Genomic DNA, 288,358 nt, shown 5'->3' with positions numbered 1-288,358 from the left:
GTGAGTTTGTGCGTGGGCCCTTTAAGAGCCAGTTTTAGTTTCTTTGTGAACCAGGTTTTCTGGGGGTGCTCCCCAATGCTTTAGTAGCAGGCAAAGTCAGATATTATGCCCCTGGTGTCGATTGTGCTGGGTCCACAAAATGCCCACAGCGGGGGCGCTCCCCGGCTCAGGGCCCCGTGCCTCCAGGGAGGCTGCGTACCTGTGAGCTGCTCCCGGCGGCCGTGAAGCTGGCGGCTTGTGAAGGCGGCGTTTTTCCTCTCCGGAAGGGAGTCTCTGCCTCTTCTACCCCAGTTAGGATTGTCCGTTGTTGCAGGAGTTCCTCTTACCCAGTTTTCAGTTCTGTCTCAGGGGTAATTTTTCCACGAGTAGTTGTAAATTGGCTGTGTCCATGGGAGGAGGTGAGTTCAGAGTCTGCCTACGCCGCCATCTTGACTCCGCCCCCTATATTTTCTTAATTGTTAGTCAGGAGTGAAACATTATCTCCACAATAGATGCCTCCACAATAGATGAGGAATTTAGCATATACATTCCTCCTTCTCTTTTACTTCGTTGCTTTGCTGATATGATTTGCGATTTTAAATCAGGATTACTGCTCTCAATTTATTATTTTAAATAGCCAGCTTCCCTTTTAATTTTTTTAAAAAATAATTTTATTTATTTATTTTTTTCCCCCAAAGCCCCAGTAGACAATTGTATGTCATAGCTGCACATCCTTCCAGTTGCTGTATGTGGGACGCGGCCTCAGCATGGCCGGAGAAGCAGGGTATCGGTGCCCGCCCGGGATTCGAACCCAGGGCGCCAGCAGCGGAGCGCGCACACTTAACCGCTAAGCCACGGGGCCGGCCCCAGCTTCCCTTTTAAACTGGAATTGCTCCAATGTAATAGAATAGGAACATCCATGGTTTTCTAGATGTCCATAAATGGAGCACTAGTGATTGTGAAGAAGATGAAGTTATTTTTGGGGACTGCCAATTTTCTTCTACCCAGGTAACAATTGGAAAAAAGTGAAAAATAAAAGTAGCATAACTAAAATAGGTGCCCTTTGCAGATCTTTCCAATAGTTATCTCTTTCTGAGCAGCTTTTAGCTTACATCCTCGTTATAAATAGCTTACCCAATAAGATTGGAAACACTCATGAGGATGTGGAGGTAATTAAATGTAAAGTACTTGCAGGTACTGGAAATACAGCAAAACTGAAACCTAGATGGTCTATGCTATCATGGTATTTATGGTCTAGTTAAACACACTATGAATCAACTGTATTTTCTCTTCAAGATTGCCTTCAACACCTTTCATCCTGTCTTGCATCTCCATAGCTCTTGTCGAGGACACTCATGGCCTCTATGTTGCCAAATCTAATAGAGTTTTCACTGTATTTGAATTCTTGGCAACATTGAAGAGAGTTGACTACCTATCTTTCTTTTTTTTTTTTTGAGGTAACATTGGTTTATAACATTATATAAATTTCAGGTGTACATCATTATATTTCAGTTTTTTTGTAGATAACATCATGTTCACCACCCAAAGACTGATTACCATCCATCATAATACACATGTGCCCAGTCACCCCTTTCACCCTCCTTCCTCCTCCTTCCCATCTGGTAACCACCAATCTAATCTCTGTATCTATATGTTTGTTTGTTGTTGTTGTTTTTATCTTCTATTTATGAGTGAGATCATACAGTATTTGACTTTCTCCCTCTAATTTAATTCACTTAACATAATACCCTCAAGGTTCATCCATGTTGTTGCAAATGGTAGGATTTCATCTTTTATTATGGCTGAGTAGTATTCCATTGTGTATATATACATATCTTCTTTATCCGTTCACCCCTTGATGGGCACTTAGGTTGTTTCCAAGTCTTGGCTATTGTGAATAATGCTGCAGTGAACATATGGGTGCATATATCTTTACACATCATGTTCTTTGGATAAATACCCAGCAGTGGAATAGCTGGCTTGTATGGTAATTCTATTCATAGCTTTTTGAGGACTCTTCATACTGTTTTCCATAGTGGCTGCACCGGTTTTCATTCCTGTCAACAGTGTATGAGAGGTTCCTTTTCTCCACATCCTCTCCAACATTTGTTATTTCCTGTCTTGTTAGTTATAGCCATTCTGATGGGCATGAGGTGATATCTCATTGTAGTTTTGATTTGTATTTCCCTAATAATTAGTGATGTTGAACATCTTTTCATGTGCCTGTTGGCCATCTGTATATCTTCTTTGGAAAAATGTCTGTTCAGATCTTTTGCCCATTTTTTTTTTTTTTTGTAAGGAAGATCAGCCCTGAGCTAACATCCATGGCAATCCTCCTCTTTTTGCTGGGGAAGATCGGCCCTAGGCTAACATCCGTGCCCATCTTCCTCTATTTTGTATGGGACGCCACCACAGCATGGCTTGACAAGCGGTGCGTCCGTGTGTGCCCGGGATCCGAACCTGTGAACCCTCGGGCTGCCAAAGCAGAGCGTGTGCATTTAACCGCTGTGCCACCAGGCCGGCCCCTCTTTTGCCCATTTTTTAATTGGGTTTTTAGTTTTTTTGTTGTTGCGATGTATGAGTTCTTTATATATTTTGGATATTAACCCCTTATCAGATATATGGTTTGCAAATATCTTTTCCCAATTGTTAGGTTTTCTTTTCGTTTTGTTGGTGGTTTCCTTTGCTGTGTAGAAGCTTTCTAGTTTGATGTAGTCCCATTTGTTTATTTTTTCTATTGTTTCCCTTGCCCAGCCAGACACGGTATTTGAAAATATGCTTCTAAGACTGATGTCAAGAGCATACCGCCTATGTTTTTCATCTAGAAGTTTTATGGTTTCAGGTCTACAGTCAAGTCTTCAATCCACTTTGAGTTAATTTTTGGGTGTGGTGTAATATAATGGCCTACTTTCATTCTTTTGCACATGGCTGTCCAGTTTTCCCAACACCATTTGTTGAAGAGACTTTCCTTTCTCCATTATATGTTCTTGGCTCCTTTGTTGAAGATTAACTGTCCATAGATGTGTGGGTTTATTTCTGGGCTTTCGATTCTGTTCCATTGATCCTTGTGTCTGTTTTTGTTCCAGTACCATGCTGTTTTGATTACTATAGCGTTGTGGTATATTTTGAAATCAGGGAGTGTGATACCTCTAGCTTTTTTCTTTTTTCTGAGGATTCCTTTGGCTATTAGTAGTCTTTTGTTGTTCCATATAAATATTAGGATTCTTTTTTCTATTTCTCTGAAAAATGTTGTTGGAACTTTGATAGGGATTGCATTGAATCTGTAGATTGCTCTAGGAAGTATGGACATCTTAACTATGTTAATTCTTCCAATCCAAGAGCACAGAATATCTTTCCATTTATTTGTGTCTTCTTCACTTTCTTTCAACAATATTTCATAGTTTTCAGTATATGGGTCTTTCACCTCTTTGGTTAAATTTATTTCTAGGTATTTTATTCTTTTCGTTACAATTGTAAATGGGATTGTATTCTTAATTTCTCTTTCTGCTACATTGTTGTTAGTGTATAGAAGTGCAATTGATTTTTCTATGTTGATTTTGTATCCTACAACTTTACTGTATTCATTTATTATTTCTCAAAGGTTTTTGTGGGTTCTTTAGGGTTTTCTATATATAAAATCATGTCATCTGCAAATAGTGACAATTTCACTTTTTCCTTTCCAATTTGGATCCCTTTTATTTCTTTTTCTTGCCTTATTGCTCTGGACAGGGCTTCCAATACTATGATAAATAAGAGTGGTGAAAGAGGGCATCCTTGTTTAGTTCCTGTTCTTAGGGGGATAGCTTTCAATTTTTCTCCATTGAGTATGATACTAGCTGTGGGTTTGTCATGTATGGCCTTTATTATGTTAAGGTACTTTCCTTCTATACCCACTTTATTGAGAGTTTTTTTTTTTTATTATCATAAATGGATGCTGTATCTTGTTGAATACTTTCTCTGCATCTATTGAGATGATCATGTGATTTTTATTCTTCATTTTGTTAATGTGATGTATCACGTTGATTGATTTGCAAATGTTGAACCATCCCTGCATCCCTGAAATAAATCTCGCTTGATCATGGTGAATGATCTTATTAATGTATTGTTGTATTCAACTTGCTAGTATTTTGTTGAGGATTTTTGCATTGATGCTCATCAGTGATATTGGCCTGTAATTTTCTTTTTTTTGTATTGTCCTTGTCTGGTTTTGGTATTAGGGTGATGTTGGCTTCGTAGAATGAGTTAGGAAGCTTCCCTTCCTCTTCAATTTTTGAAAGAGTTTGAGAAGGATAGATATTAAGTCTTCTTTGAATGTTTGGTAGAATTCACCAGGGAAGCCATCTGGTCCTGGACTTTCATTTTTTGGGAGGTTTTTGATTACTGTTTCAATCTCCTTATTGGTGATTAGTCTATTCAAATTCTCTATTTCTTTTTGATTCAGTTTTGGAAAGTTGTATGATTCTAAGAATTTATCCATTTCTTCTAGATTATCCAGTTTGTTGGCATATAGCTTTTCATAGTATTCTCTTATAATCTTTTGTATTTCTAAGTTGTCTGTTGTAATTTCTCCCCTTTAATTTCTGATTTTATTTATTTGAGCCTTCTCCCTTTTTTTCTTGGTCAGTCTGTCTAAGGGTTTGTCAGTTTTCTTTATCTTTTCAAAGAACCAGCTCTTCACTTCATTTTTTTTTTTTTTATTCTTTTAGTCTCTATGTCACTTATTTCTGCTCTGATTTTTATTATTTCCTTCCTTCTGCTGATGTTGGGCTTTGTTTGTTCTTCTTTTTCCAGTTCCTTTAGGTGTACTGAGATTTTTCTTGTTGGTTGAGGTAGGCCTGTATCGCTATAAACTTCCCTCTTAGAACCACTTTTGCTGTATCCCATTAGTTTTGGCATGTTGCATTTTCATTTTCATTTGTCTCCCATTATTTTTTTATTTCTCCTTTTATTTCTTCATTGATCCAATAGTTGTTCAGTATCATTTTATTTAATCTCCACATATTTTTTGCTTTTCCAATTTTCTTCCTGTATTTGATTTATAGTTTCATACAATTGTGGTCAGAAAAGATGCTTGGTTTCATTTCAATCTTCTTAAATTTATTGACACTTATTTTATGTCCTAATATGTGATCTATCCTGGAGAATGTTCCATGTGCATTTGAAAATAATGTGTATTCTGTGGTTTTTGGATGGAATGTTCTCTATATATCTACTAAGTCCGTCTGGTCTATGTGTCATTTAAGGCCAATGTTTCCTTATTGATCTTCTGTTTGGATGATCTATCTATTGGTGTAAGTGGAGTGTTAAAGCCCCCTACTATTATTGTGTTACTGTCTATTTCTCCTTTTATGTCTGTTAATAATTGCTTTATATATTTAGGTGCTCCTATGTTGGGTGTATAGACATTTACAGGTTATATATCCTCTTCTTGGAATAGTCCCTTTATCATTATGAAATGTCCTTTTTTGTCTCTTGTTACAGTTTTTGTTTTAAAGTCTATTTTGTTTGATATGAGTATTACTGCTCCAGCTTTCTTTTCATTGCTGCTTGCATGGAGTATCTTTCCCATCCCTTCACTTTCAGTTTGTGAGTGTCTTTAGGTCTGAAGTGTGTCTCTGTCTCTTGTTTGCAGCATATATACGGGTCTTGATTTTTTTTATCCAATCAGCCACCCTATGTCTTTTGATTGTAGCATTTAGTCCATCAACATTTAAAGTAGCTATTGATAAGTATGTACTTATTGCCATTTTGTTACTGTTTTTCTGGGTGTTTTAGTAGTTCTTCTCTATTCCTTTATTCTTCTCTTGCTCTCTTCCCTTGTGGTTTGATAGGTTTCTTTAGTATTATGTTTGGGTTCTTGTCTCTTAATTTTTTTATGTATTTATTATGGGTTTCTGGTTGTGATTACCATGAGATTCACATATAATAACCTACATATATACCAATCTATATTAAGTTGATGATCTCTTAAATTTGACCTTTTGCTAAAAGCTCTACTCTTTTACTTCCCTCCTCTCGCATTTTATGTTTTTGATATCATATTTAACCTCTTTTTTGTGCATATGTATCCATTACCCTCTTATCATGGAAAGAGTTTGTTTTAGTACTCTTATCTTTTGACCTTCATATTAGCTTCATGGGTGGTCGATCTGCTACCTTTACTATATATTTGCCTTTACCAGTGATTTTATTTTTATTTTTTGATAATTTTCTTATTCCTCTTTGTAGTCTTTTCTTTTCCACTTAAATTAGTCCCTTTAGCATTTCTTGTAAGGCTGGTTATTTATGATAAACTCCTTTAGTTTGGCTTATCTGGAAAACTCTTTATCTCTCCTTCCATTCTGAATGATAAACTTGATGGGTAGAGTATTTTTGCCTGTAGGTTTTTTCCTTTCAGCACTTTAAATATATTATGGCACTCCCTTCTAGCCTGGAAAGTTTCTGCTGAGAAGTCAGCTGATAGCCTATTAGGTTTCCTTTCTATGTAACTTGTTGCCTTTCTCTTGCAGCTTTTAGGATTCTCTCTTTATCTTTAATTCTTGACATTTTATTTATAATGTTTCTTAGTGTGGGCCTCTTCGGGTTTATCTTGTTTGGTGCTCTCTGTGATTCTTGTACCTGGATGTCTGTTTCCTTCCTTAGGTTAGGAAAGTTTTCAGCTATTATCTCTTTGAATAGATTCTCTGTCCCTTAGTTTCTCTCTTCTCCTTCTGGGACACCTATAATACTGATGTTAGTGCACTTGATATTGTCCCAGAGGTCCCTTAGACTGTCCTCATCCTTTTTAATTCTTTTGTCTTTTTTCTGCTCAGCTTGGGTGATTCCCTGTAGTCCTTCATCCAGCTCCCTGATCCATTCTTCTGTATCATCTACTCTGCTATTGAGCCCCTCTAGTGAATTTTTCATTTCCATTGTTGTATTCTTCATTTCTCATGGTTGCTTTTTTATATTTTCCAATTCTTTGTTGAAATTGTCACTATATTCATCCATTCTTATCCCAAGATCAGTGAGCATCCTTATGACTATTAGTTTGTACTCTTTATCAAGTAGATATCTCTGTTTCATTTAGTTCTTTTTCTGAGGATTTATCCTGTTTCCTTATTTGGAACACATTCCTTTGTCTCCTCATTTTGCCTCTTTCTCTGTGCTTATATCTATGTATTAGATAGATCAGCTACATCTCCCAATCTTGGAGAATTTGCCTTATGTAAGAGATGCCTTATGAGGCCCAGGAGTGTGCTTCCCTCTTGTCACCAGTTCCAAATGTTCCAGGAGTGACCCCTGTGTGGGCTACATGTATCCTTCTGTTGTGGCGGGGTTGCTTTCGCTACAGCTGCATGTGGAGGCTAGATTGTCCCCCTGGCCAGCTGGTTGTAATGCTCTGCTGTGTGCAGCTGCTATGGTTCCTTCAGTCACTTTATTGGGCATGGGGAGCCCCAGCATAGTTGGCTGCAATACCACATTCCTGCTGTAGTTTTTCTGTTAAGTGAGTAGGCTGCCAACATGGCTGGTTGCTAGGCTCAGGGGCTTACAATTGCGGTAGGCCTCCAGCCTGCAAGGCTGTTGTCAGCTCTCTCAGTAGTACAGCTGGGTGGGGTTGGCCCCAGGCATGGCAGCACACAATTGTTTCAGGCGTTAGAAGGTGGTGCCAATCCTCTGTGTGGCTGTTTGAGAAGCACAAATCTTCTGCAGCTGACCAGCCCCCTGCCTGCAGGCCCATACACCCCTTCAATACATTCCTGCCCTGTGCAGACCCTCAACCCACTGAAGCGGACCCACTCGCCTTGCTGCAGAGGCCCCACATACTCTGCCAATGCAGGCCTGCTCCTCACACATGCTCTGTGCCTCACACGTGCTCTGCCCTGCAGAGGCAGACCCACTCACCACCCCACTGCAGAGGTCCCACACATCCCACCTATGCAGGCCCACAAGTTGCCTGAGGGCTTGCTGTTGGGTGGGGCCAGTCCATAGAGCAGGCTTCCTGCCTTGGCTGAGATGGATTAAGCTGGTGCTCTAGTGGGTGGGGTAGACGCTGGGCTAACAGGCCAGGGGAAGAACTCCAATGCTGTCTCCCAGCATCTGTGTCAGCATGCCTGTACTGGATCACAGTAATGGGTGCCACCAACGTCTCAGTCTCTGGGGAAGTCTCACCTCCTGCTGAGATGCACCCAGAGCCTATCAAGTGAGTCTTTTTTCACCAAAGGACTGTGTACCTTTTTTTCTGGTGATTTTAGGTTGCTTTCTAAAATAGGTGAATTTGTGCATGGGCCCTTTAAGAGCAGGCTTTTTTTTCCTCTTATGTTCAATAACTTTTCTAGGGGTATTCCCTGTTGTTGTTAATAGTCATCAAAGCCAGACATTATGACACTCATCTCAGTTGTGCTGAGTTCAAAAGCTGCTTATTGTGGCAAAGCTCTCCTGCTCAGATCCCCCACTCCTCCAGGGAAAGCTTCATACTTTAAGACTTCCAGCCATGAAGCACCATGGCTAGAATGTGGCTTTTTCCTCTCCAGAAAGGAATTTCTGTCTCTTCCACCTCGGTCAGCACTGTCCCTTGTTGTGAGGGTTCTTTTTATCCAGTTTCTGGTTCCCTCTTAGGGGTAGTTGTTCCAAGGTGGTAAATTTGTTGTGTCCATGGGAGGAGATGAGTTCAGACTCCTCCTACACTGCCATCTTCCCAGCAATCTACCTATTTTCCTTAAATTGCTTTTCTCTTTTCACTTGGATGAGATCAAACTCCTGGTTTTCCTTCTATTTTTCTGGCTGCTCTTCTATAATCTGACTGACAAATATTAGAGCTCCCAGGGCTTATTCTTGAAACTCCATTTCTATTAATACTCTCTCCTTATGAAATTTTATCCAGTTCCATAGCTTTAAATAATGTATAATGAGGATTCTCAAAGTTAATCATCAGCTCTAAATCCTCTTCTAAATTCCAAACTCATAGATCTAATAGCTTACTTGATATCAGTACATGGATGTATAATAGACAACTCAAACAAACCATGGATTGTCACCCACTAAACTAGTCCTTCTCAATTATTCCCTTATCTCAGTAAATGATTCTACCAGCTAGTTGCTAAGCTAAAAGTCTAGGAATCTTTTATCACTTTTCCTTAGCCCCAATATCCAATCCATCACAGTCCCTACAAAATATATCTTGAATCTATCCACTTTTCTCCATTCCCATTACCACTACTGAAGTCTAAGTTACTTCATCTAAGCTACTATCTAAGCTACTATCATCTCCTGTTTAGACCACAGCAATAGATTCTCGCTGGTCTATATGCTTTCATGCCTGCCTCACTCCAGTCTCTTTTTCACATGGCAGACAAAGTGATCTTTTGAGAATATGAATCATAACATGTTATTCCTCAGCTCAAGACTCCTTATGACTTCCCAGTGTCTTTAGAAAAAGTCCAAATCCTCTTAATATGGTTTATTTCACCAACCTCATCTTATTCCATTTTCCTCCAGTTCCTTTCAATTCCTCAAACATGGCAGATTTTTTTTGGTCTTAGATCATTTGTATTTGCTATTCTTTCTGCCTGGAAAGTTCTTTCCTTGGCTTGTTGCAAGGTGTTGACTCAACTATACTATTGTCAAAGATGTTTTCTCTGACCATACTATTTAAAGTATCCCCCAGATTCAGTTAATACTTTCTTTTTTCTCTTCATAATATTATAGGAAATTATTATTATTATTATTTTATTTTGTTTTTTTGTGAGGAAGATCAGCCTTGAGCTAACATCTGCCAATCCTCCTCTTTTTGCTGAGGAAGATTGGCCCTGGGCTTACATCCATGCCCATCTTCTTCCACTTTATATGGGACGCCGCCACAGCATGGCTTGACAAGCGGTGTGTCGGTGCACGCCCAGGATCCGAACCCTGGGCTGCTGCAGTGGAGCGTGCGCACTTAACCTCTACGCCACCAGGGCGGCCCCAAGGAAATTATTTTATTTGTTTGTTTTTTTATTTACTATCTATCTCTACCCATTATAATGTAAGTTCCATAAGGCAGAGATTTTGTCTTGTTCATTGACATATTCTCATAACCTAGAACTAGTACAATTTATTGTTCAAACAGGGACACTTGTGTTCGCACTAAAATACTAAGATGGATGAGATGCAAAGATAGCAGGTGTAAACAGGGACTACCCCAGGCAAACTGTGATGTATGGTCAATCTGCTGAGAGCATTAGCTGACCTCGTTGGCCCTCGATAATGAACTAAAAAAAATAATTATAGAATCACATACTGCTAAGTGAAATAAGCTTGTAAGAAAAGGCTAAATACTGTATTATTCCACTTATATGAGATTCTAGAAAAGACAAAACTATAGAGACGGTAAACACGTCAGTGGTTGGCAGGGACTTGGGGGAGGTGGAGGGTTGAATGGGTGAAGCACGGGGGATTCTTTAGGACAGTGAAACTATTCTATGTGATAGTGTAATGGTAAATACATGACACTCTGCATTTGTTAAAACCCATAGAACTTTATAGTACAAACAATGAACCTTAATGTAGGCAAATTAAAAAAAATTCCCTCCTCCCCTGAGGAGGTCAGGGGATTCCCAGGATAATATACTTGCTATGACAAAAGAGTCTAACTGTACTATAAATGTATAAAATAACCTCACTGAAGGAAATGGGGTGAGGGAAGTTGCTGACCTAAGTGATTACGGAAGTGAGTGGAGACTGTTAAGACTAAAGCCGTAAGGAACTGCACATAAGCTCTGCACTCTGTTTGGTAAAGTTGTTTCCCACAGGAGTATGGGTTAGCAACTCTGAAACCACTGTACTTGTATACTGAAATTGAACAATTAAGCAAATAGATGGAAGATGGTATGAACCAGGTTCTCACTGTTGAAGTAGAAGGGTACAGGTAAGCAAGGAAGGAGAGGAGACTAGAATGATCCATGTGGTACTGCATTAGAGTTGGAGACATCGGTACACACTTATGTTTACTTTAATATAGATACGGATGAATACGTACAGAAATATTTATAGATCTATGTATGTACATGGGTTGGTATATTACACACATATATTTCCTTACTCTGTCATCAGTGAGCACATTCAGCACACGGACTGTGGTTTCTAATATCTTCTCCAAAAAGAAGAATCAGAGCTCTTTGGAGAAATGGCTGATTCTAGGACTAGGAATATAGACAGGGAATATACAAGGTGAGCCTCTGGTAGTGCCAGAAAATAATGAAATGCACACACACACACACACACACACACACGCGCACTCAAGGATGGGGGCATGTCAAAGGAACACAGCCGTTGACCTGAAAGAGTTCTCTTGGGCCAAAACTGGAACAGTTTAAGCAACAAAATAAATAACGTAGTATTAGATTTTAACCTAAGGTATAAGATAAGTATTCATGAGTCTATACTGTTATAAATAAATGATTCAATAAATTAATAATGGGGGGAGAAGAGACAATTCTCCTGTGCCAAAGATTTCCAAATAATTTATGTAGAAAGTCACCTCTCAAGGAGGTGGAGCATAACTCTCCGTTCCTTAAGTGTGGGCTTCACGTGATGAATTCCTTCCAAAGAGTACAGTATGGAAAGGGGGACAAATAACTTTACAATGGAGAATCTGACAAAGACTGCTGCAGCTGGCTGATCAGGGTCGATATCAATAGTGATAAGTCATGTTGATAGCATCAACCATTGAGAAGATGTGATGAGAATTCCTCCCCCAAACCTATAACCTCAGTCTAGCCATAATTAAAATATCAGGCACACCCAAATTGAAGAACAGTTTATAACATACCTGACCAGTACTCCTCAAAACTTTCAAGGTCATGAACAAGGGAAGTCTGAGAAATTGTCACAGTCCAGAGGAGCCTAAGGAAACCTGACCACCAAATGTAATATGGTATCCTAGACGGGATCCTGAGACAGAAACAGGACATTAAGTAAAAAATACGGGAAATCTGAATAAAATATGGAAATACGCAGAATACTCTAGGAATACAAAAAGGGATATTTGACTTAGTCTGGTGATGGGAGGAGGAGAAGACTTCTTTGGCAAAGCAATATATAAACTAAAGGCTGAAAGGTGAGTAAAAGCCAGCACAAGGGAGGGTTCTGAGTTGGGAGCAAGCTGAAGAATGTTCTAGGCAAAAGGGTAGCCTGTGGGATGATCCACAGGCAGAAAAAAGCATGTTACATTGGAGAAAAGTAAACAAGTCCAATATCTTATGTTCATCATCCCACTCTTTCTCCAGAACAGCTCTTAAAGAGGCTATGACCAATGCCACTTTATATATGAGGAAATGGAGACCACGTTCCCAGGCACACAACCAACTGGTGGTTAAAACGGAATTGGCAGCCTAGCCATCAGACTCTAAAACCTATATCCTTTCCTCTTGTGCTACTTTCCTAAGAAGCCTATAAAAGTAGGCTGTGGTCAGGCAGTTTCTCACTTCTGAAAATGAGCAAAAGTGATGCTGCGAGGAGTTAACATGCAGATCGGCAGGGAATCTGAGAATGGTTGGCCACAGCACCATCAGTTCTCACTAAGTTTCTCTCACAAGAAGTGTTCTCTTACTTGCCAGGAGCCAGAGCCCTCTGAAACCAGAGGTCAAATTCCAACCTATGAACCCAAGGGGAATTATGTATCATGGAAATATGGCCTGAGAGCTGGAATAGAAAAAAAAAAAAAGCCTGTTATGGAAATGAGAATTACAGTAGTGGAAGGAAGGATGGGGTTGGAGACAGGCTGTACTGGGGTAGGGGAGAAGTGCACAAGGCGAAGTCTCAGCTTGGAAGATACCACCAGGAAGAGTCAAGAGTCAGCCCAACATTGTTAATTCAGAGGACTCTGCCCCCACTTCCATCCCCGCCCGGTTCTTCCTCCTCTATCACTACCAATTTAACAAGCTGTTAAAAGACCAGGAGGAACTGTCTGAACCTAGCACCCACCTGAAAAGTCTCACGGCTGTCCTTACCAGCTGAGCCTGGGAACAGAGCAACATTTGCTGGAGCAGGGTGGGAAGAGGGATGCCTGAGACAGAAAACAGACTCAAGTGCCGGACTGGTAACAGTGGGAGTGATATAAAAGTCCTTAAAATGCCAAAAAGATGGCTAAAAAAATTTTAGAACACCCACAGCAATAGAAAAAAGCACTCAGAGGGGGTTGAGTATTAGGAAAACTGGTTATAATGGATCATTAGATCAACTGCTTTTAACCTCAAGGTCTGGGGATGAGTTTACTAATGAAAAGGGATGGCAAATACAGCACTGTCCAAGGTTATTTGCTGCGGGGAAGGTGAGGCTGGGAAGGGGAGCAGGGAAAAGCTGGTACTCTTGTTTGTCCCTCTGTCACAGTGCCAGGGGAAGACCTATGTGAATAACCCCTGGGTGCAGCAGTGTGGCATCTTTTGTGCACCTTGGAGGTTTCCTAGTCAGGCCCTGGGACTAGGTCTATCTGTCCTGGGTCCCGCCCACCTAGAGGATGGCCTTGTCAGAGGCTGGCCTGTTATCTGTGTGGGCTTTTGAGAGATGGCCAGAATTCTCTCTAGGGTATGTTATATTGTAGGGATCCAGGTTTGAGGCACGCCTAGTATCTCCTAATTATTTAGCTAGAGAGCCTCAGTTTTGCCACACAGATGGAGTCAAGCATGCTGTTTTCTTTCCAAGCAAGCTTGAATCAAAAGGAGGTGTGGTAGAGATTCAGAACTTTGAAGCTGGAAGCAATTGACTTTTGGATCCTGGCGAGGAAGGGGAAGTATTTGTAGTTTGGTGTTTACATTGGCTCAGATAACAGGGCTTCAACAGTTGTGGTCTTACTTTCTCATCATCACGCCCTTCTGCATCAACCTCACTGAGCTGGCTAAGTGGGGTCCTGGGGACATTCTTCACCAGTTGACCTTCGTCCTGGCTGTTTCTAACACAAGCACCGTTAGCTGTCCTGTAGCTCGGGATATTAAATGTCGCAGAGTGGAGGTGGGGTGGGAGTTCACCAGGTCAGCCTACTGTTCTGACCCTGAGTATAGCATACTGTTGATCATTTGCCAAGAAGTTCTGTACAAGAAGGTGGCATGACTCTGAATTATTAACACAGATGGGGCTACTTGGGGACAAATATACACAGTATGTATGTTAAGTACTATGAATTCTTTTATACAAAAACATACCAGAAGATAACACTTTTGGATGAATACTGCCAACTTCAATGTACTTACTCACTGAGGCCAGCTGTATGGTGACACCATCTTGATCCTAACACTGAATACACTTACCGTTGGAACTCATCTTTGGAAATGGCCTTGGAGGACTTGTAACATTCCTTTGCATACCGTCAATGGTGAGTCTTCATTCTCAGAAGATGTACTTGATTTGAGGAAAGAGCCAAAAGTCATAATGACTTCAATCTAGAATGGTAGGTGATTTGGCAGAGAATTATTGTTTTTGGTGAAAATAATTATAAAACCTTTTTTTTCCCTCTAACGTCATCTCCCTGACTAACATCATGGAATCTAAGAATTTTAGTTTTGGAAGGGTTAGGAGAAATAATGCAAGACATTCCAAAAGAATTTCATGCTGAATAATATTTGGATAATCTAAACTCAGTTGTGAATTTGAAGTATTGATATCATCTATTCAGGGACTATTAAAAAATAATGGTGTTTCAAGCCAATAAAATTAGTAGTACTAACATTTGTGCAATGCTTTTAACTTTTCAGAGGGCCTTTGGAACCCGTATTTAGTGGTTACCAAGTTCTAATGACGCAATATGTGATCACGGTGATTTTTAACCCCTTCAGGTATGGCTAAAGAGAGAGGTCTAAACTCATATTTGAAATATTTCCTTGCCACCCTGATTGGGTGAGAACTTGCCAAGAAACTCCTGATGTTTTCTAAATATGCTATCATATTTTATGGTGAAGTAGTTAAGAACCAGGGCTTGGGAGCCAGACTGCCTGCATTCAAATCTTGTTTCCATTGCCTACTTAGCTCATCAGCCTCTTGGAACCTCAGTTTTCTTATTTGTAAAGTGGGAATAATAATAGTACTACCTTATGGGGATTTCTGAGTATCAGATGAATTTAAGGTATATACATTGCACGTAGTAAGCAGCAGTGAATGGCTGTTGTAACTATTATCACTATCATTATTTCCCAAGCCACACTATAAAATAGGTAGAACAGGTATTCTGAATTTCAATTTTTCTTAATTGGCACAATAATCTTGATTGTGAGATATGAAAATGTCCAAGGAATAAAGTGTAAGAGTGTAAAACTTTCTAAAAGTCCCTGTACACAGCTAGATTATAAAAATAATATCTGTTTTTCTTTTCAGTTATTCTAGTAAAACAATATACTCTTATTTTGGAACACCTCGATTAAATTGGAATTTGTAAACCCCATTTCTATGTTACTTTTTTCCTAATTAGAGCATTTCTGAAAAAGTAAAAAGTTTAATACTTATAAATGATTTAAAAATTATCATAAAAGTAATGCAGAAGATAAATATTACATGTACTTTCTCCTATATTCAAAACTGAAGCAAATGGTTGCAAATTCCTTTCTCAGAGAACATTCTAGAAAACTTTGTAGAATTTTTGGTTATGCAGATAAGTGAAAATGTCTTCCTGAGCTACTGCTGTTGATTTTGGGTTTACATGGTAGAATTTAAGTATTTGGTTATAAATGACTTCCTCCTTTCAGCCAAAAGACTATGATACGTTAATGCCTTGCAATCAAGGACAAGTCATAATTTATCTGGATTATCTTTGGTCAAGTTATTCAATCACTCTAAATTTAAATTTCCTCATCAATAAAAAGAGTTAATAAAATACTCAACATTACACTGGGAAAGAGGATATGTGAGTGTTATGTATAATAATCTGCAGTCATTTGCATAGGGGTCTCTGTTAGGGAGCTAATTGTTCTGAGAAATAAGAGATGATACATTGAAAATACTTAACACCATGTCTGGCACATATAAGCTCTCAATAAAGATGAGCTACTAACATTAATAATATTATTATTACTACTACTGTGACGATGACCACTACTATCATTGCAATCTCATCCAAATATGACCTCACTTTCCCTCCCCAGCCCCAACAACTGATTTATTCACTTATCACAGGATGCTATATTTTATTATATGTGTGCATAACCCAAGAGCTTAAAAGGGTGCACACGCACTTTAAGAGGTCCCTTCTACTGCTCCCAGTGTTAGGAGTTGTGCATACTAATGAACATAACTAAGAAAGGTTGCTTGAGCTGGAAATGGGTGTAGAGGTTTTATGTTTAGGTCTTTAATCCATTTTGAGTTAATTTTGGTATATGGTGTATGATAAGGGTCTACTTCATTCTTTTGCATGTGGATATCCTGTTTTTCCAACATCATTTGTTGAAGAGACTGGCCTTTCCCCAGTGAATAGTCTTGGCATCCATAAGATCATTTGATCATGTATGCAAGGGTTTATTTCTGGACTCTTCATTCTATTCCATTGGTCTCATATGTCTGTCTTTATGCCAGCACCACACTGTTTTGATTACTGTAGCCTTGCAATAAGTTTGAAATCAGGAAGTGTGAGACTTCCAACTTTGTTCTTCCTTTTTCAAAATTGTTTTCTATTCAGGGTTCCTTGAGACTCCATGTGAATTTTAGGATGAATTTTTCTATTTCTTCAAAAAATGTCCCTGGGATTTTGATAGGGATTGTGTTAAACCTATAGATCACTTTGGATAGTACTGACATCTTAACAATATTAAGTTTTCTAATTCATGAACATGTGATGTCTTTCCATTTAGTTTGTGTCGTCTTTAATTTTAATTTTTAAGCAATGTTTTGTAGTTTTCAGTATATGTCTTTCACCTCCTTGGTTAAGTTTATTCCTAAGTATTTTATTCTTTTTGATGTTATTAGAAATGGAATTGTTTCCATAATTTCCTTTTAGGATTGTTCATTGTGAGTGTATAGAAACATAATGATTTTTTATGTGTTGATTTTGTATCCTGCAACTTTGTTAGATTTGTTTATTAGTTCTAACAGTTTGTGTGTGTGTGTGTGTGTGTAATCTTTAGAGTTTTATACATATAAGATCATGTCATTTGAAAACAGAGATAATTTTTCTTCTTCCTTTCCAATTTGGATGCTTTTTATTTCTTTTTCTTGCCTAATTGCTCTGGCGAGGACTTCTAGTACTGTCTGAATAAAACTGGCAAAAGTGGGCATCCTTGCCTTGTTCTTTATCTTAAAGGAAAAGCTTTCAGACTTTTACCATTGAGTATGACATTAGCTGTGGGCTTCTCATATATGATCTTTATTATGTTGCCTAGTTTCCTTCTGTTCCCAGTTTGTTGAGTGTTTTTGTCATGAAAGATGTTGAATTTTGTCAAATGCTTTTTCCACATTAATTGAGATGATTGTGTCATTTTTTCCTTCATTCTATTAATTTGGTTGGTATATTACATTGATTGATTTTTGTAGGTTGAACCATCCTTGCATTCCAGTTATAAATCTCACTCAGTCATGGTTATGATCCTTTTAATGTTCTGTTGAATTCTCTTTTCTAGCATTTTGTTGAAGATTTTTGTATCAATATTCATCAGGGATATTGGTCTATAGTTTTCTCGTAGTATCTTTGTCTGGCTTTGGTATCAGGGTAATGCTGGCCTCATGGAATGAATCTGGATGTTGTTCCTTCCTCTTCAATTTTTTAGAAGAGTTTGAGGAGGATTGGTGTTAATTCTTTCACTGGTTAGTAGTATTCACCAATGGAGCCACCTGGTCCTGGGTTTTTCTTTATTAGAAGGTTTTTGGTTATTGATTCAATCTTCTTACTGGTTGTTGGTTTGTTTAGATTTTCTGTATCTTCTTGATTCTGTCTTGCTAAGTTGTATGTTTCTGGGAATTTGTCTATTTCATCTAGGTGATCCAACTTGTTGGCATGCAATTTTTTTATAGTACTCTCTGATAACCCTTTTTATTTCTGTAAAATTGGTTGTAATGTCCTTTACTCATCATATTTTTATATTCAGCCTATTAAGTGCTTACCCATGTTGAGATACTCAAAAACCATTTATTGAACGGAATGTAAAAGAGAAAGGCACTGGACCCTTCCAACCATGTAGACAACCCATCATACATAAGTTCACTGAGAAGGGATGGACCTGAAAAAGAAGGCAGCCATAGCAAAGCATTCAGGTCAGAACTTGGGTCACCAGGGAGGGCTCCCAGGGCTGGCCCTTGAAGCTAGGTGGTGACACTCTGTGAGATGTGGTGGGATCTTCAGGCATGGTATGGGTCAGAGAGACAGATTGGTCTGGCCCATTATGTAGCCCAGAACCTGCAGAGCGAGCTTAACCTGGCCCGGGGAACCAGCATGCTTTCAGAACCCACCTTGGGCAGCTCTTTCCACATTGTTGTTGAGATCAGTGAAGGTGGGGTGGATTAATCCATGTGGAAAGTTGTCTGGAAGAGATAAAGCCTGTCTATCACTGTGCTCTTGGAGAAGCAGAGTCCAGGCTAGGAGATACTCAGTGAGCTCCTTCAGGACAGAGTGGAGCACTCTCATTTCTTGCACTTTACTGGTCATGACCAGAAAGAGGCTATAGAGAAGCACAGGTAGTCCATATATGTGGGGAGGGCGATGGCCAGCTTTTGTCTCACAGTGGCCTCCTTCCACCAGCTTTGACCCTGCTCTCGCAGAAGCAACTTCATGATTTGAAGAGGCATGCTTTATCCCCCACTGTGAACAGCCAAATTAAGCAGACTGTTGTTGTCACATAAAGAGCTGTCCTTCCTCTTGCCCAGCATGATTTCAGACGCCTATTTTCAGCTCTTCCATTCCTACCTACCCCTGACCCCACCAAGAATCTCTTAACCATCTGCATTAGCCGACTTTTGCACAGTCCCCACAATTAATGCCATGCTTGCACTCAGCAGGTGTTTGATAGATAGCTACAGGATTCTTTCTATCACTGTAGCCTGTCCAGAGTTTCCTAGTTGAGAGAAGATGGAGGAGAGATGTGTTCTCTGCTGTGATTGTAGAGACCAAAGGGAAATACATGTGTCAATAAGTCTTTCCTCTATTTCATTCTTCTCATTTTTGTTCAGCTACCCAGAGACCAGCATTCTCATTTGAGGCCTTTCGAGAAAGAAGCAAACACAGCAGATGACAGGCGATGCTAGCTAGCATTTTTTTTTCCTTCAAAGCAGGTTAGCAGGTTCAAATAAAACACATTGAAGAGGAATTACACAAAACCCAAACAGAAACTGTGAAGTGCAAGCTGATATTTTTAGAAGTTTGTATAATGACAGGTCAGATTCCTGAGGATTAACCAAAGTGGCAAATCTAACACCACTTATTCAAAAAGGGGGCAGAAGATACAGCAGGCAATTATAGTTTAGCAGCAGTTGTGGGGGGAAGTCAACTCTTCTTGAAGTTACTGAGGGGACAGCTTGAAAAGTGTAATTTGAATATAGATAGCCAACCAGAAGGGTTTCTACAAGGAGGGAATGGGAAGCTGGTGAAAGGGAAGAGGAAGCGGGCGGAGGGAGAGGGGTTTGCCACGGGTTCATTATTTTCATATTTTAAAGCCCTGAATAGTTTGAAAGGATGATTGCCAGAGGGGACCAGGAAAATTAGTGGTTGTTTGATTCAGGATCAATTTTCAAATCTGCCCAGTTTATAATTGTGCGTCTCTCGCTGTCATCACTCATGTGATTCAGGCTCCAGATGTTCAGGGTTGAAATGTCCCCAGGGCTCGCTACCTCCCTGGTATGCCTCCCAGCTTCTCTTTCTTCCCCCACCAAACAATTTTCCCCTGCACTTATTTATCGGTATCCAAAATGCCTGCAAAGTGGCTTAAAATAAAAGAGGTGTAAAAGAAACACTTAAAACACAGAGCTCAGGCTTAACGTGCATCCCCTTTGAAAGAAGCAGTTTGGATTAAATCTGCACTCAGTCCTGAAGGGCCAAGATCCTGCTCTCTTCCAAGAGCAGGTTTTTGTGAGGACAGAGTTTTGAGATTCCTGGCAATGAGGAAGATATGGGCGTGAAGGAGAGGAGTGGGGCACAGAAGACAAATCTGGATAATCTGACGCTTTGGGTAAGGGCTCATCCTAGTTGTCTGTGTTTGGTGTTTATCATTCCTGGCTTTTAGAATAATGGGTGAACCTCAGAGTTGGAAGGATCTTCAAGATCATCTTGTTCAGCTTCACTCAAACTGGGTTCAGCAGAATCCTGGGGTCCACAAACATACTCTTAGTCTACCAGTTCTTTACGAGATCTTTAATTTTTTCTTCTTATTTTGATGATGATAAAAATATATTATCAGAATATTCAGGGCATCTGAATGCAGACCTGGAGCTGTGGGATCCTAGGACTGTGTTTATGTCTGGGGACAATGACAGCTACCAACCCAGGTCCTGTCTGTACTCACACTAAATCCTTTACCAGTAATAAACAGAGACTTATTTTCCAATGATGATTTACAATCAAAAGACACTTTCATAGACTATAATTTTTGTTGCTAAAGTTTCTTAATAAATTAAGACTTTGATGTGACATCATGGAAATGACATACTATAACAGATGGCTAATGAGAAAGAACTGAGTCAGGTTTAATAGATGAATTATGCATTTCATAAAGTTAAGATGAAATACTATCATGGCACACTGTATGAATGAAAGTTTCCGTAATTTAAAAGGGAAATGTGATATGAGAATTTCATCATCACATAACACACAGAAGTATAGACATATCGAACCCCAGAATAGCTAGGTGGTAGACTTCAGCACTCTATTTGTGTTGGAGATAGCAATTTAGTTTCTGCCAAACAACATTACTTATTATTTTAAATTAATGAATTTTATTGTCTTCTGAGTTTTGTTTCTATTCACTTTGTGAATATGATTTATAGTTGTTTAATACTTATAAGAAGTTATACCTAATTTTATACTTGTACAAGACATAATAAAAATATGTTAACACTGGAGATCTGCAAAAAAATTTTCCCATTACAAGGAGTTTGTATATAACTTGTCTTTGAGTAATACTAATCTAGTCCATCACTCTCATTTAAAGAAATGATTCTTCAGTGTTTATGGGTATGTCTCAGTGTTGGAACCTCCATAGTCTTTCCAAAGAAAACTCAACCATCTTGTCCACCTAAATATAGGTTATTCTAGATTCTGCTTAGTGTAATTACACTTTTTCTATTCCTACATTTGCTTCTTTCACTCCCCAGCGTCTACCATAGCAAATTTCTGCTCATGTTTCGGTACCAGCTCGTTGAAGGCTGCCTCTTCTGTGAAGCTCCGATATTTTTTTTCCCACACTATCAAGCTATTCTCCAATTCTCAGTGGACACTGACTGGTTGTCCCACAATTAGCTCAACTCGACACTATCTACCTGAAGATAATACCAGATCCCACAGGGTAAGTGTTCAGTCCCACAAGACTGGCCCAACTTCAGATGCCAATCACAAGTCCACGTGTTGTCACCTGTGCTTCTGACCAATTGGCTATAAATTTGAGGTTCCCATGACCCCCTCCTCAGGTTCCATTAATTTGCTACAGTGGCTCACAGAATTCAGGGAACTAGTTTACTTACTAGATTACTGGTTTATTCCAAAGGATATGAATGAACAGCCAGATGAAGAGATACATAGAGTGAGATTGGAAAGGGTCCCCAACACAAGAGTTTCTGTCCCTGTGGAGTTTGGAGTGCATCACCCTCCGGCACATGGATGCATTCTGGTTCACCAACCTGGAAGCTCTCTGAACCTGTTCTTTTGGGTTTTTATGGAGACTTCATTACATAGGCATGACTGATTAAACCTTTGGCCATTGGTGATTGATCTCAATCTCCTGGCCGTCTCCCCTGCCTGGAGGTCGGGGGTGGAGCTGAAAGTTCCAACTCTTTAATTATGGTTGGTTCCCCTGGCAACCAGTTCCCATCCTTAGTGGCTTTCCAAAAGTTATCTCATTAATAAACTCAGGTGTGGTTGAAAAGGATTTGTTACGAATAACAACACACTCCTTTCGCCTTTATGGCTCTGGAGCTATTTCAAGAACCAAGGACAAAAGACCAAATGCTACAATAAAAGGTGCTCCATTGCTCTTATTGAGTAGGAAATTCGAAGGGTTTTAGAAGCTCTAAGCCAGAAATGGGACAAAAACCAAATATATATATTTCTTATTACAAATCACAGTATCGCAGAAGCCTTCTTTTCCTGGTGCAGCACTCTCCGTGGGACATTGAACGTATCTACTTACTCCCCAAACTTCTGATTTGAGCTTCTCACTGGCATGGACCTAGCCTTACTCATCCTCTATTGTAGTCTGTGGTTCATTGTCGATTCTCAATAAAAGTCTACTAAGTAAGTTAGATCTCTCTATATCAAAAAAATACATCCTAATAAAACCAGTCACCATATCATGCTTTCTCAGGCACAGCCTCTAATGTTATCCTTGCAAGATTTTCAAGAGACATTCGTTAAGCTGCTAGAATTATTTTTACCAAATTAGAGCATGAGAGGAATAATACAGAAACAGGAAAAACTTGCCAGCAAGACATAAAAATCCCTGGAATTTATATGCAGAAGTGGGCAGGAGGCTGTCTCTAGGGTCAGGTCAGCTTTTGACCTTCCCATTTATGTTTGAAGAAAAAGGGTTGGAAGCGAATTCTTGTTTGAATCTGGCCATGTGATTGGTTGCAAATAGAAAGACTTCTCCTCTTTGCAGGAAATGATGCCATCATATTGAGAAGTCGTTTTTTGGACTGGCAAATGGAAAATGTCCTTCATGAAAACACAAAATAGTCAGTCTGAGTGTGGGGGAGAAGCACTGGGAGGAAAAAGAAGAAAGAATACATATTAGATAGATGTGCCTATCAGCATACTGATGAGGAGAGGGATTTAGAGGTTATTGTAAGAAAAGAAAAAAAATCTTCAAGTTATCATCCTAATGCTTTTCTGTAGCTTAAAAAGTACATATTTGGAATGTGTCATAAGTAGAAGGAAAATGCCAGTCAATGGTCTCTAAAATGGAGGTATGGTAGTCACTTTCTGGAGCCATGATAGAGCCCAATATTCTGGCCTATCACCCAGTCCAACCCCTCAATTCACTTTTACTTGTCAGACTATTTGCCCAAAGCTTTGTTCCGAAAATATGGTCACCAAGTTATCAGACATATGTCATGATAACCATAGTGGATCCCATTTACTAAGCCCTCACAGGGTGTTCTAAGTGCCCTGTATGTATTAACTCATTTAATCATCCCTATAATGCTTTGAGGTAAGGACTAATATTTCCCCCATTTCACTCAGGAAATGGAGTCGCCAAGCAGGTGAGAAGGATGGTCAAGGTCACACAGCTAGTGGGTCACGCAGTTAACTCCAGAGCTCCAGCTGCCCAGCACTACGCTATGCTGCCTCCACAGTGGAAGAACGCGGGCCCTGGAGTCAGACCAGTCTCCATTCAAATCCTGGCCATCCTCCATGCAAATCCACCAAATCCTGACCGATCCTGGGAAGCGAAGAGGAAGGACATGAGAATGAAATATGAGAGAAGAAAAGGCTGAATCATGAAGGGCCTCAAATGTCACAATAACACAGAACACAGAACAAGTTATTTAATGTTTTTGAGCCTCCATTTTATCATCTGCAAAATGGGAATAATAATATTGAACTCACAGGCTTTTGTGTGGATGAAGTGAGCTGATGGACATAAAGCTCTTGGTACAGCACACAAATTAGGTAGATAATTTCCCCACACCTTCACCATCCTTGCTTTAGGAATCTTTAGAAGCCAGAGCCTTAAGGTTTTTGGAATGAGACATGATGCATGAAGCTGGCTTCATGGACTAGTGTCACCGAGAATGTGTATCCCACTGGGTTGAGATCTCAGTGAGACCACGGAAAGGAGTGTGGGGATGAATCAGGGACTGATGAGGTTGTTCCTCTGTCCTTGTATGTTCTCTTCAAGAGGGATATGGCCTAGGAAAATGAGACTTAAAATTAAATTGCTTCCACTAATCCTATATGATTTCTATAAACAGTAAAATACCTTCATAACATGCACAAATTTAGCTCTCATGGGAATGGTATTTAGCTCATGTCCTCTGCCCAGCTCATAGTCTCAAAAGGAGCTGAAGTTCCCATCTTCTTGGGAGAGGGCATAGATGGATGATATAGAAGGGGCCATGAGGCAGCACTAGAAATGACAAATAACTACACATTGGGGGTGGGGGGTGGCTGCTGACATCCTCAGTGTTCTCCCAGCCCAAACTACCCATATTGGACAATGAAACAGAGTCTAACTAATTGGGCAGTTCTTGGAATCCTTTCCGCTGTCCTCAGAATTCCAGTCTGCAGACCCGGAATCATCTCCGTCAATATTTAAGCCAAAGTGAAGCACTGCCATCAGGTGGCACCAAACCACAGCCCACACAGAAAGGATTTGGATTGCAGGGCCAGAACCCTGGAATGCCTCCAGAGTTTCAAGCTGGTCACGTGTGCAAAGTCCACCTGGTCATTTCATTACCTTTGGACTATTGAGGGACTACACTTTACACAGCTGAGTTTTTTGGACATCACTTACCATGTTACTGTGGGTGCTATCGTAGATGCTGAATATCTACTATTTGGGAACATAAGTTAAGTGCTTGGGATTCAGAAACGAACAATGCAGTCCTCACCTTCTAGGAGCTCATGGTTCCATGGGGAAACAGTCAAATAAACAAGCAATTACAACACAGTGTGACAAGTGCTGCCACGGTAGGAAGCAAGAAATGCTTTGGGACTGCAGGGGAGACACAGGAGGGACATCTGAACCATTTCCTTGAGGAGTAACAGGAGGAAGGGAAAGGCATTCCAGGCAAAGGGCGCAGCTTGTACATCTGCCTGGAGGATGCATGGTTTGTTCTGGGAAGTGAAGAGGAAGAACATGAGAATGAGATATGAGACAAGACAAGGAAAGGCTGAGTCATGAAGGGCCCCAAATGTCACGAGAAAGAGTTCAAATTTTGTGCTGTATATGAATAATTCTTAACCTTTTCTGGCACGCAGACTATAGTGGAATTTACGGTCCCTTTCTCTGGAAAAGAATGTAGAGTGACACACTTTTACATCCAATTTCAGGGACAGTTGTGGGCTGTTGGCACCCAATATTTATGGAATCTGAGTTAAAACTCCCTACCTGGAGGTAGTAGAGATCAGTGAAAGAGTCTAGGTTGAGCAGGGATGTGTTCATCAAATGACTGGCCACATAACCACTGAAACGGGAACATGGACGATGCATTGGAAGAAGTACAGCCTGAAGATGAGGAAGACAGGACCATAGTTAGGAGCCTGTCATAAAGGCTTAGACAAAACAATGGTTTCATTCAAACTCCTCCATCTCCAAAACCTTTGTTGGGTGATGGACAAGATGTAAAACCCACTCATTGGACTCAGAGCACTTTCTGCCCCACCCCATCCTTTCTGAGGAAAGTGCCAATGACCTTATACTCAGCTGTAAGGGAAGGCAGGGGGAGGGTAAGAAGAGAAGCTGTGATCTACAAATAATATCACCAGCTCCTAGGGTACAGATCATATAGGATCTCACTCCAGAAATTCATCTCTCAGACCGTGTTCTTGGAACACATTGTCTATTTCTAACAACCACAGTGGTATCTCACTAGGGGAAGAGGAAGTCTGTAGGTAGAGGACCATCCTGGTTCTTCTGTGTATTGGGGAGGGGGCAGGGTTGTGGAGAGGGAAGAGTGCATTTGTTTAGCAGGGATTTAGGGATCCGAACTTAATCCTGACGCTTCCTGTAAGAGCCTGAGAAAGTGTCTCTGTACTCCTCTTCCTTCATCTATTAAATGGGAATAACAATAAAAATGCTAACATGCTCTGGGAGGAGTAACAAGGAGGAGATTATAAAGCACTTTGTAAATACCGTATGAAAGTGATGTAGCAATGATGGATGGCTGCGATCACTGAAAGAAACAGAATTACATCCATCTTTGACTTTCTGGCAGACTTTTGATTTCTCCCATCAGAAAAGGCCCTCCCAGAAGCTCTGAGAAGCGAGGGAGCTCTGTGTCCCTTTCTTGTTCTGCAACTGTGTTGCCATGTGTCAGCCATAGTGTGGAAATTAGAGAAGGGAAAGAGCCTGAAGCAGCGGGAAGGGTTGGAGGGTGGAGCCAGCCTCACCACCTCTCTGCAATAGCTGCCTGGAGAAGCCAGGGCTGGCTACAGTATAGATGTTTTTTAAAAAAGTTTGGGTTTAATTGAATTTCATGGAAGCCAAGAGGGCCTATAGCACTTGTCTCCCATAAAGTGGGCACGAGCTGCTCAAAATGGCTTAGGTTCCCCAAAGTCTCGTTGTGGCAGGCTGATACGCCCTCCAACCAATTCCACGCCTGCTGCTTTTTCCTTAGGACCATCCTTACACCTGAAGAATGTGGGAACGACGATGAGCCCTGTCGGCATCTAAACCAATCCAACATTCCCTTCAGACTCCCAAGCGCCTGCTCCGCAGGGTGATGCCTGGCTGGGTTGGGTGTTTTTTGGGGTTTTGGCACCGTCTCCGTTGGTTGCACTGGACTATCAGAGGAGGGTAGCTAAGGGTAACAGATTATTTTTAATTCTGTCTTGTTATTTGGAACTGATTTCCCATATGTTGTTGTTGTTCAATTCCTTGCATGAATTTTCTCAAATATTTGTAACATATGTCATATCTATATGCAGATTTTAAATTATGGATGCCTTCATCCAATCATTTTCGAAGGGGGAAAAAATCCAAGTCTATTACTCTCAAGCAGGACCGCAGTCTCCTGGGCATCAGATATCGTTCAGGTAGACGCATCTGGTGAAATGCATCACATCAAATTAGCATCAAGGGTATTGAGACTCTGAGACTACAGGCAGACAACCCCCTTCTAATGTACTGCTTTTCAGATTGTTGGGGAAACTTGAATCCCAATTCTCTTGTGAAATGAGTGATACTAACATGCCTGTTCAAATGCTCAAAGTGAAGATCAAAGCGGCAGTGTCCAAATTGCCTTTGCAAACAAAGCAGCCCCTTGCATCTCCCCGGGGGATAGCGTGCTAATTTTATCAACTCTCCCTGGCTCTTCTGCTATTAAATAGCAATAAATAAATGTTTTTTTCTGGGTTTGCCAGTGGCTTATTTGTCTGACAAACAAGCTCATTTCCTTTTAAGTGTGAAGTTTTAGTCCAACTAATAGAATTAATCTATTTTTAATGAAAATGCGAATGGCTTTTACTTAGAAATCTACCTACCCGTCTCCCTCCCTCTGCACAGGCCCTTCCCCCAGCGCCTTCTCTGAACACATACATCCAGCCATGAATATTTCAATACATCTCAGGCTTTCAGATCAATATAGGCAACTCTCAAGCCCTATTGATTTTCAGAGGTTTGACTCACGAGGGTGATAAAATATTTCTCAACTTATGAGACCTGAGTTAAAGAGGCTTTGCTGGCCCTTCAACTTTCACCAGACATCTTTGTCTCCCTTTCTTTCCTCCTCCCGTATTCCTTCTGCCCCTGCTCTCTTTCTCCCTCTGCCTGCGCCCTCTTCCTTTCAGCACCCTCCCTCCTCCCCCCACAGCCCTAAGATGGAGATTGATGACTAAGCAGTAAGTCCTGGAGAAGCAGGCACTATTTCCCCACAGGGTCCACTTCAGGTCAGAGGGAGAACAGGCCGAAGGGAGGAGAGCAGCCATGAGCACGATTGGGCCCCCATCCATCTCCCCTGCAGGGACTCTGCCAGCTTTCCTCCTGTCTCTCTGACTCATTTATCAGCACAGCCCACTCTCCCTCCTGCACACCTCTGAAGATGTAATCCCAGAAGGCGACCCTGGCAACATACGAGGAATTCCCCACTGAGGCACAGGAGCTGAGCTGCTCCATATGGGTAGGAAATAAGCTAATTATACAGTCAGCCATGTCCAATGCCAGGATGTGTGTTGTTATAAGTTTATCCAGCCTAGTTATGAAGCAGTGAGCCTGAGATTCTTGGGAAATTTTATGGGACCTTTGGTAGCTGACCCACTGTGATGTACATTGCATTAGCAGTTCGGAGACCTGGGTATGGATTTCCCCAGCTAGCCCTGGGGTGTTGGTCAAATCAAATCAGTTCCCTTCTTGGGCCTCTGTTTTCTCATTCGTAAAATCTATTCATTCATTCATTTATTTATTTAACAAATCTTTTTTTGTGTGTGAGGAAGATCAGCCCTGAGCTAACATCCGTGCCAAGCCTCCTGTTTTTTTTTGGCTGAGGAAGACCGGCCCTGAGCAAACATCTATTGCCAATCCTCCTCCTTTTTTTCTCCTTTTTCTCCCCAAGGCCCCAGTAGATAGTTGTATGTCATAGTTGCACATCCTTTCTAGTTGCTGTATGTGGGACGCCGCCTCAGCATGGCCAGACAAGCAGTGCGTTGGTGAGTGCCTGGGATCTGAACCCGGGCCAGCAGCAGAGCGCGCGCACTTAACCGCTAAGCCATGGGGCCGGTCCCCTATTTAACAAGTCTTTATTGAGTTCCTCCTATTCCCGGGACAGAAGATAGAATGGCAACAAGATAGATACACGTTCAAGCTCTCCTGAAGCTTGTCATCTAGCTGAGAGGAGCCAGGACCATATTAATGTTTCTTCCTCCTCTGATCTCCCATACTGCCTGTCTCTAGGTATTGCAATGCACATTGTATGTAAATATGTTTTTTATCATGTTTGTAATCTGATCCCTTGCTAAACTGTGTGCTGCTTGTTGGTGTAAGTTGTGTCCAGAACTTTGGAGATGCTGTTCACTGGATGTTAGCTGAATAAATTGGATCTTTATACTTCAGGTCCTGCCCAACATCAAACAGAATTGAGGTAGCAATCCCGTGTGTAGAGCCTCAGGGGAAACACACCGAGTAGTTGTGGATCCCGAATGGTTTTTCATCCCAAATTTTTGGTAAGGAAAAGCATGTAAAAGGACTTACAGAAAGCAAGTTATAAAATGCCAGTAAATTGTAGCTGCCCTTGTAATACAAAGTTAGAGATGACCAAAATGATCCCAAGACAGACAGACAAAAGTCTCTCTCTCAAAGCGCAATCATGTTTTGAGTAAAAGTATGGTAGGATATGTGGGTGAGGAGATAACTCATTTCTTATGGCAGTGTGATATATTTTTACATTAAAAAATTTTTTAAATTTATTTTTATTTTTAAATTTTAAAATGTTCCAGCTTTTTAAAGATATAATTGACACTTAACATTGTGTAAGTTTAAGGTGTACAATGTGATGATTTGATATACATATATAGTGAAATGATTATCATAATAAGTGTCGACTGATGAATAGATAAAGAAAATGTGGCATATATACAATGGAATATTATTCAGCCATAAAAAAAAAGGAAATCCTGCCATTTGTGACAACACGGATGAACCTTGAGGGCGTTATGCTAAGTGAAATAAGTCAGACAGAGAAACACAAACACGGTACAATCTTACTTATATTGGAATCTAAAAAAGTAGAACTCATAGAAATAGTGAGTAGATTGGTGGTTACAAGGTGCGAGGGTAGGAGGAGGGAGGGAAGGAGTGAGGGAAATGGGTAAAGTTGGTCAAAGGATACAAACTCCCATTTGAACCTTTTAATTGAAGTCAAGTTCGCTGCTGTGTGACCTTGAGTAACACGTGCGCAGACTCAGTGGCTTGAGTTGGAAAAGATGCACAAGGCTCCTTCCAGCATTGACATTGCTTGATTCCTCATGGCATTGTTTATAATTTATGTGAGCTCAGAAATAAGTCCTCTTCTTTTTCTCTCCTACTCCTCCATAAGTCACACACTGTGAGCATCTCTTTCTCCAGGAAGCCCTCTCTGGGAGCTTCCTTCTCCCAAGGCCGAGTGAAGTGCCTCTCCCATGCTTACTTCTGTGGCAATGATAACTTTTCTTAATTGTCTCTTCCTCTAAACTTGGAGCTCTCTGAAGGCAGAAATTACGTTTTATTCTTTGTTGCATTCCTAGCACCTTCCTAGCACACTGCTGGCACAAAATAGATACTAATAAATGTTTACTTTGAATAAAATTGAGACTCCTAGAAAAAGTACTCTGTGTAACATGTTGAATAAATGAATATTAACCTCAGGTCTGGAAATGTAAAGGGGTGGGGTATGCTGATGTCATTCCTCCTTGCTCTTGAACCCTCAACAAGCATGTAGAAAAGGAATCAGGAGTCATTTCCCTTCTGTTTCCATTTCACTGGAAGCGGATGATGACTACTGTAGTATCATAGAAAGACACTTGGTCTTTGTCCCCTGACACAGACCTCCTAAAATCCTTAGAATTTCCTGAGTAATAGGGGTGATAGGAGCCTCTTTTGTTCTAATGAAGCAACTCTTGGCAGGCCCCTTGATAGCTTCAGGATGGGGGCTGGTCATAGCTTCAGGATGGGGGCTGGATGCCAGAAAGACCAAGCCTTGATTAGAAGCTTGAATCTTTCAGCCCCACGGCCAACCTCCAAGGAGGGGAGAAGGGCTAGAGATTGAGTTAACCGATGGCCAGTGATTTCGTTAATCACGCCTACATAACGAGACATTCATAAGACCCCCTAAACTACGGGATTCAGAGAGCTTCCGGGTTGGTGAACACATTGAGATGCTTCGAGGGCGGCACACCTAGAGCGGGCACAGAAGCTCCACGCATCTTGCCCCAAATACCTTTCTCTGGTCAATTCTTCCATTTGACTGTTCCTGAGTTATATCCTTTATAATAAACTGGCAGTAGTAAGTGAAGTGTCTTCCTGAGTTCTGTGAGTTGTTCTAGCAAGTTATCAAACCTGAGGTGGGTCATGGGAACCCAAAATTTGTTTCTAAATCAGACAGAACTGTGGATGATCTGGGCACCCCATTTGAGACTGGTGTCTCAATTGAGGGCAGTCTTGTGTGACTGAGCCCTTAAACCTGTGGAGTCTGGGGCTAACTCCAAGTAGTTAGTGTGAGAATTGAATTGAATTATAGGATCCCCAACTGGTGTCAGAATTGGTTGATGTCAGGAGGGAAAAAAAAAGCTATACATTTGGTGTCAGAGATGCCAGTAAAGGGGCCGGCCCCATGGCCTAGTGGTTAAGTTCAGAGTGCTCTGCTTGGGTGGCCTGGGTTCAGTTCGCAGGCACGGACCTCCAACGCTCATTGGCGGCCATGCTGAAGCGGCGACCCACATACAAAATAGAGGAACATTGGCACAGATGTTAGCTCAGGGCAAATCTTCCTCAGCAAAAAAGAAAAAAAAAAGTGAATAAAAACAGCTCAACCATGAAGAAGAACTTTACTGTTTGCTTTGGAGATGAGGCTGCCTCCTTCTATGAGAGAAGGCCCACTTTCCCACCATGTAGACATAAGCTTGCAACTGGGTGGGTATTTCCTAAGTGGGATTTGCAGGGAGTGGTGTACAGAGGAGGAGATATGGTAAAGAGTTCTTAGAGGCAGGAGCTGGTTTTGGGAGAAAACGGACTTCTAGAGCCTGTCATTTGCTCTGGAAGTTCTGAAAGATCTCAAAGACCTTCCTGGGGAACAATCCAGTTACCCTCTGCTAGAGAGAGAAAGGCTAACCACATTGCAGAGCACAAAGCTGCTCTCCAGCTTTGAAAACCTGCACGCTGACGGCAGCAGGGCCAGCACTGGACGTGGCGGTGGGAGAGTGGAACGGTGTGGAGGACAGCGGCTTTGCCCTCAGTGCGCCAGGTGCTTTGCTGGTTGCTTCCACCAGGTGTCTCATTTTGTACCTCACAAAACCTTTTATAGATAAAGCACCAAAATCCTCAGTATGCAGATCAAGAAGTTAATTCTGAAATGCTGAAAAAAATCTGATTTGTCAAATTAGGAGTCACAAATGTCGATGTTCCAAATTGTGTGTGTGGCTAGGAGATATGACAAGGACATGATGAGCAGAGCACTTACGTTGCCTCAATTTTATTCAAAGTGTTTTTTTGGGAGAGAGGGTATTTTAATATTAAAAAAAGAATGCAAATTTTGCTTAAATGTGTAAAGATTAAAAGCACATCTGCAAAGAAAGAGTGCGTGGTGCCAGATTTTCAAATCATGCTCCCAGAACCCCCAGTGATGTTGGAGTTCTTTGACAGAAAAGTTTGAAACACGAGGACGCATGATCCCCGAGGCTCACAGCCTCCTGTAATGGAGCTACAGCTATCTAAAGAAGTTGCAAAGAATGTCAAAGTATTTTCAGGCATTAACCCTGGACTGTAATTTCTTTCTCTATTTCTGAGAAGGAAAGAGGGGGCAAATCATTTTATTAATTAGATTTGCAAGCAATGTTTGCTCTCCAGCTAACAGTTCGCTGCTTCCCATCCGGTGGCACGCCCTCCATTGCCCCCACCTCCCCTTTATTCCAGACAAGACATGCTCTGGAAGTACAGTCAACTGAAATAAAGGTCAAGTTGCTGTCTGTTAGTGTCTAAATACATCACATGTAAACATTTGGGTGAATTTTTCACTGAATTTTGAGGGTGGTCTGGTTTAAAATCTAGCTCATGTCAAGTTTGTGAAATTTACTTTGGGGGGCTTCAGGAGGGTCCTCAAAGGGAGGGACAGCTGTCCCCCAGAGATCTGAAACTGAGTTCACTTGAGACGTCCTTGTGACTTCCGATCTACGTGTTATGACATCCATGGGAAGAGAAAAGAAAGCTTTAAAGACGAGTCTCAATTCGAAGTCTCAGAGGCAGATGCTCTGAATTGATTTGCTGTGCAGCTACTTCTCATATGGGCAACTCTATCTTGTGGGGCTCGGGCTCTGTCTATGTGATAGTTAACGAGACTCTATGATTCTTGCAATGGAGGCCGGGGCCGGGGGGGTGGGGATAGCTAGTGACATGCAGGTTTCTCCAGCAGAGCGGGCTCCCTTTTGCGGTGAGCTCTTCTCTGATAAACAAGTCTTAGTTGACTCTCTCTCCATACCCCAAATAGTGCTAAACGTCTACCCTAAAGGTAAGCCACCACAGGTTAGAATTTTAGGGCTAATAGGCACTTTGAACATCACCTTCTTGAAAACTTCAATAGTGAAGAAACTGAGGCCCAGAGTTGTGAAGTGACTTGCCTAATGTCCTTATAATTAGCTGATAGTAAAACTCAAATAGGACAGAGGTGTCCTGACTCCCAGCTTAGTGCTCTGTCTGTTGTTTCAAACAGCACACCATCTTTTCCAGGCAACCATGGTGGAATTTTTAAAAACGTTTTTAAAAACGATTCTGGCCCATTTGGTCACTTTTCCCTGAAAACAGGGAGCTTGTAAGATGATGCAAATCGAGAAGTTGAAAATAATTTCTCAGTGGGGTATTATTGTTGAGCAAATATTCCCTCTCCTCTTCCCTCTCCCATGAAAGGAGGAGACTTCCCCACACCATTGGCGGGCTTAGCCATGTGACCTGTTTGGCCAGTGAAATGTGAGCAAATTTGAAAATACCACATCTGAGCAGAGTGTGCTATCGTGGGGTGGGTTCTTTCTCCTTTACCATGAGAAGAACACGCTCTAGCTTCCTACTGCTCCTTCATCCTGGGTCCTAAAATAGAAAGACATGAGACAGCCCTGAACCCAGCCTGGAGCAATGACGATGAAGTGCTGATCTACAAACCTGTGGGCAAGGATACGGGTTTGCTGTTGGAAACCATGGAGATTTGGGGTATTGTTTATTATACAGCATATCGCAGCACAAGCGAATACACTCAAGCATACCTTTCCTTGGATATTCATATCTTGCCCTCACTTTCCACACTGCATAAGTGCAGATTGTTGCTCCATTTTTCAGATGAGAAAATTGCATCCCAGTCAGATTAAATGCTTTTTATAAGGGCACACTGGATAAACATAGGGACATAGCCTAAGTTAAAATCCTGATATCCTTCCTGACTTTCAGAATTCAGTTTCCTGTGGTATTTAAGCATGAGACTCTTATTACCCTTAAGGCTGAAAAAAAATGAGGCAATTTAGTTTTGTGTACCTATTATCTATCATCTATCTATCTAATCTTTGATCCATCTATCACCTATGTATCTATATCTCTCTCCATCCAACCATCTATCCATCCAACTGTGTATTTCTTTGAATTAGAAAAAGATAGTCTGCAAGTTCCATTGTGTTTACTGTTGTGGAGTTGACATTTTAGTGACTAGAAAAATCAGCTGAGTTGATAATGTTGAGGTTGATCTGTCTGCATCTGATTATGCTTGTTTCCAGATCCAAGCAGTTGTTAATGAAGCAGTTGCTGTTTTGTTGACAGAACATTAATTACTTGATCTTAGGACTCAGTAATTGCACAGCCCCCTCTGTATACATTACTAATTACATTAGCAATTATATGGCATTTTAAAGACAAAGAAATGACTGAAGCAATTGCAGTGTCACAGGTAACCTGCTGTTAGATTTCAATCACATTACTAATGTGCCCATGATGTGCGGAAACAAGTTCTAGTGCATTGTGTGACACTAACTTGAAGAAATACCCTAAGACTTCTTACCCCTGAACCCACTGCCCAGGGGGAAGCCCATCATGTAGGCAGAGATGATGTGGCTCAAGTCTCTACCTCTCTAATCCTCATTTCCTTTCTCTATTAAAAAAAAAAATCGGAGAAAGAAAGGTTGGATATGAAAAATTAATTCACTTATTCAACAAATATTTATTGAATTTCACTATGTTACGTGCTAAGTTACAGATCTAGTCCATGACTTCCTGAAGTTTATAATCTGTGGAGGAGACAGAGGGTAAGCAATAAACACTAAAATGAATCTGTAGTAGTCAAGGTCATGCTTGTTAGCTGCTGTAACAAACAACCCCCAAATTCTCACAGACTTACTACAATAAAATAGTATTTCTTGCTCATCTCCTGGTCAGCTTTTTCCAAGTGGGGACTCAAGGGCCCAGGCTCTTGCATGGTGTGGCCCCATCGTTCTGGACTTCTTAGTTCCCAGCTGTGTGTGTGGACAGAAGACAGAGTAGAGGATCTTAGAGATTAGATTTAGAAATTTTAGAGAACAGGGCCAGCAGGCATATGTATTATTTTTCCTACATTCCACTGGCCAAAACTTTTCACAGGGCTCCTTCCTCACTGCAAAAAAGGCTAGAAAGTATTAAGGAAAAGGAAGAGATGAGCACTTACCCAGTGTCTGCTGCACTGCGTAATTCCAATGGTGACTGGTCTCATAAAGGAGAAGTACGTGGTGCAATGAGAGCGTGCAGTGGGAACGTTCACTGACTGCTTCCAATGTCCCTTCCTCCTCCTTCTGGTAAGAACGTCCTGATTGCCCAATCAGGGAGTGCGTCTCCTTCATTGTGTGTAGTTTTTGTGGAGCTACAGTCAGTTTCCCTGCTGCTGCACTGCATCCCTCTCAGGCCTGTGTACAAGGTAGGAGCTAAGCCAATCAGATTCCCTCCCTGGACCGGAACCTCAACCAGAGGGACACAAAGACAAGGAAAGGTAGGACCTGATTCCCTGCCGTGAAAGCGCCATAAATAGACTGCCTATCAGTTCTTGTCACTTGGATCCTTCGATCCCTGGCCCCTGTCCTTCCTGAGCCTATTTTTCAGTTTTCTCGTTGAATCTCTGCATGACTTCATATTGTTCCAATTAGTTCTCTTTCTTCCTAGATGAAATAGTTGGTTTCTGTGCTTGCACCAAAGAACCTTAATTGATACAGGGGTGTGATTTAGATTGTGAGGTTTAGTCAAGGCCTTTCCAAAGAAGCAGCATTTTTGCTGATAAATGAAGCATAAGTTGGAGTTAACCAGGTGAAGAGTGGGGAAAATTGTTTTTAAGACAGAGGAAATCATGTATGCAAAGGCCCTGAGGTAGAAAAAGCTTACAGTGTTTGAGAATCATGAAAGAAGCCTGTCTAGTTGGAGGCTGTGGAGTGAAGGAGAAAATGACATAAGATGAAGCTGGAGAGGTGGGAAAGCAACAGATTTCCAATGCTTTGTAGGCAGCGTTAAGGATTTTGGATTTTATCCCAAGTGCGATAGGAAGCCACTGAATGTTTTAAGAGGGAGAGAGATAGGATCCAATTTACACTTAAAAAAAAACACTCAAGCTAATCTGTGGCAGATAGATAGGATGGAGTCAGAGTAGAAGCAGGAAGATGACTTGGGACTTCATATGAGCAGACAGATGGGAGGATGACAGTGGTTCGTCTTGGTGACCGGCAGAGGAAATGGAGAGAGGAAGACAGACTCGGATATGTATTGGGATAAAATTGACATGGCTTGGTGGTGAGTAATTTTCTGGAGGCAGGGAAAAGGAGGCATCAAGGATGACTTCCAGTTTCTGGAGGTTATAGTTACAGAAATAAAAAAAAAAAAAATTAGAGAAGGAATAGATGAGAGTGGAGAAACTAAGAATTCCTTTTTGGCATCTTAAATTGGAATCATCTTGGAGACTTCAAGAGGTCATGTCAATTGTCAATATATATAGGTCTGGCATTCAGAAATGAAGTCTTGGTTAGAGATATAAATTTAGACAGTGTGAACAAAGACACGGCATTTGAAGCCGTGGAGAGGTGGAGACAAGGTGTCTCTAAGGTCTTTTCAGCTCTCATGACTCCTAAATCTGTTGGCCTGGGGAACTGCACCATCTACCCACATGCCTAACTAGGTTTGGACTGTGTGGTGGCCCTCCAGGCCCTGTGTTTTAAGCATGCCAGCCCGTCCTGCCCCACTCTGCTAGGACACTGTTAGAACGGCTCCCTCAGTTCCCTAAACTTGGTCAAACCATTTCCCCTCCTCCTTCAAATCCTTTGCCTATTTTTTCTGTAAAGCAGCCCTGCTCCCACCCCCAAAACCTGAAGCCAATTGTGTTCCTCCAGTGCAGCCCCTGGCTCCCTCCATCGATGGCTCACCCTGGTTTCAGTCTGTGGGTTGTTTCTGCTTCCCTATCTGATCCAGCCTGGCCTCTGAGATGCTCCCCTGATTTAGTTCCAACCTTCAAAAAATAGCACCAGGCCCCTATATAACTTCCTGGCGTCCTGGCCATTGGCCTGACTACAGCTTTCTAGAGTTGAGGGCATGGGTAAAGCAAGGAGAGAGCAGCAGATGTTGGCTCCTGGGAACCAGCCTGGTGACCTGAAACTGGAGAAGTTCCCCAGATGATGGGAGGGGGATTGTCCTCCTGACCTCTCACCTCCCCGTAGCCCTGGGTCATCTTCCTCTGTTTACTGAGAACACGTATGTGAGGAAAACAGGGCCTTGCTGGGCCAGCGCGCTGTGTATGAGAGAATTTGAACTTTATTGGTCGTGACATTTCTGCCTTGGTATGTGCGACTGTTCTCGCACATATGGATTGGATCAAATGAGATAATTTATGCGAAAGCACTTTGAAATGTTTAGAGGGCTATCCAAGGTATTGCTTGTTGTTATTATTACCATTACTCAGGAAAGGCTTTCCTCTTTAACATCACCCAAGTATTTGACTAAAATTAGGTGGCAAATTTGCAAACCTATAAAGTGCTTTCTTGTGTAGCCTGTCACCTATACCTCTGGTGACCATATGGTCTGCATTTTCCAAGATGGCCCAGATTTCATGCAATTTTATTCTTTACAACAAAAGTGATTTGGTAAATTCTTAACTAAGTGTCATTTAATTATTAAGCCTCCATAAGACTTTTCTCAAAAATAAATTCCTAAGTGGGAATAAAAACTTCTGTCAGACCATGCATTTCAGCCTTGGGAGAGATATACACCTCATACTTAGTATTGTCATCCATGTAGAATGGGAAGTCGTCTGAGAACTCAGCGCACCCCTGTCCCCTGGGTCTTCCACCTGGCAGGAGAGGGAAATGAGAGGATAATCACTTCTCCCCTTTTACAAACGAGTAGACTCATTGTCAGCTGGAGAGGTCTGTGTAGGACTCAGCCTCAGGAGGACAGCCATCTGGCATTTAGTTGGATTTCAGCGGAAGGTGAAGAGAAGAATGGGGACTGGCCACAGTGCCTTTGCCCGTTGGTAGTTCCCCCTCCTTTGTTCGCTCTCTTTGGTCATTCGATGATTTCCAGTAGGGTTCTGCAGCAACAGCAGCTCTTTGGGTTCTCCTTGTCCACACAGTCTCCACTTCCATGATTTTAGGAATAAGTCAAGAACTGAAACTAAGAGATTAGAAGGGACAGTAGGCATCCTGCTTGTTGCCTATAGGTCTCTTCTGTAGGAGGAGAAGGAGGTTTGTGGGTTCCTTCCCTGAGACATCACTGTTGGTCTGTTCTGAAGTCACTGGCCTGCCAGGCACTGAGAGATGTTTCACAAATGGCAGCACCCTCTTCACTATTTCCTCTTCTTGCACTTTCAGAACACATTCCTTTTTGGACAACCATCTCCTAAATCCTAGCATGAAGGCTTGGTTGGTTTTGCCCCACAAGAGATTTGGTGGAAAGTTCGCTTTTGTTCTTTGAGTCAAGAGAATTTCCATGAGTAAGAGGCCTATTTCTAGAAGATTGTATGACAGGATTTGCATTTGAGCTTCAATGAAATCCAGTCCTGACTCCACTACCAATAAGCCCTGTGAGGCAGGGCAGGCCAATGAACTCGTTAGGGCTTACTTTTCTTAACTCTACTGTGAAGGCATGGTCCTTCCAGTTCCGTGGAACAGTTCAAAGAACAGATAGCCTTTGGTCCCAGATAGTCTTCCCCGAGTTTCTTCTGTACTCAGCTCTTCCATCAGGGCTCACAGCCACAATATTGCTGCTTGTATGAATCAGGTTTGATGAATGTTAGAACGAATACCAGTTAGGTGCTTGGCACTGTCACACACATTTTTCTCATGGAAACTCATCTTCCAAACAATAGTATAGGGATGAGACGAGATAATGTGTACAAAAGCATCTAAGAGAGAGTGAGCGCTCTTAGTCTCATTGAGCTCACCTTCCTTGCTTAAGGTCACCCAGATGAGAAGTGGGGCCAAGCCAGGATTTCAGCGATGGTGTTACAGCTCCAAGACCAGTACTCTTCCCAATACATCACAGCAATTGCATTCAAAAGCTGATGTTCCTTAAAAGAACCAAAAAACAAAAATTCTATAATCCAGGAAATCACAAGTCTCCTAAAATTATAGAAGGTTAGCAAAGAGTGTAAGTCATTTTGAAAAGTGATTCAACACAGCATTGCCTGGCCAGGAAAATGTTTGAAAGGAAACAAGTAACCAAGATATAAATGTTGCAATTCTGACTTTTGATAGTATTATAGATTATTTCACTTCAACAAGTGTGCAGTTTATTCTTCAATATTCAGGCTGGCTTTGGAGACTCTTCTGGTATAGACCTACAGAAATAAACTCTGGTTTCTGTAAAGGGCTTCAAGAAAGACAGTTAGAACAACTTATTCTGGGCTAAAAGTCACATTAATACTACTTGGATCAGAGTACGAGAAGGGCCATGGGGGTACATGAGGCAGTATTTTGAAGGGTGGAAGGAGAGGGAACTACTGTTTTTGATCTCCTAATATATGTTAGAAAATGAACATATGTTACCTCATATTTTCACATATGTTACCTCATTTCATCACCATAGCACCACCATGAGGCAGGTAATGTGATCCTAGTTTTGCTGGTGAGGAAACTGAGGAAGGATAGCAGCTTGCTTGTGGTGAATCAGCTAGCAAGAATGGAAAAATCAAGCACGGATCCCAGCTTTCTGGCTTGAACAAATGAGTGCATGTTATTGCCATTTGCTGACGTGAAAAACCTGGATTGGAAGATAGGTTTTGGGGGGATTTATTTTATTTAAAGTTTGTTTTGGACATGTTGAGTTGAGCTTTCTGTGAGATATCCAAGTAGGCGGCTATCTGAACCTCACAAGAGGAAATATAAATTTGAGAGATGTCAGCATGTAAATGGGTACTAAAAGCCAGGCTCCGGGTGAGAGTATAAATTGGAGCAACCTCTACAGATAGGGGCAACCATGTAATTTATCATCCAAACCAGACACTTAAGAACAAGCAGTATTATTATTAATAACTACATTGAGACAATGTCCTTGGCAAACTAGAGCAATTGGGAATTCTCTCTATAGAAGGTAATCTGCCAATATCAGAAAATTACAAATGCACATGTTCGTTCACCCACTTCTGAGAATTTATCCTGCAAATATACTACAAATATTCTCACATGTGACAAAGTTCTTAAATATTAATTATATTATTAATAATAGTATACAATATATTATTAATATATTTATATAATAATATTAATTATATTATTATTAATAATAGCAAAAAATAGAAATAATTAAATGTCAATATATAGAGAAATGGTCAAATAAAATATTTACATTAAAAAATTGAAATCAATGTAGCCATTAAAAACCTGGCTTCTCTTTATGTACTAAGGAAATCTTCAAGATGTACAGTTATATTAAAAAAATAAAAACATCAAGGTACAAAACAGTGTGTAGTATGTGTTACTGTTTGTAGAAAACAGAGATGGAGAATAATATGTATACGTATATATATACAGACTACATCTGGGAAAATACACAAGAAATTGGTAATATTGATTGCCTCCAAAGAAGGAAATTGGGTGGCTATGGGACAGTCGCCAGAAGGAAGTTTTTTATTATACCTCTTGACTATCTTGAATTTTGAACCATGTTAAGATATTACGTCTTCAAGAGAAAAAAATAGAAATAATGGGATTAGCAGAAAAGGACTTTCAAGCAGCTATTATAAATATGTTCAAGGATTTAGGGGAAATTGTGAACATAATAGGGAGAGAAACAGAAGATATAAAAAAAGAATCAATTGGAAATTTTAGAACGTAAAAATGCATTATTTGAAATTTAAATATTAACTGAATGTGCTCAGTAGCATATTATATACAGAGCAAGAAGAGTCAGTAGATTTGAAGACATAACAATAGAAATGATTGAAACTGAGACATAGAGAGAAAAAGGTTGAAAAGAAGTGAACAGAGTTATGTGACTTGTGGGACAATGTCAAATGAGCATAAAATGGGAGTCTCTGAAAACTGCAAAACATTGCTCAGAAAGTTTTTTAAATACCTAAATCAATTGAGGCTACAGCATGTTTATTTATCAGAAGACGATATTGTTAAGATGTTCATTCTCCCCAAATTAATCTATAGATTCAGCACAATCAAAATCTCAGAAGGCTTTTTGGTAGAAATTGACAAGCTGATTCTAAAATTTATGTGGAAATGCAAAGATCTAAAATAGTCAAAACAATTTTGAAAAAGAATAAAGTTGGAAGACTGATTTCAAGACTTAATATAAAGCTCAATAATTAAGACCAGTGTGATTTTGGCATAAGCATACATATATAGATCAATGAAACAGAATAAAAGAAATAGACCCACACCAAATATATGCTTAATTGATTATGACGAACATGCCATGGTAACTCAATGGAGAAAGAATAATCTTTTCAATAAATGGTGCCGGAACAATGGATATCTTTATAACATTAGAAAAAAAAGAAAAAAAAAAAGAACTTCCACTCTTATTTCAGACCAAATACAAAAATAACTTGAAATAGATCATAACTCAAACATAAAATCTAAAACCACAAAGTTCTAGAAGAAAACAAAAATAAATCTTTGCAGCATTCAACCATTCAACATTGGGGTAGGCAAAGATTTCTTAAGATGCATAAAACTGCATAAATTTGAAAGAGATTAATAAATTGGACTTGACCAAAGTTAAAAACTTCACCTCTTCAAAAGACATTTCAATTGGATACCCATATACCAAAAATAAAGAAATAAATAAAAGAACCTAGATCTAAACCTCATATGTTTTACAAAAATTAACTCCAAATGGATCATGTATAATGTATAATAGAACTCTCAGGAGAAAACTTAGCAGAAAATCTTCAGGATCTAGAGTTAGGTGAAGAGTTCTTAAACTTAATATCAAAAGCACAAGTCATATAAGGGAAAATTGGATCTCATTAAAATAAAAAGTTTTGCTCTGCAAAAGACCCTACTAAAAGGATGAAAAGACAAGCTACATACTGGTAGAAAACGTTTGCAAACCACATATCCAACCAAGAACTATTATTTAGACTATATAAAGAACTCTCAAAACTCAAAAGTAAAATAACCCGGGGCCGGCCCGGTGGCGCAAGCGGTTAAGTGCGCGCGCTCCGCTGCGGTGGCCCGGGGTTCGCTGGTTCCGATCCCGGGCGCGCACCGACGCACTGCTTGGTAAGCCATGCTGTGGCGGCGTCCCATATAAAGTGGAGGAAGATGGGCACCGATGTTAGCCCACGGCCGTCTTCCTCAGCGAAAAAAGTGGAGGATTGGCGGATGTTAGCTCAGGGCTGATCTCCTCACAAAAAAAAAAAAAAAAGTAAAAAAACCCAAAAAATTCAATTAGAAAATGAGCAAATCAGGGCCGCCCGGTGGCGCTGCGGTTAAGTGCTTGTGCTCCGCTGCCGCGGCCTGGGGTTCTCAGGGTCGGGTCCCGGCATGCACTAACGCACTGCTTGTTAAGCCATGCTGTGGTGGCGTCCCATATAAAGTAGAGGAAGATGGGCACGGTTGTTGGCCCAGGGCCAGTCTTTCTCAAGAAAAAAGGGGAGGATTGGCATTGGATATTAGCTCAGGGCTAGTCCTCCTCACAAAAAAAAAAAAAAAAAAGAGCAAATCATGAAGAAACATTTCACTGAAGATGGTGTTTAGATGGCAAAAAAGCACATGACAAGATATTCAACCTAATTAGCAATTAGGGAAATGCATATTAGAACTATAATGAAAATCACCGCACACCTATCAGAATAGCTAAAATAAAAAATAGAGATAAGACCAAATGCTGGCAAGGATGCAGAGAAACTGGATCACTCATACATTGCTAATGAGATTGTAAAATGGTACAGCCACTTTGGAAAATGGTTTAGCAGTTTCTTATGATACTAAACATGCCATTACCATATGACCCAGCAGTTGCACTGCTGGGTATTTATCCCAGAGAAATGAAAACTTATGTTCACACAAAAACTTGTGCATGAATGTACATAGCATCTTTATTCATAACAGCCGAAAGCTGGAAACAACCCAGATGTCTTTTAATGAGTGAATGGTTAAACAAACTGGTACGTGGAATACTACTCAGAATTAACAAGTAACAAACTACTGATAGATGCAACAACTTGAATAAATCTCAAGGGAATTACACTGAGTAGGAAAAAAAATTCCCAAAAGATTCCATACTATGTGATTCCATTTATATAATGTTCTTGAAATGACAAACTTATAGAGATGGGGAACAGATTAGTTGTTGCCAGGATGTGGGAACAGGGCATGGGGGAAGGGAGGAAGATCTGTGGGTGTCGTTATAAAAGGGCAACACAAGGGAGCCTTGTGTTCTGCATCTTGACTATGGTGCATCTCGACAATGGACCCATGAACCTACACCTGTGATAAAATTGCATAAAACTAAATATACACACACACGAAGGAGTATTTATAAAACTAGGGAAAGCTGAGTAAGCTTGGTGGATTGTATCTATGTCAATTTCCTGGCTGTGATATTGTCCTAGAGTTTTGCAAGGTGTTACCGCCGGGGGAAACTGGGTAATGGGTACATGGGATCTCTCTATATTATTTCTTACAACTGCATGTGAATCTATAATTATCTCAAAATAAAAGTTTAATTTAAAATAAAAGTTATTTCATTAAGAAAATGAAAGGCAATCCATGGACTGGGAGAAAATATTTCTAATGGCTATATCTGACAATGGATTTGTATGTGGAGTATATAAAAAGTTTGAAAACTCCATAATAAAAAGACAAACCATCCAATAAAACAATGGACAAATGACTTGGGGACACACTTTGCAAAAGGTGATAAATAAATGACTGATAAATGCATTTTGAAAAAATGCTCAACATGATTGGTCATTAGGAAAAAGCAAATCAAAACCACAATGAGATAGATTATACACCCATTACAAAGGCTAAAAGCAGAAAATCTGACAATACCCACTGTTGATGAGAATGTGGAACAACTGGGAATCACATACATTGCTGGTGTGAGTGAAAATGGTACAACTTTAGAAAACAATTTAATAGTTGTTTATAAAATTAACTATATGCTTACTATATGATCCAGCAGTTCTATTCCTAGACGTTTACTCAAGAAAAATGAAAATATGAGTCCACAAAAGACATTTATGTGAATGTTCATAGCAGTTTTATTCATAATAGCTAAAAATTTGAAAAAAATCCTAATGTTCATAACAGGTGAATGGGCAAATAAATTGTATATTCGTACTATGGAATACTACTCCTCAATAAAATAGAATGAACTACTGACACATGCAACAACGTGGATGACTCTCAAAAGCATTATGCTTAATGTAAAAAAGACAGACACAAAAGATTACATGCTATATAATTCCATTTATATGAAATTCTAGAAGAGACAAACTAATTTATAGAGGCAGAACACAGAGCAGTAGTTGCTGGCAGTCAGGAGTGGGGGCGTTGACTGCTAGGGGCCTGAGGATGTGTTCAGGAATGATGGAAACATTCTGCATCTCAGTTGGGGTGGTGCTGATTGATCAAGACTCATTACACTGTATACTTTAAATGGATGTCTTTTTTGTATGTCATAGTTATTCACATTTGGTTTTAAAAGTGAAAAAAAATATTTTAAAGAGCACATAGATTCTGTAAAATATAAAGTCTCTAGAGAACAACTTGAGATGCTCTCACAGACTGAAAAGTGAAAGGACAAAGAAAGGAGATGAGAGAAAAGTATAGATATGCAGGTCAGATTACAGAAACTCAATGTATGATCATTACTGTCCTGAAGAAGACAAAGAATAGAAATGAAGCCACAGTTTAAAACACAGTAGTAGAAGAGGTAGATAGATAGATAGATAAACCTACACATTATATAATTAATAAGGATACGAGTAACTTCACAATCTGGGAGGAAAAAAAAGCATAGTGCAGAAGGTTAAATATAGAAAACAAAGAAAACAGCAAAAAGGCACAAAATGTAAAAAATGGTATATCAGACATGAGACTAAGCATATCATTTATAATATTAAACAAAAATGGATTAGTCTTCCTTATATGAGAAGAATATTTTGAACTTCTAAAATAATGACAACTTAAGCACAGATGTTTGATCTTTCTTCTTTTTTTTTAACCAAAATGACCAAAAGAATATAGACCTAAGGAAAGCAGAAGAAAACCTGCAGAATTCCTAAATGTTAGGGAAGAAACAATTCAACTTCCTTAAGCTTTGAAGAATTTGTGCCAGATGTATACAGAATGGGACCAAAGTGAAGAGAGATAACATGAGCATCCTTGCAATTTACTGTCCAAACAGTAGGCAGAGGAGATTTTGGATGAATGTTCCTTAATTCTTAGGAGTAATGACTGGATGTAAGGGCAGACTATAGGACAGGTGGATAATACTCCCATTAGAGTCTCTTTAGTCACTGCATCTCAGTGATATTCAGTGGCAATTTTCCCAGGAAATCCAGAAATAGCCAGGCCCATCCAGTCCAAAGCCAGGACTGCTGGTAAGTTGGGCATATTCTAATAAAACAATGGGGCTCTTCTCTGTTGTGGAAAATGACAGCGCCAGAAAGGAAGCTGAGTACAGTTTGGGGGCACAGCTATCTCAGTCCTTGACATAATTGGTTAGCAAAAAACACGTGAGGCTGGAAAGTCTCAATAATGTAATAATATTGAATTAATAGATATCTTTCTACTCTAAAACTTCACCTTCTTTTCCAATATTCTGAACTATTTTAAAAAAATAATCGTATGTTAGGCCACAAAGAAAATATCAAAAAGTACTCCAAACCAGAAATTGTATAGTCCACATTCTAAAATAATACTAGAAAAATAGAATTAATGACCAAGTTATGAAGTAAAAGTCCCCATTGCTTAAAAATTAGAATTAGAACTGGAAAGCACACTAAAAATACTTGGATCAAAAATGCAAACCCAAAATTCAGAATATTGTGTGATTTCATGGCTAAGCAACAAAGACTGATCACATTAAACAAAATAGAAAGATGTGTTGAAAGGATCCTGATGAAACACAAAGAATTGAAAGGCGAGATGAACCAAGAAATCTCAGGAAAGCTGAACCAGGTGGTCCGAGTACTGTCACATGGGAGCTCATGGCGCCTCACTAAGGGGGCTGCTAAAATGGGGAGAAGCAGGTTCAGTAGACAAAAGCAAGAGTTATAATGATTCTATAGATGAGAAAACTAACACTTTAAAACCAGGAGGTTGAGGCGCCGGCCTGGTGGTGCAGCGGTTAAGTTCGCGTGCTCTGCTTCTGCAGCCCAGGGTTCACAGGTTCAGATCCCGGGACGCGCACCCATGCATCACTCGTCAGGCCATGCTGTGGCGGCGTCCCAAATAAAGTAGAGGAAGATGGGCATTGATGTTAGCCCAGGGCCAATCTTCCTCAGCAAAAAAGAGGAGGATTGGCATCGGGTGTTAGCTCAGGGTTGATCTTCCTCACCCAAAAAAGAAAAAAAACCCAGGGGGTTGGAGTCAAATCTGTATTCAGAGAGAAATTAAATAACATTAAATCATTTCATTTCTAATAAGTTAAAAGGTAAATAAACTTCACTTAAGTTAAGGAAACATCACCACCACACTACCCCCCTAAAAGGATAGAAATAAGAAAATAAAATGGTAAAAGAAAACTTTGAAATTTTAATAGAGAATTAATAATAAATCCAAGAATTGGTTCTTTGAAAAAATAATCAAGTACCAAATTACTGAAAGTCCAACAACAACCATAAACTAAATTGGACCACAGGAAAAAAAAGTAGAAATTGTGTGTGATTCTACACTCATCAATTTGAAATTCTCAATGCAATGGTCATTTATGTAGAAAAGTTTCAAGTAATAAAATTGACACAAGATGAAATAAAAATCCTTAATTAATCAATAATTATGGGTAAAACAGAAAAAGCTGTCAGAGAATTATCTCCAACAAAATTCCAAGCCCTTTTTTATGAGCAAGTTTTTATGAGCAAGTTTTAAATTTTTTTCAAGAAAAATAATTCTCTCCTGTCATGTAAGCTAGAAAAATAATGGAAATATTTCAATTTATTTTATGATTCTACATATCCCTCAAGAGCACAAGCTTGGTACTTCTAAAAATGAAAAATATAAACCAAACTTACTTTTGACTTGACTACAAATCAAACCCAGCAGCTTATCTAAATGAACACAGCAGAATCAGGAATGCAAAAACGGCTTGATGATAGACGATCTATTGATATAATTCATCATCTTTATAAATCAAAGAATGAGTCACATGATTATCTTACTAGATGCCAAAATACATTCGATAATTTCCAATACCATTCTTGATTTTTAATAAAAATTTTTAAAGAGAAATTTCTTAGCAACAAAGAATAGAAGACTTCCTTTATCAGATAAAGAATATTTATGTCAAATTGGCCAATATCACATTTAATGGGGAAACCTGGATATTAAAGTCAGACCTAGACATGTGAGCTTGCTATCATCACGACTTTTTAATATTTTCCTGGAACTCTTAGTCAACAGTACGTCAACAAAAAGAAATATGAAGTATAAGTATTGGAAAGGAGAGAAAAATTGTTATTTGCCTCAGATGTGACTAGAATAATATCCTTGATGGGCCTGGGCTTTTGGAAACCAGATTCTCCTTATTTGCTGCTTTTTGCCCTGTCTCATTTCTCCTCTGAGGCAATGAGCACACTGCCTTCTATCTACTTAAAGCAGGGAGAGAAGGAAAAGGGAGATATAGTGGGAAGAAAGAAAAGAAAAACTGAGAATAGCTAAAAAATATTACTGCACATTCACACACATAATATGCGCGCACATGCACACACAGAGAAAACAAATTTGGAGAAAATGATAACAGGGCTTATTTATCAATGGCAAAATAACAATTGATTTTATTTTTATGCTTTTCAACAATTTCCAAATTGTCTACAGTGAACATTTATTACTCATGTAGTAGAAAAAACATTATTTTTTTCAAAGCAAAAGGCAAATAAGGGGAGGAATTGTAACAGAGATGAGGCTGGTGGGGAGCTGGGGAGCAGAATCACAGGGGGTGGTCACCGGGATGTACTGAAAGGAAGACCTGGGTTCGTTTCTGGTTGCATCCCGTATAAGCGTGTTAACGCCAGGCAAGTCACTCAACTCTCGGAGCCTTGATTTCCTTTGGGAGAAACTCCTATACCCCATTCCTCATGTTCCCAGGTGAGGGGCTTCCCTGGAGAAATAGGGCTTTCACCTGGCACGGCAATGGAGCTTCTGGCTCACGTAACCATGCAGAACGATTTGCCCGGGACAGTTAACGTTTTTGTCTCATAGTATTTATTCATCTCTTTTGCCTTTTCACTCTCAAAAGTGTCCTAGTTTAAACAATAAATGAACGCAGTCACCCCACTCCTGGTGGCTTTGTCTGTGGGAAAATGGCTATTTTGATACAGTTTTAAATAAACGTGGACTTCAGCAAACTCTGGCTGCCAGACTGGAGCAAGCAGGCTGCTGGGGTCTGAGTGAAGCCCACCTTCATGTGCGGCTGCTGCAGCTTCAGGCACAGCGTGGCGTTGTCATGTTTTAGGCACTGGTGGGCAAAACTGTGCTTGCAGCCTTGACTGTGGATCTTAGCCAAGTCTGCAGGCCAGGAGTTTAAATCACATAGTCAGCACATGATCTGCCGAGCACCAAGGTGTCTTGAGCCCGGCATAGGTAGAGCAGGGCTATATCAGATGTCCCAGGTGTCCTCTCTCTTCATGTTGCTTTGAATCTCATTTGGCGCTGAGAAAGAGAACCATGGAGGGATTAAAAATCTAGATGGATTCATGTGGCTTGTTCACACATTCCAGAATTCACCCCAATTTGGCTCTGAATTTTTTAAATACTTAAACACTGACCAAGATTTCAGATTTCAGGACCCAAATTGTGGCTTAACCTGTAGATTCTCTCCTTCCCCCAAATATTGCTGGACTTCTGGCAACACTAAATACTGGGTTCTGAAGTGTGCTCAGATAATGTCTCTGGTGACTGGAGATTTCTTGTAGTTCTAAATTTTGTGGAGGACGGGGCTGGTACGATAACAATCTTATGTGTTCTGTTAACACTTTGAACTCTTTACAAAATGGGGCTCCTGAGAGCCGTGAGGGAGCCACACCCATGCCCATGGAAGACAGCCCAGTCTGCAGCTGCTAAAGGCCTAGACCTTCTGGCTGAGGCTGAGCACGACTGGAATTGGGAAATGAAATTTTGGACGTGAATTTCTTTGCATATCAAGTGACAGAAAAAACTAAATGTTTGAATTCGGCTTTAATTTCATGGACTTTTAACTCCACAAGTTACGGAAATTTAACTTTGGACTTTAATTCATTTGGACTGAAACTTCTTTGGACTCTCCTTAGAAGAGGATTATTTAATTTTTGGACTTCAGTATCTCCCTTGGAATTTCTTAACGGGAGGCGGTTTAAATTTGGCCTCCTCTATGTTGCTGGCATTTTGTGATTGAGTATCTTTATACTGTCATCTACCACATTGCAGAACCTCTGAAAAGAATTATATTAGAGAACACGTCTGAACAGTTTTTGGGGGAGGAAACCAGAATACGGAGTGAATTTGCACTTCGTTAAATTAGTGTACTCTTTGGACCCATTCAGAGTCTTCTGAGGGCAAATTCTAAGCTGTCCACCTGCGATCCCAGAAGGATTCTCCAAAGGAGTTGTGGCTGGTATTGGGGGGCTGGCATCATCAAGTGGGGGCAGCAGTGCTGGAGAAAAAGCTCCCTTAGGAAAAATAGCCACACGTGGGATGACTGTAAGCGTGATGGTTAAACCCAATGCGTTAGGAGAACAAAAGAGCTGGGCTGTATTAGGAGACATCACTTTCCCTCCTCTCCTTATGTTTCCATGAGTGACATTACTGGCTCTTCTGCCCCCCTTACCCACTCACGCTCACAGAGGAGGCCGTTACCCCATCATGAAATGGCAGCCTTCCGCAGATGCTTCTCAGTTGGGTGGAGCTCATCCATCAAAAGCCTGTGAGCAACGGGCATGTGCTCTCTTCCCTCTCGACCTGGATTCTTGGTAAGTAAATCTGCTGTGAAGATTCAAACGTGCATGTGGATGGGCTGCCTCAGAGTCTGCACTGGTGTGTGTTGTGTGTGCCTTTGGGGGGTGGGGCAGAAATGTTGACAGGCTCATAGCCACGCTCCCCAATAACTTTTATCAGTAATAAAGCCAATCTTTTCCTCTTCAATTGCATGGCTCCTTGGCACTTGGGCAAGAACAGGGGTATTATATTTTTACTCTATCACCCCCAAGAAACTTCATCTTTAAAGGGTGAATAATAAGCATCCCTACCATACAAAGTTGTATGGAAAGGTTAAGTAGATAATAGATGTGAAAATATTTTGTCAATTCCTAATCATTATGTAGTTTGGCCAATGATCATTGTTACTTTTATTAGTTCTAAGGTAATCATCAGCTACTTTGAAATCAGAGTTGAAAAGGGCCCTGCTCCCTGTAGTGTATTAGTGAATGAGTAGCCACCGCTGACTGACTCCCTCTTCTGTGCTGGGCACTCCAGACAGTTTCCAACTCTGAGCATTTCTTGCTTTATTGATGTTACACCTTTCCTCAGAATGTTGGGAAGAATAGGAAGTTCCTGGTAGAACTTCCCAGGAGTTCTGTAATGTATGCCAATAAGAATCCCTGGATGTCATTTCTCATAAATACAGAAAAGGAGTCACATTTGTTGTTACTGCCTATGCAAGAGGAGTCGTGAAGTGGCTGCCCCCACTCTGTGTTCTTCCTCAAGGTTGGAAGGGGGCAGAGGTTACCCACTTCCTCTCTTCTAAGTTGATATCTTTGTGTGTCAACTTCCCATTAGCTGTTCTGTTGACAGCCCGTACAGCCCCAGCTGCCCGGTGAACCCTATCCCCTAAGCAGAGATAATGAGACAGTGCTACTTATATAACCTGGTCTGATTAGAGTCTCAGATCTTTGCACCTCAACAGCTGTGTGTTGTCACCAATGGAAATTTTTAACTCGTCTGCCAATTCCCTGGTCGCCCAAATAAGTGGCTGAAAGAGAGGCTGCTGTTTCATCGTTTATTAGAACGGAATTTAGGTTCTGATAAACCCTAATGCTGAAAATTAGCTCCGAGGAAACTGCTGCTGCAGTTCTTGGTCTCTGGCTGATGGGAACAAGTAGAATTTATTCAGGTGGGTTTTTTTATCCTGTAGCCGGTTCAGCACACAAATTACTTCAGAGCTATTTTTAAAAACGTAATAGGACCAAGACTTAGGAGAGCCAGAGGCAGTGTGCGGAGGATCAGAAAGCATCTATTATGGCCTCAACATTCGCTCTCCCACAAAGCCTCGAATGATATAGAAAACTCTCTTCCTGGTCTTCCTGGCGGCTTAGCCGGAATCAGCTCAGCACCCGGAATCCTCTGGGTGCTGGCAAGACTTGCCACGGGTGGAGAAGTCGTTTTAGCTATGAAGTCATGTTGGAATTAGCCTTTTGATATGGGCAGTGAGGGGCATCATTGGCTTTTCAGATTGTGAGTTCTATTGAGAAGTCACCCCCGGGACTGCAGATCTGCAATCTACTCATTCAAAATTTGGGCACCTGAACATTCTTTTCAAGGTCTGCAAAGAAAGAATCTTTGCATCCTTGGTGGTGTGTTCAAGAGTCTCACGCCCATTTCAGACAGAAAAAGACAGAAAATTGTTTTACAAAATTGTTCTGGAACTTTCCTTCTTGTTCTGACATCATGGAGCATAAACCCTCTTTTCATCACCACTCCCCCTCTTCATCACCACTCCATTACACACCATTCTTGGAGGTTGTAATGAATTCCATCCTCTTAACCTTTCCTTTTTCAGACTGAAATGATCAATAGATCAACCAGAATACACTCTGTTCCCAGCTGGGAACCTCAGAGGGAGAGGAGGAGGCCACTGAGCGAAGTTATGAGATACAGTTCCTGGCCTCCTTGGAACTTACCATCTAGTGAACAAATTCTTTAATTTTTCCCCCATCAGGAAAAGTTTTCTTGTTTCTCTCCCAAGCTTTTGTTTCTTTTGGCCATGTCCTTCCCAAACCTTTCCAAGTTCTCCCAATTCTTTCTTCGTTTCCAAGGCCCAGCTTGAATCGCGTACAGGAAAACAATAATCTTATTTTAAAAGATTTTTAAATTCAAAAAAATATAACATCTTGCTTATATTATTTTAAAATTCGAATGGGAAATCAGGGGAATTAGAGGCAGGGTTGGATTCTGGCTCTGCCACTGCCTGGCTTTAGACTTCTGGTGAGGTCCCAAGGTTTTCTCAGCCTCAGTGAAGTCACTTCTAAAATGTGGACAGCAAGAGTCGATTACAGGCTTGGTAGGAGTATTAGAGACTAGGTATAGAAAGCTCCTCTCCTTGTACAGATTTCTTTTCTTAAAGTGAAAATTTAAAAATATCTGAAACCTATTGCCATTTCATCCCATGGTTCTCAAAAACAGTAGCAGTGCTCACAGCATCTCCCCGGTGACACCTTTCCCCAGACAGAGCTGGACCCACCCTCCTGGCTCCCAGGCCGGCGGTGCACACCTTTCCTACCTCACAGGTCATCTTGGAGCTGTGTGTATAAACCTGCCTCTTGGGTGGGTAATGAGGCCCTCAGGGCGATGGGGAGCATCTCTTCACCCGTGTGTCCCCAGCACATTTGTACTTGCCTCCCAGCTTAGAAAGCACTTTCACATGTACTATCAGATCTCATTTAATCCTTTCAACAATCCCATGAGCTAGTTACTTGGGCCCATTTTGCAGATAAATATATGCTCAGAAAAACCAAGTAATTTTTCCAGGGTCAAAATGCTCGTAAACAAAGTAAGTTGAATGTGAATCTCGGCCTTTTGAGGGTAAATTTCATGTTTCTGAGGCCTGTCGGTCCTCCTGCCTGGGCGTTCTCTGTTTCCCGCCTTCAGCACTGTCCCTTTTACACACACACACTCAACACGCTCCTCTGTAGCCTGGAACTTAAATCACCTCCAGGTAGACTGAAGGCTCAAGTAATCTCGGGTTTGTGAATTCCAGTAGCGCTGCACAAGTCGCCAGCCCTCTCCCATGGAGGAGTTTGCGCGTGACCGTGACCTGCCCAGAGAGTGCCAGGCGCTCCCCAGGAGCTTGTCCTCCCGTGTTGGCTTGCTGTGAGCACAGAATCTTGCCTGAAATAGTTCTGTAGTTCTACAAAAACATCGTGAGTGGTTTTAAACTCCACACATCATGTGGACAAGAAGGGTGTGGCTGAGCATGGCTATAGAGTCAGTGGATATAAATATCTTGCGGTAGCTTCTGATATTAAGTCTATTAAGTCCTGCTTCCTCTCACCAAAGTTTTAGTGCAGAGAATGGGGGTCTCTGTGCTGATCCTGACCAGATTTCTTGTCCTTGGTCAGTATGTTCCTCTGTTCTGTCCCTTTGTCTATTCTGCGATACCCACTGCTCTTCCTCAGCCTCCATCAGGTACTTGCTCAAGGCTCTGTCCGAGTGGAAGCTTCTTCCTCCCATATGCTTGTCACAATGCTTGTTGCTTCCTCCTCTTGTGAGAGAGAAACAGCTCTTTCTGTTTCCTGACCCTGTAGTTTACATCTCAGTTGATTCTGGAAGCTCTGTGTTCCCTGACCAGCTGTGCTTATGCTGTGGTGAGGGGACGGACACTCTGTATTTGACTCCTTGTGGACAAAACATGGGTTCCACGATAAAACTAGATTCCCTAGTGGACAAAGCAAAGGCACCAGGACACTTTATCAACAGTCTTTCTGATTACGGCAGATTGGACTTTTATGGTTTTTCTATTTGATCTCCAATCATGGATGGGCTCCCTGTGTGTCCAGGGAGCAGATCTTTTCTGGCATCTTCTCCTGAATTAGAAGAGGAATGGGATGCCTCCAGAGTCCTCGCGAGTGGTGCAGGGGGTTCCTTTTCATCCTCTTTGTTCTTTGTACAGCTGAGGACACCCAGGTGGGGAGCAGGATAAGGGGGGAAAGAAATAGGCAACATGGCCCGTGTGCTCTAAGCCTTAGATGTTTTTCCTTTTGGATTTATTTTTCTGTGTCTCTTTTTAAAGAAAAAATGCTTTAGGAAGGTATAATTGACATACAGTAAAATGCACGTATTTAAAGTGTGCTCTTTGATAAGTTTTGACATACGTAACCACCCATGAAACCACCACCACAATCCAGCTGGTGAACAGCCCCCACCCTCAGGTTACCCCACACGGAGGGTGGGGGAGGGGAGGGGCGAGGGGGGGGGAGACTTCCCTGACCCCGGCAACCACTGATCTGCTTTCTGTCACTATAGGTTACTTTGTAGTTTCTAGAATTTTATAAAAATGGAATCATACAGTATGTAATTAAAAAAACAATTTATTGAGATATAATTTACATACAATAAAATTTACTTCTTTTAAGGTTCTCTGGAGAAACAGAACTAATGTATATATATATATAACATGTTATATCTATACAACTATAGATGTTAACGACATCTACAAAATACCTTCACAGCAACACCTAGATCAGTGTTTGATTTAATAAATGGGTACTATAACCCAGCCAAGTTGACACATAAAACTAACCATCACAGTGTACAACTCACTAGTTTTAGTCTATTTATTTACTAAAGTTGTGCTACCGTTACCACAACCTGATGCTGGAACAGTCCCATCATCACAAGGCCTTAAACACTTTTCCCTTGGATTTATCTTTCTATATCTCTTTTTTACCATCAAGGTCATCAGAGGAAAAACGACCAAAGCTACCTGCACCACTCGCGAGGACTCTGGAGGCATCCCATTCCTCTTCTAATTCAGGAGAAGATGCCAGAAAAGATCTGCTCCCTGGACACACAGGGAGCCCATCCATGATTGGAGATCAAATAGAAAAACCATAAAAGTCCAATTTATCAGATCTTCTAATCTAACAAACTCTAGCAAGGCTTTTTCATAATTGCCTACTGATTATTAGAATTGAAAAACGATCACTCTCTAACATGGGCCGATTCCTTGATGCATGTTCAAGAGCACTGAATTCTACTGATAGGTACTGAGTTCTGCTCTGTGCTGGGGACATCCACAGGAGTCATCTTATTTGAGTCTTACCACAACTCCACAAGGTAAGTGGGATTCGGCCCATTTTGCAGAACAGAGGATGGAGTCGCAGAGAGGCCAAGAGCTGACACAATCAATCAATAGAAACTGAGATTTGAAAAGAGTCCTTCGGATTCCAAGTCCTTCCACTGCAGCCCAGGTGTCCGCTTTAAACATCCCCTGCCTTGTGTTCTTTGAAGAGCCTGACACAGCATCATATGCACAGGACTAAACCTTGCCAGGGTGAGGAAATACCTTGTGAAGGTCCTGAGTGCAGGAAGCTTGGCTGGGACGTGAGAATCAAGAGGCAGCTTCACCTGGCATTTCCACCCACACTTGAGAAAGGACACCACAAAAAGGCACTAGCGTATTTATGTAGCTTTCTTTGTTACAATTGTTGAAGTCCTTGGTTTTCAGAAAACTAAGTTAGAGCATGTTGGGGAAAGCATCCTTCCCAGATTTATTCCCTCTTGGCTTTCCATTGCCAACATAGTCCTCTATTAGGTAGAAAGAACCCAGTGCCTATATGAGGGACCTGGAGCATTTTGCCTAAGGCTTTGCGCCTCCTTTGCTCCTTCCCCGCCTTCCCAGCTGCTGCCTCTGCCACGGGCTCCTTCTTCTCTGCCACTCAATTCATCAGAGTGAGGCTCCATGTTCTGCTGTCATTTCCCAGGAATGGATGCCATCAATCATATCTCCTGTGCTCTCACAAAGGAACAGCCCACTCTTCACTCCCCACATCAAAATATGTCCTACAGGACAGAATCTTGGTGTTACTTCCTGTTTCTCTTTGACTTCTCCTACTTGTGCCCAAGGCCTCTGAGAATTTACTTAACTGAACTTTTCTTCAGCATGGTATTCAGTTCCATGCCAGTATACACTGCTATGCTAGAAAATTCTTCTGTTCTTCGTTTTAAGATCAAATAAATACTGTATTGCGTATTTGAAACTTGCTAAGAGAGTAGATCTTAAAAGTCCTCATCATAAGAAAAGAAAATTTTTCTAACTATGTATAGTGATGGATGTTAACTAGACTCATTGTGGTGATCATTTCACAATATATACAAATATCAAATCATTGCATTGTACACCTAAAACTAATATGTCAATTATACTTCAATTTAAAAAAAAAGATCAAATACATACCATGTTCCTTCTTCATTTTATCTCTTCTTCCACTTTCTGACATTCCTACTTAACAGCAACAACAACAAAATAGTCTAACAAGAAGGAAAGAGAGTGGTGATTAGAATGGAAACTATGTGCTATGCAAATTAGCACAGGCTCGCAAACTTGGGGCCTTTGGCCCATACGATATGATTCAACATAGAAGAAAAATCTAGCCTGACCCATGAGCATTTCCCCAGGCTTCTGGGCACACCGTCTTCTCTACCATCAATATGCCAACCCTGCTAAACCCGAAGAAAGGGCCAATTTTTAGAAGGCTTATTATACAGGAAGAGATTTCTTTTTGGTTTTCCTGCAAAGTCAGGGTAAGTTTCCCAGAAGAGCTGGTTTGATTTCTGTTCTCACCTCTTGCACACTCAGTGAACTCAGGGAAGCAATAGATTCTTGGGCCTCAGCCCATTCTCACATAAGGACGGTGGAGACACAAACCAATTGCTTTAAGTTCTCACAAACAAGAAAGTGAAGGCACCACAGCATCACTTAGTAGGTGATTTTTGTGACTTATGCCACAGAGGTCTGTTTGTCTCAGATTTTCCAAGATAACCCCAGTTTCAGATATATTTACACTTGTCAAGTCATGAGTTCTGATTTTTGGCTTACAAAATATGATCACCTTGGTTATAGGCGAGCCTTTGCTATGTGAGGTTATTTTGGTAACTAATTTTTCTTGGATGGCATCAAAGATGACTCTGAGTTCTACCAAACTGTATACTAAATGAGTCATATTATTGAGACGATACAGTGCAGTTACCAGGTGGTTCTGCTAATAATTAGAAACACATTTCTATATTTCATAGAACCATGGAAAGGAAAACATCACCAGGAAAATGTTACATGTGGGGACAATTATTCAATAGGTCCTTGGCTGGGGTTTGTGGCTATGAACATAATTCAGAGGCAAAAATGAAATACTGGAATAATACTTGGAGATTTCTTTTATTGATGCTGAATTACAGAGCACAGGAATTAACATTCAGCCAAGTCTTGATTATTCAAGGAATCATGACCCGTTTGTAGATTACCAAGCCTGTTCCTCCCCTTTCTAATTGCTGTAGTCCAGTGCTTCTCAAATTTGACTAGTGAATTTAGAAAAAAAATCCTTAAAAGGCCACAGTGTTTCTTAAATTATTTATACTATAATTGTATTAAAATTTGCACAGAACTAACATTTAAGATTAAATTCTTATGCTTTCATATAAGCTTGCTTTAAATGAAAATAATTCATAACATAAAAACTTTCAAAATGGCAAAATCAATAAATTGAATATTAACAACACTAATTTGCAGTGATCTGTGATGTTTTTCTGAAACAACATGGGACAGTGAGATCTTTCGTGTGACCAGAAGCAGACGAGAACCAATTAGAGATCAGTGGTAGAGATGGCAACCCCCAACTCCTCCCGCGGGACATCACATACCTACCCCCCAGGGTTTATGAACCCTAGATTGAGGAATACTGCTTTTATCCATGTAGAATTGCCTTTCTTTTTCCGTTCCTGTATTCCAAGATCTGCAAGGTCAAGGAGACAATGTGAAACCAAAGTGGGTCAGATATCCTTCTTGTTGGTAAAAGTTGTTGCTAAAGGGAACTTAGGGTGATTTGTAGAGTTCAACTAAAGAAACTTTTGCCCTCCTTTCATTGGTTTCTCATTGCCCTGGCTATTAGACAATTATCTATAATCTTGCATCTCCAGAAATGCCTGCTACTGCACAGAACTGGCTGGAGCATGACAGGCAGACACATGCCTTTTCCAGAGACTCCCACATTGATTTTCAAATGACTGGAACACATCTATTAAGACTCCCTCACATTGTAAGTAGATCCACTTGAAGGAGCAGCCAACTCCCATATTGTGATGTAAATGGTGCTGTTCCACACCCAGCACTTTCATCTTCTAAGTGTTTCATAAACACTGGCTAATTAATATAATCCTCTTTTCAGTGCCGCCAGGGAGGAGTTGTAAGGAGAGAGTGATGGGTGGTTTTCCAGATAAACCCGTGTTAACTTTTATCCAAGGCTAAGGAGGAAGAAGCAGAAATGTACACAACTGGACACTTAGTGTATCTGCCGCTTTCACATTTATTATTTTATTTAAACCTCACAACAATCTTGGCAGGATAAGAATCTGGACATAAAGGTCTTCCTATCACCATTTTTACAGAGGGGGAAGTTGTAGCTCCTAAGGATGATTTTCTGAGAGTTACACATTTACAGTAAGGAATGGAGGTGGGATTTGAAATCAGGTCTGCTAATTTCCAGTGCTCACACTCTTTCTGCTCCTCCACAGCGCATAGAATGGAAGTTTAGCATTTTCACTGTGTTCGTCACTGTCATTGTTATTGTTAACAACAAGTGTTACTAATATTTAGTGAGTATAATATTTCAAATTTATGTAGTCACAATCTCTGTGGCACTTAGAGTTCTATGCAACTATTCTGCTCTTGCTCAGTTCAGAAATCATAAATATTTGGATTTGATATTAGAAGTCATTTCTGCAATTTTTCATGGGTTCAAACTCTTGGACTTGCAAAAATCTGGAATTGAAAACAATGCTTGCTTTGTCCTCAGAAGTCATGTTCATGACACACCAGATGTTCTGGTCAATGCTAAAAAATTCTTCTTAACTTTTATTGGAAGAAAACATAGACTGGTGATTGGGACACATCCTTTACTTTTTTATTATCACTTACAAAGAACTGGGACTGTGGCTTCTCTTGGGTGTACCACTCCCAAGTACGCAGAGTGCTAGAGAACTATTTCCTGGGCATGGGGCCTATTGTTCTACCCTAATTTCTACTTTTGGTTCAAAGGATATCCATGGCCAAATAATGTTCCCATTACAGTTCACTCTTTTAACCACAAAACAGGATGGAGGGAGCCTTGTGCTCTGACTGCTTGCCTTCTTAGCACCTGTCTGAGAAGCAGCTAGGACTGTGGGAGAGGAAGATGTTAAGTGACCCCACGGCAGGACCAGGCACTATAGTTCTGCTCTTTCAAAGATGATGAACCAGACAATGCTGAGGTGCAGTGCTCATTCCATCCTTGTACTGGCAAGTGGGAGAGCTGGGATGCAAACCAGAGTCTGTGGGACTCGAAAGTCCATGCTGAAGCTGTTGTTGAATTTACTGAGCCTCTATCACATGTAGGCATTTTACATATTCGTTCCAGCTGGACAATCACTTTTAGTAGTAGTTTTGGGAAGCGTTTGTATCTTATTATTTGTATTTGGCAAAATCCAATGGAGAAAGTGAAGAATGTAGCCATTGAGCTGGCCCATAAGAGCTGGTTGTCAAGGGTAATCTACAAGGTCAAAGGTAGAATGGTGGCAGAATGAAGGAGTTCATGGCACCATGCAGCAATCCCTTTTTCTTGAATTACCGTGGTGCAGTGCAGAGAATATGAAGACATCAGATTAAAATGCTATCATAAGACGTTTTCCATCAATTCCCACTCAGAATCACTCAAAAGAAAATAAGGAAATGAGAAAGAGAGGCATGAATTGTGCCCCCTTTCACTCTCAAGTGTCATTACTTAACAAATTATAGGATTTCCTTGCTAATATAAGAGGAATAAAAGAGGGGAATGAGAAAGAGAGCCATGACTTCAGACATCGCCACAGCAACATTCATTACTAGAAACTAACAACAACAACAACAAAACAAACAAAGACCTCCTATGAAGTCCTCAAAGAAAGAAAGTGTAACCCCAGTAATTTTATACCGAACCAAACAGCCATTCAAATAGAAATAGAGCAATCATTTTTTTAAATATGCATGAACCAAAGAGTATAATTCTCCTGAGTTTCTTGAATAAACTTCTGGAAAACAATCTTCAGCTGACCAAGAAAGAAAAGGAGGAACTGTAGCAGTTGTGCCCCAATTTAAAATCATTGTATCTTCCCATTCCCCACAATATGTTCCTCTCTTTATTCCCTACTTCAGTTAATGTTATCACAAGATCCAATCATCTAACCAGCAAACTGGAAGTTATCCTAGTCATCTCATCTCCCTTATTCCTACATCTGATCAGTCAATAAGTCCTGTCAAACTGCAAAGCTTTCTCTTAAATCTTTCCTCTACTTTCCATCTCCATTACCAATCCTTAGTTTAGGTCTGCATCTCTCTTGTCTGGATTATTGTGATAGTCTCCTAATTGCAGGAATACTTTAAAAACATTTATCCACTGGATGGCACAGGCACTAACCAATCAGAATGGATACCAGTCACAGACACTGTACCCCACACTGGTCTTATCAGCTGTCTTTGATCTCTTGCCTAATTGGTCTTCTTGCCTCAAATATCCACTTGCTCCAATCCATAATCCACACTGTAGTTATTGTGATTTTTCTACAGCATGAAGTTGATTGTGTCACTCCTTGACTTAAGTTCCTTTAATGGTTTTCCATCACCTACAGTGTAGTCCTATGGATGAAGTCTAAACTCTCTGGGAGAGCAGTCAAGATGGCGGCGTAGGCAGACTCTGAACTCACCTCCTCCCGCGGACACAGCCAATTTACAACTACTCGTGGAAAAATTACCCCTGAGACAGAACTGAAAACTGGATAAGAGGAACTCCTGCAACAAAGCACAATCCTAATTGAGGTGGAAGAGGCAGAAACTCCCTTCTGGAGAGAAAAAACGCCACCTTCACAAGCCGCAGCTCCTCACAGCCGCCCGGGAGCAGCCCACAGGTACGAGCCTCCCTGGAGGAGTGGGGCCCTGAGCCGGGAGCGCCCCCGCTGTAGGCATTTTGTGGACCCAGCACAATCGAGATGAGTGGCATAATATCTGACTTTGCCTGCTACTAAAACATTGGGGAGTACCCCCAGAAAAGCTGGTTCACAAAGAAATTAAAACCAGCTCTTAAAGGGCCCACACACAAACTCACCCGTTTCAGAAAGCAACCTAAAATCACCAGAAAGAAAGGTGCACAGTGCTTTGGTGAAAAGAGGCTCACCTAATAGGCCCTGTGTGCATCTCGGTGAGAGGTGAGACCTCTCCAGGGACTGGGACATTGGCGGCGGCCATTGTTGTGGCCTGGTGTGGGCGTGCTGACACAGACGCCATTGGAGTTCTCCCTGGGGCCTGCTAGCCCAGGTCTGCCCCACCTGCTAGAGCACCGATTTAATCCAGCTCAGCCAGGGCAGGCAGCCCACCCTAGAGACTGGCCCCACCCAACAACAAGCCCTCAGGCAACTTGCGGGCCTTCATAGATTGGTGACTGGATTCTCTGCAGCCTGGCAACTGAGCCAATGTCAGTGGGGCAGGGCATGCACAAGGAGCGGGTGGAGAGCGTGGGGCAGTGGTGGAGTGTGTGGGGCTCCCGCCGTGGAGAGACTAGGTCTGCTTCCGGAGGTCGGCGCCCACACACGGGGCAGGACTGTGTTGACTGTGTGTGTGGACCTGTGGGCAGCAGGGCTTGTCAGCTGCAGAAGACTTGTGCTTCTCAAAGACCCACATAGGGGGTTTGCCCCACCTTCCAAAGCCTGAAACAATTGGGTGCTCCTGTGTCTGAGGCCAGCCCAACCCAGCTGCAATCCTCAGAGAGCTGACAAGAGACCTAGAGGCTGGAGGCTTATAGCAATTGTAAGCCCCTGAGCCTAACAACCTGCCACGGTGGGGGCCTACTCACTTAAAAGAAATACTGCAACACAAATGTGGTATTAGAACTTGCAGCCAACTGTGCTGGGGCTCCCCACACCTGATAAAGAGACTGAAGGGCCCACAACAACTACAAGCAGCTGAGCATTACAACAGCTGGCCAGGAGCATAACTCGGCCTCCCTGGGCACCTACAGGGAGAGCAAACAGGCCACAACAGAAGGACACACGTAGCCCAGATAGGGGTCACCCCTGGAACATTGAGAACTGAGGGAAGCACACCGCAGGCCTCCTAAGCCATCACTTACATTAGGTCACCTATCCAAGAGCAGGAGACGTAGCTGACCTACCTAATACGTAGACATAAGCACAGGGAAAGAGGCAAAATGAGGAGGCAAAGGAATACATTCCAAGTAAGGGAACAGGACAAAACTCCAGAAAAGGAACTAAGTGAAACAGAAATGAGCAACCTACCTGACAGAGAGTTCAAACAAAGGGTGTTAAGGATGCTCACCGATCTGGGGAGAAGAACAGATGAACTCAGTGTGAATGTCAACAAAGAAATGGAAGATATAAAAAAGAACCAATTGGAAATGAAGAATACAATACTGGAAATGAAAAATTCACTAGAGGGACTCAAAAGCAGAGTAGAGGATACAGAAGAATGGATCTGTGAGGTGGACGAAAGACTAGAAGAAATTACCCAAGCTGAACATGTAAAAGAGAAAAGAATTAAAAAGAGTGAGAACAGTCTAAGGGACCTCTGGGACAACATCAAGTGCACTAACATCCGTGTTATAGGTGTCCCGGAAGGAGAAGAGCGAGACAAGGAGGCAGAGAATCTATTTCAAGAAATAATAGATGAAAACTTCCCTAACCTAAGGAAGGAAACAGACATCCAGGTACAGGAAGCACAGAGAGCCCCAAACAAGATAAACCCAAAGAGGCCCACACCAGGACACATCATAATCAAAACGTCCAGAATTAAAGATAAAGAGAGAATCCTAAAAGCTGCAAGAGAAAGTCAAGTTACATACAAAGGAAACCCCATGAGGCTATCAGCTGACTTCTCAGCAGAAACCTTACAGGCTATAGGAGAATGGCATGATATATTTAAAGTGCTAAAAGGAAAAAACTTATAGCCAAGAATACTCTACCCAGCAAGGTTATCATTCAAAATGGAAGGAGAGATCAAAAATTTCCCAGACAAGCAAAAATTAAAGGAGTTTGTCACCAAGAAACCAGTGCTACAAGAAATGTTAAAGGGACTGATTTAAGGGGAAAGGAGAAGACCACAAATAAGAAAAATTATCTATTTCCATGATAAGAGAGTAATGGATACAAATGCACAAAAAAGAGGTTAGATATGATATCAAAAACATAAAATGAGGGAGGAGGGGAGTTAAAGAGTAGAGCTTTCAGACAGAGGTCAAACTAAAGAGACCATCAATTCTGTATAGAAGAAGGAAGGAACAGAGAAGGACTACTAAAACACTGAGAAAAAAAAAGTTAAAAAATGGCAGTAAGTACATACTTATCAATAGCTACTTTAAATGTCAATGGACTAAATGCTCCAATTAAAAGGCATAGGGTGGCTGACTGGATAAAAAAACAAGACCCATATATATGCTGCATACAAGAGACACACTTCAGACCTAAAGACACTCACAAACTGAAAGTGAAGGGATGGAGAAAGATACTCCATGCAAATGGCAATGAAAAGAAAACTGGGGTAGCAATACTCATATCAGAGAAAATAGACTTTAAAACAAAAACTGTAAAAAAGAGACAAAGAAGGGCATTACATAATGATCAAGGGAACAATCCAACAAAAGGATATAACACTTGTAAATATCTACGCACCCAATGTAGGTGCACCTAAATATATAAAGCAATTATTAACAGACATAAAAACAGAAATAGACAGTAACACAATAATAGTAGGGGACTTTAACACTCCACTTACACCAACGGATAGATCATCCAAACAGAAGATCAATAAGGAAACATTGGCCTTAAATGATACACTAGAACAGATGGACCTAGTAGATAGATACAGAGCATTCCATCCAAAAACCGAAGAATACACGTTCTTTTCAAATGCACATGGAACATTCTCCAGGATTGATCACATATTAGGCCACAAAACAAGTCTTCATAAATTTAAGAAGACTGAAATAATACCAAGCGTCTTTTCTGACCACAACAGTATGTAACTAGAAATCAACTATAGGAAGAAAATCAGAAAAGCCACAAATACGTGGAGATTAAACAAAATGCTACTGAACAATGACTGGGTCAACGAAGAAATCAAAGAAGAAATCAAAAAATACCTGGAGACAAATGAAAATGAAAATACGACATGCCAGAATTTATGGGATACAGCAAAAGCGGTTCTAAGAGGCAAGTTTATAGCAATACAGGCCTATCTCAACGAACAAGAAAAATCTCAAATAAACAATCTAACAATGCACCTAAAGGAACTGGAAAAAGAAGAACAAACCAAGCCCAAAATCAGTAGAAGAAGGGAAATAATAAGAATCAGAGCAGAAATAAATGAAATAGAGACCAAAAAAAAAAAAAAGAAAAAATTAATAAAACCAAGAGGTGGTTCTTTGAAAAGATAAACAAAATTGACAAACCTTTAGCTAGACTCACCAAGAAAAAAAGAGAGAAGGCACAAATAAGTAAAATCAGAAATGAAAGAGGAGAAATTACAACAGACACCTCAGAAATACAAAAGATTATAAGAGAATACTATGAAAAGCTATATGCCAACCAATTTGACAATCTGGAAGAAATGGATACATTCTTAGAATCATACAACCTTCCAAAACTGGATCAAGAAGAAGTAGAGAATTTGAATAGACAAATCACCAGTAAGGAGATTGAAACAGTAATCAAAAACCTCCCCAAACCCAAAAATAAAAGTCCAGGACCAGACGGCTTCCCTGGTGAATTCTACCAAACATTCAAAGAAGACTTAATACCTATCCTTCTCAAACTCTTCCAAAAAATTGAGGAGGGGGGGAAGCTCCCTAACTCATTCTATGAAGCTGACATTACCCTTATACCAAAACCAGACAAGGACAACACAAAAAAAAGAAAACTACAGGCCAATATCACTGATGAACCTCGATGCAAAAATCCTCAACAAAATACTAGTAAATCGCATACAACAATACGTTAAAAAGATTATACACCATGATCAAGTGGGATTTATTCCAGGTATGCAGGGATGGATTAACATTCGCTAATCAATCAACGTGATACACCACATTAATAAAATGAAGGATAAAAATCACATGATCATCTCAATAGATGCAGAGAAAGCATTTGACAAGATACAGCATCCATTTATGATAAAAACTCTGAATAAAATGGGTATAGAAGGAAAGTACCTCAACATAGTAAAGACCATATATGAGAAACCCACAGCTAATATCATCCTCAATGGTGAAAAACTGAAAGCTATCCCTCTAAGAACAGGAACCAGACAGGGATGCCCACTGTCACCACTCCTATTTAACATAGTACTGGAAGTCCTAGCCAGAGCAATCAGGCAAGAGAAAGAAATAAAAAGGATCCAAATTGGAAAGGAAGAAGTGAAACTGTCACTATTTGCAGATGACATGATTTTATATATAGAAAACCCTAAAGAATCCACCAGAAAACTTTTAGAAGTAATAAACGAATATGGTAAAGTTGCAGGATACAAAATCAACATACAAAAATCAGTTGCATTTCTATACACTAACAACGAAGTAGCAGAAAGAGAAATTAAGAATACCATCCCATTTACAATTGCAACAAAAAGAATAAAATACCTAGGAATCAACTTAACCAAAGAGGTGAAAGAGCTGTACACGGAAAACTATAAAACATTGCTGAAAGAAATTGAAGAAGACACAAAGAAATGGAAAGATATTCCGTGCTCTTGGATTGGAAGAATTAACATAGTTAAGATGTCCATACTTCCTAAAGCCATCTATAGAGTCAATGCAATCCCTATCAAAGTTCCAACAACATTTTTCACAGAAATAGAACAAAGAATCCTAAAATTTATTTGGAACAACAAAAGACCCCGAATAACTAAAGGAATCCTGAGAAGAAAGAACAAAGCTGGAGGTATCACACTCCCTGATTTCAAAATATACTACAAAGCTATAGTAACCAAAACAGCATGGTACTGGCACAAAAACAGACACACAGATCAATGGAATAGAATCAAAAGCCCAGAAATAAACCCACACATTTATGGACAGCTAATCTTTGACAAAGGAGCCAAGAACATCCAATGGAGAAAAGAAAGTCTCTTCAACAAATGGTATTGGGAAAACTGGACCGCCACATGCAAAAGAATGAAAGTAGACCCTTACCTTACACCATACACAAAAATTAACTCAAAATGGATTAAAGACTTGAATGTAAGACCTGAAACTATGAAACATCTAGAAGAAACCATAGGCAGTACGCTCTTCGACATGGGTCTTAGCAACATATTTTCAAGCACCATGTCTGACCGGGCAAGAGAAACAATAGAAAAAATAAACAAATGGGACTACATCAAACTAAAAAACTTCTGCACAGCAAAGGAAACCATCAACAAAACGAAAAGAGAACCTAACAATTGGGAGAAGATATTTGCAAACCATACTTCTGATAAGGGCTTAATCTCCAAAGTATACAAAGAACTGATGCTTCTCAACAACAAAAAAACTAACAACCCAATTAAAAAATGGGCAAAAGACCTGAACAGACATTTCTCCAAAGAAGATATACAGATGGCCAACAGGCACATGAGAAGATGTTCAAAATCATTAACTATCAGGGAAATGCAAATCAAACTACAATGAGATATCACCTCACGCCCGTCAGAATAGCTATAATTAACAAGACAGGAAACAACATGTGTTGGAGAGGATGTGGAGAGAAGGGAACTCTCATACACTGCTGGTGGGAGTGCAAACTGGTGCAGCCCCTATGGAAAACGGTATGGAGATTCCTTGAAAAATTGATAGAACTACCATATCATCCAGCTATTCCACTGCTGGGTATTTATCCAAAGAACTTGAAAACACCCATGCGTAAAGATACATGCACTCCTGTGTTCATTGCAGCATTATTCACAATAGCCAAGACTTGGAAGCAACCTAAGTGCCCATCAAGGGACAAATGGATAAAGAAGATGTGGTATATATACACAATGGAATACTACTCAGCCATAAGAAACGATGAAATCCAGCCATTTGTGACAACATGGATGGACATTGAGGGTATTATGCAAAGTGAAATAAGTCAGAGGGAGACGGTCAAATACCGTATGATTTCCTTCATTAATTAGTAGATAATAACAACAATAAACAAACACATAGAGACAGAGATTGGATTGATGGTTACCAGAGGGGAAGGGGGGAGGGAGGAGGGTGAAAGGGATAATTCGGCACATGTGTGTGGTGATGGGTTGTAATTAGTATTTGGGTGGTGAACATGATGTAATCTATGCAGAAATAGAAGTATAATGATGTACACCTGAAATTTATACAATGTTATAAACCAATGTTACTGCAAAAAACAAAAAATTAAAAAATATAAAAATAAAAATAAACTCTCTGGCAGGGTGAAAAAGTCAAGATATAGCCCCTGCCTAATTCTCAAAGTTTCAAATCTCATCACTCTTTCACATTCAGTGCCCCACAGCCACTCTTAACTTCTTGCAGTTTGGCGAATGCACCTTATTGTGCTCTTTGAGATTCAAGTGTGAGGTCAACAAGTCAAGTGTCATATCTGGAAAAGGAATGGAATGTACATTACCCTAAAAGGCCCTGATTCTGGCTCTGGAATTACATCTGATCATCATGAAAATCCAAATGGGATAAGTTCCCGGGCCAAGGGGCAAAGCAACCTACCCAACAGGCTACCAGCCAGAGGTCTCTTCTGGCTCACTTCCCTCCCCTTTTGAGTTTCCTATGTTTATTAGACAACCAGCCACTTTACATTACAGACACACTTTATCATTTGTTTGATTATTTGACTGACAAGATAATCCCTAAGGAGTGGATTCTTCAAGTGATGCCATTTCCTATCATTTGTGACAGATCAGCTACCTCTCCCACATGACAAGGCAGAGCTGCCTCTAGGGATCAGAATTCAGTCTGCTCACTCACTCTTTTAATAAGTATTTGTGGGGCCCCTCAGGCACTGAGCTCTGTGCTCCACGTACAGTATCGAGACAGACATGGTCCCCGTCCTTGTGAGCCTTCAGTCTAAAGTGGACCACAAAGGAATACAAATCATGACAAGGCCACAAACAGAGTTCAGCTAAAGAGAATGAGTGGGAAACCTGCCTGGTGAGAGGTCAGCAAAGGCCTCTCTGAGTAGATGATACTTAAACTGGGGCCTGAAGAAGGAGAAGACACCAGGCATGCAAAGATCACGGTGAAGTGCAGTCTAGGCAGAGGGCTAGTCTTCACAGAGAAAAGCAAAACTACAGTGGCTTTCTCAGATTAGTGCTTAGAAAGAGCATCTCATCCACTTATGCAAGGAACAGAGTTTATGTGGTTTGAAGACATCTATACCCTTGTAGAGAGAAATGAGATAATCCAGTTATGAGTATGCTTGTGAATAGACTGGTTGAAAGTCATGTTTAGGGTCACATTCTCCTAAATGTACTTTGTGAATTTCCCTTTACCATCTTTGTTCCTGATGGCCGTCCCATCTGCAGTGCTTACTACCAACCTCTACTGCGAAATTCCTACCATTCTTTGAAGGCCCTGTCCAGCCATGCCTCCCTCATGGAACCTTCTCTGACCACTCCAACCCTCTCTGATGGCCATCATCTCTGAGCTCCACAGCCCTTCTCTCTTCCTGTACGAGCCATTTTCTATGGATTATTTCCTTGCAGGGGCATATGTCTTGCTCTTTTCCTGTGATTTAAGAATAGGAATAGGATTTAAGAATAGGCTGTGTCCAGCCTCCAATTCTTTACCCAGTGTCTGATGGGTCAGTTATAACGTTTATTCAACACAGTTTTAAATCTAAGTAGACTACCCACTGACCTCAAGAATTCCATATAGCCAAAGTCCAGCCTAGGAAGTAGGATCCTTTGAGTTTTTATGAAGAAATTTGACCAGATGGATATATAAATACATACTGAAAAGTGACCTAAATTCATACGTTTTCGCTCCTTGAAGTGAGCACCTCAGCACACTTTCTATGTAAGCAAAAGCTGTAGTAAGATTTCCTCAACCAGAGCTCAGGGACTAGCACTTATGAAAAAAATCCCCAAACTTAAGAACAAATCCCTAACCAAATTTTTTCCACTAAAAAAAAAAAAAAAAAAAAAAAAGGCAAAGTTCCAATCATTTTTACAGTACAAAAATTTTATTTTTTTGTTAGGATAATTTAAAGTTTAAAACTGAAGTAGACATATTCATTTTACAAACAAGATATTCTTTCATAAGACCATTAAAAACAGTAAACAAAAAGCTGTCTTTACAAAAAGCTCTGTGCATAGCAACTTTATACTGTATATAACTGACAATGCAAAACAATAAAATGAAACTATACAGTTTGAAAATGAGACCTTACTGTACAAAAGGTAGAGAAGATAATGGTTTTTAAACCATGCATATTGAAATGTGCAAAGAAAAATTGGGAAAAAAATACAATGCTATAATAAAAAATGAGATAAATAATGAAGTAAATTGTCCCTTTAAATGAAAAATCTTACACAGCTCCTCTTACAAAGATAGGATAGAATTTGTAATTACCTATAGAAATACTCATCTTCCAAGTGGCACAAAAATAACCTGGGACTGAAATGATTCAACAGCAATGACCAAAGAGGACAGAGTAGCTTTGTTTTTAATTTATTGGTACACTAAAAATAATCCTTACACACATTTGTACAATCAAATAGATCTGTTGCTGCCAAGGTTCTAGCTGAATGGTCAAGGATGTCTGGTATTTAGTTACACACATTTTTCGGTGTAAAGCTACCAACAAATTCTACAATCGTTTTGAAGACAGTACTGCACTCATCTTCATGCAAGAGCAAAATTCACAGATTCTAAAAGCAACGCTACTTAAAAAAAACATTTCCTTATGTTGGATTGGCTCAAACCCAGGTCTAAACATGCTTAATTTTGTTCTGCCTTCACTTTTGGGTGGTAATGTTTGTATTCCACACACTCTTCCTCTCCCATCTGATTTTTCACCAGGGAACTTTCTCTTGTGTGTTTCCCTGTGTTTTGATGCTTTAAGCCCTGACTATGAGGACTGTCAGCAATAATTATAAGCATGCCAGGTTTCCAAAACCTTGGATTCTCATGTGCATAGAAATAACATTTGGGTCATATTGGGTAATTCCAGAATAGATTAAAGGCAAATAAGACTGTTGTGGGTTGAATAGGTGTGGGCATATATCAACAGGCAAACGGAAGGGAGGCAGAATTTATGACGTCATCTAAAATTGGCTCAGATGCACTAAAGATCTTTTCCCATGAGAGCTGCATCAATTTCTAATGTTAGAACCCCAACCAGAAACCCCAAACCAAAGTCTGTGTATAGACTATACTGTGGTGCCAATGAGTGAACAAGGAGAACCCTGACCTGAAAAAAAAATGACATCCTTATTGGCAATCCAAATAAGTCTGGATACATCTCCAGGATCACACAGGCTTTCAAGACCCAGCCACTGTTAGCAGCTCCTGTGAGGTTTCTCCCCATAAGAGCTAGTTCCAGAACTGCGGAGAGGCCCCCTGCAGGCCTGGGTAACTGTGCTGCTTGGAACACAGATGCCCCTAATCTCTGATGCTGCTAAGAATCTGGGTTTCCATTTCTTTGAACATCAGGAGAGGGATTTAGGGCTTTTAATATTCCTCTTCCACACCCCATCCCATTCTTGCCTGGAAACTGTCAAGTTGGATACATATTTTTTTCAAGAGTTTAATGCCATGAAAGGGGAAATCTGCAGAGAGAAGAAAGGACATGGACATTCTATGAGTGACACTTAAGAGTTCAAGGAACAGAGTCTTCTTCTTCAAAGCCTGTTTCTGAAGTTCTGTGGGGCTTAGACCTCTGTGCTGGACCAGGTAACCACAGAGCGGGGAGCGTGTGCCTCTGTCAAGGAAGAATTCCAAAGGGGCCACTTGGTTGGGAAAGTCACATGGCTTTGGCTCTTCTTTAAGCTGAGACATGTCTTTCCCTGGGATACAAAGCTGGGGATGCACTATAACATAGGGATTCTCTGCACTGCTCAGGGGAGAATTGAAAGCTAATATAAATTAAAAATACAGACGGAGCTGGGAATGAATTGATGGGCTTGAGCATTTGTGTACGTGCATGGACTTGAATCTTGGTTTTTGTATGGGGGTGTTCTCTAGGAATCTACATAAGGTACATGTTCTTGCGTGTGGGTCAGTAAAATGACGGAAAAAGAGGGGGATGCAGGATGGGGGATAAGAGTCTAGTAAGTAACTGCAGTAATAATCACACACCTTTTAAACTTGTTACTACATGTTTGCATCATTTTCATTTTACATCAGGAAGAGAAATTCCTCTCTTCCAAAAAGGTCTTAATTTCTACCTCTACTTACAATAAGTTACACGTTTATTTATTTAAATAATTGTAAAACATTTTAAAATTTTTCCCTTTTTTTTTGTTTTGTTTTGTTTTGTTTTTTAAAGAGGTTATACTATAAGCAAACACACATACAACAACATTTCATCATTCAATTCAGGTTTCGTTTTAAGAAAGTCTTCCATGCTGGTACCCTGTTTTGTTCAATTTTTTTTCTGCATAAACTAAATTGGTATCTGAAAGGCTTCATAGAAAATAGAAACTTTCAACTTTTTTTTCCTACAAAGAAAAACAAATAGTATCCAAAATATTAAGCATGAATTGTTTGCCAATTTTTTTTCTTAAATATTTTACAAACATAGGAAGGTGGTTCTCATAATGTTCATAACAAAGAATTGCATTTCTGCTCTTTGCACTGACTATGTCAATGACATCTTTTGTCCTTGTCCCCAAGAGGGTCAGTTTGTGTAGCCCCATCAGAGCTACACGAGAAACATGAGAGCAGGTAAGCTCCTTGCATACCCAAATCTGTCCATCATGTTCATTTTGGGGTACAAGTCTCCCCAAAGAGCTTATAGTGCTTTCTTCATTATTGGTCCATCAGAGTAAGTAGTTTTGTGCTATAAGAAAGCAGTTCTTCCTCTTCTTTACATCGGGGGCACGACAAGTCCGGTCATGGCTGCAAGGAAGGAGTGACACAGGAATGAGACTCAGAGACTTTTTACATTAAAGTCTATAACCCAGAGAGAGGGGCAGGGGATACGACTGACAGAGTCTGGTACAATCCAGGGAGATGGTACCCTCAGCTGATATGGGAACCCATTTCTCTAGGTTGGGTCTGGTCTAGCGGACAGCCTATCAGAGGAACCGAAGCCTTACTGAATCACTGAAATATAAACAAAGCTTGTTGAAGTTTTGCTTGGGAGGCCAACAGTTCTGTTTTGTTTTGTTTTGTTTGATATTAATGGATTGTATTCATGACATAATAGACATAAATGTGTAAACTAAATTGTAATATACTTGATATATTTTTCATTATCAGACTAAAATAATTTCTAGATTATGTAGTTCCATATCACTTAGTTGGAACAGGAAAGAGAATTCCAGGTGCTGAGACTACTGAGTTATTTACTATAACTCAGTTATAGTCCATTTATAACATTTATAACAAATGGGACTATCTGTCCATCCTAGGTTTCCATCCATTCTAGCTGAAATTTGATAAGCTTGTTTTTTTTCCTGACTAGCTCATTTTCTTTTGGTGCTCACTGCTGATATGTGATGCTCATTCACTAACGGATGCTGATCCACTGGAACAGAAGACTTAATTCAGTTCCTAATTTGGGAGTCACTCCAATCTCCACTCCTCATCCCCTATCCAAGGGCAGTGTTCAGCGTCTCCTTCATCTAGTCAAAAGGATACGGACAATGCCTGTCTCGGGGGCATCAGATCCAAGGCTTCCCCTTGATATGGGAAATAAAGCAGGGATCAGCATACTGTGGAAAAATCACACAGCAGAATGCACGCCTCTGGAATTGGCCTTCAGGTGATGAACCTAGAGAATTTTCATATTCTTAAAAACTGGCAGAATAGTTTCCTCGCATCAAAACTTCAAGCCATATCTAGAATTTGAGCCTTTGAGTTTTATTGTCTGTATCTCATCTAGGGCTTATCAAATATCATAGAAGCATTTTGCTGAGTGGGACTTACTAAGCTTATAAGCAAATGGCCAAAATTCCTCCTGCTGCCCCAACACATCTTTCTCTCTCTCCATCTCTCTCTCTCTCCCCCTCCCTCCTCCCCTTCCCCTCTGTGACAGCTAGTCTTCTTGGGCAAAATTGACAGCAGTCTCTTTCCCAGCCCACACAGCCTTTATTGAATGTTTGTGAGATCTGGATTGAGGTCTTACACAGCTAGCAAAGCCTTAATTATTTTTGCCTGTATTCCTATATATTGAATCGATGTAACTTTTCAATAAAGGCAGTTCAATTCTGGACACTCCCTGATGATTTGGAGATCTAGCAACCCTGGTAATTATTCCAGAGTGTAGGAGGTTTTTTATTTTATTTTTTTTCCTAGAGGGAGCTGGAAAATGAATCAGGCACATAGTGCATAATATGATCTTGACAATCTATACTCATCAAGTGTAAATGCCTGATAAATGAGGTAGGAGGTGGGACAATGAACACTGCCCACGAGCTCTCTGGCAGTAAGAGTCTGGCTCACATCTTCAACTTTCACTTGTCTATTACACTTGAAACTCCTCAGCCTCTTCCTTTTTCTGGGTCCTCAGAGAGTTACTCAAGGGGCTTCCTAAAATGGCAGAGCCACTCAAAGAACAAGATCCACCGCATGCTGGAAGAACGACAGACCGCACACGTTCTCCTTCTTCCTAGTCTCACATCGGCACTGGGTGGCTGGATCTCTGCTACGTGGTGACCCTGACTTTTTGCTTGTAGAAACCATAGGCAACAGACAGAAAGCAGAAGTTTACTGGAGAAAAAGTAAGCATTTTCACTGGAGGGAGGGGAGAATGCCTACGTGCACTTTGTCCAATTTCTTTTTACCGTGGGCATTTCATGGGAAAGCAACCATCCCCCTTTGGTCCTGGTGGAAAGTATGTATGGGTGAAGGGGGAGGAGAGGAATTATACTATTCTTGTCCCTGGAGAGACAGCAGGCTGTCAGAGTATATGCTCTGGAGTCAAAATGTCTGAGTTCAAGTCATCAGTCACTTGCTGTGTGGCTTTGGGCAAGCTACATAACTTAAAATGGTGATAACGTATGACCTTCCCCTTTGGGTCACATATGAGGCTTAAACAAGATAATTCATGTAAAGTGCTTGGTTCAGCATCTTGCATGTGGTGCTCAATAACGGTTAGCAAGTCTAGAGAGTGTTGGTTGCACATGCCCTCTGCACATGATCAAGAGCATCTCACCTTACAATGAGTTGAGAGAAAAACCTCTCCATCGGCCTCTGATCACCCAAGCACCTCAGACCACATTTTCACTCTCTCACTCTTTGTCTCTAAAGAGATGGAGCTTCCTGCTTATCAGCCCCTACAATCCCAGGATTCCTTCATTCAGTGACTGTGGGTAGTGCGTTCAGTGTCAGCTTGGTTTATTCCCTCTCTGCATCAATGGGACACCTTGTCAGGTTGGGCCTTGAGCTTCTACTCACCTGGTACAAAATGGGGAAGAGCGGAAGTCAAGGCCTCAGAAGGTATCCTATGTCAACCCCAGCCTTCTTTTTGCCAGCTGTATGAAATAACCTTTACCTTCCCTAGTTCTTCATACAAATTACCTCACAACAACCTTTAGAGATAGCCATCGCTTTTCCTGTTGAAACTCAGGCTCTCAGATGGTACTGACTTGAACAGATTCACACAGCCTGGAAGGAGCTGAGCTAGGACTCTAGCATACGTCTGGGGAAGTCAAGTCTAGTGTTCTTCCAATGGTAGATACTCTTTGAGGTTCTCCTCAGAATTCTTTTATTTCTCCACTCATTACCTTACATTTTCATAGTTCTTTGTAATATTTTTAAATCTACAATCCTAATTTAAGTGCTTCTCTTCTCCTTTTCCTCCTCCTCCTTTTTTTCTTGGTGAGGAAGATTGGCCCTGAGCTAACATCCATTGCCATCTTTCTCTTTTTGCTTGAGGAATATTGTTCCTGAGCTAACACCTGTGCCAATCTTACTTTATTTTGTATGTAGGATGTCACCACAGCATGGCTTGATGAGCAGTGCATAGGTCTGCACCTGGGATCCGGGCCTATGCACCCCGGGCCGCTGAAGCAGAGCATTCGAACTTAACCACTATGCCACCAGGCCGGCCCCCTCCCCCCCGCCTTCTTAAGGTTCAAATCGCCAGGGAAATTCGGAGGGAACTGTAGGATCCAAAGGAGGCTCGGGACTTTGCAGTGATTCTATAGAAATGAAACTAGAGTCCAGAGCTTGTGCCTTCATGTAACTGACAGACACATCAAGAATGTGCAGCTCAGCCACTCTCTCAGCCTCAGTCGTGGGGAAAGGGAGGCTACAGTAAATATTCAGCAATTGTTTTCATTTCCCAGTCTGGAGATGAAGCCATCATGGAAAAAGTTCTGAGCATATCCCCTAACGATGGGATGGAAACCACTGGTCTTTGATGAGAGACAGGGCAGGTGGAGACACTTAGCTTCGGGCTGAGCCTGTTTTTCTACAGATCAGGCATCTGGATGAAAACCAAGAAACAAAACTTCCCTCAAACATACAGATGTTTCCAACTACTCACATGTTGGGTGGCATGTAGACCCAGCTGCTTTATCTAGTTAGAAGTAAAAGAATTTTCAGGGACCCTTCTGAGAGCTGGGTTTTCAGTTCTTATTTCACAGTTTCTCTGCCAAGACGCTTGACTTCAAGGAGTCACCATCATCTCTAATGATAGGATGGGACAGGAACCTAATGTATCTCCCAGAGCTCTGCTCAGCCACAACTGGTGAATGAACCCTCACAGGTGTCCCCAGAGGATAGGAACACATGCACAATCATAAAGCCACTTGGCAGATGCCATCCCAGAGACAGCCAGCTCATCCACGGCTCTGCTGACCTCAGGGCTTTGGATCCACAAGGGGTTAACTGAACCTCTGCCCTTTGTGGTTTCATCCAACACTGCTTGTCGTGAATGTTTTTATGTCAAGACACCACGAGCAGCCTAAAAATAATGTGGGGCGTCAAGATCTACGGCGTTCAGCAGTTTCCAATCTGCTCTTTTGCCATCAGCTGCCTCCCATGCACATGAGATGATTAGATTCTCATGTACTCATCACGTTTGTGTTACATCATGTCATATTATATTTTAGGACATTGGTCAAAAATGGGTTTGACAGGTGATATTAATTTTTGTTCTTAGACACAGTATGTCTTTTTAAATTTCTTCCCGACCCCACCCCTGATCAGGCACCTGCTATCAATTTGACTAGCATGTAACCAGAATTCTTAGAATTTGCTGGTTGCTCCTGATGGATCCTATCCATATGTGCCATGGGAATGTGTGTGCACTGCAGATGGCAGGCCAATTAAGTAAGCATTAATTACCATGTGGCATCCGATGTGGCCGGGCACTGGGAAATAGTGACATGGTCTTGTGGAAAGCCATGGTCTGGAGAGTCCAGACACTCCTGGGGGGTATGTATGGCTCTACCATAGTTAATTCTGTGACCTTGCAGACTTCTCTGTTTTCCCCCATCTTGCTCTTGGATAGAGTACTATCCCAGTTGTACAAGCCATTCATCCCCCATGATAAAAACACCAAAGCATGTACACAAAGATGTAGGTAAATGGCTAGAGATACAGAATGATGCTGTGCAGTTGGCTCTTACTTTGCTGGCCCTGTGGCATATGTATCATGCTTACTCCCAAAGTGGTACCTTCACTTACCTCTGAATCCATTTCCATTGCCACTGGAGCAGGCGGGCGAAGGGGAGCCTTGGGGCCTGATGACAGGGGCAAAGGCACTCTTCTGTTTGACAGCAGGAAAAACTGAAGAGGAAAATGGGAGGATGGAGGATGTGCTGGAAGATCCAACAGTGGGACTTGATGACATGACTGGAAAGCAAATGTACAATCCTTTTTTAGAAAGGGACATATGTGAGAGTTGTTATTTCTTCAGTACATACTACCTGACTCATTTATTTAAAAATTACTGGACCGGCCCCATGGCTTAGCGGTTAAGTGCGCGCACTCCACTACTGGCGGCCCAGGGTAGGATCCCGGGCGCGCACCGACGCACCGCTTCTCCGGCCAGGCTGAGGCCACGTGCCACATACAGCAACTAGAAGGATGTGCAATTGTGCATACAACTACCTACTGGGGTTTTGGGGGAAAAAAAGGAGGAGGATTGGCAATAGATGTTAGCTCAGAGCCGGTCTTCCTCAGCAAAAAAAGATGAGGATTAGCATGAATGTTAGCTCAGGGCTGATCTTCCTCACAAAAAAAAATAAAAATAAAAATAAAAATTACTAATTTGTTCCAGGCCTTGTTCCAGATTCCAGGTATTAAAAAAGTTAATGTGACTGCCCTGTCCAGTGGGAGGAACTGACAAAACAACCAACAGGGTGATAATCCTGTTGGAGAACGTTCACAATGCTAAGGAGACACAGCAGGCATCCGGCTTTTCTGCCTGGGACATCAGGATGGCATCAGCAGGAGGTGAGATTGTCACAGGTCTCAATTCTTAAGTAGAAGCTTGACAAGAGAAGACTGAGACCAACGTCTGAAAAATCATCAAATCCATTCAAGAAGGGAAACCTCTTTTTCACCCTAAAAAGGAGGCCTGTTTGGGAGCTATGTGCTTCCCTGGCAAGTCCTAGGGCTCCAGAGGTTTGATCTATAGGGTTGACATCCTCCCTGAGAATGCCATCTCTACGGTCCACTTCCTCATTATACGTAAAAGTTTATTAACATTTAGGAGATTACCTCCCTCTCCCTCTATTTTCAGAGCTCCTGGGAAATAAAGTGGCAAGTCAGCCTCCTCTGATGTAATGTGTAGAAAAAACACCAATATTAACAATATTAACATTAAAATTACTTAAAAGGAAGCCAAAAGCTAAGTGCTGTAATTTCCAAGAAAAATAAAGGCAATTTACACAATGAAGTGCCTCACCTCTTAACGTCAGATACTCCACCAAGTGACATCATACAAGAAGATAATTTTATCTTCTATGTTCAACTTGCTCAAGAAAAGGGTAAACTAGAGTCCCCAAGGGTAAAATTGTTAGATATAGCATCTTATAGTAAATGGTCAAGTTTCAGGGACTCATTTTAGCATATTCTCCAGAAATGTGAACTGTCCAAGTCACATGATTTGGTAAAAGAATTCTTGGACAGATTCATACAATCCCAATCAGAATCCCAATGACATTCTTCATGGAACTAGAACAAGGAATGGTAAAATTTATATGGAACAACAAAAGACTCCGAAAAGCCAAAGCAATCCTGAGAAAAAAGAACAAAGCTGGAAGTATCACAATCCCTGACTTCAAAATATACTGCAAAGCTATAGTAATCAAAACAACATGGTACTGGAACAAAAACAGACACACAGATCAATGGAACAGAATTGAAAGCCCAGAAATAAAACCACACATCTTTGATCAGCTAGTCTTCGACAAAGGAGCCAAGAACGTACAATGGAGTAAGGAAAGTCTCTTAAATAAATAGTGTTTGGAAAACTGGACAGCCACATGCAAAAGAATGAAAGAAGACCATTATCTGACATCATACACAAAAATTAACTCAAAATAGATTAAAGGCTTGAATGTAAGACGTGAAAACATAAAACTCCTAGAAGAAAATATAGGCAGTACACTCTTTGACATCGGTCTCAGCAGTATCTTTTCGAATATCATGTCTACTCAGGCGAGGGAAACAAAAGAAAAAATAAACAAATGAACATGAAAAGATGTTTAATATCACTAATTATTAGGGAAATGCAAATCAAAACTACAATGAGATATCACCTTACACCTGTCAGAATGGCTGTAATTAACAAGACAAGAAATAACTGTTGGAGAGGATGTGGAGAAAAGGGAAACCTCATACATTGCTGGTGGGAATGCAAACTGGTGCAGCCACTATGAAAACAGTATGGAGATTTCTTAAAAAATTAAAATTAGAAATACCACATGATCCAGCTATCCCATTACTGGGTATTCATCCAAAGAACATGAAATCATACAACTCAAAGAGATTTATGCAGGGCCGGCCCCATGGCTTAGCGGTTAAGTGCGCGCACTCCACTACTGGCAGCCCGGGTTCGGATCCCAAGCGCGCACTGACGCACCGCTTCTCCGGCCATGCTGAGGCCACATCGCACATACAGCAACTAGAAAGATGTGCAACTATGACATACAACTATCTACTGGGGCTTTGGGGGAAAAAAAGGAGGAGGATTGGTAATAGATGTTAGCTCAGAGCTGGTCTTCCTCAGCAAAAAGAGGAGGATTAGCATGGATGTTAGCTCAGGGCTGATCTTCCTCACAAAAAGAAAAAACAAAAAACAAAAACAAAGAGATTTATGCATCCTTATGTTCATCACAGCATTATTCACAAAAGCCAAGACGTGGAAGCAACCCAAGTGCCCATCAACAGATGAATGGATAAATGAATATGTGGTGTATATATACAATAGAATACTACTTGGCTACAAAAAAAAGACAAAATCGTGCCATTTGTAACAACATGGATAGACCTGGAGGGAATAATGTTAAGAGAAATAAGCCAGACAGAGAAAGACACTCATATGTGGAAGATTTCACTCATATGTGGAAGAAAAACAAATACATGGATAAAGAGAATACATTAGTGGTTACCAGAGGGGAAAGGGGTGGGGGGAGGGCAAAAGGGGTAAAGGGGCACATACATATGGTCATGGATAAAAACTAGACTATTGCTGGTGAACACGATGCCATCTATACAGAAACTGATATATAATAATGTACACCTGAAATTTATACAATGTTATCAGCCAATGTGACCACAATAAAATAATTAAAAAAAAAAAAAGTAAGAATTGCAACCTAATGGCAAAGCACAGGATAGAGCCCAGGAGTGCTAACTCCTGTTTTGTACCTTCAGTGGCCCAGCTACTCCACAAAGTAGATTTGAAAGTAAGGACACAAGTGGGACTTATGGTTCAAAGACCAAGTACATGGCAAATTGAAGGTCAAACATTCTGAGGTCCTATCAAAGACTCCATCCCTGTTTCTCCCCTCTCCCTAGAAAGATATACTTTGGGCTGTGTTCATGCAATTGTGTATGTAAAGCAGTCATACAGCAGACCTCCAAAGTGATGCCTTTTACAGCCAACTACAAGCCAAAGGCTTCAAAAAAAGAGCTTTATCTTCCTCAAGTAATATGAATCAAAAGAAAAACTGGGAAAGGAGGATAAAGTCCTGGAAGAATCTCATGTAATATTTGAAGATGTGAATGAAGAAGACATTGGGTTAATTCACTATTATCATAGGATAGGATATGGGGTTCAGCATTGGGAGTGGATCTTACTGATAGTTGCAAGTAAAATCTCCTAGCCTTGGTTTTAGCATCAATGAAATGTGTGTTGGGGGGACCTCTCCCCTTTCTGTAAGACAGAAAATTAGAGGCCAAAGAAAAGCAGAGACTCAGGAGGCCCTGATTCTGACCTCAGTCCAATCGCTGCCATACTACGTGATCCACACAGGCTCCAAAATGGCGCCGTGGTTTCTGTGTCTGCAGTAGCAGAACCTCCCCTGGTACACCACAATAGAGGAGGGTTTTTATAATGTGAATTAGGCACATACACACACACTTGATTCCATTTATATTCAGCATATGACTCACTTTTACAAATATTTCTTTTCTGATAACAGATCTCAACCTAAAGTGGGCTCATTAGATCGAATGTGGCTGCCTCTCAGTGGAAGAGGTGTCATCTCAAGCTTTTCTCAGTGATATAAAAAAATCGTTGACGTTAAACAAGCACAGAGCTAACATGCTCATTTAAATATTTTTTACAAAATTTTTGTAAAATGCCAAATTACATCCAAATTAATTTAAAATTTAATGCAATTATAATGAAAATCCTAAAAGGAATTTTAATTTGTGTATGTCAACAAACACAATTTCTGTGTTTATCTATTTAAAAAAACAACAACACTGTAAGAACCAGAAAGTTTTGTTAAAAATTTTTTTTTAAGTAGTAAGGAGGCATTTTATCTTAGATATTAAAACTTAAGATAAATCTACATTAATGACATTAGTGTTATACTAGAATAGAAACAGGCAGACAAATCCTTGGAGAAAATAGAGTCCAGAAACAGACCTGGGCATATATGAGAATTAAAACTTAATAAAGGTGACATTTCAAATTAGTGGGGAAATAAATGCTTGGGAACAAGACACTAGCCATTTGGAGACTAAATTTAGAGTGCTTCCTCATGTTAAATACTAAATCTAAGTGGATTAAAGATTTATTTGTAAAAACACAATTATAAAGGTGCTAGTAGAAAAATTAGGAAGGTTATATAATTTACATAATCCTTTCAACCCCCAAATCTAAACAGAACGTCACAAGATCAATTTGCCACATGACAAAAAAGTTCTGTAACACACACAAAAAAGGCAAATGACAAATTAGGAAAAATATTTGTGATAATTATTTAAATACGTTCATATCCTCGGTAGCTAATAAGTTTTTATAAATTAACTAGAAAAAGAAAAACATCCCAATGGAAAAATGGGCAAAGGACATGAAAAGGAAAGTCACAAAAGGAGAAATGAAAATGACCAAAAGACCTTTATAGATCTGTAAACATTCAAACTGATTAGTAATCAAAGGCAAATTAAAACAGTAAGGAGATGTTATTTCCCACTTACCAACTTGATAAAGAGTAAGAAAAAATTAACGGGGCAGGAAACAGATACTCTTCCTTTTCTAAGGGGATAGTAACCTCTCTGGAGGGACTTTGGCAATATGTATCAAAGTATTTTAAAATGTGCATATTTTTTAACTCAGTAATTTAATGTCTAGAAATTAATCCTACGGACATAACCATAAATGTGCAATAAAAGATCCAAGGGCATTTTTATAATGGTGAAAAATTGGGAAATAACTGACTGACCAGCAATAGGGTACACTATATCAAGTCCATAAAATGGAACACCATGCAAACATTAAAACTAATATTGGAGAATATATTTATGATACAGAAAGATATGCCTCCTCAGATTAATACAGCAGATTACATAATAACATATGCATCGAACCCACTTTTATTTTTTAAAAAACATACAAAGCAGAAGTCAAGAAGGATGTGATATACATCCAAACTTTTAACAATGTTATCTCTGACTGATGGGATTATGAATATTCTTAAATGTATTCCTTTTACTTGTCCATATTTTCAAAATTTTCTACAATGAACATGTATTACTTTTGATGTAGCAGAAACCAGTCAAAGTTGTTAAAATAAACAGAAAATTTCTATTTCTTTAGTAAAAAATAATATAATCCTTAGCAATAAGTATAACAGCTTTCCTGGATGTTAATGTTCTTCTTCAATTTAAGGCTTTACTGCCTGTAAACAGGGTTGTCTGTTAACCCTTCTGCTATAAAAAAGCAGAGACTAATAAATTCTCAAATCCCTGGGAAAAGTTTGTTGATTGTAGTTAATTTTGCAAAGCAAACATCACGCCTAATATGTGTTCTCCATTCTTAAGACACAGGTGTGCACCTTAGATGGATTTTAGGAGCCTAGTTTCATAGCTGTGACTTAGGTAATTTTGCCACTCTTCTCCTACTCTCTTTCATTGGTCTTACGGCAGAATCCCATTAGTTGTGCATCAGAGCAGACGCTGCAATTTTCAAAATGTATCTATCCGTGACTGGAAGGTTATACTTTAAAAGTTAACAATGGTTGTTTCCACATAGAAATAAAGTGTGTCATTTTTCTTTTTATATATACATATATGTATACGCATATATATATATATACTTTTCAAATTGTCTATAATGAGAATGTTACTATTGTAATAGGATTTTTTTTTCTTTTCTGAAAAATAAAACCAATAGAAATATATCAAAATGTTAAGGGTTTTTTTTACAGTGAGAATAGGCTTTCTTCTTTTGTTTTGGTGAGGAAGATTAGCCCTGAGCTAACATCTGTTGCCAATTCTCCTCTTTTTGCTGAGGAAGATTGGCCCTGGGCTAACACCCGTGCCCATCTTCCTCTACTTTATATGTGGGACACTGCCACAGCATGGCTTGATGAGTGGTGCCTTGGTCCATGTCTGGGATTCAAACCTGCGAACCCCCTGCCGCCAAAGTGGAGCACATGAACTTAATCACACTACACCACTGGGCTGACCCCAGGATAGGCTTTCTTTTTAAAACTATTTTCATATGTTCTAAATGCTCTAATAATCATTTAATACTCCACAATAGAAAATGTCTTGATATTTATTTTTGAAAATATAAAAACATCGAGGCCCAGGGCCTAGTCTAAGACTATGTAAGTGAGGTAGGAATCCCAGAAGACAGGTTGGATTCTTGTCTGTGTGGATTCTGTTCCAAACTTTGCATTTGCTTGATGGCTATGCTGCGTTGAAAGAAGTGGCCCCATGGGCGTTGCAGGCTTGTTGAGGAGCCCATCTTTGGGGACACCAGAATGTACCATTTTAGGAAAGCTGATCACACATACTTGCAATTGAGAATTTCTCTGGACCTCTCTCTCTATGGAGAGAGGCCAAAGTAAAGGCAAGCACGTCTGGCCCAGAAATCTCTGTGAGCATGGGGAGTTAAGGAAAAACCACTTTTCTTCTTATAAGGATGGATCGGCTCGCACAGTTCCAGCTGGACCTTACCGGGCACACATCCTCCTTTGCATCGAGCCATTGCATTTGTTGGCGCTCAGGGGTCTGTCAGCATTTATTATAACCCTCTATTGTCAGGGGTTTAGAATTCAGCCATAGAAACTTGCACTGAGCTGGAACTTGGCACACACTGCTACCGCCAGGAAGTGAAGTTTGTATGTGAAATTGAAAAAACATCTGTTTGGCCATTTTTGAAGTGGTGTGAGAGCAAAAGCAGTAAAGACGCAGGTTTTTGATACTCTGCGTTGGCCGTAATGCAAGTCAACTTGACCGAGAGGCTTGGCTTTATTTCTTTTTAACATCTCTGGCAAGTGATTGCTCCATGGCATGGCCTGGCCACCTCAGACTAGTTTAAAAAATAAAATGAAAAATCATAGAATGATGTTTTCAGACACGAGCAACTCAATTGACAAAATGGTTTCTCCTGGGCTTTCTTTGTATTTCCCAGAGAAGTTAAGACTTAGCTAGTTAGAAATACAGGTCAGATGCTAGTATAATGAACTCTATGGGGTATTCAGTATTTTTGCAGTTGTTGTTAGTGCCATCAAGTGGACTCCTAGTGACCCTGTGGACAGCAGAGTGGAATCCTGCCCGGTCTTTCTGTGCCATCCTCTCACCTTCTGGTGCTGTATCAGACAATGCTCCGCTGCTATTCATAGGGTTTTTATTCGGAAAAGTGGGTGGCCAGGTCCTTCTTCCTAATCTGTCTTAGTCTGGAAGCTCTGCTGAAATCTGTCCACCATGGGTGAGGCTGCTGGTGTTTGAAATACCAGTGGCATAGCTTTCAGCACCACAGCAACACGCAGCCACCACGGCATGACAACCGACAGATGGGTGGTGTGGTTCCCTGACCTGGAAACAGATTTGGGCTGCAGCAGTGAGGGCAACGGATCTTAACCACTAGCCCACCAGGGCTGGCTACTTTTGCAGTAGGGGATTTTATTGTAATAAACGCACTGTTTGGAATCTCATCCCCAGTCTGCAACTCCTTCAGACCCTCCCTCAGAAAATGAAGGTGCAGGGATCACACAGACCCAGCAGGAGCAAGGACGAGGTCCTGTGCTGTGTCTCTCTCTCCTGCTGGGCAGGGCTCCTTCGTCTTTCTATTCTGTGTATGCTGTCTTGTTTGAATGGGTGATTTGAAGATTTGGGGTGTTATTATTTTTCTTGTGGCAGTAGGACTGAGTGATCAAGAGAGGATAGTGGAAGGAAGTTGTCAATTGCTGAAGTGGGAAGGGTCCCTCCCTACCAAATGAATTATCTAGTAGGAAACATTAAGCAGTTAACACCCAATGGGCATTTTCATTCATTCCCCTATTCTCTCTCTTTCTCCTTCTCCACCCCACCCACCCCTCCCTGTCTTTTTCTCTCTTTCTTCTTCCTCCATCACCACACCACACACTGTACTATTATATTGACTATTTTTGATCTATAAAAATGACAATTTCATATGGTTCAACCGAATACATACATTTTATTAATAGATATATGATTGAACATATGAAATTGCCATTTTTGGAAATCAAAAAGAGGTAACTTCATATGGTTCAGCCTAATAATGTATTATAAATATATTAAATATTTCTTATATTATTGAATAATTTTAAAACATGATATTTTGAGTCTATGAATACTTGAGCAAGTCATTTAATAACCTTTCATATTTTAGAAGGGAAAATGTTATAATTATTATTATATCCATGTCATAAGGCTGTTGTTAGAATCTGACTGGACTCTATATGTGAACATGCTTTTTAGGCTGTAAAGTGGAATGTAATTGTGAATTACTCTTATTGTTGTCACCAATATTATGTGACATTATTTGCACAATGGCTCTCTTGCCTGTGTGTCACTTGTCAGGGCCGTTGAAGATGCGGTCCCTTCTGCACACAGGGTTCCCTTTCCGCAAGGATGCATGGGAGAAACCTCTCCAAGGTCTCAGCAACAGAAAAATCAGGTTTCTCCTGAGCTACTAAAAAATAATAATAATAATAACATGTAGACATAAAATCTTACACCGAATAGTGTTTCTTTCTTTGCTTTACCATCTTGTATGCCTCTGAACCAAATTAACGGCTCCCTCGAATAGACTGAATGGCATTTATCCTAGCCCTTGGATTCATCTGATTTTCCTATCCCTATTTTTTTCTTTCATCTCAGTTTTTTATGCTTTCATATTACCCATCTGAGTATTAATATTCCCCTAAACATTTTTGGAACAAGATAAGGTAAAAACAAGTAAAGAAATAAACAGATGAAACAAGCAACAGTTTGTTTTCTGAGATCACTCTGATCTAATTGATCTGGGCCATCAGACAAGACACAACACATAACTCGTGTCTTTGCAGCAACAAGATTTTACTTGTGCCAAAAGAACCAACCTCTACTACTTGGTGTCTATGTCCTTATTACACTAAGTAGAGTGTTGAGTGTAATGAATTGAGCAGATAACCCCGAAATAACTCATGGGTGTGTGTCCCCAGGGAACCACAGGCCCAAAGGCTGAGAGAGGCAGCCTCCAGGTCCTTGGCATGTCCCTTCCTGAGCTGTGGTAGAAATGGCTGTGTTGTCCTTGACTCGCCCTTGTTTCTGGCAGGAGGGAACCACCCTGGGTGAACAGAGGGCCTGCTGCAGAGCCTTGCAGCAAGATCCAGCATTTCAAGAACACTCCACTCAATCACTCAGACTCTCCATGGCGGCTTCTCCTCTGGCCTGAAGTATTCCCTAAGTAGGTTTGAAAAACACATATTCTCTCAGGCTCCTGGGACCATTGTGCAAGTTCCTGGCTTAGCCCGCAGAGCACCCCGAATGAGTTTTCATAACTTCCTAGAACATCTAGCTTGCTGCTAGCCCACAGACTGGGATTAAGAGGTTCTGTCTCCATATATCACACTCTCACAAGCAGTCAAGTTCCATCTCTCTGGAGGTACACAAGGGAGGGGAGAGCCATGTAACAAAGTAAGAAGGGAGCATGGTATGACACACAAAATAACTTGAAGTCATAAATTCTGTGCCCAAATTATGGCCCTGCTTATTCTAGCTGTGTGATATTGGGTAAGTCAGTTAACTTCTGCACACCTCAACCTCCTCACCTATAACAGGAGATAATAATACTGACCTCAGAAAGTACTTATGTAGATTAAATAAAATGCTACATCTGAAAGCGCCTAATGAAGAGTGTACATAATGTTAACTGAAATGGAATTGCAATTCCTCTCTCCCATCTACACAAGCCACATACATTCTTTCTCTGTAAGGGAAATAGTTTCACTCCTTTTCTTTCCCCCAGAAGGCTTTGAATAACCAAATGAGCCCAAGTCCAGCTAAGGGAAGAGAACAAAAGGTGGGAAGGACATTTCATCAGGAAGTTGGGCTACTCCTCCATGAGTCAGTAAGATGTAGGAATTCAACTCTCCCTCAAAAGGCTTAATAGTAAAACCCAAGGACAGAGAGACAGGGAGAGCCAGACAGATGGGCTGAGCACTTACTTCCATAAGGGGAGCCTGTGGGGGAGCCATTTAGAAATCCTGGTGACCCTGGAACGCCCAGGTTGGCCATAGGGACATTGCTGTAGCCATTCATGCTGTTACTGGAGGTGCTGTAATTAGACTGCTGAGGGGTGGAGCTGGAGGAGTAGCCCCGTGGAGAGATGCTGCTTGTGTTGCGGATGTAGCCTGGACAAAAAGAAAAAGCCCAGATGAATGACCCAATATGTGCGCACGCGCGCGCGCACACACACACACACACACACACACACACACACACACAGCATGGGCCAAATATGGCAGCCTGGGTCCACATGGCCCTAGGCTGCAGATACCCCCAAGCTGACCCTGGGCAGTGGTGGAAAGTCTGCAGTTTATCTTCAGCCTTTTTGTACCATCCTCTCCCTTCCCCATCCTATGCAAGGCCATGTCCCCGATGGTCCCTCCTTCCTCTTTTTCCAAATTTGCAGTCAACATCTCTAACTCATGCCAAGGAATGAGTGACTAACGGCAGAGTGCAATGACATCTCCCAAATCGTATTTCATATAACACCAGAGCCCTTTGAGATATTAATGGGTAACACTCAGAAAAGCGTGCTGTGGTCAAATAAAGCTTGGCAGATGTTGCGTACTATAGCCATTCCTTGAAGATTTGTATGTGAAGGGCCTAGAGAACAAATGGTTTAACTTTGCTGACCTAGTGTTTCCCACATTTAACACACCATAGCATCTTTTCTGGGAGTGGTGGGGAAAAGGCATCCTAATAACATCTCAAGGGCCACTAGTACTCTACAGATCACAGCTTTGGAAATGTTAGCTCAAAGCTGTTGCCATGCCTTGGGTGGGGGTTGGGAACATTTTCATTCAAAAAGTGTTCATAAGTTCATCTAAATGTGCTGTTCTTTGACCTAAGACTTGGAAGCATCAGCAACTGAGTGTGGGGAGATCCAATCTGTGGGTGGGATGGGGAGAGGGACGATGAGTCCTCCCCATTCTTCTGAAACCCCAGCACACAGAGTCACCTAATCTATCATGAAATAACCCACTTTAGATAGCTGTCTCTAAAGCTATTTAGGAAATGACCCAAATTTGAAAAAAAAAAGGTAATAATATGTCCCACCCACCTTTCTGTAAGAAGAACTCACCCTGGGCATGAGAAGGAGGAATTCCCTTGCAGTGGATGAATGAAATTAGAAATAAAACTATTCCAAGGTTAGAGACATCATTAGGAACAAACTCCTCTTAAAAAATTATTTTTGGGGGCCGGCCACATGGCATAGCGGTTAAGTGCGCGCGCTCCACTGCTGGCAGCCCGGGTTCAGATCCCGGGCATGCACTGAGGCACCGCTTGTCAGGCCATGCTGTGGCGGCGTCCCATATAAAGTGGATGAAGATTGGCACGGATGTTAGCCCAGGGCCAGTCTTCCTCAGCAAAAAGAGGAGGATTGGCATGAATGTTAGCTCAAGGCTGATCTTCCTCACACACACACAAAAAAAATGGTTTATGATAAATTTAGCACCTTAATAAAATCAACCTCAATGACAAAAATCTTTACACAATATACTTTACATGTAAAAGCACAGCTAACTGTATATGTGTGTTGCTATATATTTGTATATGAGATGATACACAAATAGAAGTTACCAAATAAAATCAAGCCATTCACCCTTGGTTACTAGAAAGAGAGACTTGGGTATAATAAATGATAACAGCAGTAATTCAGCTTCTTTCCATTATTCAGTCGGATGAGCACAATAGCAGAAGTGTACATTTTATTCAAATAATACCTGTAAATCTAGCTTCAGTAAGCCTAAACCCTTCTAAATTCACAATAGCCAATCTCATTCTTAAATATTCCCAATTAAAGAGATTCTACCCGGTACCTAAAAAGCTCAAAGTCTAATGATACACCACCTATAATGTTGAGATAATCCAATAGATAATTGCATTGCTTACCTGGAGACTCATTCTTTTGATGGTATATGAATCAAGCTTCAACTCCTCCCACTCCAGCAGAACCAACCTTTTAAATGTCTAAGATGTTTGAATTTTGACTCTGAGAAAGGTAGTACCTTGATTATTTCCCTGTGTTGACTCTGAGATGCTGACTCCAAGCTGGCTGCCATAAGAATTGATGCCCATCATGCCACTGTGAGCTGGAGAGCTGGACAGTGCTGGGATCTGGCTGGGATTCCTGGGGACACTGTAGAGAGCTTCAGCAATGTCTGCGGCTCGCTTCAAAATGATGTCCTACAAAAGGGCAGGTTGAGGTGAGCATTTTTATCCAGCATGAAGAGTCAAACTCAATAGAGTGTGAGATGTGTGCATCTAACCTGGTTATTGTGTGGTGTGCCATAGAGAGCCTCCACTAGATCTGCAGCTCTTTTCAACAGCATTTCCTAGAAAAAGAAAAGAAAAGGTGGGGTATAAGGAAAGGTAAAACCCCAAAGGGCAAACACAAAGGAAAATTACGTATAAAAATCCAGACATCTCCCTTAAATGTAAATAATGAGCCAAGGGGTCCTACATTTGGTTTGACAGGTAGAATATAATCATACACATAAATCCCTCTATAAAACATATCCAGGCCGGCCCGGTGGCATAGCGCTTAAGTGTGCGAGCTCCGCTTCGGCACCCCGGGGTTCGCAGGTTCGGATCCCAGGCGCGTACCCACGCACCGCTTGTCAAGCCATGTTGTGGCGGTGTCCCATATAAAGTAGAGGAAGACGGGCATGGATGTCCGCCCAGGGTCAGTCTTCCTCAGCAAAAAGAGGAGGATTGGCGTCAGATGTTAGCTCAGGGCTGATCTTCCTCACACATACACACACACACACACACACACACACACACACACACACACACACACACGTGGAATTCATCTCCATAAAATGGCTCCATAAATGGTTGTGCTACCGAAAGAAAAAACAATCAAATGAAGGGTGAAGTTGGTTAAAATTAATAATGTCATGGAAGTTCCATTAAAAACTACTTTCAGACCATTCCATTAAAATATCTGGTAGTCTAATTAACCAAATATTCTTTTAAATGATTGATTGACCTGAGTTTAGCTGCTTGCCAAGGAGTTGTCCAGAGTACTGAAATTATCTTGGCAATGCCTGCTGCAAAATTTTATTCTAATAAAGATGAATTCTTTCAATAATATTTCCCTCTGTTCACTTTAACCAGAGAGAATTAGTAATCAGTAATCCCTTTCCTCTCATTTTGTCTTTTCCACCTCCTGTTTTTAACAGCCTTTTAAATTGCTATTAACCTACTTTCCAGATATCATCTAATTTAATGGTGGGGCTGGGGATTTTTCCAAGAGGAAAATAAAGGTGTGATGTAGAAGCAACTGTGGTACTTGAATTTTACTCACAGTACGGAGAAGAGAACATGGCATTTTATAATGTGCGTGCTTAAAAAGCAACTATAAATTTTCCAATTTAGTAATTTCTCATTAATTGAATACCTTATAAATTAATGTATTTTTAAATAAAGAAAGCTAAAATAATGAGTCAGATTCATGATATAATTTTCATAAGCAAGTTCATTTAAAAGTGATGCATTTCATAGGAATTTTACGTGGAAATGTTTTTCACTTCATTAAATACCTGTGTACATAGTAGGCCCTCAATGAATACTTGATGGTGGATTAATGTGACCCCGCAATATGGGTAATTAAATTATATTTAAATACAAAGGAGTGGGAACTTACACTTTTAAGCAATTATACAAATATTTATTTTCGTAAAGTTGGCAATGTTTCATAAGCTGAATACTTGAAGTGTATCTGTTGTATAGGCCCATATTTTCAGATTTCTTATTTCCTCAGAGATTAATCATAATATATTTCATAGTTAGTAGATATTTTATATACATCTTGTATCTAAAGCTTAGCCAAATTTCATGGCCTATTTTAATTTTAAAGAGACTTAAGTTGCTGGATTTATGTAAGTTTGCTGAAATCCTACAAGAAGGTTATCACATGTCAATTTCCAGAGCATTTTACCTTAGCTAATCTCTCCGGATCTCCGGGATGCCTCGGAATAACTTTCTGCAGTCTCTGGAAGCCATAGTCTATGGTGGGTTCATTTAATGCTGAAAAATAAAAGTCCTCTTTTTGAGTATGTATCCTAGCCATAAAGCAAAGTTTCTAATTAAATCTTCCACAGGTAATAGGAAGGTTCTGATATTATCTAAGAATCGATACATAGTAGATATAATCAGTTAAGGATTTTTGCTATTGGCATTGGTTAATTCACACTTAAAAGTTTGAAATTAATAGCAATTTAATATTTTTCCACTGTAATGATATTTCAAAATTTCAGTATTATTACAATTATTTTATCATTTCTGTCTCAGGTGCACACACTTTTAATTCTCTGCTCATTCTCAAATAACCAGAAATATTATACAATCAACCATACCCTAGTTTCTTATGAAGACAATAAACTACCTTTATATGCTTTTCCCTTCTTCCTCCTCTTCTTTTTCCCAAGTATGCCTTTATTGTCTATTAATTCTTCTCTTAAATATCACTTTTTCTTAATTATTTTCTTAAATATTTACATTCATGCATATATAAACCTTCTGTGGGTTTATTCTCATAAAACCCCGTTCTTATGCATAATACACTTTCAGAATTTCCAATTATATTTCATTACATGTACATTCATTTAATGTCAGGCTCCACCATCCACTGCAAGTTCCTTAAGAGCAGAACTCATTGTGTTTTGTATTCTCATTGCTGAAGACAGTGCCTGGCACATAGTAGGCACTTAGTGTCAGCAACTGTGAAATGAGTGAGGGAGGGAGGAATGAATGAATGAATGACATATTCCAGCATTTCCACTACGCTAAAGAGTTTTCAGAGTTGATTCTTTTATCCTTTCTCCTTCTTCCTCTCCTCCTTTACTTTTTAGAAGTTTATTGTTTAAATTTTATGGTTTTAAAATCAACCCATGATCGAAGTAAAGAAAAAAGATACAAAGAATAAAATAATAATCACCTGCACTCCCATTAGGCAGCAGTAAACACAGGAGCGTGTATTTTAATTTTCCTTTTTGCGTATATCTTTTATGAATATTTATTGCTATTATTCTAACTATCAAAGCAACACCTTTGTTTAAGAAATAAGAGATTTTAAATACAGAACTAAAAATAAAATCATTCATAATCTCACCATTTTAGAGATGATCTAGGTTAATATTTTTGCTTATATCCTTCCAGATTTAAACACACACATATACTTAAAATTATTCAAAAACATACTATTCACACTGTTACATAACCTACTTTTTACCCGTTTAACAATATATCAAACTTTTCCCCAGGTTATTAAATATTCTTTTATAACATTATTTAAAATTCTTGCATATTTTTCATGACATGGTCGATAATTTACTTAAATGGCTTCCTAATGTTTGGCATTTAACATAATCCTAATTTCTCACTATTATAAAAATCAGAGCAATAATTATCCTTTATGCATAACTTTAATTATTTCAATTGGAAAACTCCAAGAATTAGAATTACTGGACCAAAAATTATGACATATTTAAAGCCTTTCACACACTCTGTCAAATCACTCCTCAGAAGAATGTGCAAATTTTTACTCCCTCCAGCAATGCATGTGATCATTTTAACTTACATTTCTTTATTCATCAGTGAGGTTGAAGAATTTTTTCTTATACTTGATCATTTTAATTTTCTCTTTTATGACCTGCTTATTAATACTTTCTGCATTCTTTTCTATGGGGGATTAGTCTTTTTTTTACCTGTAAAAACACTTTATATATTAATATTTTTAACACTTTGACTGTCACTATGTCACAATATCATATCCCAATTTGTCCTTAGGTGTTACATGTAGAGAGACCATCGCAACTCCAAGATCCAGTAAGTACACACACACACGTATATATGTGTGGGGGTGTGTTTGCAATAATAGACGTATACATACATATATGAATTCTTCTTCTTTTGGTTTATCACTAAAACGTGTACTGCTCATCACATAGGTAATAAGTTTTTTGTTTTTCATTTTATTTTTTACTATGTATTTCACTTTTTGTTGTTTTTGTTGTGAATATGATTACCCCCTCATCACATTTTCTAAGTTTTACTAGCACCTAGAAACACTTTTGGTTTTTATATGTCTGTGCAGGTAGTGTGTGTGGTACATGGTACAGTCATTCGGAGAATCAGTGTTAGAATGGGGTAGATCTTGAGTTTGAATTTCAGCTCCACCATTAATTTCTGTAAGCTTCTGTTTAAAATCCATCTCATAGGTTTGCTGTCAAAATGAAATGAAACAATATATAACGCCCCCAGCACAGTTCCTGGCACATAAAAGATCTTAACCAATGGTAGCTATCTGTTATTTTGCAACCAAACCCCTGACAGATGTCATTATTTTTTCTGTTCATTCTTAGGCTTGTACATTCATAGCATCTATGTATAATGAGCATTTTGTCTCCTTTTGACAGGTATATTAATCCCACTTAGTTCTCTTAATCCCATTCTTGTGTTGGCTAAACCATTTCAATAGTGTCTAAAAATGAGGACAATGGTGGATATTCTCGCTTGTTTTCCTCTAAATGAGAATGACATTTCACCACTAAATGTGGTATTAGCTATTTGAGATAGATATTAGTTACTTCTCTTTGATAAGGGTTTTTATCAGGACTTGTAAGAATTTTAGAAAATCACAATCATATGAATTTTCTCTTTTGATCAACTTATATTGTATTTTATAATAGATTTCCCAATATTTCACAATTAAATGTTTACTCATGGAGGTGGTATATAATTTGCTTTGAATATTTCTGAACTAAATTTTTTAATATTTTCTTAAGACTACTGATATGAGGATTAAATCAATGAAGTCACTGAGAATAGTGCCTGGCACATATTGAGCACTCGACAAGCGTCAGTTATCATCATTGCTGGGGATTTATGTGCTCATATTAATAACTGGGATTGTGTGCGTGGTGTTGTCCAGCTTCTGATGGATTTTTATTTCATACCAGCTTTGAAAAACAAAGTGAGAAGCTTTCTATATTTTATCCTATGCTCTATAAAACTTATATAGCATGGATATTATCTCTTGACTAAAAGTTTGAAAGAACTCCAGTGAAATTGCTCTTGTCAAGGTCACCAATAATACGTTAGCTAAACCAATAGGAATTTTTCCATTCTTATATTAAACTCAAGTTAGCACTTGACACTGGAAGTACTCTCCTGCTGGGACTACTTCCACCCATTGGCTTTCCTGAACTCACACTGCCCTGTCTCACTCCCACCTCTCCAGCCATGCCATCTCAGCCTGCTTTGAGGACCGCTGGTCCTCAGTCCTTCTTGTAAATGCTGATGCTCCTCACGATCGTTGCCCAGGCAGTCTTCTGCTCGGCTATACATTCTCCCTTGGCAACCTCATCAGTGCCCCCATGATTTCCATGTCAAGCTACATGCTTTCACAAATCTTTGTTTCCAGTTTAGACAGCTTGCCCAAGATTCAGCCTTATCTATCAACTATTGGCTGAAAATTTCTACTTGGATGGCTCATAGTCTCCTTCCGCTCAAGACCAAGCTCACGCGATTCTCAGTGAATAGCCATCACTCATCAGACTGCCAATCAGAAACCTTGGATTCACTCCTTATTTCTCAATATCATTTGTATTTTTCTAGAAAAATTATGCATTTCATCAAGATTTTAAGTGTCTTAGCATAGATTCTACAGTTCTCCCCTCCTCCCACTCCCACTTGGTCATAACTTTCTGAATTTTGTCTTATTTATAATTTTGTCTTCCTTTTGTTCCAAAGAGAATATCCTAAAATTTCTAGGTGGTTGGGTATTAAATTGTTAATTATTTATTCTAGTTAATTGCACTGTTGCACTGGATTCAAAAAGGTGGCCTACAGAGGGCCGGCCCCATGGCTTAGCGGTTAAGCGCGTGCTCTCCGCTACTGGCGGCCCGGTTCGGATCCCGGGTGTGCAGGGACGCACCGCTTCTCCGGCCATGCTGAGGCCGTGTCCCACATACAGCAACTAGAAGGATGTGCAACTATGACACAGAACTATCTACTGGGGCTTTGGGGAAAAAAAGGAGGAAGATTGGCAATAGATGTTAGCTCAGAGCCGGTCTTCCTCAGCAAAAAGGGGAGGACTGGCATGGATGTTAGCTCAGGGCTGATCTTCCTCACCAAAAAAAAAAAAAAAGCTCTGAAAGGGCCATAAAAAGGGACTTATTAAAAAAAAGGTGGCCTACAGAATATCTGCCTTTTGGAATTTATTACGTTTTTTGTGAATTAACACATATTAGTCCTGTCTGTGTTCCATGTGCAATGCTTTAAATGTATTATTTAGTATATCTTCTTATTCACGTTATTTAACAGATTTTATACCTAATTACTATTATAAGTTTATTCTTCCACATTCTCCTTGTATTTATAATAGTTTTTTAATGCATATACTTTTCTCTAGTCATTAGGAAGATACACATTTTAATTTAAAGCAATACTTTTAGATTTCTCTAAAAATATTTTATTTTTTTCTAATTATTTGAGTTTGTTGAGGCCTCCATATACAAGGAATTTTGCTTACCTTTAATTTCTCCACCTCAGACTCTCCACTTTTACATTTTTGTTGATAGTTTATCTTTAACTAATATTATTATTACTAGATTTTCTATTATTTGTATCTTTTATTTCTATTTTATTTTTTTGATTTTTTTTTTTCTCTGAGGAAGATTAGCCCTGAGTTAACATCTGTGCCAATCTTCCTCTACTTTATATGTGGGTTGCCGCCACAGTGTGGCTGACGAGTGGTGTAGGTCTGCACCTGGGATCCGAACCCATGAACCCAGGCCACTGAAGTAGAATGTGCCTAACTTAACCCCTATGCCATGAGGCCGGCCCCTGATCTGTATCTTTTAGACATTAATTTTCATATTTACATTAAGCTGTATCATTGTATTAACAATAATTTAGATACTCAATATTAACTCTGTTGACCAACAGTCCTGTGATACCATGACTTTTCCATTCTTGCATTCTTCATTGATTCCACTCTCCAGCAGTCAGGTGAAATCAGTAAGAATAAAAGTTGAATTCTGTTGGTGCCCTTGAAATATGAAAATATCTTTCTGTCTTCCTCACACATAAATGACAACTTTTCTGGATACAGAATTGTTGAGTATACTCTTCTCCATTCAAGATCAAGTTTCTGCTTGTGTTGCTTGTTCTCACTCTTGGAGGCAGAGACAGAGGCGGCTGAGGGGGTTTGTCAGGGTCTCCTCCATTACTTCCTGGCCCTGCTGTTCTTTCTCAGGAGGGAATGATGAGTCCAGCTTTCACAAGTCCTCCACCACAACCCTGTCTGCACACACTAGCACAGTGCCACACAATTTCTGGCATATTTATGACATCAGCTTAGCTTCAAGCTTGAATCCAGATTTCCCTTTTTTGTGTGTTTTCCTGAAAATATCCTCTGATATATTCTAGGGGTGGGGGCAGATTAAACACTTGCATTCACGTTACCATCTTACCCAGAAACACATGTGAGAATAGCTGTGTGTGTAATTGGAATCATTCTGTAAACTTTTTTTCCCCACTTAGGATTATAACGTCAGCAATTTCTGAAGCGTTTTTCTTTAATAACAGGATTTTTAGTGGCTATAAAATTCAATAATGAAAATCATTATTACCACTGTTGGAATTTACTGAAGGCTCACTGTATCATGGCCACGATGCTAAGCCTTTTACATATATTAGCTCATTTAATCCTCATTACAACCCCGTGACGTGGGTTTTATCCCCATTTTAAATGCAGTTCGGGGTAAAGGTGAGATCTGTACCCCGGTTTCTCTAAGTCTAAGGCCTGTGCTCTTAACCTTTTCTGTTGCAGAACTAGAGATGTTGGTCCAAGCCCCAACCAGAGATTCCAGCCCCCTGGGGCAAAGGCTGCCCCTCTGTGCTTAGCTACTGGTCTGGAGCTGGTGAAGAGCAGAGAAAGTGCTGAAAAGTGGCCGTGCCACCCTCTGCTTCCTCTCACCCACTCCCTGCAACCCCCTCCAGTCCTCCCCGTGCTTCCCCACCGCCAGCTTCTAGCTATGGGCGGCAGGTCTGGAGAGTGAAGCCTGTCGCCCAGTTGCCTGACTTCTCAGTCATGAGTGTGGGGGAAGGCCCCATTTGGTATCAATCAGCAAACACAAACAGCTGCCTGGTGCCACAGGGTGAACAGACTTGGTGACAAAATGCTCTAAATCAATCATTGCCTCATCTTTTTTCAAATATGCACCATTTCGTTACCTAAGGTGCCTATTTTCTTACATGAAGAAAACGGAAGTTACAGATATGGATGTGCTCACAACGTGCTGACTATAAAGTAAGGGAATATCCTGTAAGGTAGAAAATCTAGCCCCCCTAAAGGCCCCTGCCATCTCCATTACTGCCCTTGTCCCTTCCTTCCCATTTGCATGGTTACCCCACAGGCAGATTCTCACTCACTAGAGTTCTAGTGGTCCACTCATGGGCCTGCCACTCATCTCCTTATTCCTCGTCCTTCCTCCTGCTCACAGAGGAACTCTCTAAAGCTGGGCTCTCATCAGCACACAGAGGTGGGACGTAGATGATGGTTTCTCACATATTTGTACCCACCGTTCTCCCCTATTGGGAGACAAGACCAGGACACAAGAGTAATGCCTGGTTTCTCTTGCCTGCCCTCCCCTCCTCACTCCCCCACATTAGAAACAGCAGACTACCTTGACCATGGTGGGTTAGCAATCCTTGTTTAAAACTGAATAAGCAGATTGGGCATACCCATCTATTTCTTACGTTGATTGCTTTTCGGCAGGCCCCTGCCAGACTTCACAGGCATAAACTGTGGGATGGGTTATGTGTGTATCCAAGCTGAGAAAGGCTGTAGCAAAACACACTGTCATCTATATCACACGTGTACACACACACACACACACACGCACACACAACTTCATTTAATCAAGAGCACTTTTGAAGTAAAAATCATGAAGTTGAAACTGTTCAGTCAACACCAAACTGTAAGAGGACAACTCAGCCAATCCCTCGAGTGCTCAGCCTTCAAAACACTGAGGTCAGACTGGACAACTTTTACTGTGGTTCCAAACTGACTTCCCAATTGACCAGTTGTTTTTGCATCCTGTAGATTCAGCCTCACCTTGAATCCCACCCAGCCTCCCCCTCCCTACCTCCCTGGGTGTTCTCTGACTCTTCAGGCCTGGTGTGAGCCAAGTAAACCTCAATTAGCTAATGAGGTGCCCAAGACCAACACCAAGACTGTCTCCAAGCGCCAAGCAGATCATTAACCACCATCATCAGCGTGAATTTACAACCTCTCCTACCACATGGAGTGCGGGGGTGCTGTGAAGTTCTGCCAACCCCTCGGCTGACAGGGACACAGAGAAACGCTGGCAAGGCAAAAACAGAGTAAATTAAAAATACGCTTCGATCTATAGGCTCTATTTATCTATGTCTTTCTTTGGTAACATAACATTAAGGTAAAAGGTCATATCCCCACTGAAATATAATTTATATTTACCTTTTATTAAATAATTATGGCATGGCATGAAGTTAAATATTACAGAAGCTAATCAAGGGGGAATTCAATAGAGAAAACTCAGACATGAGAATTTCGTTTTTGCTATACATAGAATGTCTTAATCCTCCACTGGGAGTCATTCGGGTTTGCTTAAGGAGTTTAATAAGACACATTTCAACCGCCACAGAATCTAAATCCCATTTGGATCAGCCTTGGAAAAACTTTCATCAATACCTTGAGATTTCATAATATTTCTCCTGAGAGCCTGGATCTTTTGTGTCATTTCTCATTTTGATTGTGGGTATAGTATATGAGGTTACTTACATATCTTGGATGCAACAAACATATATAAACTATAAGTAATGTGTGAAGGGTTTCTTTTATAAGCACATAGTATTTAACCAAAAATATCTACTGGGAACCACTCATTTAAAACAAAAGCTGGCCAGTGCTCAATATTAATTTCCCCAAAGGGTTAGTGAAATGTGTAAATTCTATGTGATTTTTTCTTCCCTTAAGAGGAGGCACAGGGACCAGATAATGCTTACCCTGGTTTAGGCCTCTATTTCTGTTTCCCAAAAATATAGGAGACACTGGCTAACGTGGAAAGGGGACTCTTTGTTAACAGAGTCTTGGTCAACCCTCAACAAAGACAACATTGATGTTGCAGGCAGAGGTCATTCATGCCCTTGACCAACAGGAGTCCTGACCACAAAGATGGCAACATCAAGGACCAATAGAGTTCCTCTGCAGAAATCTGAGAGGAGACGAATAAGATGATGGGGTGAGGGAAGCTCTGAGTGCTCAATCGGGCTGCTCCTCTGGGATGCTGCCCTGGGGTTCAGCTTTCCTCACTAGTAAGTCTTCAGCTAGAGCCTAGGATCATCATGGAGTCTATGGATGGCCAGCAAGAGACTGATAAAAGTCTAGAAAGTCTGAGCCTAGCTGTGTGTTTGCACATAAGTGCATTTATCTGCAGCAAAGGATCTTCACTTTTATCAGAGGTGCACAGAGCTCACAGAAATAGAGGATCTCTCCAGTCCTAACTCTAAATCCCAACCTTACCCAAGAATAAAGAAAACAATGGAAAAGAACCCTGTTCAAGAAACCTAAAATCTCTGTAATGTGACTGCCAGATAAACGCCAGACTAGAAGGTGGACTTTGATGTGCAAGCAGAGGAGAAAACAAACATTCCTCAGAAATAACTCTCTGTGTGGCTCTGGTCAAAGAAAGTTACTCTCTGTTGACAGGACAGTTAGGTGTCCTAGCTTGGGGAGGAATTTAGACGTATGCAGACTAGCCCCTGCCCTCACGCCACCTTTAGGACTTCTCCATTCTGTTCTTCCTTCAGTGTCTCTGTCCTCCAAGTGCTTTGATCATGCATATTAATTCCGTGAGGCATCCTTGTCTGTGCTATGAATTTGATTCCTCTCTCTCTCCTTCCTTTCTCCCAATTTCCCAGTTCAATCATCTACCTTCTCTCCTACTCCTTATGTGTCCAACATTCAAAGGCTATGTTAAATTAGCACTTAATGCTCCCAAGTTAAATTTTTTCATAGCATTTGATGGTGTGATGGAGATAAAGCTGGCCCGGCCTGGGATCTGCCTTAGTTCCTGACCCTGATCAACTATGCCACCTTCAAGGCCAGGTGGACTTTGCCTTATTTCTCTGCAAAGACAAAAGGTCGGGCTAAATGGCCTCTAAGACCCCTTGTAAGCTCTTGCAGTATATGATTCTAAGACTATTATTTATTTGGTGCAGTGAATTTCTTCTTTGAGAAGTAGAGATGGGTGGGGTTGAAGCCATGGGCTGTTGAATTAAGTTGCCTTTAGCCTTTGTTACATTGAAATCTCTCCCTACACTCATTTGTTTCAATGTAGCAAAAGTTCAGTGTCACCAATTAGGGAAAAAAAAAAAAAGAACAAAGATAATATAGGAACACCTTATGAAGAGATGGTACCTGCCTTTGTGGATACAGGAACCAGAACATGCGGTGAGAACCAGCAGTGCACAAGTGAAAGATTAGACTGAAGCCTTCTATATTTAATTTTAAATGAAATATTAATTCAATATTTAATTACGCTTTGGTTTCAAGAAAAACTGCAGCAGCAAGACAGATTGTTTGAAGAAGGGAGTAATATACATGGTTAAGGAGACAACTGTAAAAATTAAAGATAAATTTCAAGCGTAAATCTAAATGCCACAACGGAGCAGTTATGAATATGTGCATGCTCTCTGTAATGTGTACTTAGAATATTATAGCTGAGAGCACCAGGCCATTAAGGGGCTGGGACGTCTCTAGTGAAACAACGGCCGGCCCCCTATTCCGGGGCTTCCAACGGAGACATCATTCCTCAGACTCAGCTGAATGAAGGATCTGAAATTTCACGAGAGGTGGGGGTGGAGGTAACTTCAGTAAAACTACAGGCTACCAGGAGAGCCGTTGATTCAATCTGTTTCCAGTGTGAACAGGGAACAATTGTACTTGGGCCAGTTTTTGATGTCTGAATTGGGTATTTTTAACTAAAAATCAGATTCATTTCTTAAATGGGAATTTTTTTTTCCAGGATAATGCTATTAAAAAAAAAAAAGGAAACGTGAAGTGGATGAGCTATTAACATTTGCAATCCAGCTTGCACATCTGTGCAGTGCAGCTTTACGAAAGGAGGAGCCCACACTCTGTGCTGAGCCTCGGGGAGAAGACTGTTCAGGGTGATTTGGGGGTTTGTGGAAAAATCTAGGCCTCCCATTTCTCCTCCAAACTGCTGCCTGTTCTTGGCCATTTTCTTCTTAACACTTTCTCCCAAATAATGAACAGGGGTATGCAATCAAATGCATTTGTTTGTGCTAAAGTAGAAGATAAAAGTGTTCTGGGGGAGGAAATTAGCTGACATGAATTCTTTGGCTTCTCAGTGTGTCTCGATTAGTCAGGGTGTTTTGCCAACTTCTAAATTCAACCACACACCTTGGGAAGCAGCTCTTCTGCCTGCACGTGAGCCAGCTGGGCCTAGTCTGTCTCTTCTGCTCCTCTTTGTCCTCCTTTGAAAACCTGCTTCTCCTTCACACACACACACACACACACACACACACACACACACACACACACCCGCCGCTTGCCATGCAGAGTCACCGTTCTCAGGCTGCCTTGGCCGTCTCTGTCACCTATAAAACCCTGATTTGTACTCTAGACCCAGATATTAAGGGCACGACGTGGCAGGTCTTTCAAATAGAATCTACCTTTCACAGAAGAGAAGACATGCAAAAAAGTCCACCCTTGTTCAAACAGCAATGAGGGAGGAAGCCACCTAGAACTCGTCCCAGAAACCGTGTCCCTCCGCCAAATGCTTACAATAGTGAATTTTGCTTATATTTTTACATTTCTATACATTGTACTTTGCATATCTATATCATTTCACCTTCCGAGTAAGATAAATATCTTCCTATTTTTTAGGTTAGAAAACTGAGGTGAAGAATGGTTAAGTGATTTGCCAGAAAGTTGGGTCTCAAATCCAGGCCTCTAAACCCTGTGTCACTCACTGTCTGTCTCCCGTCCCAACGCTAAGTTCTCTCAAGTTTAATTACAAAGCGGAGTTTGTACTCCTTTGCCTTCTGAAACTTCAGTTTTTCATGGAGAGGATAATTTCTATCACTTGTAAGGATTCAAAGCACTTCACAGGCTCTAAGCCTGTCATATCACACTGAAATAGAAATATCCCATTTTGCCATCTGGAACACCAGGGCACAAGTGAGGCATTCTCTGAGCCCCCTCCACGCGCACCAGCCAGGCCTATCTCCCGTGCACTTCCTCGGAGTGACAGCCAGAGAGCCAAGGCCATCAGTATCTGCCAACTAAAACTACCAGATGAAGCCAAACAGATGGCCTTGCTGTAATTTCTTCTAAGAAGCTCTACAGTATTGGTAAGTAGCACAGGTTAGTGGTTAAGAGAACAATCTTGGAATAAGACAGCTGGGATTGGACCTAGCTTGATGACCTTGGGTAGCAGGATTCTCATCTGTAAAGCTGAGCTGCTAATAGAACCAGCATAATGGGAAAAGGTGGTGATTATATGAGCTCATAAGACAGGGCCTGGTCCTACATGCTCAATAGATGACAGATGTGGTTACTGAATTACTATCGTCATTTTTTCCTCACTAGTTTTATCTGATGATGGAACTTACAGGAGACTTCTTAACCAGCAATCAAATGTTTAGCCCAGATTCTGCGAAGAACCATAGGAACAATACTGAAAAGCTGTGCTCATCTACCCCCATATTCTCAATGACCTGCCATCGGCTCACGCATCATGACTTTTCACTTGTTTCTGTGGGTGGTGCAGATTTTACAATTATAGACAATGGCAATTCCACCCCCAAGTGCCATGCTCCAGACTATCTGTCCCTGCATCCTCAAGACAGCCAAATAGTACCTGCACAGCCAATAACCGTGGTCCCACTGGGTGCCTCTACCAGGATTATTTTTCTGCACTTCCAGTTCTCTGTAGAAAAATCTGTGAGAGGAGTAGAGGATCTGCTCCCCTCTAAGCCTCGGCTGGCATACCGCCTCTAGGTCTTAAATGAGACAGAGGCAATTGGACCTCTCCAGATGAGCTATATTCTCATGTGGGTCTCTCAATTCTGCAGCAGCAAGCTGCACTTTAGCAAAACATGGTTAGAGGAAAATAGACCTGCAAAGTCACATGTGTGAAGAAAATGTGTTGTTTTTCAGAGCCCTGATGTTGTTTATGCTGTACTTGGCAGCAACTACCATGGGGAGCTGATTATTGCATTTTGGCTAATTATACCAGGTAAGTTACATCTAATAAGCTTAGGTTTATTACGGTGGTGTGCCCTTGGATATGGGAACCATCAACGGTTGGACCATGGACCACAGTATGTGTATGGTGGGGTAGGGGCTAAAGGAAGGGAGGATGGCTACAGTCTCCCTTCTTACCTCCTGCTTTTTGAGTCTCCTTCTAGAAAGTTCCACCTAAGAGTAAATACTATTTTGTTTGTGGTGTAATGACTCAGTTTCATAAGAACTGTCCCATGTGTGGAGCACTTTAGAAGCGAGAAAGTCTCTGCAACAGCCTGACAAGCAGAATTCAGGTTTCCCAAACTCATTTCTTTGTTTAACATACAGATTCCCAGGCCATCCCAGAAGAGTATGATTCAGTATGTCTGGAATGGGGCCAAGCATGATTCTCATGCTCAGCCAAATTAGGGAAACACCTATGGGTAATAGTATAATTAGTACCAGAGCTTAACAGATGAGGAAAGTGAGGCTCAGAGAGGTTAGGTGACTTGAGGAAAGGACAAACAAGTCATTGATGACACAGCTGGGATCCCAAAGCAGGTCTTCCGGCTGAGTCCAGCATGTCTCCTCTTAGATCCCATCCTATGCTGGGTGCTCACTCTGTCCCTACTAAAGCCCTCTAGGTTTCAAGTTTTTCCTTTTCTCTGGAATGAAGATTTTATTTTCCACCTCACCACCAGACCTGAGTATTTTGTCAAGGCCTATATTGGCCTCTGACGCACTATCCTGTAGCTAAGCACTGGGTGTGCGACTGGAGGAGCTGATTCCCAAGAGGCTCAGAATGTGTGGCTCAGGAGGCCAGGCATCTGGAATGCCAAGAGGTGTCTGTTACCTCCCAGGGAGAAGGCCATGATTCTCCAGGCTCACTGCTCTAAGGTAGAGCAGTCCCATCTTCAGTCACCTATGGAAGCCACTGCCTTTCCAGCCATTGGACTAAGATTCCCCCACAGGTTGTAAATTAGCTTTCCACATCAGTGGCTGCTTGTTGAGTGGACAAGACAAGAGACTATCAATTCCATTTCCTGTGGCGTCTGGAACCCTCCATGGATAACATCACCACATGTCTCCAACAGCCTGAGTCACATGAGGCCCAGTAACCTCAAGGTGGAAGTTTTCAGAGAGAGTGACTCGCCTCCTAGCCATCCTGGACAGTGTGTGTATTTCTGTTTTCTTCTCTGATTGTGAAAGAATATACTACTTCGTCCCCACTCTTCTCACCCCTGTCTGCCTCCCAAGGTCCTTCCTACTCAAAGGCAGGCTTCTGGAAGAAGCTTCACTGCTTTCCTGGCTGGAAATACTTTCTTTGTACCTGAAGAATCAAGTTTACCAATGTATGCTGTTTCAGTATTTAAACATGTGACATTAATTTTTTTATATCATATTTTATTAATTTAATTTTAATTAAAAATTACTTAATTTTATTAGAAAATAACAAGTATAAGTAAGAAAAATGAAAAAAATGAAACAATAACACCAATACCCAGAAACCACCATTGTAGACATCTTGGTATGCAGCCTTCCACACCTTACTTGGGTTTGTTATGCAACTATTCTTTTTTCATATATATAAAAATTGGACCATACTGTGCATACAGTTTTTAAGCTTTTTTTTTTTTTAACCTCTATCACGGAAGTCTTTCAAGTAACTAAATATCCATCCAAAGCATTACTTTTAATGCCTAAAAAGTGTTTTGGTATAAGGGTGTTCCATTATTTATTTAATGAGTTCCCTAATGGACACTAAGGATGCTTTCAATTTTTCACTACTATAAACAGTGCTCCAATGAACAGCCTTCAGCCCAACTCAATCATTTCCTAAGTATACATTCCTAAAAGTAGAATTGTTGGGTCAGAGGGCACATATACTTTTAAGGCTAGTCTCAACACGCCACTCTCCTGGAGCTACCACCGTCCTACAGTCGTGTGTTAGAAAGTCCCCACTTTCTTCTCATTTTCCCAACTCAGGTCTTTTCATTTGTTTAAAAAAAAATCTTTGCCAACCTGATGGGAAAAAATGTTATCCTATAGTTGCCTTAATTTGCATTTATTTGATTATTAATGTGGCTGGGATTTTAAAAAATATGTTTATTGCTTACTTGTGTTCCTTCCTGAATTAACTCCTGATGTTCCTTGCTAGCTTTTAATTTAGGTATTTTTCTTTTTCTCCTTAATTTGTAAGATATCTAACATTCGCCTCTTTATCCACAACGCCTAACATAGTGGTTGACAAATAGTAGGCATAAAATAAACTTTTGCTGAACAAACGAATGTATCTTTTTATCCATAAGATAATATCTTGTGTATAACAAATATATTCCCAGTTTGTCCTTTTCCTTTTTATTTAGTGACCAGCACTTTGACATGTGAAAATTCTTTTTCTGTAATCAAATATTCATGCTTGATGGTTTCTGTCCTTGGGGTCAAGATTAGCAAGGCTCGAGATTATAATAATTCTTTTAAATGTCTACTTTTTAATAAAAATATTTAATTCAAATATGTTTCAGTTTATGATATGAAATTAGATATCTAACCTTTTTTTTCATGCTTAACTAATTCGCCCAACACCATTTGTTAAACATTCCATCTTTTCCACACTGACCTGAGGTACCTCCTCACCTATACAAGTGCTTAATTACTGACACTCTTCATATATACAAAGACTGTTTATTTTTAAATGTTCCCTTCTGTTGCATGACATTTCTACATGTTCCTAGAAAGCCCCATATTCTTTTAATCACTGAAACTTAAAATAGGTTTTAATGTCTGGTATGGCAAGCCTCTCTCATTTTTCAAAATGAGGGGGCCCATTTTAGCACCTTTACTTTTCCAGGTGAACTTTTGTAAACTTTCCCCAAATATTTTGTTGCTACTTTGATTGGCATTGTGTTAAATTTATTCATTAATCGACATCTTTACAATATTAAATCGTCCCACCTCTCCGCCAGCTGGAAGTATTGTGTCCTTCCTCTGAACTCCCTTAGCACTTTATACCTTTTTAAAAATCACTTTCTAAACTATACCCACCCAATTTTTCAAACCTGAAACCTGAGAGTCGTCCCCTCCCCTCCCTTCCCCAACCTTCACCCCAACCAATCCATCATCAGGGCCCATCAGTGCTACCTCCTAAATTTCATCCACTTCTGCCTGTCCCCACTGCCGGCACTCTAGTCCAAGCTAGACCAGGGCCACCATATTGGCCTCCAACTGACCTCCCCAAATCCACCCTGGCTTCCCAGCCATTCTTGACACCGCAGCCAGAATGATCTTTAGAAGGCAAATCCGACCATGGCACTCCCCAGCTTTAAAATCTTCCAACAGCTCCCCTTGGCACTTGGGGTAGAGCCAAACATGCAGGCCCCACCCTCCCTTCCAGCTTGAACCCAACCTCTCTTTAATGAATTCTTTCTGCTCTGTTCATAGTGGCCATCAAATATACCCCATGTTCTTTCCCACCCCAGGGCCTTTGCACATACTGTTTCCTGTGTTTGGACTGTTCTTAGCCTTCCCTATCATCTCAGTTTAAGAAGCTTTGATTTCCCTGGCAGATATTCCCAGCATCCTATACAACTTCTTTTTAGGATTCATCACATTTGTAATTCCTTGTTCAAGTCAGTCTTCATGATGATAACACTAATAGTAATAATAAGAATAATATTAATAATAAACACCTTTAGAGTAATAAGATATAGTTGCTCTGTATCCCAAGTGCTTTACATGCAGAAGTGTTTTAGACTTGGCTCATATCAGCTCTTGAGAGCAAGTTAAATATTCAGGAATTCTGTGAGTCGGGTGATGTCATATTGGTAGCTTGAAATCAGCCATGGTGAGAGTACCTGCACCATGGAAATCATCAAATGCTATAAACCAGTGCTTTCTTGCCCCCTCCCACCTTTCCCTGGAGAGCTGGTTGTTAAACCTTTACCAGCACACCACTGTTTCCATGCACTGTGTTTTTTATTCTGTGAGGTAAGTAGCCCATTTTAAGGATGGGGAAACTAAGAGGTTAAGTCACTTAGGCAAGATTTAAGAACTATTTAGAGGCAAGCCCAGCTGTATGTAGTTCGCATTTACGTCACTACACTATAACGTGAGGAAGGAAGGCGGCTACTGGTCTGACTTGTCTGCAGCGTCCCCAGCACACAGCACAGTGCTGAGCATAGGGGGGATGCTCAATCAATATTCGCCTCATGAATAAGACAGTAATGTCTCAGCACATCAGGAAATCAGAGCTATTTGCTGACACCACGGTGCTAGAGAAAAGACACCAGGTGGGACGGCCAGAGACCTGAGTCCTTGTTCTGACTCCACCTTGAATTCAGTGGGCAATTGTGAGCAAGTCACTTCTCCCCGGGTCTCGGTTTTCTCATCTGCAAGAGAGGAAGTTTGACCAGAGGATCTTCAATGTCTCATCATCTCTAAAATTCTTTGAATTTACACGTAACATAACATCTGTTATTTTCACGGTGATGTGGGCTCCTCTTTTACCAGGCACTGTGTTTCCACGAACTGTTCTATCTGGCAAGTTTCTACTTTGCTTTTGAAATGTCGCTTTATCATCACCTCCTCTGGAAAGCCTTCACTGATTCCCCTGTCAGCCACTCCCTGCTCAGGGCTCCTACAACCCCTTCTGCTTTTACATCTCTTATGAGACTCAACCCAATTATTGTAATCCACAAGTGTCTATCTCCCCTTCTAGAACTGTAAGCTGCTAGAGGCATACTGATATCAGTGATTTTGTGCCTTGAGCATAATTTGGAGCTGATGTTGGTTCAATGAATGTATGGATTACACTGATACCTGGGTCCTACCTTCAGAGACTCAGATCTAACTGGTCTGGGGTCCAGCCTAAGCGTTGGTGATTTGAAGTGCAGCCCAGGGTGAGAACCTCTGCTTTCAGAGGAAATTTACACATGTACATGCACATACACACACATGCACGTGCACATAACACCTGACTCCAAACTTCTGTAGCCCCACTGTGTATCGAGGTTGTTTGTTACTTCGGAAGAGAGTTGAAAATGGTTGCAACGTGATTGTTATTAGTCCTCCCATCTCCTCACAGGCCAGACCTGTCATCCATATACAGTGGTTGCATTTGAGAAAACAGATGCCAGAGCCCTCTATGTGGGAGCGTCCTGGAGAGAGACCCGTTCCTCACCTCATGTCAGGGACAGCCCACGCTCCTGGTTTCCTCCTACCCCGCTGACCACTCCTTCCCAGTCTCCTTATCATCCTGAGCCCTAGGCACGTTGATGCTCTTGAGGCACCATCTTGAGACTTCCTCCATCCTACAGCTACACTCCTTCCCATCTCATCAGCTCAGTGGCTTTAAACCCTGTCTGGTTGCTGACTGCTCCTTTGTCTAACGTCCTCAGTGTCTTCCCCTCCAAGTCCCTTGTCCTTCCTGCCTTTCGTACCTCATCTCCCAACATTCTCTTCCCCACCAACACCACTCCGGCCACACTGGCATTCGTGCTCTTCCCTGCTGATGCCACGCTTGTTCCCACCTCTTGGTCTGTAATCTGGACACTCGTCCCCACTTCATTGACTGCCAGGTGCTGTTCTAGCGAACACTGGTGAACTATACAGAAAACACAGCCCTGAGGGGTTCCAGGGACAGAGGCAAGGCAATGTGAATGGAGAGGAGAGGTCAGAGGGATACAGAGGGAGGGGGACAGATTTCCACACTTGTGATAGTCTCCTCTCAATGGCCCTTCCTCAGAGAGGCCCTCCCTTATTCTCTATCTCTTACTTATCACTATCTTAAATTATATCATCTATTTTCTCTGTTGTCTGTCTCCCCCTCTAGAACTTAAGCTTTGTTAAGACAAGGGCCTTTATCCTGTCCACCTCTAAATCCCAGAGCCTAGGGTTGTGCCAGCCCATGGCAGGCATGTAATAAATACTCATTTGAATGAATGAATAAACCGTGTCCCTTTGGGAGCTCGAACAGTAAATATTTTATTGTGACTGCAATAGAATCTTCCATAGATCCACAAAAAAAGAACCCAATCAAGACGTGCCTATCTCAAGAGAGAAAATTCAAAGGAGAAATTTTAAATAAATATACCTAAAAACTACCCTCTTCCATCTACTCCTGATTGATATCTAACCAGACGTTTACATTTAAACAAGAACAGGAGGCTGAGTACAAATGAGAGAGGGATACACTATAAAATAATATTATTAGAAATTCATAGCATGACTGATACATTTTCTTGGTTTATATATTTCTTTCTCTATATCCCTTATTTTCTGTTTCAAAGTACAATATCATAGTTGATCTCCCTGCCTTCAGTTGTTCCCCCAACTAACTCAGTCTTTATATCAACAGCATTCATTTTTCCTAAGAGAACGCCTTTGAGTTACTCTCCTGTGCATGGGAACCCTTAATGTCGTCTTATATCTTGCCAAATCAAGTACAAACTCCTATACAAGGCTTTCTTTTTTTTTTTCATTTTTTAAAATTGTGGTAAAATACACACAAAATTTACCATCTTAAACCATTTCTAAATGTACAGTTCAGTAGTGTTAAGTCCATTCACATTGTTGTGCAACCAATCTCCAGAACTCTTTTCATCTTGCAAAAATGAAACTCTGTACCCACTAAACAACTCATTCTCCCTTCCCCCAACCCCTGACAACCACCATTTGACTTTCTGTCTCTATGAATTTGACCACTCTAGGTACCATTCAGGGCTTTTAAGTTATTTTTTGGTTTCCTTCCCTCCCATGCCTAGCTCATCTAGGCTAAATTCTGGTCTAAGTTCTACCCAAATGCATTGCCATAGCTGTTGAACTAGCCCTCACTCCTCCAGGGACCTGCTCACCTCACCCTCTGCACCTTTGCACATGTATTCCCGTAGTTGGAATATTCTTCCTTCTTTTCTTTGCCTATCCAAATGTTCCCCATCCTTAAAAATAGTCTTCAATTTCCATCTCCTCCTTGAAACCCCATCCCACTACTCTAGGCCACACTAAACTCTCTCTTCCTGGAACTCATATTCCATTCATTGTAAATACCAAACATTTGAACATTCTAATTCTCCAGTTGTTCTGGGCAACATACCATTACCTCCTTCAAAAGTTTCTAAACTTCCAAATAAGGACCATGTCTTATTTGTGACTGTACCTTCCACCTAGAAAAAGTATTAAATACAAAGTAGACTTTCAACAGGTTGAACGAATATTTTCATAAAATTTTAAAATTATTTGATTCACTCTGCAGCATCATTGGGCAATTTTCTTGAATTCTTTTTAGGAAAATTTAGGTATAGCCAGCAACTTTGTCTAATTTTTCATCTGATTGCTTGGATAAAAGTCTGTTCCAGCATGATGCTAGCAGAGTTAAATTTATAAGGATGGATTCCTGAATGAGCTGCTATGACCCTCTCCCAGACTGTGCAGAAATTGTTTAAGTACAATACAAATTTAGAATTGAGTCTACACTTCCTCATTCACCACCTGTCACCCAGTCCACTCTTCCCACACGAGTAGAAAGACCTGGAAAAGTTGGAATGATTATAAAACGGGGAGACTGGGAATTAAAGCCAAGGTGAACCAGGAGCCAGTCTCCCTTGGAGTGACTTTCTCACCCACCTGTGTAAATGAACCTCCCTGGAGCTCCTTTGCAGAACTGTTTGGATTTATAAGATAATGTCACTTCTACTACTCCGGGGATGTGCCGAGGAGGAGTCTGCACTCTGATGGCATGAGGAGTTATTAGCTGAGGAATGAACAGGCAGGAAAATAAAATACCTATTACACAAGTTATCACCGAGGATACTGAGGACATGAGCATCTCTCACTGTTACTCCCCTGGGGCAAATTGGTGTACTCACGGCGCCCCAAACGCTCTGAAGGCCCTGTCCCTGTGTCTTACATGTTTCTCCCTCTCACCCTGGAATTTCTTCTCAACCCCACCTGTCTAGGTTCTGTCCTTCCTGCTAGCCCAGCTCAAGTCCCTCCCACCTCTTGTGCTGACTACACCCCCATCCCTGTAATCACTCCCTCCTCCCAATTCCTACACTGCTATGACCTTACATACTGATTTGGCAATTTCCATATCAATTTAGCACCGCTACTTATCTTTTTGTAATGTGTCTTGTTGGTTTCCTCATTATGAAAGTAGAACATATCCTCTTTAGAAAATTTGGAAATTACAGAAAAATATAAAGAAAAATATTAACATTGCATAGCCCAGAGACAACCATTATTAATCTTTGGTCTGTTTCCAGTACTTTTCTATGGATGTGTGTTATATAATTAGATTTTAAATCCATAGACACTGTTGTCCTGATTTTTTTCCCCTTAGCATTGTAGTGCAAGCATGCTCCCTACTCCTGTGTCATTAGAATTTTTTCAAAACATAATTTTTAATGGTAGAATGATATTCCATCATTTATTTAACCATTCTCCTATTATCCAATATTATAAATAACACTACAATGATTATTTATCTTTTTAAGGGATCCATGACTGCAATAAATTGTGGTTTACATGTCTTTTAATCCTTGGCTCCCTGCTCATAGTAGGTACTCAATAATGTGTGTTCATGTTGCTGGTGCTCCAGGAATTACTAGTTTTTCCAAATCAAAACAATCTCTGGGCCAAAGAAAGTCAGCGAAGCAAGTTGCCTTTGCCTACCTCGCTCCATACAAGCATGGTCCCAAACACCACTTGGAGGCCATCAAAGAAGTTGTCCCCAATGATGATGACCATGGCTCCTCCTGTGGTCCAGCCTTCACTTGGGCTAATGGCTTTGATGCAGGGGGTAGCTAAGAAGATAGGAAAGAAAAAGTCAGGTCTGTCCTTTGGTGGTTGAAGTTTGGAGTTTTGGGGATTGGCTGCGCTTGAAAACTGTTGGTCATTCCAAGAAGTTCAAGTTGAGCTGTGCTGACTTGCCATCATTCCTTAATTGGTTGTTGCTTTTCACCAGGTCATTAAAGCCTAATGAGTTGACCACTATGTATGAAAACACAGAACACTTAGCTAATTGTGCAAAGGGTGTTTTTAAAACTCTGTTGTTTTTCCCCATATTTTTATAAGTTGATCACACTGGAAATGTGTAAATCCCTTTTCTCTCCCCACCTCCTCTGCCCCAAGATGTGAAGATTTACAAGGCCTGTTAATGTGCTAGAGAGAGAAGCAGAAAGCAAAATCTACCACAATTAAAGGTTTTTTTCAGCTCTATCAAGAGACAATTTCTAATCACTTTCCTAACTTTGTAGGGAGGATTTTCCCCCTTCTTCCATATGTTCAAGGCCTCTGGACTTTATATCCCAACAGGAACCCAATATGGTTTTCAGGCCATAACTAAAGTCAATCCATCACTCCATTTCCAAAGTTGACAGGGTCAAAGGTGGAGGAGAACTTTGGCAGGACTCCAAAAACATGAGACCCCTTTGAACAGCCAGTCAATCACATCCAATCAGTCAAAAGAAACTGGATGGGTTCCTAGTTCTGAACCCTGGGATTTTCTTCTCCCCTTTCAGTGCCCACTGTGGGAGAATTAACACCACTCCAAATTCTTTACTGATTCAATCATTTTCTTTCAGTTCATTAATTCCTACTTAAAATGATACAAGACACATTTCAAGGGCCGAGTTGGGGTGGGGGCTGGTGGGCAGTATTTAGCAAAACATCACCCCAAAATAGCAGCCTAGCTTAGCCCTTCATTCTATCTGACCAGGCCTTCCTACCCCAGTGTGTCGTGGAGTATGGAGGGAAGGAGAAGGACTTCAATGGAATTTCTTCACGTTTGTCAGGTATCTTTCTCAATATACTTTAATTTTTCAGACAACTTGAAGTTTAACAGTTACCAGTATTTCTAATTACTTTAATGCATTTTGGAAAACTACCCAGAGCAGACCATGATTTCTTCTTGTCCAAGCAAACAAAAATCAATTAGTGTCAGTTTCATTCTGTACATTGTTTTGTCTTGCCCACGATCTGTTTAAGGGCACATCTGACACTTATTCATACATGTCTCGCTCTGTAATGTGCCTGTTTAACCAAGATGTCACAGGCCTATATTTGCCTAAAATGCCCATCTAGCAAAAAGAAAATCACAGAATGGAAGAGACAGTGGGCACAGGGGCCTGAACATCGGCTGGGAGACATGTGTGGGTTACAACAGCAGGCGAGAGTCAACGTTTATAGCTTCCTTTTAAAACCCACATGGTCTTCTGTAGTTTCTCCACTCCTACCCCGTGACATAAATTTGAAATTCAGACAAGGAAGTTTGTGGAGAACTTCCATTGTCTACCATTCTCAGCCCACAGCAGACAGCCCCACCTTCCGACGGGTCCAGTCTTCTCGCTCTCCGCCCGTGCTTCGAGTTGTTATGAACAAACATATTGTCGGAAACAGCCAGTACATGCCCATCCACATTCACCGTTGTTGACAACACAACCTGCATATTTAAGGTAAAAAGTGGGGATGGAGTTAGTTTCACACAAAGTAGTAAAAGCAGCAGAATTCTTTTTTGCCAGACTTCCATATGGCTAATGAGAGACGGAACAGAATTTGGGGACGGGGCCATGCTCTCAGCATCTCAACAGGTCATCCTCCTCCTGTAATTATGGCAGAGCTTTACGGAAAAAGAGGCTGCCCTTCGCCCATTTGTTGTCATATATTTGTATTCAAACTATGCTCAGGTGTTGAAGTGGGGAAACTGGCCCTCTGCCCGCTGGTTCTAGAAACCCAGTGCACTATCAGAGGACTTGGATGATCACTCCCAGTTGACCCTCAAGCAGCAGTCACAACGAGGAGCCAAGTGTGTGCGAACAGGAACCTAACATCTAAACACTAGCTGGGAAGTCATTTCTCCAAGCTCAAGAATGGGTTCTCGCACTTCTGCTGTGTGCTCTGGTAACGCTGGGCATGGAGATGCTGCTCGATGAGTTGTTTGTGGTGTCCCCGCCCACTAGAGAGCAGTGGCAAAGATGCTCAGATTTTTGGTGAAAAGATAAGGTTGCTGGAATTCAGTGTTGAAAATGCAGGCCATTTAGTTTCTCACCAGAGGACAGGGAAGAGACGGGTGTGGAGTAGCGGGAGAGCACGGATTTGGAGTCGGAGAGAACTAACTCAAATCCCATACCTGCTTCTTCCGAACTTGTAACTTTGGACAAATTACTTAACTCATCTATAAAACATAAACAACAACGCCTATCTTGAGGGCTGAATGAGATAAAATGAGATCATGCACGTAAAGCATTTGGTGCAGGGCCTGGCACGTGCCAAATTAGGATGAGTTCCCGTCCTAATTGCCTAGCCTCTGCCTTGTTTAACTAGTCAATAGGACAGAAGATGATATTCACTGAGCCCCTCCCATAGTCGAAGCTCTATGGGAGGCTCTAGAAAGGGGAAGACAGGGGCTATGTATGTGCCAAAAGTTACAAAGCATGGCCCCTACCCACATAGAGCTTACTTTCAGGCTGGACAAACAGAGCTGACACATAAAACAAGTAGCACACAGAAAGGAACTGAATTGAGTTCTGTGTGTGCTGCACATCAGGAGTGCAGGAGAAGTTCAAAGAGGCGAGCAGCGAAGGCTGGAACAGTCAGAAAGCGCAGCAGAAGTGAGTGGATTTGAACGTACCCACCACCTACTTACTTGACCTGGGAAGTGAGCCATCCTAGATATGAGCCTACTTGTCACTATGCATGGCAATTATTTTTTTGAGAAAGGAACTTGTTATATACATATTCATGCATATGTATAGACCTTTTGAGGAAAGGAATTGAATAGGTACATAATGAGGAGCTGTGTTTAAAAACGACACATCCTGTCTACTCCCAAATTAAATTTGCTGATATTCTACTTATAATTTTTCTGCCACCCCTTCCTTACTTATTAATAAAGGGGGGGGGGGATCTTGACCCTGTCTTACTTCCCAATATGAAATAAAATTCATTAGATGGCACTTAAAATTTTTTTCCATGAATAATTTCAAGCAAACAAAATAAATAGATTAGTATAATGAACCCCCCTTTATAGGTGAAATTTACATGATTGAAATGCACAAATCTTAGCTGCACCATTTTGACAAATGGATACATCCAGGTAATCCACACCATTTCCCAGTATAGAACATTTCCATCTCCCGAGAAAGTCATCTTGTGTGTCTTCTCAGTCAGTCCTACCCACTGCGCCCCACCAAGGCAACATTCTTCTGATTTTTTTAACTTTAGCGTTTTAGACGGTATCTTTCAAATTTATATATATATATATATACACATATATATTTTTTAATATAATAGGGGTTTGGGAGAACCCCTAAAACCATGAGTCCACAAAGTATTTCAACTAGCCTGGTGCCATGGGCATAATAGTAGAATACAGGAAGTTTTACACAGATATAAGTGGGCTTCAGTCAATCAACCCGAAAGCATTCACTGAGTTCCTGCTACATGTCAGGTATTATGTCAGGCCCTGGACGTTCAAAGACACAGAAAAATGTGTTCCTAGTCAGTTACATGTCTCTCCCACACTTCAATTCCTCAGTTGTGAATGCACTACAGGTATGGTAGCTACAGGTACAGTAGCTACAGGTACAGGTACGGTGTCCCTGCCTCTCTATGACATCAGAATGACCTTAAAGGAACTTCAGTTGTCATTCAGAAAATTATTATCAATATAATTGCTCACAATTCAGGGATGCAGCCTGTCTAGCTCCAGGTCTGTTTTGAATTGTGTCTATGTTAACATGTTAAGAGTCTGGGGAAAGTCCTTCCAGAAAGTTCCTGTCATGTGGTGGCCACCATAAGACCGAGATATGCATCCCTCTCCACAAGTGCACAGAGGCACGAGTTCTTATCAGGGCCACCTCAGCAGAGCACAAGATGGTATCGTAGTCAAAGGGAGAGAGAGGCTGAGTCTCCTGGTCAGGGGTTAAGATGAACGTGAAGGTTGAAAGCATCACCTCTGCATATGCTTGCCCTCTGAAAATAATAGGAGAAGGTGGAGAAAAAAGAGGAATTAGACCACTTTTATAAATTGTGTGCGTGAATGGATTTTCAAAGACATAGCTATCATCTCTGGAAACAAACAAAAATGAGAGGGCACTTTGGGCTTTAATTGTTAATGGGCTGTACTAGGCACACTGAGGGGAACCCAGGCCTGCCTGAGGATTCTGTGGATGTGAAGAGCCTTCTCCCTGAGACTACTTTAACTCATTCCACAAGCTTCTTGTCACACTGTACTTTAATGCTCCTTGTGCATTCCTGCCACAAAATATGGGGCTTTCTCGAGCCAGCTGATTTCATCATCGTCCATTTGGGTGGAGTGAGACTCAGTTCCAAAGTGAACATTTCCCGAATGACATACCCTGATGGTTCAGATGCACTTCATTATTTTCTGTTAACAATGGAAATAAATTTTAATCTCTTGCTGGCTAGCACTGGCCTCTCATGACAGCAAGGGAATTAACCTGAATTATTTCAGTGTCTGCAAAATTTATTACAAGATTCTAAATTATGTCCAAATGTATGTGCATGTGCGTGTATATATATATATATATATAGATATGAGACAAGTTCTCGTTTTTAATATCCTAAATATCTTAGACTGTGAGGTATCTAGAAGAGACTGCCAATTAAACTGAATTTGCAAAAGGTAAAGGATTTAATTCACAAACTCCACCACGTGAAACCAGATGTGTTTAGCTGTTGTTCTTATACATGGAGACACACAAATATTGACTTTTACATACATTCACTCTACTTCTGGAAGAATGAACTGCATTATGGAGGTGAAGATACATTTGGTACATTCAAAGCTTCGAATTTAACTTTCTTCACTGTTTTCTGATGAATGATGACAACAATGATATTATTCTATTCAGAGAAGTTAAAGTCTCTGAATGTTTGAAGACTAAAGGAAGTGGAATGTGCATTCCAGCATCGTCTCACTCCCAGGCCTTCCCCTTCCACAAGTCAACTTCTTTCCCCTAGTGAGTATTTCCTGGGTCACGAAGGCTGACCTTTTCCATCTGGAATCAATCAGTCAGCCCCTGACAACTTCCTGAAACACCTCACTCCATTTCCTGTTCTCTCCCCCTTCTCTCTTTCCCCCTGGTTTGCTTCACTCTTCAAAACTGCAGGCCACAGCAGCTTAATGTTAGAGGGTCAGACACAGTTAGACTCCAAAACACTACACAAGGACACCTTTGACCTTCAAAAATCTTTACATCTTAGCTAAACAAATCAAGGTCAACATTTCTTACCATTACCTTGTTAACTATTTGTATGCATCTTTGCCAACGATCTTCTGATCATATAACCATCAATACCACTTGTTCTCCTAAGATCATAAACTAATCTGTTTTAGAACTAGCAAGTTTAGTATTGACAAAGGGTGCCATTTGGAGGTACCTGAAACTAAAAATCAAGAGTATTATAACAAACATTTGCAGAGTATTCCATACAAAAGAACTTCTATGCCTCATCAGTGTCTCCTATCACCTACACCTGATACCTAGTCATTTCTAAAGCTGTCAGGCTCTCTTGGCACTACCATTCTGCTGGCACAGCCCGAAAGGATGCCAATTAGGAATACAGATGTCCATAATTTGTGTGGGATGGACCCCCGGTTTTTGCTGTTGACACTGGTGACAGCTTTCATTTGTTTCTCATAGTTGGTATATCCGTATTTCAGCTCAAAGCTCCAATAGGAAAGACTGTCGATCTGAAAACTAAACCATTGTGGATTATAGCTCTCCTCAACTGATACATTTCAATTCCACACAAAAGCAACAACAAATTATATTCATGTAAACGTTATTTATGATGTGGTACCTTTAAGCCGAGATTCCAAGAAAGAGAAGTAGGGATCAAATGAAATTGCTTGCATTTTTTAAAGTGAAAGTAGTTTTTCACTTTTTGCAATTCCTTATTTTGCTTAGTGTGGTCTCTAATTTTTGGTGAGGCCAGATCAATAAACACAGACCAACTGGAGAGTGACGGTGCAGTTTAATTTTGAATCATCCAATTAAATGGCAGTTTTAGCGGATTATACAGAAATAGAATCATGAATAAAAAGTTTGTATCTCCTCTTGAAAAATACAAGTTTTAAGAACAAAATCTACAACCGTGTTAGCAATCTGTTAAAAGTACTCAAGACAACTGATTGGTTTTCTCAAATTATATTTTTCTTCTCATTACCCCAAAGTACTCCCACGTCCCTCACTCTAATAATTTATACAAAGCAGGAGCTGAGTTGTAAAGAGCTTTTTCCTGCCTATAAAAGGCCACGGTGGGAGTTACTCTTTAGGTGGACACATCCGTTAATCTGCCTGTACAACTCATTTTCCAGCTGAGGAACTGTTTCATTGGTATCAGAATGATAGCATGTGGCATGGAGATTTTAACCAAACCTACTTATTCCCACTCTTGGGTTATTTGTATGCCTCACTCTGAAATGTCTCTGGCTTTTTGGAACATCACACTTTTGTTTTTTAAAATATCTATCTTTCTCAAGGCTCTAATTGTATGATTTAGTTGAATTATATAAGTCAGAGGAATGACCAGCTTGCAGCCTACTCCCAGCCAGCCTGTCTCAGCTCATACCCAGGTGTTCCTACAAAGACTATGTCTCACACAAGAGGGTAAAAGAAAAAGAGAAGTCAAAATGAAAAATGTGTGGAACGACTAAATGATCTGCTCTTTGAAACAGACAAGAATCCCAGTGTCTGTAGTCGCTGGAGAATAATTACATTGGTTAGAAACCTCCCCATATGGATCAGAGTTCTTGCTTTGAAAACACACCAAATTCTACCATTAGTCAGACACATTTCCCCTCCATTTCACTGAGGGTCATGCACCTCCTCGCTGACTGTGGGACCTTTGGTAGTTTAATCTGAGTAAAGCTACAATATGTAGCATTTATAGCACATTCAATGGGGAAGACTCTCTGATACCTACTTACAAACACACATATACCAAGCTAAATAAAATGGTCTCGAAAATTCCTGTTATTTTGCCAAGTATGGAAAAAAATTCTTTATGACATTTTACATCTGGAAATGGAATTAAATTCATGATGTGCTTTTCCCTTATAACTGTTCAGTTGCTATATATGTTATTTCAGCTTTCCCAAAGCATACCTATTATGTGGGATTTTATTTTCCACCTGTGGAAGGAGGAAAGAGACATAGAGACCATTAAAGGGACAGAGAAAATCAAGACAGACTTCTGGTTGTTGTGGGCAACCAAGTGTGGAGTCCATATCTCGAGAAGAAATACCCTGCTCGTGTTTTTATGCACTGGCTAATTCTCACTTTTGACAAGGGAAATCTGATGAAACAATTTTGTCTAAGCCTCCACTAATTCAACCCAGGCTAACAACAAACAAATTGACTACTGCAAATTGTTTCTCCCTACCACTTTATTCTTGGCACATGCCATATTTTCAAACCAGATTTAAAGCCCAGATTCTTCTTTGTTACTGGACTCCAGAGTCTCCAAAATTACCTTTAAACACCTACCCCACAAGTATGGATTTTGTCATCCTTTTTTTTTTTTTTAAAGGAATTCCCAGAATTCTTAGCAATCGCTGTTGTTTCATATTCCCTAAGGCTAAATTTTCTTTTCAGTTAAATATCAAGTACCAAACGAGAGAACACAAAGTTGATTGCTGCTGGGACAGATGTGGGGCATTCTGGGGTTGCTCACACCAAGGGAGGGGGGACCGTGGAATGAATGATATAGCTCCTGAGAAGATACTTTTTTAAAAAAATTATTTTATTGAGGTCATATTGGCTTATAATGTTGTGTAAATTTCAGGTGTACATTATTATATTTCAGTTTCCGTGTAGACTGCATTGCATTCAGAATATACTTTCTTAAGTAACCAGACAGTGCTGTGTTTCAATCAGTCAAAGGTATTCTTTGCCACTCTCAGGCACTGTGCTACGTGAAATGGAGGCTTACAGAAAACACTGTCTCTACCTCAAGGAGCTTCCCATGTAGGTGATGAAGCACAGCAAACACTACACATAACCAGAAAATATTACTATACAGTAATACACAATCGAGGACTAAATTGTGTAGCCATTGTATACTCTAGGAGTCCAAAGGTGAGAAAAATTAACCTGAACTGAACATAGTAACAAACATTTTCTTCAAGGAAATACGATTTGAGACTGGCCATGAAGAGTTGAAAAACTTTTGTTATATAACTTGAGGTTACTGAAATGATTATTCCGGCACTTAAAAAAATTCTAAATGGCATAAGTGGAGTAGTATGCCAAAGAGTATTTCTGCTGGCATATTTTGGCAAATTTGGCTTAGGATGGACACCTTTTAGAGCTTCTTTTTTAAAAAAACAGTTGAATACGTACAGAAACCAAGTGGTCATTTTTTTAAACCAGACTTGCACGTTATCAAGGAGCCCGAAGGTCATTAACCTGCTTTACAACTAAATTTCCCCTCATCTTAAAGGCCATAGACCCTTGCTACTTCCACGCTACCTCATTTTTTCCATTGAACCCATTGCTTGTCCCACCTAAAACGTATGCCAAGTGGGATGTTACGGTCAAGGGCAGTCTTACTAGCAAACATTTTGAGAGCCACAGGGGAGCCTTAACATACCTGATGCAGTTCTTGATTTGGCTGGGCCATTCTCTCCCACAGAACACTGCCCCCCAGGGACCTCATGAATCGCCTGTTGCCCATCAAAAACTAGGAGTACGTAGGCCCCATGAACAGCGTAAGAATCTATGCACTCTTATTGCAAAACTAAGAAAGCTTTGCTTTCCAGGAAGTTCTGCATCTGATGGTTCTGGAATGTGTTCAGGGAGAGGTTTTAGTGCTCAGATTTGAGTCTCCTAAAATGTCTGAGCATTTAGGCTTCGTCTCCGCCTAACCGCAATCTGACATAGCCTTTCCGAAAAGTTATACAGGCAATTGCCTGCTTTCACTTCTCTCCCTTTTCTCCCACAAATAACTCAAAACATGTTTCCTATGTGAGCTGATCAAAATTCTTATCACCCTGATTCTTGTTCCTATTTGAGACACAAGAGTCAGGGAGTGGGGGCGGCAGAAGGGTATTCTGCCAGAGCAAAGCTTGATGTGACTCTCAGAAAGTCTTCTCCAAGCTGCAAGCATTAGACTGAGTGCAAGATCCTCAGACTCTTGGAGCGTTTTTTTTCTGACTCCAATAGATAATTACTGTTTCTTAACTTGGACTCTCTGGTTTGTTTTACCACCAGATAATGGACTCACCTGTTGATCAGAGAGGCCATAAGTCAAGTGATTTTCATTATGTGCTTTAAAACTGCTGCTCGGTAGCTCGGCCACCTTCAAATAGAGGATGAGATCACAGAGCAGCTGGAGTAGCTCTGGAACTGAAAGATCTGAACTGAAGAAACCTGCAGGCAGCTGGAGCTGTATTAAATTTTTACCATTTGGAGTTAATTTAAACTCTCGTTTCCCTCTTCAACGGGTGTGAGAGAAACATTCAACATTTTTTATTTAAGGAAAATAGATGGTGGTGCCGTTAAAAAGTTTTATATAAGAGCTGGGTGTTTAAAAATCATGAGGGTTTGGTGGATGGATCTTGGCCCTGTTCCAAGACACGAGTAGCCCTGCCCTTTGCCCCTGCATCGTTTAGTCAAATAGACTGATGGCTAACGCCCAGCTGTGTGGACTAGATCTCTTTGTCATTCGCATTAATTCCCCATTGTTCGTGTGCACTTGCTGCATCCAGTCGTTGCACTAACAGGCTCTAGGCCTCTCGCATTATCCAACTACCCTGATGACGTCAGTCAGTCCTCGCACAGCCTCACTTCTTTTCTTCATTCTATGGAGGAGATCTTTGAGTCTTCTGTTCCCTTCTCCCCACCACCCTGCACTTCTCTCTTCCTCAGAGGTCTGACAGACCTGCTAGGTGTGCCTTCTCAGAGCACCAACCCTTTCCCTCACGCCCTTCAAGTTCCCCTCAAGATGCCCTTCTAGCAGGCCCACCCCGGGGTGGTGGGGTGTGCAGATCCCCATAAACAAACAGGAATCAACTCAGCCATGTCTTTCCGAACCTGGCCCCTGAAATGACTCTTCTTTCACTAGAAGTATATATGCCTCTCCACACATCTTGACCTCTTATCTCCTGAGGCAAAGGATGGCAAGACCTGTATATGTATCTCAGTCCTCTCCCTAGCATAACTGTATAAAAAAAATGATGATTTTGATGGACCTAAGCTAAAGAGGGAATAATTTAGTGGGTGAACTTGAGATACCCAAGAGTGACTCAGACAAGTTCAGCAAATGGTGATAAGAATCTTTATCCTAATTACAGGAAAGCTATAAGTTTGAATGAAGGAGTTCATTTAAAATGATTCTAGGGTTGGAGATATGTCAAGGCACCAGCTACCAACTCCAGAATTACTAAGGTACAAGTCGGTGCTGCCCATATGATCGAAAACACCCCAGCCCTCTACAGTGGGGTATTTAAAATAGAGTCTTTTTGACACGGGGAGGTGGTGGGGGGGTGGGGTGGGGTTGGCGGTTGGGAATTGGCACCCAGGCCTCTGAGCTTCCCAATCTCAAATAAATGGTCTGCTGACATCAGCGTCCTGTTATAGCTGATGCTGTGGAAAACTTTGGAAATTATTGAGAAGAGCATCCACACTTGCTATTGTTATAACGGTGGGTATCATTTAGCTCCCACATTGTCTGTACTTGACCAAACCGCTGAATTCCAGCAGGCAACATGAAGACAACTGGCCCCATGCTGGGCCCCTGTGCTTTCAGGCAGGTCACTTGAAGACCATAGAGAAGCAGAGCTCAACTATGTAAATCACTCATTTGTCTTGTTTTCCTTAGCACCCTACTATGAGGGAAGTCCCTCAGGGGTGGGGAATTTTATCTATTTTGCTTGCTGATGTATCTCCAGTACCTAGGATAGTGCCTGGCACATAGAATTTCCTCAATAATATTGGTTGGGTGAATGAATAAATGAATGAGTGCATCTATGTTTTCACTATGTCTGGGACAGACCCAGCCAGCCTATCTATGAGACTGAGTTGGCAACAATAGCCAATTTCTACTGCGTTTTAGAATTTGAATGTCGGAAATGACAACACGGCTGACTCCTCCTTTTCTTCGCTTGATTTTCTTCTGGATTTTCCAACTGCCTGATCTTTACCCACAATGCAGAGAAATAAAGACTGGGGTTCATTATGTCTTAACAGACCTGTCAGCTTCAGCTAGACATAAACTTCTTTTCCTTTTCTTCACTGAGCTGTTAATCTTGGTGTTTCATCTAATTATTCCATTTCAAGGAAGGCAGAAGTGATTTTCTACATTCATGGTCCATGGATTTAGATACGTTGGGGGTCCTGGAAATCTTTTCTTTTTTCCGTTCCTTCCTTTCTTTTTCTTTATCTTTCTTAATAAGTCATGTAATAACAACTTATTGAGCTCTGCAGAGTGGCTGGCACTGTGGTAGGAGTTGGGGAGAAATACAAAAATAAATAAAACATACCAATTACCCTCAAGCAGCACACAGTCTATTATATAAACAATAGCTGCAAGACAATGTGCTCAATGATGCAGTAGAAGCTTACGGAGAATGGTATGTTGGCGCAGAAGAAGGAGCCAATGGGTCTGCCAGGAAGAGTTAGAATATGCCCCACGAAGGAGGTGACACTCAGGTGTAGTCTTGAAGCATAAGTAGAAGTCACAAATTGGAGAGGGGTGAAGTGTTCTCAGGCAGAGGGGCGAACACATGGAAAGCATTTTTATACGTATTCCATGTAGCAGAAATCAGTGAGGTGTGTCTGGTGAGTGGTGGGCAGATGGAAATATCCGGAGATGGGTGTGGCCAAAGCGCTGCCTGGTATGAAGATATTTACCAACCAAGCCTTTTTAAATCTGAGCTTTTGTCTATGGACAGTAGATATTTATAACATATTTTCAGCAGAGGAGTGACCTGTTTCAAAAGATAACTTTGGCAGTAGTGCTGAGGATGGATTAGACAAGGAAGGAGTAGAGGCAGGGCCTACTGCAGTTTTTAGGAGAGAGAGATGGATTTAACAGATACTTAGAGGGAGGAAGTGACACTTTGACAATAAATGAGGAGGGTATGAATCAGGGAGTAAGTACTGAGTTCTGCTGTGAACACGTGCTCATTAGTCATCCAAGGGAAGATGCCCAGGAGGGAGGTAGAGCTGTATGTCTGCAGCTCCAAGAAGGGTGCAGTCTGAGGATGTGGATCAAGGAGTCATTTGGGAACAGATGGCGTTTAAAGCCAAGAGAGTGGGAAGATCATCAGGAAAAGTTCTAAGTGGACACATCCCCATCATAAGAGTTAAATTACATGGAGGATGCCATTTGGTGTTGGATGAATTTCATTTCTTTAAATCAGGGGTTCATGGAACCCGAAGAGATGTTTCAAGACGTCTGGGAACCCCTGACATTTTAAGTAAAATTTTGTTTAAAAGTAGCTTTTTGTTGGCACAGACACCATAGCTTTTACCAAATTCTCAAAGGGGTCTGAGCCAAAAAAGGGTTAAAACCCATTGTGTTTTGATATTTTATACGTCTATGATACTTAGGACTTGGACTGAATTAAAGACAAGTTTGGTTCAGGCTGCGAATAAGTTTGATTAATGGTTTTGTTCTCACTTCATCATTTTTGAGAAAAGAATCTAGGTTCCACCAGTGTTTTAGGGATGCGGAAAGAGGAGAGATGAGAGAGGAGAGAGAGTTCAGTTGGATTCATGATTTGGTTAGAAATATTTCTTATTTCTATTCTGTTCAGATCAAATATCCACAAAAGAATACTTCAGATTAAATCTATGCTTGATCATATAACAAAAGTGGAGAATTGAAGTACTTGTCTACGTAGTTTAAAATAATTACCTTTGTCATTCTGAATGAGAAATACATTCCAGGAGTTCCTACATTTCTATCCCTTCAGATCTCTCCCCACCACCGCGACTACCTATTATCCCTGGTTTTGTTTCATATTTTGAATTTGATCCAAGTTTCTCACTTTACCATTGTAGCACACAGTCAAGCCTCTCCCCATAATAGCCTTCTCTATGTAAGAGAACTTTCAATGAATGTTATATTCTTAATAGAATCTGAGTACACTATAAAAGTTGCCAATTCTTTTATGCATCAAAGTACACTATCGGGGCCGGCCCGGTGGCGCAAGCGGTTGGGTGCGCGCGCTCCGCTGCGGTGGCCCGGGGTTCGCTGGTTCGGATCCCGGGCGCGCACCGACGCACTGCTTTGGCGAGCCATGCTGTGGCGGCGACTCATATAAAGTGGAGGAGGATGGGCACGGATGCTAGCCCAGGGCCGTCTTCCTCGGCAAAAAAAGAGGAGGATTGGCGGATGTTAGCACAGGGCTGATCTCCTCACAAAAAAAAAAAAAAAAAAAAAAAAGTACACTATCAAGAAAGTGAAAAAGACAATGATGGAATGAGGAAAAATACTTGAAATCACTTATCTGATAAGTGCCTAGTATCCTGAATATATAAAGAACACTTACAACTCAACAATAAAAAGATAAATAACCCAATTTAAAAATGGGCAAAGGATTTGAAGGAACATTTCTCCAAAGAAGACATACAAGCGGCCACTCAGTACATGAAAAGATGTTCAACATCATTAGTCATTAGGGAAAGACAAACTAAAACCACAATGAGATGCCACTTCATACTCATAGGGTAAATAGAATAAAAAAAAAAACAGAAAAAAAACAGAAAATAAGAAATGTTGGCAAAGACATGGAAAATTGGAACCTTCATACACTACTGGTGAGAATGTAAAATGGTGTAGACACTGTGGAAAACAGTTTGGCAGTTCCTCAAAAAGTTAAAGATAGAGTTACCATATGACCCAGAAATTCTACTCTTAAGTATATACTCAAGAGAATTGAAAACATATGTTCATAAAAAAAATTGTACACAAATGTTCATAGCAGCACAATTTATAATAGACAAAAAGTAGAAACAACCTAAGGGTCCATCAACTGATGTACAAATAAACAAAATGTGGTATATTCTTACAATGGAATATTATTCAGCCATAAAAAGGAATGAAGTACTGATACATGCTACAACGTGGATAAACCTTGAAAACATTATGCTAAGTGAAAGAAACTAGACATAAAAGAGCACATAGTCTATGATCCCATTTATTATGAAATGTCCAGAATAGACAAATCCATAGAGGCAGAAAGTAGATTAGTGGTTGCCAGTGGTTGGGGAAAGAAGAGAATTGAGAGGTATGGTATTTCTTTTGGGGATGATGGAAATGTTCTGGAATTATATAGTGGTGATGGTTGCACAACATTGTGAATATACTAAAAGCCACTGAATTGCACACTTTAAAATGGTTAAAATGTTGAATGATATGTTACATGCATTTTATCTCAATAAAAAATGCAAAAAAAAATTGCCAATTGACTTTAGCTCTACCCCAGAAATAAGACAATTATAGAATCCACAAACTCTTTTTTTTTAATCTTTTCCATTGTCTTTGCAAAAGTCAAATACTTTCACATGGGATGAGAATTCCTCTTCATTTTGAGATCAGCAATATTTATTCCAACCCTGTTAAAAACTCAGGCACATTGAAAACCTCATTTAGTAAATCACTGAAGAAGTAGAGGAAACACTGGCATGCATTTGCTTAGTGAGTACATTTCTAAAATTTGGATAAATCAAATGACAAGGCATTTTATTAAAAGCTTCTTCAAATTTCTAAGAGTATTCTCAAATGTAGAACTCTTTGGAAGTGATGGTAGAGAATAAGGAGGGGTAAGAATCCAAACTGCTGACTTCTCTCCCTGGCCTCTGTCTCTTCTAGAAGTGAAAGCTAAGCATTGGTCATTGAGGCACTTTGGAACTCTTGAATTTCACACTTTCTTGGACTGAAATTATTTACGTTTCCATTTGGAATACTGAGTACCATAAACTTCCACTATGCACCATGTTCCTGCTTGATCCCCAAGAATGCTCATTCATTTTACTTCTATTTGTCTTCACATCATACAGCAAAGGGGAAATCTGTGTGATGGAGAGGCGGGGCTTAACTTTTTTCAAAGAGGCTGCCAATAGTGTTAAATAACTAACAAAAAATGTCCCAGCCCCGGCAAGATTGTTTGATAACCGTGATGTGGTTAAAAAAATAACAAGATTTTCTTCTTCAAAGTAGTTCTCTCGGGCCTTGTGTGTGTGCTCATCTCCCCTATCGACTCTTTAATGACTCTGTTCCTAAACCACAGAAGCTCTCTGAGTGACAGGCAGGAGCAGCTACATAATTTGTGGGGTCCAGTGCAAAATGAGTATGTGTGGCCCCTTGTTCAGAAATTATTAAGAATTTTAAGAAGGCAATAGCAAAGCATGCACATGTCACACACGCCTGGTCTGGCGGAAGGAGTTTGCTCAGACAGATCCTCCAAGCTCCTGCTCGACTTACCTCCTTCCTGCGATTAGAGGTGAGTTACCTAAACTCCCAGGACCTCGCTTTCCTCACCAGAAACACGAGGCTAATAATTCCCACCTCTCTCATCGCTGCCAGGATTGTTTTTAAGGTCTCAAGCTTGAATACTATTGTTTAACATGTTTTTCATTTTTCTACGAGGAAGCGAGCACTATGTATTTCGACTGGGTAGGAATGGCAGGAAAGCCATTTGGTGGATTAAATATGGGTCCTTCACAGATTAAGGGAAGGGGACCAAGGGGGGCTGCACTTCCTTTCCTCGCCAGCCTGACTCACTTTGCCTGCTCTGTGTTTTTATTAGCTTGTATCCTCGGTACATCAGTGGCAAGGGTGATGAAACCAGTGGCAGATTTAACTGCCAGGCAGCTGGGTCACTGTCCCATGGGTCTTGTTGTCATGCTGCGATCTTAAAGTGACCACGGCTGTTTGGGCTGCTGCTTTCTAAAAGACTCCGAGCGAGACCACGGAATAGTTAATTGGTGGAAAAGGAAAGGAAGAAGCTGTTGCTTGCAGAAAGCACAGAGAAGCTGCTTTGAAAAATCCCAAGGTGGCTGAATATCAAGAACATGGTTCCTGCTGCGGGCAGCTGTGTGTGCGAAGGGCAGCCTCAGGGCTGAAAATCAAATCTCCAGCCTGGGTTGGTGCCCCTCCCCTGGGGCTGTGGCAATGGAGGCAGAAGGCCTAAATGCTACAAAATGAAGAAACCCTCAATACTATGGGAGGAGGGTTATCATTTACAGTTATCTTTTTCATTGTTAGCAGCATCAGTGAATAATATTTTCTAAGAAAGAAAAAGAAAAAGAAGAGGAGTGCTGAGGAGAGAGAAAACAGGATGACTTATTTAAAAGGAAAGAACTGCAGGCCCCTTACCTGAAACCTTCTCATGTCCCTCGGGTTTCCTGCTGTTTTCAAACAATTCTGATTGCACTTGAGGAAAAATTTTAAAAAGAATCTGTGAAGAGAAAGCAATGTGTTATATGTTTAAGTAAACATTTTCTAAGAGAGAATATATCTGCATTATATTAGATCTGATTTGAAAGTGATTGTATTTCAGGTCTGGGGAATTTCAGCCGGCCCTGCCTGAGCAGGAACACTGCTGACCCTCTGCAATTTGCAAATTTGGATGTTTTCAATCCCAAGTCCTGTGCTGCCTGCTCCATCACTGTTGAGGACTGTGAAGCGGTTCACAAGCTGGTCTGGTTTGCACACCAGCCCCTGAGGTGCAAGGGCATTCTCTCTCCAAAAAAAAGTCTTCAGAAGCAGCAGTGACTCCTGCCGTGCAAAAATGTCTTACACCAGAAGGTTAAAAATGGCATGATGAGCCCAGAATCCCAGGGTTCATCACATATGTGGCTTTCCACTGGCCACACACACCTTCAGGCTCACACACCTCACATGTACACCATCGCACACAAAGGGGGCCTGATATTTTCAACTGCATATAAGATCAGAAAATGGTATGTTACCATCCAAAGAGAGAGTTTGTCTGTGCAGGTATACATCGGGGTTGTTACGACTAACAGCAAGTATGAATGTCCTTTCAGACCTTCTATAGATTATCCAGAAAAATACAAAGGCACAGAATAACGGTCTGAGGTTATCATTCATAAGACATATTTTTTAAGCCAATATTCTCCTAAATAACCTATTTGTGCAATTTTAAAACTGGGTATCTTTAATCAGACAAGTACATCAGCCAAGAAAAATGGCAGAAGCGGCCTCTTCAGCCATTTACCTATTTAATGTTTGGGATTTTGTTTCAAAATACAATAAGTTTTCCATTTATTTCACTTGCAGAGTCCTTTTCCTTAAAAAAAAAAAAAAAAAAAAAAATCCAGCTTTTGCAGTGTTAAAGTCCCAGGTGAGCTAGGCCTATTTCCCTTTCTGTTACTATGACAACGAAATTTTACCGCAGTCCCAAAGTCCCTTCAGAACTCTCACATCCATGCCTTGAATTAGAACTTTAAAGGAAAAGATATACATTTTTCCCAGGATTTACCAACAAAAATAAGTAGAAATCAACTATGCTTCCAAAAATTCTATTTTAAAGCAACGGTTGGTGAAATGCTCTCATGGTGGCAGTTTGTTTATTTTATTTTTTTTTTAACAATCACACAAAAGAATTAGAGAGCACTCCAATTAATTGTATTTATCACTTAAAAAAAAAAAAGCCTGATGGGAAGATAAATAGTAAATGATAAAGGAGGGGAAGGAGAATTGCACTCTCCAGAGTGTTTTCTGTATTTGAGGCTCTTTTTCTCCAGATTCGTTAAGCAAATTTGGCCAAGTGCTCCCGACCCTATCTGTGAACGAGGTTGGGTGTGAATTTGGAAATAACAGCTAAATATTATTTCATTATTTTACAACATCTGCTCTTCACTTCTCTCTTTTCATCTTTACTGGGGTGGGAGGGTAGGCATTGCTTCCTGTGCACTAAGGGGTCCAGGGTCTGCATCTGAGGGACCTCCAGAACGAGGAGGCAGAGAAAATGCTCGGTACTGCTTTACGCAGTGTGCAAATTCACAACCTGCCCCCGCTTCCTAAAGTGCAGTAAAATGTCTGCCCACAGCAATCGGGGCGCCTTAGAAAGGGTAGCTGCTTTTATTTAAGAGAAGATTGATCAGAATTCAAACACTTTCTTTTTTTAAGGAGAAAAATAAATCCATTTGCAGATTCATAGCAGAGTCAGCTACAGCCACTTACAATGCACAGAGGAGCTCTCATGATATATTTAAAACTTGCCTTTTTCTCACTGAGTCTCTCTCCAAACAATAGCCTCGACCCCACACCACATTTGCCCTCCAACACCTTTTCCTCCATTAAAACCAAATCGAGTGCTCTTTCTCACTAACTCCTTGATTTTTGGAAAGTTTTGCCACACTGGGCTCCTTATAATGCATTCTGTGTGTTATACTTCCCTTTACCCACCCCACCCTTGCTCCAAAATGTATCTGGTGAAAACATTATTGTTCACGAAGGCATTATTATATGAATGGTGTGGTGGGTGGAAAAGTGCAAAGGAGATAAATGTTTACATAAAATCAAATTGATTTAGGGGAACAAGGGGCCTGCTGAAAGCCTTTATTCATTTTAAATTAGGACCCTTAACAGTTCTTTGGATGGGAAACACCCCGTGTTGACTCTTGCTAGCCTGAGGTCTGAGTTTGTAACCTACACAGCCCCCTGCACACTAAGGAGATACCACTCTGTTCACAAAGGCGAAGAGAGTGGCAGAGGAGGGAGGGAGCAGGGGAAGAGAGAGAGAAAAAAAATTCTCTGACATTGGGTACTACTTTCTAAAAGAAGGCATAGCTACTTCTAAATGGCTAGCATCAGAAATTCAGGCCTGGATATTTTATATGTGGGCCTAAAAATTAATTGGAAGAAATTCTGGGGCTCAATGACATCTCTAATTTTTTTCTCTTCCTTTTACTGATGTCTTCTACCTCCCTCCCCATGACCCCTTCCACTCACCGTTCTCAGGGTCTTGGTACAGAACCCTGTACTATCCGTACCATCCATTAACCACGGGATAACTTGCAGGGAACAAATCCCCTGGGTCTAGATCCCTCCGAAGCCAGAGCTGCCTGGAAAATGTCACCTCTCTCCACTCAGAAACGGGAAACCGAAATGAATTACAAGATTCAGACCAAATGTGCAGATTCCCATCAGGATGGAAGTTGTTATTTCCACTTTCTCCAAACAATGTTGACTGCATAAATATTATAACCACTTAGCGTGGTACACTGTACAAGGCTTCTGATCTCATCCCTTAAGAGTAAATACTAACAACTATGGGTTTATCCTTGTTTTACAGATAAAAAGGAATAGAGGTGGGGTCAAAATGTGAACGCAAGCCCTCAAATTTCAATCTGGTTCCTAGGTCAACTGAGGTGATATAATGTACCAAAAGGCATTCCTTCACTCCACAAATATTTATTAAATGCTGACAGTGTGCTAGTCTTGACTGGCCACCAACTAACTGTGTAACCAAGTTACTTCACTTCTCTGGGCCTCAGTTTCTTCAGCTGTTAAAAGGAGGGTTTAACTGGATTATCTGTAGGGCTCCTTCCAACATTAATATTCTATAATTGCAAAGAAAAATGTGTAGAGTTAAGAACCTTCCAGAAATGGCTCCCCTGGGGGAAGAAACCACTGAAAACAAAAACGACCATAACTTACTGAAGTCCAAGTGGGGTGTGTGCAGGGGTTTTCTGAGAGATAATTCAAACCCTCTGATCTGAGACTGAGAAAGAAAAATTAGCAGGGACAGCTGATTGGTGGAAAATGGAGCATCTTGGCTGATGCTTTGGCCAGAGCTGGTGTTAGCTTGAGGTTGATGGGCAGGTTGTTGAGCGAGATGCATTCCCTTAGGATCCTGTCTCTATGCATCTGAGGCAGGAGAAGGTGGCTCAGGAATATCACAGATCAGAGCCATATCCGTCCCTGCTCACCATCCTATGTGGTCCAGCAGCTGAAGGGTACAGGGGTCCCAGAGGGGAGGGGAAGAAGGCTTGCCGAACGTCTGCTCTGTGCCATGCTCCGAGCAATGTGCTTGATATTCAGTGCCTCACTTATTTCTCACAACAACTTTATGAGTGATGAGTCATCTCACAGCTAGGAAAAACAAAGGCGCCAAGAATTTAAGAAATTTGCCCAAGATCACACAGCTTGCAAATGGCAGAAACAAGGATTTGAACCTGGGTCTTTCTGACAGCAAGCTCCATCTGGCCTTCTGTTTCCTGCACCAATTAGATTGTGGTGATGGTTGCACAAGTCTGTGAATATACTAAAAACCACTGAATTGTGCACTTTGAAAAGGTGAATTTTATTGTATGTAAATTATATCTCAATATAGCTATTTAAAAAAAACTTCAGAAAACACAGTCTGAACAAAGCTTAAAAAAAAAATACAACCGAGAAGGATTCTGGTTTCTTGAGGAGTGAGAGGATTACAGTACCCTAAGAGGAAAACATTAGGTCAAAGATAGTTGCATGAAAGTAAATGCTTACTATTGAAAACCCCTGCTGAATTCATTTATTTACTCATTTGATCAATTATTAAGTATGTGCCATGAAGGTTCAGGCACAATGGCAAACAAGATGGACAAAGTCCTTGCCCTCATGGAGCACAAAACCAAACTATTCAAAATATGCTCTTCAGATTCTGAGATGAGTCTGGAGACCCCTGAGAATGGGTCTGAGTAAGATCCCAGGGGATTACCTAGTATCCAGAAAATCTCTTCCTCTCCAAATCTCTGGAATATTGGAAACTCAGCACTGTTCAAGGACAGAACGAAAGCTCCTAGGTGGCTCTAGACGTGTCCTCAGCCCATTCCAAATAGAAACTGAGATTCACACTAGATGCACAAATATGGTACAGAGTTAAGGCCTAGTGGTGGAGGTAGTGGGGAGTTCTCTAAATCACAGGAAGGGTGAGTACTTAACAGTCATGATAGATTCCAGGATGATAACCAATGACCTGACTAGTACAAAACCCAGCATAATATTTCTCCAGATTTCTGGAAGAGGCCATTCAATTTACCTCCAATTTGAAATCCCAGATATAGTGTATTCTAAAAAATTGTAATACAAAAACATCTTTAGGAAAGCTCCGTGGAAGGCATGGAAGCTTCTTTCAAGAAAAAGATTAGGGGCTGGCCCGGTGGTGTAGTGGTTAAATTTGAGTGCTCTGCTTTGGTGGCCTGGGGTTCGCAGGTTTGGATCCTGGGCACAGACCTACACACCGCTCATTAAGGGATGCCAAGTGGCAGCGGCCCATGTACAAAAAATAGAGGAAGATTGGCACAGATGTTAGCTCAAGGACAATCTTCCTCAAGCAAACAGAGGAAGACTGGCAACAGATGTTAGTTCAGGGCCATTCATTCTCACTGAAAAAAAAAAAGAAAAATACTATACAGGGATGTATGTCAAAGGAATGTGAACTTGGCACTAGTTAACAGCTACCATTATGCAGAGCCTTACTGTTGGCAAAATAACATGTAAAATACCTTTCACTTTGAAACTTACTCCCTTAAAAAGAATCTAATTCTGCCTAGTCTGGAAACAACTTCTGCAATGACATGGCCACATCTTATACACCATGGAGATGAGAACACTCCACACTCTCCAAGGGCCAAGAGCAGGGCCACTGTATCTGGTTCTTTCTCTCTGCCATGATGGCCACATAAGCAGGCGGGACCACTCAAGTCTGAGCTATATATAGAGTTGATATAGCCTCACAAACTATGTAGGTGCTTAAAGGTCTATGTCCACTGATTTTTGAGGAAGACACATTTCATCTAGATTAACTGCTAAACCACCTTTTCCGGAGTCCAATAAATTAAAATACAATTGGTTTCCACTGTCTGATCATGCTTCTGAAAAGAAGATAACCCCTTTCTCTTAAAACACTCTCATATCACTTCTGAGAACTACCAAATGTAGGGATAGGCTGGGTCATAAAATCATATTTGAAAGGAATGGGCAGTTGCTTCTCTTCTCCCAGGATCCTCTCAAGCTTACATCCTTTGGGGGACTAGGCAGAGTAAGGGGCCATCCTGGATGGACACACCCATAGGGCCATTTTCACACTCTGAGAATTGCCCGCATGGCAGCTCACTCTTTATACGGCAGCTCACAGGTTTATATGGTAGGAAAATCCCTAAGTGGTTGGTTTCCACTTGAGACCAGTGAAAAACACAATGATGATGTTCCAGCTTTAATCTAGGTCTTAACTGTAACATCCTCTTTGAACTTTCCAACAACAGAGAGAACACAGATTCCTCTCCCCAAAGCGTCCAAGAGAATCCAAACCCAGGCAGCCCAAGTAAGGTGAAGGGCAGCAGTGGGCCCTAGCCTTGGCCTTAAGATGAGGCGCCCTTGATAAATCCGTTGATTGTTCAGGTGTCAGCCCAGGGAAGAAAGGGCCCTGAAGCCCTAAGGGCCTTGTAAAGACTCTTACTCAAGTCCACAAAAATGAAAAGACTCTGGGAGGTCAAACTCCCCATTGGCTCTTGCTACACCCTAAAAACTTGACAATGGGGCGTCTGAGAATGCTTGGTACTTGAGATCTGTTTGGTAAGATGGCAGCCAGCACAAAGGTCCAAGAAGATCCACGGAAAAGGGAGATGATTTAAAAATTTTGACCAGGGGCTGGCCCAGTGGCGTAGTGGTTAAGTTCGCAGGTTCCGCTTCGGTGGCCCAGGGTACGCTGGTTTGGATCCTGGGTGCAGACCTACTCACCACTCATCAAGCCATGCTGAGGTGGCTTCCCACAAAGAAGAGCTACAACTCTACAAATATGATATACAACTATGTACTGGGGCTTTGGGGAGAAAAAAGAAAAAGAGGAAGATTGGCAACAGATATTAGTGCAGGGTCAACTGTCCTCAACAAAACCTTTTTTTGACTGAATCACTTCTTTAGACTTACATCAAATACTCATTTTTATAAGCTGATTTTCTATGTAATCCATTTATTTAAACGATCACTTAAAGTGTAAATATAAATACATGAACAGAGTAGGTATGAAATCTTTAATGTCCACTGACATTCTTATGGAAGGCCTGTATTACCATAAAGTGTATTCACCTAGGCTTTCGTTTCCACAAAAAGCGATTTTAGATCCGAAAAATTTAAGCTGACAGAAATTTTTTTTTTTTTTGGTGAGGAAGATCAGCCCTGTGCTAACGTCTGCCAATCCTCTTCTTTTTTTTGCTGAGGAAGACTGGCCCTCGGCTAACATCCGTGCCCATTTTCCTCCACTTTATATGGGACGCCGCCACAGCATGGCTTGCCAAGCGGTGTGTCGGTGCGCGCCCGGAATCCAAACCAGCGAACCCCCGGCCGCCGCAGTGGAGCGTGCACACCTAACCTCTTGCGCCACCAGGCCGGCCCCGACAGAAATTTTTTAAGCAATAAATTTTCTTACTTCCAACTATGCTCAACCCCTTTAACTCCCCTTGGCTAAAAGACTAATTATGATGATGATTATAATAATAATAAATTAGTAGCCCATATTCATTGATCTCATATTATTTGCCATGTATGATTTCACTTAATCCACTCAACTCTGACAGTAGGAGAATTAACATCCCCATTTTACAGAGGAGATGAACAAGATGCAGAAAGGTTAGATCACTTTGCCAAGGTCCAACAAGTAGTAAGAGGAAGAGATAGGAGTGGAACTCCAGTTTGTCTGACTCTTAGAAAAACATTTCTCTGGTGGGAGCGTGGCCGGGCCTCTTCTGAAGGAAAAGGTGGGACACACTGCCAAGCAGCTCTGTTTCAGGGAACTAGCACCTCACTGCTCTACATGGGGGATCACGTCACCTCCTTCATCTTACTCTCTAGAAATGAGAGCAGAGTCATTCTTTGCGTTCACAACAGAACAAGCAAACAAACAGAAATGTCTGTCACTCCTATCAGGGACTACATTCTCTAGAAATTCTGCGGCTATTTTGGAGTGTGCAGAGAAAGATAAGCAAGTCTATCAGATATTTAGAAAATAAGACATTTCAAGAACCCACGAGGTTCAAAGATGGCACGGGCCAAACAGCTGCAGCCTGTTCTCCACAAAGAGAAAGACTGTTCTAGTGGATGAGGAAGATTGAAGGCCATTTGTCCATCAAGACTAAAGAGAAAAAAAATCTGGAACTTCAATGTATAACATAAGAAGTTGAATTAAATCTTGGAAAACATTTTTTGAGAATCAAGTCACCAAAGCTAAATGTTGAAAGCATTACTCAAAAGACAAAGGGACTCTCCCGCATTGGAGATTTTTAAAGAGGCCAGCAAGCTAATTCCTTTGGAAGCAGATAATATCAGTCCTATATGTGGCAGCTCATTGGGGGTCTTCCTACCAAGCCATTTCCACATAGTGTCAAGGCTTCTGCGATTACTATTATTTTTTTGCTTGCTTATTATTTATTGTAAAAATTCGGGACCTTTAGTTTCTTCCGCTGTAACGTGACCGCCTAGGCCAGCAGTGAGAATTAGTTATCCATGCAAAGTGTCTGGGTAAATGCCTGGTTCATAGTAAGTCAGTTCCTTCGCCTTTTGCCAGGCACACTTATGCCCCCTCCCCTGAATTGCCCCTTCTCCCAGACTACATTTTAAAATGGCCCATTTCCCAAACCGAATTATACTAGAGGGAGCTGCCACAAATTCAAGTCTGGTTCTCTCTGCACTGCTTATCTCTCCAATATTAACATATATTCCACTTGAAGATCTTCTCTTAATTTTTAGGGATACTTTAAAGATATTTAGAGGTATTTTAAAAAGAAAAAAAGAGAATGTAATTAATCTATTACAACAGATTACAGGAAAAGAACAACAACAACAACAAGATGGGGGTCAAAATCCTCATCACTGTTTTCAGTAAACTACAGTCAGGCACAATAACCCAGAACTCGGTCTCCTCACTGGCAATGGACCCCCAGCGAATCACTCTCTATTCGGCGTTCACTCCAATTACAAGCTCCCGGAAGTGGCATTTCAGTTTGGCAATAGATCCTTCGTTAATAAACACACTGCTGTATTCACTCAGGCACCAGGAGGGAGCGACTTCCCCTACTGTGTAATTCTGACTCCCGTATTGATAGACTTCATTTCAAAGCCATTTCATGATTTCTTCTGAAGTCAATGTCTCCCATAGCCCAAGTGGCAAGCGACGGACTATAAACAGTCACTGAGGTGCAGAAACAAGGGGCCACTTTGATTCTTTACTTCTTTCTGAGCAGTAACACACTACAGCTTCTGAGGACCTGGGGTTATATGTTGGGATTTTTTTTTTCCTATATTCAGACACATCTTCACTCTCCTGCATTCCATTACTTGACACCATGAGGCAAGAATCTCTAAGGAAAAGTCCTTGTTTTGCACTCGGATGAAAATCTGACACCATTAATGAAAATAATAATTGAACTCTTTGGGCTTGAATTGGAATGAAACACAACACTAAGAGCATGTTTGTAATTCCAATTGTTCTCATAAAATGCCTTTGGAGGGTTCTTTGTAATCTGCATAGTTCCATCTTTTCCTTGTTTTTGTTTTTAACCTGTATCCTCTTTTTTGCTCTATCCCTTCCTCTCCCATCTCATCAAGAAAAGGAAAAATGGCTGAGTGAGACTGAACATGTTACAGACTGACTTCAGAGAACATCTTTCAGTGAGACTTCAGAATTAGAATACAAATCTATTTCCCTTTCTAATGCCAGGACTAGTCGGGTGAAGGAGAGAAATGAAGTTATTAGCCAGCCATCAGCCTAATGGGTCCTTCCTGTCCTATTTCCTTATCGCCCCCTCTCCCCCTCTGCAGCCTCCCCTCCCCCTCCCGTCTCTGCCCTCCCTGTGAAGCTCATCTATGCTAGGCTGAGCAGTGAACACCAATTACACCAAGAGCCCTTTGCTGCTGCCTGGTCCGCTGGTTTTACTGTTTTGCCAGATGGTTGAGGCCAATGTGCAAAACTCTCTACCCTACCATTAATTCATAACTCGGTAATAACTTTCCCACGGCTCCAGGAAATTGAAATGAAGTGCAAATGTGAATATTTGGAAAGGGAATCAAGGTTGGACAACTCTTTTACACCTGCCAGAATAGATAGCAGTCAGACAAAAAGATACCCCTCTGGAATGTGACTTTCCTGAAAGGAAGGCCGACTGACTCAATATGCAATATTGGAGAAAGTGGGCAACCAAGTGCAGAGTTTGAGCTCCTCTTATCATCACTTTCTCTCTGCAGTTTTCAGCTTTATACCTATTGCACCTATGGGTCCATTCACTACTGACCTTGAGTTTGAATATCTATGTAACATTATATTCTTATGACAAAGTCGTAGATTAGCTGATATGAGTGCATTCTCTTGCTAAGACAGGACACCATCCAATGTTTGTTAGCATCATTAAACTAAAACTGACTTTTCACCTGCTCCCATACCATATGCAGCTGCAAATTTTTAAATTAAACTATGAAGCCATGCATAAATTTACATATATTACAGACTAGCCTCTCCATTTAACATGCAAATGTACTCCAATGTTTCAGAACACCTTCTGTCGCTAATTAATTTGCTGAATTATAATTAGACTAATCCTGCATAATTAATAAGCACAGATTTTTTTTTAATTTGTAAGCAGCTTGAGGAGATCATTCACTTCCTTCTATAAACTGCTAAGTAAGTGTTAAAAAAAATCTGGAAAGAACATGTGTGAAAAGGTATGTTTGATGTTGCATACAAACTCAAACTAGCGTGGAAGATACAGAAGTCAGTATTGATAAAGGTATATATTTGATGGCAAGATTCAAACAATCAAAAAAATTGCAATCAGAGGATGGGGACTAATTCTCCCTTTGTCTCCTTGTATATAGTGTTTTATTCTTTGCCTATCCGTCGGATCTTCCAAGATCACAGAGGCAGGAGAGGATTAAAGTAACCGTATGTTGTATTAGGAGAGATAATGATATTAACACTCCACTGTATATCAAAACACTCTGTGCATGCTGGGTGCTTATAAGCCCCTTTGATGGTATTTGGAATCATTTTCATTTTGGCTGCCAAAAACACCCGAGATCCATCTAGTGGAAACAATTAAGTTCCATTAGTACTGTATCCATTTGGTAATGATTACAATGAAGGGTCCCTCTTTAATGCTGAAGAGGAGAGTCTCAAAGAAACACATGCAACTGTGCACTTAAAAATGTGAAATGATATAGTTTTATAACCAAGCATGAAGCTTAATTTTGACCTGAAAAATAAACCAGGATCAGGAGAGCTCAAGGTATGGGTAGATGACTTGTTAGAAAATTTGAAGCAAGGCAGGAATCTGGAAGGCTAAGGTAAGCTTAATAGATAGTCATGCAAATTGAGAACAAACCTAGAAAGACCACGTGGGAAATGCATGTTCTGGCAGAGGAAGTTAATAAACCTTCAAAGAGAGGAGAAAAATAATTTTAGAGAAAATAGAGAGCTCCTTGGCCCTTCCACTCAGCTAAATCACTAACATCAGCGGCCAAAAGATTGTTGGGCCAAAAGGATAGAGCCGCTTGAAATGTGCCTGGCTTCCTATCACTGCAATTTAGTTTTTTATAGTGACTCTATACACAACAGAAACTTCTTCTGAAGAATGGGAAATGATTTTCCCAGCTTCATTACCACACTAAATATACCTTTTCACTATTAGTCAACCAGCATTTTTTTTTTTTTTTTTGGTGAGGAAGATCAGCCCTGAGCTAACATCCATGCCAATCCCCCTCTTTTTTTTTGCTAAGACCGGCCCTGAGCTAACATCTATTGCCAATCCTCTTCCCTTTTTTTCCCCCTCCAAAGCCCCACTAGATAGCTGTATGTCATAGCTGCACATCCTTGTAGTTGCTGTATGTGGCACGCGGCCTCAGCCCGTCCGGACAAGCGGTACGTTGGTGCACGCCGGGGATCTGAACCCCGGCCGCCAGTAGCGGAGCGCGCGCACTTAACCGCTAAGCCACGGGGCCGGCCCCGAGCCAGCAGTTTTTGACAAAGCTAGGACATAAGCTAGCTTGGGAGTTGAGAAGAAAGTTGAAAAGGACACCAGCCCCCAGAGGCCTGTGGCTCCAGCTGGGAGCAGATGCCAGGGGGCCAAACGAAGGGGCAGCTTCTGCTTCTGCCCTGAGAGACAGTCACCTGAGACTCCATCTCTTCTCCTTACCTGGAAGGATAACCCGGAACAGCTACCTTACCGGCTATTGCAATGACTACCAGACTGAGAAAAATATTTTGCAAGTACCTGGAAAAAGCTGCAACAATGTTTCAGAGCTAAGCAATGTTATTATTTGGATAGTTTGGAAATACAAGATAGTTGGATAGTTTTTCTGAGCCAAACCATAGCTTCTGCCTTTGGTCCTCACCTGAAGAGATTAAATGGTTCAGGAAGATTTTTAAAAGCCTGAAAGAAAGGGAGCTTTCTATGCCTTTCATAGTTACTCAGAAGGAATATAACCACAGCCGGAATAATAATACTAATAAGAGGCTAAAATTATCTTCTTTCAAAAATATGCAAATGGCCATGGATATCTTTAATGTCTTCATCTTTCAAGAAAAATCATTTTAATGTATTGTGCTTGTCTTTAAGACTCCCCATATCCCATTTTGAATGGTTCTAATAGGACATCCGATTTCTCTGTAGTCGGGAACGTGTCCAGGTCTGGTTTTTCTAAAGCAAAAAAGTGCTTATTGGTTAAACTCAGAGTGAAAGTGAGGGTCTCCCTCTTCTTCTTCCCAGAAAGTGTTGAACAGAGCCCTCTACATACCATCTGCTGCAGAGCTTAGCGATGGAAAGAGCCAGACAGGTCACCCAGTCAAGTCCTACGTATTGATATGCAAGTGGTTTGGTTTGGGTTTTTGGTTTGTTTGGATATGTTCTTCAGCTTTGTCCAGCCAATTTCAAAATATGTGCCAGTGGGAGAGAGTGGAGAGGGAGCAATCGTGATCTTTGTGGAGTGGGCTTTTGAGAAATTCCTCACAAGTTATTAGGAAGAAAGAGTCACCACTTTGTGGCATTTAAACACTAGGGTGTAAAGCAATTAGTTAACATCCACATTTTTGGGTAATGGGTTTTTTCCCTTGTGTATACATTCCAGGAAATTTCTCCAATTTTATTTTTTGGCAGGAGGATTTTCCTCCAGGAACATCATTCCTAGTTTATTTTTGTGATTCATTCTCTCTTCTTTCCTCTTTCTCTCCTTTCTTCTTTCTCTCCCTGTTCCCAAATTCAAGATGGTAAGTTGTGCTTTTTAAGGGCTACGTGAATGTTGGTGGGGTAGTTGAGTTGGGAAGAAAAGAGGACTGAAGAAAAGAAAGCAAGATAATAATTACATCAAAGCTCTGTTTCACCTCACAAGTATGACGGCTTGCCTCCACTCTAGCCATGAAGACCCATATTCACAGTTAACTTAACCTTCATGCCAAAAAAGGAAAAAAGAAAGAATGTGTAACCTGACAGGTAGCAGGTGGTACATATGGAATTATCATTGGCTATTAACACCAGGTCGGGTATCATATTAGCCACTTTCAGACTGCATTTGCCAAACACACATAAAAATATAAAACCAGGTATTTCAATATTCTGTCGCTCCCTTAGCAAAACAGATTTTCTTATATTACTCATAGTAGAGTCTGCCAGCTTTCATTAGAATTTTTTTTAACTTTTTTTTTTCTTAAAGGAAGAACTAAACCTAGATGATATAAAAGAGAAACTAGGACAAAAATCAGGTCAAGAATTTGATACAAAAGGCATTTGGATAAGGCTAATAATATTCCAGAGTGTTGTCAGTTTAGCAGACTATGATTACATTAGTCTAATCTCAAACCCAACCCCTGTATCTACATGAGGTTCCAGGAATCACTCATTATTTTCAATTGTTTTTTTTTTTCATTCAAACTTTATTGATTCTAAAGCCTCTATTAAGTCTATGGGAATCACTAACCTTTTGGAGATTTCCAAATCTTAGTTCCCAAAACAGAACCTTTCTTTTACATGCCATTAAGAGATTTTTATCTGTTCTACTTTTCTTCATTATTGGTAGTACCATTGCATTTGTTCTAACTCTGGTCATTTCACAGAGACCACTAACTGGTCAGTTTTCACTTTGCCTATTAGATAACCAGAAGCTCTTCTTTTATTTTCTCTTTAAAAAACTAAGGCTCCAATGAAAAGTCTCATGATGGAACCAGAATCCACCTAGATCCGAGCATTCTCCAGTGGGAACTGAAGCAGACCTGGCACTTCTCCGGGCCCATCCTACATTTCTAATCTTTCTCTTCCATACCATATCATAATGTTGCTCAGAAATATGCTGGATTACTAGTACAAGGTAAAGCTGAGCCACTTTATCTCAAAAATGGAGGCTAGGCATAAAATCCTCCACCCCATTTGAGTTACTGGGATTTCTCACCCCAGGTTCAAAGAAAGGTCAAATGTGAATGGGGCAGATTCATGTGATCTCCATAAGTCAGCTCCAGTTCGCTTAAAACAAGAAATTGAGTTCATTTTAAGGTTTTGAAAGTCTTTGCCTGAGCCCAGCAAAAATCCAGCTTTCCACATAACTTGCAAACTGATGAGATTTTTTTTTTCTTTTTTTAACCTGGTTTTATGTTACACAGTGTTTTACAAGTCCAGACCATTTCTAAAGATTAAAGTTGATTTTAGGTACTTATTTCTGCCCTTCATTAAATGAGATTTATTCTTAAAGCCTGATGCAGTAGAGTATGTGTCTACATAGTACACTCACTTCAGACCATATAATCAGGATGACTCAAATAAAGAAAACCTTTCTTGAGAAAGAGAATGTGAGGGTATCCAATATCTACAAAGATTCTAAACTTTAAAATAATTCAACCACTCATTTCCTTTGCCAAAACAGATACCATTATTGTGTCAACACACACACATAACGAAAGAGACAGGACAGCACAAAAAAATATAAAGGTCGCATCTACTCCCCAAAACTCAGTTGAGACTTTCAGGGCCATTGCCTTTCTGACCCTCCAAAATGCCTTTGAAAGAAGTGCTGATGAGCCAAATGAACCGTCTCAAGTTCTTTTTGGAATGCGGCAGAAAATTAAATAAATGACTAAAATTTTAATATCGTGAGGGAAAACAAAGGCCTGGATAATGAACATGCTCAATATCGAATAATCTGTAAAAGCCAGAGACTTGGTTTTACCCAAATGAGCCTTCCCTGCCCTGGAGTTTAGAGTTGGGTTCGTAGTTTCTCCCCATGCGGTGGATAATGGAACACAGCCATTAAAGAAAAAAAAATTACTTCCCTTGGGAAGTTAGCAGCTGACCTGGAAGTAAAACATCTTGGCCCTTCACTCAGAGGCCACAGAGCCTGTTCTGCTTTCTCAAGGAACTGCCAGGACTTGAGCGAGCAGCAGGACTGGGTCCAGGAGCATGGGAAAGTGATGGCCACAGCTCCCTGGGGAAGATGCACAGAAGGTCGTGCGGCCACAATGGGAGAAAGGCGGCTCTGACTCTGTCTAGCCCGGCATTCTCTGCCGACTTGGACACCAGGGATCCAGTGCCAGCCTCTCCCTGGCAAACCCATGGGCAGGATCGCCATCCCCAGAAATGGCCCAGAAATATCTCTGGCCCAACACCACCACAAGGAAGTCATCTTGGCTCATGCATGAGTCAGAATTTATTGGCTGCTCATTCAACCTGAATTAAAGCTACAATTCCACCATTCCTCCCTGTAGAATCCTGCCTTAAAATACGACAGAACCTGAAAACTCAGGCCCATTATTTTCACCATCCCTCAGCTCGCCAAGGTGATTATGACAAAACCATGCTGAGCAAACAGCTAGGCATCTATTCCATGTCTAAAATTCTTTATTTTTAAGGAAAAAAAAGGAGATTTCACCACTTCCAGTAACATGAGTAGTTTAAGTTTTCTTTTAATAATATAGGTTCTAAGCTGATCAAAATGTGTCCCGTCTTCCTGCTTTGTTATCCAAAGTCTTGAGTTGCGGGTGAGGGGGCATTCTTAGTCAAGTTTGATGTAAGTCAACTGAAAGACCCAGTGAAGTTTAATTCACGGTCTTTCACAGTTTGTCCTAATCTCTAAATGTATTATTTTGTTGGGAATATATTCTATCTTGAGGCTGGCCGTGATTATAACAACACCTTTTTTTTGGTGAACAAAGCTAGGCAAATTGACTTTTTTATTACAATTAAGAAAAAAACAAGCAATAAAGCAGTTAGTGGGCTAATTTTGTTCTTATCTCAACTATTTTAACCTGGGCTGAATGTTTACCCTTCTCCTAACAAGATGACTCACTGAAAAGTGAAGATAAATGTCATCTACTTTTCATGTGATCTATAAAATTAATCTCCCATGCTTATGTTAATACTGATAATATAATGTAGGAGGCAGTGTGACCTAGAGGATAAAACGTAAGAGTAAGGAGATCATGTTCAATTACTGCCTATGTTATTGACAGTATTTTCACCTCTCTCTGTTTCACTCGCCTACTCTTGCCCCTCATACACGTTCTCTCACATATCTGCCCTGTAAAATTGGGTAACACCTCTGAGAGATGCTGGGAGAATTACTTAGGTGCTTTGGGAAACAAAACACCTTTTAGAACTTTGTGAAATAGATATTGTTAATGTCCCTACTATAGCACCAGCCTTCTGGTAAATAACCACCACACACTGAGCAAATTGTCTTTCTACTTAGTGAAAACGACCTGTTCGCAAGCTCACACAGGTGACCCTCCACCAAAGCGTTCTGCTTATTTCCAGAGAATAAATTACACAGAAGGAGGGTACAATGGATAGTAGTTAAGTTGCCAAGGTAAGAAGCGATCAATGCTTACACTTTAGGGGTTGAACCGAGAGCTGATTACATTGGGAAGGAATTCATGTTCTGTATTCAGCTGTAAAATAAACTGGGAGTTCTGTGTTAGGTGTCTGAAACATCTTTCGAAACATTAAATCAATTTAATATCAATAATTGCCAGATATATGCTAGATTAAATGAACCAACACAGATAGCTTTGTTCACAGAGAAAACAGGGCCAAATGGCTTTCATTAGTATGACTAATCCTGAAGTTCTGTGGTTCGGTAATCAGATGTCTGAGCCTGAATTTTGACTCTTGCAATATATAGTTTGGCACAAGACATTATAAATGCAGCCATCCTATGCCTTTAACGTACACACTGAATATCAGAGCAGCAAGGTGACATTTAAAGCGCCCATGTTAGCTACAACTGTGCCCACTGGTGCTCCGAAACACACCAGACACACAGAAAATAAGGAATCTGCTCTTCAATGCAGGGCTGAGGCTTTTCCACAGCCCTGTTTCTGGGGTGCTTTAGAAACACCTGCTTTGGCCCAGGGAGCACAATCTTAACAGTGGTTTCAAAAACCAGGCCTGTTTTCATAGCTCTCCAGCAGCCCCGTAACGCTGTTCGTTTTCCTATCGTTGCGATTAACAGGACCAAATGGGGCCCAGAAACTCAGAGGGTTGGTAGTACTTTTTCACCTCAACCCCTGAGAATATTTCCCTTTTTTGGAAATTCTGACATATCTTCTCTCCTTGTAAGTCTCTCAATTTTGAAAAGTTATAACAAAGTTTATCCCTAAACAACTCTGTGAATTTCAGAATTTCTCTCAGTCTCTCTTAACTAGAAAAGAATGAGCTTTTCAGAAAACCAGGGGTGTACGAAATGAGCCAAGAGGGTCATCAGAGTGACTTGTGAGGGTGGAAGCGGGAACTGGCGGCCAGGGTTCCACCACGGACTTCAGGCACTTTTACTGTGTATCATGCAGATGTGCAGGAAATTATTGACAGAGCACTTGGAACCTTGCAGAAGGGGACTCTGTGGACGTTCTCATTTGTCAGCCTTTGATTCTCTAATTCCCAAGTCCACCCCCTTACCCCATAACCCACCATTACATCACTTCAGCCAGTCCTTGTGAATACACTTCATCAGCGGCCTTTTGAAGTGTGTGTGTGTGTTTGCATGTGTGTGTGCATCAACTGCCAGAAACGCAGAATAGCTCTTCAGGGCCTAATCACTGGGAGGCCAAGCCTCTAGGCAGTCTCCTTTGGAGGTCTGTGTGAGCCTCGGGTCGGAGCAGCTGCCTCTGAGTCACGATGGGCTGTGGGGCCCCAAATCCCTTCATAGCTGATCTGGGGAAAGGGAGAAAGTACTCAGCTTTTCATTTCCACGATAGAAAGGAGGATTTTTTTGCAAAGCCCTTGTAGCCCATGCAGGGAATGCATTTTACAGTTAAGAGTGACTATTCCTATAATTTGGTTTTAAAATTCAGACTCTGATTGTAAATATTCCTGAAGTGCAACTGATATCTGCGAATACCAGCCAATTCCTTGCAGGCTCTACTCTCTTTTGCTATGTGTGTGTATATGTGTGTGTGTTACTGATTATAATGGTTCTCTTACTTTCCCAATTTGCATGACTGCAAACTATTCCTCAACCTCCCTCAACCTGACATGTGTTCTAAGGAGTCTTGACTCAAAAATGTAGTCAGCTCAGAGGGGTGAAGAATTGTCTTTCTACTGTGAGGCAGGACCACCAGATGAGGGCTCCATGTCCCTAGGTACAAAGAGGCCCCGATGCAACGTGCGAGGAGGACCTCTTCGTCCTCTCCATATAGTGGCCTGCTTGAGAAGTCAAGGGCTTCTGTGAATTCTCTGGGACTAAATCAAAGGCAGGCTAGCTCACCCACTGTAGATGCCATTGCGAAAGGAAGGTATCTAGGAAGCATCATGTCTGGCCTACGAAGTCTCTCCTCCCACCCCCACCTTTCCTGTCTTTCTAATGTTCTTCCCAAGTCTTGCTAAGCAACATACCCTATTGCTTGGATTGGATGGTGATCAAGTCTCTTAGGAAATAGCCCGGAGAGGTGGAGAGCTCTTGTGCCTCTGTGAGTTGAACTTCAGTCTTTATACCTTGACTTTGACAAAGGGGACCTATTTTTTTCTCTAGGCATCCACTTCTCTGATTCAGAACGTGCCATATTAAGGGTTTTCCTTTAGTCAGAAAATCCGCATTGGTCCCACTCTCCGTGATGCACACTGATTCCTCCCACATGTTCCACTTGGTGAAAATTGAGGCATAAAGACTGACAGTCAACTCACAGAGGCATGAGCCCTCCCACATTTATAGGCTATTTTCTAAGAGATTTTATCACCATTGAACCCAGGCAATAGTGTACTATTTCATAGCAAGACTTGAGAAGTGCACAAGAAAGTTCTGTTCATCACCTTTGAGGCAAACTAAATCCACCAAACTACATGGAAGATATGAGAAGAGGACTTCAGATTATCTCCTGGGATCAAGAAAAAAGTCCATATGATCTTTTGGGGTCAGCAAGAGGATTTAGAAGTCCCAGGATTCAGGAAATGAAACAGAGTTTCAGGGTTGTGATGGTTCATTTTCAGTGTCAACTTGGCTGGGCTACGGTACCCAATTATTTAACCAAACACAAATCCAGGTGTTGCTGTGAAGGTATTTTGTACGTGTGGTTAACATCTACAATCAGTTGACTTTAAGTAAAGGAGGTGACCCTTGATAATGTGAGTGGGCTTGTCACCGACTAGACACCTCGAGAAACTCCAAGATGGGTTTGGAAGTAATTAATTGTTTTTCCAAGTTGTTTCTTTTCTTTTTGTATGTTAAGGACATGTACCCACCAACTATCCTGCAACTGACCAAGCCTCATCACAAGAGCTACGCCCACGACCTTTGCCTTGTTTTTAATGCAAAGATCTCGCCAAGCAGAGCTTAGGCCTCATTATATGGAAACATGTTCTCCAACTGAGCCTGTGCAAGCAAATACCTGCCTCTCCCCTTTGAATATTCATTCCCCAATGAAATAAAAGTTCCTGCTTCCCTTTGTTCGGGACGCCATGACTTTGGAAATGATTCCTCATGGACTCCTATTTGCTGCAAATGCACTTTACTTTGTGAGACAACTTCCACTGGTGTAGAGTTTATTTAACTCACGAGGAGGTGAGCCCACTTGGTTTGGTAACAGGCCTCATCCAGGTAGTTGAAGGCTTTTAAGAGCAAAACCTGACGTTTCCCAGAGAAGAAATTCTGCCTCAAGATTAGGGCATCAACTCCTGCCTGAGTTTCCAGGCGGCCAGCCTGCCCACCTGCCCAATGGGTTGTGGACCTACCAACCCCCACCTTACAATTGCATGAGCCAATTCCTTAATATAAATAGAATACACACACACACATGCACGTGCACGTGGGCACGTAAAATCTCCTACTGGCTCCTCTCTAGAGAGAACTTCTGTCACTATAGAAACTTGAAGACAAAAGAATCTAACAGTACCAAATAGTGGGCATTTTTCTGCCTGGGTGGAGAACTCCTGGGTGAGCTGTCCTGTTCTTGGTGCTCATTAAACCTCCCAGGACCTTCCTTCTGAGTGTTGGAAGAGGGGGTGGGAGAGAAGAAGAGGGAATATTACTGTGATTCATGCTGCTGTGGCCTTATAACACTTATTATTATTATTATTATTACTGTGTTTTAGTGAGGAAGATTAGCCCTGGGCTAACATCCATGCCCATCTTCCTCTACTTTATATGTGGGACGCCTGCCACAGCATGGCTTGATAAGCAGTGCATAGGTCTGCACCTGGGATCCAAACCTGCAAACCCTGGGCCACCAAAGCAGAGCACGAGAACTTAACCACTATGCCACGGGGCCGGCCCCTACAACACTTATTTTTACATATCAGACTGAAAAGTACTCAATTAAAAATTAACTCAAACACAGTGAGTTTACATGATATTGTTATTATTACGGCCCGGCTATAATTAAAGTGTGTCAAGTATTATGGTTTTTTTTTCCTTCTCTGAGAAATGTCCTATTTTTCCAGAAGGTTTACAAAACTCTGGTAGGAAAACCTTGTCAACAATAAAACCTGGCCTGCAAGCCTCAGGAAAACCTCAGAAGGTACTTACGACATTCAATGAAGATAGAAATATAAGGAATAGTGTCCATTGTATAAAGGAACAAGCTTGCCCCTTTTCTCCACACAACTGTAGCCAAACTTTAAGAAACTGTCAGAAATGGGTTTCCCCTAATTAACAAGGAAAAGAAATGGGTTAGAATCTAGTTGGAGTAAATGTTTTTCTTTAGGGTGAATTCAGCCACATGCTGAATCTCCACATGCTGCAGGAAGAGAAGAACCTCTTAGAAACCTGGTCTTTATGAGCTTAAGTCTTATCTGTGAAAGAGAGCAGGAAAACCCACATGGACCTTCCATTTGCTTCCCTTCGTGGAGATGGAGGGTGGAAATGAACTAGAGGATGTCACTTTTCCACCAGGAAGTGGACCAGACTTGGCCAAACTACAAATAGACCAGGAAGTATTCCCTACTTTCCAAGATGAACTTACTACACAGGGGCATGGGAGGCCCCTACCACACAGAGTGCTCAGCGAGATGCCTCCACATCAATGCTTAATGCATGATAGTTTTGAATATTGTTATTATCAGTTCAAAAAGAACTGTGCAGAGCAAGTTCAACTGAAATAATACCACTACCTAACGCTTACTGAGTGTTGACCACTGATCTGCTTGTATTAATTTATCTGAATGCTCACAACAATCTTGTGAGACATGTAGCATTAATATCCCCATCCTTCACAGAAGGGGAAACTGAGGTATCCCACTTGCACAGATCGCACAGCTATCGGATGGTGGAGAAGGGATGTGAGCCCGGGCACTCTGGCTCCAGAGTTGACTTAACCACTGCACTAGTCTAACTCCCATTAGGGAGAAAAGTGATCAATGTGATTTCTTTTTTTTCTCTGAGGCATTTTATCTGGGTCTATGGTGACTTAAAGCACTTAACACAATGCTTATTGAGAGCAGGTACTCAACAAGGCTATTTATTGTGTGCTTATTCTGTTTCTAAGGCAGTTAATTTCTCTATTTTAATATTTATTCACTTTGTTCCTTCATTCCTTTCTTTTCTGCTTTTGAAACCGTATAAGTTCTACCCACCTTTCAGGGCACACACAAAGGTCATTTCCTTTATAAATCTTGATTCTTCAGTCCACAATTTTGCTCCATCCCCGGCATATCTACACACACTCGTGAGGAGGGTAATACTGATCCTGGGGCAGGCTTCATAGCTCCTTTCTCCACCCCCCACCCCACCACTAAGCAACCAGGCCTTATCCAGATCCAGATCACTACAGACAGTCCCTGACTTATGATGATTCAACTTATAATTTTTTGACTTTATGGTGGTATGAAAGCAACAGGCATTCAATAGAAACCATACTTTGAATTCCGACCTCTTTCTGGGCTAGCCATATGCAGTACGATCCTCTCTCATGATGCTGGGCAGCAGCAGCGAGTGCAGCTCCCCGTCACCCCTGAGATCACAAGGGTGAACAATCGATACACTGACAACCATTCTGTACCCAGACAACTATTACGTTTGTCACCTTCGATACAGTATTCAATAAATTACATGAGATATTCAACACTTCATTATAAAATAGGCCTTATGTTAGATGATGTTGCCCAACTGTAGGCTAATGTGACTATTCTGAGCACGTTTAAGGTAGGCTGGGCTAAACTATGATGTTCGGTAGGTTAGGTCTATTAAATGCATTTGCAACTTCTGATAGTTTCAATTTACAATGCATTTATGGGGACATAACCCCATTGCAAGTCGAGGAAGATCTGTAGTGGGAAGAAGAGTAATAACGGGAGAGTTGTATTAGAAAGGGCTAAGGTGTATATGAGAGGGTGGGGGTGGGAAGGGAGAAAGGGAGAGAAGGGGAAAAAGTGATAGGGGGAGAATTTAGAAGAATGGGGAATGAGGAGTGGGGATATAGACTTTATGGTAGATGAGGATGGCAGCAGGATGGAAAACAAAACAATAGGCAAAATCTTATGAATTGAATTCCCTTTAATTACTTTAATGTTCTTTGAAAGATGCCTAGAAAAAAAAAACCAGAATCACTTTCAATTACTTTTGGCTACTGAAATGTTTGGGTGTGACAGCATGCTGGGACAGGCACACACAAGCTTTTAGTTTTATTCAGATCACATCGCCAAGGCTCATCCAAGATCATGTATACTTCTTGACTGTACTACTAATTTGTTACTTAATCTTACACTGACTCACATTGTCTCAAGCAGTGTAGGAAACAAGTTCTGGAAGATCTGGGCTAGACCCCATTACTTCATAGCTGTGTGATTATAGAGGCATCACTGAACTGCTCTGAGCCTCGCTAATGATATCTGCTTATAAGAAGCAAGCAAGACTATATATGTGAAAGTGTGCTGGGAACCAAAAAGTGCTACATAAATGTTACCATCGCTCAGTGCCTGGCAGGGACTCATTAAAATCTTGTTGACTGATTGACTGATTGATGAACTCTGGCCAGCTTCCTTAAGTTTCCTCATTTAGTTGAGAAGTGGGATAGCTATGTAAGTCAAGCCACATCCAAGAAAATCCACTTGGCTTTATAGAAGCCTAGTCCAAGGGATTTTTAAGTTTATAAATTTACTTGCAAACAAACCTCTTTCTGTTGTTCAATGAATTTCACTTTGGTTGGGATGATGAGATTTGTCAGAAGAAATGAGAACGTCATTTTGGCTGAATGCACATTTGAGGTTGGAAGAACCTGGATTCCAAAAATCTAAGTGAAGTCAGGGACGCCAACCCCCCAGCCCAGCTCTGGACACACCATAGGCATTTCTAAAAACACTGGGGATTGGATTGACTCTTAAGCCCAACCATCCATCTATTTCTGAGTACATGACTGCCTGGTAAGAGTTTTGTGAAACATCTCAGCACTTACGTGACCTCATGAAAACAAAAATGACTCGAAGTTGAATAGAGTTGAAGCAAATGAAACTTCAAACTAAATTTTTATTGAAATTCTCCTCATTGTCAGCCGACATTTTCAATTTTCATTTCCCTGCCTCAGCCCATTTTGCCATAGAAACTTGGATGTTTTCATTGAACAGCAGCCAGTGAACATTGGACTGAAGGGGCACACTATAAATTTGGAAAAATAAATAAATGCTTCAGAACTTCCACTTGAAAACCACAGCTAAAAATGAAATCAAATATGACCCACCCCTTTTCTTTTAAATTGTGGGAACAGACGTAGTCTGCCTCAATTTTTAAGCTCATATTAAATTTTATATAAGCACCTTGGAGATCGATGCACAGCCTGGTCTAAAGCAATGTGGGACCTTTGACTCATACGGCAAGGTTTGGACAACTTGAACCAGAAGGTGTCATCCCTCCTACACCATGTTCCTTAATAAACATGTGTGCTCAAAAAATAAAAAGATAAGAAAAATTGGTTTATGGGCATGGAGAGAATAATTCACTCCAAATTGCTCCTTTGATGAATGTGGACAAAAGAATAAAATTTGTCACCCAGCTAATATTACCATCAATATTTTGTCCAGCTACATTCCTTCCAATTTAAAAACAGTTCAATATCCCTTTTACCTTCAAGTAGCAGCACTTAATAAACAGTGATGGATGGTTTTTATTTTTGTTCGCATTTCAGTCTTCCCTGCTTCTGTTACAAGGGGGCTATTTTGCTTGGGGGAAATGTAGATCTTCCGTCTTTCTTGCATTGACATGCATCCCTCAAGGAAAGACAGCCATATTTAATTCATAACCCCCATCGGCTACACAAACATACAACTTCCCATCAATTAGGCAACACAGAGATGTTGTTAAAAATCAATGAGCTTATTATTAAATATATTTTTTTCATGTAGCAATAATAGTTATTGCCACACTATTGTTATTACTGCAATGTCAGCTGTTTAGGCAGCTTTCAGAGAGTTTGATTGGTTTTGACGTTGCTAGCAAGGCATTCTATGAAGCAAGGGATCCAGGTGAGGCTTTCCTGTTCTGCCTCCTGTCATATTTAGAAGACATCAAGAGAAGGGGAGAAATGAATGTTGTAGTGGAAGGAACCTTGGACTAGAGGCAGAAGACCTGGGTTCTAGTCCCAGCTCTGCACATAACTAGCAGTGTGACCTTGGGTAAGTCCCTTCTCCATTCTGGGCCCTAGTTTCCTCATTTCTAAAAATGAGAGGGTTATCCTACATGATCGCTGAGGTCCCCTCCATTCTGAAATTTAGGACTTTTTAATAACTGTTGTTTTACTAGCAGGAAGATATTTGTTCAGTTCAGCTACTCTCAATTGTTCCTTTTCGAAAGACTCTTGATTTAAAAAAAAGAAGGGGATAGAGCGGGGAAACACTACTGAATCTGGAACAGACGTTAAATTGATCCAAAAACCAAATATGCCCATATTTGTGTTTTCATCCTTGTTGTTTATTAAAAATAATTTTGATATTTTGACACATGCCACTACTGTGGGAGCCTCCTGCCTACAAACAGAGATGTTAAAACTGTGCCAGCACATGCAAAGGTTAAAAACAACATTGCACAGATTTTGGCAACTACATCATATGCTGTCTGGCCACAGCTGATCTGAACTGAGTCCCCCGTAATTACAGGAGAAGGTGGAACAGGTTTGCTGCTAATTGGAAAACTCCACAAATGGCAGCACTGAAGTAAATTGACAGTCGTTAGAATATTAGCAAAATGAGAGTACTGATTAGTAAAAAGCTCAGATGCCGACTTTTTTTTTACTGCCGGATTCTACTGGCAAATTGATAATAAAAGCTGAACTTAATAATAACAGCTGTTATTTGACCTGGTAATACTTTTTTTAATCTGTTGCTGTTCCCAGACCAATAACACATAAAGAAGGTCTGTATCCACTGTTGCAAAATTATTTTGAATCCCAAAAGGTATATTCAGAGTCAGTGAAGGAAAACCGGGCTTAAAGGGGCAGCCCATCAATAGTCATGTTCTAAGGAAAGTGCGTTCACTTGAAAAGCCCTGAGTTGTCTCGTTTTCACCACCTTCCAACAGGTCTTGGTAGACAGGCTAGAAGTTCATGTGTCCTTTTCAGAACTGAGCCTGAATTCTATTTCCAGTTCACTTTAAATCCGTGACTGGTAAAAATGTCAACGTTAACTTACTTTTCACTTTAAAGTGGACAGGAAGGAAAGCTGGCTGTTGCCAGACTCTGAGGCTTCCATCAGCACTTAGCTGTTTATACTTATTATTATTTTTCGACCATTGCAGGCAGAGAAATACAGATGGGAAGGGATTTGGGGATGGACACATTAATTAGAAATGCTGCCATGAATCTATGGAAATGGGACCGTAACTTCACCACACATAGTTTCACATTATGCGGACACACATGAATATGCCCAGAAGACTTCTATTTTGGGGTGCCCTGACCCACTATTGGTGGGAGGATAAGTTGGTACAATCTTTCTGGTTGTGTGGCAATATAAATAAAAAATTATAAAACCACATATGGCCTTTGACCCAGCAATTCTATTTTTAGGGTTTGTCTCAAAGAAAAGAGTCATGAAAATGCCTAAAGCTTTACCTACAAAATCTGTTCCTTGCACCGTTGTTTATAGTAAATATAATAGTAGAAACCACATTTGTCTTGTAATGAACAACTGACTACGATATACACAGGAATACTATATAATTATTTAAAATATGTTGTAGAATATTTAATGATATTAAAGGATAGTCTAGTAAGTTAAAAAAAAACAGACTAGAAAAGAGTAAACACTGGATAACCCCTGTTTTCTAACTACAGAGAGACAAGACTGGAAGAGGGCTAACCAAGGGGATTGATGGTTCCTCCTGAGCGGTAGGTTAATGGGTAGTTTTCACTTTATTCTCTTTTGTTTGTCCGTATTTTCTAAAATGATCATGCATTGTTTCAGTCACAAGAAAATAAAGTATTTTTAGAAATAAAAAATCTCTAGGGGGCTCCTGTTGTTGTTTTAAGTAAAAATTCAATCTACGGCAGTGAGAAAAACAGCGTTCCTGAACGGCAAGTCGGCTTCTTGGACTTGAAGCTCGGCTGCCTTACGGGATGTGAGTCCACCTTCCATGCCAGGAAGGGAAAGGGTGCCCTGAGAGCACATCTTAACACTTCAGGTAAAGAACCAGCCAGCTGATTATGGCTAATTTGCACACACCCACACACCCCAACCTTCTTTTTGAGATCTGTCCTCTGAAAATAAGGTAGGTCAGCACCACTTTAGGCCCTCACAGAGAAGGGTTTCCTTTTATGGCTTTGGACTTCATACTTCGGTAATTTTGCCATTTTCTTTTGCCTTTATTATGATAATACAGAACCTCATTTATTTGGAATCAGTGTAGGAGGGACTCACCGCAATTTTCAAATTTTGTCTATCTACTCGTCAATTGGAGAGGACTGGAGGGTTGGACCCAAATCCAGCCCTGGCCTCACAAAGCACACTCTGTCTGTGTATTATAACAAGGAAAGTTCACTCCTAACTAGATGCAGTCATGCTGCAGGGGGGCCTGTTGATGGATCTCTGGGTATTTCACCTCAGCAGCAAAATGTTAGTGGCCTGAGCTCTCAGGACACTCCCGATACTTGAACATCAGCCGAGAAGCTGAGCGAGGCTGCAGGACTTCAGAGCTGGCCTTAGAGTCCGTGTACATTTTCTGGGGCAAAGATGGTTGCATTGCATTTCTTAACAGGTCTGCTTTTAAAAAAAAATTCATATTAACATCCTACGGCACCACTGCCAAAAACAAAATTCCAAAAGCAAATCTCCTAAGTTTGAGCCCTGCCAGAACTGATCCGAGTAGGCTCTGCCCAGGGACTGTAAACTGCCACAGTTGCTTCTAGCAAGGAGCACAAAGCCCACCCCGTTAGTTTCAGCCACAGGACCAAGCAACTTTCAAGCTGTTTCTCGCCAGGAGTGTGGGTGGGCAGCGGGCAGGATCCCAACGCGACAACTAGACTCAATTGACTGTAACCCAGAATTTTTTTTAAGTGGCTTTCTTGGACGGTGGTACCCAGGCCCCCCATCCTTCATTCTTTCTAACAGTTATGCATCAGGAAAACAAAGCAATGAGGAGGGGGAGCTGGGGGGTTGCTGTAGCCAGTGTGTGCCAAATACAGTTAAGGGTGGAGAGGGAGGTAGGATTGGAAAGGGGGGTAAAAAATCAAGTCACTTTCAATCAAGTGTCACACCTTTAAATAGTGGTTAAATCTTTGCATTATGCAGCTCATCCCTTTACAACCTGGGGTTCCCTTAGAGAATTCCCTGTTTACACTGGGAATTCCTCCAGGGCCGCATCAATAAAGCTGAACAGATGTCAGGGTGGAATGCCAGCGGCAGTGGCTGTTGTCAGGGGTACTGGGGAGGGAAGCACAGAACAATGAGAGAGGCATCTGCTACACAAAGCCCTCACGCGTGGGTCAGGTTCTGCCAGTGTGTAGAGATTCCACCCTACCCTTTGTCTGGGCACATTGCCTTTCTTGTTTCTCGATGACAAGGGTTGACACATGTCACCCGGCCCTATCAGGAGTGTTATTTGTTTGCCACTTGCATATGCACCAGTGTTTCTGACCTCCCCTGCATCTCCAAGCACGCACTGAGCAATGCTGAAGCTCTCCAGCCCCAATCTACAATTTCATTATGCACTTTGAGTCGAAAGTGGGATGTAGATGTCCTTCTTTTTAATTAAAAACATGATTGATGAGACTTAACTGACAGTAGGAAATGCAATTTAAATATTCCTTAAAGAGGCACTAACCCTGTTTGTGTGGCGAGGGTTGCGTTCCTCTCCAAAGTTGCAACCAGCGGGAGAAAGGAAATTAAAATAAAAGCCCGTTCGAGTCCGCTCGGCTATGCAAGGGTGGTACTGTTAGATAGCATCTGCAGCCCTGTAACCAGAAACTTACGCGCATTAGGAGCTAATGTGAGGTGTTGGTAATGTTCAGTGTGATGAAAGGCAGCAGATGAGTGGATAAGAATGTGATATGAAATTGTGTGGAAGCAAAAAACAACGAATTCACCAGAGTTTTAAGGGACAATCGGCTTCTAAAAGACCTTCTACCACAACTCCCCATTTGCTCGCTCTGCAAACGTGGTTTCTCCCCTTGCTGCTGTGCTGTTAGATTTCTCCATCCTCGGCTCCTCTCTCGAGCTGCTTTCCCTGTACCATCCTTTTAAAATATGGATTGTAAGAAAAGTCCTCAGTGCCTGGGACCGTTCTTCTGCAGCCCAGACGTATGCTGCAGTCCTAAGGCAAACAGGAAAGCGTTCACAATTTTGTTTTAAAGGCCTTCTCAGATTTATTTCCTCAGTGACTGCGAAGTTATTAGGGAAAATTATGCGACCCACAGGACACGGTAATATACAAATCATGGGAACCCCAAAACGCCATAGTCAGAGGCAGGAGTAAGTTCTCCTGATTACAGGACCTCAGCATTGGTATTTTTCAATCGAAAAATAATGGATGAAGTTTAATCTTGGTCTGTATCAAAACAGCATAACTTAAATACCAACAACAATAGCAATTTAAAATTTATTTTCAAAATAAATCTCCCTTCTCTTTCTTGGTATCATTTACAAAGAGATTTTTGTTGTTGTTTTGGGATGTTTTGTTCTCCATGGAAATAGTTATTTTCTGAGAAACAGCACCTCTAATTAAAAAAAAGAAAAATACTTTCTTAAACCTATATACAAGGATAGCCAAGTCCACACTTTGGAGACCTACTAAGAGTGTAATCTTCACATGTTTTTCACGCCTAAAGATTTTATTCTAGGTTTTCAAAATCTCCTAAAGAGCAGTACATACCACACAGTATAGATCTTTTTCACTTAATTCCTAATTAAAGACTGATAAAAAGAAAAGCTTTTATTGAAATGCTTAGATTAGCGGAAAGGCAGTTACAGTTGGCGTTGATTTTTGGTGAGTATTTAACTAGCAAAGGTTAATTAGAATTGTAGCAATGAGATGTAAAATAACAGATTCTGATCAATTGATTAATGAGATGTCAGAAGGTACAAGAATTCACCTTTGGGAGAAACATATTAAAAATGAAATATATTTGTAAAGCCATAATGCCTTCCCTTTTATTTAGTTTATTAACACTAGCAGCAACTGTGATGTTTTTCCATCTCTGACAACGTACAGAAAATTATGGCCCCCAAATCTACCAAAAGTAGCACCAAGATGTTATCCAGTTCCCCCTAACCCCCATAAAAGTTAACAAAGTCTCTAGGAAGAGGCCAAAATCTTCAGCAGTCCCCGCTTCTGTTCCTCTCTGTCCTCTCCCTCCATTCCCTCTGCATTATATATTCAGATTAATTTAAAAGATAACTGGTCTTCAAATTCTGGATTTGAAATTATTAAAATAGGGCGTGTTATGCTCATTCCGGATTTATTGATTCATTAGCCCCGTATCAATTTCACTGTTGACATGGGTGACGGGGTGGGGGAAAGATTCTCACAAACATTTTTCCTTTCTTGTTTGATGGTACTGGTGAACAAACAGATCTCCCTATTTGTGGCATAGGATGTTCTTTGTCACAATAAACCACACTATATTATGTTTATATATGTCCTTCAGGCATGTCACAACAGTTTGGCATTCGGAGCCGCTCTACCACTGTGTACATTAAATAGTCATGTAGTTACGTTAAACAGTGGGGATTTCACACTTCACAACCACTCAGTGTTTTAAAACAGATGTGGGCTGTCTGTTGTCAGACTCTAGTGGAAAAGCTCAGAAGGATCTTGATGGGAACACAATCTCCAAATGATTGAGGGCTCCCCAAATATTCCATGCAAGTTCCCTCATCCCCCCCACACTAAAGAGGGTAGGTGAGAGAGATTTCGGGGAAAGGAAGAGAAAAGGAGGAGGCCAACAACTTTTATGTCTTCTAGTACAGAGATCTGAAAAAGAAAATTCAGAATTCGGAATAGTTTGTGGCGTGGAGCGGGGTGGGCTTGCTGGGGTATCGTGGGATTTACTGACAGGAGAATTTTTGACAGTTGATGGACAGATGAATTCCGTCATGGAAGCGTTAGTCGAAAGCGGCAAGGCCAGATGGAAACTCACAGCTTGTCTTTAATATTAATTTTCTTTTTTTTCAGGAGATCAGAATTCCCTAATTCCCTAAAATGTTTCAATGCATCTTGAGGTATTATTTTTCAGATGCCTTTCTCCACCTACTCTTAGTAAGAGTGTTCCTTTGTGTTAATGTTATTTTTCCTCCCTTACTTTGAAAAAAAAAAAAAGGCTAGTTCATTTTCGCTCTCTCTTTCTTTCTTTCTTTCTCTAGTTATACAGCTGTTAAAATTCTTCCTTCGTTTATGACAAATATAGAAGACAAATATCTTAACCTTGTAAGATACTAAATCTAAATATGAGAAACACATCTGAAGCAATTGTGACTTCGAGTTATGGTAATTAAAGGAGCTAAGGATAAGATTTTCTTTGTGGCTGAATGAAAGGCATAACTTTCCATGCTTTCAGAAGGATGGAAGGGGTCATTGTTTTTAGGGTGTCCATCTTCCGGACAGTAAGAATTAAGTCATTTCCTCTCCCAGTGATGCAGTGGGGAGAGTGCTGGACCAAGGCTCAAAGGCTGGAGCTCTAATCTTGGCTCTGCCTAGTTCCCTGAATGGTGTTCACGAGTCACTACACCTCCCCGGGCCTCGTTTTCCCTCCTTGTGAAACATGGTTGGTATTTCGCGGAGGCAGCAAGTCCTAAATGATCTCCATGTCTCCCTTTAGGAGGCTAGGAAACTCTTAAGGGAAAAGCTGACTATTTACTGAGAAGTCACAGATGCTGGTTTCCTCTTCTCACCACCCAGGCAATCCCTCTGTGCAAGCTTCGGCAGTGGGACAGTGCTCCATCTTTATTCTCGCTTTTTTCCTGCTGTTCCACACAAAACATAACTACTGTGCTATTTTTTGGTGTGGTGACCTCACTCTTAAGACAAATATCTAAAAATAAAAAAATGACTGACCAAGGGTGATTTTCCATATTCCAACTAAACAAAGCTCAAATGCTCCTAACTTTTCTGTTGAGTGATCTTTTTTCCCTAATTCCTTTATTTTACATCACTGGATTCATTCAGAGTGAGAGCATTACTTTAAAACTCAGAGATATTTCTTCTATGTCTGTGTATTCTCTATTTTCCTAACATTGTTTCCAGTCTAATGTAAAAATATTACCATACGACAGCTTTCTCCAGAGTTTCCTGACACATCACTTTGGTTATATACGTTGGTTCCGTGTGTGTGTGTGTGTGTGTGTATGCACGTGTGTGTTAGTGAGTTAGTCTTGGTCAAATAGAAGAACATTTTACAATTAATGTAATGAAAACTTCTAAACAAAAGAATCCAAAACAAAGCAATGGCTTGTGGTTTGTTGGTAAAATGAAACAGAGGCTTCCCTATACCAGTTGAAAGACCATTTCTCTGTGGCTCAGGAGGGTGAGCAGCAGCTGTGAAACCCCTGTGCAGTAAGTTCTTATCACTCTCTGGTGTGTCCCATTATGTGACCAGGGACAAGTCACTTCACTTTGTTCTTTCTCCTCATCTATGAAGCAGAGAGAAGATTATTAACCTAGACAGGAGAGGAGCTTGACATAGAACTAATACAAAAAACTTTAAATTGTTTAGGATTCCAGAGGACAGGAAGTAGGACCAGGGAGTGCGATTTATCAAGGAGCAGATCTGGCTCAATATTAGAAAAACTTGCTCAAGTATAACACTTCTCAAAATCAAACTCAGCTCCCTTATTAGCCATGATTTCCCTCTCATGATAACTAACGCATTGTCAAGGATGCCATAAAGAGAATTGCTGTGTGACTTAGCAGGTTGGACTAGATGACATCTAAGCCCCTTCTAATTAAGAATATATGTGTATTTTGGGGCCACCCCTGTGGCTTAGCACTTAAGTGCGCGCACTCTGCTACTGGCGGCCCGGGTTTGGATCCCGGGCACCCACTGACACACCGCTTGTCCAGCCATGCTGAGGTGGCGTCCCACACACAGCAACTAGAAGGATGTGCAACTATGACATACAACTATCTACTGGGGCTTTGGGGAGAAAAAGGAAAAAAAAGACAAAAACGAGGAGGACTGGCAATAGATGTTAGCTCAGGGCTGACCTTCCTCAGCAAAAAGAGGAGGATTAGCATGGATGTTAGCTCAGGGCTGATCTTCCTCACACACACACCAAAAAGAATATATGTGTATTTTGATTCTCAGATACATAGCTGGCCAACAGGGTGTTTCACAAAAATACTTCAAAATATCATCATGGAAGAATAGACTACTAAAACTGAGAGAGACTTTGGGGGAAAAAAACTCTGGCCCACTCCTACATTCCACCGAAGCTGGTGGCAGAGCCAGGGTTAGCAATGACATATCTGAGGAGTATTTTACAAAATAGTTTTTCATATACCTCTTTTGAGGTTCACAGCAACCTTCTGAGGTGGGACTTAACCAGCCACACATTTTACTGACATAGAAACCAAGGACACGGAGGTCACGTGACTTGCCAAAGGCTGGGCAGTTAGCAGGTGAGAGAGGTAGGGCTGGAACTCCGAGCAGGTTCCATCCCCGAGCTGCTCCCTTGTTTCTTTGGCACCTTTCTTACAAGGATCTCTAAACATTTCTTTCTTACTCTCATTATTTCCCGCAGCATCCCAGAGATATACACTAACTATTATTAGCCGCAGAGACTCATTAATCACCAGAGATGGAAAGGAACCTCTGGGGTCATTTCCCTCTATTCTTTCATTTTACAAAAAAGGAAACTGAGGCTTAGAGAAGGCAACATTTAGCAGGCCATCTGAAATGAAAACCTTGATTTCTGCTTGGTTCCTCAAAGACTTTAAAATAGGCACCCACCCCCTTGACCAGGCAAGTAATGATTTAAACCAGGTGAGTGCAAGAATGATTTCATTCATTGCATTTTCCATGTGCCTCTTGAGGGAAGGCATGTGGAATATGTATATACAAAGAGAGACCCCCAACCACCATTGCCTCCCCCTTCTTCCACACATGGTAGACTAGTAAATGGTCGCCAGCTATTTGTAAGGCTGACAGCAGGGATTATTTTTCCCATGTGCCAAACAACTTCATCCTAAAGGAAATATTTTACTCTGGTAAGATTTAATAACAATTATAATGATACTTTATATTTATACAGCACTCTATCTCTAAAATATTTTCTCAAGCATTATTTCATTGGTTAGTTGATAGGGTGTGACTCCAAACCTCATGGGTGTGAAAAGTGGAGTGGCAGTAATGACAGCAGGAGAGGCTGCCCCTCTCCAGTCCCTGGGGCCTCCCTACTCTCATGCTTTCACTGCTACTGAGCTGGACGACAAATGGTGTCCCCAAAGTCATTGCTGCTCCTCTCCTTTCTACTCACCTGTCCCATCTGACATTTTTTGGGGGGGGATGGGAATGGGACAACAGCACTACAGAAGAAGCAAAGGAGTCTGGGAAAGGAAGGGGCAACAGAAACCATGACTCCTCCATCATCTGAGCCCCTCGTCTGTGCCCAATGTCATAGAGAAGCATTACAGACACCCAGGATGACCAGTAGGATTCAACTCCAGCCCTGGACCACTGGCTGTGGTCAGAGGAGCCAGACCCACATCCACAATGCCTACTGCTCCTGTCCTTTTCCTCCCTTCTTTACAAAACTTCCCATTCTCACCAAACCATTATTTATAACACTCTAATAAACTTGTTAAAATGTAATAGAGGTGTCCAAAGCGAACCATTTCCATTCCTAAGATGGCCTGCGGTTTTAGTCCATTTAAGTTCACACTGTGGCTAACCTATGGATCACTTGTTCATTCAATAAATGTTGATTGAGTATCTATTATTTGCTAAGCACTGTGCTAGAGGCTGGAAATAGAAAGGCATGTTCCTGCCCTCAAGAACTCATAGTCCAGGAGGTGAACATTGGAGAGAAAACTGTAAGATGACGTATTGAGTCCAAAGACAGGTGAGCCCAAGACACACTGGAAACACGTAGGAAGAACAATGAACCCACGAGGGAACACAGAGTAGTTCTCAAGCATACGTGCCAGTTTGAAAACTAGACATCTAAAAGCCACCTCCAGCAACCTGTATTCTAATATAACTTTTTCCCAGCTGAATGTGCTGTGTGTCTTAGAGGAAGGAGGTCTGGTCAGATGGTAAGCTAAATCAGGCACCTTTTTTTGAAGGATGTGCAATTCAGTCGCCTTCAGTATAGTTGGTCTATTGTCAGTCCTCAATCTGTGGAGCAAATGAAGCCCACCAGAAAAGGAGGTGTTTCCAGAGAAGCTGGAAACAGAAGGACTGGGCATAAACCCTATTGTTGTTACGCATTCAATTTCTTTAACCTTTTTAAGATGTTGTGTATTTAAGTTTGGTTCATTTGTAGGATATTTTTTGGACATGTTCACAATTTGCGGTTTTGAAAACCAGTAACAAAGCATTTTCATTTTGGAAAACAGATAACTAAAAAGCCTTATGCCCCAGCCATGGGGGGACCACCAGGTACTGGAATGGAGAAGGTTTGCGGATTCACTCCTTTGCAGTCACTCCGGGTACTCACTCGGGTGTATGGACACTGCAATTTGACACCACAAATGGCTTGCGTTTCATGTCTGTTAACGTATACGCACTTCAATCTTGGGAAATGTTGAAGGATTCTTCTGAGTTTGTTGGATTAATAAATTCACCAATATATTAATTAATTGCAGCAGCTCCCTTTCCAACATCCTTGGATTTTCACAGCAGCTCTGACATAGTAAGAGGATCTTAAAACTATCTCCTCCCTTTGCTTTCTTTCTTGGATTTTCAATGCTCCCTTAAAGCCCTACTCTGAATTCTTCTCCCTCTTCCAGAGCTGAGCTCTTTGTTACCTGGAAGTTCCTGGATCCTTAAATAGTCTGAAAACTGGTCCATCTAAGTTTGGTTCAGGATTGAGAGAAGCTGCAAATTCCTCCACCCAGTGAAGAGAGTCTTGAGGCTGCAGCCTCCTGGAAATACACTGTTTTCCTTTTCTCTTTGCTGGGAGCAGCATTCCTCCAGCACTTGGAGGTTTTCAAAGCCTTTTACAGTCATTAGTAAACTGACACAACATCCCTATGGGGCTCATCCCCCGTTTAAAGAGGCTCCATGGAGATTAACTGTTGTCTAAGGTCACACAGGGCAGAGTCTAACCCCTAGCCCCCTCCTCAGGCGGCTTCACAGATACATATATGGCAAAATCGCTTTTGAAATGGAAACTGAAAGCCTCTTCTAACTTGACCTAAGCCTGAATTGGAGATTCTACACATATCTCCTTTCCTTGATAATTAAGTGAGGAGGTTGGGGCTGCGAGGCCGAGAGCGACTGTGAAAACTGGAACACCCCATTGTCCCTGCCCACTGGACTACTTCCCAGCCTGTGGGCTGCTTCCTTTTGGTGCCACAGAACTTAACGACTGCCATATATGCTCTTCTATTGGCCACTGGTTGCTTTGTGGACTTGTATAGAATGGGTTGGAGGATGTTTTGCAGGTGTGTATGTGGTGTGTTGTACACATTCTACCTCAGTGAAGGGGTAACTTCCTTGAGCACAGGATTTTTCTCCATGAAACTTGTCTGAAAACTAGAGTTCATCTTCATGAGGAACTTCACAGGACTCTTCTCTTCAAGCCTGAGCATCTTGTGTCAACTGTGAGGGGCTGAGTTAGACTAAGAGCTATATAGATGTTTCTTCTATGGAATAAAATTGTTGAACTAGAATAGACTTCAGAGGTCATCTGGTGGAAACATCTCATTTAAAACTGAGATTTCCTGATTCCTAGTTCTCTGCCCTTTCCTCTCTACTGTTTTGCCAGCACAGAATCTTGTACACGGGTGGCCTTCAAAAAAGTAGATGGTGAAACTGCTTTAGTTCCAGAGACCTAGCTCACGGGCTAGGCGACACCTCTTCACCTCTTTGAACAGGAACTGCTGGGTGTAGCTGGGAAGCTGGACAGCCCCAGAAAAACGCAATTCTTCCCGGTATAATTCCCAAGCAAGACACCATGAAAGGGGCCTCTTTTGATTTGGAACATTCTCTCCTCTTTCCCATTTCTTGTTGGAAAAAGAGCAGAATAAGATACCAGAGAATCCCATCACTGTCCTGATATCTTGAGGGATCACAAATGTCCTTATCAGCTTTCACCAAGAGGAAAAAGACCTAGAGGATGACAGGACCCAGTGTGCTTCAGACGCGGCCCACAGCCACACCCCAAACAGGCTCTTGTTCCCCTTTGGAAAAAGTCTCTCCGAACAGATGAGCTTAAAAAAGAGGACATCTCCATAAAAAATTCATCTCCTCAACCCACCAGCTGGGAGAAAATATTTGCAAAACATATATCTGACCAGGGGTTGATCTCCATAATATATAAAGAACTCACACAACTGAACAACAAAAAAACAAACAACCCGATCAAAAAATGGGCAGAGGAAATGAAGACACTTCTCCAAAGAAGATATACAGATGGCCAATAGGCACACGAAAAGATGTTCAACATCACCAATTATCAGGGAAATGCAAATCAAAACAACACTAAGATACCACCTCATGCCCGTTAGAATGGCTATAATCACCAAGACAAAAAACAACAAATGTTGGAGAGGATGTGGAGAAACGGGAACCCTCATACACAGCTGGTGGGAATGCAAACTGCTGCAGCCTCTATGGAAAATGGTATGGAGATTCCTCAAAGAATTAAAAATAGAGATGCCCTATGACCCAGCCATCCCACTACTGGGAATCTATCCAACGAACCTGAAATCAACAATCCAAAGAGGCTTATGCACCCCTATGTTCATTGCAGCATTATTCACCATAGCCAAGAAGTGGAAGCATCCTAAGTGTCCCTCCTCTGACGACTGGATTAAGAAAATGTGGTATATATATACAATGGAATACTACTCAGCCATAAAAAAAGACAAAATCGTCCCATTTGCAACAACATGGATGGGCCTGGAGCGTATTATGTTAAGTGAAATAAGCCAGAAAGAGAAAGACAAACACTGTATGATCTCACTCATATGTGGAATATAAACCAACACATGGACAGAAAAAACTGTACTGTGGTTACCAGGGGCAGTGGGAGTGGGGGGTGGGCACAAGGAGTGAAAGGAGTCATATATATGGTGATGGACAAACAAAAATGCACAACCCAAAATTTCACAATGTTAAAAAACATTAAAACATCAATAAAAAAAAAAAAATCCAAAGAGGCTTATGCACCCCTATGTTCACTGCAGCATTATTCACCATAGCCAAGAAGTAGAAGCAACCTAAGTGTCCCTTGACTGATGTTTGGTTCAAGAAGATGTGGTATATATATATACAATGGAATACTACTCAGCCATAAAAAAAAGCCAAAATCGTCCCATTTGCAACAACATGGATGGGCCTGGAGGGTATTATGTTAAGTGAAGTAAGCCAGAAAGAGAAAGACAAACACTGTATGATCTCACTCATATGTGGAATATAAACCAACACATGGACAGAGAAAACTGTATTGTGGTTACCAGGGGCAATGGGGGTGGGGGGGTGGGCACAAGGGGTGAAGGGAGACATATATATGATGATGGACCAAAAAAAAATGTACAACCCCAAATTTCACAATGTTATAAACTATTAAAACATCAATTAAAAAAATATATATATTTCCTTACAATAAATTCCTAGCAGTGGGATTTGCCACATACTATATTGCTTCGCAAAGTTACTAACTTATAGTACTACTAGGAGTGAATTAGTAGACCAATTTCACTGTATTCTCACTAAAATTAGCCTAATGGAGTACTTTCAAACAGGAATATAAAATAAATGGAGTACTATTAAAAGAAATTCATCTCCTTAAAATGTTCGATTTAAGTTATGCTAAGCACTTGTTATTTGCTTGGCTCATGTTGGGTACTCTATGGGGATAAGAGAAAAGCAGAAGGCAGGGTTCCAGGTCTCCAAGGAGCCATAAGCTAACGTGAGGAAAAGACATAGATGACAGGGAGCTAGAAATAAACTTATAACCTAAAGTTTATAAACAACTGTGTCACCTAGCATTCAGCTGAAGTGATCTTTCTCATCTCTAAATTCATAAGAGCATCTACCATCCCCAGCTCTCTTTAGACCTCTAGTACCTTGCCTACTGTAGCTGGTTCACTCCTCATGGATGTCGTCTTCTCTCCCCTGATAAGACTGGAAGTTTTTTCAGGCAAAGGTCGAAGTATGCTGTTTGAATCTCCCTTAGCATCTAGCACAGGACTTTGTACATGGTTGGCCTTCAAGAAAATATATGGTGGCTCAATTATTAAGTGCAGTAGCATAGCCAGCCAAGGAGTCAGGGCCTTAGTGGTGTTCTGACACACAGCCTCTGTTTGATAGGACAGGATGCATATATTCAGGCCTGCTCTTGAGAAAGCTGTTTAACTCTGTGGGCTGCAGCTGTCTCAAATGTAAAACAAAACAATGGACTAGAGTTTAAGGCCCAAGGGTTTGAAACCTGTCCTTTTTCCATGTGATAATCCTTCAGGCATGTGAAGACTGCTATGTTCCCCCCTCTCCTCCCACCCCAGACTCCTCTGCTCTAAGCTTCTCCAGGCCCTATGACCTGGACTGTGGGTCCTGTCCCCTTGTTTCATGGCCTGCATGATTCTAATTCTCTCTTTATCAGAAACCCAGTTTGTCAATATTTTTCTGCTGTGGCCCCAAAGCTGAACTCAATACCTCTGTCTTATTTCACACAGGTTTCATTTAGGCTGTATCTCGCTCGTTCTATATTTATGGGGTGGTTCAGACCAGGGAATTTCTAACATTTCTTCTCCTCTATAATCCTGTGGGTTGCTGACTTCGGGGCAGCTGGGCTACGGGAGCCCAGGCAAAGATACCACCCTCTTCTGTCATTTTCCTGCATTTTATTCAAGCTCTTGGCCTGAAGGAAGCTTCTTGCACCATCTGGTTACAGAAGAAAAAAAGAGTCGGCCTACATTTACCCAATGTTGAGGGTCTCTTGTCCCAAAATCAAGATGTGAGAGGAGTGGCATCATTTAAATAGAATCAACTATTTCTTCCTTCCCCTACTTTATGTCTCTTTCAGCTTAAGCTGTGTTTAGCTTCAAGGGTATAGTGAAAGCCTGTTTCTGATAATGCAATCCTTTGAGGGCCCCTGAATAATGGGTCTATAACTGGGGTTATGGGGAAAAAAATAGAGAGAAGTTGGAGGGAAGGTGGTTCTGATTCCAGCTCTGTTAAATTTTTAATGCTGCTGGAGGGTAACTAAACGGATTGGGGAAAGGGAATTTGTATTCCTGGTGCTATATAAGATTCAGGACTCCTAAACCTCCTAAAATGGTCTTTCTTTCATTCCAATGGTGGGAGAGCCTTTCATTATTAATAAAGAATGCTGATGTGTGGTCTCAGAAAGAGCAAAGGGTTGGAACTGGAAGGACAGAGGGTGAAGGCAGAGCAGCCTGCCTTCTTAGTGGTTTGCCTGCAGAAGCACCAGGAAGTCCTCACAGACCAAAAGCATCTCTCCCACTGTCTGGCATGATGGGGAAATGGCACCGTTAGAATGAATTATTTCCGAAAAAGAGTTCTTCAACTTCCAGAACCTCCTATTAAAGTGCACCCACTAAGAACAGCCAAATCTCCTAAGGCTTTATCGGCAAACACTGTATTTTGAATGAGGCAATAGCTAAGCATAAATTCCCTTTGGGAATGGGATACAGGGAATGTGAGCACGAGATGGGGCAGGCCAAGGAGAGTGTATATGAAACAGGCCAGCATGTAAACATCTTGGGAACAGGATCTGTACCTTATTCATGACTGTATCTCCAAGGCCTAGCATGGCATTTTATACCACATATAAATATGCCTGCCGAGAGAGAAGTGACTGAAAAGAAAATGGAAAAGTTCCAAAGACTTCCCAATTTTCCCGACAGTCATCTGGGATGGTTGGGGAGGAGCAACTGTCCTAATGGGAAAGATTTATTCTTCTGGATTCTACGGAGATGGCATCATTTTCACCCTTCTCTGCCTTCCACCCATCCCATCTCCATTACCTAAACCAGCAACTACTCCAAAACTATCCTCATGAATGACACCACCCTTTACATCTAATCCATCAATTAAGGTAGAAACCTAGATGGCAGCCCAGACTTCTCCCTCTGCCTCACTTTCACATCCAATCAAATCTTGCTGACTCTACCTCAAAATAGCTTTCAAGCTTGTCCCATATTCTCTATACCCACTGTTACTGCCTTTGTTCAAGCCTCCATCACTTCTAGCCTGAATTACTGCCAATGGCCCCCTAATTGGTGGCCCTGCCTCCAAGGTCTCTCCCCCATGTGCAATCTATGCTCCACCCAATAGCTCTAGTCAAAGGGAAATTCAATCAGGTCCCACTCCCACTTAAAAACTTTTAATTCTTGCCCAACCATCCCTAACCCCACTGTGTTCAGACTAGAGTCTATATTCCTTTGCTTCGCCTAAGAGTCCCTTGATAATCTGGCACCTCTCTCCCTCCCCAGCCTCAGTGTGAGCCCCATTAGAAGTTTTGCAATGTAGCAACCCCCTTCTCTTTGGCACATGCTATTGTTCCTTTTACGTGGATGCTATTCCCTCCTTCCCTGCCTTAGTAACTCCTCTTCATTTTTCACCCAGTCTGGGTATCATCAGCTCTGGGAAATTATCCATGATTCTACTTTTTTGCCCAGCAGAGGTAGGTAGGCGCCTTTTCTATAAATTTGGTACAGACCTCTGATAAACACTTATGTGCTCTTCTGTCATGTTTGGTTTCCTCTTCTGTTTCTCCGGCTGAACTGGGACCCTCTGGAGAGCAGGGACTGTGACACTCAACTCTTTCCATAGAGCAGAGAGTCTGTCACATGGAAGATGTGTAATAAGTGTTTCTTAAGGGCATGAGTGATGCCAGAAATTTCTTCCAAAGAGCTTAGTTGGCTGAGCATGCATGCATTTATTCCCTCAGTCGTTCATAGAGTCATTCTAAAGGCCTCCTCTACTTTGGAGGTAGAATCTGATTAGAGGTTAATCCTAAGGGAACTAGTTTGCTAAGTGATTTGATTTCTCCTTGGCATGTCTTGAAGAAACCAAAAAAGACAACGTGCAGTGTCTCTCCTGCCACACACACTTGCCACTGCTCAGGGGTTCTGTGGATGAATGAAAACTCAAATGTATTATTTCTCTGGAGAACAGGTGTTGTTACTCTGGGGAAACGAACCAATTCTACGACTTTGAGCAAGCAACCACATAGAGCAGCTTAGAAGATGATTGGAGAGAAGGCACTCCTTTTTCAGCTACCCCTCTGATCCAGAGGAAGCAAGCTAGCTCATTGCTTCACCTTCCCCAGTTACAATGTCTTGTGAGGGAAGGGCCCAGAGTCCCACTCTAATTATACCCTGTTTGACTAGGAAACGAAGCTTCTGATCGCATTCCTAAATCTCAAACCGACGCGACATTTATAACTACATTAAAAAGGAAATGCTCTTTGCTGCATGCCTTCACTCAAGATAATTGTACAGTGATAACATTGTTGAGGGGCCTGAGGCCCTTCCTAAAATGACAGAGCAGAACCATGACTCATAAAGTAAAGGAACAGTCGTTCCCTCCCTGAGACCCTGAACACGAGGGAAAGAAATGGAGCCTTAACTGAAAGATGAACATATCTCACAGAACTCCCGGGTTTTGGAACCCTGGGAGCTCCAAAGTCTAATCCTGCATTGGCTCTGACTGCCTCTGCCTTTCCTTATCTCTGCAAAAGGAGGCTAGCCAGGTGTGCCTTTAACCCAAACTCCAACTGTGCCTGCAGACCCCTGGGCAGCTGGGGGTTACTGCAAGTGATTTAGGGATCCAAATGTCCCCAGATCACAGCTAAATAAACAATAGGTCTTGCTCAAATATACCCTTCTACTTTTCAAATGTTTCCAGTTATCATCTTCATGGGCATCATTGTCCTCCTCACCCTCAGTACCATTTATTGAGTGCTTACCATACGCCAAGCACTTTCCAAACACTGTCTACATATTAACTGACTTAATCCTCACAACCACCCAGTGAGGTACATTACCATCACTGTTCCTATTTTATAGATGAGAAAACTGAGGTACAGAGAGCAACTAACTTGCCCATGGTCATACAGCTAGAAAGAAGTGGGGTTGTGATCTGGCTCCAGCATGCCTTATAACTACTACATTATGCTGCCTCCTCCATTTCTCAACTAACCGTTATTAAAAGTAGACCCATAATCATGTTGGAAGTCTGACAATTTTTTAATATTTTTTTCTATTTAACAAGGATCCTCATGTGGTTTGGACCCACTAATGGGCTAAATAGAAAGGTTGCAAAAGCTACTCCCTGACAAAACATTCCTCCTACTAATGCCTGAAAATTTGACCATTGGAGATCCTTTCCATGGTTTAGAGGTGGCCCTCTTCATGTCCTTTTAAGTAGTTAAAGAAGTTAAGTTCACACACTCTGCTTCAGCAGCCCAGGGTTCGCAATTTCAGATCCTGGGCGCGGAACTACACACCACTCATCAAGCCATGCTGTGGCAGCGTCCCACATACAAAATATAGGAGGCTTGGCACAGATGTTAGCTCAGCGACAACCTTCCTCACCAAAAAAAAAAATAATAATAATAATGTAAAAATAAAATGCAAGTATCCTAAGAAGGGTAATGTAAGAAGTCACTAGTACCTTAGAGCAAGTGAGGTTTCCAGATCATTCCTTCATTAGCAGGAAAGAAAAATCAAGGGCATTAGAAAGATATCATTAGAAGTGGAGGAAGGGGGGCTTGGGAGCAGGTGAAAAGGAGAAAAGCGAGATGATCCTGAAAAGGATGGTGAGTGGCCACATTTGGAGGCAGTCAGGGAAGTCAAAATAAACTTGGCCTAGTTCACAGTTTTGCCTAGAGCTGGCCTAGGGGCATTCATCAGTACCACACAGGATGGCATTTTTGGTGAGATATTTAAAAATCAGTTAAGGGCTAAATCATTATTTCTAGAAATATTAACCAAATCAGCTTTTGAAATAAAAACTGTACCAGTAAGCACGAGTCCAAGCAGATCTGGGATTTTACTTGAGGAAGACAACAGGGCATAGCTCGTCAGTCTAGAAATGTATTAATGAACATCGTGTGAAGACCAACTTTGATAAAGGGCGGCCTCCTTAATCAGAGCATCTGAAATGAGCTGCCTCGCTGAGCTGGCTGTTTTCCCTTTTATCACTGACTGATAAATAATAGAATGCTAAGTTCCATTACTTTTGCAAAGGCCCCTCTTCCTTTAAGCTCATACAGTGGCCTCTCAAATTCTATACTTTTCTAAAACAAGATGGCTGCCATCACCAATGCCCACCCCATATCAGATTTACACACTTTTATTTAAAAGAATAATAGAAATGTACAATAAAATTGGCCTCATTTTTCAATTACAATAAAAGGCCGGAAAGCACATGCAGAGTCTTTGCATAAAGGATGCATCTCTAACACATGGGTCCTCAATCTAAATGCTCCTGTGTTCCAGAAGGTTCCTGGCTGTTGAGGCAGATAGCCAAGCCACTTTTGGCCGCTGTCCTGAACATCTCATCTAGTTTAGTCAAAGAGGGGCAAAAGTAGCCATCAATGACACCTTATCCATTGCTGCATCTGAATACTGATGCACAGGAGTAAAATTCACTAGAGCCAAATGAACAACAAAAAGATTGGATCTCCTTCAGGGAGGAATGGGTTAAAGTCTGTTAAACCATTGACCCAGGGTCAAAGATGTCACCATGATTGTTCATCACCCGCCTCAGGCATAGAACCACAATCTCACGGTTTGGGCAAACTTCAGGCAATTTTTTAATGCTTTGGTGCTCTAAATTGTACCAGAAATGCATAATTCACAGGTCAGTTAACAAATGAAGCCAATGCTCCACAACTTTAACACAAATTGATAAGAAGAAACCAGAATAAAAATAAGTGCAACTCAAATGAAATGAAAGTAAAAGGGTTTTTTTCCTTCCCCCACCCCCACCCTAAGCTGATACTCCAGAATAGCATAGTCATTTTTATAGATTTTCAAAGAAAAAAATTCTCTAAGCATGCTGTATGTCTTTCTCTCCAAATTAAAACCAAAAATAGATGCTGTTTCCCTATTCTATCTGATTTGGAAATTATTGGGCATTTTTGGAAATTAATTTTTTCAGGCAATTAAATTAGCCCGTAATTTGATATCACTATCTTATTTCATTATACAGAACACATGCTGAAATGACACACAACCTCATTTATTATTTTTGCAAATTTAGTACTCATAAAAAGGCGTTGAATTGACAGTGCCAGCAACTAGAATCGTCCCTGCTGACTGGGAGGGAGCTTGAGGAGTGGTTAAGTGAGCTGGAGCCCAGGCCAGTCCAGGCTGGGATTACCAGCTGTGAGAGCAAGATCTAGTCCCACATCGTACAGCCCTTTATTCTCTGCTCCAGAATCCTAGTTGGCCCATCCAACTGAACATGATAAATGGCGCCACCACTGAATGCAATCCGCCCCCTCACTTCCCAATGGCCACCTGGTATTTCTATGATGCCTCTGTCCAAAGAATTTTTAAACACTTTCCAAGTCATCCAACTCAGTTCTCCAATCCTTTTAGACAAAGGCAGACCTCTGAAAACCTGGAAATTCACTTGGGAAGAAAGAGGACACACACATTTGCTAGAGAAGAAATGAGTGAGTTTTTACTTCTCTGCAGCTTCTAAAGGTCAATTGTTAGGTTCTACCAAGGGGAGAATGAGGTGGAAGATTTCTTTTGGCTCCATAGGTTCCTAGAAAGAAATGAAAGCACCCAGCGTTTCATGGGTAAACAAAGGTACACAAAGGAGAAGCAATGGCTTCAAGCATGCACCCTAGGACAAAAAGGCAAGGTCAAGATTAACATTCAGGGTTCACCAGAAATGATACTTTTGTTTAATTATTTTTAACATGAACAGTGTAAAGAGTGTTCAAGGGGGGCTCTGTTAATGAGTACACCAGGAAAACAGACACGTAAACCAGAACTGTCCAGGGCTACCTGGGATATGTGCTCACCCTGTGTATGTGGGAATTTACAAACCAGCTGGGCAATCCTTAGGTTAAGAACTATTACAAAGCATTTCAGCCTTTTGGCTCTTCCCCAATCTGCCATGTTCACTCCTTCTTGCAGGCTTTGTTAATCTCTCCCCAACTCCCATGCCTAGAGCATCCTCCCCAACCTGCCCTTCATCTATGCAAATCTTATACTTTATTTAAACCCCAAATGAATGTCCCTCTCTCCCACACAGCTCTTTCTGCCTACTCCAACTCGTTCTACTCTTTTCCCTTTCTGATTTTTTTTTCAGTATTTATTGTATGTCTTATATAACATAGCTCTGACCTACAGAATGCTGTGGAGTTTTTCTTACTTGTTCCTCTATAAGTATGACGTTCTTTTCCCAGTTAGGCTTTAAGCCCCTGGCAGGCTGAGATCTGTCTTGGGCTTCTCTTGCATCCTCCACAGGACAGCCTCACATCTCATTTAGGATGTTAGGACAGGAAAACAAACAAGCAAACGAACTTCACAGAGATCACCTAGTCCAGTTGCAGATCAAGAACTGGAGGCCCAGAGAAAAGCAGCTTTCCCTAAGACCTCCAGCCCAAACACAGCCTGGGGTAGGGTCCCCTGCTCTGTGTCTCCAGAGGACCTTGTGTGCTTCACTGCACATCACACACCACTGTAGTATTTCTTTACTGTAATAACTGGACCATAATGACTTGTTTACTTAGCTATCCTTCCACTGTATTGGAAAGCTCTGGAGGCCATGAACTCTGTTGGATTGATTATCATATCCTCAAGACATATACATAATACATAATAGACACTCAGTAAATGCTGGTTGAATGAATGATTGAAGAAATGAATGAACACATGGTTTTCCTTAAGGTAATAATATAGGCACTAATTGGATTTAATCAAATTACTAAAATTTAGTCAGGAGAGAAGAGATGAAATATTATCGTTCCTAGACAAGTCATAAGAAGCAGACTGGGGTAGCTGATTCCTGGCTTCTGCTTGCCTCCAAGACTGGCTGGCAGAACCCATTTCCATTGGCCTTCCAGCCCCATGCCATGTAAGGGGAAAGGCACTGAATTCCAAGTCAGAGCAGGCCCTCTGGGGGCTGCCCTTCACTCAGTCTCTATATCACCACCAGCAAGACACTGTGCTTTGGGCTTCAGACTCCCCATCAGCAATAGAGGAAGGCTGGCCCCAAGGACTGTAGAGGCCCCTTCCAGCCCCACAGCTTACTGACTCCGAAGCTCACCTCCTGAGCGCCCCTCCAGGCAGGGCGACACACCCCCGCAGGGCTGGACCACAAGGGCTCCTGCTCTCCATAGTCAGGGATTGACAGCTTAGCACACAGATCCTCTGATTCTCCCTTCAGCTGCTTCCCGATGGGAAAGCGAGCCCCACAGTAGCACATTAGGTTGCATATTAAACAGATGGGACACAGATTTGAGACCTCTTAAAGGTTGGGGCTTTTCCTTTTTTTTTTAAATTTAAGCTGCTGTCAAGGTGTGTTAGTATCTCTTTATTTAAACAACCCCCTTAGTCTTGGTACACAGAGCTGGGACTCAAAAAAAAAAAAAAAAAAAAACTGAGTAGAATAAATAATCTATCATGCTAGCAACGTAATTATAAGAACATATGTTAGCTCGAACTAGCTATATGCTAGTCATATTAAGGGTATGTGTGGGAGAAAGAAAAATAGCAGGAGTGTCTCAAAATAGTCCAGGCGGAGGAAGAGTGATATCTGGCTACTCCGAAACCCAAACTGCTTTCCTGGAGCCTCCATTTTGGCATCCATAGCGTCCTGGAGGGCTAACGTTGGTGGTTGCCTGCTGTTAAACGCAGCCACCTGGGTCTGGAGCTCCAGCCGGCATCTTGCTGCTCGGCGGCCCCACCTGAGCGCGCAGGCCAAGAAGGGAGATGAGAGTTTCTGCTTCACCTAGTCTCAGTCCACCAGGTGCAGAGATAGCACTAGTCCAGGGAGAAAGATCCCCAAGAGGCAAGGGCCACCAACGGGTCTTGGTTCTCACAAATGCCTCATGCTCTGAGGCGCTAAAGAAAAAATATCCACATATTTTGACAGCCTTCATCAAGGGAGTCAACAGGAAAAAAATATATCGTATTGTTTCCACCGCCATTTCCTCTCTGCTTATCTAGATTTCACCCACACCGTTCAAGACCCTACTCAAATCTCCCTTCTCACCCCTCCCCACCTCCAGCCCACCCCCTTCCCCCAAGGGAACTCCAGCTCACACTTCAAGCCTCCTGTCCCCTTTCCTCCCCACAGGAAGCCTTTCCTGTTCTCCAAGAGGGTTTAGGTCCCCTGGTTATTTGCTGCCATAGCACCCTGCAGTTCTAGATGATACTAATACTCATTGCACTTTTAATTATACCATGTCTGTCCTCTCCGAATGGATTGCTGCCTCCGCGAAGGTAGGAGCTGTGCCTAATTTGTTCACCATGGTGTTGGCTGCGCTGGCTCTGGGACCTGGGGTCTCCGCTCTGAGGACGCAGACACAGTGTGCCCGCCTGAAGACAGCTGTAAACAAGGTGCCCTGAGAACCGCCCTACGCTGAGAGGCTCAGAGAAGGCTTGCAGAAGAGCACCCAGGGCACATGCCAGAGAAAAGCACGGGGCTGCAGCAGAGTGGAGAAACCGGCAGATCACTGCGAGGAGAGCCAGCCACAGCTCCATCTCAGCCTGGCTGAGCCGCGGACCAAGGCCGGGCTTCCCTCGCAGGCACTAGGAGCTGCTGCCGGTCCTTAAGCAGAGGGTAAATGGCGAAAATTTTGTGCTCCGGGAAGTTAATCCTGGGGCAGAAGAAGGGCCTGGAAACAGGAAACCAGCTACGAGGCCATTATATTTGCCATGGTGAGAGATAAGGGCCTAAATTAGAGCGGAGGCCATGGGAATAGAGAGGAGGGAGAAATTCCAGAGACATTTTGTGGGTGGGATTTTTATGTATTTTGTGAGACTCTAAGCATTTGGGGGCTTAAAAAGTTAAGGGCATAATAGATATTTAATAAATATTTGCCAACAGGTAAAATATATACACTCATGTCTCCAGGAACATATAAAATGCAAACAAATTTTTATAAAAATATTTTAAAATATTGCTATTTTAACACATTTTCTATATTTTTAGATAGTTTCTTGATGTTTTTAAAAGGAGAAGAAATAAAGGATAGAAGGAAGGACAAAGGAGAGCGCCTGGGAGAGTCAACTGCTTATATGCTCAATACTTTCATGCACGAGCCACCTTCAAGGACACTTGCCCCTAACTTTTCCCATGGAGGTTGGAGCCCTTTAAAAGCTCTCATTTTGGCTACATTTAAGTGCTACCTTCTGTGTTTGGTGAGTACAGGTAAGAAATTGAGGAATTAATGCACCTCTTCTCCCCCTAAAAGCATGGTACCACATGGTAGGATGTGCAGGTAGGTCTGCAGATGGATGGCGAAGGGAGAGCCAAGATTTCTGATCCGGGAACATCAGAGAGAGCGGAAAGGCAAGGGGCAGGTGGCACTGCTGTGACAGGTAAGTTTTAATGGTCACCCGCCTTCCAATTCTCACCTAATTTTCATTTTTAAATGCTAACATTTAAACAGTATTCTTTCCCAAGATGACACACAATCAGCATCGAATGTAATCCAGACTATTATGTCAACAGCACTGATATAGACCACATGACATTTGCGCTTATCCCCAAGGAAACGCCGCTCATCAAGTGGAGGAAAGCAGGAAGTCCAGACTGACATATTACCCACTGCTATGCATTTGCCAATGTCCACATGGATAGACTGGAAATTTTGGCAAGGACTTCAATTACTGCTATATGTTCCACTGATCTTGAAACACAGACAGAGGGGTCGGAGTGCACAACAAAAAGCACTCCTTTCACTCTTTGAAAGAAAGATGGCAGTGAGATTTTTGTGCCCAGACTGTCTTCCTGCCTTGTGACACCTCACCTCTTTGCTAAAACTGCCATTTCACCTCCAAGAGCAAACCTTCTGCCCCACAGATGATGGAGATGATGGTACTTTGCATAAGATAATATAGGATATTCTGCAGGACACTTTCATACATATATCCTCATAAGCATCTCACCAAACAAAGGCTCTAAAATACATTGGGTAGTTACTGTTAGTCCTGTTGGGAAAATGAGAAACTGACATCTAAGGATGGCAAAGTGACTTTGTCCAGTGTCCCCCTCCTAGTTCAGAGTCAGAGACCTTTCTACTCCCCCACAAGCTGCCCCTTCACCAATCCCACTGCCTCCCACCCCCAGTGCCTAGGGAACACTAGTATTGGGCTGGGTCCCTCACATGAGTTAACTACACCCAAGGCTGGACCAGGGTACAACCACAGAGACCGACTTCAGCCTTCCTGTTAGTTAAGCCAAATGAGACAGTGTTTAAACTCAAGGATTGTTCTGTAACTCATGGACTGCCTTCAGCCAAAGAGGAGTTCAACCCAACACTGCCAAATGGGAGTGAGGAAGGGAGGCAGAACCAAACTGGTCAGGCTTCCCTCCACAGCCAGCGGAGAGGGTCCGACATCCTTGCTGCATATCTTCCCATGAGCTCCCCAGACAGATAACTAACCTGTTCAATGATTCAGGCTTTTCAGAGATGTCCCAGTCATTTCTAACTAAAGAGGAACTGACGGATGCAGTTCCTGAGCAGACCCCAAACGGTGACTCCCACCTGGATTTAGCCTGCCCAGCACCACGAGAGCCTCCCAGCAAAAACGGCCCAGTCGGCCCAGAGCAGAAAAAGGTAAAAGTAAATAAACGCTGCTTAATCTCCCCCGTAGATTGGAACAATCTGAACCAACCTGTAATTTCATCCAGACATGCGGGGAGAATAATTTTTAAAGCTTTGCTAAACATTAATGCACCTCCACTCATTATGATTTCCCCAGCATTTTTTTTCTTCCTGCCCCCTTCTCCATCTGCACTTTATTCAATGAACACATCTGCATTCCTTCTCTCTCTTTTTTTGGCCAGAAACTCTATACAACCTTATCACTGACACCTCTCTGCAGTTTCAAATTCCAACTTTGTGCCAAATCCCCATTTCCTGCTGCTTAATTTCCATTCATTTACTCTTGTTTTTGCTTCTTCTGCCATTCCCAGCATGGACCAGCTCCAGCCCAGCTTCTTCTAATTTTTTAAGGAAGGCTCCCCATCGAGTGCTATTGGAATCTGAGCCTGCACTCCATGCCAGTGACTAGCCATTGTTTATACTACCTAACAACAGTTGCCAATAGAACTGCTTCTTCCCTTTTCTTTCTTTCACTCCCCGAGTGTGTATACTAAGGCCCAAGAGAACTTTCCCCACATATGGTGACCCAGTGGGTCTGGTTTTATTATTACTTCAGTAGAATCTGAAGTAGCCTCTTTCCATCTCTTTTTCGAGAGGAAAAATAAAATAGAATCGAGTCTGGAAGCTTTGTTTACCCTGCTCTTAGTGGCACGATCAGCCTCAGCCCGTGCTACCCTGCTGTAAGGACTAGGTCCTTGGGAGCCTCCTCCAGTTAGGCTCTGGAAAAGGACAAAGAGAAAGGTGCTGGGGCGGGAGAAGCTGAAGCTGGACTTTACAGAGAGGCGGAGGAATGACCACTCAGGATTGCCTGGGCTCGAGGATGCCTTACATTTGTCGAGATTGTTCCACAAAGCCAGGAGCAACCTAGGCTTGGTTTTCTGGCTTCCAGGGGGAACAATTCACATTTGAAATATGCTCTTACAAGCAAGTGAATTGTGCTATGAAAAGGTAACCATTTTTCTTGTCACAGTGGGACTGATTCTAGTCTGTTGCTTGGGGAGATTTTGTTTTTTATTTTGTTCTTCCTAAATCCATAGCTTGGTCCTTCACACCAGAGCCGTTTCGCTGTCACGGCAAATATCTCTGCCCCAGGTCCCAACATCTCTGCTCCTAAGTTCTGTCCCCCTTCCTTTCCCTCTGGGTTTCATTGCCTAGAATTACATCTCTGAAGCCCCATGGAAAACATGGCATCCAAAATAGAAGGGTTAAAAGTGAGGAATGAGGATGCCTCAGAAGCAAATGTCATGGAGGAGTGAAAAAAGAAAATCGTCAGTCATCACAAATGCTTAAGGGACACTGACACCCCTGATTGTCTCTCCTCCCACCTGTTTCTGCTGCAGACCCTAAATCCTAGAGCAGCTGAGGTTTCTTTGTCCTTTGGGCCTTTGGCCTCCTGATACTAAGGTGCTCCTACGCTGTGTTCTTTCTCTGAAGCTGCAGTTAGAACATTCTGTATCCGAGAGGAAACTCCATGCTACAAAGTTTGAAATGTCCTCAGACACATTCTCTCTTACCCAAGCTTGCACAGAAACAATATTACTTCTCAGGAGTGCAAAGGGAAGGCATCTTCTTAGATGGTTTTACCGCACAAATGTGCCTCAAAAACACCTTTTTTTTTTATTGAGGTCATAATAGTTTATAATATTGTGAAATTTCAGTTGTACATTATTATTTGTCAGTCACCCTATAAATGTGCCCCTTCATCCCTTGTGCCCAGTCCCCAACCCCCTTCTCCCTGGTAATCACCAAACTGTTCTCTCTGTCTGCAAAAACACTACTTTTTGTTGATCTACTTTATTCACATTTTAAGAGCAAAGTCATTTTTCCTGTAGAGCAGAGTTAGGTTATCCTCTTGACCCAACTTGGGCCAAACAGTCTCTCAATTGGTATCATTCACGCTGGTATAGTGCCAAAGACCTGAAAGCACTTCTCAGAGCTTTAAAAATGTGTGTGTGTGTGTGTGTGTGTGTGTATGTGTGTCTGTGTGTGTGGTCAGTCCATCTCAAGAACAGGAACAATAATTAGGTAATAATGCTCCATTCTGCACATAAAAAACCAACAGTTCAGGGTTGCACCCAAGGGCAAGTCTAAGGCAGAGTAAACATAAATGATCCAAATCCCAGCCCACGTGTCTTTCCTGGTTTCTAGTAGGGCTACCCTTGAGCCCATCTATCACCCTGAAGCAATGATCTTCAAGCACCTAATGTGGGAAGAGCAGGGAGAACTTCAGAGACTATGACCATCCACCCTCACTTTGTTCTTCCAGCCCTGCTGTCTCCACGCCATGACAGGCAGATTCAGTCCTTGCTCAGTGATAAAAGAGTACTCAGTATCATGACCTCATCCGAGTTCCTGAGTGGAGGAAAATCTTTCATCAGACAGGCCGTCCATTTTTCAAGAAGTAGGATTCCAACTGGAAGGACGAATTCTGTGCCTCAGGGCCAGCTGTGGCTCTCCTCACACAGCTCAGCATAGGGTCCCTAAAGTTAGCTTGTAAAATAGGCAGTACTGCCCATTGTTCCAACAATGGGAGGCAAAGCAAAACCACTGTCTCTGAAAACAAACTTCACGTGCAAATAAACAAGTAGATGGCCAGAATAAATATTCATCAGATCTCACCAGTGTAATAAATGAATGAGGGATTAAAATTGTGGGGGTGTCATTTGTCACATCAACAGTCAAGATGAACCCCACTTGGAAGGATTCAATTTACTGTAAATTTTCTGCTTTGCTGGGAGACTCCTGTAGATGCTTCTCATACTAAATGAGTCACTGAAAGAAGAAATGGTCCCCTGAAAATATTTTGCATGTTCAAGAATCATTACTCTTTGACACTGTTCTTTCTCTAAAGCATCATCAAAAGGTCTCCTAAGAGCTGGAGTTGTTGGGTCGGTCAGAATTATTTCTACCAGTGAGGAATCACTGGTAGATTCTTCAGAAAGATAGAATATAATATGTAATTAATTAAATCCACTTAAAGGTATTTTCCCCACCTCTTTCAGTTTCCCAACTTGAGACTCTTAAAACTATGGGTGAGGATAATACTACAGATATATGCACATAAACATAAAATAAATATATATGTATATACATATATCCACATATGTTTTAAAAATTTTATGTGTGTATTCATAAATACCACTATCAATCAATATAAAAACACAACCCAAAGACTCACTTCATTATCTGCATGTTACATGGTGAGAAAGAGGTATATATATGTATACTATATTGCATTGTATATATGAAAAAGAAAAATAGCAGAAAGTTACAATTAAAATTCAAAAAGAAGGTTGGAGTGTATATGAAACAAGCTTGGGTGATATGATACATGAAGATTCATTATGCTATTCTCTCCACTTTTATGTGTGTGAGAAATTTTCCATAACAGAAAGTTTAAAATTTAAACTTAAAAGATAGGAATTCAATTTCCCTGGAGTAATTAAAATGAATTTTATAATTTGTTATTTCTGGGACATTTTGAGTAATCAACAACATGGAGATTCCTCATTATGCTGGTTTTCCTAAACTGCTCTAAATTCTTTCAACAGAAAAGAGTAATGAGTCTTTTTGGAAGGGGTCCATGCACCAGGGTAGCAGACGGTTGCAAACGGGTGGAAGGTGAACCAAATGGTGGTATGTGTTCTCCCTCAGATGGAAAATGCATTCACCATTATTCTTATCAAGTTAAAAGCTCATTTTTTATTATCTTTCTGTAGATTATAGCCTCTCCAAACTGTCCTTAGAAAATTTATAAGCCAAACCATATTTTCCATAATTCTAATGTCCTTCCACCCTTTGTCCAACTGACCTGGGCATAAGGAATACAATTCATTGGAGTAGCCAAATTTATACAAATAATAGAGAAGGAGGGGATGTGCAACCTGAATGCCAAATACAAATCCTACTTGTTTTCTGCTCCATTCAAACACGTATTGTGAGTTAATGTGTTCCTATGCATGACAGGTAAAACAAAGAAATAAGAGGGTGGCCCAAATTTTGGTTCCAAATCTGATCCGAGACCCACTTCTTGAGGATTGTAAGCAATCTGAGCATAGGGTGTTGGTGGTGGTAGCTCTCTGATGCACCAGGTTTCCCCGGGACCCCAGTTGCCAGAGGGCTGTCTCAGAAAATAAGTTAGTCCCAGGATAACAGACCCCTCCAGAAGCAAGAAGTACTGGCCCCGATGTAAATATGCTGGATCCCAAGAGATGGCAACCCCTTCGGATCAGCTTCTATTATCCAGACATATTTGAATCTAGCCTGTGAACCAAAAGCCATCCATCTATCACGGGTCACACCACACACTTTCTTGGATCCACATAGCCTGACCCCAAAAAAAAAAAATCTTGCAAGTGTGTGACATCAACATGTTTTCCTCAGCTAACAAGCTTCTCTATTCACCAGCAGCCAAAAATTTTAAGTGGCTCTTAAACAAAGACAGCCCAACGAAGAATAATGATGTCAAACCCAAGCCACAGTTCCGTGGTGTGAACACAAAATCTACAGGACCCAAGTTAAAAATGATTTACAGCCAGTTTGATCAGAGTCAGATGTAACATGGTGTCTTACTGGAGACGAGCCAGTGGCTATCAATCCGAATCCCCCACAACAAGTGATGTCATTAGTCAGAATCAATACATTATGGAGACAATTTTCTCTTTTGTCTCTTGGCCCAGGAAATTTTCTGAGTTGAGTTTCATCACTAGATTGCAAGGCACTCATATTACAAAGTGGCTGACAGGAATTACAACCAGGACTCCCTCACGTGGCTCTTTTGAAGGAGCAGGGGAAAAGTTTAAGGAATAAATCCAATTCGACATGGGAGACTCAGAATAACAAGTCCAAGGTCTTTGTTGGCAAGTCTCTGAGTTGTCTAGCCCATTCCTGTTGTTTACATCCCTCTTAAGGTCATGACTTTGGACTCTCAGGTGTTAGAACAACATGAGGGGAGATGCTAAGTTCCAGGTATCCCCTGGAAGGAACTACCTGATCACCTGGGTTTAGCCAAGACTTCGGGAAGATGAGTTGCGGCTGAAGGCCAACACTTCCAGCTTTTGGCCTCTCTGCCCTCATTTTTCTTCTCCCTGACCCCAGATAGCCCCCATTTACCCGTAAGATCTTCATGTCCCTACTACCTTCTTAAACCCTAAAAAATGGTGAGGTTGTAGCCATTTGATACGAGGGCAGTTCTGTAAGATCCTCCCAAGTGCCAACATGTGGACAGTACTTTTTCCATCACTAATGTTATCAAGGATATTTTGCATCACAGCCTCGATGATGTCTTTTAGGATCTTCCAAAGCTCTCTTAAGGGGTATGATAGAGAGGAGGGATGAAAACATAGGAAAATTAAAGAAAATGAGACTCATGTTTTCTTATCACCTTCAAGCTCTTCCTAAAGAAAAAATTCTCCATTCAGTCCCATGTGCATCTCCAACACAGGATATTTTTCCAGCTCACTGGTATTTCATAAACACCATTTGTTGTCATGTGGTTAAATTAAAACTGAGGATATCAAACATCAAACAGTATGTTAATGTCAAGTATGCTTGAATAAATAGTAAGAGTTCAACTGAATGGAATATGTGGATTGCTAGCTAATTAAGCAAGAAGCAGGTGTGAAAAAAATCTAATTTAGGCAATTTTTTATAATTAATAATGTTTACTTGTAGTACCCTTCTAATGGGGCTCTAGTTTAGCCTCTTGTGAATTGCCAGGAGTTTACTCCAGTATTTTAAAATTATAATTGAATGGAGAATTTTACGAGCTATCAGGTTTCCTTGCTGATGATGAAGTGCTATGTACATAGAAGGTTCCTGACAGTACTTTGTATCAATAGGATCAATTAGCAAATCACCCACAGCAATTAAAACTTAAAACACACACAGGCATACTTCCACACCTAAAAGTTCTCTTGTAAACCTCAGCACCTATGGAGGTAGAAGTGAGCTTGGATGAACCAACTTGAATGAGAATACGGTATTCAAACCAATTGTTGGACACGGATGATGAGGGCTTTGGTGAGTGTCTGCGAAGAGCAGCGACAGAGAACATTTTGTTACAATTAGAAACAAAAAATTAAGATCATATCTAAACTGTCCTGGCAAATTGCATACCACCAATCAATTAATCCAAGTATACATTTAAGGGTGGTTTTCTTTCCAAGAAGCCAAATGGAAGTAGAGGAGGAGAAAATGTCCACAGATGTGAAAATGGACCTGGAATATTTCATGGACGTGACATATCTACTGCATTTAATTAAAAGAAGAATGTATGAGAACAATGTATCCTTCTCAATCTGGGTCGAGGGAACAAAACAGGACTGGATTAGATAGGACAACTGTAATCTCTAGAGACAGTCCCATGTTTAATGGGAGCGCCACATGTTTGATATGTAGGGAAGTAAGTGGGTGTCCTGGACACAATCCACTATTCATCATAATACCACAGCCCTGCTCATTCCCAGAGAGGAGGCTTAAAACCATGGAACCATATGTAGAATATTAAAAATCATTTAACGTTAAAATGCACATTATGAAAGCATTCACTTTGGGCAAGGCTGCAGTCCAAGAGAGCTCTGAGAACTCTCCAGTTCAGTAGATAATGGTTGTAAAGGTAAACTAAGTTGTCTACACACACACACACACACACACTCACAGGGACTCTCATAGAAACGTGGTCCTCATCTCTGCAATGCTGCCTTTTATCACTCTGTTTTCCTTACTGATTTCTGTAGTGAGGTCAGTATCAATAATTGATGGAGCAATGATACCTAGAGCATCAGTACATTAATTTGTAATTAAAGACAAGAAACACCAGGTCCTCTCCCACCACCCATTATTTGGTATTAAATCATATATATATATATATATATATATATATGGCAGATATTAAATTGTTTCTCAGAGTCAATAACCTTACTGTATTTTCATGGTCTTTTCATTGCCACTGAATTAATCACAGCCCTGCCCCTAACCACATGGAATTTTATTTCCCATATGAGGGATGTTTACTTTGGTTTACTTTGTTGGAACTCAGAGTACTTATTCAGTCTATAAAGATTTAGTGTAACATATTTTGTAAAGCAACATTAAAAGCGCTCACTGACAGATCTTGTCTTATATTGCTTTGCTTATATGCAGATTCCGTGTGCTTTTGATCTCATCCAGCTCACCAACAAGGGCAACGCTGAGACTAGCTCCAGTGTGCAGGGAAATGCTAACGCCTTTAGAGATTGAGAGTTCTATTTATTTTCCTCAGTCGCCAAAAATAATATATGAAGTGAAAAGTGAATGCCACGAACCTGAGCATGCACCCAGGGAGAAATCCTATTTGTCAACTTTTAGCAGGAAATGACAGACATCAGAGATGGTACCAACTCAAATGGACTGTCAGTAGTCCAATTCTTATCAACTAAAAACACAGACAGACAACTGCTACAAGGGCCGCCAGAGAACATTAGATTCCCCTGCTGAAGGGAACCGACCTCCTTCCCCATCCCACCCACAAACTCATTGTAGGACCCCGAAGTCGCCTCTTCTGACGGTTGTCTCAGTCCCCCCAGGGTAGGGGATGGGAGGACATTTACCAGAATGGCAAACCTCAGATCAAATGAAGCAGAGAGCAGCCCAGATGTCTGTACCTGAGCACGGGCAGCACGCCCTGATTCCTTGGACAGGGCATTAGCAAAGCATCTCCTGCCCTCGGTTACACTGACTGCAGTCGGCCAGTGCGCTCTGTGGACACAGTGCGGCTCATTCAAGAATGACTAAATGTGGAGGAAGAGTGTCACCTCCCTGACTGATTATTTAGGGAGTAGGTTGAAACAGTGCGGGGTGGGAGAAGCCAAAGGGAAATAAGGATGAGGAACTTCTAGCAACCCAGACCTGGGTACTTATTCCATCCCACTCCAGGTCGGGCTAGCTTCTTCTCAGAGGGAAAGAGGGCTTTTGCTCAAGTCCTGAGGCCTTAGGAAAAGCAACATCTTTCCAATTAGGGAGGGAGCTATACAGGTTCTGGAGATATTGATTAGTAGCCTGGCAATACAAGAACAGGTGTATGTGATGTAAGTCTCAAACCTGCCCCTGGCCCCAAGCGGGTGGGGAAGAGAAGGTGCAGCCATGTGGTGTAGGGCACTGCTTTCTCACCCCAGCCCAAGCCTGTTCCTAGGAGACTCTGAGACCCAAAAGAAATCCCTTCCTGGACTCTGCTCTCACCTGCATAATTACCAAAAAACAGCAAAACATCAATCAAGGCAGAAACAAAAGGAACAGTCGTTGCAAGAAGGTAACTGCAGTCTGATGGGTTTGCTGTAAACTACAGGGGGGCTGAATTCCATTACATAAAATATGAGGTGGAGGTTTCTGAACTGTCTTTATGAACAAACCTGAGTTCTTTCTCCACATCCTGATGGGAAGGTGCCTTGGCCTATCTCCTCCCTGAGTTCTTGAGAAAAGACTAAGCCAATTCTGCTTCCTCCTGTTGCTTCAACCTTCTGGCCATGTGGGTGATGAGCGAGTCAATAAAGCAAGGTTACTCACAGACCTTCCTCTGCAAATCCAGACAGTGTGCTGCCGTGTATAAGACAAGGAGGAATCCTCCAGACCAAGACAGTGAAGCTACAATGAGCTGGGCGCCCTTCCTGGCACATGGTGGCCAGAGATCTTTTTCTGTGGACTATCAATAGATGGCCTGCCCAGATACCATCCCTGAATATATATAATTTCTTGAGTCAATATCAGCAATGGATGGGAGAAGTGATAATGATAAGCTGCAGGGGATATAGCGACAATAGATGGGGAGGAGGCTAATCAATAAATTCATCTTCAGTGATGATGCAAGAAAATGCAGATGAGTCTATATATTTGGGAAATCAAACCTCCAATTAATGGTGCCCCAGCATGTTGCTGGGTGGTAGCTGACACTCGGTGGAGGCTGGAAAGGAAAAGAGGATATATGTTTATTAAATCATTGCTAAGGACAGAGGCTAGAGGCAAGAGCTCAGGAATCTGTTGTTAAGTCTTGAGAGTAAAAACAAAAATAGAGCTCTTTCTTGAGTAGAGAGTTGGGATGAATGTGTATGTGTGTTGGGGCTGGGTGGATACATTTAATGGCTGGGATCCTTACCCACTTTCCACGAGAGGCAGCAAAGAGTAATTGTTCAGACTGCAGCGCTGGAGTCAGACAGCCTGGGTTCGAGTCCTGCTCCCCATTTACTAACTGGGGCAAATTTCTTAATCTCTCTAAGTCTTAATACTTTCATATGTAAAATATGAGTAATAGCAGAACCTGCCACATAGGAGTTTTATTGTGAAGACTAAATGAGGTAGCCAGTTAAAACACTTACCACAGCGCCTGGCACTCACAGTGTGTACGCACATACAGTATATACTTGCAGTATGCAGCTTAACTGAAAGAATCAGGACAAAAGCTTTTATTTTGCTGAGGAAGATTCACCCTGAGCTAACATCTGTCACCAACCTTCCTCTTTTTGCTTGAGGAAGATTCACCCTGAGCTAACATCTGTGTCAATCTTCCTCTATTTTGTATATGGGTCGCTGCCACAACATGGCCGCTGATGAGTGGTGTAGGTCTGCACCCGGGAACCGAACCCGGGCCAGCGAAGTGGAGCATGCCGAACTTAACCACTAGGCCACAGGGTCAGCCCCGACAAAAGCCTTTTTAAAAAAATAGGCTGCAGGTGGTACTTTTTGTACACTGGTGGGCTATTTAGTGAAAGATGGGGCACTTGAGAGCAGCTTAAGAATCTCAGTGAATCACATGATCAAAAAGTCCTCTTCAAAAGGAGGCTATGGTCACTGGTCTCTGGATTCTCCCTGTATCAGAGACTCCTTCTCTGAAGACATCCCAAAGTCAAACTGTGGAGAATAAGGAATTGTCCAAAAGATTTAGGTTCAAGTCTGATTAACAACAAAATCCATCACTGAAAGTTGGAAAGTGTCTCTTTGTCCCAGACATGAATTGCTTCCCTGGTGTCTAGAACTGGCCCCATCTCTGGTGAGCAGCCTCGGAATCAGGGATAAAAGAATTCATCAAGTGGCGTGAGCCAGAAAGAGAGGCTCTGAAATCAATCACCTGTTTCAGAAAACGGAAGGCAATGGACACTCTTGTCTCTGGTGGTCTCCCATGCTTCTGAGGACAGGGCAATGAGCCAGCTGACCCCTCCGAGTTCCACCAGGCCTGGGGCTCTTTTATGACTGGCAGGAAATGCAGTAGCAAACTGTGTGGAGCACCCATCCTTGGAAGACACTTTCTAAACTGAGACTGTACAAGTGCAAAGGAAACTTTAAATGAGAACCTGTCTGCTTAACCAGAGCATATCTCAGGACAGAGTAAAGTTATGTTGCTGTTGTATTATTTGGAAGTTCTTTATCACCCATGAGTCTCACTTGAGGCAGGGTAGGTAAAAGCTCAGACTTGAGAGTCAGATGGATCTGGGTTGCTGAGTAACCATGGGCAAGGAATTTAATCTCTCCTGGCACCAGTTTCCTCATCTATAAAATGTGGATGACGACACTATCTATTTTTAATGGTTGCAGTAAAAATTCAATGGGGTGATGTGTAAAACAGGCTTAGTACACTGCCTAATACATAGCAAATGCTCAGTGAATGTTAGCCATTATTATTTATCATCCTCACAACAGACCTTAGAAACAGATTTTATTATCTTCCTATTATTAAGAATGAAGTGGCCACACAGAGGGGAGTGACTTGGTTAAGATACTGCCATCCCATCTACATCATTCTCTCTTCTGGTTGCATTCTTCCTGGCCTGCTTTCAAAAGAGAAGAGCCCATTGGATCCACCGGCAGGCCAGGCCAAAGGCTCTGGTTTCCAGGTAAACCAGGAAGCCGCCTCCAGGTTGGCTGCTGACTTTCCCATCCTAGGGTGGTACCAAAGTGTAAGTGAAATGCTGTGCCCTCTCCTCCATCCGCCTCGACAGGAGACTTCATCTGCTCTGCCTTCTGGGAGTGTGTGTCGCTCTCGGAGCTTGGCGCTGAAGCAGGTGTGGGCATATTTTAAGCGCCAGCAAATAACTTTAATTGAGCTCTCCTTAGACATATGAACCCACAGAGCGATTTTTTTTTCTCTCTTCTAATAAAAAAAGACCCACAACAAACCAGATGGGTCTTGGTCCCTCCCCATCACCCCCTCCCCACTCTTCAGGCTCCCCTAATAAATCTTTTAACTCTAAAGAAATTACCTTTCTTGAAGTGGGTATTTATTTGGTTGCATGTGTGGACCCAAGCTGCCTCTGTGGCTGGAAATGTGGGTCAGAAGGATGCAGGCCACAGAAATGAGGCCTGCTGGTTCTGGCCAGGTTGGTGCTTGTATTATTACGTGTCCAGAACTTTCTATTGCCAATTGCTTCCCTGTGCCTGCTCCTCTCACTCCTGGCTCACTGACCACCACTGCTGCTCCCCCATCTCTCCTCAGATTCGAAACCTTCGCCTTTCATCATCCTCACCTGGTGTGGATGCTGCTGGCTGATGTGGAAGGATCTAGACAGAATTCCCTAACCGCAAGCCAGCTTAACTCCCTGGCAATGCGTCCAGAAAGAGTGATGAAAAGGAAGCCCCATACCTCCTGTCACCAAAACAAGGCAGCATGGGGCACAGAGCTCTGTCTCATTTTGCAGATGTGTATTCCCTTTTAATGTCCCATGCAAAGATGGCAGCAGGACGAAGAGGGAAATACATTGTGAATGGATTCCAGACCCCCGAGAAAAAAGTCTTCAAGAATTGCCCAGGGCAAGAGAGAGAGAAGCAACACGCTCTGGGTTCTGATTTATGAGCACTGAATTATTGGTAGGAGGGCCCAGAAGGAGTCGTTTACAACAGAAATTATTGCAGGCAAATGTTGGTTGGTATTTTAAATCACTCACTAATATTGATAGGTTAATGCCTGTCACACTTGCTTAAGGGTCATGGGGAAAAAAAAAACTTTTTCTTCCACTTGTTACTGGCTACGTATAATGATAGATGCACCTTTCTGGGTTTTTTTTCCATCCAGCAAAGCCTGCTGTATTATTTACAGTTTTCTGAGCCACTGGCTGTAGCCTGTAACAGGCTTTAAAAGGTTGATTTGCAAAAAAACAAAAACAGGGCACCCGTCTAGTGAGGCTGGTGGGAACGCAGTCGCCACTCACAGCGGCCCGCTGAGGACCCTGGGCTGTGCAGCGGCTGGGGCGCCTCGGGCGGCCAGGGCCAGATGGCGAGGGTGTATTGTTCCCTTTTTGGTGATAGTCCTGCTGTGGCAAATAAAGTTAAATCAAAAGGTTAGTGCTCTGCAAGAGGGTGGCAGAGCTGGCTGCAGCTGACAAGGGCCAAGGATGCCGAGCAGCGAGGATGCAGCGGCTGTTCCCTCGGAACCCAAAGGAAAGGCCTTGGCTGCACAAATAAAGAGAGGAGAGTCACGGATCTCTGGATCTTTTCCTTGATGGAGCCTGACAAGGAGCCAGAAAATACAACCTTGGTCCACCCAAGACCAGGGTGTGGGGGACGTACAGCCCCTCTCCGTCGGTCTGAGGTCAGAGAAGTACCCTTGATTTGCCCCAACAAACGGTACATTACTTTGGGGGTGATCTGGTGGTATTTGGTGGGGGGGCACGGCTTGGGAAGGTCAAATGGCCACCCCTGTCATGAGTGGAACAGAACTGTGGAATCCAGGCAGGCAGCACAGGATGGTTTCTAACAGGCGCATAAGCTTTATAACTCTGACACAGAATTCACGGATTATTTTATAGAAAGTCAGAGCTGGAAAGGATTTAAGAGACTGTGGAAACCTCCTCCCCACCCCGCACCCTACCTCTGCCCTCTCATTTTACAGACAGACAAAAGGAGGCCAGAGAGGAAAAGTGATTTGCTCAAGGCTCAAGGTCACGCAACAAGGAGGTAGAGCCTGGGGCCAAGGGCCAGACTTCCGCTGCAAACCACCTAGGGGCACACCTAAGGGATGCGTGGCCTGGGACGGGGTGGAAGGGTGCCAGGATGCGCCAAATCACAGGATCCACCAAGTGTGCGAGTTTTAAACAACGATTGGGAGATGATAATGTGTTCCGTAAGAAAAAAAAACCAAAAAACCAGATACAGCATGCAATAGAATGCAATACTGGCGTTGTTTTTTAAATCACCTTTCTCATAAATCATGTTTGAACTTGCCATGATTGCCTTAAAATGCCTTACATTTCAAAATCTGCTACCCTACCCTCAACTCCAACTCCAAGGGTGTGAGCTTCTGGTTTCCTCTCCTCCACTGGGCCCCGCCCTGTGTTCTAACTTGAAGGCACGTCTTTTTGAGTTTTCAAAGCACACCATTCACCCGCGAGGCCCGCAGTTTCCAGGGTATGGAACACAATTAGGCGGTCTGCAAAGCGTTTGTTATTTACCTGTGAGACCCAGGCCGTCCTTTGGTGCCAACTGGTCTCTCAGGTAAATATGAACTTGGGCAGACTTTAAAAAAAAAAAAAAGGTACACATTAAAATATTTATTTAGGGATTTTAAAATGCTGATTCCATTCTTTTTAGTTAAGTACCTTTCTTTTTCCTGCCCCACTTCAGTCCCCTAAACAGAATATTATTTATGCAGTTCAGTGCTCTTGCCGCTATTCTAATCTAGACCATATTTACGGCAGAACTTGGTTTCCTACCGCACTGGACTGGCGGGAGCACACAGCAGCCACGGCTTCTGTGAAGCAATATTTTGATTTCCCTTTGAAAATTTACTTAGGAGGAGGTGGTATTTCCAACAGTACGTAAAATCATTGATGAGACAAGTTCCGCTTTTTAAAAAAACGTGAGCTATATTTCCATTCAAGCAGATTTTAAAAAACAAAACTCTCAAACCACTACATTTCTATCCTCAAATCTGTCTGCTTGGTTAGATTATTTTACCCCCTTGAAGCTGCTCTAAGGTTTTCACTTCCATTAGGAAATGTATGGGGCTCTGCTCCTTTCCAAAGAACGTGAGGTCTGAGTGCCACATCTCTGTCGATTAGAGTGCCAAATGGAAACTATTTGAGAGATTTTAAAATTCTTGCTAAAAATAAGAATTTCAGAGTTGGAAGAGGCAGGTGAGATCATGCTGCCAAACTCTGAATTTACAGATGAGCTCACAGACACCCAGGTGAACTGGCGCAGGTCCCAGATGGAGTGGGCAGGACCTGGTACCTGACTCCTCACCCAGGCCTCCTGCCAGCACCTCCCATGGACTGCCTATCACCCGACGCGTGATGTGAGCTACTAGCGACTTCATTCTGCAGGCCTGACCGTCACCAGAAAACAAGAGTAAAGACGAGATTTGATCGAAGTCCAGGGCACCCCTTGTACTTACTCCAAGCTGACAACACTGCAGGAGAACTATCCTAGTTATCAAAGTGAGATCCTCCACCCTTATACCTGTTTGGGAAACTCTCTGATTTGGATATTAGCTAGTAGCTAGAGCCAGAAACTGATAAAATCTTAGTTTGCACTTTTAATATTGTGTGGACTAAACAAACAACTGTGTTAGAATTTTGCTGTGCAATGAAGTATTTCTCAGCACACATTTTAATATTTTAAAAAATATTTTTCTGACAATACACAAATATATTAACAGTCAAGAAAGTAGGACTTGAACTGCACAATGTCACAAGCCCCAGCTCTGCTTCTCCTCCCTCCACTCTCCACTCCCACCCCAGCCAAAAAATACAGTTTTCCAAGAACTGCATTTTTCTGACATCTTGTGCATTTTGAGGTCCAGGGAGACTTCCCATTTTCCACACTCAGCACTTTGAGGGCCATCGGGGTCAAGGCACCAGTATTCCCAAAAGATCCCTGATAGTTCATCCAGAACAATCACGCTACCGGCTGCTCCGCCCCTCTTGTTACTAGCTGACATCAGTTTCTCAAAAAGCGTTACCTTTTTGTTGTTGTTTTCTACCAGAAATACAAAGCAAAAAGATTAATCAGAACGACTACGAAGTTATAGCAGTTCCAGACTCAGCTCTAAATCCTATTCCTTAAACATTTGGTGCTCAAGTTAGAAAAAATAAAATGAAACTTTACATCATGGTCTCGGAGGCTTCTGTTAACACAGGAACTACCAGGCTGAACTGAAAATCGCAAATTCTGCTCAACTCCGTGAGCAGGGACTGCAGGGGAAAATGAAAGAAACAATGCATGTTTCAAATTTTACAGCAGTTTACATCATGCAAAACTGAGAGGGCCTCACAGGGTTCATTCTCGATGAAGTATAGTTGGTATGCAACCAACGAGGACACAGGAAAACAGGCCACAGGCACACAATATCATGTAGGCAAACACGGAAGCAACATCAGATACCTTTCCTACTGCTTCTTTATGATAGTACTGGTTAAACAATGGGACAGGGCTATTTTAAATAGATATCCAAGCGTTCATAAGTTAAGTCATATGCTTTACAGGTTATTGATATGCTGATCATATGCACTGGCTTTATTAAATATTTGAAATATACAGTCTGTTTTTATTTCATTTTTTTAAAATTGTGCTATATATTTTACATAAACAAGATATATATTTTGTGTTATATATTTTTATATAAATGAGATTCTAAGATTCTTTCATCTTTTTCTTGCCTAACCCAAGACTGCAGGATTATGTTAGACGAATAGGGTTTTCATATTTCCAAGCAACACTTAAAAAAAATGAGGCATCATTTCTACAGTAACTCAAACTTATCCTGAGTTGTAAAAATTGGCATTGTGCACACAATTACTGAGGAAAATTAGTAGGCAGAAATCATCACAGAATCTGAAAATTCTGTTTAAGCAGAGCTGGTGACTGGTGATTTCAGATCTGAATTTGCACAGCTGCCAAAGGAAAGTTAAAAATTACATCTAAAGGATGAACAGCTGTGGTCAAAATTATGCTGCAATGTTAATCTTTATGAGCTTCTTCGATAGGATTCAAACCAATGCCAAAAACTTCCAAAATCATTCCTTCCACAGAATGAGTCAGTTACCATGTTCTTAGGTTTTGGTCTTCTTTAAAACAAAATAATAATAAATTGAATTACATTAAAACTCTCCTCAGATGAAAATTAAAAATTCAACTCTGTTGCATCATGCTTTTTATGAAGATGAATTAAAATGTCTTCACTGCTTTTAAAGGATGTGGTTAAAATTATTAAATTATTATTGAATCTAGTTCTCAAAAACCACTTGCAGCTTTTTCCCATGTTCTTCCACATGTTATAATGGAGATCCCTAAAATTTTGCCAATTTGGCAACAGGTCCGATAGATGATTATTAAGCAGTGCTCGACTGTTAAGCTTTCTAACTTCCATAACATTTTGTAGTCCCCTATAGAACGCAAACTACGATTCGCCATCTTTAGAATCACTCATAATGTTCTGGGCAAACCCTTAGGAAAATGACACAAAGTTAGAGTTAGCTGCCAAGATACAATATATTTCAACTGAAGACTAATAATATTTGGAAACGATTTCCTGCATTTCTTCTCAACTTATTTGTTAATCTGATAGAGTTTCCAGGGTCTGTAATGTTCATGCCTTTTCTGTTCTAAAAAGAGCTTGGGGGGGGTCCTGAAAAAAAAATCAACTTATTTTCTCTAGCCTGAGTCTCAGTTAATACTGAAGTTCTTTTAAACCTAAATTCTTTTAAACATAAATGTGCGTACATTAGTGGCGCTTGCTTTGGGGAAAAAAAATGAAGGAAAGAAAAAAAGATTGGCCTTTTCCCTGTAAATATGGACTCTTAAGCCTCTAAATGATTTGCCAAACCGAATCGGATAATAAAGGGTTTAAACTTTGCCACTTTGGGGTTAATGTGAAAGGCTTGTCAACATCAGATTGTTTAGACATTAAAAGGAACGCGCTGTGCGCCTCCTTTTAAACCCCATGTTCACTCGAGTTGCAGCTCCCAGTGAATTTACCCAGCTGTAAGTGATTCCAGATGCGCGGCAGTGACAAGCTTCAGTCTCAGGGTACTTATTCATTTCACATTAAAATCTCATGTTCCCAGGTCTGAACTGTTATCTGACTGAGATCTGATTAGGGAATACGGCAAAGAGGCATTTCCAAACCCAGAGACTGCCCTCGCTCCCTGGCACTGATCTCTGACCATCAGGCACCTCCGTGCGAGGGAGAGGCGCTCGGAGGTGCACCCAAAAGGAGGGCGGGGGCTCAGGTCTATCAATTTCATACACATCGCATATGCCAAGTACTTCCGATAGGCTATCTCATTTAATCCTGGATGGAGCAGTAGACATCTCCGCCTGGCTAATTCCTCAATCAAATGCAAGCTTTCTCCCCCCAGTTAAAAGAGGTAGGGCCTGTGATGGTGCACATTGTCTAGCGCAGCACCGCAACACAGAGGGGTGCTCAGTCAACGCATCATGAGTGATGAATGATTTGCCATCTCCCCAAGCCTCCAATTCTCCCCCTTGCCCCCAGCTATGTTTGGACCATGACAGAGGAAAGAAAGTAGAGGACAAGGGGAGGAGAAAAAAACAGAAAGGAGATCGGGGGCCTGGAGAAAGCAACTCATTCACCCAAGCTAGTTGTGTCTTTGTTCCCGTGCAAAGGCAATGATGGTCCTTCCTGGCCTCTGGCACGAATAGGGTACTTCGTTCTGAGTCAGTTTTTACTTCTTTATCCAAAGTGCAGAAGTACAAATGCTACTGGCTGACAGTTCTTCCATGACACATGTCAAAGACACATTTTTTGGGCTACAGAAATATCAGGTGAGTTGGGGAGGGTGCTAAAGACCATGACACACACGTGGGGAGAAGGCTACCTCTTTGATGCCCACAGCAGGCAACAAAATTAAGGATCATTACTATTTTGTGATTTTCCCCTCTAGCCAGGTTTTGGGTTTGGCTTGGGCTTTACTGTTTGGTGGGTTTTATTTTGCCCTGCCCCAGTGTCACTTTGAAGAGGCAGAGAGCGCACCACGAACCCCCAGCTGGTCGGCTGTGGCCACAGGCTGCTGGGCAGCCCCAGAGCCCGTCAGAAGCTCCCGTCACTGGACTCTCGTCATACTGGAAGCCCCAGACAACATGCACTGAATACTGTAACGCCCTCCCCACGTGCTCACTCTTCCCCAGGAGGAACAAACAAGAATCACTCAAACCCTAGATTCAGAATGGAGAGGATTCAAAAGTCGAGGAAGCCCCAACCCGCCTTGGGGGAGCTCGAGATGGGGTAAGAGCCGGCCACAAGGAAGGAGAGTGGCGGCATTTGGTTTGGTGGTGGGCAGATTTTCTTTTATGACTGCTAAACGCCTGCCTTTCTCCCCAAGCAATTACAGTGCTGTTTCCCATCAAGATGGCTGTTAGCAGCAGATCTCCAAGTTGCTGCAAATAAATCAAGAATGCTATTGGCAGCTGTCGTTGCAAGTGGCCTAGACGGTCACCCTGGTCCTTCCACGATGGCAGTGAGGGGCATCGCAGCAATGGCTTGAGCTGAGCTGGATCTTGTAGCTAAAGAAAAGAGGGCAGCAGCCCTCCTGAGGCCCCAGTGGGTAAAGGGGAAGGTGCACTCCAGGCTCAGAACCGGAGGGCACCTCCTAACTTGAACTCCCTGCTACGGCACATGCTTTGCCTAAGGAAACATAACCAATGCACCTTCCTCCAGCAAACGGAGTGGCATCAAATGCTGCCTTACAGTTAATTAGAAGCAACACAAAGGGGCAATTCGGTGCACAGTGGACACAATTCATGAAGTAATGAAAGCTTTTGAAAGACAATGCCAAAGATGCATGTTAGACACTGAAGGCAAACAACGGGTCTGACATGAGAGGGATTTCACTCCACAACTTGCGCTGGCTTCAGGCTGGAAAACAGGCTGCTCTGACCCTGCAGCACTTCTTATCTTCTTGTGACATGGAGAGTTCTCAGAATATCTGTACCTATCTCCGTGTGGATGAACACACACCCACACAAAGGATCCACCGAGGAAATGATGGTGAGTCTCTTGTGTTGTTGCACAAACCTCTCCGCTCACTCTGCCATTTTCACACCCATATCCCACAGAACCATGACCAGCAACTGGCTGTGTGTCCCACAGATGCAGAAAGCACTTCCTCCATGACAGCGTTTGGGGGTGAAACGAGAGTAAATGATTTGGGAAAGCTGCCAGGGGTGTTAGGAGGCCAGGTGGGCCGTGTCCTCGGAGGAAAATTCGTGCTGAGCTAAGGAGCAGTCCTCGCACTGGACAGGCTCCCTGTGCCAGCTGCAGACCCGAGCCGTGCCCCCGGCCCTTGAGTCACATTGTGTCATGCCACACAGCATTTGGATCAGGAGATGGCTGTGGCGTGCTGCGTAATATTTTTAAAAGCCCATTTCCCTGTTCAAGGGGGAAGCAGGTGGAAAGCAGAACCCCTGAAGGGCAGATACTTTGAAAGGCCCCACAGGCAATTCTCCAATAAAAGAGCGAGCAAAGCTGGCATATATCCCAAACTTTCAAATTGACCTTCTCTCTTGATCTGGGACTTAATGCCTCCAAACCAAACTAATTCCAAAAGTCACCTTCTCAACTTCTCTGCACAATTTTTTTTTAAAACAAATGAAAGCTCAGGTACAGGCTCCCCTCGCAGCCCTTCTGACGTCCTTAGCTGCTCAAATTAAATCTGAATGGTTCGTCTCTTTTTATTAGACGATGGGCCATATGTCACCAAAATAAAAACCCAGCTGAAATCCCAGTACAGATAAAGGGCATGAAAGGCTGTTCCGGCCACAAAATAGAGACCCTGTTTAAATCTTATTAAACAATAACACCCACCCAACCATCCCCTCCCCCCTCTGGAAAAAAAATTCAGGAAGGAAATTGTGGTTAAATCATCTCATAGTTTGGCAAAAACTTCTACCTCTGAAAAATGAAATGAAAAAAACTTCATTCTGTGCTGGACTCACACAGGCTAATAAAAAGCAGGACTGTATTGCTCTGCACTGTAGCTGTCAAATTCTCAGCAATGAAATACAGATCCTGACTCTCCCGGTCCCTCGAGTCCTACCCCCTCAGACCACCAAAAAAGGAGCAGCCGGGGGGGCTGGGGGGTGGGTGTCATCTAGCCTCTCCCACTCCAAGCGAATCTTGTTTGTTGCTTTGTTTTATTTTTAATTTTGGTTTTTGGCCTGCACATCTCTTTTCCTGAATAAAGTTTCCACTGTTCTTATAAACACGGTTAGATAGATATGTAAGCGGGTGTTAGGGGCTGCTGCTTTAAAGAGCTGTGATGCTGCTCTCTTGCCAAGACACTGCACACTTACATTCACAGAAGTCCAGGCATTGCCACAATGGTATGTGTGTCTTTAAATTAAGAAAGAAAGAGAGAGAGAGATCAAAAAGAAAAAACATTTCCATTTCACAAGGTCCCCTAGTGGCCTCAAACGCTCCTCCTCCACCATCAAAAATTCATAAAGGGGATCAGCATTCTTTACCGAATGGATCCCAGTGGCACCATAGACCTTGTTGAGGAGAGAGGCAATAAATATCGAATTATACACCTCATGGGAAGAGAGGACTGAAGACTCGGCTTCAAGCCCTCCACATGGTCCCTTGGGGAGCTGGGTCCAGACTCAAGGACCAGCAAAGAAAGGAAATGGGTCAAGTGTGTCAATTTCTAGACCGATGACCTTTGACTTGCTTAACGACACTGGGAGGCCACCACACACAAAAAAAAAGATAAAAAAAAAGATGCCAAATACCTTGGAGGAAAGATGGGGGGGCGGGGTACAGTGGGGGCCACAAGAAAATGCAACCACAGCACTGTGGTGAGGGATGGTCCCCAGACCCCCTTGTTAACTGCGATTTGTCCTTGGGAAGATCTGACCATCTGAGTGGTAGAAAGTCCGGATGGAGAACTTCAATTACCACCTATTTTTGGTTCCAGCCCCAGGAACAGTTCATCTTCTGCCTGAAACTTGAATAACATTTCTTTCCCATTCCACCTCCATGCCTTGCCCATGCAGAGCTCTCTGCTCTCCCTACTGTGCCCCCAAAGCCTTCCTCCTCACTCCTGCTGACGACCTCGCTTCCAGCTGCCACCACCTTGTGCTCGGCCGCACACGTGGCCTCAGTGCTTGGCTGTCTGCACCACTCCATCTGCATGAGCGTTTTGCCATCTCCCTACTTCTGACTCCTAACCAGCAGGAGCTCCCTGCCCCTATCCACCCTCCCACACCTCACACTGTGTCAGGGATGCTGAGTCCATGCTCCGTCATCCATGTCGATTGCTGAAAAGCACAAGGAAGAGTTGGGGTTCTAAAATGAAATTTACAGGGCAACAAAAGTGGAGAGAAAGCATGAACAAGTGCGTTCAGCTAGGAGGCATCTGTACTTTCCCAGCTTAAAAACGCGTGCAGTTATCCATTCAATAAGCAGCATACAGGACAGGTATCCAGTACTCTTTTCCACAAGTTGAAGGATCTAGATTTCAACTCTCAAATTAATCTCACAGCTAAATGCAAATTAGGAGTCTCACAACTGGTTAATAAAATAGAATAAAATTTTCTATAGACCATAACACTTAAAGGTAGTCTAACACAGCTTACAGACTAAGCTTTAAAAAAAAAACCACTTGGCTGCACTTGTCTCAGAGGGAGCTCTCAGTAGCTCCAGGCCCTCATATTATATGTAACATTGACCCAACTAGAGTTTGCACTTGGATGGGCATTTTTAGCTCCTGCTCTCAGACACCTGGGACGAAGTTCACACTTATGCTTCAAAAACAGCTGAAGTTTCTCTTCGTAGTCTAGCTTTCTGATCTCTACTGCCAATTCTGTGAGCTAGTCCTTCAGACATTTGCTAAATGGTAAGTGGTGAGAAAACTGCCCAGAACACCCACACTGAGCTGTTCTTTCTCCCTGTTCCCAAGACGTGGACTGGGTGGGAGCGAGCCTAAGCCGTCTGTCAGCTTGACTCCACAGCTAAAGGTCCCCACCTAGTGAGCCAAGACCCTGCTTCTTTAGTCCCTCATCCTCCTCCTCACTCCTGGCCCCTTCCTCCATGCATCTGACCCTCCAGCACAAAGTGGGCATGGGAAGTGAAAGGTGAAACTCACATCGTCTCAGGGGAAGAGTTTTAATGCTAGGCTCCAGGGGGGAAGAGCCTGAAACTATCTAAAAAGAGGCTAGGGGGTTGTGTGTGGATTTCATTGATCTGTGTTTACACTGCCCTCCCACACTAGTAAGAAGCTGCTCAGTGGCCCCTAACCTTTTGAGAGTGGAGACACACTAGCCTGTCAGATGTTACCAGCACCTTCCCTGCTCTCCCCTCCCCCTCCATAGGGGGAAAAAGTGTGCTATTCTTTTTTTAAAGGTAAAGTTGGTTTAAAATATTTCAGTTTTTAGAATATGCAACCAGTTTTTAAGTTGAGCAGAAACACATAGGGTGACATATGCACAAAAATTTTTGTTTATATCATGTCTTTGTAATATATGTAATATATATAAATGTATAATGATATATCAATATATTATATTGATACATTATTAATGTTTATATTTATATATTTCTATTTATAAGGTTTATATTTATAGGTAAGATTGGCATAATAATCTCAATTCTATGGTGAAAAAATGACACTGAAAGTGGTTCAACGGCTCTCTACAAATCACCTGGCTAATATACGGCAGAACAAGCACTCACACCCTCATCTTCTCCATATGCATGAATATGTTCATCATAGCACTTTTAGAAGTAAAAAAATTAGAACTTCTATATATCTAAAATGACATTAAAATGGTTAAGTAAATTATGTCACATTCATTCACTCAATGGAATAGTATTTACTAATTTAAAAAAAGGACAAAGAGGGGCCGGCCTGGTGGCATAGCGGTTAGGTGTGTGCACTCCACTTTGACGGCCTGGGGTTTGCAGGTTCGGATCCCGGGCGTGCACTGACACATGGCTTGTCAGGCCATCCTGTGGCAGCGTCCCATATAAAGTAGAGGAAGATGGCTGTAGATGTTAGCCCAGGGCCAATCTTCCTCAGCAGAAAGAGGAGGATTGGCAACGGATGTTAGCTCAGGGCTAGTCTTCCTCACCAAAAAAAAACGACAAAGAATATATAAAAGCATGGAAAATGGTCAACACTCAATGTGAAAGTTAAAAGAACATGAAATCGTGTGTACTCTAACATGCATAAAAACATGCCTATAAAAAAGGCTGAAGGGAACACACAAAAGTGAAATTAATTATGCTAAAGTGCTGAGAGTTATAGTGATTATTTTTCCTTCTATTTTCCAGACTTTCATATTGTTTTGCTGTTTCATTTTAAAATTGAAAGGAAAACTTGAATCACAAGTCTCTGGATCCCGGCTCAGTGCCACCTCCAATGGGAAGCCGCCTTTCGCTCTCCTATCATCTCCCCTGGCCGCCCACTGGCACCGTTTGGGGACTGGGCTTTGGGTTCCCAACACTACCCAAGAAGCTGGATGCAGGGAAAAGCCAGGACTCCTGAGTTCCAGCCTCCAGCGTTCACCCACGGCCCCAGCTTCCGGAGCACTGCACTCAGCTCTAGCTGTGTGTCGCCCCTGCACATCAGAGGCCTCCCGGCTTATGAATTATGAAAGCTCACTGGGTGTGCCCACTGGTGCATATGGATCAGCTGAGCCCTGAGTGCTGGAGACATAACAAAGGACTTCCCCACTTGGCATCAATGGCAATTCAAAAGTCAAAAACTTTGCTTTGTGAATTTTATCCTTCCGTGTCAGTGGGGTGTTGTTTAAAAGATACCCCAAGATAACCATTCAATGATTGCTTCAAAAAAAAATGAAATTGAAGCACTTCTTTAATGGCAGATGCATTCCCTCAACATTTGCCACGCTGCCGTGTGCTGGGCTGTCTCCTCCAACAATGCATGGTGGATACCAGGGTCAAGGAGAGTGAAGAGTAAACCAAAAGGTGTGTACTTTTGTGGGTTTATTATGTACTTTGATGTAAACTGGAATCCAAAAAAATTATTCCTGGAATGTGAAATTGCAGTGCAAAAAAAACGGCTGTTTCACTAGAACAATCTTGGCTGACTTAATTTGAGCGTCAGATTCACACACAGTTGCATTAACCATATAATTAAAAGCGTATGTAAATAGACCCCAAAATCCAGGTTTGCCGACATTTACAAGCAAACAAGGACTAGAGCCTGGGAAAACTCAGTGAGCTCCATCAAGTCTGCTCACACCTCAGAATCCACCCCCCGCCCTGTTTCCAGGCGATGAAATTTGCCCAATGTTCCTTGATGTCTACATTTTGGGAACAGCCCAGGGTTCTTTCTTCCGGTAAAGGCCGTTAGATTTTTACAGAATGAGATCTGCAAAGCTCAGATCTGGAGCTACCCGTCCTGGGTGTTCTCAAAGATTTTTATCCACCCACTCCCTGGAACTGAGAAACTTCTCAAAAAAATGCAACTTCTGCCAAAGAAAAAAAAAAAGGCATGCCTCTACAATAAGCAAAGAAAAAGGTATCTTTCTTCTGCCTCCAGATGTCAGGGACAGTAAACTCTGCTCTTAAGGGGGAGAATTGTTTTATATCTGAAAAGTGATAAAACAGAACTGAGCAAAGCATTGGCTGGGATCTGGAGGGATGTTACCAAGATGGTAACATTCAAGCCTCTAATGATTCTCAACATTCCCCAGGGCTCTGTGTGGCCTGTCCCCTGCTTCTCTGCCAACACTGCATAAGACGTACCCTTTCAATTGACAGGGAATTGAGCTGCCGTCTTCTCTGAAATACCCAGGGCTACATATAAAATATACAGTGCCACAGCAGATTTCTTCACACATGATGTACACATAAAATCTCAGCATACTCCATCAGTAAAGCCAGGTGGTAGGCCTCTGGAGAGCAAGGCAAGATAAGCAGTCCAGGGGACTGGAGAGGTTTCCTGATCAACTTGGCCCTAATGAGAAAGCCAGGCCCTCACTTGAGAAGGCAGACTTCTGAACAGAAGAAAATGCTATAGCGCTGCCACTAACTAGCTGTGTGACCCTGGGTAAGTCACTTTACCTCTCTGGGTTTCAGTTTCCTCCTCTTGTAAAGGTATATACTAAAGGTCATTCTCAAGTCCCTGACATTCACTGAAAGGCTATCTTTGGTCCAGCCAAGAGCAGAGAAATTAAGGGGAACAGGATGTAATGGGAATATTGCTATTGGAAAACAAGATGAGGTGTTAGAAAAGATTCATGAGCTCAGTGGTGAAGTTACATAGCCCTAAGATATGCATTCATTTATACGACACATGTTTGTTAAGACCTATTATGTGCTGGGCACATACACTGGAATGCAAAAACCCATGGTTCCCGCCCTCAGGAAGCTTATGGTTCAGCACAGCAGTTGTCTCTGAGTCTATCAACACCATCTTGGATGCTTACACACACCAGGCTGGGTCCTCCTCCTCTGCCTTTGTTCACGCTGCAGCCCCCACCTATTTAAATTCTACCTGTATTTCAACTCCCAGCTCGCCTGTGGAGCCTTCCTCTACTAGTGATGCAGTCTGTGACTTCTCTCTTCTCTGGGCCACAGTACTTGCAGGAGCACTACTGAATATGAAATCATATCATTTGTGAATTGCTGTTAAGCACCCCCAAACTGTTACCCTACCTAGATTATAAACTCCCCTAGGACAGGGACAGTGCCGTCATTTTTGTCGTGTCCCCCACGGCACCAAACTTAGCCGTTTCGCGGTACATACGCCTCGACTGAGGCTCAGCTGTGTGAAAACCTCAACTAAGGGGGCTGTTTTCTGGTTGTCTGAGAGTCAATTTTCATTTCAGCCTTTATTTTTTAATCCTTTTAAATCGGATTAGTAGTCCACTTTCTTAAAGTGGCACACCAATAAAAACAATTTTCAAAAAACTAACTTTTTTGTGTTTTGGATGCCACATTACTTTGTGGTTCATCAGAATCACCAAAACTTCATGTGAACTGTAATAGACACGGATGGAGATGGTTCCTAAGATGGGAGCTGAGTCTGTGCTGGCTCTAAGCCAGAGGGTTTCACACTTCCTAAAGCAGCTGAACTCTTCTGTCAAATAAAATCATACAGAGAAGCCCAATGTGGATAACGGCTCTGCCAAAGCCCAAATGGGGAGCCCAGGCCCTTGCCTGGCTGTCCTGCCCTCACCCCCATCAGCTCTGTGGCATTTCGCTTGGACCCTCGAGGTTCTGCTAAGTGGGAGCCAAAAACCACTGCTCTAGACTTTACCCTGGAATTTTAAAAAATCCATGATAATCTTCATCTTTCTCATTAAAGTAGAAGAGGAGGATAAGGCTAAAGAGGTGGGAACGGGGCAAGGACAGAGAGAGCAATGCTGTGAGAATCTGATTTACTAAAGGCTCATATTCATTGGATAATAATCTAAGTTATATATGATATGCATTATATATATATATATATATATATATATACAGCATATATGTGTTTTATATTAAATAAAACATTGATTGAGACCTGAATTGTGTGTTCACACACTGTTATTTTCCCCCATTTTACAGATGAGGAAATTGAGGCACACAGAGCTTCAGTAGCTTCCCCAAGGTCACACAGTTGGCGAGCAGTAGGGCTGGGAGTTGATCCCAGGTAGTCTCAGGAGGCCTTCTCTTATTCACTCTGCTACGGCTGGCTCTACAGGTCATTCGAGCGTGCAAAAACCAATCATCATACCACCTTTTATTTGCTCCACACTTCACAGAGTTTTCTAAGAACTTTTACACATGGTATCCCATTGAGTCATTCAACTATCATGTATGAGAATTATTGCCTCAGTTCTTCAGCTGAGCAAACTGAGGCACACAAAGGTTAAATTCTATCCAGAATAACACAGCCAAACTGAAACCTAGGTCTCCTGACCTCTGAGTTCAGTGCTTTATATCACACTACTCTTCTCTAAACCAAACTTCTCGAGAATCCCACACCCATTTAATGCCCCTCTAGAAAGCTTCTACTGCATTCCCTGGAAGCCCCTTCTCCCAGGGGGTTCCAAGCATTCACCTGATCTCCAGGTAGCTAGTATCTATAGAAACATCATCAACCACTCAACTATCTGTCACAGTAATACACACAAAAATAATAATTTAAAAAAATCTGGGGACATTTACCAATTTGCCAGGTTTTTCTTTTCATTTGACAAGGAATCTTACATTTCACTGAATTATTTCATAACACAGGTACATTCCAAGGACAGCTTAGTGGTGTCCAAGGGTTTTGCAAGAGACCTACTACCTCAGGATTGCCTGCCGCTCCCAGCCTGGCACTTCCTGTCCATAAATCTACTTGGCCAGTCATTGCATGGGAGACTGGGGAGTGTGGATAGGTGAGGAAATAGGGGGCTGGGGCACATGCTCCCACCCTGGGGGCTCCGAGGGCCCCGCATACATCAAAGAGCAGCCCACGGAGCTGCAACAAGCGGAGACAAGCAGACAAGCTTTGATCTTGCAAAGGCTCCATTAGTCCCTACGCCTCAGCCGTTAGTGATGCCCCACTAACGGTGAACTTTCCCAAACACCATCCTCCATGCCTTATAAAACAGATGAGGATACTGAGGCTCAAAATTGATTTGCACACAATCGTATAACTAGAGGGGAAGAGCAAGAACTACAACTCAGTTCTTCAAATTCCAAATCCACAGCTCTTTTCAAGAAACCACGCTGGTTCTGCAAAGCAAGACTAATACACGAAAACTAAACCAGCAGCATCACATAATCCAATTAAATTAAGCCAACTGTGTGACACAACCATGAGGGACAGGTGGGATGTAGAGGAAACAGTGCTGGACTTAGAGTCAGACAACCCAGCTCTGTCATTTGCTGGTAAAATATATGACTTCACACAAATCCCTTAGCCTCTGTGAGCCTCCATTTTCTGTAGAATGGGGAGAATGGCAGCTACCCTGGAGGGCTGTTATTAGTCATAAAGGAAATAATGTACATGAAAATGCTCTAGAGACAGAAAAGGAACATCGAATGTGACTCGTTAGATGTGGGTGGCAGCACAGAAGGAAGGGGCTCCCCTCGGGTGGGGATGTTGACAGATGAAACACTCATCGCATGGGCCCAGGCCACATGAGAACAGGCTTCACTGCCTCCCAGGTGACATCCAGGGCAAGGTTTTGGATTGCAGCACATTCAAATATGGGTTGTAAAGATCTATGTTGTAGCAAACCTGTGAAAGAGCAAGACCTCGTCTGATCCACTCTAGAAGATGAAAAAACACATGGTTTGCAGAGCACATTATTTGGCATATGAAACTCCAATTCTTTAAACAAATATCCACCTAACCAGGGGATTTTGGAGAGTACAGACATTATACCATTCAGCCTCATATACCTGAGGCACTAGGGAATAAAAATGATTCAGATACATGACAGCCCAGATGTTTGCAGAGAACTCTCCCTACGTTTGCAAGTAGTTTAAATTTCTGACCCAGTCTCTTTCCAGCTCTCCCGCAATAGCAAGACACCATATTCCACGTAATAATGGGAAGAAGGGCACGAGAGGCTGCTTTCCACAAACGCAGTTGACTCGGCTTTCCGGATAAAAGGGCCAGTGGGTTGCCTTCTTCCTATACTTACCAGTAAGCAAATGGGATAAGCAGCAGCAGGAACAGACTTGCCAGGAAGCCTTCCACTGAGGGTTAATGATTTTCCTCTCCACCCGTTCACTTGGCCTAGGGGTCAACTTCTAGAGCCTAAAGCTGCATTAGGATTAGCATGGGAATTCAGGCCCTGGTGGCTCTCTCCTGTCATCTCCTCTTCTCAGCCCCGGAGGTTGCCGATAGAAAAGGAAGCCTGAGGTCAAGAAGCAAGATCTACATTCATCTGCACACAGTAGGTATACAATAACGTCTTACCAAAACCAGTTTTCCACAATCAATCATGTTGTATACATAAGTGTCCTATACACATACATGCATATAATACAGTGCTCTGGGTGTATACCCACTCTCACACACACATATATATTCATACACACAATCATTAGACCCATTTGTACAATGGTATATCTTTCCTCCGAGTTTAAAATACCCTATTTATATATGCATTGTTATATTAAATAATAATAAAAAGGTCTATAAGTAGAAACTTTAAAAGATCTCATATAATATTGTTTTAAACAAGAAGCTTAAAATGAACAATGTTGAGAATAATCTGAGAACCCTCCTCAATGTCAACATGGAATGAAAAATAAAAAGCCAGATTCAGTCAGCTGGGGGCCAAGCACTCACGTCCAGCTTCTTGAAGACTGTGCTGTAAGAAAACAGCCTGTCCTTATCGCGACAAAATCTACTCTCTCCAGGACTGAATTCAAATCCTCTGCATTTTTAGGCCAAGTAAAGAGAAAGGGGCTGTCCTGACCACCACAACAAGCTAGCCTGGAAATATTAAATTGACTCAACCCATGTTTTATTAGACACAGCTTAACAACTCTGAGTTTACAAACCTCAGCCAAACAGCATCAGGCTTCAGCATAAACTTTTGCTAACTAGCCCACATAGTTCCCATATGCTATGAGATGTTGTCTGAGCCAACGCGGTACCTTATAATTATAAACACACGTCTTTCAGCTCTTCTGTGTATTCTTCCCAGGCAGAACGGAAATATGTCACTTAAATTAGCACTTGGAGTACAGAGTTGGTGCCAAATTTGGGTTAGCACAAACAGGGTAAATAAAGCAGCACCAAATTAAAATGGTAAAATAAACTTCTTTATGCTCCAGTGGAAACTGCTAAGTCCTAGCTGAATGGCAGCTAATGGGTCTGGGAAAAGGATATCCCTCAAACTGTAGCTCTTGGCTTTTGAATAAGGCTTTCTCATCCAACGATCTCGAAGCAATTTCTTTCAAAACTCAAGTAGTGTGAGAAAAAAAGGTAGATGCTATTTCTTTTGCAAACTCTTTTGCCACCATTTTTCTTCATCATTCTCTTCCAATAACACTGAGAAGGTTTATTTTTTTATCCTTATGTAACTCATGAGGAAAAGGAAAGATTTTAGAGGAATAAATGAAGGCAGGTAGATATGACTTAACTTGGCAAAAGCCACAGAGCTAAAAAATAATGCAGAAATTCAATCATAAAAAGTCTTCCAACTAGAAGCCTTTGTGCCTATGGTATATAATCATAACTACCACTTATTGAGTGTCTACTGCGTACAGAGACTAACTTGGGAGCCTTTTATACACTATTTCACTTTCTTTCCACCACAGCCCTGTGAGATAGGAATTATCCTCTCCATGTTACTCATGCATACTGAGTGTGCTCGGGACCAAAAAGGAGAAGACATGGGGGCAGGAAATGGAGGACAGCAAAAACAAAAGGAAGGATTCATAGTAGCTTCATTTCTAATGGCCAACTCTGTCCATCAGTAGGAGAATAGCTAAACAAACTGTGGTATATTCACACAATGAAAAATACTACTTGACAATAAAAAAGGAAAAACTTTTGACAGTTGGACAAACCCTAAAACTATTTTACTGAGTGAAAGAAACCTTCCAGAAAGGAGTACATTCTGTTTGGTTGCATTTTCATGAAGTTCTAGAATATGCAACACAAATCCAGAGTGGCAAATTATCAGAATGGTGGGGTCTCTTGAGGGGTGAGTGGGGACAGGGATCGGCTGAGAAGGTGCATGGAGGAACTGTCTGAGGTGCTCGGAGAGTTTTCTATCTTGATAAGCGTTTGGGTTATCCAGATGTATCCATCTGTCAAGACTTATCCAATGGGACACTTAAGATTTGTGCAGTTTACTGCAAGTAAACTGTACCTTAAAAGAAAAATGGGAACTGTAAACAAATATGCTGAAGGACTTCGGAGGACTGTAATGATGTCTGATACCTAAAATTTACTTTGAGATTATCACACACACAAAAATATGGATTGCTGGATGGCTAGAGAGATAAATAGATATATGATAAAGCAAGTTTTGTAAAATGTTAATAATGGAATCTGGGTGGTGAGTATACAAGTATCACTGTAAAATTCTTTTAACACTGTATATTTGAACATTTCATAAGAAAATGTTGGGAAAATAGTGGGAAGATAGAGAGAGAAGACAGATAAAATGAAGGAAAGGATAGTAGAAGAGAAGGACAAGGAACAAAGATCATGAAGAGAAGTCTGGGAAAGGAAAAGTAGAAGGAAGTCAAGTTGGAGGAGGCCAGAAAATATGAATAGAAATCATAGGAGTACAATATAAAGAAAAGAATAAATAAGAAGAAAGGGGGAAATACATGTAACAAGAAAGGAGCAAACTAAGGGCAGGTGAGGTGAAAGGAATAGGACAAGAAAGGAGAATGCCAGTGTACAGGCTGACAATAGACACAGTCCAGGTTTTTTCCAAACTACCCAGCTCAGGGAAGCTGAACTATGACTTGTACAACCCACCTCATGACTATCATGCCACTTCCATTTGGTGGTGTGTTTGGTCAGAATCCAGATTAAGAGGGTGGAGAGGAGTCAAGCATCTTTTGTATTAAAGTCACTGACCCATCAAGCCCAAAGACTGAAGGCAATGGTGTCCTAAAATGGTTTTCAAACTTTATTGTTTAGCAATAGAACTTCTTTAAATAAAAATTTCATATTTATAAATTACAAGAATATAATAGGCAAAAGGGGCGATTCTCTGGTCAATGTGGAGGACATGGGGTCCAGGCCCTGTGTGTGGAGTTGATCTGCCACCTCTCGCTGACGCTCACCCCACCTCAGTGACAATTCCAGAGTCTCTTCAGATACCCCAGGCTCTGAATACACTAGCTAAGTAGAAAGTCCATTGCACTAACAAGCAGAAGATGAGGTTATATTTCTGCTACTAACCAACTGGTGACTTTAAGCAAGTCATTGAACTACCCAGCATCTTAGTTTTATTATCTCTCTCTGTACTGTCAACCATTCTGGGGTAAAAGGTTCAATCAAGGCATTACTGTATAAATTTTAAAACACATCGCAAATGACCAACTTTGGGACTCCTCTTCCCTATAAATTTGCCGCATACACATATTGAGAATCTGTGAGCTGACTTCTGGTTCAAAATGGCCTCCAGCTAACAGCTCCCTATGCTGTCTCTGCTACCTTCTCAATACAAGATCCAGAGAGACAAAAAAAAAAAAAAAGAAAGCTCACGGCAACACGGAAAATTACTTCTAAAATGTATCTCAAATTTCTTGGCTTCTTTCCATCTACAGTGCCACCACACTGGTCTGAGTCTGTAAGAGCCGCTCTCCCAGCTGCCTCCAGCCCAGACTACCTTCCAGTCCACTCTCCACACAGCGGCCAAGGAGAAAACTGAAACCACTCTGTGCACTACAAGGTTGAGAAGCTCTCCTAGAAAACAGAGGGAAAGGACAAAGAAATGAAATGGGAGAAACATAAAAAATGTAATAGAGGAATATTTTTCTGACTTGAAGAAATGTATGCAGATTTTAAAAGCTCATTATGTTCCAGGAATAATCACTGAAAATAAAGTATTACCAGACATTTTCATGTCAACCTTTAAATGCTGGGCAATGTCTAAGTAGTTCTAAGTAGAAACTGGTATGACCCAAGAGTTTTATAGCCAATATTTTATAAGTGATGACCTCAGAAAAAGACTCCTAGATATGCAAAGTGTCAGAGAATATAGCACCTAGGCACCCTTCCTGACAAGATTATTGAAGATGTAATCCAACTCCTGAAAAACAAAGCAAAGTTAAAAGCTCAGAAATACAGATATTATAATATGAAGGAACTAGTGGGGATGCTGAAACCAATTAAAACAGAGGTAAGCCTAATAACCAATACAAATATCACTACAAAACTCAAACATACATGCTAAAAATAGTTATTTGAAGGGAAGATATATAATAAAAAATTTTGATATAATACATGAATCTGCTTATGAAAGACAAATTTATTATTTCAAATTTATTATTATTTTAAAACTAAGAAATGGCATAAAAAGAAAGGCGAAAATGGATGATATAAAGGCTAAATTGTGCTAAATTACTTGCATCAAAAAGAGAGAAAGACACATTTCACTCATGGGTGATAATAATAGAAATATAGGCTAAGAAATATTTTTGAAAAAATTTTAGCCAATAGTAAAATTAAAAGAAGATACGTACATTTGAAAATATTAGAGATTAAAAGCAAAGAAAATAAGGTCTGTATACAAAAGAAAGCAGACAAAGGAACTGGCAAAGAAATAAAAATGGAACAAGACGACAGATGTATAACCAAATATATCAGCTATAACAATAAATGTAAATAAGTTAAACTCTCCTATTAAAAGGGGATTGAATGAGATATTCACGTTGAATCAAAAATATATCCACTCGTATGCTATTTAAAAGAACACTCAGATGTTCCATAACTCTATTAATTTATTAAAAATCATAAATTATACACTGAAATGAAAGAATTTTATGGTATGTCAACTCTACATCAATAAAACTGTTTTTAAAAAAAGAACACTCAAATCAAAGATTAGAAATTAACAGATATGTAAAGGATTATGAGGAAAGGTAGACAAAAATAAAGCAGAGTCCATAAAACTAATAGACAAAGTAAAGTAAAAGGCAAAAAGCACTACACTGGATAAAAAAGATAATATTATAATAATAAAAAGAGCTAACATTTATATTGATAATAATAGTGATCATGAATACAAATACACTACATCAAAATATATAAATTTTAGAAGTATTGGAATTCCAAGGATTAACTCCCAGAAAGATAAATATAGCTAGAGATTTTAGTATAGCCCTCTTGCTCTTTGGTAGATAAAACAGACTAAAAAATAAGGTTGGAGAAGATGTAAATAACATTAATACAGTATTTTTTTGTAGAGTTCCAAAAAGTAGAAATGATTAAAATCACAGTTTCTAACCAAAATGCAATAATTCAAGGTAATCTCTTTAATTTTAACAAAAATAATAATTCAATCACTTAGAAATCAAAACTACAATTTGAGTACTTATAAATAAACAATAATTAGAAAGAAAAACATATTAAAAGTCATGGAAACTCATGACCAAAGTTGTACACAGAGGAAAATGCATGGCCCCAAATGCTTTCTCTGATTAAAAAAGAAAGAAAGAAAGAAAAATTTAAAAATAAATAAACTAAAAATTTAATCAAAGAAACTTGAAAGTGAAATAACCCCATAGAAAGGAGGAAGAAGGAATTAACAGAGATGAAAGCAGATCAAAATTAAGTAGAATTGACAAATAAATTTAAATAAATAATTTAAATATAAAACAGAAAAACTTCTGCCAAAGAAAACAAGAGGAAGACAGAGTAAGAGAGTGAGAGAGAAAGAGAACACAACTTGCCCACCTCATCAGGAGTAGAGAACATTAGGAATTTAACCACAGCTCAAGTGGAGATTTCAAAAATTGTAGAACACTTTATATGTATAACTATGTGCTACTAAGTATGAAAACCACTAAATCCACTACTTTTAGGAAAAGACTGAGTTTCAGAATAAAACTTCCTCAAGTAGAAAATATAAACTGACCAATAATTGTTATAAAACTGAAAACATTTTCAAAGGCATCCTCTCAGCAAAGATCTCGTGTCCTGAGTGGTCAGGAACACACTGGAGGCAGTGGAGATGAGTCCCTGCAAGATCCTGGAGACGCACGGCTGGAGCAGAATTTCCGGGTGTGTTGTGCAAGCCATCCCCCCACCCACCCTGCGCTAAAGTACAGTCTATGTATTCTACACACACATTTGATGTACACAGGCTATGGTTTCACTCCTCTGAGGTCGGCAGGTCCCAGAGCCACATTCCCTCAAATTATCACCATTGTTTATGCAATTAAATTTTTTTTTTAATCTAACAGACTAATTCTATCTCCGTGTGACACAGGGTATAGTAGAAAGATCATTCACACTGGGGCCCAGAAGCCTAAGTTCTAGTCCAGTTCTACCAGTAACTACAGTTTTAATACTGTCTTGGAGAAGGTGGTTTCTCTCTCTGGCCCTCAGCTGATACGTAAGGTTCAGTTTGAATATGCTGTGATTCCATGGAGCTAGTTTTCAAACAAACCTGAGAGAAAGAACAGCAATGTTGGTTCCAAAAGCAGTTCCTTCTGCATACATAGATACACCTTACTCCCCACCCCTCCTCACCATGCTCGCCCTCCATCACCATCACTGGAGAGATGGGACAGAACCTAGAAACTGCCATTTGGAAGATCACTGGACACCTACTATACAAAATAAGGGCTAGATGTAATCTTCCTCGCAAGAAGCTCACAATGTCATGAGGGAGATACGACTGACAACATCAAGCAGCAGCAGAAAAAAGAAGAGAATTAAGTGACCAAGTGGAAGAGTCAGGCAATAGGTGTAACAGCAGACAGACAAGGACGTCCGTGCAAAGAGGAATGAGCGAGGCTGACTCCACAGCAGAAGCAAAATGTGAACTTCCCCGCAACATTTCAAGCAATACATGCAGAAGGAACGTCCAGACTTGAAGGAGTCACAGCCAACAGGAAGAAAGATTAAGAAAGTATATTTTAAGTGGATACGTTAGAGCAAAACTGCCATAATTTGAATAATCTCTGCATCATGATTCAGAGGGATCATCCCACATAAATTCCTCTTGGCGATATTCAACTTTCTTCCCATTTATTTGTAATACTTTCTGGGTTGTGTTTCAGAGTGTCATTTAATGTCATTTTATGACTCCCTGGTTGTAAGTGTCTGAGTATTACCAGGGCTTAGAGATTTACAGCCTATTTTAAACTCAGATAATGATGTTTAATGTGTTATTGGCTGTGTAAAGGTTAACAAAGAAATAACTCAAATTATCATCTCAGGGATAACACGTTACAAGAGGGCAATTAAGCGCAGTACCTGGCATTACACAAAAGATTGATATCTCTTTACCAAGAGTGCAGATGAGTTCCGATTTCACAATACAGGAAATACACGCGTCATCGCCATCTCTCTTTGAATAAACAAATAGCCGGTCCCACTTATCAATGCCACTGAGTAACCAGAACGGGAAGAAAACACTTTTCAAGAAAAGGAAAGATTGACATGCAGCCAATTTCTTGTAGAAGAGCTGGAGAAGAAAGAAAGAAACTCAGTCTCCTAGAGAAAATGAGGTTGATGTTACCCCAGTAAAAGATTAGGTTCCCTCTTAGTTGTAAACAAACGATGCTAACGGGCAAGCAAAACAGACATGGATCCAATAGGCCCTTGAGAAGAGGAAGCAAAATAAATAAAAGCATCAAAGCCAAATTGTTATTAAATTGCTTCTGAAATGGAAAATGAAAAGCAATCTATTAGAACAATCATTTTTGTCTCTTTTCTTCTCCCCAAAACACCTTTCCATGATGATTTGGTTTGTATTCCACGGGTTTTGGTGCCAATAAAAATATAAATAAATAATATTTTGAAATACTCATCAGATAAAGATTTATTTGTACTTCTCAGCCTTCTCCTTCTGGAGTCAGCTAACAAATGTAGCATGTAGCATAGCATGTAGCAAAGTCTCATCTGACTAATGCCCTATTTATGTCCCTCAAAGAGGACTTCCAATTTTTTTCTTCTACATTCATTTTCCATCCCTTGCCTTCTCTTCCCTCTGCAGTCGTGGTCTCTCTACATCTGGGTTTTTCATTTCCTCTTTCATTTCCCTACATATCTTCTGCTTTCTGTCAGGTTCACTGTAGATTTCATCTTTCTTTTCCTTCTCTGTGCCTCTCACGTCCCAAACCTACCCCCTGTACTCACATGTTCCCTTCCATGAGAGATCCTCCTCTCTAGCCCCACTTCCTATTTGTCATATTCAGTCTTGCCACCCAGTTCTTCTTTGTCTAGTTTTTCTACCATCTCATTCTTTAGCAATTCTCTATTCCCTTACCTTTTTCTTCACTTCCCACCTCCCACCACACTTCTCCAGTCCCAGCTGTGTGGCTCAAATCCTTCTCTATTTGGATCAAGACATCTAAACCAAGTCTCCAAAATGGACATTCCCCCAGTTCACTTGAGCTCAGAACTGACAGCACCAGCAACTCAAAAACAACAGGTCTGTCCACCATGGCTGAAAACTCCCAAGCAGCCAGAAACTCATCAACAGGCCATGAAAACTGCAGAAATCACAATGCTATTGTCCTGGTATGTTTTTGGAGTCCTAGAACCTCCAAAATTATAGTCAAGTGAGAGCCTGGCATTTTGGGTCCTTACTTTCAAATCTCGCTACCCCTGGGGATTTGAGATAGGCCCAGCCTTGGCCTTATGTTGTCAAGGGAAAGGAACAAGGGGTGGTGTGTATGGTTTGCCACCAGGCATCACAGTTTTGGATTGCCCAATGACAAAGCAGTGCAAATGCTAGCTACAACACCATCATTGACATCATCAAGTAGCATTTATGAAGTACAAACATATTTTGTGTCTAGTGCCAAGCCACGTGGAAGACGGAGAGACACAGTCCCTATTGTCTCAGTGCTTACAGCCTGGAAATGGGCACCACCAGCAATGCTCACCAGTGCTGAGGCCATATTGTATGAGAAAAATCAGACAAATTCAATAACTGGCCTCTGTTGACACATAAATAAATGCACTATTCATTTGTTCCTTTAATCAACTGGCTGTTCTTTGGTTCTGTAACCCCTAATAAACGGAACTGTTAGTATTTCATAAGGATGTGTACATTCTAGCAGTCTTGAATGTCACACCAGGGAGTCAAGCCCAGACAACACTGTCAGATGGAAACACCTGGGTTCAAGGGATAACACATTAGTTAAGCAAACTAACCTTGAGCTTTTGGAACTGAAATATCAACAAAAGGATAAAATAAATGTGCAAATTGTTCTTCCCTGTGGACATTAGCCAGGCGTTTGTTCTTGAGCCAACAACAATCAACAGGCGCAACACAACCGTAAAAATGCCAGCCGAGGAGCTAATCCAATAAATAAGAGAAATCCTTGCACTGTGGATAGGCCGCCAATGGTCATGCTGTGGAAAGTGAGCAGTGAATTTGAATAAGAGCGAGGAGGTCGGAGTAAAAGTCAAACCTACCTCTGGAAGTGGCCCTGACTGCTAACATAAATTTCAGATTTAATGCTTTCTTTAGCATATGATTTCTAGCATGCAAAGCAACCATAAGGCTTTTGGGATACCTAAAAAGTTGTCATAAGGCACAACTCAATGAGCACCAAGTGCATACGAAGTGCCAGGCACTATTCCTAAGTGGTTCGTTGGGCCCTCAAAGGGCCAAATCCTGCCAACCTATTCTTCCAAGACTGGAAGGGGAAGGGAAGGTAAACACGGGTGAGTGTCTTCTAAAACTGGCTCCCATCTTTCAGAAAACTTACACATATTGAGAGGAAAAGAGTGAGGAAGGAAGGGAGGGAAGAAGGAAAAGAGGCTGATGGAAAGAAATCTAACTGGATATCTGGAAAGATATTTCCCAAATGTTATTAGTCCTAGCTAGTTGGCTTTTTTTTTTTCTTACAATGTCTACGATTTCAAATAATCTTTCTCCATTAAACATGGAACGTGTATAAAACAAAGTAAGTTTATTTAAATTTTTAAAAAGAACAGTTCTACCTGTTTTCCCTCCCCCATGCCTGCTCCCCAAGCAGCCTCCAGATCCTAATGATGCTGTTCACATGGGGGCACCAGAAATAGGAAGGATGATGGATAAAAGTGACCTGAAATAAACTGAACTCACTGAGATGACTAGGAAAAATAAGGGAGCTTCCTTTTCTGAGGCATAATAGCCAGAAGAACATCAGTACCATCCGACTTCAGCACGGATGAGGCCAGCAAGGAGTTCAGAAAGAAGAAAATAGGGATTCGGGGACCTTCGCCTGAAAGCTGCATTCAAAGTCCCAGCCAGTGCCAGGAGCCCACTTCTGAGCCTGTGGCCTCTTGTCTGAGGCTACATGAAGAGGTCTGTTGGGTGCGGGGGTAAGACAGTGCAGAGGGGTGGGCTTGATAGGAGATGGATTTTATTTTGTTGTTTGGTCTTTGGATGAGGGTGTTAGGAAAAAAATTATTGATGAACTACTTTGTCATCGTTAAGAGTATTGCTGACACGCTCACAGCAGGCCCACTGCGAGGCAGACAGCGCCAGTCTACCCAACGCCTTTTGTAGCCGAGACATGTGCTGTGCATTAGGCAAGGTGTGTAAATTATGACAGCCCAAGTTCTTCAGCGAAGGCCCGGGTCTGAGCCCTCCTCTGCCTCCTTCTCCCTTCTGTGTTCTATTTCCCCACAGCACTTGCCTCAAAGCAAGTGGCACTCCTCAGAGAGAACGTTAACAGGGAGAGGCTCTGGCTTGGAGTAAATACTGCAAAATTGAAATGCGGAGGGAATTATACTTCTTTCCCTTGCAGACTTTGGAGTGCTGGGTGAGAAATAAATAATGAGGGTAATAATGGGCCCGATTCTTCCCGGCTGCGCCTCTCCCCCCTGGGTGTGGAGCATCTTCTAAAGTCGGAGTGTGACTGCTTGTGGTGATGGCTTCAATCTTGAAGCCGACGGGATTGCCAGTCTTGGTCAGGAGAGCAGGTGGCTAGAAGAAGCCGAGCCCCGGGACAGTTCCCAGACGGCTTTTGTCTGGGGAGGGTCTCCTCCCAGCTCCCGGCCTCGTTTTGCTGACAAGGAGCCCAGAGAACAAAGAAAATCCCTGATTGTTTGGGGCAAGGAATATGGTCCTAGGCTGGACTCCAAGAGGCTATTATTCTGAGTTGCTCCTTCACTCCCACTCTGGGAGTCTCTGGGAACTTTGAACAACAATGGAGCTGGGAGGGTTTGAGAGTCGTGTGTGATGGATTCTAAGTGGTATAGCTGATCCGCAGGCACTGAGCCTGTGGGCAAACCTGCTAAAAAGTGGCCAGAAACTTCCAGGCCCTTTTAGGAAGGATCTGAATGCCCTACTGCCTATTCTTCACCACCCCTATATGATCACTACTGCTAAATTATTTTCTGTGAGTGAGATTTTCAGAATTTCTCTGATAGCTCTGTCTTTCCTCGCTACTCCCAATCCTTTCCCCAAAAGAGGGTGATGAATGTTGTTTACAATTGCATATATGTGGTTAAAGCAGCAGATGGATCAATCTCCTGCACTTGAACTTCTGGAATCAGAACCAGCCTAGGAGGATGGAGCTTGCAGCAGACATTTCTATAGTGAGCACGGATGGTGCAGGGTGGGGGTGGGGGGACCTCTCCCTGGTCACCAGCAAGCTCAGGTTGAAATCTGAAGCACTCTAAGAAGCAACTCCAGGAGGTGTTCAGGCAAGTGTTACTGAGAGGAGCCTGCAGGTTGATAAGGAAGCAGGTCTTAGAACACGAGGCCATCAGCACAGATGGTTAAGTGATTCCCCTCTACACCAGACATGACCCCTAGGAGCAGGTGATGGTCAGATTTGCTTCCAGCCACATCCTGAGAGGGCAAACGTTACTGACCCTCCCCACCTCTGAATTCTCGAATCCTGTGATCTGAACCCTTACATCTTCTGACAAATCATCTCTCTGGCGAAGCACCAAGAGAACAATTAGGGATTAACCAAAGTGCTCTCTCTTGCCAGTAAGAGTTTGGACTCTCAGGGGACTGGGGGCAGTTTGTACCGAAGCTCTTTGTCTCTGGAACTCCCTCATCTTTGTTTTCCATCTCGTTAGGAGAGGCGTTTTCCTTCCACTGTGCAGAGGACTTCCACTGCTAGGTGTCATTTAATGTTGAATTAGTATTTTCCCCATGTCTAAAGGCCTTAGGACAATAGTGACATGTTGAAAAAAAAAAGATTAAAACTACTCAAAATAAAATCAACATGTACAGTTTATTGTTACTATTGGCTTCAACATTTATAAATCCTTTACACACTGGCTTTTCTTGGAACACAATTTTAATTCCAGTCTCTCTAAACCAGCATACATTTGGTAAAATTATTGCAAGAAAAATTAACAAGGTAGAATTTTTTCATGATTTTTATTGATACCCAACTTCCAACTTGTACTCCAAGTACAAATTACTTCAACTATAGGGCTAAAATCAAAGTGGTCCCTTATATAATGCTACCTATATAAACTACTCCACCAAAATTACAAACATCATTTTTTAAAGCATGACAGTCCCCTAAAAGACACCGAAGCTTCTCAACATTCCAAACAGTGGCTTTATAACGAGGGCTGAGAAATGGGTGTCATAGCTCAAGCTGAGCCCCACCTCACCCCACGATACAGAGTCTATTCATAAAAAGTAAAACAGAATTATTTTTAATTTCTTCATTTATCTAGAACAATGGGATCATACACAATAGTCCCTAGAGGATGCCGGTATTCCTTTGAGGTAGACGAGAGACATGAAGAAGATAATTAAGGCACAGAGAGGAAGAACCACCTGCCTAGAAACACAAGTTTAATGGCAAAAATCAAATTAAAGTGGAGAATTTCCTTTCCTTTATCTATTGTGCTTTCTACCAGGTCATGAAAAGCCTATGGAATGTTGCTAAGGAGTTACTTGGATATTAGAGAACAGTTGAGCTATTTTTTTCTAAGAGGTGTTTTCTATATCGATGTGCACAGCAATAACTCTATTACAAGATAGAGTGTCCTATGTGTTTTTTTTAATGGAAAGAGTTTAAAATGAACCAGGAAAAGGACCATTGGATAAGCAGTGATGTCATAGCATGAGTCTTTCCCAAAGTAGCCACAATTTAACTTGCCATTTTAAAACAGTCAGGGCCTCCATGTAGCATGTCTCCATTGGCATCTTGCTTCCTCCTTAGCACAAGAAAAAAATTCCCTTTCTGCAGGATAAAGACTCATTTTTTACAAATGGCTAAGCATCCTTGAACATGGATGAATCTAGAGTGGGAGTAAAAAGTTAAAACATACTCTGGGCCAGGGCCAGCCTGGTGGCGTAGCAGTTAAGTTCGTACACTCTGCTGCAGTGGCCCAAGGTTCATGAGTTCAGCTCTCGGGCGTCAACCTACACACCACTCATCAGGCCATGCTTGGTGGCATCCCACATACAAAAAATAGAGGAAGATGGGCTCAGATGTTAGCTCAGGGACAATCTTCCTCAAACAAACAGGGAAAGATTGACAAGAGATGTTAGCTCAGGGCCAATATTCCTCACCAAAAAAAAAAATAGATGTATATAGACTCTGGGTCAAGTCATCAAAAAGCTGGTCCAGGTGATCCTTCTTAGGAACATTGGTTGTAACTACACTAGGGAAGGGGAATAAAAGTAGAAAATAAAAAACAGATCCAGAGCCACAATCACACCGCCTTAACCGCTGATTGTTTTACTGTCTCTGCTTCCTCCATGCACACATGCAGGCACATTTTACAGAGTTGCAATCAGTATATCCACATTATACATTCTATTTTTCACTCAACATTTTCCCACATTGCTAGACGGCCTCCATAATTCTTTTCAATGGCTGTGTGCTAGTGTATCAGATTGCTGTGCCATCGTTTGCTTAGTTATTCTCCTCTTCATGACACAGTTTAGGTTGCTCAGGTCTTTGCTATTCTGGATACTAAATAATGTAATGAACATCTTCATGGATGGATGGTTTTCTTCTGTTACATTATCCCCTATGAGTCTATTTTTAAAGAAACAACCTCTCATATACTTCCTAGTGAGAAAACTACACCGTCCAGTTAATTACCTTTTCTTGACATCATCTCTTTGCCAGTGCCCAGCAGGGGTCCTCTCAAAGCAAAAATCAGAAGCCCACTAGCAAGGCTGATGTTGGCTTTAGTGGGACATGGCGTACTGCCAAGGCCTTGTCCTTCTGTTTCTAAGAGACTGGAAATAGTATTTTCACTTCTGAGTTGTGTCTCTTCAGAACCAGAGTAATCTCTTTTTCCCTTTAGAGGTCGTGGGACTCGGCAATATGAACAAAGCAGTACCCGCTCAGCACGTACTTTTCAGCCCACAGTCTGATGCAATTTCCCTCAGAAAGCACTCCTCTGGCCATCTTTATGTTGTCACCTTAAGCGGCCCAAGGTAAGAGCGCAGTCTTCCTCACCAGGAGGGATAAATAAGTTTTTCTGCTACTGAAGGAACAGACCTTTCCAGGAAGCCATAGTAGCAAAGAGTTGATTGAGTCAATTTACAGAAGCCTTAAGAAACATTCTCAATGAGAAATGAAGTATAACTTTAACAGAACTGTGGTTGATCCTTGCTCCTTTGAGCCAAACTTCTTCAACGAAGGTTGCTTCCGTGATCTGATCATTTCACATCACCATGTTTTAAATGACTGGGCCAACAGGAAGAGAGGCTGGCCTTTTGGTGAGCTGTCAGGACGCTTGGCTTTGTGTCCTGCCTTCTGCACTGACTCACTCCAAGACCTTGAGCCAGTCCCTGAGCACTCCCTGTGGCCTCTGACATTCTCCATTCACAAAATGTGAATCACTTTGGTATCAGTTCCCTCTGGGAAAAAAGAGATGCAATTCGCTTCATCATGTTTTCCTGCCCTATTGTCATTTACTATTTGTTCTCTTCTTCACTTGAGCTGTGTTTTGAAAATCACGTAATCCAGGGTCAATTTGCAACAACAGAGCAAAAAAATCAAAAAACAAAACAGATATGTAAAGAAATGGATACTAAAACAGTTTCATTTAAAAAATAAAAGCGCAAGTGGAGGCTGCTAGAAAGGGTTACCCTGAGAGTATGCAGAAGTGTAAAAGTCACTAAGACTTCCACGTCCCTGCATGGAGGTCCCAGACTCACACTGGGCCTCCAAACCAAAGAGTAGAGGCTGGGCTGCAAGACTGGGATCGTCCTGGATTCCTGGATCAGACTCAAATCTTAACCCCCTACAACACCAATACTTTACCATATGCTTGCAACTTTTTGCACACAACACACACACACACACACCACAGAGAAAGCAGCTCCCAGCTCCACACCCAAGCGGAGCCTGGTACAACTTGAAAAGTATGGCACACAGGTTTCCCTAAAAAATGATTTTACCAGATACGTCAGCATTTTTCCCTGAAAAAAGAAGATATCACCGCATAGTTTCCAAGTGAAATCGTTTTAAATGTCCTACATTTGGGCTGTTCACAGATGCTAATATTTGAATCCACTTGGGAGACTGTGTCCCCAATTCCAATGCAATCATCATGACCAGCAGGGCCTGGGAGATCTTCGAGGTCAATATTAGTTTTCACAAATTGCATACAAGATGGACTTAAGTAATACATGGGTGTGGGTCTATTTTTACAAAGCAGTATTTACAGCGCATGGCAAGAGGCAGGCAAGCCCTTCTAATGCCCAGTCCTCAGAAAGTATATGGAAAATCACAATGTGCTTAATGGCAACATTCACATATTTTCTCCTTCTTTTACTGCAGTTCCCTTCACACGCTTCCTATTCTGCATTTGACCAATGATACTGCAAAACATGTCTGCCTTTATCACCGTGAGAAGCTTCTGTTGAGAAGGACCTGGTGAGGTCATGTTTCATGCCCATTAAATTGATGTTTAAGCTCCTGTTCACGAGCAAAAAGTCAGCCTGCTGGTGCTGCAGAGAGATAGACTGGGGTGGCGCCCCAGATATTCAGCATATGAACCTACTAGTTAACCACCAAAATATGCACTGAAATAACTATAATTAATAGGAGAAAACCCTCTATTGAAAAGTATAGGAAGTGCAGTTACGATAAAAATTATCACTTCACATTTTATTTTTCCCTTTTGCCTGAAATTCTAATACCAATATTAAATTAGCAGTGTTTTATCATCTTTGCTTTTCATATACCAGGCATTTTTTCCCTTAGAAACTAAACAGAAAAAAAAAAGTTACTCTATATAGAAATACAGAGTTAACTGTCTATCCCCAGAATAAACAAACTACACTTGGCCCTATTTGTCAACTTCTCAAAAAAAAAAAACCCTAAAACAAAAATAAAAACAACAACACACTATGTGTGTATAAAATTGCAGACAAAAGTAGTTAAGCCAAAGAATTTGTGATTTTATACAGCATGCTCGCAAACTGAAAACAAATTTTTGATTGCTTATATATTATGAAGTGTTTCCTGCCTACATATCCTCAGAAGTCCCAGGAGCTTTCCTGGACACATGGAAAATTTCAAGTTGAGCCATTTTTAAGTTATCCATGAGTGAAGAGGGTAAAAAAAACAGTACATGGAGTGGGAGTTTGAATTTGTCATAAAAGAAGAAAAAAGTTATTTTGTTCTTTCTTTCCCTTTCTTTGAGTTACTTGACAATGGCTGAACATACTTTGCCCAAGTTTTTTTATTTTTTCAGAAAGAAGAGAATCACCTTTGTGCTAAAGCCAAGTATGAACATATTCAGCATGTTCTATGCAAGTGCACACCAGGGAATTCTTAAGGCAGATCGACGTGTAACGGTAAAACTAGCATTACCAGCCACAAATCAGATCACACATCATAATGATAAATAACCGCAAGAATAGTAAAGCAAGCATGTACTTAGTATCCATCATCCAAAAAAGAATTAGAGTTTTAAAATTATTTCTAAAGCATTTAACCCAGAAATAATCATCTACTAGGTAGAGAGAATTTACCGAAACACACACACTGCAAACCCCTGGCAACTGGGTGTTGACCAGGTTTTGCGTCTTCCAGCTGTGACTCTCTAAGAAATATTGCCCCCAAATTAAAGGTTTCCGAGATTCTTTGCAAACGGCATCCATGTGATATCTAGTATAGTCTAGCGATCGTGTGCCAATAACAGCAGGGCAGAGAAGTATAGAAATTCTGGAATGTTTAAAGTAGAAGAGTTGAACAAGTTAAGTAGAGGCTAGGAGCCAAAACCGTTTTGCAGGGAAACACCCCACTCAGAAATTTAGTGACTGGCTTCATTTCATGAATCTCACATAAATATCTGAGGAGATTGCCGACCTCCTAGAGCCAAGAGGGAAAACATGCACTGAAAGAGGGAGCAAGAGAAGCCAGAACATGGAATAATCGTCTCACTGGACGCCCTTCACTTCAGATACTGCTGGCTGAGCCTCCAGTCAAGAAGGAACGGAGAAAATGGATGAGAGATACTGCCTAGCCAGGAAGGGAAGAAACTTTGCTTTATAAATAAACTTGTCACGGAGATAGGCCACACATCAAAAGGGAAAGTAGGGGGGAAACCTGAAAGGATAGGGGCCCTGAGGTAATGGAGCCCTCCTGTCTCCCATCTCAGCTGGTACACAAGGCAAGGGAAACCGAATATTAGCATTGTCTGGCCACGGTCATTTTTTTCCTTCTCATAATATAACTTTGTGAATATGTTTAAGAGAGTGTCTGCTGTTATTGGTCTAATGAGCTAACTCTGAAATCTGAGCTAAAGACAGCTCCCTAGTGGCTGCTCACTGTTCCACAGACCGAAAGGAAACTCCTTTCAGGGGCCCATCAGGGCGAACCACTGCTGACAGCTTGGAACGGCGCAACACACAGATTTATTTCACAGACAGCCACAGACAGGAATTTAGCACCCTGTGCTGGCCTCCTGCTTAGTGGAGAAGGTGTTAAAATGCAACCATGCAGAGCTCTCCCTTGAACAAAACCCAGTAGCGACTAATCAAGCGGTCACCCGTCCCCGGCAGAAAATTCCGGGCGCCGAGCAGCTGAGCGCCGAGCGGGAGCGCCATCCTGACAGCTGCTGCTCGGCGCCCGCTGCAGCCTGAGAGCCGCCTTGGAAATGGCTAAATATTTTGCGTGACCTTTCAACTTACAAATTAATTGATTTATAAACAACGGCAAATGTTATTTATTTATTTATGACATCTTGGAATGCCTTCCCTCGATTTAAGGGCACAACGCTGACGAGAATATTCCCTGAGGCCTGCCTATGCATCAGACCCAGAGTGTGGCGGCTCTCGCTGTCCCTCGTCAATGCGCCTTCCCTGAATGTACAGCTGAAAGGCGTGGACTAAAGTGGGCACCGATGCGTAGACATATACCTGCCCGCACTAAGCAAGTCCATAACATAGTTACCCGCACAAAAGAAGCATATTAACTTTGTTTTATGCATATATGTGTATGTATAGGTATTTATGTGTACACATGTGTGCATATATGTGCATGTGTATGCATAATATATATATATATATATATATACACGCACGCACGTACGTATATGTCTCCAACGGAGGCTTTACCTCAGATTCGTAGCAAAAGTTAATAACTCTCTCCCCACTGCTGCAGACTCTAAACAAGTACTCAGCAGTTGATCAGCTGAGCTATTTAGGGATAAAGGCAAACTATATTTATCAAAGCAATTGAAATCACATCTTGGTAACTGGGGGTTGTTCCTAAGAAAATTGCATACAGTCGGTAATATCATTTATATTGATTATTTCGCTAATCTTGCTCTCACTCACACATGCTGTGGCTTCTTATTTTTAGGTTGTGTTTATGAAACAACCAACTTGTTCTGGTAAAAGGAGGAGAAAAAAGAAAACAAGGAGAAGGAGGAGGAGGAACAGGAGAAGACACCTTTTCCTTTCATAGTTTCTGTGCTGGGAACAAGCCTGTCATTCTCTCATTTTAAATGCCATTTTGAAGGGCTCTAAATGCTGTCCTCACCGATTGTATTCCCAATAAACTATTTCTTCAGATGACTTCTCTTTCTCCCCACCTCGACTCTCAAAGTCTGCCAATCAATCAATAACAATGACCAAATTCTCCCTCAGTCCGATGCTGTAATCACTCACGATGCCAAAGGTGGCATCAGTTCAAACTGCAATCTGCTTCCCAGAAGGTCTTCAATTGACTGACACACAAGCAAACATGGGATGGTACCACTGACTAAGGGACCCCGCCCAAGAACCTGAAACGCATCTTCACAGAATCAAGTCCACATTTGTCGCCACTACCCTCCCGGGTGTGATTCACCATCCTGTCAGCATTCTTAGGGGAGAATAACATATATTTGGAGTTTTTTTAAAACCAACGTGTTATCAAATTTCTGGGACACTTGCACAGCCAAAAAGGGTATAATATCGATAAGAAACTGATGCCTAGGCAAGCCCCCCTCCCAGAGATCCTCCTCACTGTGGCGGCTCTACAAAGTGAGCCTGGAAAGAACCGAAGCCCCAGAAAACTGAAGCGGGGAAAGAAACCTCATCACCTCAGGAAGCCAAATCCATCTGCTCCTATTCCAAGAGAGAAAAGAAAGAATTATGCCCTGTTTATTTTTCTTCTTTTTCCACTTCTTTGCAAGCATATCATTTTCCTTCTTGTGTCACAGATTTTGGTTAAAGGAAGGAGATTTTATTTTTGTCTTTAAAGTTAAAAGGTGTGTGCAGGGGCCGGCCCCGTGGCTTAGTGGTTAAGTACGCACGCTCTGCTACTGGCGGCCCGGATTCGGATCCCGGGCACGCACCGCACCGCTTCTCCAGCCATGCTGAGGCCACGTCCCACATACAGCAACTAGAAGGATGTGCAACTATGACATACAACAATCTACTGGGGCTTTGGGGAAAAAAGGAGGAAGATTGGCAATAGATGTTAGCTCAGAGCCGGTCTTCCTCAGCAAAAAGAGGAGGATTAGCATGGATGTTAGCTCAGGGCTGATCTTCCACACGCACACACACAAAAAATAAAAAGGTGTGTGTATAGGGCGGGGCTACGGGGGAAGGAGGAAAGGAAGCCACAGGTAAGATGTGTCAGAGGGACTTCCTATGGAAGGTTGTGTCTGCTTATATATATAAGTACGTGTATGTAAAGTTCATATCATACTTACTAGTATAGGGAACATTAGGATAAGTATATTTTCACTTATATGAAAATAGTGGTTTGCAGGAATACTATATAGTCATGTGTTGCATAATGATGTTTCAGTCAACAATAGACCACATATACGACAGTGGGCCTATAAGTTTAGTACCATATAGCTAGGTGTACAGGAGCCTATACCATCTAGGTGTGTGTAAGTACACTCTATGATGTTTGCACAATGACAAAATCACCTAACAACATTTCTCAGAACATATCCCCGTCATTAAGTGATTCACGACTACACAAAGAAAAATGCAATCAAAAATAACTAACTTGAAGTAGAGAAATTTGCCTTAACCCCAAGCTGAAAATCATCCTAGTGATTCCTGAGGCATCCCAAACTTGTTCCTCTCACTCTCATTCTCATTCTTGCTCTCCTCCAGAGCGGGTATCTGGTATACCACACAGGCCCTTTCATTTCTGTCAGTGTGCTTGCATTCCAAGATGAAATCTATTAAGACAAAGAGGAAGTGTGAGCCGAGATGGGCAGATAAGGTTCTTAACTCTTCCACTAATGGACATAGTCACAGTTTTTATTCTGGCCTTACATATATGTGTTCTGCCCTTGAGACATTTCCCCTACCTGGGGTGTGCGCCAGATTTCAAACAGATGCTACTAGTGAGGCACCCAGGTAAAAGGAAAGGTCCTTGTCTCCTTGCTCGGTGTGCAGTGTGTACACTCAGAGTGTCCTTGCTATCCCTGACCTTCTCTGTAAAATACTAAACCAAGTCTCCCATGATGGAGGTCTCCTGTCAGTCATTCATTAAACAAATATTCATCCAAAGCTGCTATATGTTAGGTATTATTCTAGAGGTTGGGGATAAGCCACTAAACAGAAAGATGAAAATCTCTGCCCTCCTGTAGTGGGGGTCAGGGAGGGCAACATGGACAATCAACAAATAAATTAGTCAAACATATAGCACATTTATTGGTGAACAGTATAACGAGAAAAATCTAGTAGGGAAGAGGGTTAAGAACCTTGGGATCAGGGAAGAGGTGCTTCACTGAGGTGACATTTAAGCAAAGACCCAAACGACATCTGAGCAAAAACTTCACACTGAAACATTTAGTCCCAATTAAACAGTAGATGTGAATTAAGTGACGACAATGATTTCTCCATTAGTTTTTATCATTCCAATCACAGCCAATGGTAAAACAGCTGTATTTCTCCCCATTTTTCTTCCAGAGACCACACTGCACTTTCCCACACCCTTCAGCTTCTTTTCCCAATGCACTTGCACCATTTGGTTCCTGCTGTCTTAACAGTAGGCTCCACCATTCCTTCAAGGAATATTTATGGATTGTCTACTCTGTGTCAACATTTTGAGGAAGAAATATCAAGATGGTGTAGAAGCAGCATCTATGATCTCACATGACTCTTTCCCCTACTGTATCGTCTGCCCCTGCCCCATCCTACTTGCTCTTCTTTCCTTCTCAAGGCAGAACCATTCCGGGAACCCAATTCAGTACTTGGATTTTTAATTTCAGACACCCCCCCAAATTGTATATAGAAGTGCTCCAGTTATGACAATTCAGATTCCCTAGTTTTCTGGCACACACTACCTAAAATCACATTTCTACTCACTACTGAAAAATTGAGGCAAGCCACAACAAGATGACTCCATGCAATTTTGTATCACAGGTAAAAGAAAACCTTGTTGATATGAAATCAGACAGTGTAAAATTCTCTCCCAGAGGAATCTGGCATTATTACATCCCCCATCAATCATGGTATTGTTTCTCCAACAACTGTATCAGATGCAGCATCCAGATATTGCAATGTCATCCTACCAATTCAGCAGGGAAGTCAGATACCATTATGAACAATTCCAGGCCCACCAAAATCTAAACTCTTCCAGGAGATTTGAAAGTCCTCCTTTGTTTCCAACAATTATCAAGTCTCCAAATTTCAGGACTCCAGTACTGGGTGAAATGGAATTTGACCTAAACATTTATGTATGACCTATACATATATGTTTATGAGAAAACACTATGAATTTGACCTCAGCATATATGAGGAAATGCCATATACACATTACAATATAATAATATATTGTATGATAATATATTATTGGATGGCATATATTTTAAATCTTAACTTATCAAACATTAGTTCCTATTCTGGGCATTCCATTTAATGACAGGCAGTAATTCCCTCCAGCCCATATTATGGATCACCTATAGATAGTATAGGCAATGTTCCAAGTATCCAGGATATAACAGATAGGTACACTAATGGATCCAGCAAAGTCCCTGCCTTCTGAATTTATAATTTTGTTTTTGGTGAGATGTTTGGTTTTTGTTTCATCAGATACTCCCAGTGCGGGTAAAAATTACAAAACCAAGCTTAAGCTTAAGTATAGATACTGGCTGAATTTTGAAACAGCTTTTTCTTGATCCCCTTGCACCATTATGAAGAAAATACTTCCCCCTCTCCTCTCTTCCCCTCTCTCTCTTTCTCTCTCTCACACATACACACACACACACACACAAACTAAGTTGAATTTGAAGGTTTCAATTTCCCTTAACATTTCCCCTTTGTCCCCGCGACTGATAACCCAAAGCAAGTGAAGTGAGGCTCTTGCCTTGTTCCCTGCACGGAGAACCCCCGCAGTACATCCACCTTATGTACCTTATTTATAATCCTCGGTAAATTCACCCAGAAGTCATGAACTACATAATACTAACTCTTATAGGTTGACATATTTCCCTGATCTTTCATGAGCCACATGGGGAAACAGTTTTCTCCTGATCTGAATGAAGAAGAAAAACAGTGATCCTAATCAACCATTTGCCCTTAGTGGCTTCCCTAAACAAATCTGGGAAAGCGCTTAAAGGCTTGGGAATAACCATGACCCTGCTTGATGCACTGTAATAACCCTACCTAATTATACTGATATAAAAACTAATTGGAAAGATAGCAAATGTCAGGGTAAGATGCAAATCGTAGGGTGTTAATTGCTGAACAGGTGCTGGAATAGAATTAAATGAGCATTCTGATTAAAAGAGTGGAGGAAACAAATGTGGACCCCCAATACAAACTTGGCCATGTGACTTCTTCAGCAGTCCATTCCACCAGGAAAAGGTCATGGTGCTGTGACCTCGTTTTGTGATGGGTGGACCAAGAAAATAATAGTGACCACAGAAGAAAAAACAAGCTAGCAACAACGTCAACATGACTTCTAGAACCGACTGCTTAGTTTGAGCCCTGGAGACAGGCAATGTGTTTTAAGAGGGCTTAGATACACGGATAAGCTGAGATAGAATCAAGAATGCATAAATGCTCACCTTTCCCAGCCACAAGTCCATGTCCTTCCACCCTGAAACAGAAGTTCTCCTATCCCCCTACAGCACTGCCACAGTGCTGAGGGCTACTAGTTGCACACTACACACTTGTAGGTTGACCAAGTGCTTGATCAAGTAACTGAATCAATAGCATTGCTCGCCTTCTATAAGTTGAGACAGTATGTATGAGCGCAATGGCATTGGGGTGGAGTATGTGATATGGAAAATACATCGAAGACTTCAATTGCTATAAGCCATTTCATTCTTATTGCAAATGGTATATACTGACGCTCTAGCAATCCAAACTTTAAACTACATCTATAAAGGCAGTTTTCTCCTTAGCCTGGGGTATCAATGAAGAATGCTTCTTCACAAACTCCTGGTGCTTTGGTCAAGCTCTTAGACAACCATCATTAAATTTTCTGAAATGTGGAAAAGCCTGGACCAAAAGCACTGCATGCTGAGTCCTTCAAGAGAGAAGAGACTCTGAGGACAGTGGCTGTAGGTGGATGCTGAGTGACAGCAGATAGTAGCTCCTAAGCTCCCACTTGATATGACTCCTTCCCAACACCACAATGCCCCCCATAGTTCCACCTCCTGAAGAAGTCCTTTTCTTCAGCCCCATTGGCCCCTACACCAAAAGAAATGCTCTATGTCAAGGCCTTAATATTTTTCCCAACATACTATCACACTACCTAGAAGGGAATTATTCCATTTTCAGGTAGGATGCTACAGCTTAAATGTTCTTTCTCCCGATAGTTTGCAGATCTTTGAGATTTCTGATGCCATAAACCTAACTGCCTCTGCAGTGCAGGGAGGGTGAGGCAGCACAATCTCGCTCTGCTCTCTTGATATTTCTCACTCCACCCTGCCCCGGGGTAGAATAGCAATTCATTTACTGTGCTCATTCCACGTGGGGGCCTCTTTACCAATGTCTGCCAATTGCACACCATTCCGCCTACTTCCATTTGGTTTTGGTGATATGGACTAGGAGCAGCAGGGGACAGACTGCAGAAAAGTTCCTTCTTCCAACTCAGACCTCTGTCTACCGGAGTGAGAGCACAGAACTGATCAACCCAGTTTTCTTTCTTTTATTTTTTTTATTTGTATTTAATCGATTTGGCCACTACTTATACTGGGCAAAAGAAAATAAAATGATTGTTACACTAGACAATGCTTCAACTCAGCAACCCAATTTCAAAGTGCAAACAGAGCAGCTCCCAAATGCTTCCAGAGGGAAATGTGGCTACGGGAGGCATGGGTGAGATTTCACCTTGCTTATTTACGCTTTTATAAGGACACCGGGAATAATAATAAAACAGGATGAGAAAGAGAAAATTTTTGCTCCAGCTTAGAGATGGGTGGGTAGGACTTCCTTGCTCTTTCTTTTTCTTTGATCTTAAGAAAAGCTCACTCTCTCCTGTTCACTCTCTTCTTAAGGAACAAAAATAAACTGTCTCCTGAGTAATAAAGTCAAGACACTTGCCAGTAAAAATTGGTTAAGGTCATCACTTCTGAAGGTCAAACGAGTTTTAGACAAGATGTCATGTGGGATCACCATTCAACATATTTAGTTAAATGGTTAAAAATAATAAAAATAATGACAGTAGTGGAGTTATTTAAAAAAAAAAAAAAAGCACAGAAGTCAGAGAGAAAATGAGAGAACCAGATGTCTTGAAGGAATGCTGGGAAACGCTTAAGAGAAAGATTTCTCCCACCCCAAACAAAAGCTTCCCCAAGGATCTTTTGAGACTCGCTGTCAGTATCTGATGTCGATGCAACATCGTATATCTTTTTTGTGTTTTGCTGTGGGGTTTTCTTATTTATTTATTTTATTCTAACAAAGAAGACACAATAGGGAAAACTTTTTTAAAAGGATGGCAATTCAAGTTGACCCCAAAGCAAGCATTTCCCCAAGTCCCTTGTGCATCCGCCTTGTCTAAAGATCCAAAAAACACCAGAAGTTATATCGCTCCAACACCAGATAGGATAGAAAGAGGCCACCTTCATACTCAGCTGTTCTGAAGATGGTACCATCAATTTAAGTGAGGAGAAGATACCACAATCTATCTATCTAGGTTCCAAAGGAAAGTCGCTGCTTTTTATAAAATAGAGCATGAACAGGTCGAAGCTGAGAGGCTGCTACGAGATGCAAATAGGCTCTCATGGGAGGCCTCCATGGTTCCAAAAAAAACTCAGAATCCACACTGACAGTGCCGCCTGGTTCCAAGTTATGTCATACCCTTTCACAGGGCGATGTGGGCAGCCAGGGCTGGTGCTTTTCATGATCCGTTTGCTTTTGCAGCCACAGCTCACACACAGAATCAAAAAGTCTCTTGTGCCAAGGGATGCTTTAAAACTCCAGTGAGGCCACTGCAAGACTCAAGTTCCAAGTATTGCTCATTGCCAGTGACAATTAGAACAATCTGAAAACGTTCCTCCCAGAAAAATGCACTCTTTTTTGTTGTAACAGGGGTGTAGACGCCAGCCAATCTCTTCTGGCACCCAGCGCTGTAAGAAGTGCTTTCACTGTTCCACCTCGTGACAAAACACCCTCAATGAGCGTTCTCCAAGGACTGGCTGTGAAAGGGGGTTTCGCGTATCAGGTTAATGCATGCACTTGGCACGGCCCAACTTTTGCACCAAGGCTCTGGGGTATGAGATGATAAGAGCCAGGTTCTGTTTGTTAACGATAAGGCAATTATTTCTTTGGTACTTCATAGGAAAAAAAAATCTTACAGCGAAGATTCAAACAAGGATCCCTAGGGAAACAATGGAACTCGTAGGTTGGAAAAGTTTTTTTTTTTTTCCTTCACAGGAGCAAACAAATGGGCCATTGAGAGCAACAGAATGGCTAAAATGAAGTTACGACAAACACGCTGGCAGTCGGCTCCCGCAGAAGTCCTTACCAACTTAGGGAGGGGAAGACAGGTGGCGAGTGGATGGAGAGACAGTAAAAAAGACAGACATAAATGAAAGGAAAGGAGAAAGGGAAAAGGAGGAAAGAATAAGAGCAGGTGAAAGTAAAGAGGCAAGAAAGAGAACAAAGGAGTGGTGATGGGAGGAGACAAAGTGAAGAGCATGAGGTGTCATTAGGGGCACTTCCCATGCATTTGGAGATTGAAGAGGTCCATGAACTTGGGTGGGCAAACATTATGTCTTTATTTTTGCTGACCCCTATCCGAAATTTAGCATTTCCTGACATTTAAAAAAAATTATTTTATTGAGGTCACATTGGTTTATAACATTGTGTAAATTTCAGGTGTACCTTGTTATATTTCAGTTTCTGTATAGACTGCATCATGTTCAACACTAATAGTCTAGTTTTTATCCATCACCATACATACGTGCCCATTTACCCCTTTCGCCCTCCCTCTGCCCCCTTCTCCTCTGGTAACCACCAATCTGTTCTCCTTATCTATGTGTTTGTTTATCTTCCACATATGAGTGAAATCATGTGGTATTTGTCTTTCTCTGTCTGACTTATTTCATTTTCATAATTTTCAATGTAGACAACAAGCCGCAAGTGTATTGTAGATCCATAGGATTCCCTGCATGGTCAACAGGGTCCACGGCAAAAGAAAAAAAAAAAGAAAAAAAAGAAAGAAAAAGGAGGGGAAGAATTCCAAAACCCCTGAAGGTATTAGGCATCCTCACCCCTTGCAGGCATATTTCAGAGGATAGGGATGGGTGATTTTCAGTTTGGAAAGGAGATCCTTTCATTTGCTCTGTGGGTCAGGTTTTCTGCCTTTAGGCCAAGGTTTCCTAGGACTCTCTAATGTACAACAAGTTTAGATTTGAGATGCCAGGGAGCTTTCAGGAAGTATTTCTCAAGGTCATCACATCTGATTAACAGCTAAGAGTTAGTTCCACAGCTTTGCAGGTTAGGTCTAGCATGACCATTTTTTCTGACACAATTTTGCCCAGCTGGTTTCCACTAAACCCTGTAGAATTCAAAAAATGATAGGCTGTGACTTCCCAAAGAGGCATGTCATTGAAGCCTCATTTTTAGTTTCCTACTAGAAAAAAAAACTGCTGAAGACACCAAGATATTTTACAGACAAAATGGGTCTCAAAACAATTGGCCTTCTGCTCATCCCTCCTTGTCCTCAGAATTACCTCATAGAATCCCAGTTCCATGGAACCACAAATCCTGCTGTCAGGGCAGACTAGCATCCGGAAGTCAGGGGACCACTGGCTCAGGACCTATGAGGTGATCTACTAGTTATGGCCCTTTCAGATATGAGTGGGAGCAGCTGAGCCCATGCCCTTGGAAATTACCACCTGGTCTTCCAGTAGCACAGGTCACCCTGGCCCAACTGATAGAAATCATGCAAACTCACCAAATTGTTCTTTCTACCCTGGTCTGAGGCTACTTGCGTTTCCTGCAGAATCTGGGCTCTGTTTAAGAAGTTTCCAAGCCAAAGCATTGCCCTCCCCATGAAGCCAGGAGACCTTACGTCTTGATTTGGGGCTTCCTTGGTGCTGGATTAGGTTGGAAATCTTCAGAATGGGAGTCACACTCAAAACCACCTGCCTGACCAGGGGGTACGAAAGAAGGAAGCAGCCCCTTTCAGGGCAGCGCCAATTTTGAAAAACTTCAAGCACTTCTCTCATCTAAGGAGGGGAAGGTTTTAAAGGACAGGAGGAGCTTCTCAACGAGGAGCCCACCACTCCACCTCCACTTTAGAGAAGGAACATTTCTACCCAACAGGAAGAGTTCAGGGGCCTCCAAATGATGAGTTGTGCCCCTGTGCTGTGTCGGCCATCAGGGGTAGCGGAGGTCAGACCCAGGGTGGAGAAAAACGCTAAACAAGATGCATCCCGACCAAAACCATACACAGGCTTACCTCACTGTCTGATTAATTTGCTTCCAGTCTCAGTGATGGAAATTAGACAATTGCCTTAAAAACTCAGAAGCCTCCGTAAAAATAGACAATTATTGCTTCCTGTCATGACCAAATATTAAACACAGTGCACACCTAATGACTCTATCCCTCCCCAGGGAAGAAGCTTTATGAACAATAAAATCTCAGAAGACTTCCACTGTTTGGGTTTGGAGGTCTCATTATGGGCTCACTGATCCAGTACAATTTACAAGCTCAATGGACTCCACTCGAAGTGAAAACCCCCAAGCCGGAGTTATAAATGGCACACCTACAGTGAAACCAGCATTTGATTCTTCATCAGGGAAAAGGAGGATTGAGGAGAAAAGTATTAGGGTACAAGCTGCTCAGGGAAATGTTTCTGATGGCCTGTGCTGGAATCAAGGACACCCCACTAGAAATGCAAGGCAAGTGGGGAGAAAGCTAGGGAGACCCTAAAACTGAAGGCAGGGGGTAAAAATAAAGGGGAACTAAGGAAAAAGAGGGAGATGGGGAGAAGGGTGAGGTGCAAAAGAAGCGAGGGAAGCAGAAGGGGAATTTTAAAATCTGCCATCCCTTTGTCTACACAGGTTGACTCGACATGACACCAAAGTTTCAAAGGTAGAATTTTTTAAGTTCACTAAATTACCCAGATATATATCTAAATGGTGGTTATCCTTCATCTTGTGACTCATCTTCTGGATGATAAAATGCATTAGCCGCTCTGCATTTACTTGGGCAAGCATCAAGTGGACTGTTAGCGTTAAATCGAAGTAAAGTCTGGCTCTTGTTCAAACGTCAGTCAAGACCAAGTGGGGAGAGAGGAGCTTCCCCTTTACCTTTAACTCCGTGCAATTTATCACCCGAGCCTAAACAATCCCACGTGTTGGAAGGGCTGAGGGAAGAGATGTAGGGACGCTGGACAAAGGCTTCAGGCAAGTCAGAATGAAAGCGAAAGGGAGACGGACAGTGGACACTAAGCAGAAGCAATGCAGGGGAGGCGACAAGTCCATAAAACAGGGTCTAGACAGAGGGCGAGACCAAGGCCTTGAGAGGTGACAAAAAAAGAGAGAAGAGACAGAATGCTGAGGAGGGGGGTCTGGGTGGAGAAACTAGCAAAGACAAGGGGGCAAAAAAAAATGCTGATGGTTCCAAATAATGCTTTCTGTTCACCTAACAGCCTCCTAAAGGAATCTCCTCCATGTGAGTCACCTTCCACACGGACCAGAGGATGACGACGAGTCCAACGTGAAGGGAGAAAAAAACACTAAAAGGAAGGAACCAAGCACATGCTGACTGGCTCTGGGGCCAGTCAGTGCACAGGGCTCTTTCACACATCATCTCTCTCCCTCCCAGAGCTGTGAGGCGGTGCTTGCTTCCCTAGCCTTCAGATAAGAAACTGGGACTCAAGTAGAGTTGCCAGATAAAATACAGGATGCTCAGTTAAATTCAAATTTCAGATAAACAACGAATAATTTTTCAGTGTAATTATATCCCAAATATTGCATGGGAAAGGCTTATACTGAAAATGTATTTGTTGTTTATTTGAAATTCAGATTTAACTGGGACACACTTATACTAAAATCATTCCTGTTTATCTGATATTTAAATTTAACTGGGCAGCCTATATTTTTATTTGCTAAATCTGGCAACACCAGATTCAACGAGAGGGAGGAAATGACGGAATGGGTGAATGCATGAATGGCAGAGGAGTAGTCAAACCCAGATCTAAAGCCAGATTTTACTACAGTCATTATCACACTACAGGAATAATAGCCACCTCAAGTATTCAACCAGCACGTCATAAATCTGTGTCCTATGTACAACCCTACTTGTTCTGAAGTAAGAGAAAGCCTTTCGCACGGAAGAAACTGGCTACATATGAAATTGCTGATTATAGTGAAGTAAAATGCCATCAGTCTGACCCATGGCACAGTGCTTGGAAGGTGATGAATCCTCCAAAGCTTCAGTCCAGTTAGAAGCTTTGCAGTTCAGCAACAACCCATTTGCCGTGGACACCATTGTTTCTCCTGCCCCTCTCCTGGCACAGACCATCACAGCTTTGTCCTGGGAGCTAGAGATCTAGTCTCTAATCCCAGGTGAGTCTTAACCTGCCTGTGACACGGCTCCTGACGTAGTTGCTCTTCAATTGGGTCTTCTCTTCTGAAATGAGGGATGAGAGCCCCACTCTATAGCTAAAATAAGTCATGTGTGTAGCTTTAAATTAATCAGGAAAACGTCCTGTGCAATTGTGCAAATCTGGACTCAAAACAAACAAAAAACTCACCCTTTGTCTCCACAGAGACCCACCTCAGGGCTTTATTGGAGGGGCTATGTATGAGTAACAGCATTCGGAGGTACAACACCCTGAGAGTCACCACCATTTTGTGAGTTCTCTTTTTTAAAAGTCCTGGCATACTATGAGCCTTAAAAAATGGAGGTGTTAACCCCAAAGTGCTGGCCTGAATCCAGTGGTTCCATCCCTGCAAATTCTTCCATTCCTGCCATCATATCAGTGGGATTAGAAATTTCTCCCTTATTTCCTTCTCAAAAGCTCCTGTTATATGGGAGCAGCTGCAGTGTTTCTCACCAGGTCTGACTCCTTGGTGGTCTTGAGGGGACTGGGAAAGTTTGCCTTCACTGGAAACTGAGTTTAGAACCAAACCCTCCTGGAGGACAATCATTTAATTAATTACCTGGCCCAGACTGATGAAATGCTGACTCCTTGCAGACTTGGCTCTAGGATGCCTGAAATGCTTTGAGCCACTTGTCACTCAACCACTTTCCTTTCTGATCAAATATCCCTTCCAACCACAACTCTAGTTCAATGTGAAGAATAGAGCAACAAAGAACAATTCTTACAAGATTTCAATCAACACATAACCTAGTCAAGTTCTAGTGGGTAGAACCCTAAATCTGCAAATCATCTGTGGATAACTTCCTTCTCATCTCCTTGGGATATGTGTCCTATTTCCCACTCATTTGGCCTGTTAGCTTTTTGGCTGGGTCAAAAGTAGGCCCAGAAGAACTTATCCAGACCCATTTACTCAAATAGAAAAAGAAAGAAAATAACTGGAAGTTCTAGAAGGTTCTCTCTGGGTAAACATTTGGTCTTATCAATCTTTTCCAAGCCCCAGGTCCTTTGTTCCCCCAAAATCCAGCCAGACAACTCTGGAAAGAGATACCTTTCCTAGAAACAAATATTTATTTCCTATTTTCAGCACAGCACAATTTCAGAGTACTATTCTACTCCTCTTGACTCATCCACTTCCTGGCAAATCTGCTATTTAATCACATCACAATTTTATAAGAAAGAAGCTGGAAGTTGAAGCATACCATCATCTGTGCTGAATAACCCCATTCATCTAGTTGGTCCTTTGATTTTCACTGGGAATTGATCCAGGGCATCTATGCAAGCACTTTGAGAGAATGCTAGTCAAGGTGAACTGGTTTTGGTCTTTCTCCCTCTTTTCTAAGGAATTACTTATAAATTGTTTGGATTCTGGCCTTCGAGTGTCTGCTTTCTCACAAACATCCAGGCTACTAAAAAATTCACAGATTGCCAGATGGTACAACAGCAGTTCTTTGCAAAGGATCTGAGCTTTCCAGCGAATAAAGGATGCGTACTCACGTGGACAAGTCGCAACATCAGCAAACGGTTTGGAGTGGGGGTGTACTGGGGGAGAGAAGTGGAGTGTGGAGAGGTGAGAAAATGGGCCTTTCACCTCCAGTGACTGGTATTTGGCAGGGAAAAACTGACTCCCAACCACTGCTGGTGTTAGAAGAGGGCATGTCCAAAAAGAAGTTGAAAAAAACTAAATCAGAAACTAGGAGAGTTTTTTAAAAAGTCAAAAAATTTGAAGTCTGTGCCTATCTTCTCAATTCCTGGTGGTATAGGCTGATGGAAATAATGTCCAAGCTTTGACAGGTAAACTAATAAATACCCAAAAGAGCCGCAAAAAGAAAAGCATTCGTGAACTACTATAACATCTTCCTAATAGGTTCCCCTATTTCCTTTCTCTATTTTCCAATTCATCCTCAAAATTATCTCTCCAAAATATTGATCTGACCATGAAATTGTACTACTCAAAATCCTTTGATGTCTTCCCATCACTAACAAAATAATGTCAAAATACTTTTGTATGGACATATAAAGTCTTCCAAAATCTGGACCCAAATAATCTTTCCAACTTCTCCTACTTGCCCCCTTCACGTATCCATGCACTTCTAAAACTATGAGCAGATTTAGGAAATTCTTTTCTTTCTACATGCCTTTTCCTACGTACTCTCCTCTCCCAGAATGCCCTTCGACTTCAACTGCATATGTCCAAGTTACAGCCATCACCCCACACACCTCTACCTAAATGAAAATCACCTCCCCACTTCAGATCTTCCAGAGCTTTTATCTCTACATTTTTTATGGAACTTTTTACATTCTATGTTGCATCACAGTTATTTCTGCACACTCTTTGTTTTTCCATCTAAACTATAAGCTCCTGATGGGAAAGCTTTGTGTCTATTCAATCTTATCCCTAAGAGTACCTTGCAAAGTCTGTGACATAATAGGCCCTTGATAAATATTTACTGAATAAATAAGGATTCTTTCTGTCTTTCAACCCTACATATCTGTTCTTGGCATTGTTTTGTACCTATCTGCCACTGGGATGGCAGTTGTCAAATACAAGTAGTTACAGGAAAAGTGCTACATGAACTGGCAAAGGACTCAGTCATCCAAACTCTTCAATGCTTGGCAGTCAGAGATTAATATGTCAACTAATATTTACTGAGTGTCTATAATATCTAAGCCACTGGATAGACACTGTTGGAGATAATAATCCCTATGACTATTTTTAAAGCATTTATTTCGTCATGCACTATGTGGGCACCTCACATACGTTAATGTATTAATATAACAACTCAACACCATCACATAGCTAATAAATATTAGAGTCAAGACTTAAGCGACATATGGTGTATGATGTCCAAGAATTACAATATTGTTGGAAATGTAAGGCAAGCCCAAACAGGTAAAAAATAACAATACCCATACATCCTAACAAGAGCAAGCATATGTAACAAGGGTCAAGTGAGAAGACTTTGGCTACAAGAATTGATATCTTTGAGGAGGTAGAATCTGAACCAGGTCTTAAACAAGGGATAGGATTTTATTGGGAGAGAGTTTGGGGTGGGTATTCCAGGTGGAAATGGTGTGTGCAAAAGGAGAAAAGAGGAAATATTCAAGGTCTGTTTACTGGAACAAATGTTTTCATTCCATTTTGATTCACAGAGAAAGAAATGATGGGACTAGAAAGCTGGAACCTGTCTACCATCCAGTCACCTAGTCTTCAGAGCACTTTTCCTAGTTTGTAAATATATATTTCTCTGTGATTATTTAAGCTGTCAGCTCCATGAGAGTAGGAACCATGCCTGTTGTGTTCCCTGATGGTCTCTCAGTGCCGGAAGTTCACAAATATTTGTTTAATAACTGAACTACAGAAAAAATTACTAAATGAATGAATGATGGACTGAACCAACGTATAGATGACTAAGCTAGTTTGGATCAAATCCATGAGCTCTGCAAGTCCAGGAAGACTGGCCAGTCAAGTGGAGTAAGTATAATTCTTAAAAACTAACCCAACTACAGAAGTGAACATGATAACTTTTCAGCCCCACTTGTTTAATCAGGAGGAGAGTGATTTTCTCAAAGGAAATTTCATTTCTTTTTTACCCCTTGGCTCAGGCTGTCATCCAGTAAGGTCCTATCTTACCCCCCAGTGGCAGATAGGTACAAAACAATGCCAAGAACAGATATGTAGGGCTGAAAGACAGAAAGAATCCTTATCTATTCAGTAAATATTTTTCAAGGGCCTATTACGTCATGGACTTTGCAAGGTGCTCTTAGGGATAAAAAGATTGAATAGACAAAAGGGACATTTTTTTTCTATACCAGCAAGTAGAAGAGTAGAAGACCTGTGTCTCCCTGAAATGACCAAGAAACTAGCAAGGTTTTACTAGAAAACAAAAGAAAGAGAACGTGAAAGAATAAGGCATTTGCTTTAGGTAGATAATTTGTGTTTTTAGTGAGAAAATCTAAACCCTCCCTGATGAAATAAAATTTTCACTAAAAAAAGAACAGCCTGGGGTCAGGCTTTTGTAGACTCTTCACAGCACTGGGCTCCCCTACGCTGGAGATGGGGAGTCTGGGCAGAGAAGCCACTTATTAATAGCTTCCGTAAATTATTGATGAGCAAGGATGATGAATTAGCATGCCTGACTCCCAAACCTGGGCCCTCAGCTAGAATCAGAGAATTTGGAGCTGGAAGGTAGGGTAAAGGTCACCCATGAATCCAAAGCACTTCATTTTACAGATAGGGAAACTGAGGCTCAGAGAGGCAGCTCATGACCTCCATGACACTAGACAGCTAGTCAGTGAACGATCTGGGGCCAGAAGCAGGTGTCCTGATCCTAGTCCAGGGCCATTTCTCCTACCCTGTGCTGCCTCTCAGTCACACTGGGGACTAATATTCCATCAAACCTGACACACAGCTGAATGTGACTTGTACAATCTCACAGTTAAATGACACTTCAGGAGCCAACAACGCCCACCACTTCCCAGAGAACAGATCCCTTCTCCAATGTTCCCATCAGGAGTTCTTCCAGACCATGTTCACCAGGCTTTTCCATTCTTCATCAGCTCTGAATTCTGGAAAGTTTTTTCTTCTTTTATACCAAAACCTTTTTCTCCAAAACTTCCACTCATTGACTACACTCCAATTTCACCACTGAAACTGGCTATGGGAACTTGGCTGAGTCATCTAACTCTTTAAGACTCATTCTTCCCTCTGTAAAATTGAGACATTTCTCAACTGTTGAAGATTAATTAAGAAGATTATTTAATTAACAAAAATAGCCTAGCACAATGCCCAGCACACAATAAGTGCCAATTAAATGTTAGATAAATGTTGAGTATTGGTCTTATCCATACTTTTCAAAGCCAAAATTCTTCATTCAGGAGGTGTCACTACTGATATATCTGGCTTGTCCATTTCCAGGGAAAGGGAGGGAGTGGTCACAGACTGAAAACTGGCTTCAGTGGCCTAGGACAGCAGGAATCTGCTGGCTTTGTGGGGATACATCTCACTGAGAGCTCAACTCCAACTGCTATCCAAATACTGCTCCTATGCTGAAAGGGACAATGGGGTTAAAAGTAGAATGTACACCACAAATCAAGAATAGATTAATAAGGAGTTCTTCTGATAAATTAACAAAAAGAAAATCCAGTGTTCAGGATTAATGCAATACCCTCTCAATACCCTCTAGCATGCATGGAAGGTTGGTAAGGGCTTTACTCCCCACAGTTATTCTCTGCAAGTTCCCATACCACAAATAACACTTTTCTGGAGTTAAGTGATACACTTGAGAGAGGAATAACAAGTATGGCCCAGAGGAAAGAGGATCCAAACACGTGCTCCCATGGAACAAAGTAATCGATGAGGCAGAGTGAGGCAGGAAGAGGATGTGCCAGATGGCAGGAGAAGGACAAACAAGAAGCCTGGACCAGAGGGGAAAGCAGCAGGTGAAGATGTCTACCAAGATGGCGGCAAGAGAAAATTTTATTTAAAAAAAGAGTCATACCATTAGGATGCCATTAGTCATGCCATTAGGATGGCAACTATCAAAAAAACAAGAAAGTAACAAGTAGTGTGGATATGGAGAAATTGGAACTTCTGTGCACTTTTGGTAGGAATGTAAAATGGTGCAGCCATTGGAAATAGTGCAGCAATGGAAATGGTATGGTGGTTCCTCAAACTACTAGAGGAGCCAGCAATTCCACTTCTGGGTATATACCCAAAAGAATTCAAAGCAAGGTCTGGAAGAGATATTTGTACATCTATGTTTGTAGCAGCACTATTCACAATAGTAAAAAGGTGGAAACAACCCAAGTGTCCACCAACAGATGAATGGATAAACAAATGTGGTATATTCATACAATAGAACATTATTCAGCCTTAAAAAGCAAGGAAATTCTGACACATGCTACAACATGGAGGAACCTTGAGTGAAATAAGTCATAAAAGTACAAATACAGTATAATTCCACTTATATGAGGTACCTAGAGTAATGAAACTCATAGAGACAGAAAGTAGAATGATGGTTTCCCAGGACTATGGGGAGGGAGGAATGGGAAGTTGCTGTTTAATGGGTACCAAGTTTCAGTTTTGCAAGATGAAAAGAGTTCTATAGATGGATGGTGGTGATGGTTGCACAACAATGTGAATGTACTTAATATCACTGAACTGTACACTTAAAAATGGTTAAGATGGTCAATTTTATGTTGAATATATTTTACCACAATTAAAAGTCTGTTTTAAAAAATGGAAGATAATATCAGGAAAACCCCTCATGGGCAACCAAGCACCAAATATTTTTGAATAGACCTTTTGAAAGATGGTAATTCTGTTGTTTGTTTGGCTTCTCTAAAAAGAACATAAACAAAAACACATCAACACTTAAAATGGTGCTCCTGGGAACAGAGCTCAGAAATATAGGAGACCAATGTCCCAAGACAGAAGACTGGGATGTTTAGCATGTGAGAAATAGGTTGGACCTGCCGTTTTAATAGGAAATATCCTACCAGTACGCTCAGGGGCAGTGACAGCCTACAAAGATTCAAGAAATCTCACCCTCTCCACCCATCTGACTTATGGGGCTGCAAGAACAGGAACACTAGGAACTCTTTCTCTTTCCCCCACGTCAGTGAGACTGTCCCTAAAATATTCTTCTCATGGACCACCAGGTTATTCTGAGCCCCAGAGATTCAGCAGATATTCAGAAGAAGCTTCCAGATAGAGAAGAGAGTCTGAAGAGAGCATGGCCCATGAAAAACTAGGTTGAATTAGAGCTTCCCGCTGAAACCACAAAATGTAAATCAGTTTGAGCCTTTTTATTTTTATTTACCACATGCAGATCTTTATAGATGAGATTTAGCCTGAAGACCGAAGAAAGGATTATGTTTTCATTGTTGTTTTTGTTTTGTTCTGTTCTGTTTTGTTGGGCTTTTTTTGAATAGGAACTTTGGATTTTTACGCTAAAAATTAATCAACTCTCCTCCCACTCTACACTCACACACATCTGTACACAGAAGGAAGGCTCTGCTGGAGGCCCATGATTCAGGAGCAAGTCCTGCTGGGCTGTGTGTTGGCCTGGCTTTTTGGAGAGGGGTGTGGCTGCCAAAGAATTCAAAAAAGCATGCTGAAAAGACAACTAAAAATAAAAATTAAATTTATATTTCTAGAGATCAAGGCAGGGAGTAATTTAGCAGGAAAAAACAAATTCCCAGTCTGGGGCTAAGTCTTAGGAAATGGAGAACGAAGGCTCTGATGGGGGATGCCCTCTTGTAAAATCTAATGATTTTCAATTAAGGGGCCACAAGGTAGTAAAAGCTATTTTTCATATTTCAAGCAGACTATTAGAAATTGAATATCTGCCCAGGATGTGGTCACATGCGCTAAGTGAGAAGTCAAGTTGTTTTGTATTTGCGCTGGAAATCTATCAAGTCAGTGTGGTAACACTGGTTGTCTCATCTGGATCAAAAACTCTGACTGGTCATTGATGAGATCAAGGGCATTTCTGGGATGAGATTATTCCTTCCTATTCTGTTGTATGTCTTTGATTAATAAAAATGAAATTCCAGCTGAATTTATTACTTGTCAATTGCCATTTTGCAGGCAAAATCTTGCAAAACCTGGTTCACCAAGGAAAAAAATAAACGGGGTCCTTGGTGGTGAAAAGTCTGGGAACCACCTTGAGCTACCCCTCCCCCTCCCCCAAACATGCACAATTCCAAGGGAATAGACAAGTTTCCCTGGAGCCAGAGTGGAGCGTGCCTGTCGTGTGAGAAAACTCAAAGAGAGACAGTGTAAATTAACCGCATCTGGTTAGACTGAGCAAGAAGGGGAGGAGATAATTAGTTGGCATTATAGGAACAAGGGCAAAGAAGAGAGTTCTATATTTACTCAGAGAAAATCCAAAATAGACTCCTTTGCACCCATTTGGCGCTTGTGGGCAATGTCAACATCTCCAAGTTGGCAGATGTTGATCCCAGGGACCAGATGCACAGCTCAGCCAAACCCCTGGATGACACAAACCACCATCCTACCTCCAACAAATGGAAACCTGGCTTCATCCCCTTTTACTTCCACAAATGAAGAGAAGAAGGCTAAGGGAAGCCCAGAAGACATTCAGGAGCAATAACACAAGATTCCAGAGAAGGAAAAGTATCTTCAAACAAAAGCCCTACAATGAGTAAGTCAAACAAATGTATCTGTTTATAATAAAATGGGTTCTGTAAAAACCTGATACTGCTCAGTTTACAGCACCCTTTGATATGTATATTTCCATGTGTAGACGCACAACATTTCGGAAGTAACACATATTTCAGGTGATGCAGAGACATCACTGGGCTGTTTTATTGTGCATAGGATAGTAAAAATAAATGCCACAGTCACATACTGCTCCATAATATGCAGCCAAGATATAACTTCCACCTTCTCAGAAGAATTTAAGGCATTCTAGCACAAACAATGAAGGCATCTAATACGAAAATCCTTTCTCTCCATTGATGAAAAAGACTACTTTTTTTGGTACGTGTAACATGTGTGTTACATAGGGAGAAAACAGAAGCATATTGAGCTTTCTCCGTTGGTGCTGGTTATATGTGGTTTCTTAGAGTGAGAACTGCTGCTAAGTGCAGAGTCATTAGGATGTGTGCTTACAAGATATAAGGGGTAGGTTAGCATTTTCGGGTTTGCAAACATTTCTAAAGGTTGTTTATGGGGTGTTTATTACAAGAAAAGATGTAACAATCATGAAGTTAGGGTACCTTCTTGAAAGGGGAGCAAAAGTTAATGAAAAAGACTAGATGAGGATTAGTGAGCTCAGTGTACATGCTGGAAAGGACTGGGTCTGTGTCTAGGCTGCTCTCGTATGCTTCAAATTCCCTCAGAGGATTCCGAAGTTATCCTGGGAAGTTGGGAAATGATGTCATGAGCAATCAGCACATCCAACTCATGTAAGTTAGGACAGAGAGTGCTGGGAGGAGGCTGTGGGAGGAAGAGGAGCATGGTCTAGAAGTAAGGACAACTGTGTTCGAGTGCCAGCTCCACTCCAGCCAGCTGTGCAACTGTGGGTAAGTCAGGTCACCATTTCCAGGTGCAGTCTTTTCATCTATCAAATGAGGAAGATGGCTGACCCCAAAGAGTTCTTACAACTCTTGAATTTTATGCTTCTATGTACTTTCAGAAAAACCAAAGAAATTCCAAATAGCTCTCTAAAATTGGTCTCATCTGAACCCCCTAAGATGGCAAAGGCGCCCTACACATCCAACAAACATATATATATTTGGCTATCATCGTCTTCCAAGCATCTCAGAGAATACTGCAAAACTTCCATGGATTTCAGTAGCCTCCTGAAACCTACAGCAGCAGGCAGCACCCTCCAACTATCCCCTCCATTACACCACTGAAGAACAGACATGCTGAGTGCTTTGTCTAAGGTCAAAAGCCAGGACAGGATCAGAATTCCAGCCTCCTCATTCCTAGGGCTATGCTATACTTTCCACAAAGAAACCAAGCTGGCTTTCTGGGAAGAATGCCAGAGGTTCCATTCTCCCAACTGAGAATTCATTGGAATATCGGAATAACAACTTTGGAGACTGTGGTCTCTCCAATCCATTTCAGGACCTGGCTAGAAACATGAAAACCCAAAGAACGAAGCAATAGGGAATTATTCCGTTTTTTAACGAAAGAGAAAAAATTAGGGGTGGGAATATGGGATTTCTTAAAAATTACGTGATTGCTGGAAGTTAATTTGGTATTTCTTCATTGGTTTGTAAGTTCTGTTTCCAATCACAAAAACAGACAGCTGAGGATGCCTAAATTACATTTCAATGAATTAGCATCTTGTCTCCAAGAATCTTTCCCACTCTGAATATAGCATAGAACCCAGAATGCAGTGCTCCATGGTAGAAAAGAATCTCCCTCAATGCAACAGAGAGCTGGTCATAATCCCCTGAACTGGAGTCTAAATTGACAGTCTTCAAGCCTGACAGCAATCACTGAGAATGATATAGGGATTGCCATCTAAGTTGGGGTACACTGCCTCTTGTAGGAAACTGATTGAAACACTACCCTGCCAGATAGGAGAGAGGGCATCCTTTACCATCCACATACTCCTTATTAGGCTGAAGTCAGTGCACCTGGAAAAGAATCCCATCATAGATTTAGAGACGCATGTTCAAAAAGGAAGGTTCTGACTTCTTCCAAGAAAGGCCAAGCGGAACATGAAAACAGATGTTAGACTAGCTTCATGCCTTGAGGATAACGTGAAACCAACCTTACAGCAAAGCCCAAATGGTCAGTACTCGGAGTTGAGATTCATAAAGGAAAGAGACCAGAAATGATTTTTTTAAAAATTGCTTTTTCCCCCTACCTGTCGATGATGACAGGGTCTGAAGGAGTCTCATTTCGGTTTCCACAACTCTTCTTTTCACAACATCGACTGTCGATTGGGAAGGAACCAAAAAAGAAAAAGAAATTTGTTAAAATCAAGAAAATACAATGAGCCTACAACATAAGAATGTTCACAAAAATGAATGTGTCCTAGATGGCCTCTTCACTATCGGATACTCGAGAGCAGAATTTATGGCCACGTTTAAAAACAACACTGAACTTGAAGCCCAAAGATACTCATTCAAATTCTCATTCTATGACTTACAAACTGGGCAATTCTCAGCAAATCACAACTTTCCTGAGAACCATATTAGTCATCTGAGCCAGAGATGGCTGGATTTTAAGATCCAGAAGGTCACTTCCAGTTCTGTGTTGAATGATTTTATGATTGTACATATTACATCTTTGTGTCTTAATAAATATTTGAAGAAAGGGGGGAAGGAAAATGTATAAAATATACTCCAAGTAGCTGCTCAGATTATTATAAACCTTATTAACATAATGTCTTTCTCCAGAGAACTCAGTATACTTTATAAACATTTATTCATTCACTCATTTCCATCATTTTCTAAAGATGAAGGAGGAAGGCCAGAATTATGGTGTACATTGTAAAATAGGAAGAAAATGAGGCAAGGAGCTGTAGAATGATAGCTCTAATAATTTTCACCAAGTCTAGAACAGAAACGGGACTCGACGTGTAAGTCCCATCTTGAAAACTCTGCTTCCCAAGAATTCCACCCAGCAAAGTGCTGGGTACCTGGTAGATGCTCTAGAAACGCTTGTGGAATTATCTGAGAGGAAGAAAGAAAGGAGAGGCCCTAGAGCAATTACCACAGATAGGAAGGACTCAGTAGGACCTGAGCAGAGGGGACAACACTCCAATCCCAAGGTACCTGTGTGAAAGACCCAGACAAATGTGAAAAGGGCAAAGGAAGCTTGGTGGCAGGGAAGCACTGGAAAATCACCTCCCCATGTTGCCTGTCTGCTGCCTGTCAGGACCACAGACTTCTGAATACCTCTCAGCTCATTCAAGCACATGGTCCACCAGCAACACTAGTTGGTTAAGGATATAGCCTTGACATGGCTTATAAGAAAAACATTATCATCCACACCGGTTGGAGAATATGTCTCAAATGTTAGCAACAATCAAACTAAATGCAAGCACAGCCCTTCCCATTACAGTTTCCCTACAGTTTAAGATTTTAGATGCGGTACAACAGAAAGACTGCTAAAGTGAGAATCAGGGCTCTGGTGTCCAACCCAACTCTGTCACTAACCAGCGGTGTGAATTTAGTCAAATTTCTTTAACCTCTCTGGGCTTTGCCTACCTTATATAGAAAATTAAAATGCTGGACTAGTTAATCTCCAGAGTCCCTTCCATGAAGTCTATGAGGCTATGAGATTCCCTGAGCACCCTTCAAAAGTGACGACAGGATAAGGAAAAGAGGGAAGCCATGTGGCAGCAGGGACCAAAGGCCTAACATCAGCCCAGTCATAGATATGCTTTCTCGCTCTCTGCAGTCATCTGCCCTTTCTGATCCTCTACAGAATTACAAACATACAAATGAAGAAAAGTCCATCTCTCTCAAGCAGGTATGTGTGGATTATCCAGTGAACAATTCTACTATTCTCAAAAAGTAAAATACACTTGAGAGATGCTAACAAACTTTCACCAAATGGGCACAATGAGGTTTTAAGAAATTTAATCAAATTAGTAGGAAGTAAAAGAAAAATTGTCTCCATTTTTTTAAATACCAGTTTGCCACTGGGACTTTCTGAAATAATATTTTGCCTTTGAAATTATATTAGGTCTTAAATTTTAAAATTTCAATCCATCCCAAGATTAACACCAATAAAAATGCTGGCCAGCTGCTCTCTTACCTCCCAAAGCCCTTGTCTCTCTTCCCAACTCCTTATCCCCACCCATTTCTGTCTCCCACCTCTCCTATTTCTACTGCTTATGTCAGCGGAATTCCTTTGCAGCACAGGCAAAACTTATTTCTTAGCAGCACAATTTCAGAAGCCCCATACATACTAGTTACCTAAAGACCTTCTAGCTAGACTCTCCTTAGGCATGTCAACCTAACCCATATATGTGTGCAGTGCTGGGTACGGGTTAATTAGAAGAACACACACTGTCAGAATGTGCCAATCTGCTTAGTTTGAGTAGGAATGATTCTGAGGAGGCCAAGTACGTTTGCAAAATTGCTCAGCTGAATTCAGCTGCTTTCCATGGGGATTTTCTCTGGAGGAAAAGAAAAACAGATAAAAATGTAAGCCTGGTGCCAGCATAATACAATGTGAGGAATCAACTCAGGGAAGGAAATGATATTCAAAGAAAAGTGCAGAGAAACTTTGAGACCCAATCTTCCATTTTCCAACAGTCACATATTTAAGTACAATCTCTAATGATAGTATTCAGCACAGAAAAGAGGTAGAAGAGGCTCACGTGGCTGTTAGACCATAAGAGTTAAAGTATGAAAATAAGAGAACTTGGCTCTATTTGCCCCAGTTGAGCCCTTCTTAAAATTTCTCTGGGTCTCTAAGTTAGACAAAGCTAATTCTTTTTCTTTCTTCCTTTCTTTTAAAAGAAAAGGTCTCATCAAGATGTCCTAGTTATTCTCTATTTTGTTTCTTAAATGACATTCAGTCCTCATGCCAGCCTCATAAGCAAAGGGAAGTGGAGGGTGGGAGATGTTCCTGAACCCACGTTCCCCAAACAATCGCCCTGAGATCAGGTACCTGGATAGTTGATTCGAAGGAACTGGGTCCACGAGTTACTCAGATAACCAACTCAATTTTCCTTTCCCTTTGCTGTATACAAAGCCTGAGTGACCAACTTGAGGTTCAGCTACTTGAGTTAAAAGGCTTTTTAGGGTTGTTTCCTAACAAGCAAGTCTCTAAGTCTGACGTTCCTGATAAGTGTTTTAAAAAACTGAACAAGACTGGAAAAGAGGAAAAGAAGGGAAAGAATTAAACAAAGAGAAGAGGAAACTGAACTTGGCACTAGGTTAAGATTGTGCTCCTAACTACCAGGAGAGGCTCAGTGTGCTTTTTTCCTAATGAATGAAAATGAAAGTTGTTCCTCTGCTCCCCGGTTTGGCTTAGTTTGGTTTATTTCATTCTAGTTCTTATTTGGAGAACCTTTCACCAGAAATATTCTCAATTTGCTTACAGGCCTCTTTCATCCTCCCTATCTCCTCATGGAGTCGTTGGAGAGGGAAAGAGAAAAAATAAAACAAGTTGGGGATGGGGGGACGATATGAGATATTTTATCCCAATCCTGAATCTTACCTGCATTTTTCAGAAAGGGAGAAAGACGAGGGATAAGGGATGGCTAGAGAAGAAAAAAAGCCCCAGCCTTGGACACAGGGTGTCCAGTCAGCCAAACTCCTGCTCAAGACAAGCCAATGTGCCCTTTCCCCTCCAAAATCGTTTTTAAAATTCAACCCTCAACTTTCAAAAATCTGTCTCTAATTTCAAACTCAAATAAGCGCACAGCATGGTGGCTTTTGTTTTGTTTTCTTCTCCCCAACTCCTCCCTGCGATTGCATAACAAAAGTGTCTAAATTCACACCATCTGGCCGATAAAGACACTGGCCCCACTGCCCGGCTGGCCCATCTGATTAGGGCCCTGTCTAGCCCGCGCCTTGTGGCGAAAAGTCACAGCTGTGGGGTTTGCTTGCGCTCAATACAACTCTGTTATTAGCCAGCTGTAGGCCTTGAGACGACTTCTGTTCAAATTATAATATCTTTTAACCCTCTGAGCATTGAGGGCACAGGGGTGGCTGGCAGCGACACAACAACTAGATTTCTCCTTGCTAATAATTGGCAAAATGAACTAAAGCAGGGAAGAGGGAAGCAGAGACAATTGAGGAAGGGAGAAAAAGTTATTCTTAAAGAGATTTATTTGTTCCTCCCCCAAAGCTAAACAACAGTTTATGAGCTTTTTTACTAAAGATTACAGAACATAAAACCATTCAGGGAAATTCCCAGGTATGCCCAAGAACACAGTGCAGATGAGATTAAGTAGGTGCAATAATCATTGAGAAACAGGGCATCTGATTCATCCCTCAGTCATATCCTGCTATAACTGGCTCTTAAAATGTGGGAGAAGGAACTTTTTTCTTCTACTGGAGAATCAACCAGCTCTGACTGACAGACTGAATGAGAACTTCCCTTTTAGATATATCCAATACCTGCCATCACCCCAGCCCATCTCCCAACACACACACACACACACACACACACACACACACACACACTACAGACACGGTACCCATCCAATGGATCATTTATTTACCCATAATTAATATTTGTTTTAAATTCTAGTTTTGGAAAATAATAGCAGAGCATCTTCCCAGGTCTCAAATGCAGAGAAGTTACAATACATTAAATTTTTATATTGTGTTACTAATGTAGACTAAACTAGAGGCTTTAAAAATTGATGCTGCTACTTAAACAGCATAAAGAGGAGGATTTGATTGGGCTTAAAAATAAAAATGTCAGCCTTAACTACAGCTGGATGGGGCTTGTGAGTATTATTTAAAGTGAGAGGTATAATTTGTCAGACAATGGGCCAGTTTGGGGTTTTCTTTTCTTTTTAAGAAGATAATCTCTCCAAACAAAGACATTTAAAAGTACACAGAGGAATAAAAAAACCACCCTTCAATTAGCCAACCAAATCGAAGTGTTCTGACTATTTAATCTAGGTATTACATGCAAGTTCATCTTGGAATTGTATTTTCTTTCTGAACGAATCTATCAAGAGGCCCTGGGATAATGGAGTAGCTATCTGCTCACTCCATCGCCCAACGCCTCACCTGGCAAGGAAACCTCCATTCCCCTCAGCTGCCGCCCCTGGCAGAGCTGAACTTTGCATTTGGCAAAGTTTGTTTTTCTAATACTTGGTCAAAACCAAAACAAGCATGTCTGATTGTTATGGTTTCTTCCTGACAGGGTTGGGAGGGAGATGGGGCTGCCAGGAGCTGCCCATAAAACAGTCCAAACTAAATCAGACTGCCTGCAATTACCCAAAACGAGCAAGTCTGAAATGGAAGACATTCACTGAAGCAATATCGGAGGAAGGAAGAAATGAAGCTTCCTCTCCAATCAGAGATTCTGGAGGAAGAAAAATGTGTATCGAATAAACATTTAAATTTTTATAGTAAAATAACCAAGCTCTTCCCAGAGTTTCCTATTTATGTCCTTTCTGGCTTGCTGTGGGATCGCCAATACCCCGCACATTCTAGGCACTCAATAAACATCTGTTGAGAGAATGAATAAGTGTATGGACAAATTTCTTCTGATTTTTTTTTTCTTCTAGTCAAGCACAAGAAAGGACTCAAAACGGAATGGAGCAGTCTCTCAAAAGAAAATGGGGAAAGTGTAGGAATTCGAGGAGACTGCACCTCTCACAACGTGGCCATCAGAACCCAGCTGTTGCTCCAGACCCCAGACCTCCCTGACGGGAGCTTCTCCCCACCCTCCCACCCACCGGTGGTGAACCAGACTGATCTCTCCACTCGGCCGTGGCTCCCATGACACTCCCCCGGACACCTGAAATCGTGGGAGAAGCAACATCCCTGCAGGAAGAAAACGCATCCGCATCATAGACAGGTGCCTCAGCTGAGGAGAAGGCCCGAAAATGGGCCGCTCGACCCTCTGGCGGTCCCTCGCCCAGACTGCCAGTCGTTCAGTGCCTGACTCGGTCACTCCACAAGTGGCCCCTCCTGGTGATCTACCCCGAGCGGCGGACCGGCGGGGAACCGAGCAGTGTGGGCCTCGGGCGGGGACCGGTTCAGGGAAAGTCCCCGATCCCAAACTCGGCCCGGGCGCTGTCCGCCTCCCCGCGCCGCGGCGGACCCCGGACTGCAGGGACATGCCACGTAGCGGAGGAAACTCCTGAGATGCCAGGGGGGTGGAATCCCGAGTGGTTCCGGGTTTCCCTTCCGAGTCCTAACGGATGCGCTCTAAGAATCCGGCCTTTAAGGAGGCGTTCTAGTGAATCGGCCCCGGGGCCCATCCGTTCGCGAGGGCTCCCTCCCTGCATGCCGTCACCCCGAAAGTCGCGCCCCGACGCCCGAGCGCGGCAGACGCGCCTCACCTGCCCCGCTGTCCAGCAGAGCGCGCAGGAAAAGGCAGCTCTTACCTGCACATCACTTCGTGTGTCAGGAGAACTCGGCACATTTCCGGATTCTTATTTTGTCCCTCGTAAGCTATGGGCTGCGAAGGAGGGATGGGGGAAAGGGGAGCAGGAAGGGAAGATATGAGGGGAGTGGAGGGACAAAGAGAAAGGAACTTCTGAGCAAGCACAAAATCGTTTTCTCGCACTGCCCACAACTACATTAGGAGCTCCCCCGCTGGCAGCGCGGCACCTGAGCTGTGGCCTGGTTAACTCCAGCAAAATAATAATAGAGAAGTTTGCCCCAATGAGGACATGTTTCTTGCAAAAGGGAATGTTTGGGGGGACTGAATCTCCCCACAATTGCTTCTCTTCATTCCTTGGTTCACTTCCCCCCACCCCCAGTGTCTCCCCAGGCTGGGGGGGGGGGCGGACAATTGGGGAGAGAGAAAAAATTTTTTTCAGAGCGGACAAGGTGCCGAGTTGATGTGGAGGGGCATGTGAAGTCTGACCTAGGAAAAAGTGGAGGGTGGGGGGAGCTCAGGGACAGTCTGGGGCGGAGGACTGAGGGGGCCCCGCGAAAGGAGGAGCAGAGTGGACCGCCAGGCTCACCTGCTTGGTGACCGAGTCGATGAGCCTGACGTACAGGTCCTGCTCCGTGCGGACGCCTGCGCGGGAGAGGGCGGGCACCAGGTCAGGGCCGCGGAGCGGCTCCGGGGCTCCCAAATCCCTCCTGGCCGCGGTGCCGAGGCCCAGGGAGCAGCTCCGGGCAGGAGCGCAGGCTGAGCCGTCCTAGGAGCAAAGACCACCCACCCGCCCCCGGCCCTGGCGGCGCTTCCCGAAGCCTGGAGGGCGCCGCAAACGACCGCGACAAGGTCAACTGCCTCCCTCGAAGGAGAACCGCGCGGCGCGGCGGCCGCCGGCAGGTGCAAGCGCTCACCGTTGCTGTAGAGGAGCTGTAACTTGTAGTGCGTGCCGTTGTTGGTCTTCTCATTGCCTTGTTCCTGAAAAGACAGGCGCGCTGGAGCCCCTTGCTTTCCAGCCCCCGCAAAATGAGAGCAAGAGGAGTCAGCGTGTCCCTATACCGCCTCCCGCCGCCTTTCTCTGCCCCCCTCCCCCACAGGGCAGCTTTGAACAACCCCCTACCCAGCCCCGGTCAAAGGGCAGGAGCGTCTGCCACTGGCCAACCTTCCAAACTTGCCAAGGCTCGAAGCCACTTGACTGTCTCCAATCCTCTGTCCCTCTCCCTTAAAAATGTCCCCAAAAGTGCGACCACCATGCCAGGACAACAGACACCGAGCCAATGCTGCCTTTAAACAGACCCCTCCCAACCCATCCGGTTCTGCCCATCTTTAGGAAGCCCAAGGCTTCTCTTGGCAGAAAGGTGAAGGGACTTGTCATTTGGAAGGGCAACATTCGGCCCTATCCTGCCAGGACCGGAGCCTCCGGGGCCACAAGCTCAGGGACTAGGGCACAGGTTCTAGAGGGACCTCGGGAAGCGCCTGCTCTAAAGGTCGCATTGTACAGCTGAGGAGACTGAGGCCCAGAGAGGGCAAGAGATTTGCCTTTCATCACATTTGAGGTCAAATCCAACCCCCAAACCCGGGCCTGAGTTGGGAGCAGGCGCTGCCTTGGGGAGCCAGAGTGGGAGAGAAGGCTCGGTGGGGAAGGCGGACCGAGGCTGGGCTGCGGGTTTCCACCTAGTACCTATTCAACCCACCCTGCCCGCAAAATAATAAAACTAACCCGGAGAAGGGCAGCGGCGGCCTTGGGTATACTTTTAAACTATGCTCTAGTCGGAAGGGCTGTTGCTCCGCCGTCAGTCCTTGACCGGGCTCTGCTAATGACCCAGAGGCTCGGTGCGCAGAGCCGCAGGCGCCCCCCGCAGCGCGTGCTGCCGGAGTGGGGGCGGAGGGAGGTGCGGGGACAGCCGCTGATTTAGAGGCTGGGGGTGAGAAGGCTCGATTTATCATCTCTGATGATGTGAGCGGAAAAGTGTCGCAAGTGACAGATGGAATCTTTAGTGCTTTGCAAAGAGATAGTTATTAGGCCGCGAGCGGAAGGGGGACCTCCACTTACTTTGTCGTTCTCCACAAAGTCTACGAAGGCGGTGCGCTCGATCTCCACCGGCTGCCCCTGCCTGTCGTAGAGCGCCAGGACGAAGTGAAAGAAGTTGGATTTCCTCAAGTTGGAGGGAGGCTGCTTCTCAAAGTGGGCCCGGGACAGGGCGACTCCGCTGTGCAGGAAGAGACACGGGGGACACCGGACACGGGGGAGGAGAGAAAGACACGATGTTACCAACGCGCCCACGCGACACCGCACAGGGTCAAGGGTCCAAGTCCCTGTTCCAGAATTCTGGACCCCTCCGGCGTTTTTCAAATCGGATTAATAAGTGGGGACTCCTTAGAGGAGTTACAGTGGCCACGGAGATCGGGTGGCAGGGCCGACGCCCCTGGCCGTTGCCACTGCCGGCTGTTCCAGCCTCTAGGCGTCCCAGAGCCGGGCAGCTAACTGTCGGGCCTTTAGTGGAAACCAAAGGATCCTGGCTGCGGACCGAGGCCCGGAGCGGTCCCCCGAGGCGGCAGCCCAAATCTCGTCCCATCGGGCCGCCCCAATCTTCTCCTTCAGGTGGCGCCGCCAAATGGGTCAGGATTCGGAGCTGGGGCCCGCGGTTAGGGGAATAAGGGCCTCTTTACTTTTGAAGACGTGACTCTTTACTTCATCTTCATTGGAGTTACCTGTCCTGGCGTTACTGCCCACATCGCCTCCCACGCTATCTCGGAAAGGCGGTGGGCGAGAATCCCTTGGGGGCAGGCGGGAAGCCCAGGGCTCAAGTCTCCGTCATACACCGAGAGGCCTCACCCTCTGCTTCCCTCGCTCTTCCGAATAGTTACACGCGGGACAGTGGCAGGGCGGAATCCCCGTGACCAGTACTAGGGATCGCGGGCCACGGAGAACGACATGATACTGGGGCCCCACCCCCAAAACTGCTAAGCTTGGAGAAGCCAAAATGTTACTAATAGGTAGAGAGCGTCTTCGCCGGAGCCAAGGGGATCCCGGCTCAAGCCGCATCTCCGAGCGGCGCCAGCGAAACCCGCCGACCGCGAAACCCACGGTTGGAGGACCTGGGAGGCGCCCTCGAGCGTATGGGGTATGTCCACACACCTCCCTGCCGACCTGTCGCGGCCGGGGACAAACTGGCCGCCAGATCACATTTTACAGGAGACTCGGAGCCCAGGCGAGCGCGCAGACGGCCAGAGCTGCCCCTTGGCGCTGGGGTCTCCGGGCGTCGCACCCCAGGGCGCGAGCACTTTCACTCTCTTGAAGAGTGTAAAATCTTGGCTAGAATCCCCCACTCAGTCTTCCTGTTCCAACTTTAATAATTATTTGATCCGGGGAAAGCAGGAAAGTAAGGGAGGTGTCTTTAAGGAGCTCGGCTAAGGAAAAGCGCCGCGGAGCCGGCTCCGCGGTGCTGCCTGATTTCTTTCGGCCTGCAGCCCAGCGAGTCCCCAGACGGCTGCGGAAAGCCACTGCGGCGGTGTGCCGTCTGCCGAGGGATACTGGCGCGTCCCAGCCTCGGGCAGGAAGGAGGGAGCCGCCGCCCGCCCTGGTCTTCGGAGCAAGGCGACTTTGCTTCCTCTCCTTCAAGGGTGACGGCTGGTTCGCTCTACCCGGGACACCTGGAGACGTGGCCTGTCTGGGAAAGGAGTAATTTCTCCGCGGGATGTCAGGACTTAGAGGGAGATAGCCAGGAGAGTGGATGGGGAGGTGGGAGTCGCGGGAGGAAGTTCGTGGCCTCTTTGGGGTAAGGGGGCTGTGTCACGCAGACAAGGACATGCAGACCACAGATCCCGGCTCAGCAGTGGTGATGAGGGAGGGGGACCAGAATGTCTTCGTGGGGTGGCACGCCTCGACAAGGCGTTTGCTATCTCAGCACGGGGACGCTTAAAAACAAAGTCAACTTCAGGGACCAGCCGAACTAGAGGCTGGCGATGCCTGCGTTTGCCGCGCGTCTTCTTTCCTCGCCTTTCTTCTTCTGCGGCTCCTTCTACTGTTACTCCTTCGTCTTTTCCCTTTATTCTCTTCTCTCCCCTCACCCCCGCCTCCGTGCGTCTGGCCCACTGTTTTATCTCAGCGCGCGGACCCTCAAGCCTGCCCCCTCCCAGGGCTCCCGGCCGCTTTGCCTTCCCAGGCAGCCGCTGCAGCCTCTCCCGCTCCTCCCGCCGCCGCCGCCGCCATCTGGCCGCGGGGCTCCTGGCCTCCGGGAATTGCCCCGCAAGATGCGGGAGGAGAGGCGCCCGCAAGGGACGCGGCGAAACCGGGGAGTTGCGGGGGAGCAGGCTCCGCTCCGGCGGCCGCCGCTGCAAGCTCCGGTCCTCGCGCTCTGCTCGGCTCCGGGCCGGGCCCGCCTCGCAGGAGTAGGGGCTGAGCTGCCAGGCGTTGGATGCTACTTTGTTATTTTTCCTCCCAAGACTGTTCAGTGGGGAAGGAGTAGGGGAGAAACGCAAACGACCCGGGCAGTTCAGAAACTCGAGTGTTGGCAGCGGAGTAAGTGTTCCCCTAATTGCAGCGACCTGCCTGTGGGAGGGCGAGCCCCAGCCCGCGGGGCCAGGGCGACAGATGGGGGAAGAGAGAGCGAGCGGGCTGGGGGGCACACAGAGAGACAGAGACGGTGAGAGCGAGAGCGCGAACGAGCGAGACACTGAGAGCACAATGGTGCGGCCGTCTGGTTACCTCTGCGCCGCGACGTTGGCATCCACCACGCCGACATTCCGGACCCAAGACCTGACCGAATCCATCTCGGCGCCCAGCGATTTCTCTTTCAGAGCTGGTCCTCTTCCTAAAGTATCTTGAATCCCAAACATTTAAAAAGTCTGCTCTACTGTCTCTTTAAAAATAAGAGTTACAACACTGTCCTCACTGTTCCCAAAGCTGTCACGAAACCGTCTCCTCCAAAGCAATCCAAGAAAAGGGATCAAGTGCCGAAGTTTCAGTCTCTCTTGAGGGGGGGGGAAAGGATAACCCGTCCCTTGCTTCACGCGTGAGGTGCGGACTGATGTAGTTAAAGTTTGGGTGTTCTCCTCCGCAAGTTCAGATCTGCCGCCTCAGGCCCTCCGCCCTAGGTCGCTCGCATCCTTCCAGCGGCAGCGCTGCCTCCAGAAAGGGATCACAATTTAGAAGCATCACCTGTTCTGGGAGAAACAGGAGGAGACTGATGGCTGCCTAATCTCTCCCCTTCCTCCTGGTCCCCCCCCTCCCTGCTCCTCCCCACCGCTCCAATTTAGAAAAAAAAAAAAAAATCCCCAACAGAATCAGTTGTGAAAAAGGAAGGGGAAGACCCGGAGCCGAGAGGAGGCGGTGGCTGCGAGCGCCGCGGAGCCGGGCTACAGCCGCGCGCCGGCCCCATGAATGGGTTACTACGGCCCGGACCGCGGGAGGCGGAGCCGCGGCCCGATAAGGAGCCTCATTTGCATGGACGCTCGGGATTGGCCGGCGCTGGGCAGGCCGGGCCGACGTCCTCCGGCGGTGCGCGCCGCTCTCGGCGTTGCCGGGAGTCCGGGAGGTGAAAGGGGACAGAAAGCTGCAGGCGCTGCGTCCTTGCCCCAGTCCCCTCTGCGTGCGTGGAATGGGGGCCCCCCAAATCCCGCACTGAAGCGGGATAGCCGGGCCCTGCCGGCTGGGACGCGCCCGCTCAGTCTCGCCGCGGGAGCAGGAAGCTTCCGTGGATCCTGCCTCTAGATGCAGATTTTTGTAGCCTGCGGAGAGGCAGGCATGTCATTCCCAGGGCTTGGATCTGTGCGCATGTTTGTGAAGAGGCGGAGAGTGTGACCACATGTACTTATGTTCTGTGCAAACATTCCCCAGAGTAACCCAGTTCCCAGAACGGCTCTCCCCAGTCTCCTGGAGCTACATGGTGACACTTAGATTTTGTGTGCGGTTTACAAGTTGTTGAGAGAGGAGGATATATGAATGAAAGTGAGGTGGGGGTGGGGGACGAACAAGGCTCAAGTGCTATTCAAATAAATAGAGGGTCGGGGAAAACGGTCCAGCAGCTAAGGAAAATACCCCCGGGCGGAGGCGAGCGGGAGTCGCGCCCTTAGAAGAGGGGTTGCTGACAGATCGCGGCGGGCTGAGTCCGAGAGCCGCCCGGGGTTGTCCCGGGAGCCTCCTCCCTCGCAGTCCCCAAGCCCGGGGAGCCTGCCGAGGAGCGGCAGGGAGGCGGCGGGGAGTCGCGGAAACTTTGGCCGTGGCGCGCAGTCGCCGCGGTGCGGGCCGCGGGCTGGTGGCCGGGAGGCGGCGGCAGCCCGGCCAAACAGCTGAAACCCTAGACGGCTTTTTAACTACGCTCGGCAGCTCGCGGTGCCTATTAAAAATCCTCCTGGCTGGGTGTTATTTTCTTGCTTCTTTTGTATTCTGATCTGTGCATAGATCTGCTGCTGAAATCTAGAACACCAGCGCGAAAACAGATTTGAAGACAATGAATGCAAATCTGTGCTCAAAGACCATCTGCCGTGGAGGAGACAAATCAGCTGTTCCGCAGCGCGAGCGACTGCGCCGGAGCCTCCCGGCCTCATTACCCAGAGGACCTTGGCGAAAGCCTGGATTACTTTCAGGACGCTTTCCCCCCCACTTAGGACTCAAATTTGAGCATGAATTGAGTCCGGACCAGATCCCTTAAGGGTAGGTGGGCACTCACAAATGAATTGCGCGAGTTTGCCGCTAGAGGACACAGCGCCTTGCAGCTCGTTTGGGCGGACAGGAAGCTCGCACTTTCAGAAAATGCCGCTGTCTTGAGAAAGGGACCAGTCCACGCCTCCGCTCAACTCCGGGGGCAACCCGCGACCCTGGACTGCGCGGGCGGAGGGCGCTCAGGAAGCGCACGTCGTTACTGCAGGAATACACTAGAAAACCGATGGCGGGGGGAAGGGGTGCGGACCCTCTCTGCACAAACCCCGGGTCTGGGGATTGGAGCAGTTGATTAAGGGGGGGTGGGGGAGGGGCGGAGAACCTGAAACCCCCTCCTCTGTGTTGTGTTGACTGGGCATCCCGACCCCCGGGCTCTGGCTTGGTCCTGTTGGTTGGACAAGAGGGGCAGGGGGAGCAATGAAGGGCTTTTGGGTATCAGAATATGGATTGGGACTGCTGTAAAAGCCAAGTAAGAAAGGAGTTGTCTATCTCCTTAGAAGACAGAAGAAAGAAAGGAGGAGGATGGGAGAGAAATTTGTAGGAATGAAACTTATTACCCTATTTCAACTCGGCAATTCTCTGTTATATGCATGTTTTATGGATAATTTCGGTTCCTGCAAAAACTAAGTCCCCGGAGTCTTCTACCCTGGCCCGCTCTGTTTATAAACCTCTCCGAATCTCAAGTAATCCCCCACCCCCATCTTTGCCCGCAATCTGTGCCCAGCGGAGCCAATGCCTCGGGCTCCTTGGCGGAGAGTGTGGAACAGCCCATGAGCCCCTCAAGGCTTGTCGATGAGCTCGGTGATTTTTTTTTCAAGGGGCCTCTGATCTACTGCACCTCGACGCTGCCCAGGAGAGGTACCGAGCGCAGCTCAAGGGGTGGCAAGGCAGCCTGGACCGAGGCCTGGCCTGGACCGTCTGCCCCTGGGGCCTGGGTTGGCTGGGGTTAAAGGGCAGACCCTGGGTCGAGGACGCTGGCTCTTCTCTCTCCCAACAGCTGCCACCCAAATTATGCCCCTTAGGAAGCGAATGAATTGGTCCTTTCTCCGGGGTGCCTGCTGCCCGCCCCAAACCAGACAGCCGCGCACGGCGGGTGCCCCCACCCCCCCTCCCAGAGACAAGTTCAGGGGCCGTGGGCCCCGCCGGGAAGCAGTTCGAGCGAGCCGTGGCCCCGGAAATTTGACCTGGAGGGAGGGGAGAGCCGCACCGCTCCTCGCCCGCCGCTCTAGGGGCGCCCTCCCCGCGGCCGCACGGGGCGCTTGGGGCAAACGTCCGCCACACTGCTGGGGGCCCCGTGGGCTGCGAGCCGCGGGCGCCGAAGTTCCCTCTTGGCTGGGACGAGGTTCCCTGGCTAGTACCCGGCGGGGGGCGGAGGGGGCTGGGAGGCAAGGGAAGCGGACTGGGGTCTAGCAAGGCGGCGCTTCGGCCTTCGGGGAGCAGGGAGCATTTCTGCCAACCGAGTTGGCTTTAATTAGGTTTGTGTGGTTTGGGGGGAAGGGTGGGCGCAGAGTTGGCGACCCGCGCCGGAGGAATGAGCGTCGGTTACTGATGGAGTGAGCGGCGGCGGCTGCGCCTGGAGGGTCGCTCCCATCTCTATCGCCTTCGGCTACCCGCGAACAAACCTCCTTTTCGAACGCGCCACACAAAACCCGCCCTGAGCCGCGCGGGCCCCCGCAGGCGCAGCTGCGGCCCCGGGAAGCCCGGCCCGCGGGGGTGCCAAGTCCGCGCGCGCCTCCGGGCTCCGGCCCGCCAGCTTCGTTCCGCACCTTGCCGGGGTCGAGAAAAATCCGAGATGAACGTTATTAAAATTCTTCACGACAATCTATTTACACAAAACTGAGGTGGAGTGGTGGCATTCCGGCTTTTATCCTGCCCCCTCCTTTGTTCACTCTTCCCAAGGAACCCCCGGGTTTTTCCGTCCACCTTTCACATCTGCACCTCAGTGAGATATGTTCAATTTCCTTCCGACTGGTTTTAAGGCCCGTTTCCCCAAACTCGTTCCGTCCAGTCTCCTGGGCGCCGCGTCTCTCCTCCGGGTTAGAGGTTCGGAAATTTTTCTTAGAAAATTGCTCTCCGGGCCTCGTTCTCATCCCACAGTGCCCTGGGGTGAAATCAGAGGTGTGAAAATACCCCGTCCCCCTTACAACCTGACCTTCACCGCCACCCCCAGACACACACACTGCGGCGCCTGGGTCCACGCAACCAGAAGAGCAGAGCCTGGCTAGTACCCAGGGAATTCGATCCACAGAGACAGGCTGCGTTTTGTAAAAGAAGTAAGTGGCAATCCCTGTAAGCTCTCTTCGGACATGAAATTTCCAATTTGTTTATTTTAGTTGGAACCTTTGCTTTTTATTTGTCTGAGTAGAAATAAATGGATTTGTTCACCATCTCAGAATCCTGCCGAATATTTAGCTCACAATTCTTCGAGAAATAATTTTTTAAAAATATCCAACTCCACTAATTCCCACTCCAAATTTCAACTTTGGCATTTTTCTTACGGAAACTGGATTTGTATGCTCCACAAATGAGAATTCCCTAGAAAGGGAGAGGAGAAGGAAACTACTCTCTTCACAGTGCACGACAAATATTTCATGAGGACCCCACCTTCCAGTTGGAACAGTTCCCTTTTAGGACAATTTGGTAAGAAGTTAGATTCACTTCTTGATTTGTGTTTACATAGTGAAGGGGATTCGAGCGGGAATCGCTGCAGAAATACTGAGGACGAACGTTTTCCAGACACACGGTGTTGCACCCAGGCCAGTCGGGTCACTGAAATGAGTTTACCAAAATGGACTGAAGGAGCCAGAGTTGGCTCTACCCTAACACTTGGCAACTCCAGAAAGTCTCTTCCTTCTCTCTCCTCCTCCTTTTCTTCCTCTTCTCCTCTCTCTGCTCCCTCTCCCCTCGGTATTCCCCCTCAGGAGCACCCTTCCTTCTCATTCCCTTATTCCTCGAGCAGAGCGAGTGAGGGAGCTGGAGCAGGCAGAGAAGCGGAAAGGTCAAGAGAACAAATTTTCGAAGCGGCAGCCGCGTTTGGAGGTTTGGAGCGCGGACGTGGGAGCTGGGCCCGCCGCAGCACGGGAATGGCGGCGTGAGGTGTGTGTGTTGGGGGGCAAGTGATTTAGAGAGAGAGAGGCGCCTGGTTCGGCCTCCACGCGAACCTGGGGACCCGATTTTCTGGAGGGGTGGGCGGCGCGCGCGTGAAGCGCGGGGTTGGGGCTGTGTTCGGGTGAATCGGCCGGTTGCAGCCCCTTCTAGGTACCCTTGCACGAAGACGTTGGCATCTCTGTCACCACGGTATGAAGGCGCAGCGATCTAGGGGCAAATTGACCCGCATTAAGAGTCCCAATCGAGCAGGTCTCCACGCAGTTGATAAGGCTGAGGAGGAAGGGACAAACGGACGGAGGCAGGACGTTCACCCAGCACTTCCTGGTGCCAGGCGCTGCCACACACTTTCTTACCCTTAAGCTTGACAGCAACACTTCGAGTGGGATTTATATACCCCCATTTTACAGATGTACAAAATGAGGATGGGAAATGACAAGTGGCATCTCAGCCAAGTAGGGAACAAAGACCCACGCTGGTCTTCCACTTCCAATTCACCACAGTGACGTGCAATTTAAGGCCTTTAAACAGAAAAAGTTAAATGTGACTTTCCCCCGTCTCCTTTTTTCCGTTTCTCAGCTCAGTTGCGGGGGGGGGGGAATTGAAGAGCTACTCTGAAATGTGCCCCCTCTTTTCCCGATGGTCTCGCCCCCCGCCAGCCGGCAGGGGAAAGCCCCCGGGACCTCCAGCTCCCTCCTGGCTCGCGGCGGAGGTGTGAGCGATGTGTTGATTATTCATAATTCTGCGGAGCGTACACTCCGCGCGGCCGGCGCAGCCACATTTCACACGTACACTCACGTGCACACATGCACACGCGCTCACCGCCGCCCCGCGCTTGCACGGCGCTCAGGGGCCGCCCTCCTCCGAGAGGGGAGGGGTGACAAAAAGCTCCTCCTCACCCCTGAACAGGTCGCCTCTTCCTCCAAGCCCCCAGAAACACATCCTTGGCTTCCAGATCCAACTTTCTTCTCCATAATACACTTGTCTTCCCAACTTCCCCTCCTGGTTTATGCGTGGGGGGGGGGGGGGAGGGCACAGCTACAAATATGGCACCAGCTAGAATTTCTTTCCATTTGGCACTAGGCGAGCTCCTCCTCCAACACACACACACACCACCGTCACCTCCAACCACACCACACACCTCAGGTTGCAACAGAGAAAAAGCAGGAAAAGGCACTTGAGTAAAACGCATGCTTTCGACTTGTCTTCGTCGGTGTAAACTGGACTTCTAACTGTGGGATCTCCTCAAACACTGCCCAAGGCCTAGCAATTCCATGTCTAGCTGATGGGAACCCCCCCTCCGCACCTCCCGGGAGCGGGACGCTCATTTTGGGGTTAGGGGGTCCAGGGCGCACGGGACGTGGCGCCTGAGAAAACCTCAGCAACAGCTGGGAAAACAGAGCTAGCCCGCAGGGCTGGGCGGCTCCGTTCCACTCTTGAAGGGGGACAGAACCTCCACTTACTCTGGTTTCCCAAAGGAGAGCACACGGGGTCACGGGGCTTGGGGTCCCCGGCGCGGGAACAGTCCCAGGGCCCAGAAGCTCTCGGAACGACGTTTTGGGCGCTGCTGGCCGCGCCACATAGGGGGCGCTGGACTACAGGCCGCGAAACCCTCCCGGTCCCGCGCTTTCTGCAGCTCTGACCCAAGGCGAGCTGGGGCGCTCCAGGTGTTCCCACACCGCGGGCAGCGTGGCCAAGAAGAAACTGCAGCTTTGGTGGCCACAGACCGGGTGAGTGCCTCATATTTACTGGTGAGGTCTTGGGCATTTGATCTGACTCCTCTGAGCCTCAATTTCCTTATTGGTAAAATGGGAATATTGATTCCCCAGAGCTTCACTTGCCTTACGGGTAAGAAGACAGATTAGATGTAAGTACCTGGCACGTAGTAGGTGTTCAATAAATGTTTGCTTCCCTTCGCCGTCTGCGTCTGTAAAATGAGCATGATAGTAGTTGCTTATTGTACCTCACCAGGCCCTGGGAGCCTCGTTGGGGCGGTTTACTTCTCCCCACCCCACCCCCCGCCCCGTCCGTGAGCTCCTTGAGGCAGGAATCCTGACTGCCGCGTCCCTGCAGCTCCTCGGCCTGGCATAGGGCTGGTTCGGGCAGTGGGCGCTCCGCCATTTTTGTTAACGTGGAATTATATCTAGGGAAATGCTTTGGAACCTGTTTGGTGCCCGCAGGTGTCAGAGGGAACGGATGGTAACCGGGTGGCGGGCCTTTCCCAGGGAGGGCATGCGACCTCCTAAGAGTCTGCGTTCCGGCTCGGCGCTGCCTTTTCCCGCCGCGGGTGACAGGTCGCACCCAGAACGCGAGAGCGCTTAGTTGTGGGACCGCTGCAGGCGGGCGGGCGTGCTGGGATCGCGGAAATCACCGGAGAAGTGAAGAAAAGCGCGGGGAGTTCTGGAAAGGTCTTTCAGTTCAGTTGCTTGGCGGTCCGCAGGAGAGCCCCGTGCCCCTCCCCTCCCTGGGCCCACCGCGGGAGGCCGGCTCCAGGGGTCTCTGTCTCCGCAGAGCGGAGCTCCCGGAGCAGCGCTTTCCAGAATCCGCGTTAAACGAAGCTGGGGGCCACAGAAGCACAGAGCCAAAAGTGGGAGCGAGCCTGGAGGTGGCAGAAAAGGGGGATAAGGGACCAGGGGAAAACAAGGGTTCCAAAATTTTGTATTCCACAGGACTAAAGCCTCCTAGAAGCCCCTTTTAAATTGCACCTTTTATGCAAAGACAATGCACATTTATTGCAAAAATATATATATAAAAACAAACAAAACCAACAACAACAAAATAAATTCATAACCACCCCTAATTGCATCAACTTATAAAACCATTGTTAGTATTTGGGTGGATTTTCTCCCAATCTTCTTCTCTAGCTAATTCTATATATTGATTTGTAACCTGGTGGCTCATTTTATATAGCATATTTTTCCATACCATTAAATATTTTCCTACAATAACATTTAATATTGGCATAGTATTTCATTATCCAGAAAAAATATACCATAAGTTGTTTAACTAATCTGCTATTGTTGAAAATTTAATTTGTTTCTAATTCTTCACCATTATAAACAACACGATGATGAACATCTTTGTAACTGTAGCTTTTCACATAACTGTGATTCTTTCCTTGATATAGAGTCCTAGAAGTATAATTGCAAAATCAAGGCTGTGCATATTTTTAAGCCCTGATACAGATTGACAAATCATCCTTTTGAAAGACTAAATTTACACTCCCTTCCTCTCTCCCCAACCTTCCTTTATCCTTGAAGTTATTTTCTTATTTTAAAAATTTGCCAGTTTGATAGACTGGAAATGTCTTTTGGTATTTTTATTTGTGTTTTATTTCTACTTCACGAACTTCCAGTAAAAGGGAATTGTTTTTCATTCATTTTTTGGCCACTGTACATCTTTGGAGAGTTGCAAGTTCTTATTTTATTAAGGATATTGCATTTTAATTTATCATTTATGTTGCAAATATTTTCCGCAATCTTTGTTTGCCTTTAATGTTATTTATGGTAATTTTTTGTTGGTGGATATAGATGTATTTCATTTAGAATGTTTTCATCTGCAAGTAACAAAATAAGTGACTAACAGTGGCTTAAGCCATAAAGACATTTAATTTGACCTGACATAACAAGAAGTCCAGGGGTAGCTGGCCCCAGGTAAGGTGTAGCACTCACTAATGCCTTAAATGACCCTGGTTCTTCTGCTCTTCACCCCACCATCCTTGCATGTTGAGTTTTCAGTCTCATGCTTACTGTCTGAGGTGGTAAGATGGCTCACATCGTAGCACACATTCAAGGCAGGAAGCAAGAGCAACAGAGGTACCAGAAGATTCTGTCACTTTGTATAGCAAAGTAAAAGCTTTTCCAGAAACAGCCCTTATGTCTCCTTTGCTGTAACTAAGTCACATGGCTATCTCGAGTCAGATGGGTAGCTGAGAAAGCAAATACCTCCTTTTCCGTCCTCTGTGTGATAGGCCTCGGAGACGGGGGTTGTGAATGGCAGTTGGATTAGACAATTAATCAAGCCCATCACAAAAAAAGTATCTTTAAATTGTATGTAGTTAAATCCATTCATCTTTCCCAATATAATATCTTCCTTTTGTGTCATTCTCAGGTACTCCTTGCCCATTCCAAAATAATTTAAATATTGACCTATATTTTCTTATGATTTCTTTTTCCATTAAAATTTTTTCCCTCAATAAATAGATTTCTTTGTTGTGGTCTTGGCTCCACTTCAACAATAAGCACCAAAATTGTAGAAGACTAATTTAAATAGAAAGTTAGTTATAGATATATTTAAATGTTTAATTTGTTCTTTTATTCAAAACATATTTGCTATTTATGTATCAACTATAAGCCATCTGGAATTTATTTTGGTTTATGTTATGAGGTAGAAATCAAACTTCTGTCACCAAATGGTTGTACCAATAGCATTTATTAAGTAATCCATAATTTTCCCCAAAACGTGAAATGTCACTATCTAGCTATCTATCTATTAAATAAATATTGAGATTTTTAAATTGGAACTGGAAATTTATGATATGTTTAGAAACCAGGAAAACTACGTGTTCCTCAGTTTATTCATTTTCTTTTATGTCCTACAGTAAAAATTTGTAGTATTATTCATATAGGCCTAGCAAAATTTTGTTTAAATTATTCCTAGGTAGTTTGTGAATATATTTTTTTCTATTGTAGTTCCTAACCAATTATTTTTGAAATATAGTGAAGTTGTTTATGTACTATGCAACCAGTCGTCTTACTTACCTCTCATTATTGTTGTAGTTTTTTAATTGATTCAGTAAGATCTTCCAAATAGACAATTATACTACCTACTTAATGATAATTTGGTCTCTGTCTCTTCAATAAACACACCTGATTTATTTTACTTGTTTTATTGCATTGGCTAGGACCTCTAATATAATGGCAAATAGTAGTGTTGGAGATCAAGCTTGTCTTTTGCCTGAATATTATGAATATTTTGTAATATGCTATTATTAAAATGACTATTATGGAGATATTATTAAGTAAGTATTTCTCTGAGGTTACTAAGAATTTTGATCACAAATACATGTTGAAATGTATCAAATATGTTTTTAGCACTTATTAGGATAATTATAGAACTTTTCTCCTCTTTCTATTACTGCGATTAATTATATTAATACATTTACTAATGTTGGCCTATCCCTTGAATTTCTATAATTAACCCAACAGAGTCAATCATTTATTCATTCATTACAAATTTATCGAACATACACCTTGCTGGAGACACCATGGCAAACAATGCCAACTCCATACTCTTTTGGAGTTTATATTCCAGTGAGGAAGATGGAAATTGATCTACAATTTTCTTTTGTTAATTCTGTCTTAGCCAATGTGTGATGTATTTGATTGCTTGACACTCATAATTTATTCTCACCCCCATGCCTTCCTGTCCTGGAGATTAACATCTTTGCTGTTCTGTGGCTCGTTCCTAAGGCACTGCTTAGAGTTTGCCTCTCCAACTCTTCCAATAATTTTGCAACCTCCAAATTTCCTTTACTAAATCTCTTTCTGTTTATGATGTTTGAAACAGTTTATATTTCTTGCACCAAACTTTAGCACATCAGGTTTTGGTATCAGGGTTATACAAACTCTGTAAAAATAATCTCTATCTTTTCTTATGTCAAGATTAGTTTAAATAGCATAGGATCTATTTTTTTTTTTTAAATTAAACATACTGGCTCATAAGGCATGGACGCTTTGATAAGTTATCTAATTTATTTGATGGTTAATCATTTATTCAAGTTTTCTATCTCTTGGTGAGTGTATTTGGGTAATTTTTATTCTCATAGAAAATTATCTCTATCATTGGTATTTTAAAATGTATAACCATAGAGCTGTACTGCATTTTCTGGTAATTTTAATTTTCTGTATCTGAAGTAATTTCTTTTCTCATTTCTATTATTGCATATTTGAATTTTGTGTTCTGTTTTGTTTTTATTCCTCAAGACTATTCCAGCTTACACTCCCATCAACAGTGCACCAAAACCTTGGTATTATCTGACTTTCTAGTTTTGGTCAATCTGATGGACATAAAGTTATTTTAAGTTGTATTTTAAAGTTGTTTTAATGTGCATTTCTTTGATTGCTGGTGGAGTTGAGCATCTTTTCAGATAATTTTTAACCACTTGGGTCCCCCTGCAGTTAACCACTTCTTCAGAGCATTGCTCATCTTCCCGCTGGATTTTCAGCCTTGGAGACTATTGTTGCTAATGCTTCTTGCTGCTGCTGCTGCTGTTGATGTTGGTGATTTGCAGCAGTACTTTGTATGTTGAGATGTTAATCCATAGTCAGTTTTAGATGTTACAAATATTATCTCTTAATCTATCATTTATCCATAACTTTGTCATTATGGTCCTTTTTTGATTAGAAATGCTTCATATTTATATAGTCAATTCTATCCATTTTTGTGCTTTGAGATCTTATTTAAGAAGTCTTTCTGTACCTCGAGATCACAAAGAAATACACCTACAGTTTTATTATAGTTTTATCTTTCATTTTCATGTGCTTAATCTCTCTTACGTTTTACTTGTAACATGGTCTAAGGTAATGGTCCAGATTTTGTTTTCTTCATTGAGTGAGGCACAAAAAATGGGATGGTTACATTGTAACATGGAAGACAGAAAATTGTCCCAAATCTGATTTGGGACAGAACTTTCTTTATATATGTGATGTAATTTACAATTCCTTCTGGGAAAGGATTAGCATTCTTAAGCAATTTTTTGATAGACTTTACTAAGATTAAGAGCACCTTCTGAGAAGTTCTGGGTCTTGAGAGGATTCTGATAATATTAATTGGCACCCTTTTATTGTGCTACCTTCTTTTTTCTACAAATTTCTCTTCCAGGAGAAAAGTCTTTGAAATTGCTAGCTCAGGACACTCTTCCCTCGTGGCAAGTTTGAAGTAAAACTTGGATATGGGCTTCTAATCATTTTTTTCGGAAAAGTTGCTTTAACAACAGTTTATACAGTCTTCAGACATGTTTCTCAGTTGACCAAAGTACCTCTTTGAGTCATTTTTTAGAAATTAGATACGGACATTATCATTTTTCGCAACCATAGCACTGCCTCCATTACAGTTCTGTTTGATAATAATCCCCAAGAATTGTTTAGAATCCTTTCACAGAATGTTGACACGAAGTGTTAGCTCCCAGTGAGTTTTCTACTCTCTTTATGATAATAATTGTTTAAAAGTTGTTTAAAAGTGTCCTTTTTCCAATGATTCTACACTTGTTCATCAAATTGATTTTTTTTTAACTGTAAATTCTCTTTAGATGTCTAAAGACTTGGCGTATCCAATGATTACTCTTTCTATAGAGGGCAGTCAATTTGAGTATCCTGGGCAAGCTACTTAACATTTCTGTGCTTCAATTTCTTCACCTATAAAATAAGATTATGATACATTTTAGCTATGTTTATTATGATTTCAGGAAATGGGAGTTGAGATAGATGGATTTTATTGAGCCCCTCCAGGACTCAATGAAGAAAGAAGAGAAATACTTAGAATTATTGTACATTTTACTTTTCTAAATTTAAGCTCCTTTGCTCGCTGGAGAATAGGAAGGCTCGCTGGAGAATAGGCAGCTGTACTAAAGAGCTTCATCCTCATGTCTGAGAGTTCTATTTTCATGTTTGTTATGACAACCCATGTTAACAGGGGCAGTGACCTTTATTTAGGGGCTCCTCTGCCCTCATTAGCGCCAACCTCTGCAGTGCCCACACCGTGTTTAGGATACATCCCCAAACAGATGACTATTATGAGTGCAGGAGCAGTTCCCTCACCCTGACCATCTCTCTGTGCCCCGTGCGTGGCTCTGAGGCACAGGTGGAACCAAGAGCTCCCCGACTTCATCTCTTGTCCTGGCTTCTTTGAGTTAGGGCACGCTGGTGGGGTGACTTCCACTGGTCCCTAGGTAGTTTTTCATCTGAAGAAAATGCATGAAATGAGTGCAAAGGAAACATCTGTCTAGGCAGACTCTTCCCTCAATTCAGTCTCACCTGTAATATATTTTGTAGAAATTCCTTGAGATTTATTGTATGAGAATGGCATGTTTCTCCAGTTTCCAGCAATAATATGTCTTTTATTATAATATTATTTTGGCAATTTCAGTAGGAATTTAGAGCATGGGCTCAGAGGACTGGAATCTCTTACTCAGTTCTGTATTCCCAGCACCTAGTAAAGTATAATAAGTGTAAAGAATGTGTGTGTGATGAAGAAGAGATGAATTCCATGAATTGTGATCACACAATTTATAGTCTAAATCAGGATCCTTTTGAGAATTAAAGGGGATATTGGCCAGATGGGTCACCAGATTAGCAGGAGTAAAAGAGGACTGTCCCCAGGAAACTGGGATATATGATCACCCTGTACATAGGGGAAATGGAGAAGAAAGAGGGGAAATAGTAGGGTGAAAGAATGAGAGAGAAAATAATGCGCTTGGATTCCCTGGGAAACTACCTCTGGGATGGAGCCTGGGATGCAGGAAGTTGACTGAGGAATGCTCTTGTCAACAGTAAAGGAGGGGGAGTGAGAGAAGTACGAGTGGCAGAGGGAGAAGTTAACCTCCACGGGCCACAGGGAACTCTGAAACGGGGATGGCCCTTCATAGATATCCCAAATCAAGACAAGGAGCCTGTGCTTTTGTACTCCAGCATGAGCTGGTCACCGGATATGTGTTTACCATGGGAATATGCAACAGTGGTCCCATAAGATTAGTACCATAGAGCCTAAGTGAGTAGTAGGCTATACCATCTAGGTTTGTGTAAGCACTGTAGGGGAGGAAGAAATTTTCCTCTTCTTTCCTGGGTTCTTCTGGCTGTTCTAAGAATTAAGTTGACGTAGGATAGATTAACAGGAGAAAAACAAACAAAAGTTTAATAACATGTATACATGGGAGAAACCCAGGAATACTGAGTAACTCACCAAAATGGCCAAAACCCTCACCTAAAATACCATCTTTAGCTAAAGACAATAGAAGATGTTGAGGGGTGGGGAGAATCAGGGACTTCAAAGGGAGGGAAGGGAGAAGAAATAGATAAATTCTTAGACTCATACAACCTTCCAAAAATGAATCAAGAAGAAATAGAGAACCTGGATAGACCAACCACAAGTAAAGAGATTGAAACAGTAATCAAAAACCTCTCCCAAAATAAAAGTCCAGGACCAGATGGCTTCTCTGGAGAATTTTACCAAACATTCAAAGAAGACTGAATACCCATCCTTCTCAAACTATTTCAAAAAATAGAGGAAGATGGAACACTTCCCAACACATTCTATGAGGCCAACTTCACCCTGATACCAAAGCCAGACAAAGACAATACTAAGAAGGAAATCTACAGACCAATATCCCTGATGAACACAGATGCAAAAATCCTCAGCAAAATATTGTCAAACAAAATACAGCAACACATTAAAAAGATCATACACCATGACCAATTGGGATTTATACCAGGGACACAGGGATGGTTCAACATCTGCAAATCAATCAGTGTGATACACTACATTAACAAAACAAGGAATAAAAACCATATGATCATTTCAATAGATGCAGAGAAGGCATTTGACAAGATCTGACATCCATTTATGATAAGAACTCCCAAAAAAATGGGTATAGAAGGAAAGTACCTCAACATAATAAAGGCCATATATGACAAAACCACAGCCACAAACATTATACTCAACAGGAAAAACTGAAAGCCATCCCTCTGAAAACAGGATCAAGACAAGGGTACCCACTCTCGCCACTCTTATTCAACATAGTACTGGAGGTTCTGGCCAGAGCAATTAGGCAAGAAAAAGGAATAAAAGGAATACAAATAGGCAATGAAGAAGTGAAACTCCTGCTGTTTGCAGATGACGTGACCTTATATATAGAAAACCCTAAAGAATCCATTGGAAAACTATTAGAAATAATCAACAACTACAGCAAAGTTACAGGGTGCAAAATCAACTTACAGAAAGTTGCATTTCTATATGCCAACAATGAACTAACAGAAAGAGAACTCAAGAAGACAATCCCATTTACAATTGCAACAAAAAGAATAAAATATCTAGGAATAAATTTAACCAAGGAAGTGAAAGACCTATACAATGAAAACTCTAAGACATTATTGAGTGAAATCAATGATGACGTAAAGAAATGGAAAAATATTCCATGCACATGGATCGGAAGAATAAACATAGTTAAAATGTCCATACAACCTAAAGGAATCTACAGATTCAGTGCAATCCCAATCAGAATCCCAAGGACATTCTTCACGGACATAGAACAAAGAATACTAAAATTCATATGGGGCAACAAAAGACCCCGAATAGCTAAAGCAATCCTGAGAAAAAAGAACAAAGCTGGAGGCATCACAATCCCTGACTTCAAAACATACTACAAAGCGATGGTAATCAAAGAAGCATGGTACAGGTACAAAAACAGACACACAGATCAATGGAACAGAATTGAAAGCCCAGAAATTAAACCTCATGTCTACAGGCAGCTAATCTTCGAGAAAGGAGCTAAGAACATACAATGGAGAAAGGAAAGTCTCTTCAATAAATGGTGCTGGGAAAACTGGACAGCCACTTGCAAAAGAATGAAAGTAGACCATCTTCTTTCACCATACACAAAAATTAACTCAAAATGGATCAAAGATCTGAAGGTGAGACCTGAAACTATAAAACTCCTGGAAGAAAATATAGGCAGTACACTATCTGTCATTGGTCATACAGGGATCTTTTTGAATTCCATGTCTACTCGGGCAAAGGAAACAAAAGAAAAAATAAACAAGTGGGACTTCATCAGATTAAAGAGCTTTTACAAGGCAAATGAAACCAGGACCAAAATGAATAGGCAACCCACCAGCTGGGAACAAATATTTGCAAACCACATATTGGACAAGGGGTTAATCTCCATAATATATAAAGAACTCACACAACTGAACAACAAAAAAACAATCCAATCAAAAAATGGGCAGAGGAAATGAACAGACGCTTCACCAAAGAAGCTATACAGATGGCCAATAGGCACATGAAAAGATGCTCAACATCACTAATCATCAGGGAAATGCAAATCAAAACCACACTAAGATATCATCTTACACCCGTTAGAATGTCTGTAATCACCAAGACAAAAAACAACAAATGCTGGATGGGCTGTGGAGAATCGGGAACCCTAATTCACTGCTGGTGGGAATGCAAACTGGTGCAGCCTCTATGAAAATCAGTATGGAGATTCCTCAAAAAATTAAAAATAGAAATACCTTATTTATTTATTTTTTGTGTGAGGAAGATTACCCGTGAGCTAACGTCTGTCACCAATCCTCCTCTTTTTGCTGAGGAAGACTGGCCCTGGGCTAACATCCGTGCCCATCTTCCTCCACTTTATATGGGACGCTGCCACGGCATGGCTTGACAAGCAGTGCTTTGGTGCGCGCCCGGGATCCGAACCCCAGGCAGCAGCAGCAGAGCACGCGCAATTAACCACTACACCACTGGGCCGGCCCCTAGAAATACCTTATGATCCAGCTATCCCACTACTGGGTATCTACCCAAGGAACCTGAAATCGACAGTCCAAAGAGGCTTATGCACCTGTATGTTCATTGCAGCATTATTCACTGTAGTCAAGACATGGAAGCAACCCAAGTGTCCCTCGACTGATGATCGGATAAAGAAGATGTGGTATACATATGCAATGGAACACTACTCAGCCATAAAAAAAGACAAAATCATCCCACTTGCAACAACATGGATCGACCTGGAGGGTATTACGTTAAGTGAAATAAGACAGAAAGAGAAAGACAAACACCACATGATTTCACTCATAAGTGGAAGATAAACCAACACACGGACAGAGAGAACTATTTGGTGGTTACCAGGGGCAAGGGGGGTAGGAGGTGGGCACAAGGGGTGAAGGGATGCATTTATATGGTGACTGACAAACAATAATGTACAACAAAAATTTCACAATAAAGAAAAAACATAAATTAATAAATAAAATATATTAGATATCCAGGAAAAACAAAAGGTGAGGGAGGAAGGAAATTCACAGGTAGGTGCAAAGGAGCAAATGTTTGGAAAACAAGTGTTTGGCCACACAGAAACAGAAGAACATAGAGGGGAGCCCAACAAACAGGCTTTTCTAGGTTCCTCTCTGTCTCCCACCTAGTTCATGTGATGCTAGCTCGCTTCCTGGGACAGTTTTTTTCATCTGAATTCTTTTAGGCAGTTAAGGAGGAGGCAACAAGAAAAACTTTCAGAGTCTTTTGTTTCTTAAAAATAATCAGACTAAAATAATCCTCACGTTAAAGAGAGACATTTTGGGATGGCAAGTTTTGTTCCTCTTCGGTACACTCTATGATGTTCTCACGATGACAAAATTGCCTAAGGACGCATTTCTCTGAATATAACCCCCTCAGTAAGTAGTGCATGACTATACTTGCCACCTCTTGTTCATCTGGTCTGATAAACGTGATGTCAATATAGTGGACCAACGCGATGTTCAGAGGGATGTCCAGACTGTCCCGGTCCCTTTAGCCTGTGTTATGGCAGAAGGTGAGAAAGTAAATGTACCCTGGAGCAATGTCACAAATGTATAGACTTGCCTGGCCCATATGAATGTGAATTCTTTCTGATCCTCCTTTCTTATGGGCAATTCTAAAGAAAGCATTTGCTAGATTAATGGCTACATACCATGGCTGAGACCATCTTAAGTTGCTCTAGCAAAGATGCTGTAACCAGTGCATCAGCTGTAATTGGAGCTACTACTTCTTTTGGTTTGTGATTGTCTGTTGTCATCCTGAAAGATTTGTCTGGTTTTTGTAGGAGCTAGGCTGATGTGATTAAATGGGAATATAATGGGGCCACCATCCCTTTATCCTTTAGGTCTTTAAGAATGGCATTAATCTCTCCTCCTACTCCTACTCCTATTCCTACTCCTACTCCTAATGCGATACTGTTTTTTATGTGCTCTCTTGGCTAGGGCAAAGGAGAAATCTCAGAGGCGCTATTTGACCTTCCCCACTGCAATACCTCTCACCCACAGGCCAAGGAACCAGGGTGAGTGTTCTTCCAACTACCAAATATGTCCTTTTTGATAATACATTCAGAGACAAGGGAAATGACACTAGACGGATGATGGGTGCAATGGGCCCACTGTGAGCTAGACCTGGCACAGAACTCCATATATTACCAGGCTCCCATATGCCTGGTCTTTAAAGGGGGACTATATTGACACTTTGGGTGCCCAGGTATCAATGTCACCTTGGAACCTGTATCCAACACTCCTCCAAATGTCTGAATTATCACTTTTCCCCACAGAGCAATTACTCAAATAAATGGCCGCAGATCCTTTTAGAGAAGGACTTTGGCAATGATTTTAGACTTCTCACAGTGTTGTGGGGTCCATTCTTCTGAGGACCCTTCCTCTGCTTCATTCACTAGGTCCCAGGTCTGAAAACTGCTCAGGGCTGGAAACTGGGCGAGGGATCATGGCTTTCATCTGGATGGCTGCCCTCAGCCTGACTACTCCTCCTTGCTTTCTGTTTATTCTGTAGATTGAGCAATGCCCTTGTTGGCTGCTCATCTGTCTTGTCCTTCGGGACGCCTGTAGTGAGTTCAGGGACTTCAGGGCTCGGCAAGGACAAAGATCTGAGCACAAGGGGGCAGAGAGCACACAATGAGCTTGCTTAGGGCCATGCCTTGACAAGATTGTATGCAGGGGGAAGTCCCTCATTGCAGGAGAACTTTCAGAGACAAGGGGCCACCATCCAGAGGGGTAGAAAGCAAGAGAACTCCCAGGGGAAACGGAAAGGAGAGGGGGCTCAGGTGTCTAGGAGATGTCACTCAGCAGCACGGCAGGCAGTCTCTGGGTGGGGAGAGCTCCACAGGGCAGCAGTGGCTGGGAGAGTTTGATAGCCCCAGGGTTTGTCATGTCCATGGCTAGCAGAAGTTAGGTACAGATGTTTTGCAGGGTATGCCAAGCAAGCAAGCTGTAAGTGGCTAAATATCTATTTGGGCTATATTTAAAGCAATTGGATGCTTTAAATTTAAAATTTTGACTTTGACTCTGGTGGGCTTTTGAGCTAATGATCTCAGCCTGCTATGAAGAAGTAAACAACTTCATGGCAATATACAGGGGCCATCTTTGGCTCATTTATATAACAATGCTGTGTTCTCTTAACTGTCTCTGTCACTCTCCCTGGGTCAGGCCCCCTGGCTGCCACTCTGATTTTGCTGCTAATTATGATCGTTGCCTCTGCTGGCTGAGTGCCTCCACTTGGCCTCTGTTATTTAGGGATCTTATCGTCCCCGTTGGTGTGGAAGCCCAGTCACCTAACAGCATCTCCTGCCATCTGCCCTGACCAACAGGGGACAGCCCCCCTGAATTTCTCAGTGATGCTGGTGCCCCTCTCACCAGCTCATTTCTTATTGCGTGGTAAACAGAATGCCCTCCAGGTTCTTCCAGGGAACATGGTTGGCTGGTGAGTTTTCCAGCCTTACATGGCACACCCTCTTCAATAAAAGTTTTGATTCCTTCTTCCATTGTCTTGTACAAGCTTCCCCAAACCATATTAAGTGTGTTAACCATGTCTCCCAGGATCCCAGAGTCCCAGGGTTCCAGGTGCCTTGCCAAGGTATTAAATACTGCAGTGTATCCCCGTATCCACAAATTCTCCTTTACCTGACTTTATGTTGTGCCCACCTTGATCCAGTGCCCTCGGCATCCATCCTCATATAAACTCTCCTGGCTCTTGCTAGTACACGGGGCCCAGGTCCTGCAGCATCTTCGGGGCATAGTCCTTTCCATCTCAGCAGGACCAGCACTTCCCTGGCTGGGTTATTGGGACCTGACCTTAGTTATCGGCCTGGTGGCCAGGACTGGAGGTAGGGTAAGGCGCTGCCTTGAAGGATTGAGGCCTGTGCATTGTCTTCCAGCACATGGAAGCTGCTAGGCTTTAACAGAGAGGAGTGGCCACGTCTTCAGGCACAGGATGCTCAAGGGACTCTGGGAATTCAAGATGTTCAAGTGTGGATGGCACCATGCAGTCTCTCAGGGTCCCATTCTTCCTCATCAGGACCCTTGACATCCAGAGTTGTTGCACTCTTATAATTCAGTCCAGACTCCTCCTTGGCCTTTCTTGTCTTTGATTCACAGGACACAAGTGTCTCCTTACCTGCTGCCAGGGAGGCCTCTGGATTCCATACTGAGCCTTCAGCTTGTCCTTAATCTCCCGCAACCTTTCATTGTCTTCTCTAAGGCATCAATTGCTCTCAGCAACAGTGATCCAATTCCACAGAGCTTATCATTACTACTACCCTGCTTGTTTTTCAACTGAATGTCTGTGTCCCCCTCAAATTTATGTGTTGAAGCCCTAAGGCCCAATGTGATGGTATTTGGAGGTGGTGCCATCAGAAGGTTATTAGGTTTAGATGAGGTCATGAGGATGAAGCCCTTATAATGGTTTTAGTGCCCTTATCAGAAGAGACCAGAGAGCTCTCTCTCTCCACCATGTGAGGACACACTGAGAAGGCAGCCATCTGCAAACCAGAAGAGGTTTGCAAACCACCCAGAACCAAATCTGCTAACACCATGGTCTTGGACTTTCAAGCCTCCAGAACTATGAGAAATAAATGTCTGTTATTTAAGCCACCCGGTCTATGGTATTTTGTTATAGCAGCCTGAACAGATTAAGACCCTGGTTCAGACTAAGACCCAAGGCCTGAGTTATTTAACCCACCAGTAATATTTTCTCCCACAATTTTCTTATATCCTCACAGCCAGTGAAAGGTTTAACAGCTGCGTAACTGCAGCATGACCGGGCTTCTCCATACTCCACTTGCCATCAATGGTGTGGCCCTCACTGCCAGCCTGCCAGCAGGTGATCTATACTCAAAATCGCATTTTTAAAAGAGTACTTCCTAGGACCACTCCCTGTACCGGCTTGTATGGGTTGGGTTCCCAGAGAAACAGACTCTGAGACACTGAGATTTGTGAGCAAGAATTGCATTGAAGAGTGCTCTCGAAACCAGAACTTGTGGAGGAGTAAGGGAAATAGAACTGGGCAGAGGGAGAAATTGATCTGCTTCAAGGAGCACTGAAGCTGGGATGAGCCTTCAGAGATGTCCTTAATCAAAACAAGGGATTGGGCCTTTGTACTTTTGCATCAACCAGTCATGGGGTGCAGGCCCTCTGGGGAGGGGACCCAACCGTGGGCAAGGTGGCTTCCATTGGCCAAGAATGATTCACTGAGGAGGACACAGCCATGAGCTATCAGCAGCCAGGCCTCCAAGCAGCTGGGGACTGAACATCTCGGTGTGAAGGACTGCGAACCACAGTACCACTCCAGCCTGAATCACAATCTTTCCTGCAAAGAAACTGCCAAGTCTTTCTCTCTTCTGTCCTGTTGGGAACTGCTAGGGGGCTCATTAGCATATCCTCTAACAGAACAGGGCCCAAGCCCTGCCCTCAGGCAGTTGGCCTGTTTTCCCCTTTTTCCCCCAAACTTTCCTTTGGATAAACCATGTCTCTCTCTTATACTCCTTGACTGTATTCCTCATCTCTTCTCTTTTTCTTATCCTCTCACACCCTCTTTCCTGATACACATCATTTGCTTCAAGGCAAGTATCATGGTTTGAATTATGTCCCCGCGCCCCATATGTTAAAGTCCTAACCCACAGTACCTGATAACATGGTACTGGAAATAGGGTCTTTGCAGATGTAATTAGTTAAGAAAGGTCATTAGGGTAGCCCTAATCCAACATGGCTGGTGTCCTTATGAAAAGGGGAAAGAAATTTGGACACACACACAGGGAGAACACCATGTGATGATGAAGGCAGAGATGGGGATGGGGGTGGTGCATCTACAAGTCAAGGAATGCCAAGGATTGCCAGCAGACCACCAGAAGCTAGGAGAGAGGCATGGAAGACTGTCTCTCACAGGCGTCAGAAGGAACCAACCCTGCTGACACCTTGATCTCACACTTCTAGCCTCCAAAACTGTGAGACAACATGTTTCTGTTATTTAAGGCACTCAGTTTGTAGTAGTTTGTTAACAGTAGCTCTAGCAAACTAACACAGCAAGATTGCAGCAGGTAAACAAAGTTAGTTTAGAGAGTGAGGAGTTTAGCAGATTTGGTGTCTCCCCAGCAAGTGGCCATGTCAAAACTGGAGCCCCCAGTTTCGTTTGTCTGCTCCAAGTTGCAGAGCCAAGTTCTCCTAACTGTGTGTTTAACAAAGTGGGCTGGCCTGGTGAGTTCCTGAGGGGTCACTCTTGGACACTCAGGTGATCCTTTTGACTGCTGTATGAGAAGTGGGACACCCCTCACAGAGATGCAAGTATTTATGCAAAAGAGAGAGAGAGAGAAATAGAAGGGATGAAGGAAAGGGTGGGTGGAGAATGAAAGAGAAAGAGAGAAAGAAGGAAGGAAGGAAAGAAGGAAGGGGAAGAAAGGGAAGAAAAGGAGGGAAGGAAGGAAAGAAGGAAGGAAGGAAGAAAAGAAAGAAAAAGAGAAAGAGAGGAAGAGAGGAAGAGAGGGTGGACCTTCTTACTCATGTCTCCAATTCCTTCTTGCCAAGACATCTGTTGCTACCTTGGAGAACCAGGTCCTCAGGGAGCCCTACAGCGTGGATTGTGCACACATGCTGTATTCCTCTGCTCTCCCCACAGGAACTCATTGAGTCAGTTATGTCTGGGGGCAGTGGTCCTATGAAGTTGAGAGCCAATATGAGCCCTTCGTCTGTCAGCATGAGAAGGCTCCCTGCACCACTGCAGCTACTTCCGTTTTCACCATCTCCCAATTTTTTCCAGATAAAATGCATAGCCCTGTCCAAGTAGCAGAAAGACTGCTTCTCAGATTTCTATTTGTTAAATAACCAAGAAGAATGGGTTATAGTACAATGCATAGAAAATTAGGAACAAAGCTAAGTCGTATTTGTATTGCATACTCTAATGTTTTCAGAGCACTTTCTCATCTATTGTGCCATATTTGACTTTACAACATTCCTGTCAGTTATAGAAAGATCATTATTCCCACTTAGCAAATGAAAAGCTGGATCATAAAGAAGTTAAAGGGGTATGTCAAAGCTAAACAACTAGCAAACCTAGGCTTAAAAAGTTGGAATTTTTTTACATAAGTAATTCTATAGACCAACAGTGGATCAGAAACCTTGTATTATGAAATGATGGCTGTGGGATTTACAATGAAATGTTTGGGCTTTCCATCAACCCGGTGGATGTCAGACAGGAAGGTAAGAGGACAATTAATAATTTTCTAAACCTATTATTCATTAAAGGTATGTTTGGTATTTAAAAGATATACCCAAGTCAGTTTTTATTTCCAAACATTTATAAGCCTTTAAAAGCTGTATGCATAAAATTTTTGTCTATAACAAATATTGCTAACACCATGATTTTAGTTGTGTGGTTAACTGCACTGTGTCAGTTTTGTTCTTGAAACTGCTTTCTGTAAATAAAAAATGTGGTCATTGGGAGCTCATGGAGTTTGTGAATCTATTTTGAGCCTTTTCCAAAGGTAATGAAGAAAGCCAATGTTTCCACAAACTGCCCCAGCTGATTTGACTAAATAATAGCCAACAGCCAAAAGAAATACTATTTTGTTCCAGAATCAATCAGAGAGAAGATTCCCCTCATGACAACCATGCAAACAAACTCTGGCCCACAATCTATGTCCTGGATGAAACTGGGAAGTGGCATGGATAGAGTTTACAGTTGAAACACTACACAGTACTATCCCCGTATTTCTCCACGGTGTCCTCGCAGCAGCAGTAGCGACTCCAGTAGACTCCTGAAATTCACTGGCTAGTCACCTTGTGTTCAGAGGCTTCAGCAAAATCATTCTCACATATAGATTGAGTAGCAAATACCCAATTATGGGTGGGTAAGTGGATGGCTACAGTAATAGTTTCAGACTGCTGCCACTCGGGATTTGTTTAACTAGTATGAAAGAAGCAGAAGGTCCGTGGGAGTGATTTAAACAAAAAACTCATTGATTACATTTGGCGGTGATAAAATTATGATGGCAGTTGGAATGATAAGAACATCATGGTCACGAAGCCACAGTCCTGGATTTAATTAACCCTTGTTACACCTGTTTGTTAGCTTTCTTTTTCTTCATTATTGCTTATAACACCCCAGCCTTGCCAGCCAACTGAAAATGCCCAAGGGTCCGAACAAGAGGCTTCAGGGAGGTCAAGGCAGACCCATCAACGTCCATATCCTACTAGCAATGGCATCTTCCCAGACCAAGGAGAGCAGAGCTCAGCATTTTTAATATTTTACACCTATTATGTATTAAGACTCTATAAAAAACTTAAATCTTCCCCACCTGATCCATAAGTGGGACAGGAAGCGGAAGAGAGAGGGAGAGTATTTATATCAAGATGCGAGGAGTAGTTAAACTGTGCCATCCAATATGGTAGCCATCAGCTACATGTGGCTTTGAGTGCTGGAAGTGTGGCTAGTGCAACTGAGAAACTGGATTTTTCAATTATATTTCATTTTCATTAATTTAAATTTAAATAGCCACCTGTGGTGGGACAGCACTGAATTAAAGGAAGAGGAATAACAGAACCAGCAAAATAGTCCCTATTTCTCAGCGATCTTTGATGTCGAGTTTCTCATTTGAGTCTCAGAAGATTGAGCAGGATGAGCAGGTAATATTATCTGCATTTTAAGCAGACATAAAAAAGATAAACAGACTCATTTAGAGTCATTAGTTAGTTTATAGTAGAAGCATACCTCCTACTCACGATTTCTGACAACTAGCTCAGATCTTTATCCTTGATATCTGTATAGTAATGATGACAATAATATGTTAATGGCATAACTAATATTATGGACTGCTTGCTACGTGCCAAGAGGCTCTTTACATGTGGTGCTCCGTGCTTCCCAACAGTTGCACATTGTGGCACTCAAAGAAAATGATACTGCAGGTGTGGCACGTGGGGGAGATGGTAAACTGGGCTAAACGACACCCCTCCAGCGTGCAATCTGAAACAACCCAGTTCACTCAATTCCCGTCTTATAATGAAGATAGAAATAAAACGCAAAGTAAAAGGGCAGACATTAAATGTTGATTTTGTGTACAACTTCCATGAAGTTTCATGTTTCATGAAAATCTCGAGGTTCCTTCTTCAACTGTACATATATATATATATTTTTCCCTGAGGAAGATTCGCCCTGAGTTAACGTCTGTGGCCAGTCTTCCTCTATTTTGTATGTGGGTCACTGCCACAGCACCACCACCCATGAATGATGTAGGTCCACGTCCGGGAACCGAACTTGGGCTGCTGAAGCAGAGCACACCAAACTTAACCACGAGGCCACAGGGCTGGCCCCCATATCTTTTTAATATCAAGTTTTATGCTTGAAATGGCTATGCACAACTTCTGACCAAACCTTTTTAAAGGTAGTCTCTTGAATGGCAAATGATGTTGACCATTGAAGAGAAATTTTGTTCACACAAATAGGTCACAAAAATTTTAAACCATTTTTACAGCTGTTCAAAAATGTACAACAGTTGAAATTATATTTCAAGAATCTAGAAGATCTTTCATTGACAAATTAACATTGACATTTCTTATGATGATGTCAGTATTTTGAACCCAGTCAAACTTTTTAATAGGAAATATTTCAAAATCATGATGAGATTTGAACTTGTAGAATGCACATGCATTGTGAGAGCGATCACTCTGCAGCTAGCTTAGATGACACTGAAAATGGACACACAGCCACAGAGAGACAGAAGCATCTGATTTTGGTAAAGACGGAGATTTTGGCTCTCACCTGAAGCTGGCACACCAGGAACACCTGCGTCCCTGCCAGGCCACCTCCCCACAGCACACTGGGCACCCGGAGCATGAACACCACCACGCCCCCATGTACCCCTTTCCCGTGGCGAGCAGAGGAATATTCAGTGGCTGGCTGCTGCCAACAATTTCAATTTCGAGTCTTCAGACCAAGTGACTGCCCTCAGCACATTGCAATGGAGCGGGTGCCAATGTCACTCTTGCTCAGTGTCACTCATTGTGCTCGATACCTGCAGGCAGGGCCAGCTTCAGGGACATATGGTCAGTGCAATCACACAGGGCTGTGCACTCAGAAGGACCCTACACTTGGTTTAATGCTCTGTGCCACTTCTTGAAATTCCTAATAATTTTTTAACAAGAGACCTTGCTTTTTCTTTTTACTCCGGGACCCACCATTATGTTGCCGGCCCTCTGGGCACTGCTCATGACCTAAGGCTGGTGGCTGAGGCCTCACAGGAGATGCTTCTCTCCCTTGGAGGGGTTCAATTTCTCCCAGCAAACTGTACATTGGCATGCAGGCTGGGAATCGTGGCAATATCTCATTTAATCCTTACGTCAGTCCTACGAGGCCGTTACTGTTAGCATCCCCATTTTAGAGATGAGAAAATTAAGACTTAGAATGGCCAAGTAACCTCCCAAAGGCCAAACAGCTCTAGGGAGCTGCTGGATTCACGCACAATTGTCTGGCTCAGAGACTGAGTTTCTGTCTGCCAATTTTTAGCCTCGGGCTTCACCCACTGAATCTCAAGTATTAATACTATAAAAAGTAGCAAAGAAAACACCGTGTCTATCAGCTGGAAATGTAAGAAAAGATTCAGTGGGCTACTCTGATAAATATATTTTAAAAAGCCACCTTGATAATATGAAGCTCAAAAGACTTTCCTAATTGTCATAAATCCAAAATACAAACTAAAATTTGTTCTGGCACATTCAAGGCATCTCTAAGATTTTAAACATAAAGAACTGACTGGCTTGGACAATTTTTGGCTCATGAGAATGGAAAGGTTAACCCAGTAACCTTCCAGGGAAGTGGCCGCTGGGCTCTGACGCACATATGGCAGCCCCTCTTCACGACCATCCCAGCACGCACGCACTACCACCCACTGCCAGCCCTCAGCGGCAGTGATATGTGCTGGGCGTGAGTGTGGTGGCTTGTTTGACTTGGACACAACCATGTGAAGGTCTGAAATAAGGCATGTGGACATGCATGTGCTCTTCAGCCATCCCCATGTACACCCACACAAATACACACATTCGTGTACACATGCATATATGTGCACACTTATGCATACATATGCCCATATACGTACACCTGCACACTTGTGCGTGCACATGCGTACACACTTGTACACATACACACTTCCATGTACATGCACACGCATACACATATACACAAACGTGTGTGCGTACATGTGTGCACATACCTGTACACACATGCACACACATATATCTACACACACATGCCCCAACACACAGACACATGTGCACACATAAACAATACACCCACACACACGTACATGCACATTTACACAGAGATGCACATGTACACGTGTACATAATACCCACACACATGTATATACGTACACACGCATACCCACACACATAGCTCTGGGGCAGGCCAGCCCTCTGTGGCAAGCGGTGTCAGCTCAGTGTGAACACCGCAGAATGCAGCACTCTTGCTCTGACCATTGCTCTCTGTCCAGAAACAGACTCCCCACCAAGTTGGGGCCTTCTTTCCTGACTGGCGTGCAGCTTCTGAGTGCTGTTGGAAAGACTCTTGGACTTGACGGACTGAAAGTGTAGGAAGCTGATGTCACTTCTGTGAGTTGCTGTGGATGTCCTGAGCGGGTCAGCGGTAAGGGACGGGCATCACAGGCCCGAGCTGCTTTGCCCTCCACACAAGTCCTGCTGATGCTGGAGGGCTCGGTTCTCTGCTGTGCTGCTCACTGAGCCAGCCTCTGCTCTGCAAGGAGCCCTTGCCCTCCCCGGGCTGCATCCACAGCCTCCAGACCCTCTCTTTCCTGGACCCCGGAGCCCTGGGGGAATAAAGGCTTTTATGACAAGTTTTAATAGCAATGCCTCCCATGCTAACTCTCTGGGATAGGTCAATGTTATTAACTCCATTTTACAGAGAGGGAAACAGACCCAGAGAGATTAAATGCTTCACTCAAGGTCACACAGTATGTGCAGGGCAGAGGTAGGACAATTAGCCCCAGCCTGTCTGTTGGACCAAGGCACAAGGGTTTGTGATGCAGGACTCTAGGGAGGCTGGTCTGAAGGTCCTGGAACTCAGACTTCAGGAGGCCAGACACGGGCATGGGGGCAGCATCCAAAATCTTCGTTGCTGTGTGACACCCTACCCACTCAGCTCCACCCCACCTCCCACCAGCTCCCATCTTCCCTTTGTTCCACCAGCTGGGTGAAGCATTCCAATTGCCCAATGTAGCTAGTTATCACTTACAAAGAAGTTCAGCAGCTAAAGGACCTTCTGGTGTCATCAGCTAGATTCCAAAGGCAGAGCAGAAGGAAAACCGAGTATATTCTGTCTTGATTTTTCCTCTAACTGATGCCGAAATGCACAGGTCTCCCCAGCTGAATCCCTGGCCCCTCACAGCATGGGGTTGGGGGCGTTGCCTTGCCTGCT

General features: G+C 42.3%; 1 protein-coding gene across 6 annotated transcripts; it reads right to left on the bottom strand.

Moving 5' to 3' along the window:
• Positions 1-72,089: 72,089 nt before the first annotated feature.
• EBF2 (EBF transcription factor 2) lies at positions 72,090-260,062 on the bottom strand. Of its 6 annotated transcripts, XM_058549805.1 has the most exons (17): positions 259,805-260,062; positions 257,150-257,306; positions 256,011-256,074; positions 255,683-255,738; positions 255,098-255,171; positions 248,927-248,995; positions 129,080-129,161; positions 114,050-114,167; positions 112,400-112,530; positions 111,353-111,479; positions 91,373-91,461; positions 89,697-89,762; positions 89,436-89,613; positions 88,405-88,407; positions 87,366-87,551; positions 76,909-77,010; positions 72,090-72,168 (listed from the first exon to the last, which is right to left on the bottom strand). In XM_058549805.1, the coding sequence occupies exons 1-17, from the start codon at positions 259,933-259,935 to the stop codon at positions 72,137-72,139; spliced, it is 1,665 nt and encodes a 554-aa protein (XP_058405788.1). In that variant the 5' UTR covers positions 259,936-260,062; the 3' UTR covers positions 72,090-72,136. The 6 variants fall into 6 exon arrangements, with proteins under 6 accessions (XP_058405788.1, XP_058405785.1, XP_058405786.1 ...); XM_058549802.1 differs by lacking the exon at positions 88,405-88,407 and having other exon boundaries at positions 76,909-77,076; positions 112,400-112,545; positions 114,047-114,167; XM_058549803.1 differs by lacking the exon at positions 88,405-88,407 and having other exon boundaries at positions 76,909-77,076.
• Between the last annotated feature and the right edge of the window lie 28,296 nt (positions 260,063-288,358).

The sequence above is a fragment of the Diceros bicornis genome, chromosome 11, assembly GCF_020826845.1.
Source record: "Diceros bicornis minor isolate mBicDic1 chromosome 11, mDicBic1.mat.cur, whole genome shotgun sequence".
Lineage (NCBI taxonomy): Eukaryota > Metazoa > Chordata > Mammalia > Perissodactyla > Rhinocerotidae > Diceros > Diceros bicornis.
Note: the sequence above shows the minus strand (reverse complement) of the source record. Positions and strands in the feature narration are given on the sequence as shown.

Excerpts from the sequence above, each read along its gene's own strand:
- EBF2 (XM_058549802.1), bottom strand. The coding sequence starts at position 259,935 with ATGTTTGGGATTCAAGATACTTTAGGAAGAGGACCAGCTCTGAAAGAG. Across the intron at positions 112,546-114,046 it reads ACTGGACCCGTCGGAAGGTG|TTCCTATCTTCTTAGCTACC; the intron begins GGGCTGTCTGCT and ends CTGACTTTTTCT. Across the intron at positions 91,462-111,352 it reads AGGGAGGTTCATTTACACAG|CATTAAATGAACCCACCATA; the intron begins GTGGGTGAGAAA and ends TTTATTTTTCAG.